Raw genomic sequence first — 233,132 nt, forward strand, 5'->3', positions numbered from 1 at the left:
AACAACAGCTGATTTAAAAAAAAAAAAAAAATCTGTTTTGCAAAGTCTCAATGATCATTCTGTTAGAAGTTTAAAGGATAAACATGTTCGTGCAAAATGATACCAGCTGGTTGATGAGATCGTTAGCTGTCAAATTTGATTACTGCATGCAAATATATTTCTGGAGGGGAAAAGTTTGTCCCAAAACACAGTCTAACCTCAACCTGTATAAGGTAGCAGCGCCGCCACTGTGTGAATGTAAACATCAATATTATTTCCTCATTTAAAACTTTTTCCCAGGCTCCAAAGGAATTTTGTTCCTGCTTAAAAAAAAGGAAAAAAGATACAGAGTTGACTGGTAAACAATAGCCCATAACCCTCAGGCTTTTTCCTTTGTGTTACAGGAACGGAGAGGGGAAATAAAGCGTTAACTGAGATACAAGAGGATGGCAGGTGTGAGATGAACGATACGATAGTAGCAGGGTACCTGGGCCGAGAGAAAGTAAGGAGAGAAAAAAACGCCATCACACAGCATCAGCATTTAGGCCCACAAAACAATCACAAACACAGAGGGAACGTCATGTGTATGTGGGACACAGTGTGGGAAACTGATCAAAAGTTTGATAAGAGTTTGTGAGGCTGCTGTAGGTGTGAATCTCACAATCGCCTTTTTCCTGGACCTGGAAGTCGATGCCTTGGTTCATGGCAATAATAAACTGTGCATTAGGTACGTTGTTTATTCACTGTAATAAACAAATGGCAAACAAACAACTTAAAATATTGTAAAACATGTAAAAAGCCCCCCACCCCTCTTAGGAATAAACCACCCAGACTGAAAGAGACATTCTCAGAGATCATTTTGTGTCTCTTTTTTGTTGTTTGACTTTGCGTCATTTTGTGGTTGTTGTTGTGTCTCCTTGTAGTCATTTTGCATCACTTTGTGGTCTTTTTTATGTCATTTTGCATCTTTTGCGGTCGTTTGATTGACTTTCCAACAAGCCACTTCATACAGAGGTTCTGATACTAACAGGCAAATTACCTATCACCTTCTTACCAGGGGTGGCCAATTATGTTCCGCAGGGGGACCGTGCCGCACCCCATTAAATTATTCCCCATTCTTGAGTCCTGGTAAAAAAAACAACAACATTGCAGCACAATGATGTTAAGTTGAGTGATGCAGGTATTCTGCGTCCATTCAAAGAATAAGCCTTTGTAACTGAAATGTGATGCCAGGTGGTTAGTTTATGTTCTTAAACAAAATATTGACATCAGAAAGCCTCATCACATGTTTATACAATCACTGTGTCATATTTTATGGCATTAAACATTTTATTTATTGCATCTGTGTGTACCCTCTGCCCTTTTTGAGGTCTGAACGCCTTCATCACATCATCATAATCTCGCACACATTTCAAGGAATAATGACTGATGTGTTTGAACTTAAAATTGTTGAGTGACAAATGAAAACCTTCAAAAACCATGATATGAAGGATGAGAACGTTCAAGCTGTACACCTGTCTGTCAACAAGAGTGCATTTGCCTTGATGTTGGGAAAATACTTATTCCTTTTCAATGAAGCATTGTTTTGTTTTTCAGCAGTACTTGTTTGGCTGAAAGTGATTCACACCTATTAGCAGTCAAAAGGTGTAATAAACCTTTTATTTCTCCAGAACTTTCTCACAGCTGTTGTTTAGGGATGAATGCCACTCAATTATGTAGTCCAGCTTCATTATAAATTCCCACAGTTGTAAGATTGTCTTGTCATGAGAGCCAGCCGGGGACATACAGGTCTATATATGCAGACTACTGTATTTGTCTCTGTTTGGACAGAAAGGATATTCAAGTACCCTGTGAACTGCATGGGAGCCGGAGCCTCAAATAGCTGTTTTCTTTTAAGAGCAGGATTAAGTACATAAACAAATAGTTACCAGGTCTATAATTTATGTGAATTTTTTTGGAGTGAAAGGGGAATTATAAACACAACTCAGGGATATTTTTGATCCCGCAAACCTACAGTAGGCTATAGGTGAGTCCTGAAAAAAAAAAAAAAAAAAGCTAAGGAGCTTAATTGCAGAAAAGAAAACATTTACTTCCTCTGAACTGTGTACGTGCTGCTGGGGAAAGTAGGTGATTTTGTCGGCCGGGTACTGCTAAGAAGGAAGTAGCCACTCCGGTCCGTTTTGTTACAATAGCCATGTTGTGATTTGTATCATGCTACTTCCTCTAAAGACGCAACCTGGAACTTTTTTGGGAAAATAGTCCTTTTTCACAGAAAACATTTTTACAAAAAAAACACAGGAATAAACAATAAGATTATTGATCGCTGAATTTCATTTTAGCTGCCTCAGTTTGAGGGTCCTGGTACTGTGCATGTTAGCTCACTGACACACTGTCACAGCTTACTGGAACACCTGAATAGAACAGAGCCATCATTGATGTTATTAGTAACAGTGCTTTTCCTACTACGAAAAGTCTGAATGTGTGCCGTGAAAAAGGTCAATTAAACCTCACTGACCCGCAGGTGGGTAAGTCAAACCCACACAACTTTTATTTTACAAATTACATAGTGGTGATGTAAAAGTTTCCAATAATAAGAATTTTAATAAGAATAATGAATTTATAAACATCATAGCTTAAATGAACGTGTATATTCCATATTGTCAGACAATGTGAAGCAAGATGATTTTCAACCATAAAGCTACTTAAAGAGTTCTCGCGAGAGCACAATTTGAAGGCCCTAATCATGTCAGATTCCCAAACAAAAGAAGAATCATGAAAATGTGAACCGTCAGTTTTGGGCAACAATGAACCATTTTTCTCATCAAAAAAAAAAAAAAAACTCTTCCGGTATCCCATGAGTAACTTAACCTGTGAAAAATGTATGTTGAGTGAATGAGCGAATGAATGCGACATGATAAACAGAAATGTAGTAATATAAAGGATAAGTCGCAGTGTTTACAGTAAACTGCTAAAACTTCACATGCAGTCAAATTAAATGAGATCAAATCTAATCATACCTCAGAACACTGTAATGTGCTTTACAAAAAACACCAACAAAGGCCCCCCACTCAGCTAAAAAGTGATCTCTTATAATAAAACAACCAGAGGTGTGTGAATTTTTTTCTAGCCCTCACATCCTCGAGCTAAACCCCCTCAGGTGCTTCATTGTGCCACAGAACTCCTGGTTTCCTCGCTCTTTGTGTGGCACCGTGTCACGAGCTCCCACGCACATTACACAGCAACACACAGAGTAACACTAATCCTCCTTCCTTCCCTCGCCCAAACTACAATCATGAGATTACTCTCACAAACAAGCAGTACACGCACACACACACACACACACACACACACACACACACACACACACACACACACACACACACAAATTATTGGGGCTTGCACTTATATTGTCCAAACTTTAAGGACTTGACTAATAAACCGGAAAGCATCAAAGGCTTGGGTAAACAGTTATTTTCCAGCAAATATTTTTCATATAAAGATATACAGTAAAGTGGGAAAATTAGTGAAGCAAAGACAGTGAGAGTGTTTGTGTGTATTTTACAGACAGAAAAATAAAAACAGGAGATAAAGTCCGTTTTGTGAGAAAGACAGAAAGTCCCCCTCGGTCCGAGCGGTGACCTTGCACCAGTTAAGTCCATATCAGTAACCCCGGCTCACAGACTTGACATGGAGCTATTTCATTCCCATGACTGGGTTGCAGATATTTACCCATAATCCCACAGGGTCATGGAGCCAGTCTGTCCCAGCTGCGCAGCGATACTTTGGCCTTTCACATCATGTCTCTCTTGTCACTGGTACATCAGAAGAGAGAGGAAATGTCACATGAGGCATCTTTCAGTGTATGGGCTGCAGGTGAGGAAAAGAAAATGTAAAAAGAAAAGAGAATATTAAAGTAATTTGCGTAATATGTAATGATGTGCAACTATCCGGGAAAATTTTTTCAAATGAGGATGTGCAAGGAGACACGTTGTCAGCTACAGCACTTCTCTACTGACTGTAAAACGTCACAGCTCTGTAAATAATATGTAAGTTGTTAAAAGCATTGTTTCTTTTTCTTGGCAGCAAGTTCACATAGAATCTGGTTATGTAACGTAAGCAATTTACGAAATTTGTCCATTTACAAAATTCAACATTTGGGAGGAAAATGGAAGCTAGTTCTTTATTTATTGATTTATTTTACTTATTTGTTTACTTAACTTCCATTGCTGAATTGTATTTAGCTCTGCCTGATCTCTATAAATGCTAGTGTGGTTTTATTTGTCTTTTTAATAAAGTTCCTAAAAAAGTCCCAAAGCTTATGGACATTAGCACTAATTCCAACTATAGACCTGACTTTTCGTACCCTGTCTCTGACAAAATATTTGTACCAATTATGTTTTGTGGGTGAACATAATTGCTACCTGGTTTATATTCCATGGCAACATTTGTGTTTTTTTACTGCACGAAATTGGGGAGTCATCAAGTCCCTGTTGACTTTTATAGTAATTTATTCAAGATCACCATCATTCCCCAACCCTAACAAAGTAATGATAATAACAATCTTGAAAAAAAATGTTACATGCCGTTATGACGTTACATTGAGAACAGATTTGTCCTGTTCCAGTAATGAACCACACCCAGACAGGTTTCAATAGCAGCTCATTTTTTACTCATACCTCTCTTTGCTCCATTTCCTGTCTCTGTCCACAATGTCTCAGAAAAAGCAAAGGAGGGGTTGGGCTCTGTAACTACATAAAAAGAAAAGTAGGAATGCCAAAATTGGAGCAAAATGGACTGTGACTTGGAAAAGGTGACATATCTAACTAATGTGTTAGGTGGTGGCCCTTATTCAGCAGGAAGTGATTCAATGTTGGAGAATATGGTGCCTTTCTGTGACATCATTGTGCAAAATTTGGCAATGCTGAATGAGTTTTTGTGTGGCAGATGTAGCTGACATCTAGGCATTTCATTGGGCAAATGAACAAAACTACAACAACCTCAATCAGATTAGATTAGACTTGTGCTTGAGTTAGTCTATATTTGAAAGCACATCAGGGTCTTGACTGGGAACACAACAGTCCTTTCAAATCATGTGAATTAAGTCTATTTTTATATTTCACTGGAAGTTTCTTGTTTCAATTTACAACTATGGAAAAAAGTGGATTAGAGTTGCTAAAATCGCCCCTGGGATTTATACAAGCCTGGACCTCTGACACATGGCACGGACGCTGAGTGTGTGGGAGTGAAATACTGACTGGCAGCTGAAATATTGAAGAGAAAACAGTGAATGTAAGATGGAAAGAGAGGAGAGGTATACAGCATGGGAGAGTGAATGACATCAAGATGGTAGGCAGAAACAAAGGTAAAAGAGGTTATAAGTGAGAAGAAGAAACTCAGAATGAAAGATGGACGAAGGAGAAGTGGAGCTACAGAGTCCCATGGGAAATCCTAATAAAGGAAAGGCCACATATTTCCCAAACACAGCCTTTTTTACTGGCTACACCTCAGGCAAGTAGCCTCAGTGTGATGTTGAGAAGCTAACATTCATCACATAATCCCCTTGAGATAAAATTGACCTCCTCACAACACAGTCTCTGATATAACTTTTTCCCAATAAACTACATGTTCTTACAAAAATAGCTTTTTTTGCATAAAGGCTGAGAATTCACATGATGCAAGGAGTGGAATATTATTCTGTGTAGACAGAGGACATAAAGGGTGCTATGCAGATGGAGTCTGCAGTAATTATCAAATGTTTTAAGGAACAAAGGAATGGTGTTCTCTGCCTGGGAACAGTCTCTTGGAGGTGTGTCACACACACTACGCCTTAAGCCACAACAAGCTAGATGCATTCCTTTGAAAGAGAAATGTGCACTGTGGTAGCTACTCACATGTTTCTGGAGTGAGCTAGCCATCATTTATCATATACAAAATAACAACTGTGCAATGAATGCAAACTTTATTGCACCAGTAAAAGCAGCTTGCCAGTTTTTTTTAACAGTTATCTCCACTTAAGGCCTCTCAGTCACATCCATCCTCTGTATATAATTCAAGATAAATGATCACCTAATTTTACACTACTTGTGCAACATTGCAAAAAGCAGCTGACTGAATTGAACTATCACCCCAAATATGTTGACCTTCCAGACGAGCGCCAAGTGGCATTCCAGCATCGACAGGAAGCCAAAGTTTTGGCACTGATTTTACTGTAGAAGAAGAAGGAAAGGTAAATTGATTGTGTATCTCTGAATACAATATCAAAATAACCTAAATATATTGTATGAAAGTATAGCCTTCCAAAACAGCCCTATAAACATTTTTCTAATCCAAAGACCATATTGTCAGAACAAAAAACCACACACAACCATAAATGTGGGAGGGTTAACTAAACAGCCCATTTGTCATTTTAAATGAGGTTTTGGAACGAGATGATTGGAGAAACACCATGAAAGAAGATACACTGATACAAAGAAAGCAGATTTAAAAACAGAAAGTGAGTAGCCTAGCGGGGGCGAAATGATTGGTACAACTTTGTCTTTGGGAGTTTTATTCAACCACCCCCCTGTAAACAAAAGGAGGAAGTGGCCCTGTGTGACTGGCTTGCAGGGACTTCCTGTTTGTGATTATATGTCCAAAAACAGAACCACGGTCTCTGGACCTCCCACGACTCCGTTACACTCGGGGCTGGAGAACCACCGACCCGCTGCGTCTGGCTGTCCTCACATTGTGCTTACGCAGCCAGGGCGCCACAATACTGGGAAGCAGCTGTGGTGGACATTAAAGTGACAAATGTATGTTGTTAACAGCATGCAACACACCAGCTATCATTAGTGTAATTAGCTTAATGGGTATAGCACAGGAAACAGTCCTAATGGTATCTTAACTTGTTGGACCAGTAGTTTTGACAGCTTGACCTTATTCCCATGGTAGAAAGATTTGAGTGTATTTTTGTAGGAAGAAGCATTCAGATTCTTTAAGTCAAAGTATGAGGCTAATGCCTCATTCACGTATGACGGATGGTAGAGATGGGAAAGATTAAATGTCTGAGGGAAAACACTAACCTATTCTAGTGATGGGCTGACACCGTAAACAAATGGGAAAGCCGTACTCTAACTGTGATGCATTTATTTCAATTTCATTTATTTATTTATTTCTAAAATAAATGGATGCAGCAGAGTTATCGTTGTGCGGCTTTCCCATTCTTTTTTTTTTTTAGAGATGGGAAAGATGGCCATCTCGATGCCTAGTAAGCACTCCCATAACTGGTCCACTCAAGATGAGTAGAGCTTTTTTGTGTGCATTGACAATATAACAGTATATTTGATGCAGCAAATTTGGGTTTAATTACACCCAACTATGGATTTTGGCTGATGTGAGGTGTTTGCTTTGTGTTGATGCACTTCCATATTATTACAGTAAGTGCCAAGTCCACTGATGAAAACTGTGAGATGTAATCAAACCATCTGGAAAAAACTAGAAAGTGAGCATGGTGCCATGGTTCCGATTTTTTGATATACAAGAATTAACTTAAAATAGCTATTTTTGGTTCTAACTTTTATCTACTAAAAATAACCACTAAAACTTTTCAAAAATTAAGACTGAACTTCAGAGCAGAGTTTTCCAAACTATCCCAACATTACATTTGCTGCTACTCTCAGCAGCCACCTCCTTCCCTCAACCCTGCTACTGCAGGAAAGCAGGAGCCAACGACCCTCGCCTGCATTTCCTCACATTGGACAACATGATCTACAATTTAACAATAAAGCCAGTAAACCCTCCTCCCTGATAAGAACAATACAGCAACACCAGGATACATTAATCCGTGTTTGAAACACTAAGGAAATAATACCACTGCAATACAATGGCCTATTTTCCTTCCCTTAGGTATGCTTTGTATCGTCGTGGACACCACACTTGTAAGAATTGTCTAAGCGGTGGGTATGATGTAGATTTTCACATGATATCAAATGCCTGGTCACTGGGAAAAGGAAATACAGACAAAAGAGCTGAAAAAGATTTGTTTATGAGTCTTCTGCAAAAATGTGATTGCTTTATTGGAAATAAGAGTAAATAATGTTATACTTGCACATACAGGTATAGAAATGTATGTACTGTATTTATATGTGTGTATATATGTGTGTATATATATATATATATATATATATATATACTGTATATATGGTGCTTTATGACACCTCTGTTTTTGCATTGTTGTTGGCTGTGTTGTTCTTGGTTTTATTTGCTGTTTTTCTGGAAAGCACTTTGGTGCCTTGTTAAGAAAAGTGCTATAGAAATAGTTTATTATTATTATTATTATTATTATTATAAATGTCTCTATTTTTGCTTGTTCAGCTGACCTGCTGTGTAATGACTAAAACACTCTCTACAAGCAATTATGTGGAATTGATTAATTGGAAAGGTACCAATCAAGATATGTCCCACTTTTCCCTATACTTAATTCCAAATTGCATTGATCTTTCCAGAAAGCATCTAGGAATTTATATTTTTAAGAAATGATGGTTCATTACTGTACCTTGGTTGGTGGCACAGTTGAAACTTTATAGTAACAACACACAATAAAAAGACGTAGATATGTGCAGGGAAGGAAAGAAAATAAGACTCTTTAAAGTTTCTTGCCAAAACAAATTATAAATGTAGCAAAAAAAACACAAAAAGGAAGCACACAATCAACCAAACTAAATATATAAATAAAGGATATTATGATTTTGAGAACATACTCAAGACCACAGTGTTCGTTGTCTTTTAAAGACCTTTAGCTAAACTTGGCCCAAGCAATCTTGTCCAACTAATGAGAGTCCCTCAGGGGGATGTGAGGGTACGACAAGGGTCAATTCTTTCCCCATCCATGAAGCTTGTTACGGGCCTGTGAATTTGTAAGTAGTAAACAAATTAGAAATGGTTTGGTTGTAGTAATTCTCTGAAAAAGAAACAAGACCACAGAGCTCTGAAGATATTTCTTGGATCCTACGGGGCCCTTCAAGATGCTCAGTGAACATCTGTGGGAGAGTTTGAGTTTCAGACATTTGGAGATGTCGACGCAACAGTTGTGGTAAAAGAATCAGCACTCGGGGCCAAGCAGTGGAAGCTGGTCTGTTGATGGGTCGGGGATTAGAGCAGCTCAGATTTCAGGGGTCATTGACTGTTAAGTGTCAGCGGGAAAATTGTCAAGTCCTTTCCAGATGAAGTATAATAAACACATCTTGAGGTGTGTGACACTTGTTCACACTTCTGCTAATGGGTATATGATCTGGTTGAGTCACTAATTGCAAGTTTATCTGATAATCCTTAGCAGAGTACTTGACACTTCTAGAGGCTGATTTTAATCATCTCGGCGACAAAATAGAAAAGTTTAAAGTCTAAAACACTTTTTAGAAAAGCATATACACTGTAGAGATTCCTCATTTCCGTTTGTATTTTAGGTGTTTTGTGGACACCCACCTAATGTCAAAATGTTTTCAGCGATCAAAGATGAAATAATAATTTTCAGATAACCATGCAGGTTTTAATGTCAAAGTAGGTCAAAGGGTTTTATTTTTTATAGATTTTTAATTTGAACGATTTTTAGAGGCTAGAAGAGGGAAAGGTACCAAATATGTGACAAGGGAAAAAAAAGGGTTTCAATTTGTCTTTCTTATTCCCTTTTTCATCTTGTGACCCCTCAGATTAATCTTGGGGACCCCTTGGGAGGGTCCTGACCTCTAGGTTGGGAACAACTAACTTCAAAGATTAGGCTGACGAGATTTTATACTTTACTTGAAAAGATCAAAACCAACAACGATTGATGCTACAAGTCTAATATGTTTTGTTTGTGTAGCCTGATATAAAAAATCCCTCCATGCCATAGAGCTCCACTGTTGTCAAGAAACTGTTAAAGACACATCAGTGAGTCACACTGTTGCTGAGTCAGTTCCACATTAGTTTCGCATTGCCAGACCTTCCTCCACAGCGCCGCGAAGGAGGGTCTGGCGAGTCCACACAGCATTACGGGATGGGAGAAAAACGTGCTCTGGTTCATTGGCATTTCATCAGACCAATCACAGTCGTCTTGGGCGGCACTAAGCGCCGTACAGACAAACGGTGCTGCTGCAACATAGCCTCGGGAAGGAACTTGTTTTGGTGAAACGTGTATGTTAAAAAGTTGTTTTAGTCGTGCGAGAGAAAACTCAGATTGGACAGATAGTCTAGCTAGCTGTCTCGATTTACCTTGACATCTCAGAAGAGGTTATCCATAGTCCTCATAAATCCACCGGAGTTTAAAATGGCAACACAAAGAAAGCCCAAGATAACGGATATCCGGCCTAAATGAGTGAAATCCGACGGAATTTTCGTCGGCAACTGAGCAATCCCGGAAGTGGATGATCGTGGATATAGATTAGTCCCACATACACCTTCCTCTTGCTGTCGATGCTCATAGCACACCAAATGTGTATTAATCCACAGTTTAAAATAGTCCCCAATAAATTCATGATTTACTACTATTTAAGTAATGCTTTCTGTAACTGTAGTGACCAGCTGTTTTACGAAATTACAATGCCTTTAAAAAAAATGAAATTATTTATTTTGGACCTGTTTTTAAAGATTTTTAAAGAAATTTAGGCTTTGAGAGAGCAGTGTGCTGTTTTTTCGTTCTTCCTCTGGCAATGTAAAACCATTGGATGTGTCAAGTTCATGTCCATTCTTAGATGAGTGTCAGCAGGTGGTCTGGAAAATGTCAAAAATCACAAATGAAGTTGACAGAAAGGGAATATACAAAGAGTAAACACCCTAATTTTGAATAATTAATTAAACCTCACAAGCTCAGAAACCAGCAAAGCACTTTGCATCACAGTGCATTACATAAACATGTCCTGACTTGTCTCTTACACACCACATCTGCCTGGAGGCTGCTCCGCGCCCACCCACACTCTTTCTCAAAGGCACAAACAGAAGATCTTTTATGCAAAGTGGTATTAACATTGTACATTCTTGTCAGAAAGCTCATCCATGCAATACAGTGAGTGCAGCAGTTTATCAAGTTTATATTATGTCACCATCATAACAGGCAGCCAAAAGTTAAATGGTCATGATAATGGATACATGCATGATTATATATTCCTGTGAACATTTAATTTATGATATGATAGCAAAGTGCCTGGATAATATGGGAAGATTTTATCTGTCGAAGTAAAGCATGTCTAAAAACACAAAAATGTACAGAATAGATATCAGTGAAACACAGTTTTGTAATATTTTATCTTCTTTATGAGCATTGTCCTTGACAAATAAACTACAACTAAAGTAAACTAAAACCGTGGCCGGGTTAGCTCAGTTGGTAGTGCAGGGTCCAGGGTTTGAGTCCGACCTGTGACAGTTTCCTGTATGTCTCTCCCCTCTCTCTCCCCTTTCATATCTCATCTGTCCTATCCTTTAAAGGCACAGGAATGCCCCAAAAAAAAAAGTAAACTAAAACCAAAGTAAACTAAGTTAGTTGACAAACAGCACTAAAATTGCATATTGGACAGCTTTAATGCATGTTTCATTGCACCAAAAATTAATTTCTGAATGCACTTAAGCACCACATAGTCAATTAGTAAGTATACATGTACCATGGCATGTACAGTTCTTTAGCACTTTAGTGTGTTATCTAAGGCTGTGTATACACCATACTATACTTGTTATGAAGACAGATTCAGAAAGAGAAAATAATGTCGGACCTATTGTCTCCTACAGACATGTTTTAAGACAAAAAAATATATACTTTGCTTTGAATGATAATTTCTCTAATATGGTTTTTCCTATAAAGAACTTCTGCACAAGAAGTTTGTTTCACATTTCCAAAGCACACCTATGTGACATTGATTTGCTTCCAAACTACAAACTAGTTGTAATATCACAAAATCACGCTTGTACGTTCACGTCTTTAACTCAGATTTAAAATGAGCACAGAGAAACTTTCCTCTTTCGGCAGATTAATGTGAAAACACCCTCCTGGTGTCAAACTCTTCTGCACAGTGAAGGTCAAACATCCGTGTGAAGTAACATATTTTTGTGCGGAGGTGGACTTTAAAGTTGCTGCCATGAGAATAAAGTGCAGGGTGTGTCTGTTGACTGATCACATGAGGACAATAATGTAACAGTCTTAATCATCATGCAGCTTGCTGTTGGTTTTCTATCATACCAGATAACAACATTCACTTTGCATACTGTAATCACTCATTAGATGGCTAGAATGACAAAAATCAGGGCTTTAACGGATTGTACTGTACCTTTCTGATTTGATCCAACCCTGAGCAGCTGTCTGTGTTTTTCAAGGCTGATGAAGTAGAACAGGTCTCTCCATCTGTGCTGCACCAGTCGATGGGACAGACCCCAACCCCCAGGTCAACACAATGAGAAGGAAATCAACACAAATCCTGTTTACTACCCCCCTCACAATGTGATACAATAAACACACAACCCCCCTTTGCCCACAATGAACAACAGTACAATAGGGAGTTAAATGAAAGACAGCTTTGGTAGGCAGAAGGGATAAGTTTTTTGTTTTTGTTTGGTTTGTTGGTCATGGTTAGCACCTAGGTCCACTCACCTGGGAGATGATCAGCGGTGTGAAATAGTCAATACGTGTAAATTGATACCAGGGAATGACCCGATAAAGATCATGGTTGAGAGTGAGGTCAAACTCTGACAGTCGGCATCAAAATCCAGTGTTTAACATGTCAAGTGGGGCCACATGCCATCTGTTCACCTGTTGTTTACAGGCGAAGAACGATATAAGCAGCATTTAACAAAATGCCAAAGGAACACAAAGGTCAAATGTTGGACACATCCTCTCATAATCAGCCAGTTTATTAACACAAAAATGCTAAATGTAATCCTGTTGGTTTTTTTCTGCTTTAACAAGCAAATCCTCCCCCAGATACGTCTCTTATTGTGTAAATATAATGATACAAATTAGTGGTATATAAATGTAATTTCTAAGAGACATGGATGGATGTGATCCTGCTTCTCTCTTATCAGCCCTGATACACTCCACTGTTAATAAACAAAGCTACACACTCCCTGTAAAATAATCGGAAAATGAATGTGTAAACATATTTGTTTTCTTTTTTTATGCTCTGGTAGAAATGACAGTTAATGAAGTGCATGAATTCCTGAGTTCAAGGCTTAGTATGAAATTCCTCCACATTTTTGGTTATTTGGTTTATTGTAAATTACTGGATTGTTGTGTGACAGTGTAAAATGATCTTCTTGTAGCAATGGTTGACCTTCTGACGCCTGGATATCAGGGATGCATGGTGATGCTGTGCGATAGGGGACCTTCTTATTATAATCAGAGGTTAAGATTTTTAAAAACATTTTCTCTATGTGTATGCCTCGATCATCACCAGGGATGTTATTCTTTAGCTTGAACCTGCATATAAAAAAGCATTTTATTGTGATGATTATGGTTTGTATGAACACCATAACCCAAATAATGTAAATAAGAGAAAAATATAGTAATAGTTCCCAGTGTTGGGAAGCAGTGAACTACATGTACTTAAACTAGTTTAAAGGGACGGTTCACCCCAAAATATATATTACATGAAATGTATATTTTCCCTCTTACCTGTGGTGCTAATTATCAATCTAGATCTTTTTGGGGTGAGTTGCCCAGTGTTATCAGCCGTAGAAATGGATTCACTCAGCTTTTTTCTCCAGTTATCACGACCCGGTTACTCAAGATAATCCACAGACGCGGTTGTGAGCAGTTTCATGTGGGAACTATTTCTTTCCGCAGAACTTCACCCGCCAACCATATCACCACGCTTAAGGAAGCACACTCATGGTGCTGGCATGTAAAGCGGTGTTAAGAGGTCATGGTCATTTCCATATTTTTGTGAGATTGTGTTGAGTTTTCTCTGTTGTCATTAAAGCTGCAAACAATTCCAGAGCAGTTTGAGGACTTGGCTTGAAAACTGGGATTCAAAATGAATTCTTAACTTGACTTGGCAGCAGAGATGTCTGAACAATCTCACCTCAAAGTTTATTTAGCTGTTCAGAGGCTTTTCAATGTTTAATTTAAAGTGTGACTGAATCTAATTTTCCACACCAGACGCCATAAATTATGTTCCCATTTGCATAAATTCACAACACCAAATGAAATCAGGCTATCCTCCTAAGGTGCTTAAATTAATTGACTGATTGAGCTGAAATCTAGGTGGGTTAGTAGCCAAACAGCCAAAGCTGATTATGAGATAACCAGACTGAGACATTTACATCACAATATCCATATAGTATTGCCTTAATCTATTAAAATGTTATTAGTGTGCATGTGAACCGAGTGATTTAAATGTAGGTTACACACATGTTTTCATTGTGTCCTCCACCTCCGTAACATTTCTCTCTATCGTTATCTCTTCCAGAACTCCTACGCTCTGTCTGCCCTGCTCTGTCAGGCTTTAAAAGTCTGCTTGATGTTTTTTCTTCTTTGCTCTTTGTCAGCTCTTTTACCTGTAATGTGGCAAAGTATTAATGTGTCATTCTGTGGTTTATAAAAAAAAAAAGATGGCCTGAAAGTGTTGAAAGAAACAGTAACTATGTACGGGTAACAATCCTAATTGACTGCATCAAAAGAGTTTAATTTTGATTGTCAGTTATCCTGCAGTTGATGTGGAGCTGCAGTGGTCTGACACCTCTTCACTATCTACTGTACTCCTATTAAAAGTATTCACCTCCTTTGGAAGTGTTCATGCTTATTGTTTTACAACATTGAATCAGAGTAGATTTAATGTAATCATCAGAAAAAAAACTTAAAATGTGGATCTTGTCAGTGATTTAAATTGATTACAAATATAAATACATGGTTGCATAAGTATTCACCACATTTAATAGGATGCCCCTAAATCATAATTAGTTCAATTGAGATCATACACATATACTATGTCAGGAAGGTCAGCAAAACCTACACCATGAAGACAAAGGAGCATGCCCCTAATATGGATCACACTCCTCATCTACTGACCCCAGTTAGAAACTGTTGTAAACTACATAAACAAGCGTGTTATCAGTCTGTCTGTTTACCTGTGCATGACAGCAGTTACCTGTGTGAAGCTGCTCAGACTCCGTTCACAAACCACCTGATGGAAATCTTCTTCTGTTTCTGCTGACTCTGCTCTGTGGCTGAGTGAAAATTTACGTTAGTCACTGTCAGCGTTTATCAGTGTAATAGATCTCTAACTCTGGTTCCCAGGCTGTGACAGGTTGTGATGCCCTGATGCAGGAGAGCAGGACGGAGTTTGACTGATGTGGGCTTTTAAAGACCAAAAGACAACTCTTACAGTTATGGCACTGGGCTGGCTGCCAAAGTAAATGTTTTAAGTTTTTATTTTGAAGAGGTTGTCACACCTAGACTTCACATTTATGGAGTATTACATATGTGTAATAACCCTGAGTAAAAATGCAATTATGTAAGTTATTATACATACAATGGGGGGTACATACAATGATACATTCAAATGTATCATTTTGTTTCTTAAATGGTGTTCATGTAGCCTACCTTCTTTTTGGGTTACAAATGTATTTGTTGGTTTAATAATGTAGAATGGCCCACTTCAAAATCATATTATATTACAGGATTATAATTAGTGATGCATTAATGTTTAAATCACGCAGCTGGTTTTACTTTATATAGGCCACATGTGTCAAACTCAAGGCCTGCGTGCCAAATCCGGCCCCTCGCAGATTATGATCCGGCCCACATATCAATTTAGGTTCACAATACATTTTGACCTACCTAGTTTTTGTCACACTCATTTTTGCCGAATAAAAAAAACCCAATTCTGACGTTTTTGCCACTTTTTCCAACATTTTTGTCACTTTTTCTGTCATTTTTGGGGGCTTCTTTTCTATGATGGCTGAGGAACTTTTTCCTGACTTCTTTAGGACTTTATGTCAACCAAACTGTAAGTGAGAAGACTATATGACACATCCAATAATACAGTCAAACATATTTTACTTTTTCGATTAAATAAAAGCCTATCAATAAACTAAACATGTCTGGCCCTTGATGTGATTCTTATTTTCCAGTGTGGCCCATAGTGAAGTTGAGTTTGACACCCCTGATATAAGCCTACTGCTTGGTAGCTTAACCTGTAATAATAGGCCTACATCAGATTTTGTTGATCTGCAAAGTAACTAAAGCTATATCAAATACATGTATTGGTGTAAACAGTCTATGTGTAAAATTAGTATCATTATATGCCTCCTAAAGTGGAGATTATGTTTATAAAGTATCATAAAATAGTAATTGGCTACTCAAGTATAGTACAAGTAGGCCTACCTCAAAATTGTAGGCGTACTTGAGTAAAGGTAGCCTAGCTACTTAGTAAATTCCCAAAAAACCCTAAAGCTAACCTGAACTGTAACTGTTAGGGTTTTAATAATTGCTTTAAATTTTAAAGTCTTAAATGTTCATAGCGCATTTCAAAAGTTAGCATAAAGCCATATTTAGCGTAATGTCACATTAGCATACATTTAGCAAACTTATGCTACTTATTTACTGTGTAAACTACATAGCCGAATAACTTAACTAATAACTAAAAACTATTTATTACAACATGATAATAGTGCGACGAAAACCGCTGGCACAGACTAATTGCCGGACTAATGATTCAAACTTGTTAATTAACTAATCACTAAAGTGGAAAAACGCCCGGGAAACCCCACTCCCCTCCAAAAAAAAACTCTCCATCAACTTGTACAGCTTGTGTCTGTCTGGGGACCAACTGTGTGTGTGTGTGTGTGTGTGTGTGTGTGTGTGTGTGTGTGTGTGTGTGTGTGTGTGTGTGTGTGTGTGTGTGTGTGTGAGGAAGAATACGCCCCTCGATGCAACGGATGGAGAAGAGCGTCCCCTCAAGTCATTTCCAACCCGGGATCTGAAGTGACGACATCTCATGCTCGGAGTTGTCACAGACGCCGCTTTACTTTCTCTGTGGATCTACTCAAGGATGAACTGAAAGTGATATTTTTTTATCTAACGGAGAGGAAGACACACTATCGGATCTATGAAAAAACCCACGTGGATTTGTATAACCATTTTAAACCAGAAGGAATGCATATTTTCTTTGTGAAACTAACTTTCTTGTTGTCGCTGATAGCACTAACACGAGGTGAGTGGCGCGGGGGGGATTCTTATTTCTGAGTAGTGTTCTTCATTAGTAAGATAAGAACATGTAGTTTGATAAGGATTTACTCTTTACAGTTTAGAGTAGAGTTTGTTTTTAACTTGTTGCATTCACTGCTTTGTCAACTGATGAACTGAAACTAAAGTAGCCTAACGTTATCGCAACTTTTTGGGACTCATCCTGCAGGTTTCCGAAGTTAACTGTTAATTTACATGAATCAAGCTTACCTGTATGATTTCATGCACCTGTTGGCATGATCCTAAACGCATCTTTTCTGCTCTCCTGTTTTGCAAATTGGATCAATTCATGCTTTTTACTTAAACCAAGGCAGCTGTTGAGCACTTGTCCAGCAAACACTTAACTTTTTCCACACTGGTATGTAAACGCATGCCTTTGCAGTTTGGATTCAGAGCAATGTGTGTGTGTTTTTTTTTTTTTATATTATAGCAAAGCTGTGTTACTCCACAAATGGCACATTCTTTTTTGGAACAGTTGCAGACAGGAGCATGCAACTGCCAAACGAGTGTCAAGTCCCCTTTTTTACCACAAAAACTGCTCTTTGAGGTGGCAAGAGTCACACCTAGACTTCACATTTATGGAGTGTTACATGTGTGTAATAACCCTGAGGAAAACAAATATTTGCTGCATCACATAGAGAGAAATAACTCCAGGTTCCTGGACTTGCTTAAAAGTTTCAGCAGGTGTGTTAAAACTCTCTATTCGCAGGTCTAAGATGCTCCATGCCCACGGAGTCGTGTTTGAACCAGGGGAGGTGTGTAGCAACTCCAGATGGCAATGGAGAGTGCAAGTAAGTTATGACATTTCTTATTCTCTTTAAGCGATAAATGGCGAGGTATACCTGCAGAGAAATGTGTCATTGTGGAATTTGACATGACTCCGATTTTTAGTTGACATGTGAGGGCTGTAAAGGGGGGCAAGTGCAATACCAGTGTTGCTATTTCTGGGAGGCAAATGGTGAGAGAGCTGAGACAGAAATGAGTGGACATTGATGAGGACAGGGGTCACTGTGAGAAAGAGAGAGAGAGAGAGAGAGAGTGTGTATTACTGCCACCACACTCTCCCCTCTGCAGCCAATCTCTCGCAGCCCTAAATCTTGCTTTTCTTTTCTTTCACGGATCGACAGCTGGGGTTGCCAGAAGCCCGGCGACCATTGTTCCTCCGCTGCGATTAATTCTGTGTGACTAATCTGGGTGAGGCTTCCCAGAGAGACCCTCAGACTCTGTCCTCCCCCAACACACACACACACACAACCCCTCCTCTCTCCTGGGATTGTGTCCCCTCCTCAATGGCCCTCAGTGCTCTCTCCTCCTCTCCCTCTCTCTCTCATTCCCCTGGACAGATGGCATTGGGTAGATGTTTTTTAACCTGCTAAGAAGTGAAAAACAAGTTCTACATTTAGTCTTTTTTTGTATTTGGAGATGTTTTCACTCCACATGTAAACCAATACACATGTAAACCAATAAGCACCAGCTTTGCCCAGAACTCTTTTACAACAAAAGCCTATTTTGCACTTGGCTCTATTTCCATCCTGGCATGAGCAGCACCAGCCGGTGTCACCTCGCTGTGGCAGAGCTCGGTGACCGGGGCGAACGATTGGGCCGGCCGGGTCACGGCTCCGAGACTGCAAGAACCAGGCAGCCACCTTGGCCCCCCGCCACATCTTAATTTGGTCTGGTTGTGTTATTCAACACACAATCACACACTCCCCCCTCCTCCCCACCTCCCCCAGCTCCTCATTGGGCCACAAAGCCATCATTGTGCCCCTGCACTGTTCTCCTCCTCAGACTTCTCCAATTAAACATGGAGATGGACATCCTCGCAGTTTTGAAAAGATTTGAGCGGGCACACAGGGCTTAGTTTGTGATGGTGTGTGTGTGTGTGTGCGTGTGTGTGTGTGTGTATAAAATATTGCTGTGTTAGTCGTCACTGTGCCACCAGAGGGCTGGGAAAAAGTTAGGTTCATCAAGTTCGGGCTGCAGAATGTTCATAGCAGAAACTTAGAGCTAAAATGCTATTTTGACTATTTTTTTCCCAATACTTTTAGACCTTTTTAGATGATGATTTGTGCACGTGCCCAAAACTGACACCCCAAATGGAAAAAGCTACTGTTCTTGATCCCCTTTGATTACAGTCATGAACCTGGTCTCTTCTAAAAGGTAACAAAAAGTCAGAATTAGTCAAAATGATACTGAACCAAATTTACAGAGAATGAGGTTTTCGATGTATAGTTTGTCAGTGAGCATTCAACCAGCTGCTGCTTGATTCGGTATGTGTGGAAGTGATTTTTGTTCTAAATTTGAGAAAATGTGTTTCTTCTGTTGCTGTGAGGTCAGCACTGGGATTCCTACTTTATCAGAGGAAGCTACGTGCTTAACTGTTACATAACTAAAGGGGAAATCCAGCTGTTGAGTATTGCACCTCCACAAATTAAATGCAGGCAGAGCTTGTGGTATTCAGAAGTGCTATTAGTCAAGCTAAAAATCCTGCTAGGATCCAGCCTAATACAAACAATAGCATCTTTATTTAGACCCTCCCTGGTAAAGTCTTTCAAGCTCCATGCCCCCAGTTTATCTTAAAAGTTTGCCATCTCAAGCCAAGATAACCCTGATGACATCCCCGGGAGTATTTTGTCAGAACCAAAGAAGACATTATACAATGATGAGCAGGGTTGCAAAAGCAAACTTACACACATTTAGACTTATCAGAGACTGCCTCCCGTTTCATGCTGCAAATACCTTCATGCAGGCTATGATCTTTTCACATCTAAGTTATTATGTAACCTCTTGGTCACAAGCAGCACCTACTATAACAAAGCCTCTTATGATAATATACAATCGAGCAATTCAAATTTTGGACAGGAAGCCGATAAGATCTCCTCATTGCCATGTTCTCAAGAAATTAAATGTTAAATTTTGACAATTTTATAAAATTTGCAAATCTTAAACTTGTATAAGTGCCTACATTGCCAGGCTCCCTCGGTGCTCAGTGAACTATTGGTTCCTCTTTGAGCTTTGGGTTCTGTATCGAGTGGTGCAGCCAACGGGAACTGTAAGATGCCCTTACATAAATCTTCATTAGGCCAATCAGCCTTCGGGGGATCAATATGTGGAATGGGTAACCTACTGAACTTAAAAATTTACCTGACTGGGATCAGTTTAAACTTCTTCTGAAACTGTTTTTGAAGAGGGAGCAGTCATGTACAGTAGTCATGAATAATCTGGTGCTCCTCTTGTATGGTAATGTATTATATTAGCCTGTGTTGTGTAGTGTCTGTATTTCCTTATGAGTTTTTGCATTTTAAGTTATGTATCTATTTGAGTTGATTTTGTGTTCTTTACTGTCTTTTATGCAAGTGCTGAGTTATTGTATTTTTAAAAAGGGTCCATCTAGGGACTTGCATTGTAAATTAGCTTAGGCTATGAACGCTGTGCTTTGTGGCATTGGTCTGTGCTACATACTTGTCCCTATACAAATAAACATACACAAAACTGTTTTCACAGGCTGAATACTTTACTAGGTGATTTTACTAGGGCTCTACCAGTAACCCAGGTTTACTCACGTCTCTCCACCAGGGTTAATTGGGTTAAAGTTTAAGTGTAAATTGATATATTTCTTTTTATCAGTTTATTGTTTCTAATATCATGCTTGGCCTGGTGAAGGATAAGAGAGTTTTTTTTTCCCCGAGCCTCACTTCATTCTTGACAGAATTTCGATTGGGTTTCTCCTCAATCAAGAAGCTGTCGCGCTTGAACTCGAGTGTTAATGTCGAGGTCAAGCAAGTGGGATTGGATGCTTCAGTTTTATATAGTCTGACAGAGATGCCTACTTGACATGCCATACCATAAATACCATCTCCTCTTCATATCTGGCCTGCCTGGCCTTGTGAGATTCTGACTGAAGTTTATCTCCAAAGAGCTTTGAGGAGGCCTCTCATTTACGGCAGAGGCTTGGCAGCAGGGGAGAGCAGTGACAGAGCCGAGTCAATCCAGACCAGGAAAAATAACTACCAAATTCCAGTGGCACAATGGCCAGAATCAAAGCAGCAGAGCTTCTCTCTGCCCGGGGAGATGAGAGATGTCGGGCGAGGAAGGACGCTGCTGAGAGATCACAAACCTTCATCATCAGTTAGCCAGCGTGATGATTTCTGACAGCCTGTTGATTGCAGGGAGTCACGTGATTTAGGATTTAGGTTCTCGTAGTAGATGAAGGATGTGTTTGGATTAGGCCAGGCTGGAAAACAATTGGCTAAATGTTTGGTCCTGACATATTGTCACTTATACTCATGTTGCATTATTGTTACGGCTGAGTAGTGTTTATTTTTATTTTTTTATATATTAATGCCAGTAGGACCCCTGACCTCTTTTACAGTTTTACAGTTCCTACGTAAGTAAAATACACTTTCAATTAGCAAAGTTTCCTGATGTTTCTTCTTGGATCTGGAAATTCCCAATCAGTAGATAAGTAAACAAGACGTGTGCATCAGCCACAAATGCTTGACACAGCTTCCGATGCTTTATGTTAGAAATACATATTGGCCGATTATTAAAAAAGGTATTGAGGTTTGATACTCATCGCTACAGTCAATATTGTTCTGACAAACATGGCTAAAATAACCTGTGCTTACCAACTTTCCCTCACCTCTGATTCTTCCTGTTAGTGCTTATTTTGTAGTTTTGTGTAGATTATAAGTGACAGTCATTGTCATTGACATATGTTTCTTTTTTTGTTGTTGAAATGAGTACAGAATATTGATGTGATGGATGTGTTGAAATGGATAATTTGGGGGGATTGCAGTGTGGATGGCAAACCTTTAAGATCGAAAAATGTGAGAACTTTAATCCTGTAATCATGATTTTCAGATTTTTCTCGGTTTGCATTAGATAACAGAGTCTTTAATTCCCTGATGGTATGTGCAGCGACTGCTACAGTAGACACCCACTTCAATGAAAGTAAGCCCTTGTCTCTCCGGTTCTGGGGATTCCTTAATGGCACCTCTGTTCACTCCGGTCAGATGAGTCTATCTCAGCCCCCCCACACACACATTAATACTACCCCCTCCCATGCATCCATTCAGAGTCAGGAAACAGCCTCGGAGTGGCCCGAGGGAAGAAAAGGTGGCGTATCTGATCTTATCATCATACAACGAGAAACACACAGTGCGATGCTTTAATATGGCCGCTGCCGCCGGTGTTGGGTTCCCTTTGGCAGGAGTTTGGCTGGTGAAAGGGCTGGTCGTCAGAGTGTTCTGGCCGAATGAAGTGACTTGGTGGTGGGGAACCTCAGCGCAGAGGATTAGTGATATTTGAGCCTCCCTGGTTGGCATATGCCAAGACAAATCATATAAACTTTGATCGCAGGCTGGGAGGACTGACAGCATGTTTGTGTTTGAGACAAAGACACAGGGCATGCTCTTAACCACACTTCCTCATTTCTTTTTTTCTTCCTTTTAGCCAGACCATCTGTCTGGGTTATAGTCTAACAACTAGGAGGGACGTGCACTCACCCACACTGCAGCATGCTTCATAATACCCATGATTACTTGTGGTTTTGCCCATTGAGCTCCACACAGGGACAGATCAACTTTGTCTGCCAGGTGTGCTTTTAGCTTTCAGTCACTGATACTCAGTGACTCACTCACTCACTCACTCACTCAAAGAATATTTCGGAGAATGGAGTGTAATGCCTTTGTGGTGAAACCTAACACAAATACATGATATTTTTAGATTAGTGACTTACACTTCCCAAGGATCATTATCTCTGAAGTTTGAATGCTTTACAACTCCAGAACTTGCTTGAGAATCATTATGTTGATCTGCTACAGTATCTAGCTACAATGTGCACAGGTCGCTAACACTAGATGGCTTATTATGCAAAAGACTTTCCAATTCTTTTGGTTATTTTGAGCAGCTAAAACACACAATTCTGCTAACTTTTTAGGTATCAAAATGATAACTAACACCCTAAGCACCCTATCTGATTGATGTAGGCCAATTTGGCGCAGGGAGGATGCAGTGATGGGATATTTTGGAAAGCTCTGGCTCAGACCTTAAAGTTGCCGTGTACAGTGAGTGTCTGGTTTCACTGTCAGCTACACCTTCAGACATCCGTAAAGCCTTTAAGTGGTTCCCAGCCTCGTAAAGTAGGCAGTGGCAGAAGTCATTAGAGCTGCTATGATTCTCAAGACATTCATATACACACACACACACACACACACACACACACACACACACACACACACACACACACACACACACACACACACACACACACACACACACACACACACACACACACACACAGATCCACAGTCCAAGTTGTTGGTCCCTTGAGGGGCAGGCTCTTTCCCATGGGCTGCGTCCATAACGCTCCCAAATAAACAGGGTCTCTAATGAAGGCTGCCAGATGTGGGCTGGCCAGGTCAGCTCTCCTGTACGATTAGAGAGGAAGGAAAAGAAGGATGGATATAAGGAGAGGGAAAGAGGGGCAGCGTTTCCCCTGTAATTTCTGTAGCCAGTGGGGATTTGGTGGTAACTTTGGTTTCAGTTCCACAACAAACAACCTTGTTTTTTGTGCCAGCTTTGGTTTTAGTGGAAGAGCTATTTTTATTTCACTAGACTTGATTTCTGCGATTGAAGCTGAATTTAAGTGTGCATTTCAGTGTTGACTTCTTTTCAACCAGTGGTGGCAGAGTTGTCACAGTGGTTAGCCACTATATGCTGCTGGGAAAACACAAGAGAGGGCAGAAAAGAGAGGGAAGTGTTGGTGGAAAGGAGAGTAGGAGAGAGGCCCCCCTTGGGTAATGCTTTAAAAACAGATCAGACAAGACTAAAGGGGACTTAGAACCAGGCACAGAACCAAACAGCCAGGAAATGAGAATGGGTGTTGGGGAGGCGGGAGGGATGAGGGGAGGGGGGCAAACGGTACAAACATGCTCCACTAACACAGTTTGACTCCAGACTGGGAGCTCTGTGTCACTGAACGAGACACCTGAGAGAAAGAGCACAGCTCTAGTTTACATGTATTACAACTTGTCTTTCAGTATATACAGTACATATTTTTTGCCATCCTCTATGCAATGAACAAAGTCTGAAAAGAGAACGCAAAAGCAAAAAAAAAAGTATTACCAAAACCCACTATACTTTACTGATGGACTCCATTAATTGATTATTGGTTGGTCTATTAAATAGTGAAAAATTTCCGCCACAGTTTCCTAAAGATTAAGATGATGTCTTCAGATACTTTTTTTTTGATCAGACCAACTAAAAACATTTAAAGATATTCAATTGACAGTGCTATTAACACAACAAATCAACATATCCTCACACAGATAGCAGAGAAAGAAACTGGAAGCAGTGACTGTTTGGCAATTTTTAACAGAATTTATTTTAAATCGTTGTCAATTAATTTTTTTTAGATCAATTAATTAATTAGTTCCTATTTCATCTTTGACCTGCATCACTTACCGTAGCTGTGGATGCACACAGTTTCCCTTTGCTTTCAAAGGTTTACTTATTTTTGGTGTTTTCACTTTAAGTTTTATCTCCAAATAAAGTGGTTTGGATAATCTGGTTAATCCCTTGGTTTGCTCGTTTGTTGCCGTATCAGACTTTGTTGTAGAGATTTCACCGTGTTCCCAGACCTTAGCAGTTACTTTGGCGAGTACAGTGTTATCAGAAACAATATAATGATTTCTAAAACCATGACAATATGATCCAAGTTGTAATAAAACAGGTTTAGTTATCTTCTGTTATATTTTGCTCAAATATAGGAGAATATGAATAAACAAAGAATACATGTCATTTACAGAAATGGAACCAGACACTGATTGTGTCTCCCACAGAGCTTTACATGGCACAATAATTGAATAAATGCACAACCTAATTCACTAAGCTTCTTAAAATGGATACAGATTGGGGTCTGTACAGCTGCCAAAATCTGTGTACTCACTCTAGGTTTTTATTTGTATACAGTGCACATCTGTAGCCTACATATTACGTTCAAAGCCTCCGTCCCCGTCTGTGTGTGACCTCAGAAAGATGGCAGATGGCAGATTGGCCCGACACTGAGGAAAGCCCCTCCAGAGTGATGCCTGGCCAAGGGTCAGATGTCACCACAACATCTGCTGTAGGCTCGAGCCTCCGCCCGGGCCTGTTATGCATCTCATCAGTGTCGCGGACCTGTTGCCACGGGCTACTGCGGCAGCAATAGAAGAAGATGTGGCCCAGAAGTGAGCGCAGAGGAGAACAATGAGGGCTACTGGGCAGGGATGACAGAAAAGATAATAACAGTATCAGCCTTACCGCAGAGATAATTCCACTGCTGTCCTGCAGTTATACGATACCCCCCAAACACCTGATATTTGCTCAGCTTCTGATTTGTGCCCCTCTTTTCATGTCTTCTTTATTTACTTTGCCAGCAGCCCAGTTTACCTGCTGCTGTTGAGATTATCCCGCCCGCCAGGCCAGCAGATTTCTCTTGTTGAAGCAGCTGCTTTTCTCTGTTTTGATTACAGCCAAGACTCCATAAAAGACTCGTTAATATCTTTTGTCTCCCCCCCCTCCCTTTTTTTTATAAGTTTGTGCTCTCATTGTGGCAGTTAAGCTTGCTGCCTGTAAAAGCTGTTTTGTGCTGAGTGCGTATTTGACGGGCTCTTGCCAAGTTAAAGAGCAAACTGTTAGCATTCTTTGCCTAGCGTGTGCTACAGTTGACTTAAGTCAACTGTAGCACACTGCTTGCACCTCAGCCAGAGTGTGTTTGCATAGTGCGTCCACGTGCACCGAGGTAAGGGTGCAGAGGCTCTATCTGTTTGTCTTTTAGGCCTTGGTGTTAGACGCTGGGCTGTTTTGCGAGGGAAGATGCCAGGTTTCAAAGCTGGTGCGAGTTTTTTCAAGGAACCATAAAGTAAGGCTGCCAGCGATCCTCGGGTTAAGAATCAGGACAGGAGACTCTTTAGAGTAAACACCAGCATTCCTTCTGAACTGGCAACCCCTGTCTGTCTTTCTCCCCTTAAAAATCCAAACCAAACCCGTTCCAGTTTCCTTTCTTTCAGACTCTATTGTTTGTCCTGCTGCTTGTGTGTGTTCTGGATTTTAGGCTTTTCTTTTGCCTTACGCTTGGCCTTCAACATCGCAGATCACTAAAACGTTGCAGAGCAGCTTGGAGTAACTTGGATGAAAGTGTTAGGGGGAGTGAGCAGTAGTCAGTTGAGACTTGTAAATCCTAATGTGGTGTCTTACAAATGAAAAGGAATGAGTGGGGGAGTGGGGGGGGGCAGTGAAGGAGAAGCGCAGGGTTTGGAGGGAAAGAAGCTGCACAGAGGGGAGCGAGCGGATGCCAGCGACCATACGACTTTGAACAGAGGAAGTGATACCGATAATGTAAAAAAAATTGGAAAATTCAGGGATGAGCCATATATAATGAAAGACGATTAAGAGAAAGATTTTTTTGGAGACAGAGAGGAGGGGAAGGAGAGGAAAGAGTGTAACAGCTGAATACGCCCAGCCTGTGGTCAACTCTGAATGAAAAACAATGGGCCCACTCATCCCCCACTCTCTCTCTCCCTCTCCCTCTCTCTTCTCTTCTTCACTCGCTCTTCACTTCTCTGCTAAATAGTGAAGGGATGTGTGTGTGTGTGTGTGTGTGTGTGTGACATCCATTTGGACGTTTTTTTTTTATACCATAACTGTAAAAAAAACAACATCCAAATGGATGTCACATTCTTGCTGCAAAACAAATGAACTGAACATGTTTTTAACACCAGTCAGCTTGATTCTTCAAATGTATTCACTTATAATCATTTTTATTTGTTTCTAAATTGATTTTGTATACTTATTAAATATCCTTCTTTCCGCCCGATTTACAGATTAATTCAGTAGTATTTAAAATAAAACAACCCTCAAAATGACTTATTCAGACTAATTCACAAGTTAATAAGCTTATTTTCTTTTGCAGTGCATGGCCCTTGACTCCGTCTAGGCTTGAGGACAGTAGTAGGATGGGGTGCCATGCAGAGGAAGCAGGCAGAGTGCTGGGATACGGGAGGTGTGGGAGGAGGAGGAGGAGGAGGAGGAGGGGGTGAATGGCAGCAGCTGCCGTCTCCTCATTAACATGCGCACCTGCTCCCTGCGGCCTTTTTCCAGCGAGCTCGTGTGGCGCCTCACGACCTCAGCACCCGCCACTGCTGGGACTTAACTGGACTGGCCTTCTAGCAGCCAGATCTGCTGCATGCAGAAAGTGGAACTGCAATAGGGTATCTAGAGTAACAGTGTCCCTAGTTTCTGGAAGTTAAAGTCTGAATTTGGAAAAACAGCAGCCTGCAAAGTTGCGTACAGCTTCATTGTCATATCAACTACAATAATAAGACAAAAAGAACTGGATTACAAAGTAGACAGGCATCTCATTAAATCAGGATTGTATGCAAAGGCAAAATTTCTGGTACGTCTGGTGGGTTGTTTTAAATTGCCTTTCAGCTCAATAATCAAATCTTGTTAGATATAACTTTATTGTCAATACAAGTACTGAGACAATGAAATACATTTAGCTTCTAATCATAAGTCCAAAAAGCAGTGTTGTAGTTTTTGGTCGGACTTTCTCCTTGTCTGAATTAAGGGCCTAATGATAGAGGGTCTTATATGTTTCAGATTGTAAAGACCTTTGAGGCAAATTAATGTAATTTGACAATTCACTTGACTGTGTGATTTTGTGAGAAAGCACGTCTGGGATTTTTTATGTGCATGGAAAAAATGTGACTTTCAACTTCTGGCATAACTGCTGGTTTGGCCTTAATGCTACAATGATCCCAGGCTAAATGACTCTCAGCTAAGGTACCACTCTCCGCTATCTACGTAGTGACATGCCACCAGTCACTACTACTGTTTGTGCAGCGGGCAGCCTAGCATGTGATGTTTTCTTTTCCTTACCACGGTCCTAAGGCTGCCTAATCCCCTGAGAGGGAGACCCTGTCTAAACACACGCCTGTCCCTACAACCCTGTCCCTAAACCCACGGCTCGGCCTCACACACACACACACACACACACACACACACACACACACACACACACACACACACACACTGGACCCCCTGGGAATGTTTGGGGACGTGGTCCTGCCAGCCCCTGCGGGCTAACAGACTTGCTGTCTCTGGTCAGGTATTTGTGAGTGACGGCGGGTTTTAATGTTGTGGGAAGGCCGCTTTGATGTCTGCAGGATGTTTTATGCACAATATTGTTTCTGCGTGAGACTAAAACACAACAGTATTCAAAGAGAACTGTTGATTTCTAGACATTCTAGACACATTCTCTGTGGGATTTTTTTTTTTGCAACGCAGGAATTCACTTTTCAGAAATCTTTCAGGTAGCGCCACAGTCTCTTCCGTTTCATCCTCTTCCCATAACTTGTCTATTGCTGGAGCGAATCCTCTCCGGGGAGGGAAGAATAACGGGCGGTGAGGTGGGGGGGCGCAGTGCTTTGAAGTTTCCATAAGGTTGGCTTGCAGCTCAAACACGGGCATAGATGCTGCCTTGTCCTCAGGATGAATGAGTGCTGACAAAAGGGTCAAAGCAAGCACATTTCAGCCCGAAGAGCCACTGAAGGGTGCCATGATGGCTTCTCTTCTTGTGTCTCGACTTTTGGAAAGGACGGATTAGGAACAAGAATTCCAGAATACTGCAGAATTGTTGTGTTCTTGTCTCCGGTGCTATTGAGTAGATGTTTTTTTTTTTTTTTTCATTTCTTTTTTTTTAATGACCAACCCTCCCTGGCCAGTGGCCACCCAGTGTTGTTGACAACAGTATTGAATCTCTGAAGGTGATGATTATGGGAATGTGGCGGTAGGGAGGGTCCAATGTGGCAGGTCTGAGGTGGTTGGTTTTGGTGTCAAATAAAGCCGCAAAAGGACCTTAATATTGAAACTATGAAGTGCTGACAGCTGGCAGTAGGGCTGGGCAATATGTCGACATTATATCGACAATAATATATATGAGGCTTTTAAAGGCTACATTACAGTAAAGTGATGTCTGAACTTATCAGACTTACTAGCTGTGTTATTATCTGCCTTCACCCACTTAGTCATTGTGTCCACATTATTGGTGATTATTTATCAAAACTCTCATTGTGTTAATATTGTGTGAAAGCACCAATAGTCAACCCTACAATATCCCCGCAATATCAACATTGATGTATTTGGTCAAAAATATCATGATATTTGATTTGATGGTCCATATCACCCAGCTCTAGTTGGCAGCGAATGCCTGATCAAACTCACAATCTTGTTTGCTTATACTTTAATAAGTTATTGACTGGTTTAAAAAAAGGAATTGTAAAACAAAACATAATAACATGAAATGTAAATCTAGGCAAAGTACTTGTAGGGCTGCTTGTGTACAGATACTTTTCTCAATAGGTAAGCTTGAGAGATGCTAGTGGTATGTGGATTTTGTAACCTTTTGACAGAGCCACACTAGCTGTTTCCCCCTGTTTCCAGTTTTTATACTATGCTAAGCTAACCAGTATTGAACTATTCCTTTTAATCAGATATTCGCAGATTCAAAACCTACAGTATTACTGGAGCATACCTTAAGTGCTAAAAAAAAAAAACCTAGAGAAAATCATATGAAGTAACTGGAACAAGGAAATATTTGCAATGTTTACATAATAAATGACTTAAACGGATTAAACAGATACAGATCCTGTGCATAATCTTCCTGTGCATGTGTACAAGAATGCACACTGTGTAGGTATAAGTGTTTGCATGCTCTGTGTGTGTGGCCCTCTTTGTTGAGCCATGCGTATCCTCAGGGGACACCCTTCAACTTCTCTCATTGTAATTGTAAATGTGTGAATGTGTCCCTGTGATCTGCAGCATATCTCTCTCTCTCTCTCTCTCTCTCTCTCTCTCTCTCTCTCTCTCTCTCTGGGAACTTGTTCTCTGGGGTCCAAGCGGCGTTTATGACTCAGAAACAACCTGTGAGAAACTTCACAGGAGTTTGTCCCCCCCCTCCCTCTGTTCAGTTTTACTGCCTGAAACACATTGTTGGCGGGGGGTGACGGCAGAAAGACCTATGGCCCGTTTATAGCATAGTTTCTCATGGTTGTGTTGCCGTGTTGTAAAAACAGCAGGGACAGGACCATCGTTTAAGAGACTTGGGTAGTTAGTCCTATTGGTTACCCAAGCAGCTGATTTATAAGCACAGTAGCACACAAAGGGATGACCCTTGCTAGTCCGGTGTGTTGTCTTACCCTTGTGAACTCTTCAATACGTGCTGAGCTGAAAAAGATTGGATGGACAAAAATAGTGTTTGGGAATTTCTTTTGACCAATTCCACTCTTTGTTATGCTGATTTTTAATGAGGAAATAAATAAAGAAGGGACATTTATTAGTAGACCAGTATATCTTGCAGAAAGAAGGTTTTTATCAGATGATTAGTAAATTGTTTGTATTCATGATATACTGGTGGTTCTATATAATCCTTTGTTTGATAAATAATTACATGAATGTGGCCAAAGTTCAACATTTTAAACCAGTTGTTCTTTTATTAATCAAGCCAGCATGAGAAAGTAAATGTCATTTATAGATGCCTTTTCGTTGTGGGTATGTTAAATGGTGAGCTGTGCTTATTTTAACCCAAATACTGTTTTTTTGTGGGATCAAGTAGTTGCACAATAGTTATTTTAGTCTTTTAGATATTCTTATAAATAAGACAATCTTCAAATAAGATGCATATCACAGTATGCAGAAGTCATGTATCCCCCTTATAGATGCAGCCTTTTCATTCCTCACCTGTCAGGGGCTGCTGATGTTGTTGCTGACCTCTCTACCTGTGTTTTCTCAGGTGCCTGGATGGAAACGTAGGAAGCAGGTGCCAGTTTTCTGACCCGTGCACCTCCTCGCCATGCATGAACGGCGGCACTTGTCGCGCCGTGTCCAAGGGGAACACTGTGGACTTCAGCTGCACCTGCAGACTGGGCTTCACCGACCGCCGCTGCGTGACACCCATCAACAATGTCTGTATCAGCTCGCCATGTCGCAACGGAGGCACCTGCGAGCTGGAGACTCTCCAGACGTACAAGTGCCGCTGCCCACCTGGATGGTCAGGTAACACGCAACAGGATTGTGATAGTAGAGCGGTGGTTTCTAACTTTCTAACTATCTGAGGGGTTGCAAGATGATAAACATGAAAAATGAAAAATCATAGAACATAAAGACCTGCCTGGAATCTTTTTTTAAATACGAATTACTAGATAGTTTTATCTCTTCCGGGAAAAATATTAGTCATTTGTTGAACTGATCACAACCGATAGTTATCGCAAATAGACGTAGCTCTGTGTAAAGGGCTCATTTGAAGTTTTAAGATATTGCACCAAAAACTATAGTTTTCTGTCATTTTCTGAGAGTTTGGAATTTGAAGGATTGGAAGAGGTTTCCAGAATTAACAGAGAACAACTTTGATAAACACTTGATTCTTTTCATGATCGTTGTCTCAGATGAGATTGTTAAACTAGGTAGTAGAGAATTGTTTGTCTCATGATGTAAGAGTCAAATCAGTAGAAAGCTGTGACCCTGAGAAAAGAGCCTAGCACAGCCCATACTAGAACAGCATTACTCTGTGCCCTCAGGTAAACTATGCCAACAAGCCGACCCCTGTGCCTCCAATCCGTGTGCCAACGGTGGCCAGTGCTCCTCCATTGAGTCCCAGTACATCTGTACCTGCACGCCCTTCTTCTCTGGAAAGACCTGCAGACAGGACGTCAACGAATGTGATGTGAATCCTTCGCCCTGCAAGAACGGCGGCGTGTGCATCAATGAGCTCGGCCGCTACCAATGCCAGTGCCCGCAGGAGTACACGGGCAAGCACTGCGAGAGCCGCTACTTTCCCTGCAACCCGTCGCCCTGCCAAAATGGAGGCACCTGCATCCAGAAGGGAGAGACCAGCTACGAATGCTCCTGTGTGCCAGGTATGGAGATTACACATGATGTATAGCTTGGGAGCTCCATTAGAGGAGGCCTTTATTGTTATGATGATCTGGTGTTCCGCAGCTGTAAGACATTTAAATCTATGTGAATGAAACGCTTTTGTGACCAGCATCGTTTAGGGAATGAAGAGGCTTAAACATGTATGGCTGAATCTCTCCAATGTTAATGCCATCTTGATGCTCACTGCCCTTTCACCGGTCAACTTAGCACAAGCAGCGGTGGTGGGCAGGGTGCGAGGCCAGATCCAGAATTTCATAATGAGGGAGAAAGAGTAGATGTGCTTTTCAGTGTTTAAAAAAAAAAAAAAAACTTTGTATGTGGAAAATAAACCATGTCAAACTAAATATTAATCATAGCAGAGTATTTGTACACGTTTCTGGAGGGCGACTTTTTTTGTTGTTGTTGAAAGTACTGAGGTGTGATACCAGTCAGCTTATTAAATGAATTAGTTTAGTTGAATTTAAATGTTACTGCCTGCGAGTTGCTGGCTAAGCAATGATGTCATTCAAGGCAAGGCTGTTCCTGCTTGTGTTTGTGTGTGTGCCTACATAGTATACGTGTGTGTTTCTGCTTTGGTGTGTACAGTGTGTGAACAAGGCAGAGCAGGAAGACATCGGGGCTTATCATAAGGAAATGGTCAAAGGACAACATCCTTTTCACATAGCAGAATGAAGCAAAGCTCGCTGGGACTATAGACCTCCGCACAGACTAACTTTAATTTGTTTTTGTCTGTTACCATTAAGTCCAAAACAAGCTGTTCCTTGAAACAGCATCCTTTTGTATTATTATTGTTGTTATCCTTGAAAAAAATCTATTCCCCAACATATTTTACACTTAAAATTTCAGATAGTTAGCTGACTCTCTTGCTCCTGCTTTGGAGAAGCATCATTATGAAGCAATGTTTTTATAAGTGGGTCCCCATTTTATCTTATGCATACTTACAGAGGACCCAAGCACTGTGAGTGACACGATTCAGTCTTACTAATGGTTTCACACTATTCCACTGAGCAACAGATGTTAGTAATACGCCAAGCAAACTAGAAAAGCATTAGCAAAGTGCAGGGAAGAACACTCCAAGCTAGCAAACGTTTGGAAGTACATTTGAGGTCTAACATGTTTACATGTTTAGAAATCTCCACATGGTGCCTTGTTCGTTTCCTACTTGTAATGTTGATGATCAAGAAAGCTTTCTTACTGTTTCATAATTGTAAAGTGTGTTCAGGAAAGATAAAGGTTGACAGAATTTTTTTTTTTGCAAATACGCTTGGACAAAATTAAGGCACCTGCTTTTGCTTCTCCAGTAGACAAAACATTCATGTCATGCTTCTGCTGTCCAATAAATGCCATCCACTTCACAAAAAAAATATATAAGGGGGGAAAAGCTGTATTTTGGGATATGCGCCATCCCCAATTCAAGTCCAGGTAGGGGCTGTTGTTACATGTCACCTCTCTATATTTCACCTTGCCTTAAAACACCAAAATATTTATGATTTATTAATATAAACAAACACGAATGCTATTCTAGGTGTGAAACCGTAATGAATGATGTAATGGAGTTACTGCTTGATGAATTATAAAATCTTGTCACATTCTCTTGAATATATTTGCGTGAAGGTACTACACTGATTTTGTTTTGCAGAAATGTCAGTTTCTAATAACATGTTGCACAAGTTTTAAGTAAATTTCCGATAACGGTTGGCTTTACTGGCTGTATGCCTTGAATTCAGAAGTAAACAAATCTTTTCGTGAAGATGACCAAAAGGACTCCTGGCAGTGGCAGTGATGACTTGTACTGGTTTTGATTTATTACCCAACATGCCACATGTGCAGTCCAGTGGTTGCCTCTTGTGTAATTGTATAGCACAGTGGATGCTATTACATGGCGAGGTTACCACAGACCTCCAGAGGGTACAGCTGCCTCCTTTCTTGGGAGGAAAAAGACAGTTGGCCACATTTAACTGTAGAGAAGTTTCACTCCCTTTGTTGTAAATGGGAGATGGAGGAGAAATGACTAACTGAAAATTTGAAGGCTCCCACTAGGAGCCTGTTACTAATATTTCTCTCTTTGTTTCAGGTTTTACGGGCAAAAACTGCAACCACAACATTGATGACTGTCCAAGTCACGAGTGCCAGAATGGCGGTACATGTGTAGATGGAGTCAACACTTATAACTGCCAGTGTAAACCAGAATTTACAGGTTTGTATAGCGATGTTCTAGTACAAAAAAAGTAAAGTTATTATCACTTTAATCGTAGTGATTATTATTTCTTTTTGCGATGATTTTTTAAATTGATTCTTTTCCCTAGAATCATTTATTTTACCCAATGATTCACCTAAATAATATATTTATACAGTACCGCTGACGGCAACTACATCATATCCTTTGCCAGCAAAACAGACCGAAAGCAGAAAATTCAGAAAATATATGTCATGTACTTCTTCACAAATGAAATAAATGTCAGACTTACTGACTGACATGTGATGTTCATTCTTTTTAGAAAACAATTAGTTTTTAGAAATGTCTCATGATGTATTGTCTCCTGCAAGTGTATTATTCAACTTTTGTTTTGTTAAAGAAGGAAAAGAAAATCGCAACGCCCAATACTATCGCAATACTTCTAGAATCGCAACAAATGAAAATCGCAATAGAAATCGAATCGGCACTCCTGTAAAACCCGTGAAAAAATCTAATTGGGAGAAAAGCATATCGTCCCAGCCCTGGTGACTTTATATACTGTAAAGAAGTTTGACAGTAAACCAGAAGGTGCAGAAGAAAAGAGTTTCGGGATATAAGTGGACTTTAACCCGCTGATCCCTGGTCCTCCCACAGGTCAGCTCTGCACAGAGGACGTTGACGAGTGCCAGCTGATGCCCAATGCCTGCCAAAATGGCGGCACGTGCCACAACACCTACGGCAGCTACCAGTGCGTGTGTGTGAACGGCTGGACTGGTGACGACTGCAGCGAGAACATCGATGACTGTGCCAGTGCTGCGTGCCACCAAGGATCCACCTGTCATGACCGCGTAGCTTCTTTCTACTGCGAGTGCCCCCATGGCCGCACAGGTACTTACATGTTTATTTTAATTTACGGGAATTTAGCTCTTAAAGGTCCAGTGTGCAATGTGTTTAGTTGTTCATTATTAAAATCTGTGTTGCCCGTTCACAAACTTGTCCTTTTTCATGAATATTTATCACCACCATCAATTCCAAATATTCCTTTCGACTTGAAATTTTACATTTGCATTCGCATGAACTGGGGTACACGCTCCATATTCATGTGCCATCTTGAAATACATTAGCCAGTAAGGGACATACAGGACATACTTCTCCGCCTTTTGCGTTTTAGCTGTCACATGATAAACTCACAGGTGCTGCTAATGCTGCTAATGGGTATTGTAGCTTCCCGGCCCCGGCAAGTTTGAAGAAGGAAACATGGAGGACCACACGTGTTCAAAATCCACATTTCAGGAACAGAAGTCTTCTTCTTTGCCCAGAAAAAGAAAAAGGATATAGAAAAGAGCAAGAACTGCGTTGTGTGAGTTGATTGCGATATATGATCTCAACGCTAGATGGGAGAAATTCCTTCACATTGGACCTTTTAATGCTTAAAAGAAAATTATTTTATAGGGAAATGTAATGGTTATATACGCTTAAATTCTTTAGATTAGCTGTCTTTTACAAAATGACACTTTATTGTTGGGTGTGAAGGGCATAGGAAGTAACAAATTAAAACGAAAGGCTGTAAAGTCAACACCAGTGCTCCATGCAGGGAAAGTAAAAAATCTATTAATGCTGATCTTTGGTGTCTCTGTGGTTTTGGTGTACTTGGTAACTATTAGTTTGTTTTTTTACTGTCTACAGATGACATATTAGATAATTTCTACATTTTGACATTCAGTTAACTTCTCACTGCCGTTTGAAGACGCTAATGTGATGACGTCCATCAGTTTGTTTTACTGTAGGGATGTCTTTTTAACCTACCTTTTCTTCCCCAAATAAAATTGAATCTTTGATGTGAATTCTGTGCTGTTCCAGATTATATACTAGAGCTGGGCAATATATCGATATTATATCGATATCATGATATGAGACTAGATATCGTCTTAGATTTTGTTAATCATAATATTGTAATATGGCATAAGTGTTGTCTTTTCTGCATTACAGTTAAGTGATGTCATTTTCTGAACTTACTAGACTGTTGTAACTGTTCTATTATTTGCCTTTATCCACTTAGTCATTATATCTACATTACTGATGATTATTTATCAAAAATCTCATTGTGTAAATATTTTGTGAAATCACCAATAGTCAAAATTACAATCGTTGCGGTATCGATATCAAGGTATTTGGTCAAAAATATCGTGATATTTTGATGTTGCCATGTGTACTTATACATGTGTTGAACTCTTCATACTTTATGGGATGGTTTTTGGTCAAGTATTATAAAGTCCATCTTGTGTGTTGTGTACCAGGACTGCTGTGCCAGCTGGACGACGCATGCATCAGCAACCCTTGTCAGAAGGGCTCCAACTGTGACACCAACCCCGTCAGCGGAAATCACTTCTGTACCTGCCCATCGGGATACTTCGGAGCTTCCTGTGATCAGGATGTTGACGAGTGCTCTCTGGGTAAAACTCACACTACCTGACCTGCAAACAGTGTTTGTTGTCTAGTTTCAACCCAAAAATCTGAATGATTGAAGACACATTTTAACTTTTGCAATCTCACGGAGCTGTTTGACTAAACTACTGTCAAGAAACCTTTTGTACAAGCCACAATACGAGCTCATTCTTTCCTGTTATTATTGGTACTTTGGTACCCACAATTGTGCCCATAATCGCAGTAAATAACACCCTCAGGGGTGTTTTTGCCGTAATCACACACACACTCGAGGCTTTGGTTTGGCTTCGTCAAACAACACTAAACCACCTAAATCATGTCTTTACAGTTTGATTGCTACAAGACGGCCTGTTACAGTGAAAGTTAAAGTACTAATTTGTTTAAACAGGTTCCAACCCGTGTGAGCACAGAGGGAAGTGTATAAACACGAAGGGATCGTTCCAGTGTAAGTGCCAGCGGGGTTACGTGGGGGCGCGCTGCGAGCTGGACATCAACGAGTGCATGTCGAACCCGTGTAAGAATGAGGCCACGTGCCTTGACCAAATAGGAGACTTCCACTGTATCTGCATGCCAGGTAAGACCATTTGAGTTATTATGAAAAATACTGATACTCAGGTATCTGACTATATCTTTTAGTAACATTTAACACATTCCTGAAGCATGATCACTCCTAAAATGTGTTGTTGTTACCCTCAAATAGAGTGGATATTTGACTTTATTAACTATTTGTTTCGATTCATATTGCCAAGTTATAGTAAATCAAGGCTTACAAACAAGTCACATGGACTCACAATGGTCTTAGCAATTTATAAAAAAAAAAAAAATCTGTTTTATATCATTGTCAATTGTAAATCTTTGAGTTTTAAACTGTTGATCGGATAAAATGAGCCATTTAAAGGTTTCACTTTGGGCTCTGGGAAATTGTGATGGTCATCCTTTACAATTTTCTAACACTTTATCAACTAAACGATTAATCTTAAAAAATAGAGCTGAAATAAACAATTGGTTAATTGATTATTAAATCGGCAGAAATTAACCAGCAACTATTTTCATAATTGATGAAGGAATTAGCCGCTTTTCTTTGTCTTATGTTAAAGTAAACTGAATATCTCGTGTTGGATTATCGTTAAGCATTTCACTATGATTCCCACTCCTGTTTATATGGCCTCTGTGCATGACTTAAATCTGTTGCAGCAGTATATATAACAGCAGTGTGAAAGCGCCTCTCTCTCTGACTCTGTCTAACCAATCCATCTCCCTCCCGGTCTTCCCTTGCCAATTGGCCAGGTTACGAGGGGGAGTTCTGCGAGATCGATACGGACGAGTGCGCCAACAGCCCCTGCCTGAACAGCGGCACGTGTATCGACAAGATCAACGCCTTCCACTGCCAGTGCCCCATAGGTGAGGCTGCCGTGCTGCTGCATGCAGAGGAGGGGCATGGGGCGCCAGGGGCACAGAGGTCGATCTCTCTCTCTCTCTCTCTCTCTCTCTCTCTCTCTCTCTCTCTCTCCCTTACTCTATCTCTCTCTCTCTCTCTTTCACTCAAACACAAACACACACACACACACACACTCACACACACACACACACACACACACACACACACACACACACACACACACACACACACACACACACACAGGAAAACACCTTTCTGGACGGGCACTAATCCCAGCCCTGAGGCAGGCTTACGCAGGCCCGGGTAGCCCAGAACGAACGCAGCAGTCGAGGAGGAGAGGGGGGAAAAATCTATAGGGAAAGGCTTGAGGAAGTTTGAACATTTGAAACAAGTTTCTTATCCCTTTTACAAAGTCTGATGAGTGAGCAGAAACTTTTGGATCTAAACAAGCCTTTTGATTGCAACTGGGAACAAGGGAGAGCTAATAATAGCAGGCAGAGCTGGTACTATAAAATGACACTTTCTGTGTTGCGGGGACGATGAGGTAGTCGTTTTGTCTAATTTGAGGGCAGCTACTGTGTTACTTCAGCCCTTTTATACCAGAAATGTCATTGGGGTTACACTATTTGGACATGAGGTATTGATGTTCTGTTCAGGGGTGAAGGAATGCAACTATTGAATTTTGGATAGAGAAAAGAGAAGAAAGCAGAGGAACGATCTTCACACACTCCAAATGTGTTTTTTTGTTTTGAATTCTTTCATTGGGATCATTGAGGTGGAAGTGATTTTTTTTTTTTTTCGGGGTGGAAAATAGAGAAGCTCTGAGTTGGGTGGATCAAAGGCGGCCTGGGAGGAGAGAAGCAGGATTCCTCCTGTTGAGAGAAAAAAGAAAGGAAGAAGGAAAAATGGAAAGAAAGAAAAAAAAAGAAAGACACCCCAACAAGGAAGCTTTAGAATTGATAGATGGGGAACAAGAGTGAACACAAGAGCTTAACGCCTAAGAAAACTCTGTGTGACAGTGAGAGAGGGTTATGTGAGGAAGCAGCACAAAGTGGTGGTGGTGAAAGTGTTGTTTTGGGAGGAGTGTGGGGGGTGTTGAGGCGCACAGACCGTTATGCTGAAGCAGGAAGGGAGGGGTATAGAAGGGGAAGGGGTCTTAACCGCTCTGCTTGAGATGTAAATTTGTCCCCGTTGTGAGCCAGGCCTGAGGCGAGGGTCCCCTCTTATTATTTCTGTACATGGAATAGCCATGGAAACCCCACTGAGAGCCATTGAAATGTCTGATTCCAGCAGTCTGGGGATAAATCCCTCTTTGGCTGCTGAGGTCTGTATGTGTGTGCATGCCTGTGCATGCTTACATTTCTGCTTCAGCTTTGTGTGTGGATGCATATGTGTGCATCTGAAGAAATTCTTTCATACGGCACTGTAACTGAACTGTGAAAAAAACGTAACTTTTGCATTACATTTTGGCAAAAAAAAAATTATTAAATAGTTTATGTGTGGTTAGGATTTCATTTCTAGGGCTGTGAAGTGCCAAAATCATGTGTTTCCTGGCTGCATACTGTAGAGAGATATACTGTATGTCACATACATACCGAAATGAACAAATAATACTGGCACAAATAAATGTTTGGTACCACTTCCTAATAGGACACTCACCCTTAATACAATGTGCATTGTTGTAACTAATGTAAATAAAAATTTCAAAATAGAAACTACATGGGACTCAAAGGAAGAAGGTCTTAATAAAACGTCCTGTGAAATAAAAGTTTTTTTCCACAACCCGACATCAGTAAATTATGTATTATCCATTAATAAAGCCAGTAGCTTTATTAATGGAAGCCAGTCTTTTGTGTTGCATTATCTTGTATGTTGTTGTCTTCCTGCCTCGGGACTACAGGTGAAAATTAGCACATATGCTATAACCTGGCTCATTTACAGTCTGTACAGAAATGTTAGATTGTTCATTAATGTGCACTGTCCCAAATAAATAAATAAATAAATAAAGTAGTTCTGACTTATAAAGCCATTAGTGTCTCATTAGAAAGTGGTACCAAATTTGTTAGTTTTCAGCAACTTTTTCTCGAGCCCCAGATATTTTCTAACCACAGTTTGTATGTATTTGTATGTACATATGTGTGTAACTGAAAACGCACGTGTATGCACGTCTCCACTGTGTCTACGTTGCAGTCGTCAGTGAATGGTTTCAGCAAAGTCCACTGGGAGAAATCAGCTCACCGCCAGTTACACAAATATTTCCTCACCGGATTAGCTGCAACTCTGAGTCTTTTTAGCTTAAACCACCTGTGTGTTCCTGCTGTGGAGGGGGGTGGGGGGTAGAACTTTTATCTCTTCATCAGACAACATCCTACTAGTCCTTGGACTCTACCATCATGTGACAGAGTGGAAACGAGAATAGAAATATCTGAGATGAGAATAACTCCAGGAAAAAGAAAGCCTGCTGGTTGATTTTGAATGACGAGTTTAAATAGTAGAGGGTCAAAGGTCAAGCTGGTTCTCTTTAGAGGCGGGCAGAGAGTAGAAGGGGGGGGTGTTGGAGAAGGGGTGAAAGCAAGACAGGAGAATGCACATTGTGATGGAAAAGTTTTGGGGGACAAAGGAGGCAACGGGCTCAGTTTGGCGTTGCGTTGAGCAGACAGGCCCTCCTTTGTCTCTCACCCCCTGGTCAGGAGGCCTCGCAACTTTCATTCTTCATTTCTTTCCCTCCCTCCCTCCCCCTGCTTTGAGCGAATCTGCCGTCTCCTTTTGGAGTTGTGCTGAAAAGAAGTGAAAGGGAAAAATAAAGAGTTTGTAGCGTTGCGCAGTTGTTAATTAACATGCAGGTTTCTGATTTGTTGAGAGCTCTTATAATAAGGGCTCAGGATTATAAGCGGGACTTTGGTTTGAAATGGTGAGAACACTGTAGCCGTGTCCACACACACACACACACACACACACACACACACATACACACACACACACTCTCCTTCATGCTCACATGCACACTGTTGTTTTTCCAGGCTTCAGTGGGAACCTTTGCCAGATAGACATTGACGAGTGTGCCAGCACACCGTGCAAAAATGGCGCCAAATGCACAGACGGACCCAACAAGTACACTTGCGAGTGCACTGAAGGTATGAAAGTTTTAACAGAAGCTGAAATTAGAGAAGTAGAAACTTTTAAGGCCCTCCGAAAAAAAGGGAATGGAAAGTTTTGAATTGAAAAAATAAATAAAAAAAGTGAAATACACCCTATAAAAAAAAAAAAAAAACATGACAAAGGTAATAAAAATGAGTACATCGGTTTAAAAGAAAACAACCCTTTTGTCAGGTTACTCTGGGAGGCACTGTGAGGCGGACATCAACGAGTGTTACTCTAGCCCGTGCCACTACGGCACCTGCATCGACGGTCTGGCTTCCTTCAGCTGCCACTGCAACCCTGGATACACCGGCCGGCTGTGTGAGACCAACATCAACGAGTGTCTGAGTCAGCCGTGCAGGAACGGAGGCACCTGCCAGGACAGAGAGAACGCCTATATCTGCAGCTGCCTCAAAGGCACAACAGGTAATCGCCACACACATAAGCCTCTTGCCGACCGGAGGGATTTTTGCAGTTCCTAGAACATAACGTCCCTAGAACCCTTTTTTTCTCGTGTTCCGATTGGACCAATTTGAGGATTATAAAGTTCCTCTGGCCGCAGTTCCTGTAACTCTTTCAGCTCCTACTTCAGGGCAGGGTCTTTTCCCTTTTCCGCATAGGAACCCTCAGTGACCTAGCAACGTCTGAAACACAAACAGTACATATTCTTCACTGTCTGTTGCAATTTGCTAACTCATAAGACAAACATCACGCATTCAACCAGCTAAATGTTAATGCTAGTTAAACTTGCCCGTCGTTTCGTTTGCCTGTTGCGCTCTGCTCTTCTATCTTCTTCCATCATATTAATTAGGATCATATTACGCTGGAGCCTTCGTCTTTAAACGCCGCCGTTCAAACTCCATTATGAGGATTCTATAAAGACGCTATAAAGACACTCCCTTACCCCTCCTACCAGTTCCTATGGCCACTTGGCCAGTGCGAATGCAAATGGCAAAACCGGTTTTGGGGGAGAGTAGTTAGTAGAACTGTTTAGAATTGGACTGTTCCTATAACTAAGTTCCTGTAACTACTTGGTCAGAAAGAGGCTATACAAATAGATGATGCAAACGGTTTTCTCTTCTCAAATCTGAGGATACTGAAAGCAATTTTCTGACAGGAATCAACTGTGAAATCAACATTGACGACTGCAAGAGCAATCCCTGTGACTATGGGACCTGCCTCGACAAGATCGATGGCTACGAGTGCGCCTGTAAACCAGGCTACACAGGTAAGCAATCTGTACACGGAGAGTTGGTCTTATTATTGCTGTTATATGGTAGAGGATTCAGCTCAACCTCTTTGTCATCTTTTCTGTACAAAAGCTAAAAGAGTAGAAACTTCTACTGCCTCCTGAAGAGGAAGTGGGAAGCTGGGCATTGTGAGAGAAGAATTGTGCAATAATAAAGCATATTTTGTAGCCAAGTTAGCTATTTTGCTGCTTCCCCCTACGACATAAAAAGTACATCCTTGTTAGTGTGGTGGAGATGACTCTCTTTCTCTACCTATTGAATCGTTGAAGACCTTTAATTTGCAGAAAGGCTGTCTGCGATCTTAAAGTTAACTAAGGACAGGTTAAACGTGGCTGCTGTCTCAGATGACCAGAAGACAAAATGAGTGTTTAAGGTGCAGGATTGGAGCATCGAACATATGGAGGGTCTTGATGGGCAGGGCGAGGGTGACAGATGGCGAGTGAGCACGCTCCTCTGAGGCTCGACTGGTGTCACTTTCCAGCTCCACCCTGTCCCAAACCTGCTGCTGTTAGGACACCGCAAGCTGCCCTCCCCTACAAAGAGAGGACACAAACACACACACTGGCACACACAGTCACCTGGGATTTGAGCAGGAGAAAAGATTCCCTGAAAGATTCCTGAAAGTTGAGCTTTTAAAAGCTTGGAAGCCGGTCCCTGCTTTAAAGCTAAATGGGCTGCCTTTATGTTATGCGTGGCACCAGGCTGAATAGCGTCAACGCTTCAAGTGGCCCGACAAAAGGGGGCCTAAAACCCCTCATGTTTCTGGAAATTGATACATTCGCTGCACTGAGATATAGACTTCATTGTGTAGCGGGCAGCTTTGTGTGTTGCTGTGTGAGTTGGCATTGAGTATTTAAAATAATACTTCATGTAAAGTGCAAAATCGTTTTGACATGTTGCAGAAGTTATTGTAGTTAGATGAAAAGATCAAATTCCTCTTTAATATCTTGTCCATTAAATATGAGTCTACAGCTAGTATATGATTAGCTTAGCTACTGGGTAAAACAGCTAGGCTGGCTAGGTAAAAAAATAAAAACATGCCGTTTATGGGGGAATATGTGCAGGACTATTTCTTGGCCGGGAGAAATGACTTCCTCACTGCACCCGGATAAGAAATAGTCCCACACATATGTATTCCCCTGTAAAACCGTGCCTTGTTGTTTTTGTATGGATTATACAAAAACAATTCAATGTGTTAGTTAGTGCACTTAAGTTTTGGTAGGTGATTTTTTTACCTTTGAAAGGAGCCCAGCTGGCAGTTTGCCCCTGTTTTCAGTCTTTATGCTAAGCTAAGCTATTTGGCTGCTGGCTCCAGCTACATATTTAACATACAGACATAAGAGTCGTATCAATCCTCTCGTATAAGCTAATAAGCGTATTTCACCAAAACGGAGAACTGTTGCTTTAAAGGAACACGCCGACTTATTGGGAATTTAGCTTATTCACCATAACCCCCAGAGTAAGACAAGTCGATACATACCCTTCTCATCTCCGTGCGTGCTGTAACGCTGGATGGATGAATGGAACCATTCACCTGCCTGTTCTGTTATGGGCTGATACCGCTGGAGCCGTCAGACAGCTTTACAGCACGCACGGAGATGAGAAGGGTATGTATCGACTTGTCTTACTCTGGGGGTTACAGTGAATAAGCCAAATTCCCAATAAGTCGGCGTGTTCCTTTAAGACTCCTCCAGAAAATATAGCAGAGTATCCTCTCCTTACTCTTAGGTACCATGTGTAACATTAACATCGACGAGTGTGCCATCAACCCCTGCCACAACGGCGGCACCTGTATCGATGGCATCAACAGCTTCACCTGCAGGTGTCCAGAAGGTTTCCATGATGCCACCTGCTTCTCCCAGGTCAACGAGTGCCTCAGCAACCCCTGCATTCACGGTCACTGTGAGGACAAGATCAATGGGTGAGGCATTCTACAAACGGGTCCAAGGCACTGCAAAAAACACACTGCACAATTACAGAACAATCAGCACATGCATTTGCACTGCATGTATCTACAGGGTTTTATTACTGAGATTTTTCCACATTTTCTCCCCGTCAGCTATAAATGCCTGTGTGATTCTGGCTGGAGCGGTAAAAATTGCGACATCAACAACAATGAGTGTGAATCCAACCCATGTATGAATGGAGGCACCTGCAAGGACATGACCAGCGGATACGTTTGCACCTGTCGCATGGGCTTCACCGGTCAGTATTTGTGTGGATGAGTGTGTGTGTCAATGTTTTTTTGGCTTATATAGTGTGTGTTTGTCATCCAAACCAACACCAATTGACTGCTGACCTTCAGCTGAAGTGTGTGTAATATATTGTCCACTCTAACCGCAGGACCAAACTGCCAGACCAACATCAATGAATGTGCCTCTAACCCGTGCCTCAACCAGGGGACGTGCATTGACGACGTCGCAGGCTACAAGTGCAACTGTATTCTGCCTTACACGGGTATTAAAATATTATTGAAAATATTTGATATTTGCCATGAGTTGGCCTGGTGTTCTGGCATTTCCTTCCTTGGAGGGGTGGGGGCAGTTTCCACAGCCTGTGTGCTTTAAGTTATTGGGCAAAATAGGAAAAATGTGCGGCGGATTAAATAACTGTCGAGTAAAGTTCAGCAGCAAGACTTCCTCAGGGCTCAAAGACACCGAACCTCTGACTCTCTCTGCTCCTCTGTGATACACAAGTATCCCTGATAAGAAAGATGGAAAATATTTTCATGCCATCTCACTTATTATTTGACAAAACAGACAATGATGGAAAGGCTAAGGGCAAATTTTCTTGCATTTGTCGAGTCGTCTTTTTGGAAAAATCCACAGGACTTTGAATAATAAAAGGCCTTTGCTTGTGCCGGGGTGGGAACGGGGTGCTTGACACATTTCCTGTTTGCCTGCTTCCTGTCTCACAGAACAGCAAATGGCTTCACAATGGCCGGAAACTGGAGCCGGCTTCCTGTGCGAGCCGTGTGTTGTGGAAACAGATAGGGAAATGTCTCGGCAGGCCTCTAATACTGACAGAACCTGGCTAAAATCTTCTGATAGCTCTGATTGAAAGATGATTCTGTGTCCATTTGGGTTGGGTTATCTCCAAGGACATGACTCCTACATGATACAAATGCAAGTTTTTTTTTTTATTAAAGGTGTGTGTGTGTGTGTGTGTGTGTGTGTGTGTGTGTGTGTGTGTGTGTGTGTGTGTGTGTGTGTGTGTGTGTGTGTGTGTGTGTGTGTGTGTGTGTGTGTGTGTGTTTGTGTGTGCGTTTTTGTTTGTGGGTTACAGGAGAGAACTGTGAAACCTTGATGGCTCCCTGCAGCTCCAAACCCTGCAAGCACGGAGGAGTGTGTCAGGAGTCTGAGGACTATCAGAGCTTCTCCTGCGTCTGTCCTGAAGGATGGCAAGGTAAACTATTAGTGTCTGTATACCTGTGTGTCCAACAGGAACTATTTATTGCTAATTGTCAGCGGAAAGGTCGCACAGTTCTGCTATGTGCTATTATTTTACAGAAATAAAGCCCATTTTAGAGTACAGACCTCCAGTTTCTGGCTGTTATATTCCAAATCCAAATTTCTGTTTCAGATATGTGTTAGTTTATTTCAGTATTTTTCTAGTACTGACCTGAAAAAATAAATGATAAACAATATGAATGGGTCTTGTCTAGAGCTGAGTTTTGGTGTGCGACACATCTTTTTCTCTTTTTGGATACTTTCACATTTTGTCTGGCTTTGACCAACACCTGACTGAATTGTATGCTGTGCAGAGGATTTATACTTTTCTCATGTGTATTTATATCAAATCAGAAATAAAATCACATTTATTTGTCACATAAACTACACAGTGAAATGATGTTGTGCCTTTCTCTAAAAAATAGGAAAATACTATAGATTAAAACAATAAAACTATATATAGTATATGGATGGTTTATATACATACATATTCTCCCTCCTGGGAATCAGCTAAGTGTTGTGTTATCTTATCCTGTTACCCTGTTACATGTATTTGTTTTGTACCACCGTTTCAAAGAAGAGGTGAAATTTACATTATGTTCCTGTTTCCACTCCACCAAGGCCAAACATGCGAGGTGGACATCAAAGAGTGTGTGAAGAATCCCTGTCGCAATGGTGCAACCTGCCAGAACACTTTGGGCAGTTACCGCTGTGTCTGCAAACCTGGCTTCACTGGACGCAACTGTGATAGCAACATCGATGACTGCAAGCCCAGTACGTTCTCCAGTTTCTCTCCCTTTACTTCTTTTGCTTAATATATATATATATATATACAGTATATATATATATTTTAGATTAGGGCAAAGTCACGTGACTACACACGCGGTAGAATGTTTTTAAGGAGAAAGTAGGCCTATCAACAGGAATAAATTATCGGAATTATCGTCAGGTGAAAAATAATTTGATAACTTCAGAATTTTGATGTCAATACATTTTCGATTAATCGTCCAGCCCTGCTTTAGACTCATTGCAAACCAAAAGCTGCATTTATCAAAGACCTCCAAACACATGTACTGAGCTAAGTGTAATGCTTTCCGTCACCCCTCCTCCCACAGACCCCTGCAGCAACGGAGGCCTCTGTAAGGACGAGGTGAACGGCTTCCTGTGCACCTGCCTGCCCGGCTTTCGGGGCACAAAGTGCGAGGAGGACATCAACGAGTGCGAGAGCAACCCGTGCAAGAACGGAGCCAACTGCACCGACTGCGTCAACAGCTACACATGTACCTGCCCGCCCGGCTTCAGTGGGATCCACTGTGAAAATAACACTCCTGACTGCACTGAGAGGTACAGAGCTCACAGATCACATAGCACCTTACTAGTAACAAGAGCTCAGAGTATCATATTCAAACCCTACGGCTTTATTTTAAGAGATAAGACAGACAGGTTAGCACTGGTCCTTTTCTGTATTTACACAGATTGGTGAGTAAGAGCATCTGTTCTGATCATCAGGTTCACTTTCATCCACTTGTTAATGTAGACCCCATTAGCTTGTCCACCACTGCCCCCTCTGGTGGAATATTGATGTACACAAGCTGAATTCCACATCTCTTATATTGCAGCTGCCCCGTAAATACAAGGCTTAGTAGTCTGTATTCTAAATGAGCTTGTAACTGTTATTTGTTAAAATGCCAAGACTGGTTTCCCTAGTTTTCCCTGGTCCCTGGTTTTTAACATCATTAATGTAGCTCCCCAGTGGGAGTTTGAATATGAAGTAGGGCATTACTGGAAAAAACGTATTTATTAGTTAACTGTCTGTGGACAAATCAGATGTGAATTAGCCTGCAGGTTCAGGTAATAAGAGGTTTTATGATTTGCTCTCTTCCTTTCTTCTTCCTCAAAAGCTGCAGAATACTTTACAACAGTTTTTGGTGAATTTCATTCATTTTTTCTGCAGCTCCTGCTTCAATGGCGGCACCTGTGTGGACGACATCAACACCTTCACATGTTTATGTCCGCCGGGCTTCACTGGGAGCTACTGCCAGCACGACATCAACGAGTGCGACTCCAAACCCTGTCTGAACGGCGGCACCTGCCAGGACAGCTACGGCACCTACAAGTGCACCTGCCCACACGGATACATCGGACTCAACTGTCAGGTAGGAGGGCGGAGAGGGACTTTAAGTTGAGATAGCCTGTCTGTCTTTGAAATGTTACTCCAGTCACTTCTCTTATCAAGTGTTTTAAAAGTAAACTTTGTTTTGGTGATTGGCAGGTCAAATTATGTCTATGTACACATTGGGATGAATGTGGTTGAAAACTGAATGTGTTTTGGATGTCTTGGATAGTTAATGTATAGCTGTTGTTTCGATGTCCTTTGATTTGGTGGCTGTGGCTCAGTGGTAGAGCTGGTTACCTGCTAATTGGAAGGTTGGTGGTTCAATCCCTGGCCCTGCAGTCCCAAAGTGTCCTTGGGCAAGACACTGAACCCAGAGTTTCCCCCGATTCTGTGCATTGGAGTGTAAATGATGAGCAGGTGGCACCTTGTACGGCAGCCTTGGCCACGGTGTGTGAATGGTTCCTGTACTATATAAAAGCACTTTGAGTAGTTGTTAAGACTAGAAAAGCGCTATATAAATACATTCCTACATCCATTTTGTTTTTAGGAACTGCTTAACACTATAATCATTTTGACTTATATACTATACTTCTTTTGGCCTGCAAATCACCAAATCAAAGCGTTCCTGGGATATTTAAATTGGTAGAAGTCAATTCAGGTTGAGACTGTGTGTTTGCACCTTTTAGACCTTGGTTCGTTGGTGCGACTTGTCACCCTGTAAGAACGGAGGAACTTGCTGGCAGAGGGGAACCACCTACAGCTGCGAGTGTGAGACTGGCTGGACGGGACTTTATTGCGATGTCCCAAGTGTCTCCTGTGAGGTGGCAGCCAAACAGAGAGGTTAGTTGGGAGATACCTGGGTTTGGCTGAAGGTGTTCTTTTGTATATTCAAATCACAATGATCATATATTGAGAGTAAGTTAGTGTGTTGGTGAAATATTTTTTAAAAGCCCACCGTCTCATCCTCTCTGCGTAGGAGTTGACGTTGCCCATCTGTGTCGTAACTCGGGTCAGTGTCTGGACGCAGGAAACGTTCACTACTGCCACTGCCAGATTGGATATACTGGAAGTTACTGTGAGGAGCAGGTGGACGAATGCACCCCAAACCCCTGCCAAAACGGAGCCACCTGTACTGACTTTTTAGGTGGATACACCTGCAAGGTAACAGCACCCAAAGAAAACGATGCACCTAGTTGTTTGAATTTTATTGTAATTTAAGTTTACATTGCATTTTAAATGCTACTGTATCAATTTAGAAATAATTTGCAATCTTTTTTAACGTTATGCCTATCAGAGTGCATCAGGTCTAAATATAATGATAACATTTTACCTTTTATAGTAACTTGCAGCGATTTAATTAAACCTCATTTTATGTTGACATTTTTCCAGTGACAATCATGCAATGTATTTTAATTTTAATTGCAAATTGAGTCTTAAAGGCCACTCTACTTGGCATTTCAAAGGTCTCTTTACATTATCTAAAATTATTTTTAAATCTCAAACCTGAATTTTGTGTCATGAATTTGTTAAAATGCCTGAATGTACAGCAGGCATCCTTTAAGCTAAAACAACTCTAGGCAGTCCTTATAAAGAGACCTGGTTATAAATAGAAGACAAAACGCTTGGTTATGTTAATCTCCTCTGGAATAAAGGATCTGCTGGCCTTGGCAGGATGGAGGCCAGAAAACAGCCAGGTAAACAAAAAACATCTTTGTTTCATGTCAGACATTGATTAAACTTTCCCCTCTCTTCTCCCTCTGCCTTCCTTGTTTTCCTCCTTCTCGACTTCTTCTTCTCTTTTCTTCTCTCTCTTGTTCCTTCTCTCTCTCAGTGCATGCCAGGATATGTGGGGACCAACTGCTCTGACGAGATCAATGAATGTTTCTCCCAGCCGTGCCAGAACGGGGGCACCTGCATTGACCTGATCAATACCTACAAATGCTCCTGTCCCCGGGGAACCCAAGGTCAGCAGACCCCACGCACACTCCTCCACACCACTCTGCCTCTCCATCCTCTCCTCCTTGTCTCCACACTTAATTAATTAGGGCTTAAAAGCAGTCAGGGCATGTCTGCAAAACTCCTCCCGTCTTGCCTCCATCCTTTTCTCTACTTGTCAAATACACCATTGATTTTTCTCACACACGTGAAGGGAGGGTGTGTTGTAGTTCAGCACAAAGTGCCAGCGGACTTGGGTGTGTCCCAAAAAAAACAACATGTTGAAAGATATTTTGATAAAAAAAAAAAAAAATAGTTATATATTTTAGATTTACAATTTTTAAGACTCATTGTTTAAAAAACAAAAATCTTAAGGAATCCCCTCCCTGTGTCATGTCCTGCTTGGTTTTAAACTAAAGCATGTTACATGATATTCTATTTATTTGTCACTGTTTTTAAGTCTCCATTTGAATTTATGTGTTTCATTTCTGGACACCTTCAACCTTTTCTCTGTTAAACTTCAAGCCATATAATATTGTTGAGGCCTGTAAGATGTCAAGACACAATTACCACACCTCTAACCTATTTGGTTTTTTACCAATCTTTACTGAAAAATATCCAGATTTTTACCAAGGAGCAAATCAGTTTAAACCAAATTTCACACGAGGAAACGCAAATGAGCTACTGATAATGTGTCAAAATCCTTTAGGTAAAAAAATCAAACAATTTTACTGCAGAGTGTTTGCGCTGCATATGTCATTTTACAAATCTGATTTTCACCTCAATGATTGTATCATAGATTTATTATAATCAATATTTACTATTTTTTAATAAGCTAAACACTGATACATTCTTACAAAAAACAGCATCAGTTTGCAATCATACAAGGACAAAGATATGATTTTTTTTCCATTGGCTTTACCCTCAATGGACCATAATGCAATGCAGCCATGAGACATTTTGCATTACTGAGGGAATTATGAGGCAGTTTTTCCTACATCAGTGTTTTTTTTCTGTGGCTATAGATCAGTCATTTATGTGTAGAGCACTCTGTTTAATCTCACAAATAATCTTTCGATGGTTGTTGAATGTCACCCGGTTGAGAGAAAATGGTTATACCAGTATAGTAGATAACCTTATCACAAGAGTGTTCCTGGAATGCATTGAACATCACAGATTACATGTTGCAAAAATATCGAGGAGCAAAAGTTTCAATGGAAAGCTGACATTACTTGTCCCTCTTCCCCCGACATTCCCATCCCTCAGGTGTGCACTGTGAGATAAACATTGACGACTGCAACCCGTTCACCGACCCAGTCACCAAAGAGCCCAAGTGTTTCAACAAAGGGAAGTGCGTGGATCGAGTCGGAGGCTACCACTGCATCTGCTCTGCAGGATACGTAGGGGAGCGCTGCGAGGGAGACATCAACGAGTGCCTCTCCAACCCCTGTGACCCGCGGGGCACGCACAGCTGCATCCAGCTCACCAACAACTACCGCTGCGAGTGTCGCACCGGATACACAGGTGAACAGCTGGTCCGCCATTTTGTATCAGTTTAGAGAACGAGAAAGGCATTTGATAATGTCTGCTGCTGCCAATGTGTTTGTTTAGATTGCCAGTCCATGCCTGAGTAGAATCCGTTGGGTGTTGGTTGGACAAAACAACTTTTTGAATCTTTAACTGACACATTTTACTGTTTTCTCACATGTTATTGGCCTAAATGAATAACCAAGAAAATAGTCAATAAATACATTGATAATAAAACAAATAATAATAATATAAATAATACGTTAAACGGAAATCATATTGGAAAATGTGAGGATATTTTTTGGCAACAATTACATAACATTATCAAATTTTTTTTCTGTCTGACTTCTGACAGGCCAACGCTGTGACACAGTGTTTGATGGATGTAAGGGGAAACCGTGTCGCAATGGAGGAACCTGCGCTGTAGCCAGTAACACTCCACACGGCTTCATCTGCAAATGTCCTCCTGTAAGTACACACACACACACACACACACACACACACACGCACATAAAATGTATTGTTTTTAATAGCGCTGCAAAGATTAATCAATTAGTTGTCAACTATTAAATCAATCACAAACTATTTTGGTAATCGATTAATTGGTTTTAGTCATTGTTTATGAAAGAAATTATGATTATGATTCCAGCTTCTTACAGTAAATGTTAATATTTTCTAGTTTCTTCACTCCTCTGTGACAGAAACTGAATGTCTTTGAGTTGTGGACATTTAAGGACGTCATCTTGGGCTTTGGGAAACACTGACATTTTTCACAATTTTCTGACATTTCATAGATCAAACAACTAATCGAACATAATCGACAATGAAAATAATCGTTAGCTGCAGCCCTAGCTTTTATAGTTGACACGAACGCAGATCAATTCCAAGATTTGTATTGCAATATAAAATTTAAATAATAAGCTCTGAAGTATTTGCTAAAATAAAGTTTGTAATCCTAATTCATATGTTTGTTTTTTTTGTTTGTTTTTTTGTCCAGGGCTTTACTGGCTCCACATGTGAATACGACGCCCAGGCCTGTGGCAGTCTCCACTGCCGCAATGGAGGCACCTGCATCTCCGGCCACAAGAGTCCCAAGTGTCTGTGCACCCCGTCATTCACTGGGCCTGAGTGCCAGTATCCCACCGACAGCCCCTGTAATTCCAACCCCTGCTACAACGGTGGCACGTGTGAATACACCTCTGAGGCGCCATACTACCACTGCGTCTGCCCCAAAAACTTCAACGGTCTCCTATGCCACATCCTTGATTACAGCTTCCACGGAGGGTTCGGCCATGACATCCCGCCGCCGTCTGAGGTGGAGGTCACCTGCAACATCCCGCTCTGTGAGGAAGCTAAGCACAACAAGTTCTGCGATGTGCTCTGTAACAACCACGAGTGCGGCTGGGACAACGGAGACTGCTCGCTCAACTTTGACGATCCGTGGAAGAACTGCTCAGCCTCGCTGCAGTGCTGGCGATACTTCAACGACGGAAAGTGCGATTCACAGTGTGACAACGCTGGATGTCTCTACGACGGGTTTGACTGCCAAAATCTGGAGGGACAGTGCAAGTAAGTGGTGTCTGTAACTAAAAAGTAGATAAGATTTAAATTCAAATGTCATTAATTTAATCCAAACTAGCGTACCCCTGACTTTACCTTTTTTTTCTTCAGTCCTCTGTATGACCAGTACTGCAAGGACCACTACGCTGACGGCCACTGCGACCAGGGCTGCAACAATGCTGAGTGCGAGTGGGATGGCTTGGACTGTGCCAACAACATGCCCGAGAAGCTGGCCGTGGGCCAGTTGGTCCTGGTGGTCCACATCACCCCAGAGCAGCTCCTCAACAACTCCTTTGGCTTCCTGCGAGAGCTGAGCCGCGTCCTCCGTACCAATGTGATATTCAGGAAGGACACCAAGGGCGAGATGATGGTATACCCGTACTACGGGAACGAACACGAGCTGAAGAAGTACAACGTTAAGCGCTCAGTGGATTCGTGGTCCGAGGTTCCTGTCAAGGTGCTGAACGTGGTGAAGAGGAGCCTGTACGATGGGCCAGGCGAGAGCAGAAGAATGAGGAGGGAGCTGGATCACCTAGAGATTAAAGGGTGAGCAAGAATATTCAGAAATGTTTCAGTCTACTATTCGATTTAATTCAATTTTATTTTTAGTGTCAAATCGTAACAGAAGTAGAAGTTATCTCAGGACACTTTACAAATAGAGTAGGTCTAGACCACACTCTAGAATTTACAACAGCCCCCAAGAGCAAGCATTTGTTCGAACAGTGGCGAGGAAATATTTCCTTTAAACAGGCAGAAACCTCAGACAGAACCAAACAACTGTAGTGCAATTTGGAATGATTCTGTGTACAAAATAGGTTTTACCATGGACCGCACTCTGTCTTTTTATTTACACGATCTCTGTATGTGCTTTCTCTTCTGTCTATAGTTCAGTCGTCCACTTGGAGGTGGACAACCGGCAGTGCTTCCAGCAATCCACTGAGTGTTTCCAGAGCACCAATGATGCCGCAGCTTTCCTCGGGGCATTGGCCTCCAGTGGCAAACTGGATGTTCCCTACACCATTGAAGCTGTCTTTAGTGAGTACATCCCATACTACTGCATGAATCAAAGAAAATGTGTATATACATATTATACCGGAGTTTAATGGCCATACCAGTGTGTGTGAGTCCATAACTACGGATCCGGAATACATTTTTGCAGTTTTAGGTTTTTTGGATGTATTTTCTAAAGGATTCCCGTCATCCATTGTTTTTTTCACACGTCTGTACGGTATTAAAATACTTTAGCAGATTTGTAAAACTCACTTGAGATGTATACTTTATTATAGTGGTCGTCAAGTCATTGTGTGGTAACCTGCACTTGTATAAACTCTATTGAAACGCACATCAATGAGCAACATGTTGCACTGGGTGGCATGTTCCTTCATCATGATGAGCCTGGGCACTGCAGTTTATTTTGAGTCAATTCCACATACACCATCCTGCTGCTGGAGATACTCCCTAGGCCACCAAAGTGTATTAATCCGCCCCTGAAACTAGTGCACAACAAATGAATTTGTATTGCTATTTGTGTAACATTTGCTGAAAACTGCAGTGCCCAGCTGTGAAAGGGAACTATGATGAAAAATATATATGTGTATTTAAAGATACCGGATAAGCGGGCGAAGATGGATGGATGGATTTAAAGATTACTATTGACAGACAAACTAACATATTAGTGGTTTTGGTCTTCATGGGATTCATTCGTTGACAACAACAAGCGTATCGAATATCGCCAGCCTCATCTTTTAAACTGCATTACCACGCAAACTTTGACACAGATTTGATGTTCTCTGTGACAGTTACACTACTCAAATACAATCTAAGACTCTGGTAACTGACTTTCATATGTGGGGAAACCAAAAACTGCCGCAAATGGTCGGAGAAAGACAAAAATCTAAAACACAACTGAAATGTTTGCATAATGATTAGTTGTAATGTAAGATAAATGTGATCCACTGGTATAATCCTTTAAAGGTCCCATGACATAGTCCTCTTTGAATGCTTTTATATAGACCTTAGTGGTCCCCTAATACTGTATCTGAAGTGTCTTTCCCGAAATTCAGCCTTGGTGCAGAATTACAGCCACTAGAGCCAGTCCCACAATGAGCTTTCCTTAGTATGTGCCATTTCTGTGTCTGTAGCTTTTTCTCTGGGTGGGCAAAGCAGAGAAAGGGGAGGTAATCTTCCTCCTTATGACCTCACAAGGAGCAAGATTCCAGATCGGCCCATCTGAGCTTTAATTTTCTCAAAGGCAGAGCAGGATACCCAGGGCTCGGTTTACACCTATCACCATTTCTAACCACCGGGGGACCATAGGCAGGCTGGGGGAACACATATTAATGTTAAAAAACCATGGGACCTTTAAGGCCTTCCTCTAGTGTCCACACATACATACTCATGCACAAGTGGATAAGACACATGCTCTTCCACACTCAAACTGGAAGTATCCGCTGCGCCCTCTGGTCGGGTCCTAACCCTACCACTCTTTGATTGTGTATTTGTTATGCAGCGGTGAACAAATGCAATTGTGAATCTCATGGCCTAAACAATCAATCCTTCTCTCTGTGTGTAAATCCATTGGCTTCAGGCTCCAAAATGGTTAATTGCTGCAAATCAACTCGTCCAACCCCCTACTCACACAATGTAACACTATCTCTGTCTCTGTGTCTGTCTGTCTTCCTTTCACAGACATGTACATGTACACATATACATCCACACATAACACACTCTCACATGCACGCACACACACTTCATCCCACAGTGTGAGGGGCTGCTGCAACCTTCACCTCACTGAATGTAATACCAGGACTTAATGCATCTCTAAGGGTTTAGGTTGGGGGAGTTTATCATTTCAAAATCGTTAGTGGAAAAAAAAAGAGAAGGGGAAAAATTGATCGGGAGTGTGCTAGAAGTTGGGAGTCTTTGTTATCTCGAAAATCCTAATAAATCCTTCGTCTTTACAGCTTAAAGCGCGTGCAGTAATTTGAAGTTCATTAATCCCCCTCCTTTTTTTCTCTTAAGAAGAAATGGTAAAGTTGTCTCTTGGTACCCTGGGTTGAAAAGGGAGAGAGGAGGTGCTGGTGTTCTCCCCCCCCCCCCTTTCTTTTTTCTTCTTTTTTTTTATCACGCCCCATCCCTTTTTTTTTCCTTTTTTGATAAAAAGTGGTTAGCAATTCTGATTATTACTGAATAGATAGAAGAAGCTAGCTTTACAAACGGTGAGCATCCTCAGTCAGTTTCTGGCACTTGCTGCTGGCTGCGGTGTTTTTGGAGTGGGAACCGTGAGGCGAAGAAAAGCTGGACTAGCTCTGCTCGAGCACTCCGGCTGATCCTGGGTGTCCTGGTCTATCTTCTGTCGGTCCGCGTCCGTTCCTCGGCCCGTCTTGACCATGCTGTCCCTTTCCCTACCAGGCGGTGTGGACCCCCAGCCTCCACAGGAACCCTATCCAATCTACTTGGTCCTGGGCGGCGTAGGGATACTGGCCTTCCTCGGAGTGGGGATGGTGGCTGCCCGAAAGCGCCGCCATGAGCACGGGCGCCTCTGGCTCCCCGAGGGCTTCAAGACCACAGAGACAAGCAAGAAGAAGAGACGTGAGCCTGTCGGAGAGGATTCAGTGGGATTAAAGTAAGTTTACATTTATTCACCAGTGGCGCTCTGTGTCATTGGGTACCTGTTTCTTTGCGGGTCAGGTGAAGGGCTAGTTCTGATGGTCAAAATGGGTGTAACTGGTTATCAGTCAAATTTGGGAAAGGGGGGGGTGTTCACCTGGATCATTAATGATAATGATATAGTGGGTTTAGGTGCGCATTAATTGACTTGTTGGGGCAAAGGGGTGGGGTATGGATTTAATCAATGCTTTTGTTTTTCTGCGTTGCTGCACCATTAATGGTGAGTGGCTCGGATGAGATGGAAGCAGTAGAGAACATGGATTTTTACTGGGATTTCTGCTTCATCACAGGCCACTGAAAAACACCTCAGACATTTCACTCATGGATGACACCCAGAATGAATGGGGAGAAGACGAGCCTTCGGATGCAAAACGCTTCAGGGTAAGGAAATGGAATTATTACACGCCAACAAAACTTTTAGGTATATATATATATATATTTTTTTTAAACTTGAGCAACAATTTCTTACAAAAACTAATTCTGGAATTTCAAAATTCCTTACATGGGATATGAAAATTACATTATTGTGCATTGTTCTGAAGATTGTTTTTGAATAATTTGTATTATCTATGTTAAAATTAAATTAAATGAAAATTCTATTTTTATAATTTGTGATTTTTCCAGTTGTCTAACCTCTTTCTGTCCCTGTTTTAGCAGTTTGACGAGCAGGCTATACTGGAGGTGGACGACCAGACGGACCACCGCCAGTGGACGCAGCAGCACCTGGACGCCGCAGACCTGCGCATCCCATCCATCGCTCCCACACCCCCTCAGGGCGAGATTGAGAATGACTGCATGGATGTCAATGTCCGGGGACCAGGTGGGTGACTTAACATTTACTTACTCACTTACTATTAAGAACCTGGTTGTTGTAAGTTCTGTGCCAACGCATGCAGAAAGAATCATTGGATATGGGCTTAATTTGGTTAATTTTCGACTCGGCTGTCTTAAAAAATAAAAAATACTTATTCCAAGATTTTATTAAAAATAAAATGTAATTGTTTAATATGTCAGCATAGCTCCAGTTAAAGGTATAATTAACAAAATTAATTGATTTCTGTTGCACAAAATTAGCTCTATTATTTCTGACTTTACTCGTATTTCTTTTTTTCTGTACTGGTACTGGATTGTTTCCTCTCTTCAGACCTCTAAAAATACTTCAAATGAATCCATTTGAGAAAGAAAAAATATGCTTTGGTAGAACTGCTCACATTTATGTGCACAGTACAGCAGTAGGAGTCACAAGAAGACAGTGATTTGTTTTAAACAGGTCACAAGCTTAAAAAGGATTTAGCGGATTAACTCATAACTTTTTGAATGAACATTTCTAGAGGTGCATGTTTGTGTGTGTGTGCCTGTGTGTGTGTGTGCGTGCGTTCGTGCAACTTCACACATTTTCTGAGAAAACATTTCACCTTTCTAGTGTGTGTATGTGCATGAATGCATGTGTATCTGGATTGATTCAATGCCTTTTTTAAGCAAACGTTTCACATTTCTTGTGCGTGCGTGCGTGCGTGCGTGCGTGTGTGTGTGTAATCGCACATGTAGGAGTTGCTAAAGCCCCATGTCCTCAGGGTAAAGGATCTTCTTCAAAGCAGCCGGCTGGAAGCCAGGCGCCTGGGGGAAAACACTGATTCCTGATCAGATTAATCATTTGACCAGTAATGGGCCTCTGTTTTTTTTTCTATTTCACATTACAAAAACCAATGAAGGCATCAAATGCAAAAACCCAATTTTGTAGTAAGTGCCAAACTCCCTGAAGAAAAGCTATGAAAATCAAAGTAACGGGGTTAACAAGTTGAGAACACACTTTTTCCCCCGTCGTGGATCGATGCACTTGAATCGACCAAATCTGCGAGATCTGGGGCTTGCTATCCTTTTGAAGAGGAGAAAACCTATTCAAGTCGACTGACTGAGCTGCCTCTCACAGTTAGATATTAATGCTTCGTTTTTGCAGCAGTGTAGCTTTGGCAAGCCCCGGCCTCTATCCCCCTAGCTTCGCTTTCCTTCTGAAGCGTCTCCTGTGCCGGGGCCTTGATCAGAATCCATTATCGAAAAGGAGAGAGCTGTGATGATTCAACCCAGGCAAAAGTGTCAAATCCCCATTCGATTTGTTTGTTTCTTTGGTTTTGATCTGCCTGCTGCTTTGAAGTGCAGGCTCCTGTCTTCCTGTAGTAGTTACTGGGCCTGTGTTGTGCTGACCATGCAGTCTGTTACCTACAAGTGGCTTTTTTCATAATACCTCTCTCATCCCCCTTCTCTGTCCAGATGGATTCACACCGCTGATGATTGCATCCTGCAGCGGGGGAGGTTTAGAAACAGGCAACAGCGAGGAAGAGGAGGATGCGTCTGCCAACGTGATCAGCGACTTCATCTACCAGGGCGCTAACCTTCACAATCAGACCGACCGCACAGGTGAAACCGCTCTTCACCTGGCCGCCCGCTACGCTCGCTCTGACGCTGCCAAACGCCTGCTGGAGGCCAGCGCTGATGCCAACGTCCAGGACAACATGGGCAGGACGCCTCTGCATGCTGCTGTGGCAGCTGATGCCCAGGGCGTGTTCCAGGTGGGTTCTCATACGCCAAATGTAAGTCCCAATTATTGGGATTACCCTAGGTGGTATAGTTATAATAGTTTTCCTGAAATTAAAATAAGGATTAGTCAATATATCATTCACCGAACATTAGGTTTCTAGCTCTCAAATGTTCATTTGTTTTATATGCTATTTAATTGAATATATTTGGGTTTAAGATTGTTAGTCGGACAAAACAAGCAATTTGAAGGTATCACCTTTGGCTCCGGGAAATTGTGACTGTCATTTTTTTTTACTATTTTTCTGACATGTTATGGTCAATAAATTGCTGAAAAGTATAGCTGTCAATGTATCTGCATACTATTGCAGACCAGACCAGTTAGAATTACTTAAAATTACTCATATGGTAAATTGTACATTTATTTTAAAAAATTTAGTCAACCTTGGAAGTATGAAACTTAGATTATGTCAGTTGAATAATGTTTAGCTTAAAAGGAGTAACCTATTATATGTTTCCATAGATTCTGATAAGAAACCGCGCCACAGACTTGGATGCCCGCATGCATGATGGCACTACACCCCTGATCTTGGCTGCCAGGCTGGCGGCAGTGGAGGGCATGGTGGAGGAGCTCATAAACTGCCACGCTGATGTCAATGCAATCGATGATTTCGGTAAAGATTCTCTTTTTTATGCCACATATATGGGCCTAACAGTAATTGCAATGTAGTGCTGAATGTTGTCAAATGGTAAAGAGCCTTACATGCATCAAAAGAACTATTCTAACAAGATCTAATAATTCTGTTTTTGTCTCTGCAGGTAAATCAGCCCTACATTGGGCCGCAGCAGTAAATAACGTGGAGGCTGCAATTGTGCTTCTCAAGAACGGTGCCAACAAGGACATGCAAAACAACAAGGTAAAAAAGCTGCTCTTAGTTCTGTAAAACAATAGTGAAACATCTTTCCGAAATAACATTCCTCGCCCGTCTGTGAATCTCTTAATGTGTTGTCTTCTTTCTGTCTGCCTCAGGAGGAAACCCCTCTATTCTTGGCTGCCAGGGAAGGAAGCTACGCGTCTGCCAAGGTCTTACTGGACCACTTTGCAAACAGAGAAATAACTGACCACATGGACCGGTTACCCAGAGACATTGCACAGGAGAGAATGCACCATGACATTGTGCGACTGCTGGACGATTACAACCTGGTACGGAGTCCTCACATGCATGGGTCACTCAGCACCACATTATCACCCCCTCTCTGCTCGCCCAACGGCTACCTGGGCAGCATGAAGCAGCCCCAGCCTCAAGGCCAGGGCAAAAAGGCACGTAAGCCTAGCGCCAAGGGCATCGGCTGCAAGGAGGGCAAAGACATGAAGGTAAAGAAGAAGAATTCGCAGGATGGGAAGTCCGGGAACCTCCTGGACGGCTCAGGTGTTCTGTCGCCAGTTGACTCGTTGGAGTCTCCACACGGCTATGTTTCTGATGTGGCCTCGCCGACCATGATGACCTCACCTTTCCAGCAGTCGCCATCTGTATCCTTGAACCACCTGCAGGGTATGTCTGATCCACACCTGTCCGTAAACCACATGGTGATGCCAAACAAGCAGGAGCTGGCTCGGATGCAGTTTGACCCCCTGCCTCCCCGTCTCACCCATCTGCCTGTGTCTGGCTCCGGTGTCCAGGGCCAGTGTGATTGGCTGTCCAGGATGCACGGCAACATGAGCCAGCCAGGCCAGTTCAACCCAATGAGAGGATCACAGGGTGGTCAGGGAGGTCTGCACTCTGGAGGGCAGCATGCGATGATGACCTCCCTCCACAACGGCCACCCCAACACCAGCCTGCCTCAGATGATGACCTACCAGGGGATCCAGAGCACCAGACTGGCTCCACAGCCCCACATGATGCAGCAGCAGGCTCAGCAGATGCAGCAGATGCAGAACCTGCAGCAGCTCCAACAGCAGCAACAACAACAGAGCATCCAGCTGCAGCACCAGAACTCTAACACGACCAACAGCCAGAACTTCATCAGCGGGGAGCTCAGTTCCCCGGAGCTCCAGCAAGGCACTGGCAACTCCAGCATGCCCATCCACACCATCCTGCCGCAGGAGACCCAGATTATGCCCTCCTCCATCAACCAGTCAATGCCCAGCAACCAGTTCCTTACCCCACCCTCCCAGCACAGCTATTCAGGGCCCATGGACAACACCCCAAACCATCAGGTCCAGGTGCCTGACCACCCCTTTCTGACCCCCTCCCCCAGCTCCCCTGATCAGTGGTCAAGTTCATCTCCTCATTCCAACATGTCCGACTGGTCAGAGAGCATTTCAAGTCCACCGACCAGCATGCAGTCTCAGATTGGACATATACCTGAAAAGTTCAAATAAAAAGCTTGTATCATTGCGCCCAGATGAGCTGCTGTATATTTTTTTATAAAAAAAGGCACTCTTTGTTGAAAAAAGAAGAAGAAAAGGGCAAAGCTGTAAACACAATTTAATAGGACATTTTTATATGCTTTTATACTAACAGCAACACCTGTGTTTCATCCATTCTTTTTATTTATTAATGCCTTATTTATACACATTGCCTGCTTACAGAAATTTCGGGGATCCATGGTGCTGGGTCATACACAGGACAGAGAAAGTCCTTTAGAGACTCTTTTCTTTTAGCATTACTTTTCTGCAGTGAAGCCGCAGCATACACACTGGGTATTTATTTTTGGTCTTTGCTTTTTCCATATCATTTTTCAATCTTTGTTTATATATTATGTTATTTTTGTATAATCATGTTTATAAATAAACTTGTGACCATGGGGCATTTTATATAGCACATTTTTAAGTTTCAGTGTTATTATTGTGTGGGAAATATTCTGGTGGTCAATGATAAATAAGTTGTGACTGTTAACAGAACACGTGTCCTGTATTATATGCACAGGTCCTGTATGTTTTCACAATTCCCCCTTGAGTGATTCTTAGTTACACTCTCAACAGTTGTGTACATTTCTTGACTCAATGGAACAACATTATGTTGTGCCTTCAGATTTGATTGCATTCATATGTAGAGATGTGGTGGAGATTTGATATGTTGTACAGTATAACGCCATCTTGGAGACTGGCAATTAAGACAGGCTTGAGTATCTGTTGGTGTTTGAGAACTGGCCCGTCGGCCACAGTGTATGTTGTTGTCCAGAGGGAAAAGGAAACTACATTTCCCCTATCCCTCCTATTAGTTTGAGCCTATGGCTGTGTTCTTCTGTAAATATGTTATGCATTTCCCTTGTAAGCAAGATTTTGTTTAAGAAATCTGATGTCTTAAGCATGCAATTTAGATAGGTCTCGCACCAGTCAGCCTCTAAAATATCAAACAGAACAGAATATATATTTTGTATTTTACTGTCCCTTATGCATAAATAAATTTGAACTATATACAAATAGATATGCTATATTGTTAGGAGACATTTTTCTCATAAAAGGAAAAATTCATAAATATTGAGGTTTTATAAATTCATATTTATTTACTGTTCTGTAACACATAAAAATCCACTTGAGGCAACCATGTGTGCATATTATGAGATGTTTTTGTTACACTTTGGTTAAAACTGTTGGCTAAGTTCTCAGTTGTCTCCGCTTCAGTACTTTTGAGACACTCCCTGGTATAGTTTGCTAAATGTTATAATTTAAAAATGTATTAGGTTGTAGTGAAATTGTAATATCTGCAATATGTTTCCTTCCTCTTATAAAGTTATACTTTGCAAGAAATGTATTTCCCATTTTCATTTTCAATCTGTAAAAAACGTTTCTTGTTATAATAAAGGGCACTTGTGTGTCTTGAACCTATGACCGTCCTTTTTTTCTTATAAATTACTTTACAAAATCTCTAAAATCCTCCAGACACACTGTGAAACAAGGGATTAGCTAAATAAGTATAGATCTAGTACAATATCCACAGTATAAGTATGTGCATCTGATAGTTCCAGGCAACAATTGATAGATTTAAAAAACAAAATACGTGACTTTGCTCTTCATACACACTTCATTTCATCTTTTTACATTTGCTGAGGGGGCCAAGTACAAATATTTTACTTAGTGTGTCTCCCTCTAGTGGTGGTATTATAATTGACACTCCTAAATGAAAGGTCCATCTGCACTGTTTCTGCAGCTTGTGCATGTTGTAGAAAAGGTAATTTCTAATCTATTAATGCATATTTTATTGTACAATTAGTTATTAATTAATAAAATGCTTTATTACTATTTGTGTGACCCTTGTGGTGGTCCTTCATATAATACTACCTGACCCCCACATTTGTTGAATGGCAATATTATTAAACATAAACTATGCAACATCTTAGCACACAACGGAAATAATGAAGGTGTGTAAATAATACCAAAAATGATTTGTATCCAAATGATTAATGATTTGACACAGGTGCCCTCTTTTCACCATATATGGCCAGGTAACAACCCCGAACCCACATACATCTCAATTGTGAGGATTTTCTGTTTACCTCTCTTTCATATCCTTGTAAGCTGAGTAGGGGTTGGTCTGTTGCATAGACTAAACTAGACATTTGAAGAGGTTACCTGATTTTTCCAGTCTTTTCACATTTCGTAAAACAAATTATTAATCGATTAATTTAGAAAATAAATGATCCTTGCTGTGTCAGTTTATACTGTGCTTTAGTGGTGCATATTTCTAAACAAATTTTCAATAAAATAAGACAAAACAGTTGGCACAAGTAGGCCTAGCCTACATTGGGGTTCCTCGAGGTCTGGGGCCCAGGACTGTGCGTGAATGATTATCCATCCTTATGTACGTTCAAGTTAAGGGGATACCAATACCGTAGATGCTGACATTGCTGTTTTGCTGTTATCCCTATTATCAGTGTGTTTTTGAAGTTGGGGTGAGTTTTCTGAACCAGGCTGATTTTTATCCACTGAATAGCCTGTGACTCATATGTCAATGGTGACTCAAAAGAACTACGGCTCCCACAATGCACCGGTAGTAGCACCGTTGAAGTTCAAAGTTCAAGCATACAGTAAAAATAGGGTACTTGCTGGCTGGTTGCTTGTGTGTTCGCTGGGAATAATAAACAACTTGGTGGTCACTGAACACTTTAATCGGTTGCCACCGCACCGAAAACCGGCAGAGGAAACCGAAGATGGCCCTCAGCTAATCGGCTCCTTCTCTTGCTCTGTTGTCGGTGGATTTACGGAACGACAGCTAGCTGGGTGCTAACGTTAGCACGCTAGCTTGCCAGGAGCACATATAGCAACTGCTGCTAGCTAACGTCACTGGACTGGTACTCTTTACTCTCAAGACTGCAGCTATGTTTGTCCAAGAGGAGAAGATATTCGCCGGTAAAGTGTTGAAAATACACATCTGCACCATGGACGGCACGGAGTGGTTGGAGGAAGTCACGGAAGACACCACTGTAGAGAAGCTGAAGGAGAAGTGCTTGAAACATGTAGGTTTTTGGGTTGTTTGTGTCTCTCTTGTTGCATTTTTGTCCTGTCACTCCCCTGCCTGGGGTGTTTGCAGTCTACCATGCCCTCTGTGTAAACTGTCAGTGTCGGTGTCAGTGGCTTTGTATTTATAGTAACTGGGTAGACCTTGCTATTTATAATTTAGCAGGTTGGCTGCTCCTCTCTAGCTAGCTAGTCCGACTCAGCCCCTTTGCTGTCCCAGTGGCTAGCCTGAGAGGCATGCTGCTTTACTGGCTGTGTCTATTATTACACAGCTCATCTCACTTCTCCTTCTATGGCCTATAGCATAACCTCAAGTGGTAGTCTAATGTTTGTTTCTCATCACATCCTAGGGGATACAGATTCAGATGTACAGATTCAATGACATATTTTGTGTAACATCAACACATGGGTACAGACATCATGATGGAAGTTAAAATGTATTATCAGATTCCAGGCTTTAATTAACCATTTTATTGGATCTGCCTGTGTAGGTTTAGTGCTGAAACAACTAGTTGATTAATTGCATTTTAAATGAATAGTTTATTCAATAATAAAATATCAGGAAATGATAAAAACACTTTCACACTCCCAGGTTAAGTTTTCAAATGTTTTGTTTAGTCTGACCAAAATATATATAATTTACAGTGATGTGTCAAAGAGAAATACAGCAAATACTCACAGTGGAGAATATTTTTTACTTGTTTAGGCTAATCGAGTCATTGTTTCATCTCTAGTTGATTAACAGAAAATGAAATGACAACAATCTGGATCATTGATTTATCATTTACTAATTATTAAGTAAAAAATGTCTTTAATTTGCTACTTGTCTGTTTTATATAATTGTAAAAAAAAATGCTTTGTATTGTGCTTGATTTATAGTATGTTCATGGAAGTCTAGAAGACCCCAAAACACTCACCCACCATAAACTCATACACGCTGCTACAGAGAGAGTCCTCACAGACACTAAAACTGTCGCTGATGAAAATCTGAAAGATAAAGGTATGTAACAATCTTTTTGAAAAATTTTGAATTATGACAATCCTACATTGTTTTCCATGAACTGACCATGTTTCATATATGTTGTAGAGGTTTTGCTGCTCATAAAGAAAAGACCGCCACCAACCGCTCCCAAGATGGCAGACGTTAGTTCTGATGAAAAGGTGAGCTTAATCAACTTTTGGTCTCATGAAAACCGAACTGAAAGCATTAAGCATGCCTTCGTCCTTATTTTAAAACTGCGCAATCAGAAATGCGTTGTCTTTATTTTGCCTGCTTTTAATTATCTGTCTTTGTTGTGTGGTTGTCACAGAAGAAACAAGATAACAAGGCTCCAGACAAAGATGCAATTCTGAAAGCCACCGGCAACCTGTCCACACGCCACACTGACCGCACTGTTACCCAGCATAACATCAGAGATGTAAGGTTATTGTTGGAATTAATTTAGCTTACTGAGTGTATAAAAAAGTTAAATCCAACTTGCAGATTCTATGAATAAGAATTATTCTACAAGTTTTGACCATTCAAATAGCAAAGATGTTATTGATTTGAGTTGCATTTGTGTTTTAGTTTCAGACGGAGCTACGAAAAATCCTGGTTTCTCTCATTGAAGTCGCCCAGAAGCTTCTTGCCTTGAACCCTGATGCTGTCGAACTTTTCAAAAAGGCCAATGGTAAAGCTTAGAATCCCTTTAAACTGTTTCCAAGTCAAGAAAGTTAGGATCGGGAGAAGACATTTTTTGTTAAAGCATGGCAAAAATTCAATAATAAATCCATCCATTAATGCTCTAGACCTCTTATGCTATGAAGGATTGTGTTAGGGCTCACATTAGGCAAGAGGCGGGGTACACCCTGGACAAGTTGGCAGCGTATTACACACAAACACATTTACATCTAAGGGCAGCACAGGGTTTCTAGTTGACATGTGGGCGGAAACCAGAGCTTACCAACACACATATGGGGACAACATGCAGACTCCGCTGTTATGACAGAAAGGCCCAGATTGGCTGCTGTGAAGCAACCGTGCAATTCACACTTCTCCAAAAGTGTATTTTATTTTAGAACTTACAAAAGGAGTTATGAGATATTTTATGTTGTTTTTATGTATTGTTTTAGTTTTTTGTCATTGAGCTGTATTGACATATTGATATGTATTGTTGCTGGAAAAATAGATTCTGATGTTTGTTGTTGTAGACATTTCACACATATTGCCCAACCCTTAGCACCTGTTCTCTGACCTCTTTGTGTTTCTGCATCTTGTAGCAATGTTGGACGAAGATGAAGATGACCGGGTGGATGAAACAGCCCTTCAGCAGCTCACTGAGATGGGTTTCCCTGAGAGCAGAGCGATCAAAGCTCTTAGATTGAACCAGTAAGTCAGAGTTGGTTAAATAACAACTCCCTCACAACTGATACTTAATATGTCTACATCATTTATCTAGAAAAGAAACCTTTTTTTCTGTTTTTCTCAACTGATCATTTCTTTCTGCAGCATGTCAGTCACCCAGGCAATGGAGTGGCTGATCGAGCATGTAGATGACCCCTCTGTAGACACACCTATACCTGGCCAGGACTCTTCTGGGGCAGCAGGAGCCACGGCTGCTGCCACACCAGGCTCCTCAGCCGCAGCCTCAGCCGCAGCTTCAGCCGCAGCTTCAGCCGCAGCCTCCGGTCCTAACCTTCTCCGCAGCCTCTCCAGCCAGTTGAGCACAGAAGAGAGCAGCAGGCAGGACGAGCTCACAGAGATCTTCAAGAGGATCCGCAGGAAACGGGAGTTCAGACCAGACTCAAGAGTAAGTAGCTTTACCCTGTCGAAGCTTTCATTCAGTACTTAGACTATTACATACTTATATAACTCATCTCGGAGCTTTCCGTTACTCTGTATTTTGTAGGAAGATGCTATTTATCTGCCCAGATCCTACAGACGGGGCAGATTCAACGCAGATTAATTTCCGCTCCAAAATCTTGAATTCTTTTTACCCGATAAAACAGTGAAATGACTTTTATTTTTGTGCGACTGCTCTGTCTTTAACTGTATCATCTAACATACAGTATGTAGGACTGGAATTGATGAATAGAGGCAGCCTATTAGATACAGATAATATTGAAATGTGCACTCATGTATATAAAGTGTTAGCGGCTTTAGTCATAGGATCTTATATCACGTTGATTGGGTTCAGTCTTCCCGAATTGTAGAGTTTAATGTATCTCCAAAGGAACACTGCTCCCTAGTATCTTCAAAAATAGAAAAGTGATCAAACCACCATCTTCCAACAAAACACTCCCACATACTACCATTTGAGTGTTTGCAACACTTGTTCCCAGCTACTTCTTTCACTGTGTACAAATTGTGTTTTGTTTTTTTTCCCCCAAGACACCTGCCAGGCTCCACGGAACTGTGTCTGTGTATGTTGTTGTAATTAGACTGAGAAGACGTTCAAAAACTAAACGCATCATCTTTTTCTTTGATTCTGCAGGCTGTTATTGCATTGATGGAGATGGGGTTTGATGAGAAGGAGGTGGTTGATGCTCTGAGGGTGAATAACAACCAACAGGATGCTGCGGTAGGTTTACACATCCACAGCAGTAGTGTTCGCAAGCTGGTCCTGAAAAAATACAGCAGCAACAGAGTTGAGAAATGGCTCTCTATTTTGACCAAATGTTTGTGATGCTATTCCTAGCTCATCAGACTTGCAAGCAGATAGATGATTGAAAACAAGTATATATGTGGTACACATTGTAAAGCTCTATGAGGCAAATTTGTGATTTGGGGCTATATAAATGAAATTGGCTTGACTTAATGATTTCACTTTCTTTGTTTTGATGGAAAGCTATACTAACTATAGTTCTACATATACTGGCAGCCATTTACACAGGCCATGTTTAGCCCACTAATGCTAAAACTCGCCAATGCTGGACTTACTATATTGATTCTAAAGAATACTTATTAGTTTAAGAGTAATAGTCCAAATTCAAATCCTGCACTGTGATAATTTTTTTATAAAGATATCAATGTTTTTTTTTTTCCCAAAAATACATTTTGGTTTTTAACTGTGGTTTTTCCATCCTGCAGTGTGAGTGGCTACTGGGAGACAGGAAACCTTCTCCAGAAGATCTAGACAAAGGCATCGACACCAACAGCCCGCTGTTCCAAGCCATTCTGGAGAATCCAGTGGTCCAGTTGGGTCTAACCAATCCCAAGACCCTGCTAGGTATAGTCTAGTCGAATTTTGTGGAAAAGCCAGAAGAGTAGGAGATTTTGTAAACCGACAAAACAAAATTTACTACCCAAACAAAATGACTGCATCTTACAAAATATGAGAGACTATGTTTTTCAATGTAATTCTAAAGAATTTTGTGAAGGCTGCTGGTTTTGTTGAATATGTTTTTTAGCAGTGTTTCCTCGTGTCTGTACGCAGCATTTGAAGACATGCTTGAGAATCCTCTGAACAGCACCCAGTGGATGAACGACCCTGAGACTGGCCCCGTCATGCTCCAAATATCCAGAATCTTCCAGACCCTCAATCGCACATAGAGCCTCCTGGTGACCCCCTGTGTGACTGCGGCAGCTTGTGTGTATGTTTGACCATATTGGGGTGTGTGTGTGAGTATGGATGCATGTGTATCTGAGTGTGGCAGAGACGCAAGTATTGTTTTTTTGCCTTGTAAAGACAAAGCTGGAGGAGTGAAAGTATGAATTAAGATGTTACACATATACCTATTTATAACAGTACAGTAAAAACACTTATACAAAACCAATGTTAACATAAACATTACAGTAATAAAAACGAGATATTTAGTATGTTGTTTTTACATTTTAATGAGAACAATTTATAGTCATGACAGACATGATTTATTTTATATAATTTCTCCATGTGCAAAAATGACATCAGACATTAATTCAATGTTTACACTTCAAAGAAAACTGTTTTGGTATGTTTTGTTTTGGTATATTTAAATATCAATTACAGTTTTGTCCGTCTCTTTAAATTGTTACATTTTATCTGTGGTGAATGTGTGGAAGACTTCTGTCAGTATCATGTTTTGTTTTTCTTCTCCCTTTTGTCTTTGTTTTTATCAAAGTAACTGCTTGTAATTGAGAGGCTGGTGGTCAAAGTTGAGTGTATGTTTAGCTCGTTAAAAATGGGCTTTCAGACACATTACCTCTATCTCGGTCCATGCCTGTGAGGTCATTTGAAGTCGACCGCCTCTCAGTTTAAAGCGGAGAACATATGTCCTTGAAAATTCTTCAAGAATATTTATTTGACTTTCTTGCCTTTTAGACAGAAGCTGTACACTAAACTGTTTGTGTCTTAGTCATGTTTTTACAAGAAAATTATATATTAGGCCTGTGTGTTTATTGTCAATGTGCTCTTGAATGTCATATTATCATGTTGCGCTCATTTAGCACTTGTTCACCTCTATGGATATCACTCACTGCAGCACCGAGGAAGTTAAAAGAAGGGTTCAGGTTTTGTCTCAAAAAGCTGTAGTGGGATGTTAAATGAAGCTGAGCCTAATCAAAAGGGGTTTGCCTTTTTAACCTTTTTAATTTGAATGATGAAGATGCGTGTTCACTTTTTGCTGCGAAGGTGCAAGCATCTTCATACACAAAGAAATAATAGAATTTGAGACACAACCAGTGTTGGTCTTTTGGTTTACTTTTTTTCTTTTCTTTTGAGAGCAGTGAACATTTATGCTGTCAAACCAAACCAAAATGTCACTATATAACCTGCCTTGTCATTAGTTGTACCCATTGAAAACTACCCTGTATTTCTGTGCAATAGCAAAGAGTTCTATTGACCTGTAAAGAAATATATTTGATTTGAGTGTTAGAGATGTGTGAACTGCAATGGGTAGTGTGTTCTACAATATTAGTCTTTGCATTGACATTGTACTTAAAAGATCCAGTACCGAGAGTTAAAAACAACATGGAGGGTGGTATGTTTTGCCAAGCTTTTTAGTGTTTTTATTCAATATTTAAAATGTGGTATTGATGTGACTTTCTGCTCAGGGAGGCTGAGATTGTTTTTCTAAACCTGTTGTTATGGCAAACCTCTGCTCACCCCCCTTCTAGTTTGGCATTTAAAAATGGCTTTAACTAATCTGTCTAGAACTTTATGAATAAGAGCACTACAAGACATGGTTTCGTAAATGCAATATTTGAAAATATTTAAATGTTTTTAGAGAGAAGTGTCTGTTTGAACTATGTATTATTACATTATTTATATCGAAGCCAAACTAGTTACTTGTTCTTATTTATAAAATTTTTAGCAAACCTTGAAGCTAATCTACAAATGTGAAAAAATTAAATGATTCAAATGTTGTTTTTACAAACCATTGTAAATGTGCTTTGGACTGGTAGGTCTCAGTGTGATTTAAAAGTAGTGCAACATGTTTGCCTGAAGAAGGATTTCTACACACGTCTCTGGAACCCTCTCTGCACTGCAGTGGACTTTCATCATAGCCACAGTGACTGTCTCACCTCCTCCATGCATTGCATTAGTATGCATACAAAACTCTCCCCTAATATCTTGAAACAAACATTGGGAGATTCTACTTCTCTAAAGGACTGTTGGAGTCACAGGTTTTTGTTTTCACTCAGCTATCATGCAGGACTGTCCCCGATTAACAACCTATGCAATATACTCTCACAGTCTGTTCACTCAGACAGCCTCATGGCTACTGGCATTCAAATCACCATTGCATTAAAGTTATTTTTGTGGCTGTACTCTTTGGATTATGCATTTTCTTTAAGTGAATGACATATCTGCAAAAAAGCATTAAAACTCCACTGTTTCCATGTTTAGAAGTGAATGAATGCATGCATGACCATTTGGTACCTTTTTTGTGAAAAGTTCATTCGTTCCACAGAATGTCAGGTGGATGGGGAATTTATTGTTTGAGGGAAGTGTGCTAATGAGCAACGAGATCATTGTGGAGCCCACTAAGGCTCACAGAAGACTTGCCAACGTAAGAAAAGCACAGGTGTAAAAGGTGTCAAACAAGTACAATTTTTAGGCAGGAGCATTTCCATTTGAAGTAATTAACTAAGGTTTATTTATACAGCACCTTTCACATATACAAAATCACAAAGTTTTTAACATTGAAAATAATTACACAATACAAGCAAAATAAAAAAAATAGCAATACACAGCACAGGGCTAAAAAAGCCTGCACATCAAGTTTTATGGGTATTTTGCTACTAACTGTTTATAATTATACTCCACTACATCTAAGAGGGAAATATTGTAGTTTTTACCCCACTTTATTTCATAACTTTAGTTACTATTTACATTACAAATTTAGATCATTAATACAAAATATAAATGAACTCAAATTATGATATATTATAGATAACACTACCCAGCAGTAAAGTAATTCAAATTAGCTACATTTTTACCAGCTGAAACATTAAAGTGATGAACACATTAATGCATCAATAATTATAATCCAATTATATGTAATATGTTATTCTGAAATGGGTCATTCTGCATAATGACTATTTTTTGGTACTTTACATACATTTTGATGTTAATACTTTTGTACTTGTAGTTCAAGAATATATGTGGATTGATCATACAGACCATTTTCTCATTGAGTCATACTCTGAACTAGCTGCTGAGTGGCACAAAATTAGTAACGACTCATTATTAATTACTTAAACATAATTCCCGGGGTTGTTTACCCCCCAATTAAAGTGAAACATAATACTAAATAGTTAATAAGTAGTCCCTCATTACTTCATCATTATCTTATACTTACCTTGTGTGTGTCCCTTGTGCTGTTGTCTAACTCATTGTAATCTACTATATAGAAATTATAAGGAAAGTACTGATTCATTCATTATCAAGTCATTCCTGATTTGTTCCTCCCTCTTTTCTCAATTAACTAATCATTAACTAATGAATAGCTTATCTATCAAATTTGAATAGGAGATATCATTAACTAATGGTTCACTAACAGATTTTATTTTACACATTTGTTTTAAATAATTTCTCCTTTTTGAGTGCTTGCAGTTGCTTTATAGATAAAATTAAATTTGACTCAAAAAATACACTCTTATTCCTATAGTCATTGAATGACTGCATTCCTCAATGTAGGGAAATAGAGACATGCACACATGTAGGCTACTTTATGTTAAGTACATACTAAAAAATAGTGGGATGGAAATAACCCAAATTGGCTTGTTCCCAATAGGACAGAACACATACTGGGTTGATTTGACTTTATGAGTTGGGTTGAAATTTGAACCCAGTATTCTTTAGTGTTTAGAACTGCACTGTATTTGGCTTTTTTTCTTTTATGCAGAGTAGTAGATGTGTTTCCATTTTTGGCTTGATCTGGTATTTTTAATTTTCAATAATGGACAGCCAGGTGAGAGAGAGGGGGAAGACATGCAGGAAATCGTCACAGATCGGACTCGAACTCTTGACCTCTGCGTCGAGACATAAACCTCTATGTATGTGCGCCCACTCCACCAACTGAGCCAACTCGGCCACATGCCTTTTTTAAATAGTGATGTTAAAGCGATGCAATAGCATGGAGGCCTTATTTTCTTAACTATAGGGTTTAAAGAATGAAAGATTTCCAGACCACGCTTTTTTTAAATTTACATTTTCAGTTTTGTAATTTCATTTCAATCACGCACTTTTACCTTTGGTTATAATACCAATTTCTTTTTCTTTTTTACTGCATACAAATTAGTGCTGCTGCTTCAAATTCTGACACCACATTTGACCACTAGATGGAATCATTGGTCAATGTCACAAAGACATCACAGGCCTACAACAACAAAAACGTGGGCATAGCCTATTGTGATATGTTTATAGTGAGGTAGCCTAAAGACATAATTTGAAAAGCAGCCTAATAACTGGGCATGCTATGGTTTTTTGTCAACTTGTCAAACAAATATTTTAGCCAGAGTCTTGTGGTTACAACAAGTGGAGGTAAATAAAAACAAAGCAGCTTTATAACCTAACAAAAATGAGCCAAGTCGGTGTTTTAGCTTTACAAATATTAATGAAATATGATTGATAGAGTGAGTACATTCTTTAGTGAAGTAATCACGCATGCGCAATCGTTGCATTTACGAAGGCTGAGATGAAAATTACATTTCTATGGGCAGAGCGCGAACACACCACAGGTTATTGCTGAATAGCCCGAGTCACTTAAATATGTGTTTATCTGATAACCAACATGAGGCGTCTCGTACAGAGATAGATTTTTAAACGGAACAGCCTCTGTACGTCGTGTTTCTACATTGGAGAGCCCTCCATTTTCTGCCTGGTGGTGTTTTTCTTCTAAAAGCCTGCCGTGGACCGGTTGTCACACAGGCCGCGAATCGGGTCTTGTTGCTGGGAGGAGACCATCCAGACTCGCCTCCCTGCTAACGTTAGCATTATTAGCTGGCTAAGATGCCCCGCTGCTGCTGGTGTATTTTCTACACGGCAGGCCACTGTAAAGCGAGGCAGGTCCTTGGATAATTATTTACCCCGACGGAACTGAAGGGTGACTTGGAGATACACCACACCTTTCAAGGTAATGTCTTGCCAGCTAGGTAACGTCATTCATGGGGCCGATGAATGCAGTGCTGCTCCTGTAACGTAGCTAACAGTAACTTACATTAGCAAGCTAACTGTTAGCGGGGTAACGATAGTTAGCTGCTTTACATTTGCATGAATGACCGTTTAGCTAACCTAATGTTAGGCAAATGTGTACCTTGTCATCTGACTGTTGTTTGCTGGTTAATTAGCTAACACCAGCATACTAATGTTATAAGTATAGCTAAACTAATTAATTAGCAAGCAACTGTCTTGGCCATCAAGCCAGCATTGGGCCGTTAATGGTAACAATGGTGAGGTGTTAAGGTAACGTTACAGGTAATATTCACTTTACTGAGGTTAACTTAAGTTTTCTGGCGAAATAAAGGACTTTAGATAGTATGTGAAACATTAAGCAGGTGTATGCATGCTTTTTTCCCCCTCAAAATCGCTCTTATTATAATTAATGTAGACATTTTTTTCGTTAGACACATTCTTACGGTTTTGGTAATTGTACATTTTAGAAAGAAGTTTTGTCCTGCATGTTCAAGTGTAGCAAAAAACGTGGCCACTGTACTAGTGCGATTGAAATGTCTAGGCAAGACGTCAGCCTGAAGGGGCAATCGAAAGTGCTCTGAGTTTCATTTAGGCACTGATTAGAAACATAAGTCTGCCGGACTTAGAGCTAATGCAGATGGTCTGTAATAGTAAACATATTTTTTTTAAACTGCAGAGCACATTTCCCATATAAAGTTACAAAATGCTTCAAAAGAGAACGGACTAAAAACAGAACAGAAATATAATCCAAATTAATTAAAACTGAAAGATTTGAAGTAAGTCACTGAGCCCGCAAATACAATCTTCTTTAGTTATGAGTGCAGGGTTTGAGGTTGTCTGTTTTATCAGTGTGAGTAGTTGTGGTTTGTGGTCAAAATGTGATTTCTGCAAGTGATTTAGATTTTTGGTCTAAGCAAATGTGATTTTTATTAGGAGTAGAAAAAGTTACAGACCAGCATCAGATACATTTGGCTCTGCAGTTGTGGACAAGTACAGTACACGTGTAAAGTACAAAGTACTGCATAGACACTTTCTCCTCTGTCATCAATCATTCGACATAATGAATGTGATCGTGCCTGCAAGGGTAGTACTTTTGTGCTTCTGTCTCAACCACCAGCTGTAAGCCTAATTGACTACTAAAGGGAGAATTAACAGAAGCACCTAAAACAGTATTTTCCTTAATAATCAACAAACACAAGAAGAGGATTTTAATAATTTTAATAGAGCATCTAGCTCATCTAGTTTGCAACTAAGTAGGCTATATTGTGGATGGATATGTCCTTTTTATTTGACTGTGTCCCATACTCCGCAGTATGTTCAGTATACTTGTGACTGTATTTTTATTTTTAAAGATGGATGTTGAGTTGTGTGCTGGCGGGGACAGTACAAGGAGAAAAGTGGATCTGGCTGGGGTTGCAGAAGGCACGATAGACGTCGTACCGTTGGAGATGTACGATTCCGCCAGAGCAAAAATAGCTGCCAACCTGCGGTGGCTGTTTGCCAAAGCCTATGGCATTGGTAAGTAATAACATTTACATTCACGCTACACAAATGTTAGGTACTTTACAGTCGGCTATATGACTTACTTACTAAATAATATCTATATATCTCCCATTACAGATTTAACAGGAAGCACATTTGTGACCACATGGAGTGTAATAGAACCTAAGATTACACTATCTGCAGCATATTTTGCTCATATTCTCATAGTTAATTAAGATGTTATTGTTGGAACAATGTGTTTACTCATATCCACATACTGCCAACAGCAAATTGTGTGGAGCTTCAGTGGTGAAACATAGACGGGAAAGCAGAATATTTATGTGTGCACTTGGGCCAACCCTAATTCCCCCATGACACTTGGCCACTGAAGCTTCCCTCACTGACTCGCCAGATCCTTTCATTCTTGTCGGTTGGCCAGTGAGATTGAACCCAAATCAGGCTGAGTGACAGGCACTGAGGATTAGGCTGTATTTGTTAGACTGGACTCAGAGCATGGGACATACTGCTCTGTACTGCCAGTCACTTTAAACTCCCTGTTAAGATGATGTCAGCCTTGGTAACTGCGCCTTTTGGCCAGATTTTCCTGTCTTGTCTGTACTTGCAACAGTTAAGCGTTGAACAAATTTCATTCCAGAGATGAGTTGTATAGATGTTAGAACAACCCTTAAAGATTCATTTCCTTGTGTCTGCAGATCAAGCAACCTTAAAAAAACAGCACTATCACTGCTTATCTTCAGTTATGTAGTCAATAGTCCACTTTCTTTCACTGGGCGCAGCTGGTCAAGTGCATGATGAATAGAGCTATTTATCAGATATTTCTTTTTTTTGTTTTAGTCAAATGTTTGTTTGTTTTTTTTAAGATTATTTTTTGGCCATATTCAGCCTTTATTTTGATAGGACAGCTGAAGACGGGAAAGGGGAGAGAGAGGGGAATGACATGCAGCAAAGGGCCGCAGCTCGGAGTCGAACCCGGGGCCGCTGCGTCGAGGAGTAAACCTCTATATATGGGTGCCCGCTCTACCAACTGAGCTAACTGGGTGCCCCAAATGTTGTTTTTTTTTTATTTTATTTTTTTTATGTGTAGCCTAGATAAATGTACTATAGATTACAAGAACATTTCAAGTCTGTCTAGAAACAATAGTCAGGTTACAAAATTAACATTGAAACCGTTTCAAATGGCCATTAAATATCTTCTAATGTTTTCTATGTAATTGATGGAGGTCAAATCCACAGTCCTCACTCTATTGTATTAAGAGGTTTATCTGAAGCTAGTATGAGGATTCAGCAGTCTGAGTTAATCAAATTAAGTAAATATCTTCCAAAGTTGTATAATATTCCCTTGAAAAATTGTGACTAATATAATGACCAATATAGCACATTTGCAATAAATCCTACCTTTTTATGAAGGTTAATGTATTAGTTTTGTATTGAAATGCTTTTTAGAAAGATGTTGATTCAGCGTTATATTCATTTTGATGGCTGTATTTTGTGGTTCTGTTAGTTGTATTGCATTGAGAGGTGTTTCTCATTTTAAGTCTACCCTGATTGATATTTAAACGGGATAGCCAAAATAGTAGACACATTTCTCTGGTTAACCCAGTTGCCTGATACTGGCAATTGATTGTATTGATAAAATTTACTGCAAACACAGCTAGTGCAGCTAGCTCTATCTCGTTGGTACGCAGTGGTTCTGACCAGGATACAAAACATTGATTGATAGGTGTCGGAACTACAGTAGTGGGGGATGGCTGTTATGGTGTTCTAGCCAGTGGGTTAAGGTTAGTGAGTGTGCAAACCTTATACCTTTTATCAGCAGTTGGAAGATAACGGCAATGAACAGTCAAATGTAGATGATTTTTTTTTTTTTCCCCCTTTTGCATGCACCTTTCCTTGTTCTATAGCCGGTAACCAGCTGTCATTAGGAGCTCTCGTTGGAGAAGAATATGAAATCCTTAGTGAAATTGTGAGTGTGGCTGGTGAAATTCTAGTTGAAGCACTCACTTCTTCTGTAGACAAACTGAGACTCCCACCCTTCGTATCTCCAGCCACAAGTGTTGGCATGTTTTCAGATTAGAAGATACACTATGAATTATGATGGGCTGTGTAGTCTATTGTTTCTTTGTGCATACCTATATATTAACCATGAGGGGGTAAAAAAAAAAGTTTGAGAATGTTGAGAGAAGAAAGAAATTAATTTTTTTTGTGAGAGCCTTTGCTTAGATAATACATTGTTTACCCCTTAACTCAGACATGGCAAAGGGGAACATCCTGACTGTATGGCAGGTGTTTAGTTATGCGTACGAAAAAGTTGCAGGATTAACATCACAGCAAGCTGCCATTGTTTTACTGCAGGGCTGCTATTTACCTTTTTGGTTTGCTACCCGGGGTCTCCTTATCGTATAAGTTAAGCGTAGTCAGTAAGCCTCAGCTGTCTGATGCACAAGGCTCATCATTCACTGCTTTGCATGTTTGTTGCATCGGTGTAGTCTCTGATCTAATCATCTCATTATTTCAGAGGCTCATACAAGCTCTCCTTTGTATTCTGCGGTCTCTTATATATCTGTTGTCATTACACAAAATTCCTATTGCGGCTGAAGCGTTCATATTAGACAACTGACAGTAAGATTGGAGTTTTAATGGTAAGGGTTTGCCTGTTTTTTTTTTTTTTTTTTTTTTTTTTTTTTAGCCCAGCGTTTTGCTCTAAACCCTATTTGCTCTCCGGTTCATTACTTGGGCTCATATTTTCTCCCGAGTTCATACCGAAGCTCATAGGCATTTGCTTACTCAGTTCACTGTCTGTCATCATAGGCCCTGGCTAACTGTGCAGGCTTAAAGATGGAGCCTAACAACATCTCTGTACAAACAAAAATGATGCATCACAAATTAACTTGGGTGGAGATGCTGTTCAATTACAATAGAAAGCATACATTGGCCCCAAAGCTTTAGTAGCCCACAGGGAGGCAACTTTCAGGTGCAGCTGAAATTCTCTTCCTCCCATGGGAACTGAATATACTGGACCCATTTGATTTTCACCCTATGGTTCATATGGTGTCTGCTACAGTACGTTGCTAATGCCGCACAGTTGTTTGCTTGGCTCATGCAGTGACTGACAGACATGACCAGTGCCATGTAAACAGTTGAAGTGACGTAGTTCAATTTTAAATAAGTACAGCCATCTCGTGATGTTGGGGGGCTGTCTGGGATTCAGGTGCAATTGGTGTGTATTCACTGTTAAGTCTTTGATCATGTATGTCTGTGTTTGTATACATGCTCTCCTGTCTTACTCTCCTCTGCATGTGTCACAGCTGCTCCCAGCCTGAACGGCAGACAGCCAGACACAACGCCAGCGAGAGTGAGCACCTGCTATGGTTTCAGGCACATTGCTGGTCCTTAGCTTGTGCTCCCGTGCTAGTGCCGATCACGTTGTGGTGCTGATCATGGTTGGCTGACTCTGCTGTAGCACATCCTGGGTCTTTCTGCCAGAGACTATCCTCATGCTCCACCCCATCCCAGTTAGTAATTTTTTTAGCCTGGCTCCTGGTGGCAGGAGGGTGGGGGGCAGCTGCCACACGACATCACTGTCTGTAGGAGGAAGTCAAACGTGAAGTCTCGCCCCAGCCAGACCCCTTTGTTTCCATAAACAATCATTCCCACTGTTCTAATGTGTTTATATACTCGGACACAGCTCTCCAGGAATGACTCCCACTGCTAGGTGTTGTACATAATAGATTAATGCTGTACATTATAGATTAATGCTATTGTACAATGACATCCTTATATGTACCATGTGTATGGCGGCAGACAGCATATTGGTGAAGCCTGTGTTGTTTTAATGCCTGTGGAATACAGTGTGCAGGATGGGCATTATCAGCTACTGACATAAGGGCTACATGTTTAATCAAATTGAGATTGCCAATTTCAGTTTATACCTGTTATGCAATCTCATTCTTACATGACAAAAAAATCTTCATAGTTGTATTGCCAGGGAGATTTGATGTATCAAACCAAAGGCTCCTAATTACTTCCTAATAGAGATGTCCCGGGCCGATCCTAAGGTTTGGGACATCCCTACTCTACTTTCTAAGTTGCATGATGTGTGCACAGGCAGAAAACCAGAAACATTGTCTGAAGGGAGAAGAGCAACACATTTTGTGTGATTCCTCCTAAGCAAAGACTAAATGTGTTAGAAACTAGGACATCTCCTCCTTGATAAGTATGTGATCTTATCCAACCTTAGTTCTGAGTAAACGTTTAATGTACTTAATAAATGGTCACATTCTGTAGTATTTTTTGATTTTAAAAAAATGGTGTTCAAAAGCACCTTGGTTACAAGCGACCTATGCAGCACCGAAGGGTAACACCACAAATGTATGCAACTAACAAAAGTGGCAACCATTAAAACAACTGGAAAATCTCTTACATCTGACCTCACACTTATCACTGTATCACTCTACCACAAAAGCCATCATCAGGCACATGAATGAACACGGCACGTGAATTACAGAGGATATATTTTTAATAAAAAATGTTTTCCCTAGGAATTGTGGCTGGAAAGCAGAATCTCAATTGTACAGAACCGGGCAGCTCAACTGACATTGTGATCTGTCTTTGCTATTATTTTTTGCCAACAAATTTGATACATTTCTCAAAATCTAGTTTGTTGCCTTATCATTTGTGCACTACAACATTTGTGCTTCATGTATTATCATCTACAAAACCAGCCGGAAGAAGCTGCCTGCCTTCTAGTGTGAGCCTTGTGAGCAGGAGATTGCTGCCGAGCGGCTCCCTTTATCCCGCCAGTGAGAGCAGACACTAAGAACACATCACATACAGTACACACATTTACTGCTTATGCTGTGTTACTGGAGCTCAGGCACAGTTCAATACACACTTAACAGAACGGTTCTTTGTATCACTACACCATTTTGTGTATTGCAGGATTTTGGACAGGTTTTGTGCATGATTTTAGACCTATTTTGAGCCTCATTGTGTGGCTTATATTGCAGTATAAATTTGGTTTGCGCATGCCTTAAGTCAAATGCTTCAACTCTTGCCCTTATATGGCTGTGAGTTCTGGTATTGAGAGTGACTTCACATCCAAAGCAACAGAATCTCTTGTATAGGTAGTTGTTTTGTTTTTGTGGATGCAGTATTTTTTAGTTAGTGCTGTTAAAGCCCGCTGTGTCACCTGAGAGGCCTGCTCTCGGGACTTAGCAAGGCTCTGTTTCCCAATGTGCTCCTGAGGCAATAAGCTGTGACTTACACTTAAAAATGGCCATGTTTGCTCCAAGTAAACTAAAGTAGGCATAGAACAAATATTGCATTGAAAGTTGTTGCATTCCTGTAGCCTGTTGATACTGTAGAGGTTTGATGGGTGTAGGCTGAGGCTGACGGAGATGTTTAAGTTTAAGGTGCTTGCCAAGCACCATCTTATTCCGGCGTCGCTGTACAGTATCTAATCTTACTATATTGTTATCTTGTCGGCTAAACCCATATGGCTGTCTTCAATTAGTTTCATAACTTTGAAAACTTTGCACATGCCAATGCCACTTGGTTCACCTAACCCTTCTCTCCATTGCAGACCATATTCCAGAGGACTTAAGGGACCCGTTTTACACAGACCAGTATGAGCAGGAACACATCAAGCCGCCTGTCATCCGCCTGCTGCTGTCCTGCGAGCTCTACTGCCGTGTCTGCGCCCTCATCCTCAAGACGGAGCAGGCAGCGTCTCTTCAGTCCCACATGTCCGTCATCCAGTCTCTGTCCAGAAAGGGCATTTATGTTGTGGAAAGTGACGACACACCTGTCACAGATGAAGACCTTGCCTGTGTGCCCATCAAAATGGTGAGTGGATAGACTTAAGGTTGGGATAGACATGTTGGTAGTTGCCTTAAAAAAAGAAAGAAGGGTTTTTTGATCACTGTGGACACCAATTGACCATTTTACTGATGTTTATACTCCTATTGTTTACAGAAACATGCAGCACCAGGCAGGCCATGATGTTGATGTCGCTAATACCAAATGTAACTTGTAGCACAGTCAGTTAAGAAGGAAATCAGGCCAGAAGCTATAACAACTTTGCACATTACCTGTAACATTCACAGCTCTTCCTGCTTCTGATCTATTATCTTACCACAGTGGAATAAGTGGAATAGGCTACTGCTTTTATCCTTATCAGCAGTGCAATCAATCTCAGCCACGGGGGTTTGAGACACTGGGAAGCTTTTGTCTACTGTGTAGAGTAAATTTAAAACCTGTATAGGCATAGACATTTTAGTTACTTGCAATTGTTTCACATCATACACTGCATATAAGTGACGTTCAGACATGTTTTGCAGCTTGACTTAGTGATGAACGGTGTCCAGAGGATTTGGCTGCACCCTTATCATTTTTTATTCAAATTAAGAGGTAGATTTGACTTCTTCCTCATGCGTCGTGTGAGGACTGTCATGCAAGATGTGGTGATTAGGGTTTGCGGTGTGTAGGTTATTGTGCTATGGCAATGTTGTTTCCAGTCTGTCTCAGGATGTTTTGGGCTAGACCTATTTTTGCTCGTAATAGCAGTTTTCCACATAAATTTTTTTCTGCTGTTGTTAGCCAAATATTATAACCTGTTCTCATTTTGTATGGGCTCTTTATATTGTAAAGCTGGTCCTTTTTATAAGATTTCAAATAGTTAACTGTTTCAGTGGACATTTCTGACCTAGATTAAAAGGTATGTCATTATTAATGCACCAGTGTATTCAAGTTGCAAACAGGATGTTGAGGTGGACTACGATACATTTTCACTTAAAAAAAAAAGCTATTTTTTTGCTTAAAACTACAACTAAGTGTTTCAGCTGTAGTTTCATTAGAACTAAAGTTATTTATTAGAGTTATTTATATTATCTTACAATGTGAACAACATGTAATACAATTTGGACATTGCTTTAACCTCCATGTCAATAAGCATCTTCTCCGCTGCAGTTTTTACATATGGAACTAACTGATATTTTATTACTCTCTCAACCTTCTATTTAGTTCATAAAAACAACAACAAAAAAAAGAGGTACAAATCCTAATATAAAAATTGAAGCCCATACCTCACCCCTTTCAGAACAGGCAGTTTAATCATCAGTCTTAAGAGGGTTACTCTTGCGCTCATACTTCTAAGAATGGATTTTATTGTTAGTGATATTTTTCTCACCAACATTTTTTTCGTCAATCTGTTAAGAGCATTTGCTAAATGCTGGCGCTTAAAACTCTTCCCCTTTTGTCCTTGAATGCCCAGTTCAAATGCCTTTCATCCAGCCTTGCTTCCCTGCCAGGGGGATTGGCTATGCTGACCCTTTCTGTAGTCATCCTACGGGTGGGGTGTAATCATTTTACAGATCAGCCTCTTAAACATGTGAAATGTCCTCGGTGTGTAACTCACATCCTGTAGGTCATCAGCAGCACCATGTCACAGCGTAGTGATAAAGTTCAGAGCAGGCCCCCCCCCCCCCCACGTCTACCAGCTCACTTGCTTTCAGCCATCATCCTACCTTTTTGTTACCATGGAAACCAGCAATAGTGTTGAGCAGGCCTCCTCCCTGCAGTCAGTGGCTAGTCAGGGATGTGCGTCTGCTTTTCCTGCTAGCGGCCTGACAAAATAATCCACGCGGGCCTGTGTGTAAGCAGCCAGACACAAAGCCCAGTAAAGGAGATGGAAAATCCTGAGCAGGACACAGCTTATCTCTGATAGACTTTGGAACCCCCCTCCTAGTTTGCTGACTTGACAAGGCGTTTCCAAGGCAACCCACATTTTTGTACACTACTGTGTGTCTAGGAATGAAATGGATTCTGTACTGCAGACAGTTCCTATGCACCTTGTCTGACTCTTGTTGGGGCAACATCTGGGGCTTGTAAAACCTTAAGAAGCAAGCCATTCTCTTGAGTCCACATAAACCTTTTGTGTGTGTGTGTGTGTGTGTGTGTGTGTGTGTGTGTGTGTGTGTGCATGCACGCTGTCTGTCATACTAACAGACAGCTCAGGGCAACAGCAGCCCTCTCTATGGGGCTCCACGGTGCACTGATAAAGGGCAGAGTGATTGTTGGAGGAGAACAACAGATTAAACGGAACATCATGCTGTTATATTTTCCCTTTTGTTTATTTATTGACAAGTCTTGGGTGATAAATGCAGTGCACCTTTAAAACAAGTTTAATCATTTCATATTTTCTATTTTTGCATTATAATGTTGGGCATACAATATGTTTAGACTCTCCTCTTCTTATTAAACTGCATAATTGTCTGAAATGTGTACCTATTTACCCATACCTGTGTGTGTGAACACTAGAAACTGACAGATGGTGGATTCTTTAAACTGCTATATTGCATATACCTTTAGAAGAAAGAGTTTTGCTAAACCTGAATTATCCTTTAATGACAGCAGAGCAACAGCAGTTGTGAACAGGGATCTGCCAGTCCTAAAGGAAAAATAATTTATTTGAAATCCCCCGAGGTTTAATGATTAAATCGCCTGTGAAAACGAAAAACAGCTCAGCAAAACAGTAGCTACTGTGAGTGAATCCAGTGAGCCAGCGGAACTTTAGCAGCGTTTAGCTTCCTTTCTTCATTTATTAACTTTACCTTGTCTTATGTCTTACAGTCTAGGTTTGTCTGGAAGTGTATTTTAACTGTTATTGTCAGTGTCCATGTAGGTCGTGCTGTGGTGAACCAGCCTAATCTCTGTGCACTTCCATCACCAATTGGATTAGGCCCGCAGCATGTTACACAAGGCACTGTCTGAAACAGTGTATGTATTGTTCTGTAATAGATTCAGGTGCTGCTTTATTATGATGATGTGGATAAGGAAAACGTCTTTAGTAATACCCTATTTCCGCCCAAATTATCGTGTATATGTTTGTTTTTTTTTTTTTTTTAAACCTGGGTAAACCTGCTAAAAATAGCCAATGGGCTCCTTTCCTCTTGCCAGTAGACTTGTATGCCTATCAGTTTTTTGGGGGTGTGTCACGTTCAGCGTCACGAAAAACGGGTGTTAACTTTTCCTGCTACAGCTTTTCAGTAAATGGACTGTTTTTATATAGCGCTTTTCTAGTCTTAACGACTACTCAAAGTGCTTTAACATAGTACACACATTCATACACTGTGGCCGAGGCTGCCGTACAAGGTGCCACCTGCTCATCAGGTAAACATTCACACACATTTACACTCCGATGGCGCAGCATCGGGGGCAACTCGGGGTTCAGTGTCTTGCCCAAGGACACTTCGGCATGGGACTGCAGGGCCAGGGATCGAACCACCAACCTTCCGATTGACAGGCAACCTCTCTACCACTTAGCCACAGCCGCCCAGTACAGTCCACAAAACTGCAAACTCTGCTGTATATTCACTTGATACCTTCACCACGTCTACCTGGGTTTCCTGTTTTCATTACTGCCGATCGGAGCTATGGCCAATAAATACCCGTGCCTACTGCAGAGTCATTTGTCCGGGAAGTGAATGCCGATTGTAACCTTTCCCACTGAAGACAAAAGCCAGATGTTAGTGGGTGTTAGTGGGTTTTTTTGGCCAGTGGAAAAGGGGTAGAATAGACTTTTCCATAGAATGACCTTTAGAAAAAGAGGCTGACTACCAAAATTGGATTTTCGCTAGCTGGGGACAAAGATTTATTAGTATTTTGCCTATGTTAATCCCAACCTGGCTGTCAAGAACCAATGCGTTTTTACTGGTAGGCACCAGGTGTTGGGCCACTTTGAGTAGGGATACCCCAGCTGGGCCTCTTGATTTCATTAGGATATAGAGAGCAGGTTTATGGCGGACACCCATTGTGCTGAATAAGAGGTGACACCTTTGATTGAACCGTGGCACCTCATTTAAAGCTACACAATTGTGTAGAGACTTGGGGAGTACTACTGGATATGTGAAAAAGGTTGTATGAAGCTTTTGTGGCTCCAGAGGGAGCTGCACACAACCTGATAAATGTGTGATGTCTCCAATTGGTGGTAATTGCTCAGTTTGTATTAGGAGGGTATTAGGGCTATCCCGAATAACATTTTTGGGACATTGAAGCTTCAGTGGGAAATGAGGACTTTGAATATAAATGTATTCAAAGTCCTCATTTGCTGGAATTACAAAGTAAACCCGTTCATTAGATCATATTCCACACCAATAAGCTCCATAGTGTTTTATGTTGTTTGGGTAAAATCTGCATCAGATTGCAGTTTCTTTTTTCTTTCCTTTAGTCTTAATTGCATTGGAAACCAGGGAAAAATCTAATGAAATTAAATTGTCCTCCCATCTATTTCTCCGTCACCCAGAGTGCTCACATGCCCATGATCGATGCCCTGATGATGGCTTACACAGTGGAGATGATCAGCATCGAGAAAGTGGTGGCTTCTGTCAAGCGCTTCTCTACCTTCAGTGCCTCCAAGGAGCTGCCCTTCGATCTGGAGGACGCTATGGTCTTCTGGATCAACAAGGTTGGAACACACAGACGCTCACACAGCACAGACAAGCAGTGCAGATACATTAAAAGAAACACAGCGGCACATATTTAAAAACTTTTCACAGCAACAGTGTTTCATACATCTTGCACAGTCCAGCCTTTTTATTCGCTAGATGTCTAGCTGATTATGACCCTAGGCTGCCACTCTGCACAATTTGGGTTGAATAATTTCTTTCACGCTAACATTATAAGTGACAGTGGCCCACTTGTTTTCTTGAGGCCTGTATGTCACTGGTGCTCAGAGATGGGCCAACAGATAGATGTGTGGATCGGGTGCACACACAAGAGGCTCAGGCTCATGTTGCATTCATCTTTCAATGGGTTGAAGGCCTGAGGCAGCTAAAGCCGTGATGGAGTATGTACATTAATCATCATGATGTCCCACACCATCACTGTCCGGGAGAAGGAATGTGTCAGTTTGTAATGGACAGTTTTTATGGCGTTAGTTCAAGTCATGATACATTTTGATTAATCTATTCCATTTTGAGCCTATAAAATATCAGGAAGCATTGATAAGTGTCCATCACAATTTTCTAGAGCTAAAGGTTAAAGTATCAAACGTTTTGTTTTGTTGGACTAGCACAAACTAGCCTCCAGAAATAACTCGTTTTCCATGGCTAAATGCACTGCTATTTGTAAAATTCAGACACATTTGCGCTGTGAGAAAGTGCTGTCTGTCTGCTCTGATACAAACATATACTAAAGAAGAAGAAAAAAATAACAAGGTGGCTAATCTTCCAAAATAGGGTTGATGGTAGGGGAGAAAATGTGATCACTGACCTGTTGCATGGATATGCAGATTTACATTAGCCAGGTTACTACAGAGCATGGTTACTACAGAGCATGTAAGCCCTTTTTTTGCAATTATCTGCATAACCTGGTTTCTCTGAGTAATGTAAACATACTGAATATGTCCTTATTTCTTCTGCAGGTTAACATGAAGATGAGGGAGATTACAGAAAGGGAGCACAAAGTCAAACACCACCCCCTGGAGTCCCCCAGCCATCAAAAGGTAAAGCCACTCACAGTGTCTTCCAGTTGCTTCTTTTACAGGAGAGACCTCTCTGAGGAAGAAAAACCTAAAATACCAGAGCTAAAAAAAGGCCAACACATTTCCTCCAGTAGCTCCATATCTTTGGCTTTTGTGGACCTTTAGAACTCCTTTTATTAAAAAAAAAAAACAAAAAAAAAACTCTTTCTCATTAGTGTCTATCTAGGTGTAATCACCACAACAGCTTTTTTATTAGCAAAAATGTGGTTCAAGACAACGGCATGGATCCTTAGTTTTAATAAGGAATGTTTCTCCTTCATGACATTTTGGAGTTGTTCTGACCCTGCTGTCTTTTTCTCTGTTTAAACCTGAAGCAGATCAGATCCTTTTGTCTGTGGCCTTTTGATCTGCTAATCTTTCTGCTCCTGTTCCTCACCTGTCCTCCCTCCCCTCTCTTATCCCTGCAAACTGGATAGTCTCCCTCCAAATGGTATTGGAAGCTAGTCCCTGTAAGTTGGATGCCAGTCCCCCCCCCAACCCCCCATAACCCCATTTCCTTCCTCTCTCCCCCTTGCACGCAAAGTTCTGTGTTGATGTGCGTGCACACTCCACCATGGCTCATTCAAGCTCATTCTGTGCTGCTTGTAGCCAGTGTGTCAGCAAGGGGGAGAAAGCTGATTTTTTTTTTTGTTTTTTTTGTTTATTCCCCTTGTGGCAAATATGTGTAAGGTTATTCTGACCTTTTGGTGAAGTGTTCAAAATATATTCTTCTAGCTACGCAGTATGTGCTATCTCATTTCAAGCTCAAGTAGGCCAAGTGGATCCGCTGTGCGTGTGTGCGTGCGTGTGTGTGTGTGTGTGTGTATGGTATTTGCTTGCCCAGTGAGAATGAAAGGAAATCCATGCCTATACCTCTCCTTTGCTTTGCAGTCCCATCCCTGGCCACCTCCTCTCACTGATCTGCTTTGTCATTCCCCCTTTGGTCTCTCTCTTATGCTCTCAAACACCGTTTCCTCTGTGCACACGGTCTCCTCTGACAGTATATATCTGCTCTCTTGTGTGTGTGTCAGCCTGATGTCATGCACGAGCTGGCCCACTGCATGCTGGAGCCAGAGGAGCTCTCCGAAGCGGTACAGTGTTCCCTCTTAGTCAGGAGAAGTCCCTTTTTATGTACAGTAGAGCTTATTTTGTAGTAGAGCTCCTTAAGTTTAGTTGGTTGTTTCACCTGTGACTTGTAACAAAAGCTGCCTCAGAACAGTTGGTATAATTTTATGGAATATCCTCCCAATACACTGTAGATGCATCAGAGTAAATGTTAAGGAAATGCTATACATGTGTAAGTTATTTAGATGAATATCTGTTGTGCTGTTTGTGATTGATTTTCTTTAAATCGTGCATAGTCTTTTCATAGTTACACCAGACCTGTGGTAGGGTTTGGCATGTTTGTTCAGTTAGCAGTGTTTTCCTTTTTAGGGTTTTATTTTTAGCAGTGGGGGCAGGTCTGTCCGAACAACAACAATTATAAAAGTTAACTTTAAAATATAAACACTCAGAGCACACAGAGAGTGTGATATAAACCGGCGTTATCACATATTAATGGCGATGATTAAATAAGTAGACTCTAACGAGCTGTGGAGAACGGAAAATAAGGCTCCTGCCATAAATTTGATCTGAATAGTTAAACTATACAGATATATTTGTCCTGCATGGTGTCACACAACAAACTCCACATGTACAATACTCACGTTTTCCTCACGAGCGCACAAACCAGACGGAATGAAGAAAAGGAATCAATAAAGTCCGCTGCCTCTCTAAAACGGACATCAAAGCGCATGCCGCTCACTCAACCGACATCAGACTGCAGTATCGCGTCCACCTGCGTGGACAGGCTTTCCAACAGGCAGGATCATTTAAAGGAACACGCCGACTTATTGGGAATTTAACTTATTCACCGTAACCCCCAGAGTAAGACAAATCGATACATACCCTTCTCATCTCCGTGCGTGCTGTAACGCTGTCTGACGGCTCCAGCATTAGCTTAACCCAGCACAGATCCTGCAGGTGAATGGTTCCAACTAGCCTACTGCTCCGAATTGTGACAAAATAATGCCAACATGTTCCTGTTTACATGTTGTGATTTGTAGAGTCACAGCGTGTACAAAAAACAACGTAACATGGGACACCGCCATCTTCTATCCATAAACAAACCGGGAACTATATTCTCAGACAGGCTTGCTGCGAGCATATCACTCCGCCCAAGTACTATATTCTTCTGCCTGAGAATATAGTTCCCGGTTTTGTTTACGGTTAGAAGATGGCTGTGTCTCATGTTACGTTGTTTTTTTGTACATGCTGTGACTCTACAAATCAAAACATGTAAATAGGAACATTCGGAGCAGTAGGATTACTGGAACCATTCACCTGCATGTTCTGTGATGGGCTGATGCCGCTGGACCCGTCAGACAGCGTTACGGTAAAGGTATGTATCGACTTGTCCAACTCTGGGGGTTACGGTGAATAAGCTAAATTCCCAATAAATTGGCGTGTTCCTTTTTAAAAGGCAACCGCGACTACTGTACATTGTGCGTGTGCCCTCTTTCTGATACCATGGCGGCAGAAATTTTGCCGTGGCGGGCCACCATTTTCAAATCAACATAGAGAAAACACTGAGTTAGTGTTGAAAATAAAGCTTTGGTCTCTTTATTAAAGGGTTTAAAGTTTTCTCTTGGAGTCTATAGCCCGACTCATACTGCATTTTTGAGTCAGATACTGATATTTGAGAGTTTGAAAAAAAAATCAGTTATATCGGCTGATAGTTTTTTTGTTTTTTTTTAACATAGACCCATTACATAAACAAACAATCTTGATAGAGATTCCTTACATATGTCTTTTTTTTTTTTTTTTTTTTTTTTTTTTTTTTTTAATTAAGAATTGTGTCCAAGATACATACTAAGCAAATGAACTTGTCGGTGCTTTCCGGTGGACAAACTATGTAATGGTGACACTGTTTTGAAATGACCTCAAGCCTAGTTTGGTATTTCTGTACTGCAGTTTTTTTCTTATCAACGACATTACACAATTACAGATACATCTGCGATAAACTAATATCGGCGTTATTTGTCATTCCCACTTCTGCATCATGTGATGCAAATATCTTTAAATAGATAAATCAGATATATTAGTGAAATATATTTGCCTAATTCGATCTGCATTTCTAAGTAACTTTGATTAACTTTTATTTATTTATTTATTTATTTTTTATTACAAGTATCACAGATAATGTCATATTGGTTAGTCATCACATAGGGAGCGGTGTTACCAGTATAAGGTGAGTATTTGTAAGTCATGCAGAATCTTTTGGAGTTAGAAGCAGCACTACCAGTTGGTACAGTCTGCTTTGGCATCCTGTGCGGTCTATTTCTGATGCTCCAAATCATATGTAGGTCTGTAATTGATCTCCATTTTTAGTTTATATAATAGGTGCCTATGTAACAATGTTTAGCCTATATCATTCAAGTCTGTTGTATTTAGTTAATTAGTGCTTGTTCAAATTGATAAATGAATTGTGTAAACTCAAATAAATGCTGAAAATGCCTATCCTTACCAGCTGTATAGAGTATGTATCCAAAATTAATGCATCTGGGGGGAGTGAGTTCCTGTACACACTCACTCACTCACTCACTCACTCACTCACACACACTAATTTTCCATAAGTGGGCCAGTGATTACCCCAGTTTCCCTCCCAGTCAGCTGGGTCACTTTGCCTAGTTTGACCGGCTTCCACCGCTAGCCGCCTTCCCACTTCTGTGTTCATATCACTGCTCTAACACTTCAACCTCCATCTCCTCACAGTTAACCAGGTCTTCAGGGTTCTCCCTAAACTATTTTGTCATTATTTTCTTTTGGAAATTACACTAAACCTGCTGTTGATCAGTTGAAGCGGAGTATCAGCTTATATAAAAACAAACAAACGTAATATTTAAAATATTTTTTGCTTTGAAACTCCGGGGGAGAACCTTAGCATTAACTGAAGCCGAAACATCCGTGATCAATATATGCCTTGACTAGCAGACGTGAATCTCACAACAAAAGAGATTTGTACTTGTGACACTAGTCATTGCATTTAGGATGTTTTATGTCTCGTCATTCGTCGGTAGAACCATGGTGGTGTGTTGTTGTTGCTTTTTTTTAAATTTGTTATTATTAAACCCTTATCCCCCTGGTGGTTAGGTACGGTATCGTCGGGAGCATGCTTCAGGCCGACAGCTGCCCTTCTTCCCTCTGCTGGAAGACCTGATGAGGGATGTTTGTGACGGAGCTGCAATGCTCACTGTGGTCAACTACTACTGCCCAGACCTCATGAAGCTGGAGGGTATGCTGTGCTTGCATGCACGCACTTTGACACACTCGCATGCCCACGTTCAATAGATACATCCCACTAATTATCAGTTGCCCTCAAAGAATCTTTCCGTAAAGGGCATCAAGTTTATTTTGCTAACCTATTGAATTTAATATCCATGTGTGATACTATTTTTGGCAATTGCACAGGGCTTACTGTCCCAGTGCAGTCAGCGTGACATTTATAGCCATCAAGTCATTGAGTTGTATCCTGACCTGCTCTCTCCCTGTCTGATCAGATATTTGCCTGAAGGAAGTCCCCTCCATCGCTGATAGCCTGTACAACATCCGGCTACTCAAAGAGTTCTCCAACGAGTATCTGAATAAAAGTTTCTATCTGACGACGGAAGACATGCTCTACTCGCCGCTGGTGCTCAAGGTACAAAAAGTGACATGCTGTGTTTTCATAAACATTTGCAATAAAAATGTACATTTAACCTTGTAGTAGAGTAAGCCAGCTATTATATCAGGTAGCAACAGACACTACTACCTGCTTAGGTTTTCCATGTCATTATGCGGCTTAGGCGCATCACCTAAGTGTTTTTGCGCACCGCCTAAGCGTATGAATGTAAAAACAACGTGGAGAGCTGGAGATCTGGTTGAGTCGAAGCACGGAACGAGAGTAACATTTCAGTAACCTTATAGCTGTGAACCTAGCAGTGCAGTGTGTGAATAAATGCTACAACTCCTCAAGACCCAAGCCAAGTTCCTGTGTCTTGCTTGCTACCTGCTGATTTAAAGAGAGTGAAGGGGGTTACCTCAGAAGTTAGCAACAACTTAAGCACAGGCTCACTAACCTAATGTGGACCAGCTATTCTCATTTTAGTGACAAGCTGCTCCTCCAAGTTTTACTTTAGTTATCTCTTCCTTAACAACCACTAAGCTTTATGCAAATCATTTTGAGATGATGTCATTTGCGCTTAAGCGCTCTAAAAATCCAGGGAAAACTCTGGCTTAACAGATTTATAAAAAATAAAAAAAACACTTGTATTAGGTGGGGATAACAATTCTTGCTGTTACTATTATATGTCAAGAGTCTATATTCAAGTTTTTGTAAAATGTTTCTTTTGATGTCTATGTAGCACAATGTGATGGTGTTCATTGCTGAGCTCTTCTGGTGGTTTGAGACTGTCAAGCCAGAGTTTGTCCAGCCCAGAGATCTCCAAGAGTTTAAAGATGGTAAGCATCCTCGTGTGATTATTACATTGGATACAAAATGCATCAAGTGCAGACACAGTTTAGACTGAACAGTTTTCACATAATTACAGTGCGACGAATAATAAGTACCCAGTTTTTTTACATTCCATTTTACAATGAAGTGTCCTTCAATGTAGATCAAATAACTCATTCTATAGTTAGAGTAACTTGATGTCACAACTTACTGTACTTATTAAGTATCTCATTCATTAGAAACTATTATATTAACCTTGTTTTGGGTTTTTTCTTCATAAGCAAGATTATTTACATCAATGGAAGTTGCATTTTCTTATGTGTTCATTGTCTTGTGTCTGTTTTTTTTATTTGGATCACAATTGGAAGTAAATCCCAGTCAGTCACTGGTTGAGCTTTCTACTGATAGCCAGCATCAGTCACTGCGATTATTAACATGATAGGCACCTCTTTCTTCCTTCTTTCCTCAGCTCGAGCCATAGCTCAGCCCAAGAGTGCCCGTCCATCAGTGCCTATTTCCAATGCCACCAAGCGCAGCTTCCTGGCCAGCCCTGGTGTGGCCGATAACCAGAGCAGTCCTGAAGTCTGTAACAGGTACTTCCTGCACCCTGAAGACTCTGACCCCCTGTAAGTCTTCTCTCACTTTCCTTCTCATTCCACCTCATCATGATCCTGTCTCCTAACCAGTTATAGTAGCCCTACAAGGATGGGTACATATGCAGCAGTGTCTGACCTTCATTCTCATGTTACCTCTACCCCTCTTCTCATCTCACCAAATTTAATTTGCTCAAAGTTAAGCTGATTATTGCTCTTTGTCTGTGTGTGTGCATTGTTGGCGTTTGTGTGGGAGACTGGAAGTAAAGGTTTATCTTATCTAAAAGTTGAACTGAACTGTCATTTGGGGTTTTTTCAGGCCAACTGCTAGTCTGTTGTCTGGTAAAGTATTTTGTGTTGAAAGATAACTGAATCCATTTGGCTGGGGGAAAAATTAATCTGTGTACTTTATTCAGGCTAATCCAGTAAATACTTTCTGTTTGAATGATTTTGTAACCTGCTTTTTTTTGTGCTTTTAGTAAAGGGGGTCCAACATTCAGTCCTTCCCACCCGCTCCTGCCTCTCCGACAGAGGCAACAAAAGCAGCAAGGAGAAGATGTTTCAGGTAAGGGCAACAGTCTTTACACCCTTTACTTGCCCACAAAAGATACAGGTTTGTGTTCAACTTGTCATTATATGATTGTGACCAGCAGCTGTTGTTATACGTAGTCATTGTTTGTGTGCGTTTCTCGTTAGGTCTTAGAAACCGCTCCAACTCCCTGACTCAGATGGACGGACAACCCAGAGGCTCTGTTGTTGCATGGCCCGACAAGAGGCAAAGGTACCTAAAGTTTTTAAAAACCTTTAATGAGCTTTATTCTAAAACAACAGTTTGTACTCATGTGTTCGGTTTGGAAGAACTTTTGTAGCTCTGTCAGAGTGGTAGAAAGTTGCCTAAAGAATAAAAGTTAAACAAAACTTATGTAGAAAGTTTACAAATTCCATGTATTATTAAGCTATATCTCGTGCTGACTTTATGTCTGAGCTTTTTTCCCGCGCTCTCCTTCTGCAGACCACTGTCCACATTGAGCCCCTACATGCTGCAATCAGCCACAGACAGTGATGCAGACATTGCTTCTGGGGACAGTGTGAGTCTGGCTCGCTCCATAAGTAAGGACAGCCTGGCGTCCAACGCCATCACACCCAAACACCAGATTTCTGTCCACCAGCCATCACAGGCTGCAATGCGCAGAGTCAACGGCCACAGCCTCCTGGGCAACGTCAACATTGAGGACGAGGAAGAAACTCAGGTGGCACTTGCCAGGACTGATGGTCCAGTCATCCCCAAACGGGTTGACGGGACTCAAGCAACTGCCACAGTAGGACCCAAACCTGACCCAGATAGCTTTTACCTAGAACCACTGATGCCTTCTGTGATCAAAACAGCTAAAGAGAAGTCTGTATGCCTAAACAAGGAGGAGGAGAGTGGTGAGGCGCCCCACTCTTCAGGAAGGGGCTCTCTACGCAGAGGAGATGGATCTACATCGGCCGTTCGTAGGAAAGCTCCCTGCAGCTTGAACCAAACCTTTACTCCTCCGGGTGAGCAGGTAGACTTGTCAGAGGAGCCTCAACAGGGTCAGGCAGATTTCAGCCCCATTGTTACCAGCAGTGTTGACCCCTCAACCAGAGAGCCAGCTGGGGGTTTCTACCTTCATTCAGATTCTGAAGAACCAAAGTCTGACCAGGGCTTGGATGCTGAGCTTGAAGACATGGATGAAGAGGATCTGGATGAAGCTTTTACCACTAAAGACCCCAACTGGCACAGGAAAGCCTTCAATAAAGAAGAAGAAGAATCCGCCAAACTCCAAGAGGACATGAATGTGAAAGAGCATGAGGACAAAGACATGAATGGTGGCAGCGGTCGCTCCAGCCCCTGTCTTAGTGCTCAGTCCCAGGCAAGCAGCATGGCCAGTGGCAGTGTACGCATGACCTCCTTCGCTGAGCGCAAAGCCCAGCAGCAGCGCTTTGGCAGCAACCACGACCTGCGCTCCAGTGCCTCCAGCTCCCAAAGGACCACTCCAGATGGGTCTGAGAGCAGCGGGCCCCTGGCTTCCTCCTGGAGGCTTAAAAGGGACCAGAGCCCCTCCTCACCCTTGGGAGGATGCCCTCGTACAGGTGATGGTAGCGGTGGTTCTAATGTACTGGCTTCTGAGATTGTCCAGCTCCGTATGCAGCTGGAGGAGAAACGACGTGCCATTGAGCACCAGAAGAAGAAGATGGAAGTGCTGTCAGCGAGGCAGAGGCAGAAGCTGGGAAAGGCAGCCTTTCTGAACATCGTAAAGAAAGGTGGAGGCAAGAGTGACACTTTACCCAACCCACTTAAAGCTGACGTGTCTAAAGATGAGCTCAACGGGGAGAAAGCACCGTCAAGTAAAGATGATATGTGTGTGGATGCCTTCAGAGGGGACAAAGTGGTGGCGGCATCCAACCCGCCAGGTGCCTTAAAAGCAGACAAGAAAGGGACCAGTGGTAGCTTCTATCTAGAAGAAGAGTTGGACCTGAATGAGTGCAGCCGTTCCATCGATCTGTTGAACGACGCGATCGGCAGCATCCAGCAACAAATGATGCAGCTGTCACTGCAGCAGGAGATGTTGATGAAACAGAATGTACAGTCCCCCTCTGGTGCAACCCCACCTCCTCCTGTTACCAGCGGCAAAAATGGTGACTCAAAGGCGGGGGCAAGCTTTCACTTTGTGGAGCACCTCTCTAACAGTGGCACCGCTCCTACCAGGAAACCCCCCAAACTGAGCTCGGGCCGGGGCTCCAGGTCCAAACCATCAGAGCTAAAGATATCCAAGGAGCAGAGCTGGCAGGCCTCCAGGACCCTCACCCCCACCCAGAGTGGGTCAGAGACATTACCACACCTAAGGCAGTTAGCTGGGGGCAGGTCCCCCAGGGCCGACCAGGTCGACGGCCTCAGAAACCCCACGGCAGGAGAGACAATTGACAGGCCAGGCCACGTTCGGAGCGCCAACTTCCGCCTTCACGATGAGGCGAACATGCGCCTGCCGACCCGCGTGGACCTGAAGGCCGTGGCTGCCCCAGAAGTGTCCTTTGACGGGTGCCTGTCCAGCACCCTTAGAGAGTCTGAGCTCAACTCCTCAGACGGTTCAGGGAAAGAGAATATACCATCAGACGAGGTGCAGCGCAACAAATCCCACCTGATTGAGGTCGATCTGTCAGAGCTGAAAGCCCCGGAGGAAGAGGAGGCTGCCGAGGACACCACGACGGAAGGAGTTGATGGAGAGCAGAGGTCAGGCATGGGCTTCTTCTTCAAGGTAATGCCTTTGCATGAAAACAGAAATATTTAATTTATTAAATCTTTAATTTATTCATTTAGATTTTATTACAGTGATGATGATGATATCATAAATAGCAATGGTTCATGATGATATACTAGTTAAAGTAGGGGTGCTCCTAATGATTTTTTTTCCCCGATATTGATATCTCTTCCATCAGTTTCTTTTATTAATCTATGAAATAATTTAGTACTGTGATTATCTGAAATATCCCATTTCAGTTTACCAGCGTCTACATAATAAATTAGCAATTTTTTTTTGTCTTATTTAAGCCACTCTTAAAAGACTTCTGATGATCAACCTAGTCGTTCATGTCAGCACTAAATTCAGGTTTCCTGTTTGCATGTTGTAGGATGAGCAGAAGGCGGAGGATGAGCTTGCTAAGAAGAGAGCAGCGTTCTTGCTGAAGCAGCAGAAGAAAGCCGAGGAGGCTCGACTCCGTAAACAACAACTAGAATCCGAATCGGAGCTGAAACGAGACGAAGCCAGGTAACTTGCTTTACCAACGTTGGCAAAGGATTCAGACGTTATTCTTCCAAATAAAATGCTAAAATGCAGGTGTTTTTGTTTCAAAACCAGACGGAAGGCGGAGGAGGACCGCTTGCGTAAAGAAGAGGAGAAGACACGGCGGGAGCTGATAAAGCAGGAGTATCTGCGGAGGAAGCAGCAGGAGATTTTGGAGGAACAAGGCCTCGTGAAGCCCAAAACCCCCAAACCGAAGCAGAAACACAGACCCAAGTCTGTCTTCAGAGAGGAATCCTCCAGCGATAATTTCTCCAAGGGCTCTTCCACACGTAAGATTGTTACATCATTAGCTTGACATTTAGCTGGTAAACTTTTGTTTAAATGTCTCCGCACATTGCGCTTCATTTGTTTTTTTCAACTGAGCTGTCCGGCACATTGGCTGACTCAAAGTCATTTTCTATTTTACGGTTATTAATACCACATTAATACTAACATGACTGAGATTAATTTCTGACACCAATGTCAATATCAAATATTGAGCATGTTATTTAGGGTTTCCAGCAGTGTTTTTATTTATATTTTTTATTCTAAGTTGGGCCACCACGTCTGAAACAAAGACTACCTATGCTAACATCATAAAAACGACTGTATGAAGTACAACAATAAAAAAAGAGACCGTATTTCACACAGCAAAAGCCATATTTCTTCTATTGTTCGGATGTAAGGTACCTTAAGATCTAAGTGGCGCGCTACCTCGATTAAACTATGTACACTGGGAAACCCTGTTCTTCATTATTGCTGTCATCATTTTATATTATTAAAATTATTATCATTTAATCTTCCCATAACTGTAAGTAACTATATTTACAAATCCTATGTTGAGTTTGATATTTTGGATAAATTCATTTTTATTGTTTTATAGGCATCTAAAATGAAGTATGTGAAGTCCAACTGCTATAAAAGATGCAAACGTTTATGTCCTGTGGATAAAGTCTCAGCTGTGTATCTAGTCATTTTTACAAAATAATTGAAAGTGTCCTCTGTGTTTCACATAGCTGACAACCTGAGCAACGCCCAATCAGGCTCCAGTCTGTCTCTGGCCTCTGCTGCCACCAACGAGGCTGACAGCGTCAACTCGGGAGGGGCTGGCTCTCAGCGGTAAATTGCTTGCAAATTTAGTTTAGTTTACTTGTGAGCTTGTGCTCAAGAATAATCTGCGCATTGTCCATGTTTAAGATTTGCAGTATTTATAGTATTTTCCGTTTTGATTTATTGTTCAACCCGTACTTCCCTTTCATTATGTCTTCCAGCTGTGACTCAGTGGAGTCGTTTCCAGGCACCCGTAACAACAGTCGAACTGCCGAAAGAGACTGGGACAACGGCTCCACGGCATCTTCCATCGCTTCCATGGCTGAATATACCGGTAAGTACAGACCAGTAGTTGTGGTCTTTCACTCATCCATTGAAAAATATCAATATGTCAGGACACAATCAACGTGGCCAGTCCATTTCACGGTGTTGCTTGTCATAATTTTTAGAACACAATAAACGGATCGTAGCCGCAGCTGATTTGTAGTCATGACTGACTCATTATTTGTGTTATGTTTATGTTATGTGTTAAATAATAAATATGTGGTCTAACTGGGTTTCCTCCTTTTTAGGTCCCAAACTATTCAAGGAGCCCAGCTCCAAGTCGAATAAGCCAATCATCCACAATGCAATCTCCCACTGCTGCCTGGCAGGAAAGGTCAATGAGCCTCAGAAGAACCAGATCCTAGAGGTAGAGTAGTTTGTTATATCTGTTCATATGAAGTCATCTTTATATAAAGGCACTGTGTCTGTGTAAATGAACTCAGTTTGAGACCTATTTTTTTTTTTTACAAATTTGCTTCTGCTGTGCGTGTGACCAGTGTGTCTGACTGTACTCTTTTCTAACATTAAATTTGGTGACACTGCTATCTTGGCAACATAACAAAATACTTTCTCTGGTCCATTGTTGTGGTACCAAGGTGGGAAACACTTTTCCACTTGTACAGTACAGTATCTCCTCCATAACAGCAAAACTTGTAACAAACAACTGTTAAACGGTTAACGGTTAAACTAGGCTTACTGGACACTTTTTGGGGTTGACTAAGTCCATCGCACAAAAATCAAGACCTCACATTATACACAACACAAGAACCGGTCGTCACTCTTTTTCAAAATAGATTATTATATATAGATTATTTGTCTTCAAAGATGTTTCCAATTTTTCAAACATAATTATTAGGAGGGGGGTAAGAGAGTCTCTTTCAGGCTCAAAAGGTTATTTCTATTACATTTATCACATAGTTTTTTTTTTTTCTTTCTCTCTTTTCCGTGGATTTGAACCAGCAGCCTTGCACTGACAAAACGTACTACTGCCATATAGTTCAATGTTATATATCGATGCCATAATAATATATATTTTTTTGTGGATCTCTGTTTAACCTCATTTCCCACCAGGAGTTGGACAAGTGCGAGTCCAACCACCTGATGATCCTGTTTCGTGACGGTGGCTGCCAGTTCCGGGCGCTCTACTCGTACTTCCCCGACACCGAAGAGATACAGAAGCTGACGGGAACGGGACCCAAGAGCATCACCAAGAAGATGATTGATAAGCTGTACAAGTACAGCTCAGACCGGAAGCAGTTCACCGTCATCCCCGCCAAGACTGTGTCAGTCAGCGTGGATGCCCTGACCATCCACAACCACCTGTGGCAGGCCAAGAGGGGTGCTGTGCCAAAGAAAGGCGGAAAATAGCAGAGCGCTGGATTTTAAACCCTCCGTCATCCCAATCATCCCCATCTTGCTTGTTTCCTGAATAGACTGCGTTGATGCCCACAGCCAAGCTCGTCATGCTCAGTCTGAAAACCTACTCGGGAGAGGCCGCATTCATGTACTTGTGGTCCTCTGTAGGTGGACCCAGGCAGAAACATGGGGAAAAAGGTATGTGTTTGTGTGTGTGTGTGTGTCTGTCACAGGTGGTCTGAGGGACTGGTGCTGGCAACAAAAAGAGGAACGCCAGCTGAATTGGCTTCTTCTCCCTGTGACCTTAGTGCAATCTGTTTTGGTTTCTTTTGGTCCGGCTCTGTTTTTATACGACAACCACGACTCAAGCATGTGGCTTTTTTTTTCTTCTCAGTCTCTCTCATATGTGGTGGATGTCCCTTTTTTTTTTCCCACAAAGTATTTATTAGTTCAGCACTGTCATGGTCGAGAGCTCAGCTGCAGCACCAAAGTCCTTTCTTTTCCCGGAAGCGCCTGTCCTTTGGAAGAATTCGGACAAAATGAGGGGACATTTGGGGAATTTTGTCGCTCTTTTCAGAAAGTCTGAAACAAGGGACCTTTGTACAACCCTTTAGGACTGTTGGACTGCCTTGCTGTCCCATCAAAAAACAACAATCTCTTCCTGCGTGGACTGTCAAATCTGTCGAATCAGGCTGGCATTGCCGATTTTGCCTCACCGGGGATCTCCAAAATAAAAAAACCTGCTGCTCTGAACTGTCTTCTTCTTTTGTCACGGGGGAGCTCCTCAGGTCTCCCTCAGACATCCGTTGGCCTTTCACTCATCGTGGTACTATCGTCAGTTTTTTCAACCGCTTTTTAAACTGTCGCTGATCGTGTAGCACTGAATGTGTATAGCAAACAAAAACAAAAAAACAAACGGTCATTTTAAATACTTTTATTTGTCAAAAACGCCCTTTTCCGCAAAAGGTGTCAAAAGAGGGTGAATGATAGGTCTTGTTGCAGAAATTGTTTTTTGGGGGGGGGGGAGTTTTGTTTCAGCTTTTATTTCATTTTTATTACGATTAAAGCTATGTGGTATAGAGTTTGAGCTGATGTTATGTGTTTTCATAACGGGAATTCTCTGATGTTTAGAGCTTAGTTGTGTTCTCTCTCCCCACTGGGCACTCTTGAATTGTCCTGTATAAAGGTGCACTCATAAACACTGGCTTCTTTCACGCAATGTAACTCTCTCCTTCCATCCCTGAGTGGTTTTGTCGGCCTGTCCCATCTTTAACCACGAGAGAGGCACACCACTCTTGTTGTGAAGGGTGTTTTGCGCCTCTCTGTAACCGCTTCGAATGACAGTATTTGATATATTCACAAAGGGGTTTCTGTGTGGGCGGGACGGGCGGGGACTGTGGTTCAGTTATATACCAACATTAAAGAACATTCCTCCAAGGTGTTGACAAACACTGCCACTTCGTCTCTCTCTTCTCTCTGTCTTTTCAACAAAAAAAACAATCAAAGTGCTTTTTTAGAAACCGTTGTTGGCCTCGAGAACAACCGTAAGTGTTGCACGAGCACTTTACTTTCTGTTTGTTGGGATTTTTACGTTTTGAATGGGCATAAACACGAAGAACTAATTGATAAAACTGCTGTTGTGCACTCGTAAAATTGTTAAAACTTAACCAAACACTAAGATTTAATACTGACATGTAACGTTGGAGGGCCTCCGCTGATATGATACTACTGCTGTCTCCCAAAAACAACAGAATACTTGATTTCTCATTTGCTGCATATTGATTTGTTTTTCGGCGAGGGAGGTGGCAGATCTGTAAATGTATGCAAGTGTATTTTTATGTTAACTAAAAGATTGTTCTGGCATTTGTACACCATTTTTGTTACACTAGTGTACTTTTCATCCTTGTTGATTTTATCTTTGATCCCATGCCATCTATTTATTTTAAAAATGGAAGCACTGAAACAGAATAAATTTTCAAGTGAATTAAAGTCACATTTTTCATTTTTATTCTTTCTCATGGCTTAATTTGTCCATTTTTATGAGACTCCACTGTTTTTGTTTTTCTAGTTTTAGACACCACACTGATTTTAATCTTTATACAACCGCTCACCAACAAGTCATTTTTTATTTTCACGGTTCTTTCACAAGAGACAATGCTGCATCTTTTCACGGAAAGGTTTATTTTTCTTCCCATTTATGAGTTGACACTAATGTCACAGCGTTGTATAAATCTTCTCAAAGCAAAAATGTATCCTCCAACATGACACTAGGTTTCTAATTTAAGCAAATCCAAGTAAGTAGTCAAAACATTTTCAGGCCTCCCCTGGTGGTAACTGCCTCACACTCTACCACCCAACTGGAACAGCGGTTTCAATGCCTCAACGCAACGCCAGCGCTCATAACCATGGCAAACTCTGCTCTGCCATGGCAACAGTGTTTTTTTTTCTTCACACCTGCTAGTTCAGGTGATCACAAGACCTCCCGAACTTAGTAAACTCACTCTAGGTAGAGTCCAAGCTGTAAGACTGCACCCAGCGTCGATCACATCGGTCACCATGAAAGGTAAGTGCACGTATTCCTTGCTCTTACAACATGTAATAATTGATGAAATGTTGAATCAAAGCTATTCTGATTCCTCTTCATCGCCACAGTCGCTGCTGGTCTCATTTTGATGCTGCTAAATGTGCATTTGAGCCGGTCTTGTTCTGAAGAGGGTAACATTTTAATCTGCTCTGCGATACCACCAGGTGAGGACCTAAAGTTCAGCCAAATGTATTCAGCTCATATTAGCATTTAATAAAATGTCTTCTGTCATAAATATATTCCTTACCACAGCTTTATAAAAACATTATAAAAGTGTAAATCCAATCTATTTGTCAAAATGTTTCTAAATGTGTGTTAACTGAACTTTAAAGTGCTGTCAATCTGCCCAAGAGAATTTTCATCCTCTTGGTAATCAGTGGAGAGTTTTAGTGTCAGCTGATGATCATAATGCTTTGTTTAGGGTAATCAAACATAAATTATCTTACGGCAGAAAATCCCTGCCATATTGACCTCCATAGATTGATAGCTGCTGCATTTCTGAACACGTTCATCACTCTTGAATGTGGTCAGAAAAAGTTCAGTCTGGTGATGTTACATTGCACCAACTCAACCACTAGATGGCAGCACAAGTACAACTTTGAAATTGCTAAAAAAAAAAACTAATTACCACAAAATATAGGTTTAACATGCATACATAACTACTGGCTTTCAAATACAGTGAGGCATTGAGGTCCATTTTAATGCACTCATCTTACATATGCATTGTTGCAAATTGAATAAAAGTAAATAAAGGGGGGGGGGTTGGCAATTTGGTGTGAAATCATGCAATGAATGCAGCTAATTTCATGTAAAAACTGCTGTTTCAAGTTCTATACACAATAACACCTAAATGTAATTTTAATACTCTGCTCTTAGTTTTCCCCCCTGGTTATTCAACTCTGGTGATGTTTCTGAAGGATGTTGGGGAGATAAACTCCACTGTGTTTCGCAGTAACAACCTCGCCTCCATAACCAGGCTCAGGATCGACAACGCTGGTGTTACAGGAATCGCTGAAGGGGCCTTCAGTTCTTTCCAGAACCTCAAGAGTCTCCGTTTAAACCACAACTTGCTGACAGAGATTAACCCAAACTGGTTCGGTCGGCCTGATATCCTCAGCGATCTCAGCCTAACCGAAAACCAAATCAAAGTTCTGAATCAGTCCATGCTTAACGGGCTCCTTAACCTTACAAGGCTCAGTCTGAATAAGAACAGGATCAGAACAATTGATCTAAATAGTTTTAGCTCCAACACCATCTTGGCTGAATTGGACTTGTCTGAGAACAGGATGACTCGGGTCTCGCCTCAGGTCTTCAGGTCTCTCAGATCCACCGTGATCCGATTGGATGGGAACCCCTGGGACTGTTCCTGTGGAGCTGAAGACTTTGTCGACTTCCTCAAAGGTTTGTGAAATATATCATTTATAGACTGAAAACAGCAAGTCATTGTAGAAACCACTGTTGTAGTACTCAAGATCGGTCTTGGTCTTAAGACTGGTCTCAAGACCACTTTTTGAAGGTCTCGTCTCGGAATCAACCACATTTGATAAAGAGGACTCAGGAGGATTTTATTTTAAGACCGGTCAAGACCACAACTGCAGGGATATCACTAAATTGCCTCTGCATTGTCTACTTGTATGTGTTGACATCATTACTGTGAATGAATGCAAAACCTCCTGCTTGAAATGCAACTAATAACTTGACTTATTTCTAATTTTAAATTTGTTACTGTGCACCCCCTCACCCCGCCCCCTTAACACGCACTCCCAAGAAAGTGAATGCGGGAGACAGGAGAAGCTCTGGCTGTCTGGCACTGATCTACCCTAGAAATCTAGACGCACCCTAGCGGCAGCAAATGTAATTTGCAACCAGGGGGTAGCAAAACCAAAAATCTGATCGGGCCAATCACATTGTGTATAGAGTCGGTGGGCGGGCTTAACATAATGACTGCAGAGTTGCAACAGTTCCGCGTGAATTCCCTGCTACTTGAAAACGAAGATAGCTGCTGCTGCTGGCGAACAGTGGTCTTTCGAATCGGCTTTGGCCGCGACTCTGGAGACTTGGGAGTTAAGCTTTTCTTTGAGAAAAGAACAAAGAACGACACTGAATTCCTTCTTAAAAAAGGAAGATGTGTTCGGATACGGCAAGAGTTTAATCTATCAACTAGCGTTGCTCTGGTTGGTTGTAGCGCTATCCTATTGCGTGCAGAGGGAATTTGAAAGACAACTGTTTATCCCGCCCCTCGGATTGAGTTCCCACATCAAGATGTTGGGTCTGGCTTGTCAGGCTAGCACTGATCTGGTCTTGACTCTGTCTCGCCCTGCCTTGGCCTTGGCCTTGGCCTTGGTCTTGACTCGGTCTTAACCCTTCAAAGTCTTGGTCTTGATACACTCTGGTCTTGGTATGACTTGGTCTCGGTTTAGGTGGTCTTGACTACAACACTGGTTAAAAACCTAAAGCTGCTTCTCTTCTCAGATCTCCAAAACAGATCTCTGCTAGACAGACCGATGGCGGCGACCTGTGAGAGTCCTCCATCTCTGAGGGGTCGACCTGTGTGGAACGTGTCGCTGTGCGTGACGTCTCCTCCACCGAGACTATCGTCGGTTACGCAATCTGTCCATACCAAACCAACTGTTATCCTCACAGCAGTCCCTGCATTCACATCTGGTACATCTTCTTCTCTCAGTTAATTGTTGAATATTTAGAATTCTTCACGATTACAATCAGAATATTTGCCCACTTCTTAGATATGTAATTGTGTGACTGCTGATTCAGTTATCCGATTCTTTATTCAACTTGCTTTGGTCGCCTCTAACTTCTGCATACGTTTAGCTACAAAAAACATTCAAATATCAAAATGTTCAGCTCTTTAAGCACATGATGGGACTTCTTCAACATTTGTTCTGCTCTTTTATACCTTTTTAAAGTATTAAGCTTTTCATGTTTGTATTACAATTAAAAGTCAATGAGAGCAGGCTTCAAATCCTCTTCTACTTCAAAATGCTACTCCTACTTCATTCTTTCTCCTACAGACACCAATCAAACTTTAGACCATTCACAAAAACGAAACAAAATTAGGCTCTATCTCAGCAGTTTGATATCTTTAACCATTTTTGTGAAATTTAAGTTTAGTGTTTCTTTCAGGAAGTTTATAATGGGTGTGTATTACGTGACTTACAGTCATCGCTAAAGCACGGAGCCTTAAAAAAATCATCTTAGTCCCTTCTCTATATCTTACTCTCAGGCCCACAATTTTTCCTTGTCCTACAACATACAGTATATACATCAAAAAGTAGGGATGCTTGTTTACTTTCAGCCAATGTGCTCTGCAATCGGACTTATACATTTTGCTCGGTGAGCTTCCAAATGACAACCGTTCCAAATCTTCCTCCATTCGCTGCCCATGTTAAACATCCTTGACATTTCCACACAAAGGCACAGCAAACCACTTTTTTGAATCGCTGATATGCCCACATTTTTAAAAATTTTTATACTTACATTTTATCTCAATACGTTACCAAAGGACTTGCGGTGCTGAAGATGAGGTCATTTCACTTATGTCAATATACTTTAGGCTGTCTGAGCCTTTCTTTCACAGGTCACTCTCGGTGTCCCTTAATAGCAGCAGTCTGACACAGATGATAGGTCGGTAGTTGATTACATCAGCGATTAAAGCGATCTCCCTCTGTGTTTACAAACATGGCCAATGATTAGTAAGCATGACGCAGCATTTTCGCCAGACAGTCAAATTGCAACTACAGACAGTAATATATCGTTCGCTTGCCACCGCTGTGCCACTGTTGTAACACCTACAACTTTCATACAATATGGCTATTATTCAACTTTTAAAGATATATTAATTAAAACAATTATCACTTTTCCACATTTCTTACAACTTCACCTTCTTGTTACACATTTTAACCAGCAATCCAGTTTAGCTTTAGCATTAGCTTTTCAAAAAAACTTGAATTATTCCTCATCTTTTTTTACATTCGTGGTGTTATTCAAACTGTCAATGGAATTCATACCAATTAAAACAATTACCACCTTTCCAACTATTCTCACTACTTGATCTTCTTCTTACAGATTTAAGCTATTAATCCAGTTTAGCTTTAGCAATTTAGCTATTCAGCATTCACACGCATTTTCTGCAGGAAATGCATTTTCTAGTTTGTGCTTAGTGTCTCTACCCACTTCTTAGATATATAATTTGTGCTTAGTATCTCCGTTATTCCCCCTAGCAAAAGTTGTGACAACACCTTCACCACGACCAACATCCGAGACAAAAACCTCTGTCCAACCCAAACCCAGCGATGCACCCATAATAATGTCCTCACACACTGGTACATGTGGTTCTTCTTGTCCCAGTTTGGATTTTAAAAAATTGGAGTTTTAACTAAATGTGCGCTTAGTTAGTATCTCTGTTGTTCCCCATAGCAAAAGTTGTGACAACGCCTCCATTACAACCAACATCCGAGACAAAAACATCTGTTCAACCCAAACCCAGTGATCTCCTCCTAACGGTCCCTACATCTACTTTAAAGGCTGGTACATTCGGTTAGTTTTGTTCATACTTAAAATGTGTTTACCAATGGAATCGGACCATGACGAGATACTAGAGACAAAATCTGTGGGGAAAAGTTCTAATTTCAAGAAAAAAGTCATAGGAGGAAAAATAAATCATGAACATTTGTGGTCTGATAATAAATGAGGTGCTTGTTATGAAACCTATAACTTCAGATCATCCATATCCCCCCTTTGACTTTGAAAAAAGTACCCATCATATTTCAATTAAATGTATTGGAAAGTTTGACCATAGAAACAAATGACGAGTTTTTTTGTGGATAGCACCACCATGTATCAATTATAGAGCATGGAATATTCTAATGCATAATCCCTGAACTGTAAACCTAGAAGCCAAATTTATTTAACATTTTGGATTCAGTTATTCATGTGTTTGTATAGCCCCTGCCCATTTCTTTCTGAACAAAGGATCCACTATTTAGAATTTTAAGCAAAACAAAAAGTAGTATAAGGCCCCATTAGTGGGGGGAAAACTGAGGTTTTGATAATAAAGTTGTAGTAGTATTTTTTTCCGTCTCAGTGTGTTAATATTATGACTTTTTTCTTGTTAAATTACAACATCATGCTTGTTAAACTTGAACTTGGAAATAGAAGTTTGACGTTTGAAGTTACACCTTCATTTAGCATGATTGTCTCTAGTATTCCGATTCTGATCTTGATCGAGGTGCAGACAAAAGTAATTGTAAACAATTTATTTTATAAAAAAAAGACTGTGCTGCTTCAGCAGCTTTCTATCTCTTTGGTTTGTCTGTTTTTTCCTTTAGCAACTAATGTTTCATCACCACCATCAGTGACTGAGCTCTCTGTCCATCCCAAACCTTCTGGCCTGCCCGTAACAATATCTGCACCCACTGGTATGCCCGGGCTTTCTCATCTTTTGATATTTGAACCTTTTATATAATTTGTGCTTCATATGTTTGTTGTTCCTTCCAGGAACTTGCAATACATCACCACCATCATCTGATACAAATATTGTCTGCACACTGGTTGTTGCGATAGGTATGTTTTAGTTTTTTTCTTTTGCAGCTTTCTGTTTGATTGTACGGAAAAAATATCAGATACTTTAAATAGTATATTCCTTCCAACGCTGTGCCTGTGCTCCTCTGCAGTGGTCCTGTTTTCGCTTCTGTTTGTGGTGTGTTTCCTGGCATTGCTGCATCGCAGGAAACGCAACAACAAAACTGTGATGCCTGGCCGTCCGGAAGAAAACCGAAACGAGTTGAAAGAAGACAGCAGATCCAGTTGTGATCAGTCTCCAGGACCCTCTGAGAAAGGAGAAAACAACCACTGGGACTCAGAGATGGGATGGAGGAGATCCTTCACTGGACTCAGAGCTAAGTCAGCTAATGCTATTCTCCTCATGTCTCCTTTTTGTGCACCTGTGAAAGATCAGTGGACTTTACAAACTGAGACCGAGACTCAGTCAAAAGACACAGCAAACCAAGATGAAGGAAAGCAGAAGCTGGGAAATGAAAGTGAAGTAGATGAAGGAATGCAGACAGAAAATCTAACAAACTCTGATGCGATCAAAAATGCTGAACAAGCCGATGTTGGTAGAAATCAAGAGCAAAACTCCCACCATGTTTCTGCAAACGCTGACACCGTGCCTTATCTCAGCATCGGTACAAACCAGAATAAACCCAATCCTGATGGTTTCATCAACCAGTCCACTGATGGTCCAGGTCAAAGATCACAGATGGGAAAAGTAATGGGGAGGATCGCCACCTGGCCTCCAACTGCAGTTCAGTGGCAGGCAAGATGTAAAATAAAGGAGGAGGAGAGGTCTGATGTCTTCACTATTTGGACACCAAAGTTTGGAGATGAGGCGAAGAAAGTGTTAAAGAAGAAGGAGCGTCCCTCTGATTCTGACCGGGACAAAAAGGAAGATGACCTTGAGAAAAATGAAATGGATGATTTACAAACCGCTCCAAATCAAGAACCTTTAAAAATGACCGTAGCTCACATGAAGTCGGGAAAGTCTCCGTCAAAACCAAGTGACAAGACCACTTCTTTGGGCAACGCTCTTTCCCACACTGACACAAGGCTAGAGGAGCAGCTAAAGAAGGAGGAGATGATCCAGCACCCTGCTACTGCGAGACAGACCCAACATCTGAATAAGGAAAAACTTGGTCCAAATCAAAACCCGGAATCTTCCGAAAGTCCTGCACTGAACAACCCCAAGAAGAGCAGCAACAAGGCTGAACAGGGGACGGAACCAAAGCAAGCAGTGACAAGCAGGCAGAGGGCAGAGAACAAAAGCACCGGCTCAAGGGCTCCCTCCGGTGGCGCCTCGCCAGATGATGAAACCCTGCTCTCTGGCAACAAGTACGCCTTCATGGACCTGCTGCACGAAGTGGTTCAGAACAACGGTCGCAGGACCAGAGAGAGGTGGAAGCAGGTACAGATCAACAAGCAGCGGCGTCAGGACCGTGGTACCGAAGGAGTTTAGAAAGTTATTCACTTAAAATATTGTAGATTTTTTTTATCACTCTTTAACCCTCTGAGGTCTAAGGGCATTTCTCTTAGTCACCTTTTTAGGGTATTTGCATGTAACCTGATACCCCATGTGTTTCATATCAAAATGTTCAAAGCAAACTCAGGTAGGTTTGTGAATAGTGAGGCCCAAATGTGTCCTAGAGCAATGTGTGAAGAGGTAATATTGGCCCTGAGGCTGAAAAGCTGAGTTGGCTTTTTGGAATTCCTCAAATCTCTTGTAAAAACCTGTACACCCTTACTCATGTGTTGTGTGATGAATTGTTTTGTTGCTTGAAATTAGTTTACCAAAGTCGAAGGTTCACAAAGGTCGTGTAATAAATGAATAAAATAGTAAATAAATGTATAATGAATGTCTAAAATGAAATTTTGCAATAGAGCTTTTTGAGGAGTGTTGTGTGAAACATCAATTGGACGTGCCAGCGTGTCCTTTGTCCTCAAAGGGTAAAGTTAAGTAAATTAACTTATTTTGGCCTGCTGCAGAGAAAAATGATCTTTGTCAACACTCAAAGAAATAGTTTGACATTTTGGGAAATGCACTTCTTTTCTTTCATGGCGAGAGTTGGATGAGATTTACCACTCTCACGGCTGGCCATCAAAGGGACACTCCAGTGATTTTGTACGCCACTACCGTTAACTTTCAGTCTCTGGTTTGTGTCAAGCTCCAAATATTTCCCAAAATGTCCCAAAATAATGTGCTTGTGCCGGTAGGTTTGAGGACCTCTAAATGTATCGAGTATTAGGTGTTGCCAGTAAAGTTAAAGGTGCTGTAGGTAGGATTGCGAAGATCCAGGACTTAGCCAAAAAATGTGAACATCAACAACTTCTCAGTCCCTTCCCCCTTTCTGCTAAATCCCTAAACGGTCTCCTAAGCCCCTCCCCCCACAAGGGAGAATGAATGTGTGTGCATGAGCAGTGATTGACGCGCAGTTAGACAACCCTACAGGCTGTAGGTGGTGCCAGAGGAGCCACATTGTTTTTTAAATGACCTGCTTCATGTAGTTCTACTGGAACGTAGGGTCAGTTTAAGCAAATATGACAGGAAGTTAGTTTTATAAATCTTACCTACTGCACCTTTAATGCTGTTGTTAAAGTTTTTTTTAAGCCGTGTTTTGTATATTGCTGCTGCAGTTAGATAAACTCTTCTTTGGTAACATTTTTACATGTTTTTTTGTTAAGATTAAACAAAAGAGATATAACAAATTAATTGGGAAGCTTTAGAGCTGCTGGTATGCAGATTGTGTTACCTTCAGACAGAGCCAGGCTAGTTTTTATGCTAAGCTAAAGGTCTTGTCATATTTACTGTACAGATATGAGAGTGGTATCGATCTTCTCATCTAACTTGCAGCAAAGAAAAGCAAATAAGTGTATTTCCTAAAATGTCAAACTATTCCTGCATTTCAAATGTAATGACACTGTAACTGCAAGATAAAGTCAATACTTATACTACTTGAATAATAGCACTCTAATCAAAGGAAATTATACATTTTATCTACGTGTGATTGTCCCTGTATTCATACTCCTATTCAAGTTGTCATTTCACGATGCGAGATCAAATAAAAAGGTCTTTTCGTTCATTGTATCTGGCTGCATGCAGCATTTATTTGTTCATATTTCATACGTCGAGAAGTAAACTCGCTTCTCATAAGAAATAGTACAAAATGGATCAACCCCTTTTGACAATGACTTAAAAACATAACGTGGAGGTAAACATAATATGATAACACCTGGACACAACATGCATGTTCCATTCATATAAATACACAGTATCAAATAATGGCTCCAACTTGCAAGCAGTTGACCTGTTATGTGTTTCTCTAGCCATGGGACATCACTAAATGTACAAAATGTGTCATTCTTGGCAAGCTTGTATATCAAAACATGCTGTTTAGTGTTTGCATGCCCCTTGTGGTAGTTGTAAGTGTGAAGAGTAAGAGATCTGAAGTGAACTCTGCGGATTGTTAACATTTGTCAGGCGTGAGGACCAAGGAAGACGTTAAACGAATGGATCAGCACACCGATCGTATCTTCCATCGTAGTCGCTCACGCTTTCACTCCTCGGCTCTCCTGCCCTGTAAGCTGACACTTCTGAGCAAAGATCAACAGTACATTTCAATGGGACTCTTTGCAAAATACATACTGTTAAACACAAAAAGCTTATGCTGATTCCTTTAAAAAAAAACTGGCAGATCAGAATACTTCATCATCATTACTATCGCTTCATATTTCTTTACAGATAAATAAGAATGACACTCATAAAAATACACTTTTCAAACATCTGCAATGTATATCAAAACAACAAAACGCATGACACGTTACTGCACGTTTGACTTGTCTTTGCTTCCCAGCAATGGCTGAATACTGTCCACCGTGTTGTACACATTCAGATTAAAGGGTCATGCTGTTATGCTCTACACCCGCAGAGCTTAGTGCAAAAAATAGTTCAAGTCCTCTTTCGCTTTCATCACACAGACGAGACCGAAACCAAACGGCAAATGTTAAATATATAAAGTTACTATCTACAGTGAACAACATAGAGCGGAGGAGTGATAAACAAGGATTAAATACTGCACACTGAGTGGAGAGGAGAGCACTTTGTTTTCAGCTCAAGTACGTTCCGAAGAGATTCGGAAACAGATTACAGGATAGAAATGGACTTGACTGTGCCTGTCGCTGTCTGTGCAAAACATTCTGCTACCAGTTGAACTGCAACTTGTGAAAGAGTTATGAAACTGGAGGATTACATTATAAATACATATTTAAAAAAGTAAATTCATAAAAACACTGGAGCCTGGCTGATACTGGATTCATGAGGCAGATATTAAAGTTAAAGCCATTTGATAATGATTATATCGGACAATATCATTTGAAGTATTTCTGATAAAAATGATGAATACCTTAAACACACACATACTTGACAATTTGGATACATGCTTATTTGCTTGAGTTTGATGAGAATGTCAGTGAATTATAAAGCCACAGCCAGGAGACTGTTAGCTTAGCATAAACATTAAGCCCCTGACGCACTAACCCGATAATCTGGCGAGGTCAGTGACTCGGGTCTGTTCGGTGCGTTCCGTGCCGTCGTCCGTCGGAGGAGCCGTCGGTCTTCATTTTGGCCGATTTGACATGTTGAATCGGAAGGCGGGCACTGCCGGCAGTCTGACTCAAATGACCAATCTGATTGGTAGAGCACTAACCTGCAAACGAGGAGCGGGATGAGCGTGACTAAGAGTCTCTCAAAATCTGACGGAAATCTTTTAAACTGACCTCTGTCGATCTGAAATGAAGACCGATTCAACAACTGCACGGCCTATTTCTCGCTTAAAATGTTTTCAGAAACGTTTTCGGGGAACTGTTTCAGTAAAATATGAGATCGTATTCTGAACGAGCTGCCATGTCTGAATTTCTGGAGAAAACCAGACCCACGTGACGCGTTCCTCCAATCAGCTGCCGGTTTTAATTTTTGGGGGCGAGGATACAGATTAGCGCCGCCTGCTGTTATGGAGACGTATTACGTCTCGTCGCTTTGGTGTGTTCCGAGGCACTTTATTTGACCAACTCGGGGAGACTGATCGGTCCAACTGCCTGTTCTGCCGAGGGTCGGCCATCTGGTTGGTGTGTCGGGGGTTTTAGAACCAGTGGGAAACAGCTGGTCTGGTTTGCCCCAAAATCACCAGCAGCTAGCTTGTTTAATCTGCACAAATGCGTGTAAAATCAACAAATTGTTGTCAACATGTTTTTTTTGTACCAATTAAAACGAGAGAACATGTTTATTACAGTAGCAAGCTTTAGAGGTGCTGCTACCCGTTTCCCCCCCGCTTTCATAAGCGTATCCTTTATGCTAAGATAATCGGCTGCTGGCGCTAGCTTTATATTTATCATGAATAGGTTCTGTGTGTGTGTGTGTGTGTAAATTGTAATTTCCCCCCTGGGGATCAATAAAAAAGTATACAATTAAAATAAAATAATCATACAGCATAAGAGTGGTGTCAAGCTTCTCAACTAACTTTGCAAAATAACAAATAGGGTTATCTACCCACACTTCAAACTATTCCTTTAAATCTGGTTATGAAAACGTTGTTACCAAGATATGTAGTGAGTGAGACATTTTACATTTGAATGCATAAATGCATCAAAAACATTAAACTATAAATAAAAAAACAAACAAATACATGAATATGCTTAGGTTTCGCTAAGAAAAATAAGACTAAACATACATAAATGAAGTAGAGTGTTGTGGGCAAACTTGAAATACGTTAAAATAGCCACCGTGACATGAGCCTGCCATATCTTTGACAAGCTCAGATCAGCTGATAATATCGTCCCAGCCAATAAATCGGCCAGGCTCAAAAATAAAAAATAAAACACTAACACTGATATCACAAAACAGATGCAAAATGGCACATCATGTACAAATCATTTCAAGATATTTACAAAGCAGTAGAATAAACAAAAGAATGGCACATACTGTATAGCAGACTGATGATTTGGGACACTTAAAATAGTGAAATAAAATAACAATATTCATTCTTTAACAATAACCACAACGGAAATCAGTGTCCAACACAACAAAGAGAGAAATGCTGACAATTCTAATATGGCTGATTAAAGAGCCACTACAGTGTGTATATATTCACAGATGACCGTTTTCTTGTAAAAAAAAGTTTGTGCTCATAAAGCAAATGAAAATCCTGTCTGATAAGAAACCGACAAAAATGAAAACAGACGTATGTAATAAATAGAGTGCACATGTACTGTAATTTCATGGTAAATGCTTAAATTGTTAGAAATTGAAGATGTGGCGGAGGGTGCAGTTGCCACGAGATTCAACTCTTTGTGAGTTTAGGCAGAAACAGGCGTAGAGGAAGTCGGCCTGAGATGTGGCATGTCCCCCCCACCCACCCCCCCAAGTGAAATGATGGTACGGTATGTGCACAAAAAGCTTTCGACTATTCAAAGACCTCTCACAACATCCATTAAAATCTCAGAGTCCTTTGGTTGGAAGGAGTTAGCCGTTTCCTGTGCTTGGTTGCGACAGTGAACTGTGTTAGTACAGAAGGTGTGCGAGGGGAGTCGTGGTCGATAGCGAGGCACTCTTCATGCATCCTCCGGTAGCAGCTCACTGGGGAAACAGCAGGTCTCTCAGGGTCATCTTTTAAAAGGTTGATTATTTCGGATCCGAGGCTGAGAGACACGTAATGTACTATGGACTGCTGTTCTTGACCAGAGACAAGCCTCCATCTGGGTGTGACAAACATGCTTTGTCGGCCCGGGCGCGGCTTACAGATTAAGGTGTCAGGGTGTCGAGGACCGATGTTTTCTTTTTCTTACATTTTTTTTAGAGGTGAGTCTCGTCTCTTGTCTCTGTGCCAAAGTCCTGCTGGTTCCTGGTGCTGCGGGCCTGCCCCACCTGGGAGTCCTCTGGCATGTGTGCCAGCGGGTCTGACCGGATAATGTACCTGTAAAGACAGTTAACATTGTCTGCCAGCATGAAGCAGTAAGTATGGATTAAAGTCTGGGCAGCGCCATTTACTGGAAAATTATAGGCACAGTCGCAACTTAAATGGTAGCTCACTGGTGGCACGCAGTATAGTCTATATCCACAACGTTCCACTTCCGGGATTGCTCTAGTGCCGTCGGACATTCTGCCAGATGTCAGTTACCTTCCGCTTTCTTTGTGTTGGTGTTCTAAACTCTGGTGGATTTATGAGGACTATATCTGTTCATCAGATCTCTGCAGGGTAAATCCAGACAGCTGGCTAGACTATCTGTCCAATCGGAGTTTTCTGTTGCACGCGTAGACTGTCAATCTGTGGTTGCACGACTAAAACAACTTTTGAACGTACACGTTCCACCAAAACAAGTTCCTTCCCGAGGCTATTTTGCAGCAGCATCGGGGCTCCGTCCGGATCTTAGCGCCGCACGTGACGATTGTGATTGGTTTAAAGAAATGCCAATAAACCAGAGCACGTTTTTCTCCCATCCCGGAATGCCGTGTGGACTAGCAAGACCCTCCCCCGCAGCCCTGTGGAGGAAGGTCTGGCAATGCGAGACTACATACAGTAGGACACGCAGCAGAACACCTGTGCGGTCTACTGGTCGGCATGCATTCGCATACTAGGTGGCCAAAATAGTATATTGTCATGCATGTTTTTAACACAGGATCTTTACGACTTTACATGCCAAGTTATTGCTACTTAGAAGAAGTATAGCGTATTAGTTACAGTCTAACTGCAGTTGTATTTATTTAAATGATACAATGATGCTCTGTCAGACGGCCGGTGTTAGCTGCATTCAATAACTCCTCATTCCATTTGAAATGAAATAATGTTGTTACCAAAGATAAGTCTGCTGGACTTAAGGGGGGAAAAAAAAGAGAAAGTGGGGTTCTTACACAATGTCGTTGAGCTCCAGCATGGTGTCAGGAGGCGGATTGATTAGGACGTAGGACAGTGTGTTCTGGTGGTCGTTCATCTCGTCTGGAAAATGAGACAGAAGAGACCTTCAGAGGCGCTCTGGTGCCCTCCCTCGTCCTCCTTCATTATACAGTACATCAGCCAGGAAATGAGCCCTCTGACCACTGAAATATGAGTCTCTCTTGTTACTCTTGTTTTCAAGCTTCTAGTGAGGACGAAGGCAAAGTAACCCACGTACCGTATCGGAGCAAGTATGGGAGATGCTCTTTTGCTAGTCTGGTTGTTAATCTAACAGATGACTGTTACAACTGTTAACCATTACAATTTAACAATTAAACTGCATACTATAACAACAGAGTTTTTTTTTTTCTATTAATACAGTTTTGATGGAAACAAATGGCTAAATTTACAAATTGATTTTGCATTTCATTCACTTAATATTTTGACTATAGCCAGACGGATACTGGAATTTTGAGGCCGATATTGACATCTGGGGGTTTAAAATACTGAATTGCCTCAAACCTAGTACCCCAGTTTCTTATAACACATCAGCCTATACAACAACCAATACAGCAAATGGATTTATTTTTAACTATTTATTTTGGGTTTAAATCATATTGAATTCATATAATTATCAATTGTATTAATTTAGCTGAGGATACATTACTCGTTGATTTTTTTATTTAACCAAATATTAAATCTTTTTTTTAATTTGATGTAGTATATGTAAAGTTTTTTTATGTTTTAATAATCCATCTTTATCAAAATCAATTGCTTAATTTTTTAATTTAAAACCATTTTGGCCTTCTATAAACAGTTACCTGTAAATCTGCATTAGGCTACATAAACAGTGAACATTAACAGTTGCAACAACATTCTTTTATTGATTTCACAATATAGTTAAGCTAGCCATGGAAAGTGTTTTACACTATGGAGATCTTATATTTTATGAAGAATCAATAAGAGGAAACTGACTTAACATTCATTCACCTGATGAGTCATATTACTCTGTGTGTGTGTGTGTGTGTGTGTGTGTGGGTGTGTGTGTGTGTGTGTGTGTACAGTATATGTGTGTTATTTCTGTATGTGTGCTGTGTGCTCTCTGGCGGCGGCTCCTACTTGCGTTACGTGATGGACGGAGAAAGGAAAAGGAGGGCACATGTGTCTCCATGACAACCCACCTGCTTGTGGCCCTTTATAAAGCCAGGCGGGGTGGAAGAGAGAGAAGGGCTAACCGTTACTGACAGGGCACTTTGTGGAACAGGGGGAGGCCCATGCTGCCTGCTGACTGAAACAGCACCCCATGCGCAGCTTCAGAACAGAGCCAACATGCAGACAGCGTCCGCGGCTACGCCACAAGTTGATCTCCATCGCATTCCTTTTTTTTTTTTTTTTTTTCTTTTCAGTATTTTTCTTCTGCGCATTCCACACTGGACCAAGGCGGCAGGTTGCCATGCCAACGGACAACACTCAGCCCCCACGACCCCCTCCCCCCCGCCCGCCCAGAGTGACACCCCCACAGACACAGAGAGAGACATGCTCCAGCATCCGTCAAGACTGAAACCAAACGCAGAGCGACTCGAACCAAACCGAGTGAAGCAGAACACATTGGGAGTGTGAGAGTGGAAGAGGTCAACCTCTCATTTGTAAGTTACGTTGTTTTCTGTAACACTAAACATGATCAGCAAGTGGAGAGAAAATATGCTTGCATGATTTATGGGAGTGATGTAAGGACTGTACCAATTTGTTTCCCACTCTAATTCACACATTGTTATTGTAGACTACTCGGTGTATTAACTATGGATTATACCATGGTCACTGAAAATACTCCTTTTCTGATTAGTGGGCAGTTAAAACAAAGAAACCTTACATATACAGTGCAGTCAGAAAGTATTTAAGTCAGTGGTGTTTTTTTTATTTTTATTTTTTATAGTTGTGGCTCTGTAGTCCAGGACGATGAAACTGTGACTTTGAGGTGCTGGTGTTTGAGGCTGTTTGTTCATGAACAGTCTTGCTTAATTTCTGGACATAGGAGCAGACTATTGATCCTAACCACACCGACCAACCAACTGCCCTTGCTAAAGACCAGACTGAAGGCAAAAGGCCCCTCAAACAAGCAAGAAATAAAATTGGTCTAGACTTCAGTGAGTCATGTATAGAAATAAGAACTATTCCTACACTGTCTACCTAATAGATGCAATTCCTTGTTTCAGTGCTCTCTTGCACTGACCTTTTGTCCTAGTGACGTTCCAAATGTGTTCATTTGGATATTTAATGCAAGAAATTAATATTATATTTATTATGGTGGGTGTTAATCAACACTAGTAATGAAATAAATACAAACAAGATATATTCTGGAATTTATTAGTGTTTAGGTTGGTCTCTTTTTGTCAGCAAGTTTGGTCAAGATTGCATTCGTACTGCTACCACTTGGGGCGGCAGAAGCTGGAGGTTTCAACCATTTATCAGCTTTTCCGCTAACTGTTTACTTTCCTGGCCGCTTGCTAACTCACTTCAATTGTGCACTTTAGAAGTTAAACCACCGGGTTTATTTCACGCACACAAATTGTTCTTTGGAAATCCAGAGTGCACTTTAGAAGTTTAACCACTGGAGGTCAGCAAAAACAAAATGTTCAGCTGATTTAGGTTCTTCTTTAGGTTCAATGTGCTGGAGTACGGAGCCATGGCAACTAATGAACCACCACTATAAATCAGTGCACAAGCTCTACTTAACTGAACTAAAGCAACAGTGCTAACCATGCAGTACACTAAGTGAAAACAAACTTTAAGAATGAATGACAATCCAAACACTGCTTCTCTTTTTGCCTGTGGTTACATGGCCATGGTATAAGTGCGAGAATACACCTAGAGGTGTCCTGATATATGGAAATAAGAGGCAAAATGGTGGTGAAGAACGCATTTTCCTCTACCGCAGACTGATCTCATAAAGTGGCGTATGTATGACACGCCAATTCGTATGCCATTTTGGCGTGTTATCAAGACGCATAATTGCTTTTTAGCGTGTTTATCAACGCCGTTCGGCTGTCATTGACCTACATTATGTGTGAATTTTAGCCGTAGCGAGTAGTATGAAAGGACGTAAGTCCGCAGGGGGAGCTTGGTTGGGGTGGTGGATGGGTAAAGCACAGGACTTTCACCTAGGAGAGCTGGGATCGCGTCCCACGTGTTTTTTTTTAAGCCTTCCCCAATGTTTTTTTCCTAAACCCAACCGTTTATTGTTTTCCTAAGCTTGTGACGTTGGTCACCGTCGCGTTTTTTTGTTACTAAAGCCTTTCCCAATGTGTTTTTTTTTTTTTATACGTGTGTGACGTTCTCGTGAGTACAGCACGTATGTTTACATCTGCTGTATACAGCATAGACATACACGTGGATAGCTCAAAGTGCATACAGATAACACGCCATTTGGCTTTAGGAAAGTGGCGCGTACGTTTACGCAAAGTCATGATGCCATGTTGTCTACAGAGTTTTTTAATTTTCTGTATCAAGACACCTCCGATACACACATTATTCTTTATATATCTAAGCTATACATTTAGATTCTACATCTAACCTTCCATCCACAGACATAATGCATTCCGCTCCACTCTTTAAGCCATACTCTGATGCCCTGCAGTACTCTAGCCATTTGGAACGTCACCTCACGGAAACACAGAACAGAAAAGACCAGGTAGAGAGAGAGAGATAGTAGAGCGAGATAGTGAGAGATTGGCTGCTGATCTACCACTCATTCTAGCAGAACACACACACGCAAACACACTCATGCAGTAGAGTTGCGGTACTGTGATCAACCAGCTAACCTGAAGGCCTGGTCCCCTCTGTATACGGGTGCTCTGAAATGTCCTGCAACTCTGAGCAACGGTATTCACTGTTAACCTCAATATCCTAATTTGGTCATTTATATTTAACTGCAAATGCTATAATCAACCAAAAAAAGATCAAACTAAATGGGGGAAAAAAAAACCATCTAAAAATGGATATATCTAGTTCTGTGGATAAATGCAGTGCACTAATCTTCAAAGGATGCTGGTGAAAGGACAAATTCCTTTCCCCTCAAGATGGAACGTAACCACTCACATTGTCGTAAATGAGTTATAAACAACACACAGAATTACCTTGCAAATATCCTAGATTTACTCGATTCATGACATCGCTCGCAGTGAGATTAGAAACATCCTCTACAAGCCAAAGGAGGGAAGACAGAAGAGTCAGAGTCAGAGAGAGAGGGGAGGAGGAGGAGAGGAACAGAGGAGGGGGGAAACAAGAAAAAGAAATAAATCAGGCAGGCAGCGAATGCATTTGAAGTTTCAAAAAGAACTTAAAAAAAAAAAAAAAAAAAGGTGAGAGCAATGCAAAGAAGCCATGCATTGGTGTGTGCACAGAATCACTTCCAAATTGTTCATATGCCACATGTTGTGATCCTGTTGCAGTAATCCTCACTGACATTCATGGTTCATAAGATGATCTTGAGCTTTTAGGGTTCTTCCTGAAACGTATTTCATTGACACGTTACATAATGTTTAGTTAGTAATGTAGTTGATGTAAATTGCAACACATCTGGAGCATGATTCTGCTTTTGTTTTGAAGCGTGAAGCTGGGAGGAGAGAAAAACTAAAGAAGTAAGTAAAGTACAGAAGTGAGCAGATAAGAGTACAGGCAACTGCAGTCTGTGATCCAATGCAATTGAGACAAGGTTTGGTGCTGCTGCATCTCCATGCGTGACGTGTTCACATCTACATAGTGGTATGATCATGACTGAAGTGGTGTGTATGTGTGATGGCACGTGGGGCAAGAGTTTGATGAGTGCGATACTGACTTGAGAAAATGATGTTTTCTGAAGGTTAATGATGATGTAGTGTGATGTTGTTGATCTGTACTATCAAGACGCACAGCACATGGTAAGATGAGAGAAAATGACTGGAATACAGATTGGAGTTTTCCAAACACGGCTGCTTTCACGGATGAAATAATGTTATTGGTTGAGAGTGGGTGAGGCACAATAATCACCTAAACTCAGATTTTTCTATTGAGTAGAAAGTAGATAGATCTGAGTCTGTCCTTGCTCAGAGAAGCAGGTCTGATTGGAGCTCATGCTTTGCTATGACTAGTTTTGGTCCTTTTTGAGTCAATGAATGCAACCTAAGTAGAGCTAACATGGCTACTAATCTAAACAATGTAAAATTAAAAAAGGATAAAACCAGAACTAAATCATTATTATTGATAAATCGTATAGTCCATAACATGTCAGAAAATTGACATATCTAAATATCTTTTGTCTGACCAACAGTCCAAAACACAAAGAGATTCAATTTACAAAAAAGATAATCATAGAAACAAGTGAAGCTGGAGCCAGCTAATTATATATATATAAAAAAAAGGAAATAAAAAAGGTGAGTCTGCAATTCTAATCCAATACAGTCTTTGTCAAATTCAGCGAATATCTCCGCACAGTCCACGAGCTGTCTGTTCTGTGTCTTTAGAAAAAAGATCTGGTGTTCATACACAGCCCTGGCTCTGCAAATGGGAAACAAAGTGGCTCAGACCGAGCCACACAACACTGTTCCGTTTGTGCTTGTTCCCAGGACAGGGGCGAGCACATGGATGTATAAAGGCAGTGGGAGAGAGAGGGACGCTAAATCTGGCACATGCTAACGTTCTGTAAGAGCGCCGATGGGAGGGGTGTATTTGTTTGGGTGTTGAGTTCAAATATGAACATATGACCATGATCTTTATCCAGAATCGCAGACTCCACCTTTAAATGATTAATTGATTATTATAAATCGATTAATCAACAAACTTTTTCAGCTCTACATGGCTTATGCGGTTTACTTCCTGCTTAATACAAAAAAACTCTTTTGCTGCTAAAAGAGAAAAATACAATCTTGCCAGAATAATTCATGTAGATTAGCTAATTGACCTAGACTGTAGTTCAAACCAGCCATACAAGCCCACAGCTTCACAGGTAACATTGGTAGCTAGCCTGCTAAACCTTCCATAACTATGATCATGAATGTATAAAAGGGACACCACCATTTTTTTTTTCTTTTCATTTCAGTTTCTCTTACGTTTTCTCACCTTAAAGCTGAGATTCTTACGCTCTACCCACTGAGGTTTCACTCAACAATTACATTATTTCTGCCTCGTGCTGCTGCAGCCTTAAAGAAATGTTTAAAGAACTGAAACTCCAATCTGCAAGAAACATTATCATTTTCATTATTATTTATTTTCAGGCAAATTATGAGCTAATGATTAAATAATTATAAACAAAATGAAAATAATTTAATTCATTTATAGTTAATAACCACTTATACTGTATTTAGTCTTGCTATAAAACAAGTAATATATCGTTAACTATTGCATTGAATTACCTTAAGTCATCAACTTTTACATAAAGATAAGACTGCCCATCACTTTTCTAAATCTCACGCCATCAGCTGTTCCACTCACCGTATCCCACGGTGGGCAGGCCCAGGTGCTTCATGCGATTCTTGACCAGCTCCGACAGCTCCTGTCGCTCGGAGCGTCGGTACAGGTTGAGTCTCTGCTGCGAGATACGCTCTGCCCTGCTGGACGGTTTGGTGCTCTTCCTGCTCAGCCGCCGGGCCCACTGCATGCTCTTCTTCCTCAGCAGAGGGTGCTCCGATTGGTCGCTCGCCGAGGAGTTTCTGTGGGCCGTCTTCTCCTTCCAGGACTCTCTGTGCTCGCGATGCTCCTCGCCCTGCTGTGTGTTGATGGACACCTGAGACTGGGAAAGCATCGTGACAGTGTTAACGCTGGATACTATGGGGGAATGGGTTTGTGTAGGTTTGACTGTTTTGTCATTTGTGTTCTATTTTTTTTTTTTAAGAAATATCTGCCTGCATGTCAATAAAAGCAAACTTCCATCTTTAAAGCGCCCATATTATGCTCATTTTCAGGTTCATAACTGTATTTTAAGGTTGTACCAGAATAGGTTTACATGGTTTAATTTTCAAAAAACACCATATTGTTGTTGTACTGCACAGCTCTCTCTCACTGCTGTAGATCCTCTTTTCACCTGGTTTCTGTTTTAGCTACAGAGTGAGACCTCTTTTCATCTTCTTCTTCTGTACTATCTTTGATTGCACTCGCACATGCTCAGTAGTTCAGATGTAGATCATGTCAGCTAGCTAACTCTAGAGACAGTAAAAGAGAGCCTGTTTCTCCAACTTTGGTCAGTTACAAGGCAGGATTAGCTGGGAGACTTCTAAATGAGGGCACACATGTAAGTAGTTCTTTTGTAGATTATGGTGAACTTGTGTGTGTTGTAGCAGTGCTTTGCTATTGAGAACGACGTAGCATGCTAGCGTTAGCATTAGCGTTAGCATGCTAATGCTAACGGTTAGCATGCTAACGAGCTAACGGTTGTGGTTAGCCAGCTCATTTCGGACTGTGACGTCACAGTCCGAGCCGATTTTGAACAGCTCACTAGGAGACTGAAGGCAGGACACATTCAGAAACCGCATCTCACTCAAAACAGCATGGATGGATTTATTTCAAAGTTTGTATGTGTGTGGAAGCACCAGAGACACAAAAGAACACCCCAAATCCCAGAAAAAGTGATTTTTTCATAATATGGGCACTTTAATGCTTTTGTAGGTGCCATTTCCAGGTGATTGCATTATAAAGATGTGATGTTATCAGCTTTACATATTTGATAAAGCCAGGAAAATGGCGGTCAGGTATTTTTCATTTTTGCGTGCTTTAACAGAAGGTGAATATCCAAACTAATAACAAGCACGTTTGGATCTTACCTGTGCGTTACTGCCCTTGCACTGAAACAAGACGGACAAACAGACATCCAAACAAAAATAGATGCAATGAGAGACGGGGGCATCCAAAGCGAACAAAATCATCAAAAGTCAGCACATTAAATAGTAAATATGGAGTATTTACTATTTTATTATTCACTATTAAAATGGTGGGAAATTAACATTAGCCAGCAATGGTACATTTCTGGTTTATGGCTGGTGAGTTTGTCTTATACTAGCCACCTACATAACCTGCCAAATATTATTTAGAGGCAGATTTCTATTCTAATAATCACACACTGGCTATTAAACTAGTTAAAAGTAATTGGGAACTTTTTGTTGGCAATGCAAACTGTGAGAAAATGTTAATTTCCTTATGCTTGGTGAAAAGAAAAAAAGCCGTTAAAAAAACAAATAGAGCAAGGAAGAACTGAAAAAAATCTTAAATTTGGAAAAGAGAGCAAAATAGGAGGAAAGTGAAAAGTGACCATGAGGGAAAGACATTTTAGGAGGAGAGAAATGAAAGCAGAAAAAATGCAACGCTAGGAAGGACATCGTGACATTTTTAAAAAGACAGAAGGTGAAGAAGAAGAAGGAATGAAGAAAACACAAAATGAGGGAATGAATAATAGAAGAAAGTTAAAGCCAAACCAAAAGCCAAAGCCAAACCGAGATGTCATCAATCAGATGTTAGTTATCTGATCAAACTGAACTTGCCTCTGAGGTTGAGAACATGTGCGACTCGGTGCGGTAGATCCCTATGGGGATCTCAGCGCTGGAGGAACAAAGCTTCTGGAAGAGTCTGCCGTAAGTCCTGATCCACAGGTCCTCCTCTGTGATCTTCATCTGAGGACGGAGAATGAGAATCGAGTAGATACAAGCACAAACTCATTCACTCAAACTTACAAGTGCTTATTAGCACTATGAACAGTTCTACTTACAGCACACAGGTACCCAGAGCCAGGCGTGGTGTCTAGACCGAGGAGAAGCCTCGCTATAGCGATCATATAGTCCTTAACGAACGACTGCAAAAACAGAGAGAATGACTGGGTTGAACTGTAGTAAACAAGCCCAGCCACAAACAACTTATGCAACAATTAGGGTTAGACATTTATGTTTATATGCTTCCTAACATATTGGGCAAATCAAGCCTATTTAATAATTTAAAAAACAATCCGATGCTCCCACACTTTGTCATTACATACATCTGTGTTCATTGCAGGGTAGAAATTACTCTTTTTTTGTATGCATGAAATATAATTCAATATTTATTTAGATATATTTCATAATTAACCACATGTTCAAGCCCTAAAGTCAGACCGTTTGTTATCCCACCTGGTAAAGCAGTGTATCCAACATGCTGATGCTGAACACTCTGCCTGCAGCAAACGGCAGCCGGAACATGAAGGCCAAGTTGGAGCCCTTATCACGCTCTATCTGAAGACAGAAACACAAAGAAAATATTTTAGGAACAGAGCAACCAGATGATACAATCTCACCTTTTCCTGTCTGTTTGCTGGACTATTGCTCTTTTGCTCTATCTCCAGGAAGACTTACAGTATGTGAAAATGAAAAAGGCCCGTTTTGAGCTCTGAAATCTTTAGTGGAGAGACACGATTTTAAAACACTGTGATGATGAAAGCTATCACTGTAGGCAGGAGCACATGAAAGATTCAGGAAGGCAAAAAGAAGCAACCATGATCGAGAGTCAAGATACTACTAAAACTCATGAACTTTGGTTAAAAAGTCTGGTTATAAGCTCATCAAATAAACATGAAAAAACATGTGAGTGAGAGAGAAAAAAACAAACAATTTTAAACATTAAACTGCTACAGATTATTTTACATAATCCAGCTCTGACAGGTCTTTCGAAAACACACTTGTCACAGAAAAGAAAAAAGAAATTTCAAAGACAAAGCCAGGTAGCCATAACATGGTTCTCCCTTCTCAACAGCTCACCTTCTCCAGTTTGGAGAGAGCGAGTGAGTAGCAGTCCTTGGCTCTGAACTGCATGAACCTCATGTTGGACGGGTGTGTGAGCTCAGTGATGATGCTGAGACTGGGGAACAACCTGAGCGAGGGGGGGCATGGAAGAAAGAGGGGATATTAGTGGAGAGATGAAATGCTTTGTGCTGAGGGGAAGACCCTGTGTGGCAGTGATACATGCTTTTAATTTTGGTTGTTAAATAAATAAAAGAGAACTTTTGGCAACTGTAGTTTGTCTCGGAGATGAACTCATTCACTATTCTGGCAAACTCCGAAAACCCCCCCCCCAAAAAAAACCCATTTACTTTCCAATATCTTACTGAGAATAGATAAGGAAGTTAATCAAGTGGAGTCTGGTGCACATTTGATCCAAAACTAGGAGGCTCAAACATAAACAGCCACTGACGGCACTAACTGTTTCCTGTAGGTTTCTACCGAGTGAAATGTGTTACCTGAACATTGTCTGGACGTTGACGATGGTCTTAGCGTCTGCCATGTAGTCCTCCTCAGCGCTCATGGTGCTCTCCTTGTCCACAACCACTAAGTTGTCAGCGTAGATTATGCCACACTGTAGCAGGTTGTCCAAGCTGGTCCATTCACAAAACAACAGTGTTTATTACGGCGTGACATGTCAGGAAATGTCTCCCCTTGGATAATATAACAATGGAATAACATTTATCTGTAATGTCTGCAATGTCTGTAATGTCTAAAAAGAAATCCACTAAGTAGTACATCACCAATAGCTGCTCTTTATTTTTATTGTGAATCCTTCCTTTAGTCAGAGCCTGAAACTAGATGTTGTGATGGCCAAAGCCCACTAAGGATTATGTTGCATTTTATTAATGATGCATGCATGCAAGTTGTGTTGTACTGCTGGTAGCTGTATTAAAAACAAAAAAAATAAAACAGCGAGCAAATTTTAATAATCCAAAACACATACCTATCGATCGTGCCTTTCATGTAGTAAACCATTGGAAAGCAGCAAATGGCCTCCAAAAAGTGGTTGTCTGGCCTGCAGGAAACAGGAAACATCACGAATGAGAGCCTCTCACACTAATTATCTCTGTAAAACCCCAGTGACAGAGTAGGACATTGTTGCTGTAATTTCCTGAAAGTTGCGTGTTGATCAGGGTGGGGGCAGATGCCGTTTTGAACTGTATTAATTGATGGTTTACTAGCCAACAAATATATGTTTAATTCTTAAATTCAATGGGAGGATTTCACTGGTTGCTATGGAAACCCACGAGGCTGTCACTTAGCCAGAGCTTTCCTGGCTCTCTGTCTGTGTCGTTTATCAGCTTCAGTGACTGTAGAGATTTGGCTGAAGTTAATGAAACTCACAGGGAGTTTGAGCAGCATGGATCACTGTTACACACACATTTCTATACATACCCCAAACACACAAATAGGCTTTCTCATGCAGAGAGAACTGTTGTTTATGAATAATGCAAAAAGCTATTTCTTTTATTTTGAAGCAAGCTAACCCATAGTTCCAGCTTTGCTCTACTGAAAGATGTTTTGTTCTTTTAAATTGCAGCATACAAAGCACTCGCCCCATTTTTTTCTTCCTTTTAAAATCACATGCGTCCACAAACAAATGCAAATATATGCTAACACACAAATAGGCACACATAGAGCCATTTCTTTACATCATCCAGAAATGCTTTTTATTAATAATGTAAAAAAAAAAATTCTATATCTTGAGGTAACCCCATATACTTCAAGCCATAATGACCAACTCTAGTATACTGCGGGCAATTCTGTCATGTGCTCATATTAACGTAGCAGATGATTTTTTTTTTATCAATGTCGAACTCTGAAATCACTGAAGTACTAATACACAAGGCAATTGCAAACAAAGTTCTCCTATCAATAAACCTTAACAACATCAATGTACAGTTGTGTTTTATCGGTCTAATATCTATCAACATGTGATCTCATCTTTATTGTGTACATGATCATAGATATAGGTAGTACATGTGTTAGAGGCCCGTTACATAAAACACATTACTCTTGAGTTTTTGATGTTATTGTGAAAATGTCAGGGAGTTTACATCCCTGTAGGAGTATGAACAAACAAACAAACAAACAAACAAACAGGGCGGTTAAAAGTCTTACATGTTGTCCAGCAGCAGCACTATGGGGTTGAGCTCCTTCCTGGGCCGATAGTAAGCGCGCAGAGGGACGATGAAGTTGTAGAGACCGTTTCCGGCCGTCTCTGCAGACACTATAATCAGCTTATTCTTGAAGCCGTATGCCTTGGCATCCTCGAAGCTGCTATGTGTGCAGCCCTGGATGGAGACAGACAATTCAACAGGAAGTCAGTCAGGTTTTAGTTGTGCTGTGCTCTAACTAGACATGTCACATAACAGTTTTTTGTTTATAAAAAAAGATGGTGATGAAAAGGTGAATGCATGTTTTTATGGTTTAATTCTGAGCGGTCTCTATTGTTATTCTGCGTGTGAATTCACCTTGTCGAGACGAAGGCAGCAGAATGAAGCTTTCTGTGGCAGGAGGTGGCACAGAGTTGGAGAGCTGCCGATGTAGGGCGAGTTGGGAGGGTAGCCCTTCACAAAACTGACGGAAAAAAAACAAGAAATGCCTCTGAGGAAAAAGTCCTATCAAACTTTAACAACATTATCATTGATATTGGATAATGTGAGTGAAAACCTTGACTGATATATTCTGCAAATACTGGCTTTTTTTTAATAAGTATAAGATATTTACAAGTAATGCTGCTTTTCATCTATGAAAAGAGTGTCCTTCTTCTCCACAGTTAAAAACAGTCTGTTAAACACAGTAATAGTGTGGACTTTAACGATTGAAAATAATAAAAAAAATGTACTGATTCATGATGATATAAATGGAGAATCACTGAATCCCTATTCATTAATTCTATCAATATTTCATTATAATAAATATCACCATTAATTGCAATGTTTTTGAATTTCATCCTTGCTGTTCATTTTAAGATTCTGCAGCAGTTTTGCTCAAATTACTAAGTTCTCTTAGCCTGAATGACTCAATCCTGCTCAACATCAACTACATCAACAATTACAATGTTCTTGTAGTCAGTTTAGTTTTAATCGGGTCTTATTTTGTTTGTCAATTTGGTCCTGTGTCCCATGATGTGTCAAGTGCCAGCTGCTATTGCCCTGATCAGTTTCATGGTGCCCTCTAAAAGAGATTCTGACTTTGTTAATAGAAGTCATAAAAAACGGATCACCACATGATGGCACTGTGGGACTTTAAGATGCGTGTTGTGTTTCCTACAGACAATGTTGTTGTCTTTATCTCCCCAACTACTGTGTCTGACAACTCTTAAGGAAGAAAAACTACCCAAGTCTCATGGGGCACAGTAATAGAGGCTCAGAGGGCAAGAGGACAATGTTATGTCCAACTTTGTGAGACTAACTAACAGTTACTTTTCAAAAAGCTGAGGTACAGACTGTGAGGCACAGAGGCACAAGCAATCTATCCTAAACTTTACTCTGTTGTAATGAAACCACATACAGAGAAAAGAGTAGAACTTAAGCTGCTGAGAGAAGCTGAATCCTCAGACTTGCTGAGTTGCTATCATGGCGACTGATAGGTCAGCCTTGAGGGGTGAGGATCTATGTAAGGACACACAGCATGAGCTTCACTCAAAAGGGGAAAGTGCTGACCCTCCCTGTCATGACATACACATTCATCACCGCCATGTCCCAACCTTACGGCATCATGACACACAGATTACACGCCTATACCAAACCCATCCATCTCTCCTCCTACAACCACTGAGCCATAAAGAAGAGGAGGACAGGTGACATCAATCTAGTATAGAGCAGAGGACGCCTGAACTATGAGGACATTTCACTTTTTTACTGCCGCAAGACAAGACATGCTGGGCTCTTCTCAATTCTCTTTATTTTGTTACACCTCGTCTACTCTCTCCTCCGTCATCCTGCCTGTGACCCGGAAATCAATATCAGCGCGCCATCTTGAAGGATGTCTCAATTCCAAAAATGCACCTCAAAGGAGAGAGGAGGCTCGCCAGAGGAGCTACGAGGGAAAGTCTTTGTAGCACCAGTGACGTATAAAATCCCCATGACACACAGCTGTAATATACAAACCATGGCAGCTGTGCCACACATCATATTTAGTCAACGTTGCTTTTAAAATGACATTTTACCAAAAATGTCTCATTTTGTTAAGACATCCCGTGTCTGCTTGTTGCCTCGATTTCTCTCTCCTCGACTATCTTCCTTTGCCTCCTTCGCTCGCAACTCAGGTTAGAGGGACTAAAATGTGAGGAGAGGAGGCGAGGAAAGGAATCGAGGATGTACACAAATAAAAAGAGGGGACTGTAAACTAACCACCAAATCTCTTTGGGTCAATAACATCACTTACTCTGACCCTACGGAGCCCTCGTCGTCAGATTGGTTGGTCTCATCCTCTGATTGGTCGCTGAGGAGGTCGCAGGGCAGAATGGCAGAGGAGTCGGTGATCTCTAGGACAGGCGCGATGCTCGGCCTGCGGCTTCCAGAGCCGTTCTCCGTCGGCAAGGTCAGCTTGCCGCTTTCCTCGGGAGGATCAGGGTTCTGGAGATCTATGGCTACAGTGCCTGAGAATGACACAAGGTTATCGTAGGTAGCAGCAAACTACACGGCCATTTAGAAATAGTGCGTGCAGCACTTTCACTGTAATGTGTTGTTAAGTCAACAGTGAATGTTTGTCTTAGAAAACGCAGCTTTTTCATATTGTAAAGTAATAAGGTCCATGTTTAGCTTGTTCAGCATCTTTGCCACACACAATCCTATCACTCCTCATCTTTAGCTCAGCTGAGTTTGAGGAGAAAATGTGTTGCTTTCTGAATCATGTAATTGTACTCTCAAGCTGCAACAAATGGCATGCAAACAGTATTGACATTGTGTTTGTAATATGATATATATCCACAATATATCAGATACATAATATATGCAATACATATATCATCTTTTATGTGAAAATGTGATTTTGTTAGTAGAACAATAATGAAATATGACTGTGTCTTGTACAGTGCATAACATACTATTAATTGCAAAATGTGTACACCATCAAATTACAGGACTTGTAGATAAGTGTGAAAAGGTGATGCATCATGCCCAAACTTACCATATGCAGTGGCCTGATCAACTTTCACAGGTCAAAGAAAAAGCACAACACAATGATGTCAGCCATGAAAGTAAAAACGCATGTAAGAAAAACGTCATGCATAACAGTCAGCGAAAGCATACAGCATCACCAAGGCAGCCACCACTCAGAAATGTTCAGTGTGAGTAAATTAACACCAGCAACAAAGCATCCATTTTCTCGTCCTACACGGAAACCCTTTCAACCCAACAAATGTAACGGTCTGCAACACCTCCTTTATTTTCTCCTTTCTTTACCAACATCAAAACATGATTTTTTTTCCCTGCCTCTGGCTCTCTGTCTCACCCATGCTGGCGATGATGCTGTGCACGGGCAGCCTGGAGGGGGCGTCGTAGAGGCCGGTGACGGACAGGCCCTTGTTGTGCTTCTCCTCTTGTTTGAAGATGAAGGCTGAGTTCTCCTCCTTGGTGATGTTGATGTAGTAGCAAGTGTCGGGGGCAGCCATGATGTGGCGGGGGCCGGGGTTCAGAAGGATGCTCTTGTTGTCCTCCCTCTTCACTCCGATCAAACACACACCATATCTGGGAGGTGAGCGTGAGTGTGCAAAGTTTAAAATGTGTTGTGTTTTGCTCCCAGAGACTTTAATGAGATAAAATAGCATTATTGTGTCAAGATTAAGCTAGTGGAAGTTTTACTAACTTCTTATGGGCGTGGAAAGAGGCGTAGGTGAAGCTCTTTCCATCATACTCCCCAAAAAACTTGCTGTCACACAAGCGGATGTGGTAGACCTCGTTTCCAGAGCAGCGTCCATACATCCTCTGCCAATGCTCCGGTGACAGCTGCCCCTCCCTGAAACAGCATGATCAGAATAGTTACTACTTAAATGACAGTAACATGAAGTTTCCAACTTACTGTTAGCAAACAGCAGCCTCATCTTAAAGGAATAAAAACACATAATTTTGTCCTTGAAATCTTGCCAGAATATGATATAAATTACTAAAAACTAAATCATTTTGATACTTAGAAATCATTTTGGACTTTATGCGCAGCTCACCAGCTCTCATTTCCCCATAGACTGATACATCGGTCTGACCTTGTCTGACCTATTACCTTTCATGACCCTATACCCCCCAGCCTCCTTAATTCTCATCACAGTTATGATCAAAGGAGAAAAGGCTGTGAGATCAATCTATTAAATCACTTCATGTCCTTTACAGTATTACTTTTAATCAATATGAGAAAAAGTTTAAATTAACACCTGCCAAAAAGAAGTCTATTCCCAGCCCTGTCCCCTTAATAGCCCCAAGCCGGTGCAAGTTCCCATAATGGAAATTAAAATGGATGTGCTGCTGTGGACGATAGAATGAAAAGATATAGTGGTCACCTTGCAAACATGACAAACAGCCAGATTTATTGCCTAACAAGAACCCGGGCAAAGTTTACTGACTTGACAGTGACAAGTTTCTGCAGTGGCTGACAGTACAGTAGTTAGCTCTGCAGAGACAAAAAAACAGGTCTAGTCTGTATAACTAAAAACTCTGCTGCAGTAGTTTCAGTCATATTTCTCGAATATTAATCAAGTAGGACTGAATCTGTCCACAAGAATAATGACACAAAGGGATATTAAACATTAACAGGTCACCCAAAGTTTGAACGATTCAAAAAATTATAATAAATAATTATAAAAGGTATTTCTTAGGTTGAGCTGCTCTGGAAGCAGAAATAATGTCAGTGGTTCAGTTGAATCTAAATGAACAGAGTAAATATTGATACCACTCTTATGTATATCGGGTACACAAGAAGCTGGAGCCAGAAGACCCTTAGCTTAGCTTAATTCAACAAATGGAAACAGGGCAAAAACATCTGCCTCTGTCATAAATTAACAAAATCTGCCTACCAGCATCTCTAAAGCTCACTATTTAACATGTACTATCCTTTTTTTGTTCAATCTGTTCAAAAACTTCTTGGGAGGAACATTTTGTTAAAGAGCTAGGCTAGCTCTTTCCCCCTGTTTCCAGTGCCTATTCTAAGCTAACTTGACCATGGCTTCATATCTAGCAGACAGATAGAGTGGTATCCATCTTCTCATTCGACTCTCTGCAAGAAAGTGATGAAGCGTATTTCCTGTCCATGTCAAAATACACCCAATTAGATTACTTTGGCTTTCTTATATTTGATAACTTTCAAATCATTTAAATGCAATACATGTATACTGTATGACTTTGGTGAGAAAGATTCAGGATCATAACGATAACTCACACTATGAAAAAATGACCCTCTGACAGTGGATATCACTGTAAATAAATTTTGATGTTAATTTGCAGTTATTGTAAAATAATAGCGAGTACTCACTGTCCTCTGGAGGTGTGAACCAAGAGTGTGACTAAGGTAGATGTGGCGGGACACACGCAGTTCAGCGCCAACATGGCATACTTGAACTCCTCTTCACATACTACATGATCTGATAGAATTGGATAAATTGTAATAATACAGCATGTATGACTTAGAAATGTATCTATAAGAAAACAAACTGTAGGTAGGCACTCTTCCTGCACTTACCTGCAAACTTAACATGGAATTTATTTTCTGGTTTGAGAATTGGGACAATTAGAAGCAGCCCTATGTTCCGAACCATTGAAACAGTATATACTCATGCAATCTGAATCAATGAATTAGACCAGTTAAATTTTGCTCCACCAACTCATACGAAATCTGTCAATAAATCACACAGAATCACCAACCTCTCCGCTAACGAAAGTGTGAAGTGAAGTATGTACGCATATGCACCATTAATTTTATTGTAGAGTGTTTATACTGGAAACAAAGTTCAAGACTGATTCCTGTTGACGTAACTCACAGCAGCAGTTCGGTCGAGCTCGTTCCTGCTGCTGAGGATGAAGCAGGCCTCAGCATCATCCATCCTGAGCATAGACAGAGAGACGAACAGAAAGAAACACAAACATGGTTCATGGGTTGGCGACTGTGAAAAGGACATTCAACCAAACGTAAAAATGTATTATTTTACGGTAATCAATTCCTTAAAGAAAAGCTACGCAGGGATGAGTGTGAATGTCCTGTGACAATGGCTGAAAAGGTGAAAAGCTGCATTCTAGCATGAAAACAATCTGCTGTCGTTTGAAACTTAGAGTGCTAGCAACATCCGAGGGGCATAGATCAGTTATGTGTGACAGAAAAATCATGTTCTGTGAACTTTAAGACAAATGCAATATGTGGTGATTACAAGAAAATCTTTCAGCATAGCAGGGATGATATGAGGTTTACCTGGCTGGGTGATTTTACCAATTTCAGATTACATTTCAGTGCAGGAAATTGCCATTGCATCTAATATATATAAAACCATGAGTGGCACACTGGTCCCGTTATATTTTGTAGGGACAGAAACTAATCTAACAGGTCAAACATATTCCAACGTGATCCATCGTCTGTGGCCTTTGATGTGAGCAGATGATCAGTGCAGAGTAAAATCCCATTACACTGATGTGCAAGCAGACGGCAGGGCGGCCAAGTGGACTTGTAAGTACCTCATCGCACTTCAAGGTCTCCGATTTGCCAGTGGAGGACTTGAACTTTACATTTACATTTTAAGTAATTGCAAGATTCTTATCCAGAACCTAAAATGAATAAAATATAGATGATGTGCTAGACTTAAAACTCTTTAGGGCCCTACCTTGCACCTTACACCCAAAACGCACCTATGAATTAATGAAGACACTAAGAACAACCCTTTTGAACCATGCGCCACACACAGACCCTTTTTTCCGCCGTCAAACTAGCAAAAGTGGATTTGGACACGCCCTAAACGCACCTACGCCGTGTGCTTAAATCGTTAAAATAGGGCCCGTAGACTTAAAAAGGACATGACATGCACGTTCAATCACTTTACTAGACATAAACACAGGGCCTGGTTTCACCTAGCCTGATAATCAGATTGAATTGCCATTTTGTTTCATTTCATTCATTAAAATCACACATGTGGGCAGCGATACAGAGGTCTAGAACCAGGCTTCACCAACTAACCATCAAGATAGGAGGAAGTTATTTGATATAAATACACTATTTGGTGCATATGCAGTTTACTCACTTGGCCCTCATCAGGTCCTGGTCTTTGAGGGCAGATCCTTGCAGGTAGATGACCCTCTGGGACCACAGAGGGATTTGGAGGATACGGCGAACCTGAATGTCTATCTCTGTTGGACACAGGATCACCACATAGTAGTCCTGCAACACAAGGGATATGAAAGCATTTATTAAAAGCATGCTTAAGTTAAGTGTGTTACTGCACAAGTAACACACTTAACACACAAACACACACTACAAGAAGTATCATTTATTGTGGAACATTCCATTCATGCATCTATCTTGCATATCCTACATTTATTCCACAGGAGTACAGAAAATGTTATTATATGTTATAAATTGGAAGAAAATGTGTACACTGAAACAATCTGAATCTGTTGTCATTCAGCTTATCACATAACCATCCCCATGCTGATGGCAAAAAGCAGCCTTTGCATGTGGAATATTTATACTGATCCACGGTTTTGTCTTGGTACTGTACCTGTAGTCTGGGATGAGCGTAGAACTCGTTGAGGAAATCCATGAGCAGGTCAATCTTCAGCGAGCTGACACACAACACCACATGCTTCTCTGTCTGTGCCCGGTGGCGGCTGTAGTTCCCTCCTAACTTTTGGCTCTCCATCCACAGGTATGCTAGTTCTTCAAACTGACACAATGACAACAACATCGACGTGGTGTCAAATGCAACAAGAATATTTGCTGTCTGGACTCAGACGGTCAAAGCGCTGAAGAGAGAACTGCTGATGCAGTAGTTTGCTAGCAGCAGGAGTTCATTTCCATTTCTTACCCAGAACATGATGATGAAGTGATGAACATGTTTGTGATCTTAAAAAAATAAATAACACAGAGACTAGGTGGATATATCACGCAGCAAGTGTGAGCCAGCATGACATGGCCTAAATTATAGAATTTGCAGATTTCTTCTGCAGCTAAAAATGTCTAAAGAAGTAAGCACTTTATTTATTTTTCATAGCTGCGATAAAAAGTAATTTCATATTTGATGACAGCCCAGCGAAGGTCATCACTAGATGCACATCATCATAAGAAATCATTCATTTAAGACAGGACCTAATACAACGTTTACTAAATGTTCGAACCCCTCACTGCACTTTGGGAAAAACACAAGGTTAGTTTACCCTAGTAACCAGTGGTTACCTGCAGTGGGAGCACCACCAGGGCAACACAGATGAGAATGACCACCAGCAGCTGGGAGGGCCAGATTTGTGGCGTGACATCCCCATAGCCCACAGTGGAGAAGGTGACGATGCAGAAATAGAACGAGTCAAACAGGGTCAGGTGCTTCCCGGCTCTCTCTAGATGCTGGATTCCACAAGCTCTGCAGAGAGATAAGGAATTATATAATATAATATAATATAATATAATATATACACACACACACAACACTATCTGACTATCTTCCACTGTGTATTATGTTGAAAGTTTCTAATTTAATAAATAATGGCTTAAAGCATTCAAACAAGGTTTTGTGTTAGAATTTGTAACATTCCAAAATCTTAATTTTGCCTTTCTTTAAATAATTGTTCATTTCTTATACTGCAATGTAACTTTTATTCTCGTATTTTATCTGTTTTAGATTTTTTGCGTTGTTTTTAACTGCTCTTTGGTGTTTTATGTAAAGCCCTTTGAATTGCCCTGTTGCTGAAATGTGCTATACAAATAAAGCTGCCTTACCTTGCCTTAAAGATTTTAATTTTCACTGCAAATGCATATCGGTTCCAAATATCAGTTTCACTAACTAATGATCGGTATCTGCCTAGAAAAACAAGTATTGGTCGATTCCTAGTTTTATCCTGGTAGAATGCTTATCCAATTTGCCCCAGATCAAAAGGGCAGTAGAGTAAATACAGCGGAGGCTCCTGATCAGTATTTCATTTTAAGTGACACTGTCGATTGCTCTGTCGGTTCCACCTCCCTGGCTTCTGCTAATTCATTTGTGTTTTTTGCATTGATAAATTGGAGATTTAATGAAACCCCAAGGCAGAGGGGAATGAGGATGTCTAACAGGACAGAGTAAAGTGGAAGAGGTGGGTGCTGGCTGGTGGCTAAGGCACAAGAAGGCTGTTAACGTTAAAGTGACAGCTTAAATCCAATTAGTGTTATAAAAGTGGAAATCAATGAGCCTGCTGCTCATCACTATATTTGGTCACAAAATAGTTTAAACTTTAAGATGACAAATGCCAGGGTCTTTATTTTGTTTTATTTGCATTAAAATGTATTTACATTTTCCAAATAGCTTTCATATTTACTATTTGTTTTTGCCAGTAACAGTAGCTAACTGGTGCTAACTCCTGCTGTTTACATTTTGCTGCCTTTTCATGGTATCTTTTAGTCAAATTTTATCTTGCTAGAGAAACTGTGCACTCCACCGCTGTGCAAATAACAGCACAGCATGTCTGCTTACAAAAACTACATTTTCAATCTCTACTTTTACAACATAAATAGCTTCTTACAAATAATCAGCCGTGTCCAAGTAGGGGTGGGGGAAAAAGATATCGATACAGCAAAGCATCATAATATCATCCTTGGAAATACTGTATCGATACATGGATGCCAAGAATCAACCTTTTATTAGGTCCTTTTTTAGTACTGAAATAATTAAAATCAATTGGGTTTTTGGTCCACTAGATCGTTAGATGAACAAACAGAGAAATGTATCGTTTTAGATACAGCAAACAGATGTTGACAGAAGTTTTCCTTTGGGCACATCATTTTAAGATAGCAAACAGGTAATAAATTGCAATATATCGAAGAAAACTGCATTATAATTAAAATCGCTATAACATCGTATCGTGACATAAGTATCGGGATAATATACCGTGGGGCCTCTGGCGATTCCAACCCCTATCCAAGACATGCACACTGCAAGATAATGTTTTTTTCTGAGCCATTGGTACACAGTTCAGGAAAGTTCAGATTTTGCAGTGAGGGTCAATAAAAAGGTCTAAAAGCCTCAATCACAGATAAGTCAGAGATAGCATGTCTGTGACTAAAAAGAACAGAGGTTCACTCACCCAGTGAAAACCAGACACAGTAAGGTGCAGATGAGGATGAACACCTGGTTGAACATGGCAGAGTGGGTCCGCTGGATGGCACGATGGAAGTCATTCTGGACACAGGAAAAGACCTTACTAGAAAACCAGGTTTTTATTACCATATCTATACTAACGACTGCAAATTAAAATACATTTTCCATTTTTGGAATACCGGATACAACATTTGTAAGTTCTCAATAAAAACTGCATCAAAACACAACTTAAACAATGCGTGAAAAAGTCAGTTACTGTCTTTACATTTATTAACCTTGCCTTGACGATGGTCTGGATACAAATTAACACAAAAAGAATCTGCCCTACATTCTTTACACATAACCTATTGTATATTCAACTCCACTGTCCTCTCATCTTGGATCATTTGTATAACTATATTGTGCTTTCTCTTACTATGTCTTGCAATGTACAGTAGGAGCTCACGACTCATTTTCAGTTGCATCTTGTTTGCATGTTCTGCCTGCCACCACCTGCCTTCACCGCCTCTCCAAACTGTCCCTGCTTTCTCTCCATGTGCTGGTCTGCTTGGCATCAGATTCTACCATCTGCCCAACTAACATCTTGGCGTGAGGCAGTAGTCTCATCTGAATGACAGCGAAAGGGACACACTAGACCAGTTGGATATCATCTAATTGCTTTGAATTCCAGTACCAGTATCTTTGCACTTATGGTAAATCCTGGACAATATTGATACTACAACAACAGAATTCTGTGCACTAGGCATTTTTTTATCCCTTCTGTGTTTCTGTGCTGCAATGCAGTGTTAGTCTGTTTAGTTTAGTTTTGCCTGCTGTTATGTGTCCATGTACAGTATAGAACTACAGTATATTAAGTATTTGCACGCTTTGCAGTTGCATCACTAACCTCCAGCAACTGCAGCTGGTTGGATAATGAAGATCAACTGAACGTGAGTCATAGCTACAGCAGCTCTATGTAACCGTCCATACAAGATACATACATGAGAAAATTGCTGTACTATGTATGTGGATCTGTTCAATCTTAAACTGAAAGCCCGAGATGGATTAATATTATTTTTAAGGCTATTGTGAAAAAATGTCCTCCATCTCTAGCCCCTCTTATCTTTTCTTCAAACAAGTGTCAGCTCAGTTAACCTGAGCAAATGTTTGGTGTTAGCTTTGACAGCTAAAGTAAACAGTGTTAATGCTAACAATTTTACATAAACAAATGGAGCTGAGAACACTAGCTTCAAAAATATGCATCAGCTGGTGCACAGTGTCAGCTAACCACCAAGAAAAAAATGTCCCTGCTCAATATAATTCTATCCAGAAAGCTAAATTGTATAAACTCACTCACAGCTAATGTACCTTCAAAACCCTCAGTGGTAAAAAAGAAAACAATATGCAATACAGTTTGTACAGTACAATAAATACATTATTGAAAATACTTACAATCATGTTCTCCAGGGCACCTTTGGCTAGCCAGCAGTTAAGAAATACAGGAACGAATATGTTTCTCAATGGAGCCCAGAAGATCTTAAGGAAGAAAGAAATGAAAGATGGAAGAGAAAATGGGTGAAATACAGTATATCAGTGAAATACTAATCTGTTAACATACAGGACCTGAGAGATGATAGGAAATCATTATCCTCGATACAGGGAAGAAAGAAAGATTAAATTAAATTTACCTTGGGTGAGGAACACATGGTATTGGGGCATTAACATTAGATGTATTGCTCAGAGGAATACAATACCAAAATGACATTGAGCCTGTGCTGATCCATTTCTTATGGAACACACTGACAGCTCAGTTGATGAAATGAATTACTCACTGTGATTATAAATGGCACTGAATTGATCATCTCCAATATAAAGGATATCTGGAAGATCTGCTCCCAAATGTTCCCCTGGAAGGAAATTGATGGGGAAAAAAAGTCAATGAACCAGTAAAAGTGCAGATTGTTTTAGAGAGAAACATAGTCCCAGTAATAATGACCATTGGAGGAAGTCAGCTGAGACATGAAAACAATACTGTATTACAGTTTTGAATGCTGTGACTTGTAAGACCATGTCACTCTAATGGTTGAGAGAAAGAAAACATGCTTCTTTGGTATATTAAATTTTTTTAATAATCTGAGTTTATCAAAGCTTGAATGGAGAGGTCAGTGATTAATATTGGGTCAGGAAACAACACTCACTGACCTGTTTTTGCTCTTGAGGCATTCAAAGTAAGTGCTTGTTTCTTGAGCATATTAATGATGCTTTACAGAATTATTATCATAATCTTTTTAATTAAATCTCTCTTCATCACAAATAGTGTACATCCTTCCAGGCTTTTTTCGAAGAGTTTACTTTGTAAACTACTGCTTACTGCATTCTCTGCTCTTGCTTCTGGATATGTGTTATGCAAATTAAGTTTATTAGTATCCATGCATTATTGCATGCTGAAATATGTATTCAATAAGGATTTGAATGAAGGAAAGCTAACCTATTTCCAAACAACAGATGAAAAAAAAACACTAATTTATTTTAAGACAGAAAATACATGGCATGTTTAAAGATGTAGGCTTCATCTTAAAAAAAGAAAAGATAATATAATATATACATACAGTAAAAGTATGACTGCAGCTAATTGAAAAATTGGCAAGTGGGACTGAATATTAATCACATATTGAGAGTGCAGCTGAGTTAACAAGGTGCAGTTCAGCGGTGGCTTCTGTCTATGATGGAGGTACTAAAAAGCTTAGTGAAAAAAAACATTTTACAAGGCTACATTTTAGCCTCATAAAATCTATGCAGTATGAGTCCCTAACAGCCTTCTGAGAGAGAAAAAAACACATAGCAATTGGCAAGAAATACAGAAAAAGAAATAAACAATTGAAAAAAATAAAACCCAGACAAAACTTCAGGATCACCATAGGGGAAGGAGCTACAGGACTCTGGACCCTGAAAAGATGCAGACTTAATATTTAAAAGGTGTTGGTGGTGTTAATACGAAGGGTCTGTCTTCTACATATTTGGTCCCCATATCCTTAAATCCCAAGGTAATTTAACCTCATTGTATCCAGATGCAAACTGTGGGAGTTTTTCTTTAATGTCTTAACCAGGGGTCTTCAACATATTTTAGACGAAGGACCCCTTAGCTAAAAGAATAACAGAGCAGGGACCACCTACTAATATTGTATAAAATTGAGTTGCATATTAAAGTGGGCCTATAATAATGTGTAGGGTAGCCTTAGGCCTTTAACTAACTACTAACCTCTAGGGGTCACGGCCCCCCTGTTGAAGATCTTTGGTCTAAACATACCAAGTAACTAGTAAACAGAATGCAATGTTTTGCAATTCATCCCACAACCATTTAATAACTTGTATTGTTCTTTTATGGAACTTCATATTTCTGATTGCTGCTGTGTCAGAGTGGTTTTGTGTGACCATATTTCAGGTTGTATTTATAGTGTGTTGGACTTCATTACATTGCAAGCTGTTTTTAATATGTTGTCCACCTCATTAACAGACTGTACATTACTGTTTATGAAGGGCAAAACTGCCTCTGCTTATGCCTACTCATTAGCAGCGGAGGGATCTCACACAAGGACTGACCCTTTCTATTTGTGGGAACTTTTCCATTGAATACATAATGCTGACATTACTCACTACTTGCGCAGTCCTCCTTTTTAAACTCATATGAACTGAGGACCAACGTGTACCTTTAGAGGACTTGCATAAATTAAACAAAAATAACACTTCCAGCTCTGTGAACTGGTTTATGTAACTTGTTTCTGAGGCAGAGTGTGTGATGTATGAGTCTAAAATTAGTGGCACAAGTCTTCTTCCTATCTTTGACAGGTGCCCTGGAACTGACTCTTGGACTGGACGTTGAAAGCTGTCAGATCAAATCAAATCAGATTTAAGAGAGAAACTGTGCACTGTGGACCAGCTCCTTACCTTGTAGCTGAGATATGTGATAAGCATCGTCTCCAAGAAACTGATTAAGGCCACTGTCACCTGGGGCAGAGGGGAGAGGAAGATAAATGAATCCAGCAAATGCAAATTCAGCTCTTCTGGCTAGTCAACCTTCGCTGAGGAACTAATGTGCTCTGCAATGCGTTTATCTAATAAATGGATCCTAGTGTGTTTGGGTTGAATCCTGCATTAGGATTCAGTTAATGCAGCGGAATTTGATTTATGTGCACTTTTATTGGAGTGTTATTAGTCTTACCTGTATCGCCCATACAGGTTCCCGTCTGGTAACCCAGAAAATCAACGACCTGTCAAAAACCATATGAAAGTTTTCCTCACGCTTCAGTGCACCTCCATGTAATTGTGACATAGAAAATGAACACATTTCACAATGAAATGCCTTTTTGACTGAAACATACCAGTTGATTTCTGTTGAGTCTGCTGTGTTGTTGTTGTCTGGACATATTGCACTGTGGAGCAAAACACAAAAAGAGTGTGAATGTGAGAGAAAACATTCCTGCTGGGAAACATTTCCATCAGTTGGTATGTTGCCATAAAGAACAAACCCAATGTGTCTCTAAAAACTGCTGGCAGTGAGCACAACACAAACAATGCACTACTTCTAAATGACTGCATAGAGTCAATTCATCTGCTTGGTTTGTAATACAATACAAGAGGTATAAGATAGATGGCATTAAAAATGATTAAAAAAAAAGAAAACAGAAAAAGTAGCTAGCGCAGCAGCAAATGTTATAAAGCTACAATCCAGAAATTATGGACACATCTCGAATAGGGGATGATGGATGAGTTTGGTGGCAACTGCCGAGCATGATGCTCACCATAGGTTGCCGTTGACCTCCTTTGGGTTATCCAGGCTGACTCTTACTATGTAGAGGACACAGGTGAGGATCTTCAGTGAGAAGTTGAACAGGCGGATTCTGAGGCCTGTGGACCGACAAAGACATACATACATACGTACTTAATGTAAGTGATGATCACCTGAAAGTGAATTTGTTTAGGTCTCTGCTATTTTGGTTGTAGGCTTTACTTTAAAGCTCTGCACCCTCTCTGATCATTGTCTCACACTTTTCCACCATCTTCAATTCATTGAGAGTCTGCTGCTGACAACAGATGCAGCCAGATTTCTCCTCAGTAGAATACTGCTTGAACACCAGTTGTTTAGGTGAATAAAATGCCTGTAGCGAAAGGCCTAAAGAGACTAGATCTGCTGAAGCTCTGAAGCATGACTAATGTAGTTCTATGCTGCTCTGGCACCCTGTCACAATGGATTTCCTCTGACGCATAGCTTTCAAATACTCCAACAGGAACACAAAATAACACCACTACTTTTTATAGACTAATAATATAAAGATATACGACTGGTGGGATTGCACAGAAATAGGCAAGAGGGATAATAATGTTTGTGGAATCACAATTGCTTGTTCGAATATGTGCAGGCGTATACTGATAAGCACACACCACCAAATATGCAGAACAGAATCTTGGCTGCAGACATGCTTGCTAGACAGAGAGTGGTGCTAGTTGGGTCCAAGTCCAATCAGCCTCAGCAGCTAACTAATCTCTCGTGACACGACCTCTTCGGATGAAGCCAGGGTCAATGTTAAAATTATTTGAAACTAGATAAACTGCATTGGAATAGAGCAACATACCCCTGCAGACTAGTGTGACATTTTTATTAGATTATGTTGTTTCATGTCAAAGACCGTGGTGGCTTAGTGACAATGACAAGTTGAGGGAAAGACAGCAGAGCCATGTCAGTCTTGAGGATATGTTAACGACATGTTCTACCAGAGAGACAGAGTTGCAACTAGATGCAAATAAGTGGCTTCCAGACACACTGCACCAAACCGCTGAGCTGCACCAATGACTTTTTCAGATATGTTGTGGCATTGCCAGTCTTATCTCCTACTGAGAAAAACACTGCAGCCCTGCTTCATTTCTAAACAAATGAGCCATACTCTTCTGTCCTTGCTGAGCCACAGTGTACTATACACCTAAATACACAATGTTTTACAATGAGCCAGCTAATATAATAACCCAACTGAGACTGGAATGGGATATGCATCATCACTCACTGCAATTTCCAACATTACGTTTTTATTTGTTCATTTAGATTAACCTATCCAGCGGCAGAACGCCTCGTACCATTTGCATTATGGGAAGAGAGGAGAACGCTGTGATGTTCCCTGTCGGCTGTACTTACTTGACCTTTGGTTTTTGATGAAGAAAAGCTTCAGCCTCTCCTTGAAGGTGTTTTCGTTGACATAGAACTCCACCTGCACCCTGTGGGGAGCAGTGGCAGGATGTCAGTGTACACAGGTGAGCAGCATGCACGCAGCGCCTCCCGCCAACATATACAGTATCAACACAGAAATGACCAGAAAATATTTGACCAAACAGTGTAAACCTTTCAAGGTATTATGTAATTACTTGTGGGGAAAGAAACATAGATTTGCATTGATATTGGACTGTCGAAACCAGTGAACAGTAAATGTAACATGTACAAATTGTTATGGTCCAGGCACATTCATACGTGTAATCATGTTTGCATAAGGGCTACACACCAACACAATACCTGAGTTTCAGTACTAATACCAAAATGATATACTTGGTTTCAAGAATATAAACATGTTTTGCATCAAAACCCAATTTTTACAAGATCTCAATGCTTCAGGTATCCACTACTGAAAACAGTCCCCAAGAAATGTGCTATTTATTCCTGTTTGGACAGGTAAAATGTACCATGCCCATCGGTTTCAGATAATTATTGAGCCTTTTTTTAGATAATAGTATTTATCAGCTGACTGAGCTGATTGGGATTCTCAACTTTGGGTACATGAGTTTGATACTTGATGCAAAGGATACATTTCAGTCAGAACATAAAAAGTATTGAGATTTGATACCCAGCCTTTGTTTACATCCCGCTATTACTTGCAATTTCAAAATAGTGTTGTTATAGTTAATTGTGCCATTTCTATAATTGTGTTGGGTTAAGGTTTCCAGTAAAAAAAAAAAAAAAAGACTACAAAGTTTGCGCTTTTTTGCAAATCTAGCAGAGAAAAAAAAAACTAAGTCTACCTTCTGACTAATTCGGTTACCCTCAATTTCTGTCAGTCATTATATACAGTTCCCACCTCACAATGCAACAAAATCAGCCACAAATGCACACAAGTTTAAATCTTAATGTGTAGCACTGGTACTTAAATAGAAGCCTATCTTTTCATTCACTGAAATTCTCCTAATGGGGATACCAGTGAATCATATGCATACTGTAAAGACATGACACATACCGAGTTAATTGCTCTACTGAGACATTAATCCAAATTGATCATTGTGGGTGAAACAAGCACTCGGGAGGGTTTAATAATGATTAATATTGTATTAATATTTTATACACACATTTAGTACCCAACAACAAATGTTGTTCACAGTTTATCCAACATTCTGACAATTTTCTTCTCATACAGTAAACAAGTGAGAAAATGAACTGATTTATATTAGGCATTAAGTGTTCATTAATAATTGACAATCACCTCCCATTAAAGACTACAGTACTTCAAATCAAACGGCCTGTGTTCTTCCTTACACATACAATGACAAATCTGAAGCTATTAAACATTTGAGCAGACATAACACACTTTAATAGGCTTGGGGACTTGACCAAACGGCAGCTTAAACACTAATGGTGATATAGCTACTGTAGATATAGGTTAGATGAATGCAGATAGTGAGACAGGTCTATTAACAGGTTACGTAATGTAGAGAGCTTGTTGTCACTAATGAGCAGGGAGGCGATGTAATAATAGCCTTGCAGTTCCAGCAGGGACCCATAGAGCCTTCTACCTTGTCTGACAAGATGAGTACAGGGTGCAGGAAGACAAGAGAGGAGAGAGCAGGAGGGCAATTACAGCAGCCAAGTCCCAAGACACTGTATGTGTAGATAAAGAGTGTAGGTGGAAGAAGATATGAACCATCTTCCAGCTATTCCCCTGTCTCCCTATTCTGGCTGTATCGCCATGGAGACAGTTTCCAAAGCATGAAATGTTCAGTGACGTGTTTGTGTGTTATGCGTTTCCAGTAAAAGGAATTAGATGCAGCTGCACACATACACATACACATACACACAATGACATGTTCTTGTTTTTGGGCACCATGCCCATTACTCCATTCTACCCAAACACACAGCTACAATATATGTAAACTATGTATACCAAGTGTATCGACTGCACCATCACCACGAGAAGCAGTAAAAGACCGCCATAAAGGCTCATGGTGGCGAATCAGGCAATCAATAATATATGCTGTCTCCAATGACACAGCTGTCAGAACAGACATGCATAACAGCTACACAGGCTTCATGTTTACCCAGCTTGCCTACAGGCACCGGTAACATTTTATAATAACCATCGCTAATAAATGGTAAACTGATAAATGAATAGTTATTTTACTGTTAACTAACAACATAATTAATAAAGTTTACTAATTACTAATTATGCTTTAATTTGTTATTTTAACAAATAAATTAAAACATTTTATATTATATTAACTTTTTGTTCATGATTAAGAAATCGTTTATAAACCGTCAATAAAAAATATTTGGATGTCTATTATAAAGTTGCATCTGCTGAAAATAATACCTTGTTAATGGTTAATAAAGACTTTGTAAAGCATCTATAAACATTATTTAGATAGCTATTATCAGTGCTCAAATAATCATCTCTTTTATAGATCGCAAAAAAAGATTTAATGGGGCCAAATGAATGTTACTTGATGCTTTATAAACCATTTATTAATCATTAACTCATTATTATAAGCATTAGTTGCAACTTTATAATAGCCATTCAAATAATGTTTATAGACAAATTATTAACCACTGACAAAGTATTAACTGAAGTTATAAACTTATTATTGTATATGACACTAACCTAATGATAAAATTACATTAATTATAACATTACTAATAATTAGTAAACATTATAAATCATAATTTTTTATCTTTTAACAGTAAAATACCTATTAACTAAAGATTACTTAACTATGAATTTACCATTTATTAGTGATGGTTATTATAAAGTGTTACTTAGGCACCTGCAATTACACTTCACCTGAACACAGCAAAACTTGAAATGTGACTCCAAAATAAACTCAGCGACATAATTCTTATTGTGCTATGTTACATGAGAATTGCATTGGAATTGGCTTGACAGCACTGTAAAAAGAAGTCTACTGAGCCTGGTGTATGTTTGAAATGTATGGTGAGGGGTGACAGCCATGTAGTAGTACTGTATGTCCCCTCTTTTTGTAATATTTGAAGGTGATGGTTTCCCTGCTTATCTGTATGTAAGGTATGACACCTGGAGTACAGTCGCTAAGCATTTGGACAGAGACACATATTACTTGTACTCCATCACATTTTAAATCAAATTAAACAATGATCATGATGTTAATGACGGACTTTTAGCTCAGTTTGACGTTGTTTTATCCATACTGGGTGAACAGTGAAGTGTTGCAATTGTAACGTGTTTCGCCATGCTAGCAGGATGGCTTTTCCTTGCTTTAGCACCTTGTTGTGGTTGTGGACATTTCTGTTGCCTGTTTGTATATTTCTGTTGCCGTTTCCTGTTTTGTATCTTTAGTCTGTATATTTCTGTTCTCTGTTGTGTATATTTCTGTCTCCTTATTCCCCTGTTCATTGTGTGTTTCTGTTTATCCTGTTTTGACTGTGTATTCTTGTTTGTATTGTGTATTCCTGTTCTTTGGTGATTATTTCTGGTTCCTGTTTTATTTTGATAGTCTGGTTTTCTGTCTTGTCTTGTCTAGTTTTACTTCCTGTGTTTTCCCACCTGTCCGATTGTCCTGCCCCGCCCTGATGTGTTTCACCTGTTGTCTCACCTGTTCCATGTTTGCTCATTACCTCATTTATTTAGCCTCTGTGTTCCCTTTGTCTCTTGTCAGATCATTTTGTGTCCTTGCCCTGTTAGTTTGTGCCTTTATCCTGTCAAGTGTGTTTTTGGAATCTTCCCTGCGTTCTTTTGTGAGTTTTTCCTTGTGAATTTGTCCCTGTGTTTTTCCAGTCTCTGTGTGGCTGCCTTTTGTTACCATTAAACCCTCAAGCTCAAACCTTCTGCCTGCCTGCCCTTTCTCTGCATTTGGGTCCTATTATTCCCCGCCACTGTAACACACCTAGCTTTATTATTGCTGTTTGTTTAAGATTATTGTTCAGATTCAAATTGGAGGGACTGTATATAGAGTGACTAAGAGGGACTATATATAGAAATGTTTAATTCCTACACTTGACCCAATGTTGATATAAACACCCTCAAAGTAGAGCTGGGCAATATATTGATATTATATCGATAACGTGATATGAGACTAGATATCGACTTAGATTTGGGGTATCGTAATATCGTATTATGGGATAAATGTTGTCTTTTCCTGGTTTTAAAGGCTGCATTACAGTAGAGTGATGTCATTTTCTGAACTTACCAGACTGTTGTAAATATTTTGTGAAAGCACCACTAGTCAACACTACAATATCGTTGCGGTATTGATATCGAGGTATTTGGTCAAAAATATCATGATATTTGATTTTCTCCATATCGCCCAGCCCTACCTTAAAGTCTGTAGTCCACACTACAATTTCATTTTCATTTGATTTAAAATGCTCCAAGTGAGATATTTACAGACAAAGACATACATACAGAGTCAAATGAAGAAAATGTGTCACTGTCAGACATTTATAGACCACAGTGTTGGTTTTATTGTTTTTGACCACCTAGGCAAAGTTGAGCCCTTCACTTGTATTTATTTACTGTACAATTAACTATTTATGTTCAATTAACAAACATTAGAACATAAATGATGATAAAAAATCTCAGCCAGGCTTTTGTCATGTATCCAAGTAGCTCGGACTAGACACTACAAATAGACACATTTGACTGCCAGCAACTGCAGACCCACAGCAATACCTTTTAAGTACTTACGCTCTTTGGCATCTCTGTAGTCTACACTCCATCACTCACCACCAATCTATATGGACATCAGCCAGACTTGGCAAATATAAACACGAGCAGTTTGAATATCAAAGAAGCCAGACAGCACCTACAACAGGTTGGTACTTAGAACCTTAACCTTAGAAAGACCCACTCCTATTATGGAAGGCAAGGCACAAGCCAGGAATGTTTGCAAATGTACATGGTAGGTAGAGCCTTTAGTATATATAACAGCCATTCAGAATATATGACAAGTTCATGATCAAAATTAAAAGTGTGGAGGAATAAAAGTGCAACCAGAGAGAAATATTGAGTCTGGTGGGAACAACCTGTGATCAAGCTTTCAGTGTCAAACACAAATACACAAAGTACAACATGAACATTGCCAGTCATAGGATTATAATTGTATGCACCCTTGCCTGAAACATAGACCAACTGCTGTAGACTCAGTAAATAAACATCAAACAGCTTGTTGACCTCGGGATAATCTGGCTGACTGAACAGAGCTATTCAAACGCCTGTGTTAATTCTAGTTATGAAAAAACAATATATTGTTGAACAGCCGCCAGATGCTCTGCGCCATATGGAATATTTGTCAGAGTGCTGCAGGGGCAAGCATAGGTGAACAGCAGTATCAGTTAGCCTAATACAACTTCACCTGGGGCTGAAATGATCACATGAACTCTGAGAGGTGGCTACAACACACGTTAATCCTGAGATGGTGCACTCAGTGATGCTTCTGTACTCTCTGATCAAAGCAGCAATCGAATCTTGTACAATCTTGTAGTGTCCAGTCTTGTAGAAGGCATTATATAGCGTACAATCACCATTAAGTACCCATGCCAGTTTAACTAAATTACCACAAGTGTTGGCATAGCAACAAATGTGGAAATTATCAGCCTGGTTATCTCTGACCAATCAGAGTTAAACTGCACACTGTATCATAGTTTACGATAAGAATCAGGCTTTGGGGCATGAAAGTAGCACACAGGACAGTAACAACAGTCCTTCCCATCACAGCCGGAATACAGTTTATTTTCAGATCTCAGGTTTGCTCCCACCCTCCTGACAAAGCAAACAGTTGAAAATAGAAAATTTCCCATGCACCACCCTCACACATATGCCCCGATATAAAATCTGCAGGGATTCTAAAAATATTACACGTGGAGATGAATATTTAAAAGCTTTGGACATCTTAGTTATCCTCTGCTTCGGTTCTACCGAGCTGCACCTAAAACTTCCCATGGCAAAGGTACATACTATGTCCAATAGCCTTATCATTACAGTGCAAAAATTGTTGAAAGGAGCATCAGGCCAGACATGCAACTGGGAAATTACTTTGTCAAATGAATAGTGAACTTAGAAATCACAAGAGGGAAATGTAACAGTCACCTGTCGGGAGGATAATCACCTTAATGGGAGGTAGGCCTGTGTGGGCTAAAAGATGAATGTGAAAGCAGTGTTCAAATTACGTGGGAGCCAGAGGGAGCTGAGCTCCCATAGAGTGAGGACTGAAAGCACCAAAGTCAAAAATTTGAGGGGGTCTCTCATATCTGAAGGTGTCTGCCATATGTGGCAATGTAATTTAATCTTAATCAACGCTCATTATCCATCCCTGTGCAATCTCTTACCATTAAAGACATTAAATTAAAATATAGGCTACTACGGACGTAGACCTGAGCCTACCCTACGCTCATGAACGCAGCATGACTGCACTTCACCACCACACCAAATGTGGCGGTGCAAATTCAACTCATGTTTAGTAGGCTACATGTTAACTCAAAGATTCGCAGAAAAAATATAAACGTTGGAGGCCTTTAATCGGCGCGCAAAGTCCTTGAAATCCATTCTGCAGTAAGCATCATATAGCCATGGCAAAAAGAAAAGAAGGCAGTTTAATTAATTTTGGTTTTACTAAGAAATTGTGTAGCGATGACGTTAATAGCATGACTAATTCACCTGTTGCACCCTGTTAGCACACCTCCCACTGTGGTGACAACGCAAGAAGAAGCTGAAGAAATAATGTCCTCCCTGGCTGAAGATGATCCTTACCCCTCTTGCTCCTCTCTCTCCCATTACATTGGAACAGCCAGCAGTGGAGAGACTGAAAGAGCCCATATACATGGCTGTTTGTTAAGGATGGAGACACTTTTGAGGTTTTACTGGTACAGGGTAGTCTCCCACATTCCCTTATTCACATTAAAAATTAATCCATTTTGTGTCACTGCACCTGAGGGAACGTTAGCTAGCTAACGGTGGCAAAACACGCTCGTCTCTCCCTGATGTGTTGAGATTGGCGTGACAATATTCAAACTTAACTGAAATTATGCATTCTAATTGGACTTCTTATTTACTAATGTGTGGCACATTTAGGTATAAATAAAACAACACTACTAGCATTGTAAATGAACAACAAATGTAATTTTTAATTTAATCTAACCATTTGGCAGTACCTCCACGGCCCACTAGTAGGCGCCTGAAGCCCACCATTGGTCGAGAATAGCTGCTCTAAGGCGCCCATGCACTCTGTAAGCTGCTGTATATGCGCATGGGACTTGTGGGGAGGGTCATGGCTATTCTGTATGTGCACATGATGTGTTCAAAGACCAAGAAATCCCTGAAGCATTCCGTTCTAAATCACTTGCTAGTGTAAGTGCACATCAGCACAATTCATTTTATTTTAGCCTTGAATCAGCATGTCAAAGATGCTGATTCAAAGCAGTTGTCATGTGGTCTTTCAAGGTCTTTCAGGGAGTTCTGACAGAAGTGTGCGGCTATAATAAGAGTGCTGCTCACTTTATGGTTGACTACACTGTTTGTGTAATAACAAATACATTTTCCTGTTGACTGAAGTGAAGATTTCAAGAGCACTGAAGATAAATTGCTGAATAGTTAGATAACATGCTAGGTAGTCCCTGAGAAAGGCGAATCCACACTAACAAGACGTTACTAGTTCCTCAAAAGCTCAGAAAAACAGAACATGTCCAACTCGAAAAAACTCTTGAAAACTTAAGAGGCTTTAAAGCTGTGGTAGGCACTTTATTTTTGGCATCGTTGAGCCAGAGAGAAAACTAGACTTCTGCACCTCCTCTTGGCTCTGTATTCAGGCTTCAGAAAATCTAGTCATCACGGGAGACTTTGGTCACAGGAAATTTCAGAGAGACATAGACTGCGTTCCTATTGGCTGTTGTGTGTATGCATGGCCCGTGCGACAAAGAGGAGAGGGAGAACTGCAGGAAGAGGTCTCACTCTACTTCAAATTCTGGCGTTTTTTATCAACTTTCCACCCACTACAGCTTTAAGAGGATGCTGGTTGAGTACTATGAACAAAGAAGTAAATTAAACAAACTATATAACAATTGTTGGACAGTTCTGTAAACATCAGAATTAATATGCAAAGTGGTTTTACAGATCCAAATCGTATCCTCTTGAGGTTAATGCTCAGCACTGTAAAAAGTACTGACAAATCAGGGCCTTAAAGTACGAGGCTGTTAAATTGGACAATGGCATCTTTGGGATGTAGTAAAAAGGCCACAAAGGGTTTTGTACAAGACCTGCAGGTCTTTCTCAGAAAAGTCTATCAAAGAAAGTTCCCAACATAAAGGGCAAACTATTAATAGTAAAGGTCAGGAAATGGCAGTTGAAGTTAAACTTATGTCTGTTATATAACCAAGAAAGAAACTTTAGAAAGCCCAAGAGGCCATTTTCTTTTATAAGAAAATGACAAAGCATGTGGCATTGTTTAAATGAAAAGCTGGAATGCTCCAGAACATGGGGCCTGGTCTTGCGTCTTGCTAACGTGCAGCAATTTGACAAGAAAAAAATGATGAGGCTAAAATCTTGAAATGAGCAAGAACGTTTAGAGAGAACCTCATAAGATTATCAATGTAATATCAATGATGTTGAAAGATGAATTTGAAACTCACTACTCCCTCCCCTGAAGTACAGTCTTCTATTTCGTAGAGTAAATGATGATGGTAGAGATTCTCACCTGAATATGAAATATTACATAACCTAATGAAAGTGCAGTAAAAGCAAATTTGAATGTTTCAAACTAACAGCAACCACTAGAACAAAAAAGGTATACACCTACAATAGGCACATTTTGACTAAGGCAGAATCAACTTTTATCAGCGTTTTAAGCTGAAAATTTCCACAAAAGTGAGACAAAAAAGTCAAGCATAGTTGTTAACATTGGAAAAGACAAGTAAGAAATATACTTCAAAGGAATAATGCAGATGTTGTGTCATTTTGATGATTTAGAAAAAACTCCTTTCCAAATGTATAAATGGAAACCTCTGTAGATAAACATGACAGGCTGGTTTGTTTAACAAAAAAAGAAACTTGAAAATATGATCTACTGTTGTCTGTATCCTTCATAGGGGAGCACACCTGGTTCTACAACAGCTCAACCGACTTGAAAATGCTTCTTCTCTTTTCACCATACCACTTTCAGAAAAACAGTTCTCATATCACTCACTCTCACACACACACACACACACACACACACACACACACACACACACACACAGCAACGATAGTGTGCCATTTGAAAAGACCACATTTGGGACAGTAACAGCATTATAAATCAAGGTCATGCAGTGTCAAATAAAGCCTTCAAATTTAAATTCTTTCACATTATGTTACATATCATCGTTCTGATGTTCAATGAATTTGAGGAAGTATGTCGTTATAAAACCTGCTACCTACCTAGTGTAGCTACTTAGGGATGGCTCTGTATCGAGTGCCTCCATATTGAGAGGAACAAGCCGAGGTGGTTCGAGCATCCGCTGAGAATGCACCTCGAGCACCCTTAACCAAGATTTCATAACGTGCTGTTGCTGAACATGTACAGATGTTTGTGCTGCTCTTCGATTCAGATCAGCTGAAACCAAACATTGTGGTTTCCTGAAGGTGCACTTTGTTCTGTCCCTACAGGAAGTATGGGTAGAAAAATGGTTCCCTACAAACTGAATTTCAATACTTTATTTTAATTGTTTATCTTGAATAATTGCATTGAACAACGTAATTTGAAATTGAATGTATTACTTTGGAACTAAATTACAATAAACTTAAAACTGAATGTAAAAATTCAACTGTCTATATACTTTCACATCCAGTTCTCACAATCAAAATTACATTTCAGTTTACTGAGAAACACATTTGGTCATTGAGGAGGAGCAATACAGTGCAGATTCAATGAAATCCGGTTGTTTATCAGACCACAAATGAGAAATGAATTAGCCAGCTAATGTTCCCCGCGGGCCCTCCGCCTGAGACTACTTCACCGGAAGGGGAAAGCGGGCGGAAGCTCCAGAGATCGACCTTCAATTAGCAGCTGTAGCAACTCAAATTTAGCCAGCCCAAAACCCAGTGCCCGGGGGTCACAGCGGGCTGGTGGGGTCTCTAACCTGTGTAACAGCAGCAACAGCAGAGTCACTGGAAACGTTCTCTTAGAGGATGGATTAGAAGCTGGCGGTTTGTGTGCGAATAGCGGTTTGAGATTGTTAATTTATCAGTTCATGTGGTGTTATGTCTGACAGGAATGATTAAATAAGAGATTGGCTTGTCACTATACTTGAGAGGTAGTGGAGATTGCACTTGGCTCATGTGAGGTCAGTAGTCAGTCACGTGAGGAAGTGGATGATGACCATGTCCTAAGCTGGTCAGCGACATAGTGATTGTTCACGTGGTGTAAGATGGTGCGTTTAATGTTCAAGGAAAGTAGCCGTGATCCCAGTAAATTAAAATGGCATTGTGCTTAAAAGAGTCACTGCGCTCCCACAAAAAGATTAAAATTGTGAATAAAAACAGCACCATGCTCCCCGAACACAGTGGAAAGCCATGTGTGGAGGCTCAGAAGCCTGAAGAAACGCCCCATCCCACAGCACGGGCGCCGGTCCGGAGTTGAAGGTTCACACTCTGGACTCATTAAGAATGTCAAAGAGCTGGATAAAATCATGTTTTGAAATGTCTGACTGTTGCCGCGGAGTATCATTCGTACCCACATGAACTACTAATGTGTTCAACGAGGGGTTTGCTTCCAATACGTCACAAATGTTGGCAGAGATATTGCTGACAGTAGTGCCGGGGAAACAGAGAGTTGTAGAGGATCGTATTTTTACATTCCTTATGATGGAGTCCCCGATGATGACGTAGGATTGATGATTGACAAGTGGATGTTTTCAGCACCTATTTCACCGATATAACCCGCAGATTCTAGTTTGTCAAAAGACGCTCTCATCTCTGCTCACATGATTAATTCTGTAAGCCAAGATCTAACCTTGACAACAGTGACAACAGAGTAAAGACTGTTGTGCATATTCAGTCAAGGGACACATAATACACCTGGAATAAGTTGATAAAAACACAGAAGCTGCCTTTTCACCATTTACTGTGGTGTGATCGAATGTGACAATTCAATGTGTTGAGCTAAATGTTTTCTTTTCAGTCTTTGCCACAACAATTGTTGAAAAGGTAGCTATACATAAATGGGTTGTTCTCCGCATTCTGCACCATTACCACAACAATCATTGCTCACTTTACAGATATTGTGTAATGGTAATATTACCTCCAAGGCATTATGTCCACATCCAGTCTGTGCAAAATCCAAAGTGAACACTGCTACGTACTGTGTGTGCTTTGGTGCTCGCAAATCAGTTCTGTGTACAGTTACTATTGCAGACACAATCCATGCCATGCAACCATGATGCTGGCAGGGACTTACTGGGCATTGGTTGAGTCCATACTGTACTCCTCTTGATACCTGGGCGCAGCACACATGGACACAGATAGGCATAGGTTTAGTTGAGAGTGGGGTTGAGAAAGCAGGAAAGGGAAGAAAAGAGCAAGAAAAGGATGCCACTCCGGTTACCACTGAAATTGATTTGCATTTACTTGCATCTTGAGTCAGAATGCAACCATTTTATAACCTTGTAGGGGAATCTGAGCACAGCTTGTGCAGCAAGAAGGTCCAAGATGGGATCTGATACCATGTTAGCTTGTTAATGTTCCTTTTGGAATATCGGTAAAAATTAGAACATGTAAAATACTGGTTGCATCAGACCCCTCAGCTGCTTCTTACTGCGCAGTTGAAGCCTACTGTTAAGACTTTTCCCCCATGGTTTCATGGAGTCACCTTCAGACTCCACATACAAGTAAATATAAACATTTACAGTGGTAATTGACTGCATCCGAGCTCAATGGGAATTACAAAATGTATGTATGTAATTCACAGGGCGCATGCAAGGCAAACACTACACATCAAGTTAATCAAAAACGATGCTTCAGCTGACTAAAGAACAGATGGGACACTTAATGCAAACCACAGGGGATCAGTGGACACACCCTCATGGTCAATCTCCTAGGTTAAGATGACCATGGAGAAAAGGGCGGTGTGTAACACTGAGGGAACTGACAGACAGAGAGACATACCCAGATATTGATTTTAATGACCAACACATGGACAATTGTAATGGACAAGGGGTCAAAGGTTAATTTGATGCAAAATAAACTGACTTTTAGTATTTTATGAACAGTATTGTATGTAGTTTGTTTCTTAATAGTGCACACATTCATTTCAAATATTCAAAATTGCAAATAAAATCAACAAGTCAAATGTCTGTTGCAACAAAAAACAAAGTTCCTCTTACAGAAATATATAGAAAGCACTGAATAAGATACAGTACATGAGAGGCACAGACAGAGTTTTGGTACAAATGTTTCTTGTTTTGTGCACTATCCTCCAGAAAATGTATTGTAAAAATTCAGTCCTGATACAGGTTATTGGATGACACATTTAGACAAGTATCACAGCCCATTTGATTGCAAATATCTTATGCCATTCACAAATTGTGGGTTGGTTTGTCTTTGACATTCATTACAACGATATACCCAAGTTGAAAATGCCCTAAACTGGGTTTTAGTTGCTATTAAGTTTAGGTCTGGGATTATTAAAACTAAACTCACCATTCATTGAGATTGAGGCACATTATATGATTAAATAGTAGATTCAACTCTCACTGATCCAACAATCCTGTATGAGCAAGATCATATACAAATCCAAACTACATATGTCCCAAATTAACATTAACCTTTTTCATTGCATTTACTGTATAGGCAATTAGTTTTAATCCATTAAAAAAAATTATCTAAAAAACCCCCAAACTTTTTTTTTTTTTTTTTATAAAAAAAAAAAAATAAAAAATTATAATTGCTTCTTCCTTTAAACCCAAACCCTTTAAAAAAAACAACAAAAAAAAAAAAAAAAAAAAAAAAAAAAAAAAAAAAAAAAAAAAAAAAAAAAAAAAAAAAAAAAAAAAAAAAAAAAAAAAAAAAAAAAAAAAAAAAAAAAAAAAAAAACCAAAAAAAAAAAAAAAAAAAAAAAAAAAAAAAAAAAAAAAAAAAAAAAAAAAAAAAAAAAAAAAAAAATTTTTTATATATAAAAAAAAAAAAATATTAAACAAAAAAAAAAAAAAAAAAAAAATTTTTTGTTAGGATTTAGGAGGAAAGCTGAAGGAATCGGTATATTGTGAAAAGGTCTAATTTGGCAGTTCAGGCGGTTTAGTTGAAAAGTTTTTCACAGAACAAGAAACATCATCATCCCATTTACGCCTTTCTAAAAAGACTAATGGACTGTTCATTATACCCAGGAAATAGTTGGTTACAAGAGGGGACCTGAACCATTCCAGTAATCAATTTAGAACCATTTGCCAACTCAACAACAGACTACAGTCAATTATTACGGTCCCAAGGCAGCAATGACATCGTCAGCTGTGGAATTCGACTACAGTTTAATGGCTTTTAGTGGAATTTGGACAAAAGATTAATGTCCACTATGCTCATTCAGCTGTAACTTTCTAGTAATGAGACCATAGAAGTGAAGATGGTTTCAAAAATGCTCAATGTTAGGAAACTAATTATTACCTGAAGTGTGTCATTCACCATATGTAAGTGACCTTAAATTAACTGAAAATCATTTCTATGTAGGTTTTAGTTATCAAATTGCATGACAGAGTTTCACATGTTTAAAAGCCAGATTCAATTAAAAAAATGTTTTATTCTAGACCTGTAGTGCATAAAAGAGAGAGAGATAAAAGGAACAAAAAAGATGGATTGCCAGCGGCGTTCAACTGCTTAGGATATGTAACAAACTGTACAGTAATGTGTTAGAGCACCATTTATTTTCCAGCTATTTGACTGGTAAAACATACTGTACAGAAGACTGCTCTACCAGTGTAATTTGCTAAGTGCCAACTGCCTCTTAGTTAAACTTAGTTCAGAAGTAAAAAGAGCAATTTGGAAATGATTAGTTGGCTTATCATGGATACCGTACATAAGGAGAAGAACAAACAAGAACAAGATTAACCCCTCTGCGGTGATCTCACTGTCCATTTGCTCCTATTATAACACCATAATGACCAATACATATTTCATCTGGCTGCTAAGAGCTTTAGCACTGTAGAAGCTAAGATAAACAGAGGCTCCTTTTGCCTCCATTAGCTTACAACTGATATACTTAAAACACTGACTCTGTTCAGTCCTCTGTTTCTTCACAAAAAACAAATACATTAAAAAGAATTCCTAATACTCATGCAGCTAGCATCATGATGTCCTTCACATTTTACTAAATTATGATAAAATACATACAATGAAAAAGCAAATAGATCCTCACTTCTTTGCAGCAGATCCGGAATCACAAAAATGAGCTGAGCACGTGAGACAACAAGTGCGAGATGACCAGCACTTTCAAAGTATGCATTCAATTACATTCACTGAGAACTGCCTCAAGGACTGGCTGATATAAAGGGGGAGGGCCTAGCAAACATACACCATCTCTGCAGCAATTTCAAGGGCAAATGGGATTTGTAGTTTTCAATCAGTTTACCTGCCCTGGGAAGCTTTGCCAACATTTCATATACTACACTTACCATGCTGTTCATCACATGTCACAGAGGCAGCTCAAGTTCTCCACTCCTAAACTCATAACCTTTTTTTTTTTTTTTTAACCTTTTACCTATTGTATCATTCTCACAAACTATGCCTGTTGACTGTTGACTGTTCAGCAGGTGTCCATTGAAACCTTATAATAGAACACCTCACACACTAAACCTCAGTTCTGCAGGTTTATTAAACTGCAGGTAACCATAGCAACAGTACCCTTGTATGTCACTAACTACCGATGTACTGTATTAGATTAATAGTTTTGTGGCTATACTGGACTTTTTATATGTTATTATGTGTCTTTATTTGTCATGTATTAAATTCACTGCATGGGCCGCAAGCACACTCTCTGGTTGTTTTGTGTTGCTTTTAAACTTGCATGCTTTTAGGTGTCTCCTACTGATACCGAAGGTCTTTTAAGTGGCAAGCATAGCAACCAGGGCACTCATTATTTTCGAGCTGCGAACTCGTCGGACTGCCGAGAGATTTCATCCTTAACGAACAATGATGATGGACAACATGTAAATTACCACAAGGACCACATTAAAACCCCTCATTAAACCCTGGGTACTCGAATCAAATGAAAGCGTAATTGTGCCATGAAATCAGGGCGCTATAAATAAACAAAGACAAAAAGGGTGGAAGACACATACATACTTGAGCAGTCTGTGCAATAAAGAATGCTGTACAATCATTTACAACTACAGTACAATTGGGCAGCAATGGATTCGCAAAGAATGGGAATAAGTTATCAGCTGGAAAATGGATTGAAAAACAGAAAATTAAGGCCAGCATGCATCTATAAAGAGAATATAATAATTGAGAATGAAAACAAGCAGAGGACAAGACGTTTGCAAAAATTTATTAGATTGATATAGAATAGGGGTAGGACTAGATACTATAGGGATGCTGCTTCTTCCTACTCCTTTTCTGACAAGCATTGTTAATTTATGTTGTGTTATGTATTTGTTTTTTTACATATATAATAATTCAATTGAAATTACCGTATATGATGCATATTATATGCGTGCATATTATATGCGTGCATATTATATATATATATATATATATATATATATATATATATATATATATATATATATATATATATATATATATATATATATATATATATATATATATATATATATGAAAAGTGGACCTAAAGACCTAAGAAGAATGCACAATCAAACTGAGTTAAGGGTTTTTATCAAATCTGTCGGGAAGCTAAACTTACTAAGAGGGAAATGTATACAAAAATTGTCTTTGAGGTATCAAAAATTAGGTTTCAGTGGACTCCAGTTACAGTTCCCATATATGTACAGTTCAACTGCTATCTTATTTGGCAATATAACAATATTATAGATTAAAGTTACCAGGGATAATCTGACAACCAATGTCCTTAAAGGAAAAATCCGGCGCAAAATGAACCTAGGGGTTAATAACACATGTGTACCGAGTCGACCGTTCTATGGGATTTGTTTTCATGCTAATCAAATGGGACCAGTTTTAGCACAAACTGCTAATTAGCTTATAACGGTACCGTCTTTATAAACTCTCTTTTTGATAAACTGTCTGTACACTTACAAAGTTCTCAATGCTTCGGTTTACATGTAGGGACCCTCATTATGCTACCGTGGAAGTGTGGTGCTATTTTGAGCCTTGTTAGTGGTATAGAAATAGCGATTTCTTTTTACTTTACCCATGCCCCGACAACTAGCGTTATAAGCTAATTAGCGGTTTGCGCTAAAACTGGTCACATTCGATTAGCATGAAAACATATCCCAGAGAACGGTCAACTCGGTACACACGTGTTATTAAAGTGATGGTTCGAAGTAATTTACCCTAGGGTCCTTTGCACCATGACACTTGAGTTAAAACCCAGATTTTTCTACCTGGGTTTAACATTACGCGTTATAAAGTACCGTTAGCGCACTGAAGACGTTGGGCTAATGGACCCATCGTTTGTATCTCTTAAATGATACCCCACAAATAATCGTCTACACTGATATATATAGGTTGTGCTCTCATAAAACGATGGATTGGAAAGTTTGTAAGTACACCAGAAGTTTGTGAACACTTGCCTGCTCTCTTCTGCTCTCTGTTGCTGTTGCTGTTGCTGCTGCTGCTGCTGCTGCTACCTGCAGTTAGACGAAAGTGCTTAGGGCCGTCTATAAATTAACAACCGAAAAGAGATACAACAAAAATATGTATTAATTTAATGATTAAATAAGGTAATGTCTCCAAACTTACCTCAATTATTACTTGTCTCCTGCTAGTTATATTACAGCACTTACTTTAAAAAATAAGTTAAATTAAAAAATATTTTTGTTGCATCTCTTTTCGGTGTTGTAATTTTTAGATGTCCCTAAGCACTCGTCTCACAGCAGCAACAACAACAGCAGAGAGCAGAAGTCAGCAGGCAAGTGTTATTTACATAACCTTCTGGTGTACTTACAAACTTTAAAATCCATCGTTTTATGAGTGCATAACCTATATATACTAGTGTAGACCTTTGGTATCATTTCGGGCATTATTAGTGGGGTCATTTAAGAGATACAAACGTGGTCCATTAGCCCCGCGCTAAGTTATTCAGCGGCTAACGCTACTCTACGCTAACTCGCCCAATGTTAGACCCAGGTGAAAAAAGCTTCTGGGGGGGTGTTTGGCTCGAGGTCATGGTGCAAAGGACCCTAGGGTGAATTACTCCGAACCATCACTTTAACCCCTAGGTTCATTTTGTGCCGGATTTGTCCTTTAAATATGACCATTTCCCTGAAGAGAAATTACAGAGATTCTCTTGATTCTTCCTAAAAACCTACACAAATTCATTCTTCTACTTTATCTAGTGGCTCCCTGTCTAAAGCACATATCATGTACCCATTATAGCTTGGCTTCATATCCTGCAGATGACCTTTGCTGCATGATATCTCCCTCTGTGTCAGAACGTTTCCTGTTTAACTGTCAATTAAGGAAAAATGCATCAAAAGAAAAAATTATTAATGAATTCATCAATCCGTCAAAGCATCAATCAAACCGTGGACAACATGAATGGCAGATATCAAAGTCTACTGTGTAGCTTTGATATTGAGGAGGCGCTGCTGACTTTAGAAGACTTAATGGCGAAAAAAAAAATTTACAGAATTATTACAACTTGACGGACATGTAAGGATTGTGATGATGAAACGTCAGCAAATGATAGAAAGTAAATGCTGCATGTCAGTCAATCAAAAGTCCTGCTTTTTATCAAGTTGCTACTCTGTCGGCCTACAGTATATTGAGTAAAATATGCAAATCCTGTGTAATATACTGGTGAAGCCATAATGGGAATATGACTAACAGCTCCCACTGAGCTCTGAAGATACTTGCACACCAACAGACCAAACCAATTTCCCATTTTACAGACAGATTTTTCATGGAAAGGCAATGTGGTGACAAAACTGGATGAAGCCAAAATGAATCTGCGTAAGTCTATTTGTTTTGATCACATCCTGTGTTTAAAAGATGGTAAATCCCTCTGTTATTGAATATCCTCCAAGTTTCCCTTAGTCTCTTTACTCTGTACTGTATGTATATGTCAATAATTGTAAATACAAAAACAACAAGGGGATGCCCAGGTGCTGTAAATTATGCAGAAATAGAGAAATTATTTATAAACCGTATTGTACAATGGACCCGATTATTGATTCTCTCACTCCTCCATCCACATCCTCTCATTCTAGAGTCAGCGGGCACAAATCCCACGGTGATCACATTTCACAACCTATAAAGCTCTCCGATTATCGACAACATCCTGTCATCCTGCAGGGGTCATCCAGTTCTCTGTGTGGAAATAAAATAACAAGTTTTGTCATTTTTAAAAGAGTAAAGTACTGGACAGGAGGACGATCAAAGGCAAACATTCATCCATTCATTTAGGGAATTGTTGCCAAGAGTGGCAACCTAACCATACTAAATGGTTGACAGTGGTCCAAGTCTTGTTGCCCAGGGCAACTGATGCAATAGGTTTTACAGCCTCAGCCATTTGCAGATATTGTGTATTAGATCCCCATACAAACAGTCTGGCATTGCAATATAGCCACTTGTCAATATTGTTCAACTTCTCAAAACTGATTGGCAGCCAATCTCTTGTTCTTTCAGCATGATTAGAGCAGTTGTCTGCTGACTCACTGGCTTTTGTAGGACTAAGACTTTGATCGCTCTGACAGCTCTGCAATCATCACTACAATCACCTTTCAGTACATCAGCAACACCACCAGCTTCATCATCTCCATCAGCACATACAGCCATTGCTGTCAGCTTCATCATCATCACTTTCATTAATGTCAGTATCATCCCGTTTCCATAATCCTTGTCTAAACTCTTGCTAGTTTTTGATAGCAGTGATGGTCAGCTGCCCCCTGTCTTCATCATCACTGTGATCACATCCATCATTGCGATGATTGGTAGGATTTAGTGTTTTGTTACCTGCTCTATTATCATGCTCACCATATACATTCTACACATTCATCTATACATCCTTTTAGTTGACAGTTGATAATAGCCAACAGAAACCAGACTGTTCTGTAATGTAAATTCTCAAACCTACATTCATCATTAGCCTTGATATAGGGCTGAACGATTTTTGAAAATAAATCTCATTGCGGTTTTTTTTTTTTTTATATTGCGATTGCGATTTAATATGTGATTATTTTTTAAGCTCTTAGCTTAGCTCGCTTCTGTATTATTCAACAAAGAAACAATAAATCATTCTATAGTATGAACAACACAAGATTAGATAGATTAAACAAACGGAGGACAGGCCTGGGTGTAATGATGAAATTAGGTGATGCATGAATTTATATGAATTAAATCTTTTATTTAACTACTTCAATCACAGCAGTATATTGAGCACTGACCAAGCCTGGTGTAAACATTCGTATTAAAGTCAGAAACACATCACACAAACTAAAGTACAGATTGTAGAAATATAAAAACAAATATGTGGCTTTACCACACTTAGTAGTATTTAGATTATTTAATTATTATTTATTGTAATAATCATATGTAAACATGTGGATTGCACTTTTTAAACACTGTCTTTGAACTTTACTAGACGGTTAAATAAGTAAAAATATAGTATACACAATTGTGTTTTTTTTTTTACAGCGCACACAGAGGAGCTGCCTCCAGCCCCTCCCTCCCCTATGAAGTTGCGTGCATGACAGCGTCAACGTTGCACTCAGAGACAGAGAGGCTATCGTAACGTTAGTAGTGGTTGGTTTTAACGCCTGATGCGAAGTGTAGGCCTATAGGAGTACACATGAAAACCCAGAACAAGCAGCGTCGTTCTGCTCTGTCTTTCTGCTGTGCCCCATTCACGTAGTGTTTAGTTTTACACTAACTTTAAACTCTGCGATTAATCCGAGGTTCACATGCATGCATGAACAGTGGTGGTCCATTACACTGTAGGCTATATTCAACGTCACTGATAATTTTTTATCAATAGAATGTAGAAAACATTACACTTCACAACGTTTTGTATCCATAACATGATTGTGTTATTGTACAATTTAGCAGCAAAAGCAGTAGCCTATGTAAGTCAGTCCTACATTTTTCAACTTGGGAGCAAAACGTGCTCCTTGTGGAAAAAAAGACCATAAAGCCCTGTCATGCTATTTTAAACAACTGGACCTTGGGGTCAAGTGTTGTCGTATCCGGCCCAGGTCCCAGATGTGAAAGCCCCCTTACTGGACTACTGAATATAATAATATTCCATTATATTTTGTATTTTGAATTGCTACCTGCCACCAGAATTTTGTGATTTCCTTGCCATATACATACACATACTATATATATATATATATATATATATATATATATATATATATATATATATATATATATATATATATATATATATATATATACACACACACACATATATATACATATACATATACATACACACACACACACACATACATACATACATACATACATACATACATACATAGACGTTTTTACCATAAATTGGTGCCTAAAAATGTATCAGAATGCAGGAATTGAAGTCTTTTACCCTTAAAACTTTATGTGTTCCCCCAAAGGCCAATTCTGAGCAAGGAAAAACCCTGAAGTATAATCACAGCCATAAAAACATATTTAAATTGCAGAATTAGAGAGTTAAAACAGATGAAAAGATGAAGAACCAGACAGACAATATGTACAGTGTCAACAGAGAGAAACACAGACAATCGAACAGACAGACAGTGACAACAAAGAACAACATACTGTAGAGAATGACAGTAACAGCATACAAACGGCATAAACAGGCAGTATGTGTAAATTTGTTATAAACGTGTGCACTTTAAAAAGTAGTAAGCACTGTTTGCCAGTTACTTACATTAAAAGTTTAAAAATCTGTTACATATAAGGTACTGCTTATATTATTTCACAATCTGTACACAAATGTAATTAGTGAATGCACGTGTCCGTGGGTGGGGCTGCATGGCCGTGGTAATGTGGGCTGGTGTGGCTACAGTGCCAGGGCTGAATTTTTGTCCCAGTCCGCCCCTGAGGTCAATCCATCTGCTTTCTCTTGTTATGGGATAACACTGTCAACTCTGCAACAGATGACATCCTTCCAGGTCTGTGGTCCAAAATATAGCAGGTAAACTACGGACATTTTGCCCCAGGAGAAAGCTTTGCAGAGGCGTACATTGTTTGGCCTCAGTTGACTGACAAACATTGAAAAGTGTTTTTGGTGGAATTTTTCCAATTGGCTCTCTATTATTGATGGGAAATTATAATGAAGTAGGAAGAGTTTGCATTATATTACTATTTAAAAGAGACGTCGCAGAGTAGAGCTTCATAGTTATGATTGTTTGCCAGATTACTTTACAGCATTTTGCATCAAATACAATGTTATCCATCTTTGATAACACTGACATTCTGTATGGAATGAAAGTTTTTTTTCCCATGTCACTGTTGTTGTTTTTGTTATCAAACAGATGCATTACACAATAAATGCTACTGCATTATAGAGCCCAAATTCCAGATAACAATCATACGCAAAAATGTCAATGCCCTCAAATAAATATTGACACGAAAAATGTGTGCTGTAAATAGAAAGACAAAACACACTGCACCACCAGCATATTGGCTGTGCGGTGGTGTCTGAAACACTGCCAAACAAGCACAATCTTTCGGGTTTTCAGCTGAACCAACCATACAGTAATTTGCAGATAAGAGTACTAATCTGAGCTTTAATGGTGGCATTTCTGCAGATCTCAAGTTCTTAATAGGAAAAACACATTTAGTCTCCCTCAGTCGTTACTGGTTGAGCCCATCTCACACAAACCCTAATCTAATTTGTCTACCAAATGGTAGACAAGTGTCCTGACGTTGGAGGTCTGCATGCAGATTCTTTTGAGTGGTGCAGACATGTGCTGAAATATAACATGTAGTCTTTTTGAAGGTATGTCAACATAATCTCCAGTGGTTTGCATTAGCATTTCATCCATCAATCTGGTTGCATTAGGTCAAAAATAACATCAGCTTTGAATGCAGTGGCATTATAACATTTTCCCCACTCTATAAAATTCATAAAATTGTAATGGGAATGCAGTATTCACTGAATTATGTAATCACTATATACTGCAGCTATTAAATGAATCCCAGTGATGCTGAGAGGAAAATGATTGACGGCAGAAGCGTTGCAATCATTCAGCATGGGATGCATTTATGTTTACCATTAATGGGGAAAATATAGCATACACCACCCGTAACGATTACACATTCCTACGAATTACCGTGGGGAATAGCAATTAACGGGTGAACCGATTTAATGGCAATGGGATATTGATCATGGCGCAACTTTTGCTTATAAGGATAGAGCGAGCTAAGTTATTAGGAAGACTTGATGCACCATGCGCTCGCAGCATCATGTTATTTCGCGAAAGCTGCATGTGTGCAAGCGAGCGGCATTCAGAAAGAAACATGCGACTCTGGTGCGGATCTACGACAGCTACCTTTGGCCAGCATCGCTCCCGAAAGAGCCCATGGTCCGGAGAGGGCTGGAGGGGTTGACCCAGGTGGGCTCTGGAGTTTTCTGCGCCTCGGTCTTCACATCTGGGTCGATCTCGGAGGGAGAGGGGGTCAGTTTAGCGCCTGCCATGGCTCTGCCTCCCCCGCGAGCGTTATACCTCCAGCAGAGATGAGCGGCCAATATGTTTCCTCCTCCTGGTGTCAGAACAAGGCTCACACTCCGCCAGAAAACCGCATATCCCCTTCTCACTGGTGTTGCACGAAGGCGGAGGGAGAGCGTCTCCCTCCTTGCCGCATCACTGGTTCCTCAGACGCACTGAGGGGAGCATCAGCCAGTCTTCTGCTAATCGAGCGCTCCTCCATCCCTGATGGAGATGTGAGGTCCCGGTGCATAGATCCACGCGTCGTCACGATGTAACGTAAACCGTCCGCACGGCTAAACAAACCAACGGGCACCCCGACGGGTTACATAACCTGACAACTCACCCGTGACTCTTTTTTTGATGTGACCAACGTGCCACTCATTCACCTTCATCATGGCCTATAGTCTTCATTTATATTACTATTTTGAATAAAGCACATTTATATTTCTAATAATTCAAAGGGTGTTGAATTTAAGATAGAATATATATGTCAATCAAGTCGTCCTCACTATCGAGGGATCTTCGTTATTCAGCTCCTTTCAGCTATTGTTATCGTTTTGACGCACACCAATCCCCAGAATAATGCCATATGCCACAGACAAATAAGCGGGTGGCCTAGATATACGCTCCATGGTGTGATCACGCTCGTTTGCATGGAAACATATCGTGACACCTACAGTAGAGTGTAGGCTACAACCTACAAGCCAGAAAGTTAATAAGCTCCCTCCCCCCACATATCTCCTCACACGTTTCTTAAATAATGGGGAATCCTGGGAAACACTTATAAACGAAATACCTGTATATGTAGGCTATTATCAATAATGGTGCAGCCTTGTAAACCCTTACTGAGCAGCACTTATACTGGTATATATTTTATACTACTAACTATAAAGTAAATTAAAATTTGAAAACGTGCAGCAGTTTCAGTAAGCAAAGACACACAATGAAACACAATGACACATTTATCAATTAAATTCAACATGTAAAAATGTGTTTTAAGCTGATCTAGTTTGCCAGTGTGAATTTGATTCAGTTCTTTCACAGCCTGTGGGCCACAAGAGTCAACACAAAATCTTTACATTTCAAAGCCAAATAAAGTGTCCTTGGTTTCACTAATTCATAGTTACAGAGGGCCGGAGCACCGCACAGAATACATAAAGCCCCAGTACAGGCTGCCAGTCTATACGGCCAGGCAGTTAAACGTGTTTTGTTGTTTTCTAATCCATCTGACTTGCATGTGTTTGGAATGTGGAAGAAACTGGAGCACCTTAATGAAACATGCAAACGGGCGAGAACATCACACAGATTGGACCGTGAACAATACCTCCCAACTGGGACGTGATAGTTTAACTGGGGCACTGCAACTCCCAGATTTGCTTTCATAAGCCACCAACAGTGCACACATGTTTAAGAACTTCAACATACACCCTGTATTCAACTTGTGAGGGGTCTTTGTCAGTAGCCTTGTGGGTGATTTTCACATTAAGCAGCCAGGAAGCTGGTTGTACAACGGGTCAGGCGTACAAGACGGAAGACAATGCACGTCTGATACTGTTTCAGACATGCAGAACAGCTGTTTGTAAAGTCGGTTCATATTTCTCATCTCCTGTTCATGATCATGAGCTGAACTCTTATTAGTAATGCATTTGGGAAACACATAATACAATCCACATTCACTGTACATGGTATTTTGAGCTCAGCCTTCAGGAAACACATTCAATTATCTGTTGATGGTAGCCTTGGGATTAGAGAGGTGGGCCTGTGAAGAGAGGGTTGCATATTTAATCCCCAACGGGACAGAAAAATTGGGGAGGTGAGGACGATTAGAGCTGGTATAAATATATACTTGAGCAATACTTAACCCCGACTGTTCCAGTGGAGTAGCTTGGTGGTCCCTGGTATAAAACAGACTCTGCTTGTACTGATTAACCCCAAGTTGTCGGTGTGTATAAGTATGCCTGTAAAGGCATTGGTGATGTTTTTATGTGTATCTACTGAGTAAACTTCCTCTGTATAAATAATGGTAAGGGTATTCTCCACCTCCACTCTAATTGCCAAACTCACTTAAAACTGAAATGCATTTAATCGAAAAGGAAAATGTGCCGATCAATGAACAATGTGGTATGGCTGGGCAATTTGACCAAAATCTTCTATCCCAATATAGGTCACTTCATATCTCAATTACGAGATAGTTTTTTTTAGTAATTCAATAAATGGTCTATATAAAATAACCACATAGTAAGGCCTATTTTGTTTACTCCTGTGTGAATTCAATACTAGACAAATTACTGAGTATTTTCTCATTTTCAATAAGAACTTTAGTGCAAAATTAACTTAACGTGCAAGCATCAGACATAAAGCGTCGTCCAAATGACATTAATATTGCTGTAACGCAGTACGGCTGCTGGGTTCTCACCATCGCAATAGAAATTATATAGTAAAAATATATACAATGGGCATTTTTATATCGTTTGGACGATACATACTGTCATATCGCCCAGCCCTACAATGGTATTATTTAATCATGTGAGAATGTGCCCATACGTTTGTGGGTGTGTGGACTGGTATAAGTTCAGTGCAAAGAAATCAAAGAAAATGAATGGATTGAGAAAGAAAGAGAACATGAGCCAGAAAATGATAGAGAAAAGGATGCAGACGAGTTCATCAGGAGCGGAAACCGGTGTAGAAGCACAGATTTGAGCACAGAGACACTTTGTGGTGAAGTAGGGAACTGCAGATTGTGGGAGTCTGATCTGTCAACAGCAGCAGGGCAAACGCACTGTAGGAGAAACAAGCATCAGCCAATGCTGATGCTTAGTACTGTCTATCTAATGACACAGATGGCAGTATGGCCCTGGGTTTTATCTCCTGTGTGGTCGTACTAATGCAGCGCCCTTGAAAAAGCTGCTCAACCCATTTACATGCTTCAGGTACATCACAAAAGCGGCTGGAACCTGCTTCCCAAACAGGAGGAAAATAAGACAAATTATGCCCCAATGATGCAAAAAAATAAGCGTAGGAAACCTAATCTTAAGCATGAAACATGATTCAAATTTACATTTATTAAAGAATGCCTTGGTATTAGCTGCCAGTTTGCACTTCTTTGTGCCAGAGATGAATTCCGAATACAGTAGCATTCTAAGATCGGTTAATATTACTCATCGCCAGCTCGATAATATGATCATACAGGCGTTTTGGCCATGTGCTTATAGGATGCAGTTTATTTCTAACGTAGCCAGAGCTCTGTAATTATTGCAGCATGACAGCCAATTAAGTGGCTTCAGTTTCACAATAAATCCAGGCTTGATTTTGAGAGGGCAGCAAAATTCAGGGATATAATGCACGGAAAGAGAGCTGCAGAGAAGCTTAGCTGAGTACTGGTAGAGCATTTCACTCTGCAATCTGAAACGCTTGGCACATAAATTTGAGCAGATTCCAGATTCTGCAAGATGAGCCACTGAGATCAAAAAAGAGAACAGGGGAAAAAAAAGAAAACTAAGTTTTTGGTACAGAGCTGATAAGAGGGCTGGCTGTAACAAAGTGCTACTGCTGTCACATTTAAAGTGGTACTGATGCAGAACAATACAATTTCTCTAAAATATGTGATCATATTGTTGGATAAAAATGTATTACATAAAAAGGAAACAACAAGATGTACTATTATCATTAATGGAATATGCATACGTTTGATACAGAGAACATATAAAAGTGGTACATTTCCCTTTTTTTTGTGACTTTAATTTGGGAGCTTTGTGAGAACACACTAAAGCCATTGATGGGCCAGATCTTTTAGGAAAGTCTTGGTGAGTAATCAGGTCTCCCTCTAAAGCTGCATCATCATTGGGAACCCATCAGCTTCATGCTGCAGATGGGCGTCAAGAGCTGTAATAATGCTTCCTCTGTCAAAACATATTACGGCAGTGAGCTGGCGCTGCTGTGGGCGAGCTGTCTGCCTGTGCACAGCATAGCCAGAGAGAAGGAGGAAGTCTAGCCAATGCCACTGGCAGGCCTACACAGTAGCGTACACACGCACTCGAGCACCGCACACACAGGGATGCTTTTGCTTGTCGACTCAACTGCTGTTTTGCCTAAGGCTGTTTCGTGCAAAAAGTTAACTGCCCATTTACTGGTCACAACCTTACGTTCTCTGCCAAAAATGAGGGTGTCTCAGGGAATGTTCACTTTGGTAAAGTGGGGTTGCCAGTGCCAATGGTTCATCCATTAAAAGAAAAAATGCTGTCTTCAAATTGCCTGTGGGGCCATTAAATCATTTCTTTCAATCTCTTATATGTGCCCTGAAAAGATGAGAGTCCCTTTTAAAGCGTGAAGAAATACTACTTCAGCTTGTACAGAAACACGTGCAGCATTTACTCATACTGTGCCGCCAAACAAACTACTGAATATGACTGTTTGGGGTTTTAGGACACAATTACCATTTTCCTTTGAAAGGTCTTTGATAATATGTAAGCACTTTGATTATGCCAAAACAAACAGGCCATGTTTATGAATAAAACAACCGCTCCCATTTGAAGCTGCACCAGAAACAGTGGTGTCATCCTCATTTGCATAAAATAGGACGATCAGCTTTTATTTGCCAGCTCATGTAGATGCACATTTAACAGCTGCAAAATGTCATAATTTAATAGTAGCAACAGCGTTTAATCTCTTCTTCAGTTATAAATCACAGCCCTGTATTGATCCTGCTACCTGAATGGTTTGAATAATGACTTAGATAACTTAGATCACATTCAATGTATTTTTTTTTTTTTTGGTAAAACATTTTATCATTTACCTCAATCTTGTGTTGACAAGAAGGTCTATTAGGCTAATGAATTTCAGGGTTATATTTGAATAAATAAAAAAGGAAAAAAAGAAGAAAATGTGTTGTGTGACTCCTGAATAATCCGCTATGTGACGCTGTAGGTCTCAGCAATCACTCACGGCACTGGAACCACGCTCTACGGGGATGACAACCTCATCCAAATGCCTCCATCATCACAGCTGCCTATTGAAGTCTGACAAGCCAACTCTACCGATGCTAATTAAGTTGGCAACATGAAGCATGGGGGCTAAATGGCAAATGCGACAGAGATTTCCAGGCACAATGGTGCTATGGTCCAGTTGAGAAACAAAATCTTGAAAGACATGTTGTTTTTCCCTGAGCACCCCTCCCATAATTCTCTCTTTGCAGCCTACCTTTAATTGTCCATCCCATTTGAGCTATTCCTCTGAGACTCTGCACTTAGCCACTGTAATGTGGTTTCATATGAACACTTTAGTAGAGATGCACGCTCATTTCTTTTCAGCTTAAGGACGCTTTGCTACTTTCACTAATACCTCCACTGTGTTAAGGGGAAATCAATTGGAGTGGAAATTGTCCAAATGGAGCTTTTCAGGAATGCAATGCCTCGGCTCACCCGCACTTTCACTGTTTACTTGTTCACATTCCAGATCCTGATCACTGGCTGCACAAATCCTTAGAGAAACGTACCCCCATACAATGGGACAAAACAGATAGAATGTGGACATGTTTGGGGCCTCTGCTTCACCGTGATAACGACGTGCCAAAGACACACAGCCACTGTGCTGCTGATGAGAACAAGTTTAGCGGCCATCAAGTGTCGCCCACCCACACTGTGCTGATGGTGGTGACTAATGCCACCTATGGTCTACATTGCCAGTCCTAGTTGCTAAGTGGAACTGTGTGTGTCAGCAGTAATACCTATCAGCCTTTCAAGTATGTGAGTTTTTAGTGAGATAACGTTGGGAAACTGGAGGGTCACAGCTCATGACCGTATGTCTCATAATGTCCAAGTTGTTTTTCGGCTTTTACCTGAGATGTTGTTCCATGCAATTTGAAGTCCAAAGTCCATCATCACTCTGCGTCATCTTGACCACAGGTTAACCTTCACCTGACACAGGTGCCATCATTTCAGTGCTCAAAGCAACTTTGTCTGAACCATTCCCATTATGGAGGAGTACCAGACACAACAATAAAGAGAAAGTAAAATAGCATCTCACTTGTTAAAGGAGATGCTTCCATGAGCCAACACTGGAATTCACACACAGTATTATAAAGAACTGGGCGACGTGTGAAATTATTATCACATTATATTTCTACAGTATTACAATGTAGCACAATATAGCATTTTCTATGTATACAAAAATCAAACTATCAAATTAATTGAGCAACTAAAGCAACTGTTTCACCGTTATGCGTTACAAGCTCTTTGTATGTAATAATAAAAAAACATTTTCTTAGTACATCTTGTTTGGAATCATTATTTTCAGAAATTTGTGTAATGATAATATAAAGTTCTCTACCATGATACTCTACCAAGAAACACATGAGGCTAAGTCTTTACAGTATATTTATGATACCGGTATAAACAGAGAGCACACACACAGGGTTATAAAAACTAAACTATTATCATATATAGGGTTGGGTACCAAAACCCGGTTCCTACGCAACTGGTAGGAATTGGACCGGATTAGAACGCAAATTCCGATTCCTCATTTCGGTTCCACTTAATGTGTCGACTGAAATATTTTCCCTCTTTCGCTCCGAAACGGACATAAAAATATCACACTTTCTCTGTAGTCTACTGTTGGCTAGCTACCGTAAATGTAGGCTACTTTTAAAATGCCATATTTTCCCTTTGGGCTCACCAAAACGGATGTAAAAACATATTAACCATTGACTGCACGTGATCACTAGTAAATATCAGTTTTTCAAGAAGCGGTTTAGGAATCAGAATCGTTTTAAAAGTACCGGTTCGGCATACGAATCGTAAAAATCTAAACGATACCCAACCCTAATCATGTATGTAAAATGAGCAGGAATTTGGCATTGAGCATGAGGGCCAGCAGTGTGAACGTAGCTTGCGAGCACTAAGTCTTCTGTGACCTTCAATTGTTGTTTTTAATTGACCTTGTCCATTACAATGTTATTTATATATCTGTTCGTATTAGTATCTTGTCTGTGAACTGTCCTTTGTGTGCTGCTCTTCGTGCCTCTTAATTGCCCCTCTGGGACAAATAAAGTTATTTGAATTGAACTATTGGACCTATCATCCTCATCTTCATATCGGTGTCACTCATCACTCGTCTGCCTCCCTTAAGGATCGGTCATCTATGGAGTAGTCCTTCCCTTCCTCTGGGATTTTGGTTTTTTTTTCTGTTCTGCATCTCCCTTTTTGTCTTTGTTCTCCATCATATCATCAGGCTTCTAAACTTAGATGGAAATCATCCGAGCATGAAATCCCAGCAATCGCTTCTGCCACAGAATCAGTGGAAACAAACAGCTGCTGCCAGGATCACTGTACAAGTGTTGTCTCTTTATTCCACTTGGAGTTAGATTCTGTGATATCTTTCTGGAGAAGAAAAAAAAAAAAATCTATAAGAAAATTCCAGGAGATGCAACCCCTCTCCTCATATCAAAACATGACATATTATGGAGGAGGAAAACCTGTGGATTCAGAAAATTCCACATCAACATCTTTGGTTTATTAACATTTCAGAATCAAATCTAAATCAACTCAGGAATAGATTATTACCAAGCTAAAATCAAGGCCTGTTTTGCACTGCTGTAATGCTGTCATATTAGAGATAAAACATTTTCACGGCAATATGCGTGAATGATCTGTGTCTGGGACTAGCTGTTCGTTCTAGCTGCTCGACAAGAGAACATGCGTCATTGCGGGGTCACCATTCCAAGTGCCACTATTTGACTCATGAGGAGGTGTTTAAGAGTTGATTCAGTGACCAATTAACACTCCTCGCTCCATCGACATTACTCCCATCAGCATCCTGCCTTGATTAGGAGGAAAATCCCCAAACAAGATTAGACATGCAGAGGAAAGATAGATGGAACCAATTTTCTTCCTGCTCTTTCTGTTTTCAACCCTGTCTGCGTGTATAAAGAAGGTTCGGTGGCTTGTTTCTATTTGTGACGCTGACTGAGGCTGGCCTCCCTCTGGCTGACAGACTGAGAAATAAACCCACATACACACTCGGATGTATAATCAGACACTCACAGGTGCACACACCAGTGTGTCTACACTCAAGAGCACATACACAAACACTTGCACAGACAATACTCACACAAACACACGTGTGTTCATTGTCAGATTCATGACTTCAGCGTGACTGCTCCTCTTCAGCACCCACACAGCCAAGCCATAATTACTGCCCTCTTACACCCAACCCTGGAGATAATGATAGCTTGGAAGGGAGACGCACGCACGCACGCACGCACGCACGCACGCACGCACGCACAGCACGCACAGCACACACAGCACACACAGCATACACAGCATACACAGCATACACAGCATACACAGCACAGCACAGAAGGGCTTATTGCCTGAATACTGTTGGAGTGGCACACTTTGAGGAACTTATAAAAACGTATAGAAACACACAAAGACAGTCAATGAGTGCATTTGTTTTACATTGATGCAAAGGAAAATTTGGTTTGGATAACTAGGTAAAACTGTCTTTTTGACAACCTGTTTGAGCATCTGACTGCACTTGTTACTGCCTAACGGGATTCCCTTCTAGCAATGTTAATATGTTTAGTGAGTTATCATTGCCAGAGTCTTTCCACCCACTGCTTTTTACTCCCATAGCCCAATATGACAGATGCAAGGAAACAGATGCAAAAGACCATCAGGGCAGACTCTCCCTCTGGCGGTTAATTAGTTTTAAGGCTTTACACTCAACACGGCATCAGCACAGGAAATAAACAGAAGAAGATCATCAACCAGGAAATAGAGCGTCACCAAAGCCCAGTGACATCCTCTGCTTCCGTTTCCACTCCTGAGCTCGGAAACTAGCAATTGCAGAACAGTGCTACAACACTATCAATAATGGTGCTGTCTTCTTTTGCATCTTCATCCATTTCCTAACACACAATGTGCAGAGATGTGTGTGAGATGCTGCAGTTTACAGCGGGTTATTGGTTTTGAAGAAACAAAGGCAGTTGTGTTTATATTGCTGAATCTGTAAATGACTGTATGTCCTGTGTAAAGGCCTAGTACACACACACACACCCTTAGCAATTGAATAGTGATCAGCAAAACAATGTACAGGGGACCTACGGCATGAAACATGCACACACACTCTTACACGCAAACATATATATATATATATATATATCTATAGACTACACATGCAGTTTCAAGCAGCCTAATTCCCATATTCTAGCATCACAAGGTCTACAAGCATCGTGTAATAGTGTGTTGGATAAATGTTACTGCATGTTGCTTTATTTGTCTTTGGCTTTAAACCATTTGTTATGTCAACACTACTGATAAAACCAGCATGCAGCTAGAAAAACAAAGCCATGCAGATCTGTAGTTGAATACCAAGAAATGACTGCATCCCTTTGGAAAGCACAAAGACCAATGTGTGGGGGAAATGATCAAATACTGGGCCGCTGCTTCGAATGTTAAGTGTAGATAAAAGGCCTTGCATTGATATAAAACATACTGACAGCAATTTACTGCAGAGAGCCCTGGAGGCACAGGGCGAGTGACCAGAGTGAAAAAAAAAAGAGTAAGCAGGAGAAAGAGAGGATGGTGGCAAAACCGAACGTTATATTTACTTTTATACAAAATTCTTTGTTCAAAAGGATTTTTCAGAGGAGATATTTTCTGTCCATTCATTCAAGCTGCAGATCAATAAGCTAATCTAATTGCAAAACACAAAACCCATTGGAAGGTGATAGACTCATTTCTGAAACATGGCTGCTGCTGATGCTGCTGCTACCAAACGCCTGGAGTCAAGAGATAACATACACAATGTGCTATCTGTCAGATTCAACCGCTGATAATATTATAAATGAACGGTACCGTTACTGGAGGGGCCAGCTACACAATCAATAAATGTTTATTCAGTAATGTAATCCTGATTCTCTGAGTGAGACACCCAGTAAGGTTGGAAAGACAAGGGTGTAACAATACAGACACAGGTTGATACACTTACATACAATTTCTACGGGTTCGTAAGGGAAAACAACTCCCTTTTTTGTTTATCTTTGTTCAGTTTATTTAAACAGAACCTGGCTAACCTCGGTCCTTAAGGCAACAGTCTTGGCGGAGTATAAATCAGATTCATCAGTTTGATGCTGCGGCTGTCAATATTAATGGACTACAACAGTTAACAGCACAGTCCTAAGAAGACCCTTTAACAAACACAATGAAGTTGGATTTGAGAAAGTGATAGTGTAGTACTAGTAGTCAATTTCATGTTAGCTTTAGATTTAAAGTTACTGACAAAGCAACAGGGAAACTATTGCAAGCCAGTAATGAAGTGACTGCTGAGCCTATAGTTCATTTCAGCACCGTGGAGAGCTCCGCAGTACTCAGCCGTGGCCGATGCTCGGCTAATTCTTCCCCTCTTGGGCAGCAAACAGCATCTGTTGGTCTGCCTCTCCAACCGCAGCAATAATTTAACCCTAGTGACTGTAGCACCAGTCAAGGGCCAAGGAACAGGCCATTTCATACTCAGTTCAGAGAAAGAGAAAAATACAGTCTAAACAGACTATACTTAGAAGAAATCCATTGAACCCTTTCACTAAAGCAGTCAAGACCATATTAACATTACTTGTAATGTAGCCTACCTTGCATTTGTTTTTTCTAAACTGTACCAATGTGACAATTAAAACAAGGTCAAATTCATAGAGACTTTGTTACCTGTACTCCAAATAGTCCACAGTGCAATTTAGCCACAAGATATGTGCAAGATTTTTTCATTACAAAAACCTCACTTCTGTTTCTATTTTCATTGCTCTATCCACCACCTACACATAAAAACAGCTAATACAGCAGAATACCAGACACGCCACATCTCTAGGGGGTTGTCATGAGAAATCATTCTGGGAAATATAGGAAAACAGTAATCAAGGTAGAAGTAGGTGAGGCAGCTCAAGAGAATGCGGGTACAGCAATATAAACTACAACATTCAGCACAAAGTAACCCCGGGAATGTGTGCAAAATAACATGTGAAGACATTCTTTCAAGTATGCAGGGAGATTTGAAAATAAATTAGGTGTATGCACAGCTCTCACACACAAACACCAGAAATATCCCCAAGCAGCCCCTCACATACAATGTTTCCCAAACTGTTTACAGTCCCGTACTCCTTCAGACTTTCAACCTCCAGCTTCATACCCCTACGTTCCCACAACATGCACAATCTCATATGATTTTTTCCCCCACATACCCTCTACGTCCCATACACGTACCCCAGTTTGGGAACCAATACTTTACTTTGCATTTATTAACTAATAGTGTTTTTCATGCTACCTGTCATCATTCTGAAACGTCTGGTCCCCCAGCAACAAGTCCCTGAAGCGATAGCGAGGTGGAAGAGGAGGCACCTCGGAGTCCACTTCTGCCATCTTGAGAGCCGAGATGTCCAGAATAACGCCAGAGTTGCTGCTGTTGTTTCTCTGAAGGGTCTCATTGGAGGGCCTGTGGGACGAGAAGGACAGCAGCATCTGCTCATCAACATGCCAGCTTGAGAGCATGATACATTACAATGGTGACATTCCAGCACAATCTTTCCAAGTTAACAGAAACAACAATAAGAAGCCGGAGATTGTTTGTATATACGGTGAATATAAGACAATAATTGAAAAGTCCATTACTGGGGAAATGATTTCATGTTCTGGGGAGTCTAGAGGCAGTCAGGGTTGTATAATGAGTAAGAACAGACTGTCTGAAATCAAAATAATCAAAGTTCAGGGGGACTATTTGTTGTACTGAAATCCCCAAATGCCAATTTATTCATTAAGGACAAAACAAATGAATGCACACAAATGAAAACCACAGCCAGGAAAAAAGGCTAATTCATCCGTTTCATGAATACTGAACACTACTAATACTGAATATGGTATGCATTTATTAAGGATGATGTAGTGAGAGCAACTGATTTTCATTGTGGGTCATCGGAGTACTACAAAGACTTGAATGAAGATTCTAGCCGAACTCCTAAGCTGTTCGGTCTACAGTGTCAAACACAGCTGAGAAAACATAAATGATTAGACGGATGATTTGTGACAGAAATGCTAAACGCGGAGCGGATTCTCTGAGTCAAAGCAAGTCATGCGAAAGTCTGAACCAGATGATTTGATGCAATTGTCCCATTTCACGCGCGCCATGTATTATTGAACAAAATAAAATTAACATATACAATCGCATGCATTATTCAAAAAGAAAAACTGACATTTTTCCACCATCAAAGTGGAAACTTCAGGAATTAATAACTGCATAAAGTACAGTATGTGTGCATGTGTTTGTGTGCGTCTAATGCATACAGTACTGGCTACAAAGTGGTGTGCATGTATGTATATGTGTTCCCACCATGTCACTCAGTGTCACAGGAAATTACCTGTCACCATGGGAACTTGATGATCGGCGCGGAGGGCTCGATGATCGGCGCGGAGGGCTCGATGATCGGCGCGGAGGGCTCGATGATCGGCGTGGAGGGCTCGATGATCGGCGCGGAGGGCTCGATGATCGGCGTGGAGGGCTCATGGCTGCCTCTTGTCGGGGGAAATAAGTGACGAATGAGAGAGCGAGAGAAAGGACAGAAAGACTTTTTTTTTTAAAACAGCTTAACTCTCCTCAGAGTTCAGCAAGCCCTCTAGAATGCGCTGCTCTTTGCCGACACAATTTCACTGTAGAGTTTAATATTAATGTGTTCATGGACTCCAGCATCCCCAATGGATGGGGTTTTATTATTTATAGTGTATATTCTGATAAAGTGTAGAGTAGCATTTCAGTTGGGTTAATCAGCTAGTAACTACTTATGTGTTAACTGAAGGACCCCTAGGGTCTAGGTTTTATTGTTTGCCGCCATGGTGAGAAGGGATCGCCTTATCAAGGTGGTGTGTTAAATTAATTTTCTGCCTACGAAGCAACACAGGGAGAAGAAAATAACCTTCAGAAATAGGACACTGACATTTCTACCACACATACAATGCATGTACAAGAAGGCATGTTCTGCCTGGCTGAACATGATGGGCTTCATTCATGTGTGTTTCTACTTGAGTGAATTAATGTTCAGTTTTTTTAATAGACGGCTTGAACACGTCCAATCATATGTTGTATTGGTTTATGCTGAGGAGATTGCTTAATTTCCCCTCTAAAGCCTCTGCAGAGGGAACAGTAAGTAGGTAATACAAAGCTCTGTATTTGTGTGTGGTCATCATAGTACAGTGTGGGCAACCTTGAGTGGGATAATAGCACCCAGAGACATGCTCTCCCTGATTAACAGTGAAAGCACAGACACTCAGAAGTACATAAAGAGAAAAGGGAGTGGAGAGATGAGAAATTAGTGTGCTGGTGGTGACAAGAGGAGAGGAAATAAAACAGGAAATAAAAGGAGGTCAGTGAAGAAGTGTAAAGAACACATTGCCCTCAAGGTGTCCTTTATTTTGGGGAAAGGAGAGGTTAAAAAGAAACAAATGACAAGATAAAATATAAAAAGAGCTGATGACTACAAGGCCACCATGAAAGCAAAAATGAGTCTTGTACAAGTACAGAGAATGCAACCTCTGGGGGGTGATTTAATGGATGAAGCAAAGTGACCACAATAATAGGGAGCGGAATTGCTCCTAGTATGAGACTCCACTTAATGGAGAGAATACCGCAGATTTAGACCAAAGAAAGCAGATGGAGTGAGGGAAATGCATGTAGGGCAGAGGTAAAAATAGTCTCTAAATAAATAAGAAAATCCAGAGTGAGAATAACAAAAAACAGAATCAAGGCTGATATATAAGGACTGTGAATATACGCAGTATTCTTCAAAAATATGTGTTATGGTAGGCCCAGGTAGATATCACTATTACTGTAGGCTGAGAATACAACGCAAAGACCATCAACATTATCTAAACATCATGCATGTTCTGACAATCTGATAGTGTCTTATAATTTTCCATATATGTTTATACAAAAAGAAATTAATTAATTTGGACAAATATTAAACAGTCATCATATTCAAAGAAGGGTTTAGTGACAAGACAGAGCCTACAAAAATTACTTTACTTTTAATGTGTAAAACAGGCATATTTCAGAGCATTTTCATGAGTTTCACATAACGCCTACTGCTGATCAACCAAAACATCTGCAACTAAGTCCAGCATCAACATTAGGGTGACACTATATAAATAACAGATAGGAAGGTCACAAATCCATCTAAGCGCAATTACAAAAGGAGTATAGAAGATACAACTAAACTGTACCACGAGCTTAGTGGTATCGTTGAACTTCCACAATATTAAGTCAGTATAAGAGTTTACATAAAAGTACCACATACCAAATCTCTTTAGAACAGCTTGAATGGCAATGCTATTGCCTATAGACACAATAACAGATAGGCTAACTACACAAGCTTAAGTAAAGTGCACCACAGTCACTGTGAGTAGAGTAAAGTCAAGCTTCCCGAAGTCATTCTTGCTAACTTCGTTTACCTGGCTGTGTTTCCATGTCTGACCGAGGTCCCATCATCGTAAACATGTGTTTGGTTTAGATAACCTCCATACACTGCTCAAGCAGCATTGGCTGTGTGACAGAGGATGTTTCCCATCAACGCGCCCCTTCGAAAACTCTGTCATCGTTGGAAAATGGTAATTACAAAGGGGAGGGAGGTTGACTCCGGCAACCAGGGGGAACAAACAAGAGTCCAACGTAGTGAGCTTAAGCGTTCCGTTAAATCAAAGCAAGCCACTTTAGATAGTCTTGGCGACGAACACTGGTGAACACACAAGCTATAGCTTTATCAGTACTTAGCTCCACAACGCTGTGAAGATAAGCCTGGCAATGCGAGACTAGCTAACTATCTGTAGGCTTGCATGCTGGGTTATTTAGGTTTTCATGAGGAAAAACTAGTCCAGCTCTTCAGCGCTGATTGGCTGACACGCCTTCGAAACGTTGTAATTTATCTCACACCTGACAGTTTATTTAAAGATCAATGCGCGAAACCAAAACCGCAACCAACCATTGACATATATTGAGAGACTTCATTGTCGCTTAGCAACAACTTTATTTGCTGGTGTTGACGAACTACATTGCTTTGCGGAAGGATGACGAACAGTTATGTGTTTATAGTCCCATGCTATCGATTAAAAATCTTTTAATAGACCTTTTTCTTTTTAATTAGTATAGCTAGCAAATTCTGTGTAACCGTTTTCAGCTGCTCTTACGTCACAATGCCTGGTTTAAAATCACAGTAAGTACACGCGTCTTATGGCTTTCTCCAAAGCTGTCTTCTGTCATATAACGCATTTAAAACAAGGACATATCGCGTAAGCGTGATGTATTCCCTGCTGGTTTCCATGCTTTCCTGTCAGCATCAGCATCCCTTTCTCCCAAGGACAGAGCAGCAGCAGTAGGACTCAACTCACCTACTGTGCTTTGCCATCTACCGGAGAACTTTGCAATGATTTGGTGTCTACTGAGAAAACTGCTCCGTGTGATGATGACAGTCATCAAGAGGCTTTTAGTGATATGAATAAACCTAACAATAGCAACTGTAATTCCGCATCGTCATGATTTTGCCCACCCCATTTGCACAATAAAGCCATCTCCGTGTTGTAAAGATGCAAGACTGTGGCTTTAGACTAGCTAGACAAACACAACTGCTCCTGTTTTATAAGCAATGTAATGGTGTGAAATGCTAGTGTTGATCCATGTACACTGTGTCTTCATCAGTCGTAGTCATCTGGTGGTGAATGGTGGAAAGTGCAACTGTATTTGTGAATGCTGCAACAGTTACATATCAGTCAGTAAAAACAAGTAAATATGTCTTACCAGGGCTTTAAATATGCTGTAGACAGTTGCCAAACACATTGAGTTGTAATTAGACCACAACAATTATTTATTAATTTTTCTCATAATTTCACAATATCCAACATCAATGAGGGAGTATACACAGTGCATGCAAAGTCTTGGCAACTTCTAGAAATCCACAATCTCTTACTAGGCTACATCTGTTTTTTTTTCTTCTGTTAAAACATACCTGCAACAGCTCTGTCCTCTGCTATTTGCCTCACAACCGTCCCCCTCATATTGAAAAAAATATTCATTCTGTGTGCGCTGAGGGACTGATGGGAGACACAGCTGGCTTGTGTGTGTCTCCGGGAAAAGCCGCGTTGCTCTGTGTGCGTTCCTTGTGCTCAGCCTCTCCACATTTCAGTCCATTATTCTCCAGGGGAAAGAGCTCTGAGCGTCATCATTTCAAAGCCCACACAGCCACTTATGCTTTCCCATGCCAGCAGTCAGATCTCACTTACTTGTTTATCACTCAGGATCTTGTTTCCCACAGGTTTCTTTTCCACAACTGGATCCAGCTGATTTTGGTAATTTATGTGGTAATTTCTTTTGTGCTAACCCATTCTATGGTTGTTTATGCAAGCTAAATTATGAAATATGATGGAGTAATTTGTTTACAGTCAATGCTGAGGGGTAAATGAAACTATCATAGCATCGCAGAAATTCACAGAAGCTGACGTACATACAAAATGTAGTGATATGATCACCATCTACATTTACAAAAACTGGAGACTGGAGCAATTCAGAAAAGTTCATAACATAAAACACACTATATGCATCATGTTGCCATTTTACCAAGCCATATTACGTTACTTTGAAAACATTCAGTACATTTTCTCCACTTACAACAGCCACCCGAGTTTCTCACCTTTGAAACATCCGTGTACAATACTATTGTAATTGTAATACATCAAGGTTAAACTTGACGCAAAATACTCAAAAGATTGAGTATTCTGTCACTTACAAATCCTGCACATTCTTTAACCAAACACCTGCATTATTTCCATGTTTACCTTCATCTTTCTGGCTCATAACTATTACTCTGTCATCAATAATTAATCAGTACACAAATTACAGTATTAACAAGTGGTATTATGTTGGTTAACACCAGATTATTTTGTGATTTAACATTGCAGTGTTTTTGTCTAATATTATGGTTAGAGCTAGACCGATAAATTGGCCAGGCCGATATATAAAAAATCCAGTATTGGTCGCTCTGTAATTATGGTGGTACCGAATCCAATCAGTAAATCCAAATATTCGACATATCTGTTCTGGGGGAAAAAAATACAACCTGAAATTTATTTGCCACTGATTCATCTCATCATTAAAGAGGTCTGTTTTGTAAGCTTGAGACATTAAAAGAGACCCATAACTTTAATGGTAACTTGGTAGCCTATAATGTGCTTTAAAGTAATGCTTGTAGTCTTTTTGTAACAGCGGCTGCTAGGTTTGACTAATGCAGTGATGTCTCATTTTGAAGTGAACTCTTCAATTATTCAGTCATTATGCTGCTTTACTGTTGAACCATATCACAATGTGTCCTGGAGCCTGGCGTACATCCATTAGGCTATTTCTTTCTAACACCTCTGTCCTGTTCATATAATACGAGCAATGTTGAGTCTCAGCACAGCACAGCCACTCTGCCTCCTGGATGCTTGCTCTTCATGCTTCCAAAGTGTCTAAAAACAGATGGAGAGGAAAACAGTCAGACTCAGGCATTGAAGCACTCAGATTCAGTAAGCAGCCTAAAGGCATATATATATATATATATATGATATAGGAGCCTTACATGAGTTTGGTGCATGAATCACAAAGTGACACCATGTATTTCAGCGTCTGGCTGTAAGCAGCAGACTTAAAGTTTATTTGACAACTGCATCATAATGGCAAGATGGATTTTAGTAATAGGAGTAACTAATACTCTGGATGATAAGGCTATGCTCTGTTTTCCTTATCCATCTTAACATAAAGTCATTGCATGACTTTGATCAACGTCAGAGTCAACATTATTTCCCATGTCATTTCACAATAAGTGCAATTGTAAATAATTTGAATTCCTCACAAGTGTGTGAATCGATTATACATACAATTATCCAGTTCACTCCATACCTAGTTATCTGTGTTAAAAACAGAGTAGATCCTAATGCTAAACTATTGACTGTTAGTCCAGATATAGGCTATACAATATATTGTAGGTTTTCTGCTGCTGTATTAAAAGCTTGATTTTCCCTGCACCTTACTGGGGTGTGTGGCTTTTATGATTCCTGCAAACCACATTAACAGGGAATGGAAACAAAAACTATTTCTATATTATTTGAATGATGAGTCATTGTTAAAGCCCAGTTAAAAAACATCATAGCAATGAGCAATAAGCAGCATCAAGGATGTCACGGCATTGGTTTTCCTCTTACCTCCATGTGTTGGTTTCATGAGAGTAAGCTTCTATTGTTTTCAGATTGGTGACACCATCAGAGCCTCCCACAGCCATCAAGACGCCATTGAAAACTACAAGGGACATCTGAGGAAAATTAAACAGGAGTGAATATGAAATAATTATATAAAATGGCATCAACAAATAAGTTTAAATAAAATAGATTTGAAATCTTTGGACTATTGTTTTCAAAATTGCAAAGCAGAAATAAACCAGGGATTTCCTTAAAGAGTTGAACAGTTGCATATACTGCATATATTTTTGAAACAGCATAAATTCAATATTTGTTTTAGCATATAATACACAAAATATGTAACCAAGACACCTTTTAGCCTCGATAGTGGAATGGCTTTATTGATAGTAAGGTCCAGGCTGAAAGATCTCAACACCTATTGGATGGATTATCATGGAATTTTGGTGATATACATACCAGCAGCAATTTTTTGTGAAACATCTAGATGGATTGGAACTAAATATTATACTTTCATGGTGCCCAGACAATGATTTTGGTGATCCTCTGAATTTCCTCTAGCGCCACCATGAGATTGCCATTTCTTCAACAACTATTGAATGGATTGCCATGAAATTTGGTTCAGACATTATGTCCCCCTTAGGCTGAATTTTAACCACTTCATGTTTCGTCTGGCAATTATAGCAATAGCAAATAATGGTTCCATATTAGGTTTATGAGCTCATCTCTGCTTTGTGTTTATTGGCAAATGCTAATAGGCTTTAACTTGACTCCGCAAGATGGATTGCTTCGCAATTGCTCGGCATATCCATCTGGGAACTTTCCGTTGGAGAACTTTTGGGAAGGGGCGCAAATACTGGTTAGCTGATTGGATAAACCATCTGTCTATCACCTATGTTGGTGATAGACGGGCCAAATCAATCAATCAGATCAACGAAGCGTATGAAAATACAACCACAAGCCCCTGCTGCTGCAGGCAAAGCATAGCTTGTTAGCTCAGCAAGCAAGCAACATGTCGGTAAAGGATATTGTGTGTTTGTGTAACAAGAATTTATGAATAAAAGGCACCCTTTCAGGTTCCCGGTCCATATTCCAAAAGAAGGATCCAAGAGAAAAAAGCATTAGCGAGCAGCTAACAGAATTAGGGCTACCACTGGCTGAAAATATTATAAGATTATACCTGCCAATCTATCCATGGCATGCCAGAAAAAAAAGTTACCAATGTTTCCCCCGTTACTATGTTCTTGTGTAGAGAAAGAATTTTAGACTGTGGGATCCAAAAATAGTAATGACACCCTAAACCTCTACTGAAATATTTTAGGTAATCTGTTCAGGGAAATTATGTCCTTCCCTCAGTCATGTCAGTCATATTATGTCTCTGTTCTTATCATTCGGATGTAAAAATAAACTGGACCTTAAATCAGAGGGGAGGCCTGACATCTGATGTGTTTTAGTGATCCATTACTCACGTTGTCCCTTTTGCTCTTCATGCGTTTGACAGGAGTCCACCTCATGGTGTCCGGGTTAAACCTTTCAGCACCGCAGAGCTCCAGGCTGAGCTCATCTTTGCCTCCAGCCACATAGATGTGTCCCAGGTACACTACACAGCCAGCGTTCTCCCTGGGACTCAGCATGTGGGCGCATATCGACCAGGTACCGTCTACAGGGTTGTATCGCTCCACTGGGGGACATTTCGAGGATAGCAGGAGTCATAAGAGGCCATATATACCATAAATTACAACAGCACACAGTGTATGAGTAACACTGCCTTACAGACAGGCAGTGTTTATATTTATATACATATCTAGGGTACATTGATCTAATGCAACTCTAGATGTACTTAAAAAGCTGAACATGTCTGCCAGAAAGCAAGATACCAATGATGTGAATATACATTATATTTATTTTTCAACATATGCCTCTTTAAAACATTTTTTTTTGTAATTTTCAACCATTTAGCATGCCCATGAACTTGAACTTGATGGGAACCAAAGAAGGTTGTGGGAATTTCACTGACGTGCACTTCTCACAGACTGAAATAGTCAGTGACAAGTGGCAGCACAACATAGCCCCCTGTTTATCTTTGGCAAGGTCAAGGGGCTTAAGAATGTGTGTGTGTGTGTGTGTGTGTGTGTGTGTGTGTGTGTGTGTGTGTGTGTGTGTGTGTGTGTGTGTGTGTGTGTGTGTGTGTGTGTGTGTGTGTGTGTGTGTGTGTGTGTGTGTGTGTTTGTCTGTGAATGCGAATAAGGGCGACTCACAGAAAATGAAAGGTCAAGCTAGTCGTTATGTGTGACTGAAGTTCTGCCACACGTCAAAAAGCTGTCAAGGAAAGCTGAGATTTTTTTTTTTTTTTTTTACAAATAGTGGTGGAAACAAGTAAATTCATTAAATGCCTCCAAGCTCAAAATAACTATTTTTAACTATAGTTGACTGTTTGTAAGTAGCATTCCCACATAAATAAGTGATTGATATCACTTTAAGCTTCTTTCACTGATCTAACACATAACACAATTAAAAACAAGTGCATGCATTTAACATTTGAATTGACTATTTTCCTATAGGAATTTAAAGAAGTGCTGAAACAATTGATGATTTGAAATGATTTTGACATCAATAGAAGAAAAATCAATCACTGCCAATTTTTAGAATCAATGAATCCTTTAAGTCATTTATCTAAGCAAAAATGCCAGACAGTGGTTGGTCACAGCTGCTCAAATGTGAGGATTTGCTTGATCTTGCTGTTATATATAATTGTAGATTAAATGACTTTGACAATGTGTGGGTGACAGTCTTTTATTTCTTTACATCTCACCTGAGTTCAGAGCCATGTCACCATCATTCCCTCCCATCACATACAAGTGTCCCTCCAGCACCGCCGCCACAGCTCTGGTACGTCGGGTCAGCATTGCTGTCTGCTTGCTCCATGTGTTCATTTTTGGGTCATACCTAGAACAATGAAACAAACGTTAGCAAGCCCAATTCAACAAATGGTCTGACAGTCATTCATGTTTTTGCATAAATCAAATGAATCGTGTCTTTGTTCCTTCCTCTGAGTCAGCCACTTCAAATTGCTTTCAAAGTAATGTGAGACGTCAGGTAATTAAAGTCATTATTACTTCCATTCTAGATATATGTAAGACGCTCACTTAATGTCGAGGAGATACCTTGAATGTGGTCTCATGTATTAAGAAGATTCACAGTTCATTTTGAGATAAGGAAATTACCTTTTGTAGCACTATTGCTATACAGTACAGTACCTCTCCACAGTATTAATGGCAGCAATGCCGTCGTGTCCTCCGATAGCGAACAGGTATCCGTCCATCGCCACCAGACACACTCCGCTGCGGGGGCTGCTCAAGGGTGCTACATCTGTACTCCAGCTGTCTGTGTCTAGGTTGTACCTGCCATTGTGTGGATCAAAGCGGGGGGATGTCAAAGTGTGTGTGCAAAGGAAAATCTGGTGCTGATTATAACAACTTGAGTAGAAGAAACACAGGCACAAGCTTTACTAGAAACTGATATTTTTTGATTTGTATGCTTGTAACTGTGTGCTTTTGAGGAACACATTGAAACTGAGAAAGTATTTGAGATGTGTGAGCATCTGTATAAACATCTGCCAGTGTTTCCTCTCTACTGTAAAAGCTTAAGTACACTAGATGAAAACCCACATCACACAAAACAACACTTCTAATAAGCTTCTTTTTTTTTTTTTGCTTGAGTGGGATGTCAGCAATTTCCCCATAATATCAGCACTGTAACCACCCCTCAGAGATTAGATGCAGTCCAGTAACCAAACTGAGAGCTAGCTCGTATAGGCCGTTATGTAACAGCTGATCAGTCTGGAGCAAGTCTTTCCCTACTGGTCTGCAACCCGCCAGGGATGATCATTATAGGGTCAACTGACTGGCATTCATTTGAGGAGTGGCTGTCTGTGGGAAGTGCCAGCTCCTTTGAGACATCTCATAGAGTAGGAGGAGAGGAAATGCTAGAAAGCATGCAACACAAGAGCAGAGAGTGTGTGTGTGTGTGTGTGTGTGTGTGTGTGTGTGTGTGTGTGTGTGTGTGTGTGTGTGTGTGTGTGTGTGTGTGTGTGTGTGTGTGTGTGTGTGTGTGTGTGTGTGTGTGTGTGTGTGTGTGTGTGTAAGAGAGTTTATTTTTGGCTTGCATTACATATTAGGGCTTAATGCCCTGGGAACATGAAAAAATGAGGGAAATCCTGTAGAGTGAGGATTTGGGGTTGTCTCCTGCTCACAACAAAAGATGGCTTGTGGTTTTTAATGTCTAAAGGTACATCTAAGATCTGCCTTAATGCTGACCTCTGCTGTTCAGTGATGTAAACAACAACAACAACAACAACAACAACAACAACAAATGAATACAGATCTTTCTTTCCCCCACCTAATCTAGTTATAGAGTATGCAAAAATATAGAGTTATGAAGAATTGCTTTTAGCATCAGCTTTTTATCCTAGTTAAATAGCAAACCTATAAATATGTAATATTTCTACAGAGGGCAATGAATGGAAGCTGAGTCATTTTGGCCATCTCCTTTATCCTCATGAGTGGGGATGGGCCCTCAGACACCAAAATCACAACATAAGTCCCCAGAGTGGCTGTGCCATGAATTGTTCACTTTGTTTCATTTAATAATATTCAGCAAGTCCATTTTAGTTTTTGCAATTGTGCATTTTAAAAATGAGAAGAGTAGGAGTAAGCTTAAGGGAGGGGTAAGGAACTACCCACATGGGATATTGATAGTTAGACTGCTGTCAGGGTTTGGGTTATGTTTAGATATGCACAATACCATAATACTGTCTTTAAAGCAGAGCTAGACAGCTTTTACTTAAGATATGGCTGCTATCTCAAACTGTCAGCCAAGCTACAACTTACGTTCATTTTCTCCCGCAATGATAACCGATGTGAGGTAATGAAATGTCAGTTTGAATAACCTTGTACCAGAAAATCGTCATAAACCAAAATAAACTATTTCCGTTCCAGCTAAAGTCAAAGTTTGATGTTTGCATTTCACTGGAACTTGAAATTCAAAAGAGCATGTAACAAAAAAAACAAAATGTGTTCAATGATGATATGAGGTTCTTACAGCGAGAAAACCTTCGCGTTAAGGAGCTTAAATTGATAATACCATGGGAGGAAAATTGAAGTTTGACATTTTGAGATAAAAAATAATTGCCAAATTAAAACCGCTAGGCACAAATTATTAGTAAAAGACATTTATAAACTGTACTGTCTCTCACCTCTCCACACTGCTGTAACATCGGATGTTATCTTCCCCACCTACTGTGTAGATCTTGCCATCCAGTGTGCCCACAGCCACTTTGCCACGACTGTTGACCATGCGTGCTGCTGTTCTCCACTCGTTGTACTCAGGACAGAACTGTTCTACTAAACAGGATGGGTCGTCCTGGGTCCATCCCCCAACTGCCAACACAAAACAGGGCACATTTTACAGTATTACAGTCAAATCAAAACATATCTTCTGTTTCCTGTCTGCTGGTGAGCACCAGGCATATCTGTATGGCGCTGCTATAAAAGGAAAATAACTCTCTTTTTTTGTGCACACGAATGTTTATTTCCTAGAAAATAATTACCTGAAACAGAATCTTTAAACTGCAAATATACAACACTAATGTCAAGCTGCAACAGACAGAGGCAAAAAAGATTTTCTGAAAATGTGATCGTAGAAAGATGTAGGCCTAATTTAATTTAATTTATTTATTTTTTTCATTTCCCTTTTTTGTTGCATTTCTCTACATGCAGTAGAAGCAATAAACAAATGCATGGATCCGATAGTACTGGGCTGTTTTGTCTGGTTTCCATGGTGATCCTTGTCAGCAAGAGGTGGGATCCAAGAAAATGAAAAAAATTGCCAAAGTGAACTCAAAATTATGAGTAATTTATAAGAATGCAAATGCACAGATGGGCGACAAATTAAAACAACAACATGAATTGTACTAGTAATGTGTTGGGCCCTACCATATATCTGTGGGCCCTACGAGCCTCCAGAGCAGCTTCAGTGCTCTTTGGCAAAGACTTCACAAGTCTCTGGAAATCTGCTGGAGGGATGATCGCCATTCTTTAAAAATGTACAGTCATCAGTAATCTGCTGATTGCAAAGGCCATAGCGTTTGATTCACATCTAACATTCAGTGCCTCCTTGTGCTTCCACTTCTATTTACACTTTTAATTGATTAGTCCCAAGCAGCCCTCCCTTTCTCATACAATATGATAAACCATCTCCTTTAATACTATAGGCAGAATTTATTAATTTGGTATGTAATCCTGTCTTGGCATAGCAGATCTCTGTGCTTGGTTTCATGCTGCCAGCTGGCCTGGATGCCAGCCGAACTTAGCCCCGCCCACAACATTTGAGGTCGAGAAGTTCGGTCTTTATATATGTCAATGGTCTGGACTTGATCCGTTGTGGAGCAACTATGCTCGAACCAGAGCTGTTCGGACCAATCAAATTGTCAGGGCGGGCTTTATACGATGATGGACAGATGATCAACAATAACCTAATCTACCACGCACTTGGGTTGAATTTGTTTACAACAAAGATGGCTGCCGCTGGAGAATTGAGATGTGTAGATTCCGCCATCCCGTCTGTTATAGAAGATATTGACAGCGCATTAATTTTAAAAGAGGAACAGAGAACCGCGATCACGTATGTATACACATTGCCACACCCGTCCGCACGAGTCGACACGGAAACTGCCGCCTGTGCCTTTGCTCTGTCGAAGCCTGCCTTTGACTTGCAGCTTCTGTGACGTCTGTCTCCGTTGCTCTGATTGGTTGTAGGTCTATCCAGTTGAGTGTATAGGCATTTTCTTTACTGGTTCGGTTGAAACACGCCCCATAATCACAGCCCAATGGAGCAGTATCAGACTCAGATTCTGACTAGAATCTGAGTATGATGACGTCAGGCTAGTTGCCAGCCTCTGCATGGAGGGAATGTACTGTTGTTCTGCAGACTATGTTAGTGGTGGCACCTATAACAACTTTCGGGAACACTTTATTTGAAGGGGTGTTCATAAGAATGACATGACACTGTCATTATTATGACATGACATCTGTTTGCCAACTTTGGGGAAGTTTGTTGCTAAATTGTTGGAGTGTGCTCACACTGTTGTTACTGTACAGTAATTGCTCCAGTCTGTTAAAGAGGCACAAGCCAAAGAGGATATTTTATTAATATTTAATGATTAGCTAATACATAATTCTTAAACAACTGCAGTCTCCTGTCAAAGTTCTTAATCTTTATCTACATCACAGTTACTGTAATAATCTGAATCAGAATCAGCTTTATTGGCCAGGTTTGCGTAGACAAACAAGGCATTTGACTCCGGTAATCTTTGTTATCAAAGTATAACACTTAACATATTGAGAATAAAAACAGAGATGACGGTAAGAATATAAAAAATAGTGTACAGTATGACAAACAATAAAATAGAATTTACAATTTTACCAAAAATATACAAAAGAGAGGGAAGGAATAGTGCAATATCGGTCAATAGACTGAGATGAGATAATGAAAGTTGGGTAACACTTTATTTGAATGGGTGTGCATAATACTGACATGACATCGTCATTATTTTGACATGACACCTGTCATGAACATGACAGAGTCATTTTGAATATTCAGGACTGTTGTCATTAAAGGTCCTATGACATGGTCCTCTTTGGATACTTTCATATAGACCTTAGTGGTCCCCTAATACTGTATCTGAAGTCTCTTTCCTGAAATTCAGCCTTGGTGCAAAATTACAGCCACTAGAGCCAGTCCCACAATGAGCTTTCCTTAGTACGTGCCATTTCTGTGTCTGTAGCTATTGAGGAGGAGAGAGGGGGGGGCAAGGTGGAGGGTGGGGGTGTGGCCTTGACCAACTGCCACTTTGCTCGTTTGAAAGCCATGATGTCTCTCTCTCATGGGTGGGCTAAATTCTCTGGGCGGGCAAAGCAGAGAAAGGGGAGGTAATCTTGCTCCTTATGACCTCATAAGGAGAAGATTCCAGATTGGCCCATCTGAGCTTTCATTTTCTCAAAGGCAGAGCAGGATACCCAGGGCTGGGTTTACACCTATCGCCATTTCTAGCTACTGGGGGACCATAGGCAGGCTGGGGGAACTCATATTAATGTTAATAAACCTCATAAAGTGAAATTTTCATGCCATGGGACCTTTAAGTGTCATTCAATAAATTATGACATTTTTAATGCAAAGTTAGCATTGTCCAAGATATATTTGTCATGACAACTTGACATTAAAGAAGACAACAATCTCTGTGTTATGACAACTTGACATTAAACTAGACAACATAACCATAAAGTCATAAATATGTCATGACAGGCCAAATTATCAAACATTAATAAACTATGTAGCTTTGTTAAAATGTCATTAAGAGGTTGGTTTTTACATTGGCTGTCATGAGAGCATTATAATTGTGTCATGAATATTTTTCCTTGACCTCAAGTAAGGTGAAACAATATGAACCTGTCATGAAGTTTGATTTTATCATCAAATGCTTATATGATGGTGTCATGAATTTACTGAATGACACTTAATGACAACAGTCATAAATACTCAAAATGACTCCTTTATGTTCATGACAGGTGTCATATCATAATAATGACAGTGTCATGTCACTCTTATGCACACCCCTTCAAATAAAGTGTTACCCAACTTTCATTATTACAGTAACTGTGATGTAGATAAAGATGAAGAACTTTGACAGGAGACTGCAGTTGTTTGAGAATTATATATTAGCTAATCATTAAATATTAATAAAAGATCCTCTTTGGCTTGTGCCTCTTTAACAGACTGGAGCAATTACTGTACAGTAACAACAGTGTGACCACAGTACTCAGTAGTTAGTCAAAGCTGTTTTAAAGGGGTGCTCCAACAATTTAGCAACAAACTTCCCCAAAGTTGACAAACTTCTAATACACACTAAAAAAATAAAATAATAATGGTCAAAACTGATGCAAGAGAGGCTGAAAATTCCCTACTGTAAGAATTGGTAGGCCCTACAGGTACATTTCCCATAATGCAACTCAATACCATCTTTTGTGACTACCACTGCCTGGTATACACCCACTTCTTTCAAACTCCATTAAAGTAACACTTCATTAAAACTTTATTCAAACTCTCGTTATTTCTAAAGAATACTCCTCCTAATCAGCTCTAATGATACTGTATGGCCACTTTGCTATTTTTCTGTCCTCCATCCAGAACGTGAACAGCTTAAACTGCACTTAAAAGTAATAGGTCTAACTCGTTAAAATCAGAAACTCTACTTGTCAGAGATGTACACCAAATGCATCAACTGACCCACAAACATCATGTCATTGAAGACGTCTTTGGGGGGAAGTTTGCTGAGCTGGCTGCGAAGGGCGAGGGGGGTTGGCATGGGTTGGCGACGGCGGTGTGATCCTCCTTTGCTCTCTTTGATCAGCATATGGCGGGACTCTGGTTCCTCCAGGACTGCCCTGAAACACATGGTGATAAAGTAGACATGAACAAATGATGTGCTGTGATTATGACGTCACAATTTACTCTAGAGGGAACTATTCGGCAAATGGTATCATTAAGAAAAGTCAGAGAAATACCATTTGTATGATTATACAATATCTTTTAAAGTTTAACTCACTCATAACATCATGACTTTCAAACGAGCAAAGTGGCAGTTGGTCAAGGCCACACCCCCACCCTCCACCTTGCCCCCCCCCTCTCTCCTCCTCAATAGCTACAGACACAGAAATGGCACATACTAAGGAAAGCTCATTGTGGGATCGGCTGTAATTCTGCACCAAGGCTGAATTTTGGGAAAGAGACTTCAGATACAGTATTAGGGGACCACTAAGGTCTATATAAAAGCATTCAAAGAGCACCATGTCATGGGACCTTTAAAGAAAAGCAGTGTTGGCAATGAACATCTTAGATCTCAGGCTCCCTCCAACATTAAATCTGTATAAAAACAAAACCATGCAAGTAAAGAAAAATAAAATAGTACAAAAGTTAAAATATAGGGAATAATTATACATATATAAAATAACACACGTTTATGGTAGACAGTTGTAAAGAAATTGCAAAAATGAACAAACTGAATGTGAATAGGAATGTAGTAAATGTATAGGCCTATGCATAATGAGAAGTAATAAATCTCTCTCTCTCTCTCTATATATATATATATATATATATATATATATATATATACATACAGAGATGTAAACAGGTTGTGAAACAGTAAGTAAACTATATATTAAGTGACAGTATAAAGTATAACTTTTTATATAAGTATAAAAAAAATTGTAAACCTCATTTCGAATTAGCTATCAACTTGAAATTCATTGATTACTATAAATATGTGATGTACAGTCATAATCCCCACACTGTTTTTTCCAAGTAATTATATTGTAGCAATTACACAAACAATAATAACATGATTTACGTAATGGAAAATATGCCTCAAAGTCAACTTTGCATCTCTTAACTTCACCACAGGCTCTTAATCAGGATGGCTTATCTTACCCTTGTTCATTGTACACTCCCATGTTTTATCTCCTCAGTATTTTACTCAGGGTCTGCAGTCAAGATTTGTGCTTCTGCCTCACAGCAGCACCGAGGTGTCAGTCAGGTCTCTGGCCTCCTGGGCTTTATCACTACACGCAGCTCTGTTCCCCACAGTCCGTCCTTAAACTACTGCCTGTCACAGCTTTCCGCTTGGAATGACATTGTACTTGACTGCTCTGAGGAGTAAAACCTCCTCCCCTTAGCAACACCACCAACCCCCAAGTGATTCATCCCTCCATCCCTGAAACCCAAGACTCACACACCCTAGTTCCAGCTTCCTCTTGACAACTGTCATGCCGAAAGAATTGTCGACATGTACTTAATTTTAGGTTGAGATGAGATTCATCAATGTCATGTAAGTAACTGTATCATTGGTGGGAATTTAGACCAGGGACAGGCATCCATGTGTCGTGGTTCAATAGATTGATGTACTGGTCTTGTGCTGGTTACCGTAGAGGCGTTCCCTTCTGTTTTACTCTGAATGCACCATTAGTGGTGACAGAAGCATTAGTCTTCACCATTTCGGATTCTCTTCACAGGAGTCCAGATATGTTACTGTCTGAAAAGGCACCTGTCAGCTCCCTCCTGCAAATCTCTCACCCTTTTGTCATGTGACCTATGCTGCAGGTTGCCCATATTTATACACTAAATGTGTCCTGCGGAAACGCCTCAGATGCAATGGTGATTCATCTCATGTAGGTCAGGAAGATAGGTCATATGCAAATTCCATCTAATCACTGCTGTTTATGTTGTCAGTACATGGCTTCTATAGGGCTGACTAACACATTTTGATTCATTACCTGACTCAGACAGATAGATAGATAGACAGACAGACAGATAGATAGATAGATAAACAGACAGACAGACAGATAGATAGATAGATAGATAGATAGATAGATAGATAGATAGATAGATAGATAGATAGATAGACAGACAGACAGACAGATAGAGCGATATCTATCTATCTATCTATCTATCTATCTATCTATCTATCTATCTATCTATCTATCTATATCTAGCTATCTATCTACTGTATCTATCTATCTATCTATCTATCACTCTATCTGTCTGTCTATCTAATCACTGCTGTTTTTGTTCTCAGTACATGGCTTCTATAGGGCTGACTAACACATTTTGACTCATTAGCTGACAGATAGATAGATAGATAGATAGATAGATAGATAGATAGATAGATAGATAGATAGATAGATAGATAGATAGATAGATAGATACCGTAGATATATATATATATATATTTACTTTATTTCAGACATGTAAAAAATGGTCCATATTACAAAGAAGAAAAACACACATAAAAACAATACATTTATCTCCTGGATAGGCTCATAAGCCAGTGAGTCCAAATACCAGAGGAGTATCGCACGGAGCTTAGTCCAGGATTTGTCAGTGCAGTGATGATACTATTCGCCAAGCTCGAAAGCCTGCACATACACCTGTACATAAGATTATGTAGTACAGCAGGGCAATTTGGCAAACCCACGTTTACAAACATTTGGCTTGCACTACTCCATCGTGGAACCCTCAGTAGCATCCGCAAGGCATCATTATACGCTACCGTTAGTTTTTGCATACTACTCTTTTTGTAGCGTCTCCACAGGTGTGCAGTATACATGGTAGTGCAGTACGCCTTGAAGAGTCTGATTTGAACAGGTATTGAGCACATTCCAAACCTGCGGATCAGCATGTTAGCCTGTCCATAAAGCATGCCACACTGTCTGTAAATGTCTCTGCAGTCACATAGTGTCCCAAATATTTACATTCATTAGTGACCTTAAGTCTATTACCTGACAAAAAGAAATCAGGGAATGTCAATTTGGAGTCCTCTCTGCTTCGAGCTATCATAATAATACTTTTCTTTGAGTTGTATCTTATATCAAAGTCTGTTCCATACTGTGAGCACACATGTAACAGCTCTTGTAACCCGGCGCTGTATGGACAAAAAATAACAAGGTCATCCGCATATATATATATGTATATATATATATATATATATATATATATATATAGATACAGTAGATAGATGATTGATGAAAAAATGATTTGTATTACAGTAAATCACCTCATTTTATACCATTTAATCAAAGTGGTGGGAAGTTACGAAGTACATTTACTTAAACATCATACTGAAGAGCAATTTTGAGCTACTTTACTGTAATGTAATTGAACATTTCCATGCTATGATACTTACTGTAATACTTTTACTACACCAAATTTCAGATTTATGTTTTTACTACACTACATTTATTCAACAGCTACAGTTACCTTTCAGATAAAGATTTTGCAAACAAAGCATACGACCAGTTTATACAATATGATGCATTGTTACAGATTACGTAAACTACCCAACTGTATATGAAGCAGGTAAAATTATCTCCACCTCGACCTACTACAACATTACAGTAAAGCACAATAATGGAGCATTACTACTTTTACTTAAGTTAATTATATGAGTACTTCCTCCACCACTGATTACGTAAAGCTTTTTTAAAGTCTCAATAAGATCTGTAATCTTTGACTTGACCTTTTGTATACTTTTGATTTTTGACTTAGTTCCTGGAATTTCGTCCCATTTTTACCATTTATCTCCATTTATTTCTAAAGAATATATTCCTCATGATGTAAGGTCTGGTACTGTAATAAACATATTTGACTTTTCTATCCTTCATTTTGAGCATTACCCCTGCAAAAATAAAAATCGTACATAGATAGATAGTTCTAAATTGTAATAAATAGATAGATAGATAGAGAGATAGATAGAGAGATAGAGAGAGAGATAGATAGATAGATAGATAGATAGATAGATAGATAGATAGATAGGTAGGTAGGTAGGTAGGTAGATATATAGATAGATAGGTAGGTAGGTAGGTAGGTAGATAGATAGACAGACAGATAGATAGATAGATAGATAGGTAGGTAGGTAGGTAGATAGATAGATAGATAGATAGATAGATAGATAGATAGATAGATAGATAGATAGATAGATAGATAGATAGATAGATAGATAGATAGATACACACCAGGCGAAGCAGCTGCTGTGCTCCTGTCAACGAGGCCTTTAGAGTTAATCCAGCAAGAGATGAGTCCGAGGTCTTGAGGAATAAAGACAGATAATTAGATCTGTCTAATTATCCAGATATGAGGAGCTGAGACTTCCCCAAAGGCCCTACTGAGATGATTAAAGTTTCCTCCTCTGCAAGGTCTTGAACATAACCCTCTCAGAATCTACACTGAGACCCAAACACTTGGCTGACAGTTTCATAACCTTGTCACACCCGCCCGTCTGGAGCCCCTTATTTTATTTGGCTGTAAAATCCTAAATTTTTAGGAGGTCAAGGGTTTATTTAGGTCTGTGAAGATAAAAAAAAACTGCTGACTGGCTGTCTTCTGGACCATAAACAGGTCCTTCACTTACAGTATCTGCATTTCCTCCTTAAACCTGCATCAATATAATAGAATTAAAAGTAAAATATATCAGTGGATGTAGGTTACTGGATATTCACAACCCGCTGCAGACGTCAAAGACAAATCATGTTGATCTATGGTGGACATCTGATAATTTATGGTCCAATATCCCTTTGTGGTAAAAACTCTAATGTCAAATAAAAGTGACAAAGTGTATATGGATGGCAAACTAAACTGTTTATCTTGTGCAGCAGCCAGTGGACATTTTACAGAGGAACAGGTGGTGAGCCCGAGTTTTTTCTGCAATCTTGTCAGTATCTATGTCATGGTAGTGATGAGAAGATGCTCTCAGACTACATTTGCTCTTTTATGGAACGCGTGTTTGCAATCTTACCCAGATTCTAATGAGAGTATCTATATCAATTCCATCTTTTCACTGTCAGTACTCTACAGAGATACCTGAAGGCCTGGGAGCAAGCGGAACTATTATCCTCAGTCACCACTTCCACTTCCAACAGCTTCATAACTGTCCTTTTTTGTTTGTGTGCATTTAACACATCAGAAGATAAGATGTTATTTAAAAAAAAAACTTATGTATACATGCTATTTATCTACCAACAGCTGGGTCTAGTGAATGCATGCAGCATTTAAAAAAGGTCCTGAACACACACTCATAAATCTGAACAAAAGCCAGGTGGCTCTTCAAATGCCTAGGTGACACGACTCGGCTGTCTTTGAACTTTGCTGCTGTGAGTTTGAAACGAGTATAGTTCCCAGAATGTTCGAGTGTTCCTTTAAGTCAGCCACAGAAAGTTTGCCAGAGTACATGTATAAATGGAAGTCCTGCCATTTGATCATAAGCCTGTGACCTTATTTTATGGGTGTTAATGCAACAAATGTCCTCACCTTTAGTTTTTTGGTTGAGGTACCTCAGGAAAGTTTAGAAAATGCGCATGAAACATACTCAACGTATGCATTAGGCATCGAAGGTGACCCTCCATCATTTCAGTCAGACAAGAGTGACGTACTTCACAGTACAGTGGTATATACGGTGGTCTTGCGTGAGGGAAGACCTCAGGCAGCTGACTCTCCTGAGTCTTTGGAACGCTCACATGCCAGAGGGCCTGTCCAGCCGATGACACACTAGCTCTCCTGCAGCTGTCTCTGGAGACTTTCCTGCCAATCACAAGTCATAACAATACGCCATTTTAGTGATCCTTAACACGTCATCTCCCCTTAGGGTGGGAGAAGATATATGAAGAGAAGATATATTTTTCATAGAAAAAGGAAGGGATTAGATAAATATATTTAATAAAGTTGCAGCCACATGAATATACTGTATACTTTTAATTAAAGGGAATGGAAAAAGACCATACAACTTTCATTTAAGTCTATATTATAGCAAGTTCAAAATGTGTTGTTGTTATCATGATTATATCCTCAAATGTCAAATGTATACATAATTTCTGGTATTTATATTTTATTTATTTATTTTTAAATTCTATATATTTGCATATGCAATACATAACCCATACTATAATCTGTGTACTTTTTTGGTATCCATTTTTTTGTATTGTGTAAATATGTTAAATCATATATATAATATGGTTTTATGACCAAACTATTAAAATTTACAAACGTATAACATACAACTTGAACTTGCATCATAGACATAGATAGTTTATTTGCCAGTTGGTGTGCAAATGGTCCAGTTAGTGAGGTCTTAGATATGTACATGTCTAAGGTTCGGTATAAATTCATCCTTAGATTACCTTAACTAACACTCTGCACACCATGTCCCGTACTTTTTGAAAAGTAAGTGATGACTAAGATAACGGCTGCGAGTACTGGGTACTAAAAATATCTTCCTTGATGTAACCTCACATGTAAAGTGGTTGGGGAGGCAGACAAAAACTCTCCTGCAGTGCCAATGCAAAAACCAGCGAGGTTAGTATGAAGTAAAGGGAGAATGGCCATTATGTCATTGTGTATTATCCGACATGGATTCCTGAACCACAGTGCTTGCTAATGTAAATAATTGTGTTGCTGTGTGATAGAAAATTAAAAATATTTTAGTGATCATATATGGTACATATTTTATGTATAGTCCCTCTTCCTTTAAAATGAGCATAAGTAAGTTATCCTCAGTTTAAAGAAACACAAACTAAGCCAGTGGTGTGGCGACCACATCCCTGCATGCCATGATCTTTAAAGGTTGTGGAGTTGTCACATGTCATTTTGCAGTTGTTAAAATTAAAAAGTGCTGCAGTTGACACAAAAACCCAGTTGAGGGGAAAGTGATATAGAGGTCGTGAAATGGACCTCAATAAGAGGACACTATAAAGTTAACAGCTGCCCAGCTTAATTTGGTGTCCCTTTCTACAGAGGATCAGGTTCCAGCTGGATATTTAAGGGGGTAAAAGTAAAGCAAACACAAGGACTCTTAAAACATATCTGTAAATATTTGGACTTTCATCACCTAAAAACTGTTCATAGTAAAGTTACTCACAAGCCTAGATATTCAGCATGTGTATGGCTAATTCTTGTTTCTATGGCCACCATGTACAAGATAATAAAACAAAGTAATTTACAATATAAAATGCTATTATAACATTGTACAATGTTTGCTGCAAAGAAGAGCCATGTAACAGTATACCCTAACATTTTAAAAGTTCTGATTTAGGATATCCTTCTTTTTTCTGCTATCATTTAAAAAAATTATTATTTGCATAATTGGACGTACATACTAAATGACACTGTGTGTTATTTCTAGCAACGTTTCAGTCAAACGTGATCGCAGAAAAATTTGGAAATTGGTTGCAGATTAAGTCTCAAACTATTTGAGAACTGAAAAAAATTAACTGGAAGTGAGTAAGGCAAGTTTATTGGTGCAATGATTCCTTAGTTTGCTCTGATGTTTTTTTTTGACAGGTAGCAGGGACATTGTAATCAACAACAGTACTCCCAAAGCACAAAAAGACAGATAACTCTAAGCCATGGAATGAAAGGAAGCCCCACTAGTAAAATAATACGTTATTGACTCAGCAAACAACACAGCAGTCCATGTAGATAACCCTTCTCCTAGGCCTGTGCAACAAGAAAATATAGACACAAATCACACAAAATCATAAAGTATTTCCAAAGCAAATATCACTGCAAGCCCTGACCTGTTTCATTCACCAACCACCATAACCTAACCATAACCTCCTCATTAAAATATCATAAATACCCAGAACTCTTCTGCGTGCACATATGGATCGCTTATTATAACCACATTATTGCTAATCAATCAACAAACAGCCGTCAAGGATAACCGTTACATATTACTATACAAATACTGTAAATAAATTACGGAGAGACAGCCTGCTGACAGTCGAGAGTGGGCAGCTCTGATGCTCCACAGCAAGCTAGAATCAGGAGATCATTAATTTATTCCTGCAGGGGCTTAGTAATCAGATTCACATCGTGATTGGCTTCCCAGACAGGTCTCAGAAGAGCCATATACAGCATCCAGCCCACACACCCCTGTAAACCTGCACAAGGCTTTGTGTTACTACTTCTTACATTACACTGGGGTATAATAACAGATTACAGGAGAAAGCATCACGTTGATGCTTTTACACTGTTACATATTGTATCATCAAATTATAATGCAGACTGCTGATGATGAAGACTTTTTGATGTGTCTCCTCTCCCCCCTAAACACATGTTCTCCTTCAGTCAGCAATTTCCTTAGTATCAACGGATAATCGATACTCGATAGCAACATATATTATAATTGAATACATTTGGAAAAAGTATTAATGAAAATCACCACCGAACTAAATAATCCTTGAAATGCAAGATACTTAAAAGCTAGAAGCTATTTTTTCCTCACAGTTTTTATCACTATTGGAGAAGATTATTGTATCCATGATAGCCAGATCTTTCTCTCTCTGTCACTCAGCCTGTTTGGAAAAAAGAAAGAATATATTCTTTCAGTAAGGACACTGTTATGTAATAAATGGAGATACAGACCCGCAAAGGCGCACCTTCATGTTAGACACACTAATCTCCTGTCGGTAACACTCTTGCCAGCCTGGGATTTACTGATGACTTCACTTCACCTCACATCAGACAGTAATCATCTGAGAGCTGAGAATGGTTTAAAGGCGCCTGTCCTGGTTTTACCTTTTGGTCTTATACTGTCACCTTTACCATCTGATTCTGGAATTGAGTTCTAAAAATAATGTAATGTAATGTAATGTAAGGATTTGAATGTGGGAAATTCCAAAGGGGGCTACTGTTTATCTTTTATAAGGACAGATTTTTTTAGGAGAATATATATACTTATGCCACATGTCATTGTATTCATAGCTCAAGTTAATAAGCAATAATTGTCCACTGATACATAGTGACCTTTAATGTTGATTTAACCCTTAACCTTGTAATCCCTTTTTCGACTCTTTTGTAATTAGCTCTCTTATTGTCCTGTTGTCTAAAAGGTCGGCGGATGGTAAGCTATTACCATGGTGGTTTCTCAGGTGTCTTGGAATCTTAGGTCAAACCAGCAGTAACATAATCACCCTTCCATTCTACTTGCAGCTTGGACATCAATCATTCTCTCACCAGGGTACTGTACAATGCAGTGTTACTAACTCCAACCCAGATTTAGAATGTGATATATTGAAATCATAAACGTAATTTTGTTCATGGTAATAAAAATGCAAATGAAGAAATAGTTCATGCTATACAGCAATTAATACCTACAGCAATTTAAATATGCCACAACATGTATGGATTAATATAAGATGGACTGCATTTATATAGGACTAATATGTCAAAGCGTTTTGCAATGTGGCTCTTATTAGCCCCCCACACACACTGTAAGTAACTGGCCTGGCTATCAGGAGCAACTTGGGGTTTAGTGTCAGTGTAAAGGACACCTCACCATGTGGACAGGAAAAGGTGGGAATTGAACCCCAGATAACTGATGGGACCCCACAGGAAGTTTGGATTAATCCGTATAAAGCATATTTTCCTGTTCAGGCTCGTGGGGGGCAGGAGCTTATCCCAACATGCAAAAAGCAAGAAGCACACAAACACACAGGACTAGCTGCCTGTGCAGGTCTAACACACAGCTAGACTTGTACATTCATATATAAGAACATAACTATTCATCTGAACTGTGAGAGTAAATCAGAGCAAACCCAGCACAGGGAGAACATGCAAACTTCTCACGTGCAAATTTCTCCCACACAGTCAGAGCCCTGAGCGTTGCCCCTTACGTACAGTATTTGCAGGAGATCAAGATCTTTGCCGTTTGTTGTTTATTTCTCACCGGCAGACGGAAAAACTAAACTAAATTACATGCATAACCAGGCAGCAACACATGCATGCACTGAAAATACATCTGCCGTGTATGCAGTAAATAAGGTGCAATATTTCTGTGAATGCAATCCATGAACATTTTGTCTCATTGGTGGGAGGTACATGACCACTACTGGGTGTTTTTCACAGTTTTCCATAGCCATTATAATAGACTCTAATACACCAACTTAACATAATTTTCACTTCACTATAAGTTTTTTGTTGTTGCTTATGTCTAATTAATAATGGAACATCATTTTGGGGGTTAGACAACATTCAGGCTGCATTATTTCCTTTTTTAGCTGCTCTTTTGTACACAGCCTGCACCATGACCCGGACAAAGAGGTGCCAACTTGCCACATGGCTCTGCCAGTCTCCAGCTGGGACCAGCTCCGGCACCCCTGCTACTCTACACAGATGGGACTTAAGATCCCAGACCGGTGGTATAACATAAGGTACCATTGTTAAACCTTACATACGGTGAGCTCACATACTAGCAGAAATTCCTAAAATATGCACCCAGTGAGGATCTTGAAATGAAGTGAAGTGAAGTTGAAGTGGAACAATGATGCATAACGAGGGTGCAATGTCCACTCTTCCCATGATCAAATGCATTGTCCGGTTAAAATGATTTTTTTAATTTGTTGATTTAAAAAGAAATTTAAACTGAAAGAAATTAAGTGTTCCTTTATGGGATAGGGATCTCACAGTAAGCCAATTAGCTTAGCATATGAAAAGTTTACATTTGGTGATACATATGCATGATATCCTGACCTGAACAGTTGACAAAAGGGGCATTATAGCTGCATTTGTGATTTACAGAGTAGTTGTGATCATCTGGGAAAATAAAATAAAGGCCATGTATCACTGATGCTTTAAATACATAAGGTATTAGCAAATAATCCAATATTCTTAATTAAATTCTGGTGCTAAATATTTGTCAAGTGGTTAAAAATTCATCTTGGGCCCATGTTTTGCTGCTATGCACTGATCCAAACTTGTTGATTCTGAAGCAGTTACAGCACAATGAAGTCATTATAAACTTCTCCATTTGTTCAGGTGTTGATTTATGCTGGGATATAAATCTGTATTACCAATGTATATTAGCCTAATGTTCTCCCAGAGGTTAAAAGGCTGTAGCAACAGGGTAAAGGTCACTTGTCAGCAATCAATTCTTAATGTGAAAAACAAAATGGAACCTGACAAAGTGCAGCATTGCAAGAATGCTGACAGAGCATGTTTATAGATTTATACATGTATGTATGTGTGTGTGTGTGTGTGTGTGTGTGTGTGTGTGTGTGTGTGTGTGTGTGTGTGTGTGTGTGTGTGTGTGTGTGTGTGTGTTTTTGTGTGTGTGTGTTTGTGTGCCTGCGTGCGTGTATTTGTGTGTGCTGGAATGCTAGAATTAATTCCTAATGTGTGAAATCAGTGTGCAGTAAATGTTACTTCTCCTGTCTGCCAATTCCCAGTTTTTAGAAAATATGGTCCCCCCCTGTGTACTGCTTATTTTGGTATTAAATGAATTAAACCTAAACATGAAATTTGATACAGTTTTGCAACCAGGCACCACATTTTTCCATCCCTAGACTGCCTGGCGACAACAGCAATATTTTCTGCAGGTCCAGTATTTTGTGGAAACTCCACTATATCTGCCAGTTTGTTTTGCAGCCCTGAGTTAGTGTATGTGACAGCAGGAAGAGATGATGCAGCACTTCAGGCAGAGGTAATTAGCCACAGAGAAACAAGAGACCGCCGCGAGAGCTTCAAGAAGAGCTGCCAGCCCTCTCTCCCACAGTATATTCAGTGAAGTAATATGACAGAGAGTAGGATGATGTGATTGGTCTGATTGGTCTTCTTGCACCCTCAAGTGGTAAAATGCTGACATGACAGGATATGAGAGAAGACATGGCAGCTGGCGTTTCTTCATTATGCCAATAAGAGGCAGAGCTCTGCTCTACATTTACTATGTGTTTTGTAATATACCCAGCATATATATTGACACATAGAAATTTACGCCGAGCCACCCTAAAATTGTCACCTTAAAATTAAACCATTCCGCATGAACAGCAATATATGTTAGGGCTATGGGTAGCCACTTCATGGTAAATTAACTCTAAAGAAAAGAGGACTCCATTTTCACTGCAGCTCACACAATCTGTTTTCCTCTTGAGTGTTTTTTAACCTCAGTGGCCCGAGGAAGAACACCAGTTCTCAACTGTACAACTAAAGATTGTTAGTTTGTAAATAAGCGACATTTGATTCAGGGCCAAACCTTGTGTTTGATATGCTGTACTGTATATGATATTTGTGAGCAATGCTTTCTTTTTCAGGAAAGTTCTGTTTAAGCTGACACAGTTATTCATACTTGGACGCCTAGTTAAACTATTGGCCCCTGAGCAGCTCCACTTTCTTCCTTGGGGGTTAAAGACCTTGCTGAAGGGCACCTCCATGGTGATGATGTGGCAGGAAAAACACTGCTCTTTTACTTTCCTCACCCAGATTTGTCCTTCTGGTCAGAAGAATGAACTTTCCGGTCATGATCCTGCTTTTTTAACCTTCAGGCCAATAATTTCCAACCTGGGGTACTCGTTTACTTCTGCAGCTAAACAAAAAAAAAGTTAAAAAGTAGAAGTTGTGTATTGATTTAGGGGGAAAAAAAGAGATAAAAAAATGAATGTAACAATGCAAAGTGCTGCAATTGAGGGTTTAGAAAAACTAGCAACCTAGCAGAAAATCTTAACGGATAGCTAAAAGTAACAGATTGAATGGTTGAAATTCCCTAACTTCTGCCACTCCAAGTGGTCATAGAATGAATCCAAACTCAAAAAAACCTACTCAAAAAAAAGAAACAAAATACACTGAATCATGGATTCACACGTGCAGACCACAGTCAATGTGTTTTCTCGCCTTGAAGAACTTTCAAACAAATTCCCTGAAGGCCATCCCGTCTGCCAAAAAAGTTTATGAATCACTGCTATAGACCACTGCTTTATATTAGTAACAAATCATACAACACGAAGAATTGGAGGAAATTTTATATTTTCTGATTCTTTTGTATTCACAAAGAGAGGCAGGATGAATGGTCAGTAATCTAAACTGTCCCCTGACAGCAGGATATTACATAAGCTGTCTATAAAACGAAGTGATATATGGCTTTAACACAGCTTATAAACTCCAACATCAACAATCAATTTGGCCTTTCATCCAAATATCCACTGCAGCCACTTATATTTCCACATTGATCATTGATGACTTTTACAAATGTTGGCCCTCAAAAGATGCTGAGCAGAGGAAAATGACAACTCACAGCTCATGCAAAAGCACCTCTCGCATAATGTGTCACATCATGGACACTGGAGGGTGGAGGTTTGTGGCGGGCCCATAATAAACTGACACATTGCTTCAGTGAACATGGAAGCAAATGCTGGACTGCCAAGCCAAATACACTCAGAGCCCCTATCAATTTATAGATGTAATGGATCCAGCAGGCACACTGAGCCCATTGGCCTCCAGTGGCCCTTTGGATGTGCCATGGCACATAAGAAACTGCATGGAGCCAGTGTGTTCATACACGGAGGGTTAGGCTTTTTGAGAGAGCTGAGGCATGCGCACAGTACAACTATTCAGACAGCTCACAGAGGAGAGATGAAGAGACAATGAGTAGGTCTTCTTGGGGCAACAGCAGGAAAATGGCTGTTACGTAACAATAACACCATATGATGGCAAGGACTGCAAAGGCTCTTTGTAGCTGAAGAGTGATGCACGTTGATGGTCTCTATTCATAGAATAAAACATTTTTTTTTCAAAAGAATGAGATTGTTTTCATATGTTTTATATTCACTGGTGAAAATAACGATGGTGATTACATGTCCGACTTTTCTTAATCCATCAGATGACTCAGATGATTTCCGGTGTTTCCTCAGTGTGTCTGTCAACCAGACAGACTGAACTAATTATGGTAATAATCTGACAATATATCTGACCAATAGTCGGATTGTAGCCAGTTCAAAACATTCAACAGTCATGTCCCCCTTCTGACAACAGAAATATAAACTGGTTTTGCTGTCAAAGCTCATTATCTGTCTTGGAAATAGTTCTTTTGTCACAATGTAATGGGACAAAACAATCCCAACTCCATTTACTAGTTTTTTCCAGAGCTTTAGTCCGTACCACACAGTCTGGTCATGGATCTGTTGACACCCAAGCTCAGTAGCTGTTCCGCTTTTATCTGTGGCAGTTTTATTGGAGTTCTCGTCCATGTAATTAAGGCATGTGCTATGCCATGTGTGATATGGCTGATATCTCAGTAAAAAGCTTGTAAGTGGACCCTGAGTTGAGATTGTTTTGCTAACCTTTTTTTCAGCACATTTGTTGTTTAAAGTGCATGCTCAGATTATGCTTTTTGGCTTTTTCCTTTTCCATTATTGTGTTATATATCTTTTTTGTGCATGTAATAGGTTTACAAAGTGAAAAAGACCAAAGTCCACCCCAAAGGGACTTAAGGCTCTTATATACTAGACGCAGCCCAGCTGCCGCGCGCAAATGTGACGTCATGGGATCGCCGTGACTATTTATACCCGCGCTGGTTCTCGCGACACTAGTTGCAGTCTTCTCCTGAACAGAGGTGTCGCAACTGAGGAAAAGCCTACCGACTTTGCTATTTCTACGGACCAGAAGAAGAAGAAAAAAGTAAACAATAGCAGAACTGGCAGCAGCATTGACGTTGATGTCCACAGCGACTATGATGATGTTGGATTCACTGGATGAGGAGGAACAGCTGCTTTTGAGCCTGCTTTCAGAGAAACGAAGAAAAAGAAGGTGGAATGTTCGTCATTTGAATAATGCCAGACATAAATATGGTGAGTTCAATATCCTCGTGAAACCAAAGAGGATGATAGACGAAGAGAAACACTTTGAATACTTCAGAATGTCTGCACAACGATTCGATGACCTACTTCGTCGGATCAAGCCTTTCATTCACCATAAAAGAACTCATCTTAACCCAGTAAGTTTACAAGAGAGACTTGCAGTCACTCTGAGAATCCTGGCATCTGGTTGTCGGTGAACTCGCTCAGGCCTCCAGTTTCCGCTTTGTTGCGCGCCGCTGAAAAAAATAGAGTGGTGCGCGCCCTCTGCTCGCACACTCAAAATCCTGGCGCGCCAGCGAGATCTACGTCATTTTGACGTCACATTGGCACGCGCAAGCTTGGATGCGGCGACTGTAAAATGGCAATTAGTCCTTACCTAGGTACTGGGCATGTGCGACTCTCAACAAAGATGGAACAGAAGTGAGATGTCTCACTCTGTAGCTAAAACAGAGAGCTCAACACACAGGATGAGAAGAGGAGCTGCAACAATGTGCAGTACAACAAAAATATGGTGTTTTTTTTAAATTAAACCAAACCTATTCTGGTACAACCTCTAAATACAATTATGAACCTGAAAATGAGCATAATATAAGCACTTTAATACACTTTTGAAAACTATTATTTTAGTTTTTACTTTTTGTGTATTTGTTTTTTTTTTAATACAAATGATTTGTTTAAAGGACAGGTTCCCAATTTTTGAAGTCTGTCTTAAAATAATATTTCATTTTGCTTGCTGTAATCATTCCTGCTGTTTATACTGGCAGTTTAGAGATCTTAACGTGATGAGGAACAAAATCCACAGATCTTGCTCTGTGCAAAAATACATTCCAATTATCGGAAGTTAATTTGAGGCTTCACCTGTTGAAAAATCAAATGGGTATCTTCCATACTTACAGTCTCTTTTTTGGATTAATCCATAACCTGCAAAACAATGGGCCCTGCATCCTCAAAGGTTTACACTCTCTTTTCCTGATTGTGTTTCCCGAGTGTGATGAATCCCTCAATTTTTGGCATGAAAGTGGTGAAAGTAAACTGTAGAAAACTGGCACAGTGTTGGCATCAGCCTCCCAAACAACAGTAAATACAAAGCTGAAATTAAGATACTGACACAAAAGGCATTCTTATCAATCTTTTCAATGAAATGATGAATCCCTAACATTTTTTAAATTGGAAAAAGCTTCATAAACGACATGACATTGTGGCCAGAGCTAAGAGAGCAAAGGTCAGGGACATTTAAAGATGGATGAGGAACCAGCGCCAAGAGGCGGGGGGGGGGGTTTCAGTGTCAAAGGTGTCGGCTTGTCGGCTGCTCAGGTGTCACTGGCTGGCCGTGTGAAGAGAGAGCAGAGAACAGGAGATCAACAGCTGTGGAGGTATCAGATCACCTGGTGGAAAGACACATTCAGCTCCATACCCGGACAAGACCACAGGTAAGACATCCGTCCTGTGAGGCTTTGATGGAAAATTAGTGAGGGGCGAAAATAGACAGAGTTTAAACATCTTATAGCAGATAGTCACTAGAAAGAATTACCAAGCACTGTTAACAGCAAAAAAGCAGTAAGGGACAATATGACTGACTCCTGTAAACTTGCTGAAGGGCTGTCTGATGTGTTGTGTTTGTTAGTTGTTGCATTGGGCCTGTTTGAATGTTGGTCTGTGTTGCTTTTACGTGCTGACTGTATTAAGTAATTTTTTTGAATTTTATTTTTTAGGTTGCCATTTTAAAACTGGCCAGTGACAGCAGATGAAAATTAGCCTGCTGAGCTAACTCTGGCTCATTTACAGTTACTTTGCTAGTGATTAATGAGCACAAGTAATATACAGTTATATCTGTTTTTATTCAGTTGTTAAATAGTTAAGTAAGTATTTTACGATGCTAAAATTACTGTTTATTGACATGGAGTCTGGTGGGTTTAGCGAACGCAATTTTGTGGATGGTTTTATGTTTAAAAAAAGGATCTTACTCTTTAACAGAGAGATCGACCTCGAAATCCTTGTGTTGTCAGACACATCTGAGCCTGTCAGTGGCAAAACGAGCACTTTTGTGAAGGTAAATACAAGCTGGAATTCCCCTATTAACTTACATTGTAGCTTGTTTCGCCGCTGCCGACTGCAGCGATCTTGCTTTAATCCTGGACTAATTTCAAAGATTGTTGTTCCCATCAGTCACATGGAAAACATAGGAAAATACGGTACAGGTTAAAAAATAACCAGTAGTTACCCTTTAAGCAGTTTTAAGATTATAGCTTTAAAACTGAAGAGAGACTAGATTGCGGCTCAGGGTTTGTCACAAACACACGTTGGTCTATTTAGCCTACTGGTAGAAAAGTTAGTTCTCTTTCCAGCCACTAAAGGGTGCAAGAAAGAGTATGGTAACTGCAGTAAAGTGCTTAAAATGAAAGTTTTCGGGAGTTACAACAAACTTCAAACACTTCTTTACCACCCAAGTCCCATATTTCTTGCTATTTACCTTCTGAGGCTGAGGTGCACTCATGCATACATAGGCTACTAATCTCAGGACATGGCTGTCTGCCGGCTGCCTCCTCTCCCAGAAGTACTCAGCCCAGCAGATGACATGGCCACGGACGAAGTGATTAGGTTACAGATACTGTAAGTCACTGACAGGCTGTGAAGGGAACAATGGAGGCATGTTAGTTTACAGTGGAAAAAAGAAAAGATTACAGTCATCTTCAGTTTCACCAAGTGGGATTTATTTTATTTTTTACACGAGTCCCAGCTGGGAATTGAAACCCCAACCAAGGCAGATGTGCCTTATTGAATGACTGTATACAACTCCAATGAAAAGTAGAAGACCTAATCTAATTTCACCTGTACACTTTAATCTCAGTATTTTACATCATCCTTGCCAGACTGAATTATATCTGACATGCTCTACTCAATCTGTTAAAAGAAAACTGCTCTATTATCCACTAGCACTTTACATTATAGCTCAGTAATAAGATGATTATGGGTAAATATTAACCTGATTCTAGACCTTTGAATCACAATCACTTTAATAATTAGCAGGATAAGGTATTGCCTTGGTAATGTAAAAGCACATGTTTTTCCACATGTTAGCCTTTTGTTAGCAATTTATTACCATGCCAATGCTAACATGTTCAGCTCCATATGTTTTTTTTGTCATTATTGCCAACATGTTTTACTATTTTATTCCCCTACTGCAAAAATGAAACCAAGATCTTTTTCAGTGTTATTATTAAGATGGCCGGGTCAAAGCCATGGTCTAATTTAAGTGATTTACAGAGACTGACATTTTGGAAAATGCAAAATATTTGCTTCCTTGTCAAGAGTAAGATGAGAAGATTGATACCACTCTGAAGTGGTATCAATCTTCCCCCTCACAAAAATATCAGCAGAGCACTGCAATTTGCTTACCCTGTAATTGTAAGCAAATGTACATGTAAGTATTTCTTCACTCAGGCAACTCTGTATAAAAGCATCAAATGAAATCCTAAACTAAAATACCAAAAAAGGACTGTACATGTTAAAATCTTTACTGTATGTTTTCTTCTCTTTCTTTATCAGGACTCAATGAGAAGAATCAGGAGAAACAGCCAGGCTCTCCTCCAGGATCTCTTTTACAGGGGGGTCCATGGAGGAGACAGAGATACTCCTGTAGGTTTCTAATTAGCGTGTTTATGAGCCATGTCTCACTTTTCAGCTCCAAAGCTTCATTAACGGTTGCTTAACTTACAGATTCCAGCTCAGCCTGGTAGAGATGCTAAAATGATCCACTCAATCGCCAGCCTGATCAGAGCGAAGAGCAAACTCCTCGTCCTGGAGAATCCTGACACTGTGGAGATCTACAAGGTCAGCTTTCAGTTTTTTGAACAGTGTATTATTATTATTATTATTACAGGGAGGGATGGATTCACTTTATTACAGGCTGGGAGCTATTATTTAATATAAAAAAGTTAAAGTGCTCATATTATGCTCATTTTCAGGTTCCTAATTGGCACAGTTAGGTTAGGCTGTGTGTTGGGCTCTCTGTTTTAGCTACAGAGTGAGACATCTCACTTCTATTCCATCTTTGTTGGGAGTCGCACATGCGCAGTAGCTAGGTAAGGACTACTAGCCAGTCAGAAGCAGAGTATGAGGAAGCGCCACGCTAGCAGCTAGGCGAGCATTATAACATGTGTTACAAAGTGACGCACATTCGTCACGGAAGTAAAGGCTGGACTACAATAGAGCTGTTTGGAGCAGTTGGTCAACAGTGTTTTCTGTTGAAAATGGTAAGTCCCTTTGGGGTGGACTTTAGAATTTTTCCCTTTGTAAACCTATAAAATGCACAAAAAAATATATATATAACACAATAATGGAAAAGGAAAAAGCCAAAAAGGCATAATATGAGCACTTAAAGAATTTGAAAAAGGGCAGATTTTGTGTTTATCTCTTCTACATCCTTTTTTACATGTGGCACTCATAACGAATAAACTTTGTGCGCTGTTGAAAAGGGTTATTGGGGTTTACATTAGGGTTGAATGTGATATTAGATGGATTCACCTATTTAACTATTGCATTTACCCAACATAGCTGGATGATGCAACAGCCCGTCCTAGCAGAAGTGGTAAAGACGATGTTTACCTCCCAGCCATCACAACGAAGGCGTCAAGTCTAAAGTCAATGGGAGGGTCTCTGAGTCAGTCCTGCCCTTACCTGTACGACAAAAGAAGAGGATCTTTCTCCTCAGTTGCCTCTCAGAGAACTGGAGGTCACCCTAAAAAACAGGTAATCTCACATCTGTTTATCTTCCAGTGGAACAGATTTGAAACTTCTTTTCAAAGTCAAACCTTTTTTGCTTTTTCCACCGTTCTGTCTCTACATATCAGAGTCACCTAAAGGCACAAAGAGAGGCAAAGAAATCCAACGTCACCGTGACAATGACCTACCTAGGACAAGGCCGTCGGGGGTCAGGGTTGGGGTCAGGTCAGGACGAGCTGAAAGTACTCCAGCAAATCAACGGAGGGGAGAATATCTGTGTCTTCAAAGGCGTGGTGACTCCAGGAGGTAGGAGCTGCGAAATTTGCAGCTGTTTTGCTAGAATACGCACAAAAGAGAATTTAGCCCTTACAATATAATTCTGCCTTTAAATGTCTTTTCATTTTTTATTTTATTTTCATCTATAGGAAACAATAAGGTGTTTTCCTCCATTAAACAAGTCAAGAATAATAGGCGATTGTGATTAGGTGTAAACGCTTCTCTGTCTTTTCACACGTTCAATTACTCAAAGCCACATTGTAAAAATGATGTTGGTCCAAGGCATTATTTGAGTTGAATAAGAAGAATAGAAAAGCTGATGTGTGACTTGATAAACTAACATCACATACAATTTTAAAAGGAAGTCAGTAGACAAGACAAGTTATTTCGTCTTTGTGGCCAGTATATGATGATTCACACTGTACAGCCGTCAGGGAGGGAGGGAATCACAATGTCGGGCAGATGTACAAGAAAGAGGATATGGATTTCTGTGTTTACAAAATATTCTGTAGCTCTATAAGTTAAAAGAATAAAACAAAAGACACAATAACACATTCAAAAAAGTCTATATAGGATTCAGCAAAGTTATATTTTTTATGACTTTATAATTAGTTTTTAATTGACTTTTATTGCTTTGATTTGACACTATATATAGTTTACTCTACCCTATATATATTGGCTACATTGGTACTGTATGTGACTTTGGTGTGAAGGATGGTTGTTGAGAACAGTTTTCCTCAATCATTAAAGTAGAAATATTCGCTCGGAAAGATTTTGACAGTGTGTTCTGTAGATTATCCAGAGTCATTGCTCAATGCTGTGAGCACCACAAACACAATTTCATTCACCTTCATAACGGTGGAAACAGAAATCTTAGATGGATATCAGATATTAGATGGAAATGGGATTAGATTTTCTACAATATATATATATATATATATATATATATATATATATATATATATATATATATATATATATATATATATATGAGTGGATTTGGTTCCTTTTTAAAAAATAATGTGATATATTGTTTTCCAGAAGGGGGGGACAGAGGAACCCCCAAAAACATAAAAAATTATCTGTTCTTTTCTGGCTTCTGGCTTCAAGCCTGAAATTGAAATATACCAATCTTAGTAGGAAACATCACTCTTCAAGTGTACTGTAGTGCTTATAGCTCATAGACATAACAGGTGTTCAGTACATGTATGAACACATCTTTAACACTAAATCGTCAAGCTGAACTGACGATTCTGAATAATCATTTTCACTTTAGCATCGGAGCTCCACTCACTCGTGACTTAATTTTGTCAGCTTAACAGTGATTTACAGTACGTTGAGTTTACCGAAAACCGCACAAACAATCTGGATGTGATAACTCCTGTTGCATATAGGTGATTGCTGAGCTATTAACCATATCATCAGTGTGTGTGTACAGGCAGTTTTAACCAGCAGCACACTCAACTTACAACTAAACTGAAGACGAAAGCAATGAAGTGAACGGAATTAAGCAAACTCAAATCCACAAAGGGATTTCAACCTCTAATATGCAACCTGTTACAATGGGTTGCACATGGCTATCAAGGGTCACAAGCCAAAAACATTAGAAACCACTGCTGTATGCTACTTCGTGGATGCTGCCAACCCAAATGTCTCACAGCACCATGAGCTTAGATCACAAGGAAAACCTGAACCTGTTGACGTTCACGGCAACGTGATCCAAACAAAGTCAAATAACCACGGTCAATCTGTTACATCTATCAAATCATCTTCAACCTTCAAGCATTACTTAATATTTTCTCCTTGTACCTTTCAGAGCAGTTTCAGTTTGTCTCTCAGAGACACAGAGGTTTCCCCTTCAGTGCCACCTTGTACGTTAACGGCATCATGGTAGCCAGAATCAGTTCGTGCTGCGAGTACCGCTACGCTCCAGGCTTCCAGCAGGGCAGGAAGAGCTGCTTCAGATTGGCTTGGCTGGCAGGTGGCCTACCCTGTTACAGGTCAGATTTCATCCTCTGGGTCAGCATCGGCAGAAAATGTGAAATTAGTACCATGTCAAAACTGATTGGGTAAACCCATTTCTCTGAAGATTTGATGTACTGTGGATCGACACAGGAGGGAAAAGGAGGCATATTGCAAGACATCAGGGAATGGTGTTGGGTGTTGGTGGTGGTACCGGGGAGGAAATGTGAGTCATGATGAAACACTTTTCATCTTTTTCAGATGCACAAGTCTCCGAAACAAATACAGCTCCTGCCAACAGCTGAACAACGGCACAAAGGACAACTTAATTCTCCCTCTAGACAAGAGCCCTGGCAATGGTACAAAGCCTGGAAATGAGTGTCTCAATTTTCCATTACTTCCTAAAGCTTATTCATCAACATTTCTTTGACATTAGGCCCAGTCCGTGATTTCAATGGACTAGTTTGAAGACAAAATGTCCCACAAAGCATTTTTTTATACTCTCTCTCTTCTCCTTTTGTGTCTAATGTCTCCAATGCAGGCACCATCGAGTCGTGTCCATCATCCCCTCTCTTTATCCCAGCCAAACCCGAGAGGAAATCAGGGAGGAGAACAAGAAAACATATCAAGGAAGGCAGTAGGGGATCTACAGACAGCGAAGACCCTGCTGTAGCTGGGATTAAAGAGACTTCCAAGAAGAAACAACGCAAGGGTCAAACTAAACAGAAAGAGAGCAAAGGCAAAACAGCTGGAAATAAGAGGGAAGAGGGACAAGACAGCAAGGGCTTGGAGGGCACGCACAGGTCAACAGCGACTGAAAAATGTGAAGACCAAGCATCGTCTGACAGACGAGAACATAAGCAGCAGAAACCAACCAGCAATGTCACAGAGCTGCAGAAAGAGCAGCCGCGACCAAACGTGACAAGCAAAGTTCTCGGTGAGCACTGTTTTTTTTTTTTTGTATAGCTGCTTTCATTCCAGTAAGAGAAGATTGAGAAATATGGGAGAATAAAAACCTTCCACACTTTCAAGTGGAGATACAGCTGACCTTTAGTTCATCTACTTGCGGTATGTCCATTTAATATCCTCTGTGGGGGGAAACAAATGGGAAAGAGTTTTTCTTTTTAAAGATTCATTGCAGGATGAGGAAGCACTGACTAAGCAGAACAGAGAGAAACAGAAGGAGCTGGGATCAAATGGGAAAAGCAGAGATGGGGAAAGACTGAAGGACTTCTATGAAGAATGTGTGGAAATGAGCACGGCGTTGGAGCAGGGCCTAAACAAACACAACTGGTTCAAGGCAAACAGTGAGTAAAGAAACAGCACAGCAGGGACGTACTGGAATCCCCCTGGAGTGCTGTAACTGATTTACATAATACACTTAAGCACAAAAACTTGAATTTGCTAAAAAGTGACGCATTGAGCAATGTCTGCTTGAAGAAAGATGGATGACATGTGGGACAGGTTACGCAGACATTGTTGACACAGACACACACACACACACACACACACACACACACACACACACACACACACACACACACATGCATGCATAAATCTCACCGCAGCAGATCAGTTTTCTCTACCGAACCCAAATGCTCAAACTGAATTTTAGATTTTATTATGAAATTCTCACATCAACAGTGGGCATCAATATCACTGTGTGCACTTGGCTTTGGGAGAAACAGTTTTATTGCGCCTAAGTTGTTTTGTTTTCCCTTTGTATGCCAAGTCCTGGAGAGATGCCGGCTCCAGAAGAGGCTGTCATCGTGCCCCAAATCTCCAGGCTCGGATGTGGAGCCCAGTGCAGAAAGTGATACAGTCCCGCAGCCTGATGGAGAGCCAGAGGAAGAAGAGGACACTGCCAGCCAGAGTGCTGGCAAAGAAGAGCCTGTTAAAGAACAAGACCTGCAGGCGCAGGTGTGTGTCCAACACAAATTACTGTGGTGAATCAATGTTTTTGCCAGAAACACTCTTGGCATTAAAACACTGGCATTAAAGCCATTGAAATAACCACATCCCTGCATTACGCAGAAGCATTAATTTGTGTTATAAATTGTTATTTAATTGCTATAAATGATATAAAAACAATGTTAATATTGTTAATATAAAAAACTATTTGTCATTTAAAGTGATACATTTCCCCTTAATTTCAAGTAGTTACATGCAGTATTATTCCTTTTAGTTCATGATGATCATTGTTTTCAGCCTTACTTGGAAGATTATATTACAAGATTTCCACAAGCAGAAACAATGCAATATAAATGAAAATGTATACTACATAATTTTATCAACTTCTCAATGTTATATATAAAACTCAAAAACATCAAAACTACTTCAATAACAGGGAAAGGGCATTATCTCATTGGTATGCAACATGTATTTGACTAATAAAAAGTTGATTAATTCACAAAAAAATCCATTCTAACATAAAGGACCATTATTGGGAGGTTAATACACACAGGATTGTAACAAATGGTCACTGAGTATTATCTGGGACAGACTCGGTCGCAGCCATCATGATGAAAAAGCTTCCAACAGCGCCTGAAAAATTCCTCAAGGTCTAGCAAAGTGGCACAGTGGATGTGGCCGACAGCCAGACCATATGTCTTTATGGACTCTCACCCAGTCTCTGTGTTTAGAAAACCTCCAGCACCTGTCCCGCTCACATCTCATTCCCAGCCACATTTTGGAGCTATGCTGCGCTCACACACAAACAGTGAAATACTTAACGCAATACTCTATTCTCGAGGCTGTGATGCAACATGTATTTCGATATGAGGGAAAAAATTATGGGTGCAACAAAATCTGATTTGTGCAATTCAGGAAAACGTGCTGTTGAGGTTAAGAGGTTGTTAGATGATATACTTGCATAATTTTTTGTACAGTCTTACATTCTCCTGTGGGAGACCATTTCCCACAATTTGTTCATAGTCCCTTGGCCTTGTGGACTTTCCGAAGCCCAGTGGGTAGTACACTCTAAAATTAAACTTTAAAATGCTTAAAATGCATCACCTTTGTGATAAGATAACCTTTTGGAGATATGTCTTAACTCTAAAATGGAAAGTTTCTGACATCTTGCACTGAGGCAGACCAAATCAAAAACTAACATCACATACCTCTATGACTTTCTCATGGTTTGTGACTGTAGCTCCACGCCATGATGACGGTGCTGAGCACATCCGATGAGGTGGAGCAGCTGGTTCTGAGGAACACGGACCTGACAGACGACCTTCTGCTGAGCCTGGCGGAGGCCTTGAAGAGCAGCCTGTCCAAGGTCACACTGCTCAACCTCAACCTCAACCTCATTGGCCCGTATGGAGCCCACATCCTGCTGGACGTTCTGAGAGTGAAGCCTCAGATCAGAGGCTTACAGTAAGTCCCAGGTTCCACTGATACACGGTAATCAAAATCTGGAAAAGAATGACAATCCGGTATGTTTTTCAGAATTTGGAAAAGACACTGAATAAAAAGCAGTTCCAGGAACATCAGCTTTTTAAAAGTGTTCGAATAGGACTTTGGAAAAGAACATACTAAAACTGAAGAGACAGTAAAAAGACGCAGCTAATCTAAGGACAGCCTCCTCGTTGCAGAATAAAATCATAGCCCTTTACTGTTGAATTACACAATCCATCTCTTTTATGTGAATAAGAAATGCCTCCAGTGCCTTACCTCTGTGAGTTATTTTCTTTTCCCCCACGAAATACAGCAAGTGCAAGAGTTTGTCTTTGTGCCATTGATACTTTGACAGATGCAGAGACTTACAGTGCACGCTGACATTATGTGAGATACAGCACAAGCACAGCTGGGCATTACATACAGATCGTTAGAATAGTGTGGGGCTTAAAGGAATGATTTAATAGTTTAATGGAATAGATTAATACCACTTTGTTTTTTGTCCATTAATTATACAGCCTGAAGATGGATTAGCTTAGTTTAGCCAGGACAACCAGCAAATACTCTGGGAAGTTACTGGTCTCAGGCAAGAAAAAGTCTGGCGCATAACCCCAACTGTAGTTTACACACAGTTTTTGTATGGATTAAACAAAAGAGAAATGTACTATTCATTTATTAATTTTGATTTGAATTTGAATGCCTTTATTGTCATTGTACTTTACAATACAGCGAAATTAGGAGCGCTACTCTACTACTACTACATTGGGTGCATACAATAAATACAACAAATAATCCTTACAGGACATATAAAACAGAATAAAAACAATAAAAGAGCAATGATCAGATAAGTGCAAGTATCGAAGTGCAGGAGGTGACAGTGAGTGACTGGGTTTGTCTAACTACATTTGTTTAGGGACACTATTGCATTTGGGAAGAAGCCATTTTTAAATCTGGTGGCACTGGATTGTAAAGACCTATAACGCCTACCAGAGGGTAACAATTGAAACAGGTGGTGGCCAGGATGACTATTGTCCTTGATGATGTTCTTGGCTCTTGAGAGAGTGCGGCTGAGTGCAATATCAGACAGGGAGGGGAGGGGGCAACCAATGATTTTTTTCTGCAATCTTGATAATTCTCTGCAGAGCCATTTTTGTCTGCAGCGGAACACGCAGCAAACCAAGAATACACAGAGATGCAGTAATGTGTACAGCAGAAGTATTTATCAAATTATGTTAAAAATCCACATATACATTTTAACAATAACCCCTGGAACACATCTTTTCCGACTACACCTCGGATAAAAAAAAAAAAATACCTTGAACCTGCACTTTCATTTGTCTCTTTGTAGCTTTGCTTATTTAAAGCTAATGTACTTGCACTTACTACCTGTTGTCTGGAGTTTGAACCTTCACAGTTGAAAGCACTTAACTGTAAGTCACTTTGGATAAAAGCGTCAGCTAAATGACATGTAATGTAATGTAATGGATGCATAATTTCAAACGTGTGCAATTGTTCAAATCCTTAGACTTCCTTTTGAATAAAGATAACAAATATGTCTGAAATATGTATACAAATCATTCATAAGACATGGAGAATCTCTCCATTAGATGTAATGGCCTCGAAGCAGAAACAACACATTTATATAAAATTGACAGTGTGAAAAAAAACTTTTTGGCGCTTGTGATTTTTTACATCACAAAAGGTTAAACTTAATATCAGGGTGCGAGGGTATACCCTTTGAAGTGAGCAGTTCCTGGAGGAATCAGAATAAATCTCCATGGTTACCCCTTTTTTTCTCTCTCTACAGCTTGTTTGGAAACAAACTGCGTGACCATGGACTGCTGACCCTGTTGAATGGAATAGCTGAGCTGCAGGAGCAAACAGCAAGAGCTGCTGCTGCCATCCAACAGGCCATGCTTTTCCCATCGGAGCAGAATATGCTTCTGCAGCTCCCCACTGGGTGGAGCTCTTTCAGTGTTTTTGCGCTTTTGGAACTAGATATTGGGGGAAATGGCTTGAGCAGCGAAGGGGTGAAGGTGTTAGCATCATACATGAGGCACCACTCTTATCTTCAGTACTTGGGGCTGGCGCAGAATAGCGGCGCCGATCTGGCGGCGTGGAAGGAACTTTTCGACAGCCTCAAAAGAAACAGCTCGCTGACTCAGGTCATCCTAGACGAGAACAACTTGGGAGACCCTGGGGTCAGGCTGCTGGCTGACATGCTGAAAGAGAACGTGAGTCTGCGGCAGGTGGATCTGGACAGGAACGGCATCAGCGACGTGGGAGGAAACGACATCATGGGCGCGTTGCTTTGCAGAACGCAGGTACCGTTGACGCATCTGAGCCTACAGGAGAACAACATCAGTGCAGGACTTATGAGTAGGATACAGGAAGAGGTCAAATATCAATGCATCCTGTAGGAGTGGAAGAATACAAATAATGAGAATCTATGTAACACATACACAAAGCACTGACTTTGAGAACTCATAATATTCCTTGTTTACATTTTGAGGTCAGAGACTTTGTTTTTGGTTTTTTACCATTAAACACACACACACACACACACACACACACACACACACACACACACACACACACACACACACACACACACACACACACACACACACACACACACACACACACACACACACACACACACATCTCTCTTCCTTCCTGTGAGTGGGTGGCCCTGCTAACAAATGCTGCATCTTAGTTTAGCCCAGGCAGGTAGTGTAGGAGGTATGTTTGCTTTAGGACTGCACTGTGGTCTGGATGGATTTTCAAAGAGATCTCAATGAACTGAACCTTTCTTTCTTCTTTGTGGTGAGGTTTCATCTTAACCTTGAGGTTTTCTTCTTCCCACCAGCATTACCACTCCTGACTCCACACCTCCTACTTTGCTAAAACTGATTCCAGTGTCATCTTATTGAATAATTTGCAGCCTCCTGACTAAAAAGAAACCAAAGTGATTCATTCCACCCACAGTATTTACAGGTCATGGATGACTTACCCACAACTTCCCCCCCCAGAACATTTTAGTAGCCACCTTGAGATCCCTCTCCTCTACTCTTACATACAAAAGATACTTAAGACATCTAAGCCATGCCACGTCAACTACCCTTATTCTGCCACGTCAACTAACCTTATTCTGTCATTCTTGTCTCTCTTCGTGTGCTAGACAAAGCATCTATTCAGACTCTAAGCGCTGTGTGTGAACTTCGAGGCCGTCATCTCATTGTTCTATCAACACAGACATTCTGAGAATGACTGTACCTGTGATCAAAGCTTGTCAAAGTGGTAATTATCTCCTCCTGTCAGGGCTGCCGGTAGTGACTCTGCTGAAACCAATCCCTCCATATTTCATCTGCAGTCTTTGCGAATTTCTGTCTGTGGAACCCCGATAAAGACGCTCTCCGAAACCCCCGGGAGGATGACAGATAAATGAGACTGGTGCACCTGAAGATTACATCTGCAGAAGTTGTCTTGTTCCACTGTATCAGACTGAATAAGCTTCTGTTGTGGCCTACATTCAAAACTCTGTACAGCAAAGAAAGGATGTCTAGTGTGGGGTTGTCTTATTTTGTCCAGATCGATTCTGTGTGTCTAAATGAGATTGGTAAGATTTAGTTATCAGCAATAAAAAAAGAGTCCAAGTTTCTGTTCTTTTTGACGGTTGATCCGCTAAGATCTCAACAGCCACATTTGTAGTAGGTTGAACAGAAAACTAAGTGGTACACCATCATACCTGGCTGAGCATAAGCTGGCAAACAGGAGCCGCACTGTAATTCACCGACCCCTTCGCTAAGGCCTTCATGCTTCTCTGTTACAGGTAAAACTCTGATCAGTGACCCCATTGTCCGTCTGTTAATGTTTTCTGTGTTTGGCCTGAAACAAATCCTGCAGTGTTACCAGCTTCTTTCAACTGCTCTTCCAAAAACACGGCCTTCAATCACAGAAGCTCAATCTGTTAGGAATTTACAGGTTTGCTCGAGAAAAAGTTTCCCCTTTCAGGCCCTTGTAGGTCACTGTCTCGTATCTCCTGGTGCTTTAGCTGCACAGTGAGGGTTACCAGTGCTGCACTATCCACTGTTGTAGAGGATATACAGAAATAATTAGATTCATTCGTCAACATTTTGCTGATAAGAACTATACGACTAATAGGTGAACTGTTACTTATCTTAATCTTTGTAAAACAAGGAATTACTCCTTTTAACAGCTAAATGGAGCATAGATACATCTGATAATCTGATACACAGGGGTCAAGTTTCAGACAAATAATGCTGTGCTAGGGGGAAAGTGGAGAGAGGGAAGTCTTGGGAATTTTGTTTCTTGAATGCGATTAACGGGCAAAAACAAAACAAAGTGAATGAATTGAACAATGGTTACTTACCCTCATGGGAGGTTCGGTGATTCCGACTTCCTTTAGTTTCCCCGGCAGGGTGATGCAATTTATCTCCACTTACAGCATATGGAGGCTCAGTATCTGTTTGCAGAGCCATTCACTTTTGATGTCTTTGTTATCATGGATACACACAGGTAGGTTAAACCTTTTTTTAACTTTCAAGTGAGTTTTTAGTCTGTAGGTTGGTCGGTCCACCATTTTGGTCCAGACTATAATATTTCAACAACGGTTTGATGGATTACCATTACATTTTGTACAGTCATTCATTAAGCCTGATGACTTCGGTGATCCCCTCTTTTCCTCTTTTCCTCTTGTCCCACATTGAAGTTGATATTTGTGGTTTATGCTGAAAGGTATATTACATTATTATTGGATGGATTCGACTATCTGACAAGCACTTCTGAAGAAACATCTGTATATGTGCATAGCATGTATAATTACTGTAAAGCTACTTCATGGGACAAAAACAGCCTTTAGTTATAGACAAGGTTGTATTTTAATGCATTTCCAAACAGAACACCAGCATTGAGGCTTCCATACTGAGTCATTTCCACCACCACCAAAATGAACACTGAAGTGTGCTGGGACTGACTGTATCCATGTGCCATGATGAGAACAGTCTGAGCCAGTCTATGACATGAGGGAATGGATGAGCAGCAGGGGTGAATGTCTGTGTACTATGGACCTGTTTTAAGCCCACATTTGGAACGCAGCTGGTGTTTATGTGTTTACGGAAGCTCGGGGGCGGTGGACCTCTGTCGGAACAGCAAACCCTCTGTTGAGACCATTTAAGTCCGCTCTGTACTGAACACATGCACTCGCTAATTTGTATTGTCTAGTCTGTGAAAATCAGATGTCTTTAAGGGCCATTTTAAATTCAAACATATTTTTTGATGCATGCCCTGAAACATTACCTGGCTTTGAGGCTTGCTAAAGAGAGTCACTCTGCAAGTTTATGTCAATGAAAAGCTTATCAGGTAACTGGGCTCACAGAGGACTATGATGTGGTCTAGATTTACAGCAGTATTAAGATCTTCTAATGTCTCAACTGTTGCAGTAAACAGTGAGAGGGGAGCAGGAAGTTGATGTTGGCTCATACTTGATGAATGGGTAAAGGCTTGGCTGAGGAAGAGAGTGAAGGTTTCTAGATTTGTGAGCTATGGCGCTGCAGCGAGATCTCTTTGTGGGGCCTCTCCATAACAGATCCCCTTTTATTGTCCGGAATAGGAGAGCAATTTATAGACTGCATACCGCTGTGATGATGACGCGTGCGAAGCTACAGTTACATTAGTAGTACAGTTACGGTTGTATTTTCTTCTTATATTGGTGGGACAGCCAACAGCAGTAAAACCACTGGTTCCAAACCACAAAATGGGTCGCAAGCTTAATACGAGGGATCATCAGGGGATTAATAATGGGACAGGAAATAATTAAAAACATATTTTTAAAGGCCTCTAAAAATGATTAAAGTTCACTCATAAAAAAAAATCACTCGTAAACATATTCAAAATATAAAGGGTTACAAGTTGCTTTATTTTAAGTGCACAAAAGTCAAAAAGTTTGGGAACCACTGATTTCCAGATGTTGATGCCCATAATGAGGGGGATCCACCTAAATAACTATAATTAAAGTGCAATTGTGACTAAAAATTTATTTATGACATTCTTTAAAGGCAGAGGAATTATTTCTGACAACTGTATGGATAACGGAAAGTGTGGGATACATCACATTGCCTTTAAAATTATATCTAGTCAAAAAAAAATTATTTAAAGGGCAGATTCAGTGAGGAAAGTCCATTATATAATTACGTGACTAACAGAAGTCTACGCGAGTGTAATGCTGAACTCTTCAGATTATAAAACAACTGTGTGTCCAGTGTGCCCTGTATTGCCACATTCACTACAGTGTTTGACACAGCATTGTAAATTGATGATGAATGAAAAGTTGTAGAGTCCGCTATTTGAACAATGGCTCCTGCTGCTGTTTGACATTTGGCAGAAAGAGCAGCTTTTCAATATGGATTATTCATCAGCGGTTTGATCCTCCACTCAAATGTCACCACAACAATACCTCTGCCTTGGCAGCAGCGTCTGTCTTTCTGCAGCTCTGCGGGGTAAGGAACTGGCAATAATTACCACATCTAATGTGGCTTTCAGAAAGATTCAGACTTTGTGTTCACTGTTCAAGCGCTTTTGCTTCTCAAATTATTATTATGACCATTTTATGGAGAAGTAAGGAAAGATATGAGAATCTTGTTTTACCACATCACTGCAATACTGTGCTCTATGCTCTGACTTATGATGTGTTGTAAATAAGTTGTACAGATGCTTAATGCAGGAAATGTGTGAACTGCTGCAGCATAACATGGTGCCTCAGATGACTGATGAATGTAACAGACCTGTGGCCACAAAGAAAATATCGAATGTGCTTACTTAACATGCAGCTTGACCCCAAAACATGTTCCTAATATGTCATCACTCATTATTTGAATGGGCAAGACCCTCATGAATCCTTGACTTGAGCTGTAAAACTTTTCTTCTTCTTTTTGCACTGAATAAGCAGCGCTTTCTTTTTTTTATGTTTTGTGCTATAAAAAAGCTTTCTGCCTTTGTGCTTTAAAGGCAGAAACTAACCTTGAAGTAGATAATGTAAAGGCAATGTTTTTTCTTTCTTTCAAGTCTTTGAACCTGCGTTCATTGATTTTATTTGGTAACATAGGAAAGCACAATTAGCTGTTAACACTAATTAACACATTTACTTTACCTTATGAAGTTGATATGCCTATTCACACATCGAGCAAACTTATGTTAGTCTAATTTTCACTCTCTTTTGAACTCTGTTTTCGTCCTTCTCCACCAACTCCTGAGGAAAATACTATAATGAGTTGCCTGTTGTAGTGACAGTAAAGGTGCGAGTGGTGAGACTTAACCAAAACTCTAAAGCAGCTTTAAACATTTATTTTTACAGTATATAAAACATTCAGTCTATATATTGTATTTATTTTTGGACAGCAATTCATGATTATCTTGATTATCTATTGTTTTCTTAAATAACTGATTCATTGTTTGGTTTCTAAACATCAGGAAATAGCGAGAAATTACCCTCACTATTTCACAGACTGCAATAATAATATTTAATATTAAACTTGTACTGTTAATATTAAACTTGTAATTCAAATCTTGTAGTCCAAATCCCAAATATATTTACCTTTAGACGATATGAAACAAAGAAAAGCAGCTCATTTGTTGGTGGAAAAATACTTAAAGGTCCCATGGCATGAAAATGTCACTTTATGAGGTTTTTTAACATTAATATGAGTTCCCCCAGCCTGCCTATGGTCCCCCAGTGGCTAGAAATGGCGAGAGGTGTAAACCGAGCCCTGGGTATCCTGCTCTGCCTTTGAGAAAATGAAAGCTCAGATGGGCCGAATTTCGGGAAAGAGACTTCAGATACAGTATTAGGGGACCACTGAGGCCTATATAAAAGCATCCAAAAAGCAGCATGTCATGGGACCTTTAAACAATTACAACTTAACTATTTAAATGGTTCCCATTGATATTTAATCAACTATTGTTTCAGCTCTTATTTATTTTTTCATTTACGTTCATAGTTTGTCCATTTGAGAACAGTAGCGGTCCAATAACCATTACACATATTCAAAACAATCCCCTAATTAGAAGTTCCATCCTGAGGAGGCAGTATATTAAAAACAGAGAGATACTATCTTTCTAACTTGGGCTATACCTAACAAGAATGAACAGAACTTTTACCTAAATATCCTGTTGTAATGTACGGAATGGGTAAACACAGCACCGGGGCATGCTCTTTTATTGGAGCCAGCTGTGCCCGGACAGAGGTTGCTACATTCAGCTGGCCCCAATTCCCTACGACATGGGAGTAAAACAAAAGACTCTGTGTTTATCAGACAAGAGTTCCCATCCCTAGAGAATGACATGAAAGGATACATGTGCTATTTTCTTATCTTCTTTATAAGCATATAAACATTGATGCCTGTTATAAAAATAGAAACGAGAGAGGGATAACCTAAAATGATCACAATCCCCTCAGGTCTTTTATTGTTTTTACTAATCTCAGAAATAACAGCCACAGACAATGGAATAAATCACCACCATACTTGGACTGTGGACAACAAAATGTGGCTCATAAATGATGTGACTGCTCTATAAAGATGATTCATATGCATTTGGTATAGGGACACTAGTTACATTGACACTGTGTCTGCATGAAAATCCTCCAATTTCCTGCAGACACTGAACTTCTAATATCCATCGTAATGTCGAAGTATATAGGCCAGCTGACTTTTATTACCCACCACTGGTTTGGAGTCAAAACAGTAACAACGCCTATCCACACCTGTCAATGGTTATAGATGGGGTGCAGCATGGCAGTCATATGTGATGAGTGGCAGAAAATCAACTCATTAAAACACCAATAAAAAAAACTTTCCTCCGGATCTCTTTAGAAAACAATATCTACTCGGTTTAATTTCTATTTCCACCAGAGCTCATTCACGGTTTCCATGGAACAGACTTTTGACCTCAATAGAGAGTGGAGGAAAGTCTTTGCTCAGATTAGGAAGAAGACTCTTGCTGAACTGCTGCCCTCAGGCTCAGCGTCCCACAGGCCAACATAAAACGGGCTCCTAAAACGTTTTTAATGTCAATACCACCGGCATATTATCTGGCCACATACCCCTGTGTGTCCCAAGAAATCATATCTGGGAAGACTTTATACAAAGCCTCCCCCCCCCCCCTTTTTTTTATTACCCCTTTCTTCAATCATTGTGCATTAAAGTATGAGTTGTTGATATTCTATATTTTTCTTAGTATCAAAATAATGCCATGTAAAATTGTCTCTGTAGCCAAAGCCTGATATAACTTATTATGCTGTGCCATTGAGCTCCATTGTTGTCCACTATTAAAAGCACATCACTAAGCGATACCTTGCTCTAGCTGACATGTTTAGTTATCATGAACACGAGCATTCATTTTGAGTCTATCCCATATACACTGACCTGTTGGGGTAAATACTCACTGTTTACACACACTGCCAGTGTAAAAATTAAAAGTTGAAGTTTTACAGGGAGGTATATTTTTACTTAGCCTAGAGCAGTGACTTCCTAGTATCGCTTTCCCAGACCCTCCTCCAAAGCACGTTGAAGGAGGGTCTGGCTACTCCACACAGCATTCGGCGATGGGAGGAAAACATGCTCTGGTTTAATGGCATTTCTTCAAACCAATAAGAATCGTCATGGGTGGTGCTAAACTCCGCACAGAGCCGCTGCAAAATAGTCGTGCGAGAGAAAACTCAGATTGGACAGATAGCTAGCTGTCTCAATTTACCATGCAGAGATCTGAGGAGCAGTCAACAATAGTCCTCATAAATCCACCGAATTTAAAATTCCAACACAAAGAAAGCAAAAGGAAACGGAAAATACATGCATCCGGGGAAGCAATCCCGGAAGTGGAACGCAAAGAATATAGACTAGTGACTTCCTTACTCCCCTTAAATCCACAACGTGTGGTATAATCACATTTCAGCTTTTGTACGAATTTAACAAATGTGTTACTTAGTGAGCTTTAGGTGCTGGAAGGCAGATTTTGTTTCCTTTGGACAGAGCCAGCTGATTCCAGTGTTTATGCTAAGCTAAGCTAACCAGCTGCTGGCTGTAGCTTCATATTTACTGTACAGATATGAGAGTGGTATCAATCTTCTCATTTAACTCCTGGCAAGAGAGCTAATAAGCTTGTTTCCCAAAATGTCTAACCATTCCTCTTCTTACCCGGCCTTCTCTGGTATGCCTTAAAGAACATTTGGCAGTCCCTGGGACACAGTTCAAGAACCGCTTCCACAGGCTGCTGCAATAATCATTACAAACCCCATGAAACTTTACACCCCAGATTGGAGATCTTCCTCTGCGCTCTTCCACAGGCTGTGAGGACATTGCCCTTCTTGTCTGTGAACTAAAACTGGTAACAAAAGCTCACATCCGACATAGCTCAGACAGGTACATGGGAAGTGCTCTTTCAAGGTGGTGAGCTCCCTTCCTTCCTGGCCCTGAGAGGACGAACTGTGAGGGGGCTCTGTGTGAGGAGGAGGGATCCAGTTGCAAGCAGCTGAATCGGTGCTCTGTTGGGTCTCCCCTGGACACTGTCATAGCGTGTTTGCTGAAGGCGGGTCAATGAGGACTTTCTTTGGTAGAGGAATTTCACAGCACACGCACGCGCGCACACACACACACACACACACACACACACACACACACACACACACACACACACACACACACACAGGAACCAGTGCAACCCTGCAACCCAGATCTCTGCTACTCGTGTGAGAACGGAAGTATATGTTGGTGAAGCAGGAGGTGAAGGAAGGCTGTCACACAAAGCTGGTCTATTCGTTTAACTTTTCACTGAAGGGAATTGGTCATTTGTTGAAGCTGAACTATGTCCATCATATTATACAGTAGTTTGGTTAACTTAAATACAAGCAGGAGGGGTGTTTACAGTGTCCCTTTTTATCTGCCAAACAGATTATACTTTAAAAGTATACAGCCCTCTCACAAGAAATGAAATGCGTTTCAGAAAGAGACAGTTTATTGGTGAGGTGATTACATGAAGGTTCTTTATTGTGATTGGGCTTCAGCTATACTGATTATACAAGAAAGAAAAATATTCTGGATATTAAGGTTATGTCCTGTGTTATTGTTCCAATATTTCCAGATTTTTGTGAGCTGAAATGCAGTTTTTATTTAAACCTAACTAATAAATCAACCGGCTATTAGATTAATATTACTACAGAGTATTTGCCCAAATGTCGGCAGATAGTAAGAAAACGTTGCAGTTAGGCTATATGAATGTCAGTCATATCTGTGGTAATTTGGAAACAGAGTTGCCATTGCATAGTTTGTCCTCAATAGAGCATTGAATAATTTGACACTTTGTGATTTCTGACCTTGCAATGACAACTGAGCAAACCCTGATCCTCAGATGAAACGTGTGATATGGTCTCCAGAACATGTGAGTAAGTGGACCTTTAGTAGAGGTTGTTTGTTGTTTCCAAGGTCATAAGTGAACTGTCAAGCTCATACAACTTATTTATATTTTCAACTGTAAGTTTATTTATTCCATTCCATTTAACATTCCATTATTATTTTCCAGCCTGGTCTCACAGAATTCCGTGAAATGAGCACAAACTGTTAACAGCACATGACGTGGTGGGTTCTGTGTGGCCACCATGGAAAACAATGCCAAAGTAAAGTCAATCAGAAGATGACGTAGCATTATGAGCGACTACGGTAGCGAGTAGTATGAAAGCCCAAAAATCTGCGTAAGGAGGTTGGTTGGGGTGGTGGATGGGTCAAACACTCAACCGTCCGTTGTTGTCCCGTGTCCCGTTATTGTTTTCCTAAACCCAACCGTCCTGTTGTCCCGCCACAACCTTTTCCTTAACTTAAAGATGCAGTAGGTAAGTCTTATAAAACTAACTTTCTGTCATATTTGCTGAAACTGACCCTATGTTCCAGTAGAACTACATGAATTATGTAAAATAAAAAAAAACCAGCTCCTCTGGCACCTCTTACAGCCTGTAGTGCCATTGGCAAAATTCCACCGCTCCCGGTCGATTTTCTCCAATCAGGGCCACAAGGGGTGTCTATCTGCCTGTCAATCACTGCTCAGGCACGTAGCGTTCTCCCCTCCCCGCCCCGAGCACGAGCTGCAGAAAGGTTTCCCAAAACTCCGGTGAATATTGGAGTGGCTTTTCAGAGGTGGCATGAGCTGCGGGATTTTAAAGATCTAAAGAACGATGCAGATGTAGCCACATTTCCTCTCGACAGGTAACATAATTACCATGAATGATTTATCTTTCACTTGGTTATTAGTAGTCAAAGTCCATAAAGCTACGTTGGTGAGGATGCTAGTAACGTTTGCACAGTGGTCGGTCTGATATGATGCTGAAATGGCTAACGGTAGCCTGCTAGTTAGCATCGTTTTACTGTTGGTGAGTAAAGTTAACGTTGTGTTAGTGTTTTAGTTATTGAACATGTTGTCTGACATGCTTAGGCAGTTCTGTCAAACTCCCTTGTGTGGGAGGGGCTTAGGAGACGGTTTGGGCTGCAGCAGAAAGGGGGGAGGGACTGAGAAGTTGTTGATGTTCAAATTTGTTGGCAAAGTCCTGGATCTTCACAATCTTACCTACAGCAGCTTTAAGGGGCCGTGTTCATTTAACGGTATTCTTCCGTGGGCCCACACGGAATTTTAAGGGGCCGTGTCACAGCATTTTCGGCGAGTCCGTGAAACTGCCACAGACTTTGAGTCAAGGGGCCGTGTTCAATTCACGGAATTCTGTGAGATCAGGTTGTATTTTCATCAACATATCGATTTTCAACTCTCAAATATCAATATAAGCCTCAAAAATCCAGTATCAGTAGGAGAAGTAGTGCATATTCTACAACAAACAGTTTCACAAGATGCCTTTACAAATGCTGATATAGGTATATATCTTACACAATAGACTTTATAAAAAGATGGACAGCTTGACAGCTTCACAAAAGTGAAGCCAAAACATATCGATCGCCACCTGGTGGTTGGCAGCAGGTCATAAACCCCACCCCCTCCATGTTAGTGGGTGGGACATGGGCCAAAC

General features: G+C 40.3%; 8 protein-coding genes and 1 long non-coding RNA gene across 19 annotated transcripts; 6 read left to right on the forward strand and 3 right to left on the reverse strand.

Annotated features, from left to right (window-relative positions):
• The first annotated feature begins 16,883 nt into the window (after window positions 1-16,883).
• On the forward strand, window positions 16,884-63,162 carry LOC120560594 (neurogenic locus notch homolog protein 1-like). 2 transcript variants are annotated; one of them, XM_039803258.1, is made up of 34 exons: window positions 16,884-17,126; window positions 17,868-17,949; window positions 30,993-31,255; window positions 31,777-32,115; window positions 34,209-34,331; window positions 34,965-35,198; window positions 36,608-36,763; window positions 37,144-37,329; window positions 38,043-38,156; window positions 41,175-41,288; window positions 41,485-41,718; window positions 42,410-42,520; window positions 44,271-44,463; window positions 44,602-44,747; window positions 44,886-44,999; window positions 45,828-45,947; window positions 46,613-46,765; window positions 47,107-47,335; window positions 47,946-48,147; window positions 48,794-48,947; window positions 49,084-49,268; window positions 49,939-50,071; window positions 51,309-51,566; window positions 51,925-52,037; window positions 52,567-53,138; window positions 53,241-53,675; window positions 54,016-54,164; window positions 56,541-56,754; window positions 57,089-57,179; window positions 57,453-57,618; window positions 59,067-59,365; window positions 59,854-60,004; window positions 60,150-60,247; window positions 60,361-63,162. In XM_039803258.1, the coding sequence occupies exons 1-34, from the start codon at window positions 17,069-17,071 to the stop codon at window positions 61,711-61,713; spliced, it is 7,542 nt and encodes a 2,513-aa protein (XP_039659192.1). In that variant the 5' UTR covers window positions 16,884-17,068; the 3' UTR covers window positions 61,714-63,162. The 2 variants fall into 2 exon arrangements, with proteins under 2 accessions (XP_039659192.1, XP_039659193.1); XM_039803259.1 differs by having other exon boundaries at window positions 57,456-57,618.
• A 1,179-nt stretch (window positions 63,163-64,341) lies between these two features.
• Window positions 64,342-71,518, forward strand: ubac1 (UBA domain containing 1). Its single transcript, XM_039804273.1, has 10 exons — window positions 64,342-64,790; window positions 65,671-65,791; window positions 65,879-65,952; window positions 66,102-66,209; window positions 66,359-66,461; window positions 67,051-67,159; window positions 67,280-67,580; window positions 68,265-68,351; window positions 68,861-68,999; window positions 69,207-71,518. Exons 1-10 carry the CDS (start codon window positions 64,653-64,655, stop codon window positions 69,320-69,322), a joined length of 1,296 nt encoding a protein of 431 aa, XP_039660207.1. The 5' UTR covers window positions 64,342-64,652; the 3' UTR covers window positions 69,323-71,518.
• A 2,363-nt stretch (window positions 71,519-73,881) lies between these two features.
• camsap1b (calmodulin regulated spectrin-associated protein 1b) lies at window positions 73,882-102,057 on the forward strand. 3 transcript variants are annotated; one of them, XM_039803044.1, is made up of 19 exons: window positions 73,882-74,328; window positions 75,740-75,905; window positions 81,472-81,734; window positions 86,191-86,352; window positions 87,310-87,390; window positions 87,846-87,878; window positions 91,600-91,741; window positions 92,007-92,146; window positions 92,850-92,946; window positions 93,408-93,564; window positions 94,011-94,096; window positions 94,228-94,312; window positions 94,544-96,809; window positions 97,183-97,319; window positions 97,410-97,624; window positions 98,351-98,453; window positions 98,606-98,718; window positions 98,957-99,075; window positions 99,780-102,057. In XM_039803044.1, the coding sequence occupies exons 2-19, from the start codon at window positions 75,740-75,742 to the stop codon at window positions 100,074-100,076; spliced, it is 4,662 nt and encodes a 1,553-aa protein (XP_039658978.1). In that variant the 5' UTR covers window positions 73,882-74,328; the 3' UTR covers window positions 100,077-102,057. The 3 variants fall into 3 exon arrangements, with proteins under 3 accessions (XP_039658978.1, XP_039658980.1, XP_039658979.1); XM_039803046.1 differs by having other exon boundaries at window positions 93,408-93,531; XM_039803045.1 differs by lacking the exon at window positions 87,846-87,878.
• Window positions 81,547-83,855, reverse strand: LOC120560483. The gene is made up of 2 exons (XR_005639488.1): window positions 83,414-83,855; window positions 81,547-81,779 (listed from the first exon to the last, which is right to left on the reverse strand). It is a non-coding gene; the product is annotated as an uncharacterized LOC120560483 (long non-coding RNA).
• An 80-nt stretch (window positions 102,058-102,137) lies between the features above and the next one.
• On the forward strand, window positions 102,138-110,546 carry LOC120560482. 5 transcript variants are annotated; one of them, XM_039803049.1, is made up of 9 exons: window positions 102,138-102,627; window positions 102,717-102,812; window positions 103,525-104,049; window positions 105,121-105,312; window positions 106,887-106,988; window positions 107,083-107,202; window positions 108,021-108,083; window positions 108,163-108,228; window positions 108,339-110,546. In XM_039803049.1, the coding sequence occupies exons 1-9, from the start codon at window positions 102,621-102,623 to the stop codon at window positions 109,676-109,678; spliced, it is 2,511 nt and encodes an 836-aa protein (XP_039658983.1). In that variant the 5' UTR covers window positions 102,138-102,620; the 3' UTR covers window positions 109,679-110,546. The 5 variants fall into 5 exon arrangements, with proteins under 5 accessions (XP_039658983.1, XP_039658984.1, XP_039658986.1 ...); XM_039803047.1 differs by having other exon boundaries at window positions 102,139-102,627; window positions 107,994-108,083; XM_039803050.1 differs by lacking the exon at window positions 108,021-108,083.
• A 2,948-nt stretch (window positions 110,547-113,494) lies between these two features.
• Window positions 113,495-183,337, reverse strand: kcnt1b (potassium sodium-activated channel subfamily T member 1b). Its single transcript, XM_039804027.1, has 31 exons — window positions 183,260-183,337; window positions 179,630-179,783; window positions 178,543-178,710; window positions 144,334-144,413; window positions 142,949-143,054; window positions 142,529-142,579; window positions 142,369-142,417; window positions 142,095-142,154; window positions 139,982-140,056; window positions 139,602-139,685; window positions 138,157-138,251; window positions 136,280-136,460; window positions 135,606-135,770; window positions 135,129-135,265; window positions 133,856-133,947; window positions 133,586-133,645; window positions 133,379-133,487; window positions 131,726-131,875; window positions 131,372-131,607; window positions 130,304-130,517; window positions 128,386-128,491; window positions 128,033-128,205; window positions 126,855-126,926; window positions 126,367-126,501; window positions 125,888-125,999; window positions 125,264-125,365; window positions 124,870-124,953; window positions 124,646-124,774; window positions 122,607-122,904; window positions 116,120-116,204; window positions 113,495-115,184 (listed from the first exon to the last, which is right to left on the reverse strand). Exons 1-31 carry the CDS (start codon window positions 183,324-183,326, stop codon window positions 115,064-115,066), a joined length of 3,750 nt encoding a protein of 1,249 aa, XP_039659961.1. The 5' UTR covers window positions 183,327-183,337; the 3' UTR covers window positions 113,495-115,063.
• LOC120560580 (kelch-like protein 20) lies at window positions 183,095-203,552 on the reverse strand. Of its 3 annotated transcripts, none has more exons than XM_039803235.1 (8): window positions 203,502-203,552; window positions 194,820-194,977; window positions 190,732-190,915; window positions 188,735-188,878; window positions 188,290-188,423; window positions 186,947-187,158; window positions 185,487-185,593; window positions 183,095-184,754 (listed from the first exon to the last, which is right to left on the reverse strand). In XM_039803235.1, exons 1-8 carry the CDS (start codon window positions 203,519-203,521, stop codon window positions 184,697-184,699), a joined length of 1,017 nt encoding a protein of 338 aa, XP_039659169.1. In that variant the 5' UTR covers window positions 203,522-203,552; the 3' UTR covers window positions 183,095-184,696. The 3 variants fall into 3 exon arrangements, with proteins under 3 accessions (XP_039659169.1, XP_039659168.1, XP_039659170.1); XM_039803234.1 differs by lacking the exon at window positions 203,502-203,552 and adding an exon at window positions 196,020-196,253; XM_039803236.1 differs by lacking the exons at window positions 185,487-185,593; window positions 203,502-203,552 and adding an exon at window positions 196,020-196,257.
• Window positions 203,553-213,013: 9,461 nt separating this feature from the next.
• Window positions 213,014-214,904, forward strand: LOC120561062. Its single transcript, XM_039804028.1, has 5 exons — window positions 213,014-213,337; window positions 213,419-213,532; window positions 214,256-214,450; window positions 214,552-214,729; window positions 214,849-214,904. The coding sequence occupies exons 1-5, from the start codon at window positions 213,254-213,256 to the stop codon at window positions 214,902-214,904; spliced, it is 627 nt and encodes a 208-aa protein (XP_039659962.1). The 5' UTR covers window positions 213,014-213,253.
• Window positions 214,905-216,541: 1,637 nt separating this feature from the next.
• On the forward strand, window positions 216,542-223,713 carry LOC120560080. Of its 2 annotated transcripts, XM_039802189.1 has the most exons (8): window positions 216,542-216,699; window positions 216,923-217,020; window positions 217,203-217,598; window positions 217,792-217,968; window positions 218,394-218,581; window positions 219,813-220,036; window positions 221,865-222,381; window positions 223,239-223,713. In XM_039802189.1, exons 1-8 carry the CDS (start codon window positions 216,587-216,589, stop codon window positions 223,260-223,262), a joined length of 1,737 nt encoding a protein of 578 aa, XP_039658123.1. In that variant the 5' UTR covers window positions 216,542-216,586; the 3' UTR covers window positions 223,263-223,713. The 2 variants fall into 2 exon arrangements, with proteins under 2 accessions (XP_039658123.1, XP_039658122.1); XM_039802188.1 differs by having other exon boundaries at window positions 221,865-223,713.
• Window positions 223,714-233,132: the final 9,419 nt, after the last annotated feature.

The sequence above is a fragment of the Perca fluviatilis genome, chromosome 6, assembly GCF_010015445.1.
Source record: "Perca fluviatilis chromosome 6, GENO_Pfluv_1.0, whole genome shotgun sequence".
Lineage (NCBI taxonomy): Eukaryota > Metazoa > Chordata > Actinopteri > Perciformes > Percidae > Perca > Perca fluviatilis.

Bases quoted from the DNA above. Each gene is read 5' to 3' on its own strand.
- LOC120560594 (XM_039803258.1), top strand. From the start codon at position 17,069: ATGCATATTTTCTTTGTGAAACTAACTTTCTTGTTGTCGCTGATAGCA. The intron at 47,336-47,945 runs GTACAGAGCTCA...TTTTTTCTGCAG, and splicing joins ACTCCTGACTGCACTGAGAG to CTCCTGCTTCAATGGCGGCA. The intron at 60,005-60,149 runs GTAAAGATTCTC...TTGTCTCTGCAG, and splicing joins CAATGCAATCGATGATTTCG to GTAAATCAGCCCTACATTGG.
- ubac1 (XM_039804273.1), top strand. From the start codon at position 64,653: ATGTTTGTCCAAGAGGAGAAGATATTCGCCGGTAAAGTGTTGAAAATA. The intron at 65,953-66,101 runs GTGAGCTTAATC...TGGTTGTCACAG, and splicing joins ACGTTAGTTCTGATGAAAAG to AAGAAACAAGATAACAAGGC. The intron at 67,160-67,279 runs GTAAGTCAGAGT...TTCTTTCTGCAG, and splicing joins AAAGCTCTTAGATTGAACCA to CATGTCAGTCACCCAGGCAA.
- camsap1b (XM_039803044.1), top strand. From the start codon at position 75,740: ATGGATGTTGAGTTGTGTGCTGGCGGGGACAGTACAAGGAGAAAAGTG. The intron at 87,391-87,845 runs GTAAAGCCACTC...CAAACTGGATAG, and splicing joins AGTCCCCCAGCCATCAAAAG to TCTCCCTCCAAATGGTATTG. The intron at 98,719-98,956 runs GTAAGTACAGAC...CCTCCTTTTTAG, and splicing joins TTCCATGGCTGAATATACCG to GTCCCAAACTATTCAAGGAG.
- LOC120560482 (XM_039803047.1), top strand. The intron at 106,989-107,082 runs GTACATGTGGTT...TGTTCCCCATAG, and splicing joins AATAATGTCCTCACACACTG to CAAAAGTTGTGACAACGCCT. The intron at 107,203-107,993 runs GTTAGTTTTGTT...TTTTTCCTTTAG, and splicing joins TTTAAAGGCTGGTACATTCG to CAACTAATGTTTCATCACCA.
- kcnt1b (XM_039804027.1), bottom strand. From the start codon at position 183,326: ATGAATATTTTTTTCAATATGAGGGGGACGGTTGTGAGGCAAATAGCA. The intron at 138,252-139,601 runs GTAAGTATTTTC...TCCTGTGTCCAG, and splicing joins GTGCCCTGGAGAACATGATT to AATGACTTCCATCGTGCCAT. The intron at 131,608-131,725 runs GTTAGTAAAACT...CTCACCTCCCAG, and splicing joins TCTTTCCACGCCCATAAGAA to ATATGGTGTGTGTTTGATCG.
- LOC120560580 (XM_039803234.1), bottom strand. From the start codon at position 196,042: ATGGGAGTGTACAATGAACAAGG. The intron at 190,916-194,819 runs GTCAGTTGATGC...TTGTGTTGGCAG, and splicing joins CAATGACATGATGTTTGTGG to TTGGGGGATGGACCCAGGAC. The intron at 187,159-188,289 runs GTGAGATGTAAA...AATGTCCCCCAG, and splicing joins TGACATGGCTCTGAACTCAG to TGGAGCGATACAACCCTGTA.
- LOC120561062 (XM_039804028.1), top strand. From the start codon at position 213,254: ATGAGAAGAATCAGGAGAAACAGCCAGGCTCTCCTCCAGGATCTCTTT. The intron at 213,338-213,418 runs GTAGGTTTCTAA...CTTAACTTACAG, and splicing joins GAGGAGACAGAGATACTCCT to ATTCCAGCTCAGCCTGGTAG. The intron at 214,451-214,551 runs GTAATCTCACAT...TCTACATATCAG, and splicing joins GAGGTCACCCTAAAAAACAG to AGTCACCTAAAGGCACAAAG.
- LOC120560080 (XM_039802188.1), top strand. From the start codon at position 216,587: ATGGTAGCCAGAATCAGTTCGTGCTGCGAGTACCGCTACGCTCCAGGC. The intron at 217,599-217,791 runs GTGAGCACTGTT...TTCTTTTTAAAG, and splicing joins CGTGACAAGCAAAGTTCTCG to ATTCATTGCAGGATGAGGAA. The intron at 218,582-219,812 runs GTGTGTGTCCAA...TTGTGACTGTAG, and splicing joins AACAAGACCTGCAGGCGCAG to CTCCACGCCATGATGACGGT.